This window comes from Macaca nemestrina, chromosome 1 (genome assembly GCF_043159975.1).
Source record: "Macaca nemestrina isolate mMacNem1 chromosome 1, mMacNem.hap1, whole genome shotgun sequence".
Classification (NCBI taxonomy): domain Eukaryota; kingdom Metazoa; phylum Chordata; class Mammalia; order Primates; family Cercopithecidae; genus Macaca; species Macaca nemestrina.
In genome coordinates this window covers 1,900,068-2,179,714 of record NC_092125.1, presented here as the reverse complement: position 1 = coordinate 2,179,714, position 279,647 = coordinate 1,900,068, and the positions used below count along the sequence as shown (strand labels likewise).

General features: G+C 44.0%; 5 protein-coding genes, 1 long non-coding RNA gene and 2 pseudogenes across 25 annotated transcripts; 1 reads left to right on the top strand and 7 right to left on the bottom strand.

Moving 5' to 3' along the window:
* Positions 1 to 50,565: 50,565 nt before the first annotated feature.
* LOC105474715 (zinc finger protein 695) lies at positions 50,566 to 123,782 on the bottom strand. 6 transcript variants are annotated; one of them, XR_011609981.1, is made up of 5 exons: positions 84,749 to 84,892; positions 70,944 to 71,106; positions 70,376 to 70,468; positions 51,787 to 60,451; positions 50,566 to 51,114 (listed from the first exon to the last, which is right to left on the bottom strand). XR_011609981.1 is itself a non-coding variant. In XM_071073180.1 (4 exons), the coding sequence occupies exons 1-4, from the start codon at positions 123,706 to 123,708 to the stop codon at positions 59,163 to 59,165; spliced, it is 1,548 nt and encodes a 515-aa protein (XP_070929281.1). In that variant the 5' UTR covers positions 123,709 to 123,782; the 3' UTR covers positions 50,566 to 59,162. The 6 variants fall into 6 exon arrangements, 5 of the variants coding, with proteins under 5 accessions (XP_070929281.1, XP_011727844.3, XP_011727846.3 ...); XM_071073180.1 differs by lacking the exon at positions 84,749 to 84,892 and adding an exon at positions 123,706 to 123,782 and having other exon boundaries at positions 50,566 to 60,451; XM_011729542.3 differs by having other exon boundaries at positions 50,566 to 60,451.
* LOC105474717 (zinc finger protein 670) lies at positions 97,594 to 123,838 on the bottom strand. Of its 3 annotated transcripts, none has more exons than XM_011729547.3 (4): positions 123,706 to 123,838; positions 104,299 to 104,425; positions 103,709 to 103,769; positions 97,594 to 102,674 (listed from the first exon to the last, which is right to left on the bottom strand). In XM_011729547.3, the coding sequence occupies exons 1-4, from the start codon at positions 123,706 to 123,708 to the stop codon at positions 101,696 to 101,698; spliced, it is 1,170 nt and encodes a 389-aa protein (XP_011727849.1). In that variant the 5' UTR covers positions 123,709 to 123,838; the 3' UTR covers positions 97,594 to 101,695. The 3 variants fall into 3 exon arrangements, with proteins under 3 accessions (XP_011727849.1, XP_024646400.2, XP_024646399.1); XM_024790632.2 differs by lacking the exon at positions 123,706 to 123,838 and adding an exon at positions 119,295 to 120,401; XM_024790631.2 differs by lacking the exon at positions 123,706 to 123,838 and adding an exon at positions 119,111 to 119,200.
* Positions 107,666 to 109,003, top strand: LOC105474716 (DNA primase small subunit pseudogene; annotated as a pseudogene).
* A 6,462-nt stretch (positions 123,839 to 130,300) lies between the features above and the next one.
* LOC105474719 (zinc finger protein 124) lies at positions 130,301 to 232,039 on the bottom strand. 13 transcript variants are annotated; one of them, XM_071073212.1, is made up of 6 exons: positions 156,123 to 156,297; positions 154,214 to 154,519; positions 151,564 to 151,690; positions 150,998 to 151,058; positions 149,665 to 150,593; positions 130,302 to 130,675 (listed from the first exon to the last, which is right to left on the bottom strand). In XM_071073212.1, exons 2-6 carry the CDS (start codon positions 154,241 to 154,243, stop codon positions 130,611 to 130,613), a joined length of 1,212 nt encoding a protein of 403 aa, XP_070929313.1. In that variant the 5' UTR covers positions 154,244 to 154,519; positions 156,123 to 156,297; the 3' UTR covers positions 130,302 to 130,610. The 13 variants fall into 13 exon arrangements, with proteins under 13 accessions (XP_070929353.1, XP_070929360.1, XP_070929348.1 ...); XM_071073252.1 differs by lacking the exon at positions 150,998 to 151,058 and having other exon boundaries at positions 130,301 to 130,675; XM_071073220.1 differs by lacking the exons at positions 154,214 to 154,519; positions 156,123 to 156,297 and adding an exon at positions 231,852 to 232,037.
* On the bottom strand, positions 158,380 to 165,355 carry LINC02897 (long intergenic non-protein coding RNA 2897). The gene is made up of 4 exons (XM_071070254.1): positions 165,251 to 165,355; positions 165,074 to 165,208; positions 164,270 to 164,410; positions 158,380 to 163,346 (listed from the first exon to the last, which is right to left on the bottom strand). Exons 1-4 carry the CDS (start codon positions 165,353 to 165,355, stop codon positions 161,997 to 161,999), a joined length of 1,731 nt encoding a protein of 576 aa, XP_070926355.1. The 3' UTR covers positions 158,380 to 161,996.
* Positions 166,427 to 169,027, bottom strand: LOC139357201 (uncharacterized). The gene is made up of 2 exons (XR_011609998.1): positions 168,428 to 169,027; positions 166,427 to 166,565 (listed from the first exon to the last, which is right to left on the bottom strand). It is a non-coding gene; the product is annotated as an uncharacterized lncRNA (long non-coding RNA).
* Positions 232,040 to 243,767: 11,728 nt separating the features above from the next.
* On the bottom strand, positions 243,768 to 251,217 carry LOC105474721 (peroxisomal targeting signal 1 receptor-like; annotated as a pseudogene).
* Positions 251,218 to 251,359: 142 nt separating this feature from the next.
* Positions 251,360 to 272,025, bottom strand: LOC105474722 (zinc finger protein 682-like). The gene is made up of 5 exons (XM_011729552.3): positions 271,858 to 272,025; positions 263,200 to 263,279; positions 261,100 to 261,226; positions 260,470 to 260,565; positions 251,360 to 252,396 (listed from the first exon to the last, which is right to left on the bottom strand). The coding sequence occupies exons 2-5, from the start codon at positions 263,212 to 263,214 to the stop codon at positions 251,360 to 251,362; spliced, it is 1,275 nt and encodes a 424-aa protein (XP_011727854.2). The 5' UTR covers positions 263,215 to 263,279; positions 271,858 to 272,025.
* Positions 272,026 to 279,647: the final 7,622 nt, after the last annotated feature.

The following is a 279,647-nucleotide window of genomic DNA, read 5'->3' as shown; positions in this document are numbered from 1 at the left end:
GACTACGAGTCCCACAGTGCCCTGCGCGTGAAGCCGCCCTGGCGGCCCCGGCGGCGCGCCCCGTGCGCAGTTGGGAGTGGTAGTCTTCGCGGGGGGTCGCGCCGGGCTCTACCAGCAGCCTCAGGGCTGCGATTGCAGGCGGGCTCTCTTGTCACGTTATCGTGTGGCCCTGCCAGCTGGGGCCGAGTGATAATCTTTCTCCCATAATTGGCAGCTTGCATTCTGTATTTTCTGTTCTGTGCTCCCACTTTCTTTTTTTCTTTTTCTTTTTTTTTGGAGACGGAGTCTTGCTCTGTTGCCCAGGCTGGAGTGCAATGGCACGATCTTGGCTCACTACAACCTGTGCTCCCGCTTTTCATGCCAAAGGTGGGCTCCCAGACTTCCGGGGAAACGCTTTTTCCACGGTACTGTGTTTTTCTAGCATCCTTCTGTACTTTCATGGCCAAAAATGCTCGCACAGCCTAACCTAATCTTTTTAGTCAAAATTATACCCCAAATCACTATTATCTTTTTGGTCACTGCGGGTTTTCATTGTGGAATTTCTTATTGTTAGTATCTTCCTTTGAAGCGAATCCCAGCGCCAAACATGTTTCAAACACATAGGGAACATGTCCTTAATACTAAGTACTAAATAAAAGGATTATAACATGAGGTAGAGTGGGGATTTTAAGAAGATGCTCTTTTATCAAGAAAGTTTCTACTTTTCTGTTACCTTTCCTATACGCTTTTTAAATTTATTTATTTTTATTTTATTTTTGAGACAGTGTCTCACTCTGTTGCCCAGGCTGGAGTGCAGTGGTGTGATCAAGGCTCATGGCAGCCTCGAACTCGTGGGCTCAAATGATCCTCCTACGTCAGCCTCCCAAGTAGCTGGGACTATGGCTGTGGACCACCATGCCCCACTACGCCCTATTAATTTATTTTATTTTATTTTATTTTATTTATTTATTTTTGAGACAGAGTCTCGCTCTGTCACCAGGCTGGAGTGCAGTGGTGCAATCTCGGCTCACTGCAACCTCTGCCTCCCAGGTTCAAGCGATTCTCCTGTCTCAGCCTCCAGAGTAGCTAGGACTACAAGTGCGTGCCACCACGCCCAGCTAATTTTTGTATTTTTAGTAGAGACGGAGTTTCTCCATGTTGGCCAGGATGGTCTTGATGTCTTGACCTTGAGATCCACCTGCCTCAGCCTCCCAAAGTGCTGGGATTACAGACATGAGCCACCATGCCCAGCCTATTTTTATTTTTGTAGAGACTGTGTCTTGCTATGTTGCTCAGACTGGAGTGCATGGCTATTCGCAGGCACTGTGGCCTCATCAGTGCCACTGCTGCCTCCAACTTCTAGGCTCAAGCTCTCCTCCCACCTCAGCTTCCCGAGCAGCTGGGACTACAGGCATGGATGTCATGCCTGGCCCATATGCTTTTGGAGATAATGCTGCTTTTTGGAAATGTAATTTTCTTTTTTCTCTAATTTTTGTTTCTTTAGTAACAGCAACCTGCATACATATCATGTTTGTTTGCACAAGGTATTGGACCAAGTTGTGACAGAAACAGTTAAAAAGAGCACTGCTTCTGCAGTAGGAGGTTTGGCGTTCGTTGTCTTAATTATTTTTAAAGAGGCCTCTTCAAACAGAAACCACCCTCTGTTGGATGTGCTGATTTATGTCACGTGCTCCACATTCTACACTTTCTTTTTCTTTTTCTTTTCTTTTTTTTTGAGACGGAGTCTCGCTCTGTCGCCCAGGCTGGAGTGCAGTGGCCGGATCTCAGCTCACTGCAAGCTCCGCCTCCCAGGTTCACGCCATTCTCCTGCCTCAGCCTCCCGAGTAGCTGGAACTACAGGCGCCGCCACCTCGCCCAGCTACTTTTTTGTATTTTTTAGTAGAGACGGGGTTTCACCGTGTTAGCCAGGATGGTCTCGATCTCCTGACCTCGTGATCCACCCATCTTGGCCTCCCAAAGGGCTGGGATTACAGGCTTGAGCCACCGCGCCCAGCCTCTACACTTTCTTTGGCACTATTTTATGCCCAGTTCATGAGTACTATACCTCTCGGTAGTCAGAAGACATGAATTATCAACTCAGGTGTGCTGCTAGTGAGCTGTGTGACATCAGGAAAATCAAGTGACCTCTCTGGGCTTCAGTTATCAGATGTGTAGAGCAAGGGATTGACTGATTCATTAGACAGACATTTATTAACTTTGCTCTAAGAGCCCTTCCAGTTGTGAAATCTATTTCAATTGCACACATTATCCAGATTGACTGTCTACATAGTCTTTCAGATTTTAATCCTTTCCATCTTTATCGACAGGATGATTTCTGTATGATTGTCTATATTTTTATTATTTGTTTACTTATTTTGAGACAGGGTCTTGCTCTGTCGCCCAGGCTGGAGTGCAGTGGCACAATCTCGGGCCACTGTCGCCTTGACATCCTACCTCAGCCTCCCAAGTAGCTGGGACTACAGGTGCACACCACCACTCCTAGCTAATTTTTGCATTTTTTGTGGAGACAGGGTTTCATCATGTTACCCAGGCTGGTCTCGAACTCCTGGGCTGAAGCGATCTGCTGGAGTCGGCCTCCCAAAGTGCTGGGATTACAGACGTTGCTGGACTCGGCCTCCCAAAGTGCTGGGATTACAGACGTTGCTGGACTCGGCCTCCCAAAGTGCTGGGATCACAGACATTGCTGGACTCGGCCTCCCAAAGTGCTGGGATTACAGACGTTGCTGGACTCGGCCTCCCAAAGTGCTAGGATCACAGACGTGAGCCACCGGCCCGGCCTGTGTAACTGTCTATCATCTAGACCAGCTCTACCTGTCCTATTTTATTTCCCTATATACTTCCTGAGCGCTTTGTTTGTTTTGTTTTTTTAACTCTCCAAACCTGTTTTCTCTTTCAGTGTCTCCCAGCCTCTTCTCTCCCTGAGTAAATCTTAACATCCTTCAGGGGCCAGCTCAAGCCTCTTTGCTCTTCCCAATCTTTTCTTCAGCTTCAGCCCACATGAATCACTAAAAACTTGAGTGAAAATATGCTGTCTGAATTATTTCACGTCTGTTTCCCTTTTTGCCTCTGACTCTCTCCATCCACCCACTATCTCCATCTCCCAGCTGCGCTGGGAGCACAGACTGTATCTTCTTAACATGCTTCCCCCATAACTGCTAGTTTTTTATTTTAGTTGCTTCGCAAACTGAATTTCCAATTTAAAGCTCTCATTCAACCCTTTTTCCTCTTTCAGTCATTTAACTAAGCCAATACCAGATTATTTTAATTGGTTTCAAGAGATGTTAATAAGTGTTAAATGAAGAAAAATCTAGATTTGGTAATCAAATGAGTTTGGGGGAAAAGCTGATTAAATAAAAATAAAAATGTATTTTCTGTAAGACTTCACTGGCTTTAATATGCTTGGCATTCCCCAGAGTCGCTTGACCGTGGCATCCATTTGCCCTTGTGTAACATCTTGCCTTGTTAGTGTTCCACTATGCTTGGCATTCCCCAGAGTTGCTTGACCATGACCATGGCATCCGTTTGCGCTTGTGTAACATCTTTTGCCTTATTAGTGCTCCACAGAATAGACTGTGGTAAACACAGCTTCCAAGCTTTCTCGCACTGGAAGAAGCATGGTGTGGTGAAAAGAATGAAATCATTTGGAGCCAGACAAACTTGGGTTTTAATGCGTTTCACTACTTTCTAGCAACATGACTTTTATTAAATTACTTCAGTCTCTGAGCCTTTTTTCTCAGCTAAGAAGAAAAGATCACGTCACTTTGCAGAATTCTTGTAAAGATGGAAGGGAAGTATGTGCCTCCCTTAGAACCTCATTCCGTTTTCACCTATATGGTCCTAAGTTATGTTGGTAAAAGGCCTAGAAATGGATAATAACTGGTAAGAATCCTCATGCTTCCATCTGGAATGTTTGATTAAAGAGGTAATTTTTTTTAAAATTTTATTTATTGATCGATTTTTTGAGACGAAATCTCACTGTATCACCCAGGCTGGAATACAGTGGCACAATCTCAGCTCACTGTATCACGCGGGCTGGAGTACAATGGCATGATCTCAGCTCACTGCAGCCTCCGTCTCCCGGGTTCAAGTGATTCTCCTGCTTTAGCTTCCCACTGGGGTTACAGGCCCGTGCCACTACTCCTGGCTAATTTTTGTATTTCTAGTAGAGATGGAGTTTCACCATGTTGCCCAGGCTGGTCTTGAACTCCTGACCTCAAGTGATCCACCCGCCTTGGGCTCCCAAAGTGCTGGGATTACAGCATGAGCCACTGCACCCGGCCAAGAGGCAATATTTTAATACCATTCCAGCATCCTGGGAGTGACTAGCAGCCATCTGATTTCAGGGAATTCAGGACTTCATTGAAGCATTCTGAATTAGATCTCCAATTGTTTTGCAAAGTAACAGGAAAAGCCTTATTACTTTAACAACAGAAAAAATGGAGTTTATCTGTCTCAAATAGAGAAAATTGTCTTTGTCCTAACAGGTACATTTTCATCATTTTTGTGGAGATGACTGGTTGTAGCAAGCAGTGCCCACCCTTGACTTCTCCAACTGACCATAAACTGGGTGAATGAACAATCATATTTTTCCTGTTCCCCACTATGTGTCCAGTGATGGCACAATGGCCAGAGCATAAATACATACTAAAATAATTGTCTAGTGACTGAGTAAATAATAATTCATCATTCAAAGCAAAATATGCAAAAATAAGCAAAATATGCAAAATATGCAAAAAAAAAAGAGCAAAATACGCAATATTAGATTATAAGGAACCTTAGAGATATTCTAGGCCAAACACCTTATTTTATAGGTGGGGAAATGAATTGTCAAATGATTTGCTACAAATTTTTTGGGATGGATTTTTTTGTTTTGTTTAAAAAATAGGCCGGGTGCAGTGGCTCACAGCTGTAATCCCAGCACTTTGGGAGGATGAGGCAGGCAGATCGCCTGAGCCCAGGAGTTCAAGACCACCTGGGCAACATGGCAAAAACTCATCTCTACAAAAAATACAAAAGTTAGCCAGGCACGGTGGCACATGCCTGTAGTCCCAGCCACTTGGGAGGCTGAGGTGGAAGGATCACTGGAGCCTGGAAGGTCGAGATTGCAGGAGCGGTGGTTGTGCCACTGCGCTCCAGCCTGGGTGACAGAGCAAGAGACCCTAGCTCAAAACAAAGAAATAACAACAACAACAAAAAACATTGTAGGGGCAGCAAAACTTTACCCTCTTAGGCTCTCTGACTGGGTTTGAGAATTAAATTGATACAAGTGAGATTAACAGGAAAAAGGGCTGGGCAAAGTGGCTCACACCTGCAATCCCAATACCGTGGGTGGCTGAGGCAGGAGGATTGCTTGAGCCTGAGCCTGGGAGTTGGAGGTTGCAGTGAGCTATGATGGCACTGCTGCACTCAAGCCTGGACAACAGAGTGAGACCCTGTCTCAAAACAAGAGAAAAGCATACAGATTTTTACATGTACATGGGAGCCCCCATAGGAAAATGAAGATTCAAAGACATAACAAAAACTAAATGCTTCTATGGTAGGTTGAACTAAGAGTGACGGTTGTGGACATGTGTCGTGAGGCTAAACATACAAGTTAATTTAACAATGAACTTTTTTCAGATTTTTCTCAGCCTTGACGCCACATCTCTGATGACCAGAATGTTTCTTCTCTCCCGGGACAAGGAAGGCCACGTGTCCCTTTTGTATCAGCTGTTTCTCAAGTGCCTTTAGCTCAAAATAACCCTTATGCCAAAGTGGCATATTTTGGGGTGGCATCCTCTGCCACCCTTCAACATTTTTAAGTTTTAATTTTTAAAATTTTAAAATTTTTAAAACTTTTTTGAGACAGACTCTGGCCCTATCGCCCAGGCTGGAGTGCAGTAGCATGATCTCGGCTCACTGCAACCTCCTCCTCCTGGGTTCAAGTGATTCTCCTGACTCAGCGTCCCAAGTAGCTGAGATTACAGACATGCACCATCATGCCCAGTTAATTTTTTTTTTTTTTTGTATTTTTAGTAGAGATGGGGTTTCACCATGTTGGTCAGGCTGGTCTCGAACTCCTGACCTCAGGTGATCCACCCGCCTCAGCCTCCCAAAGTGCTGGGATTACAGGCGTGAGCCACCACGCCCGGCCGTTCATCATAGTCTTTATGCATTTTAAAAATTGTTTGCATGGTTGGTACTCCCCCAAAAGCCACAGATTATATTTCTTTCTCCAAACACTGGTAATATTTGTCATAAACAGGCATCACGATTAATCTGTTCTTTAAAATATTTCCTCTTTCTACTTCTCCATTTTTTTCATATTATTTTCTTCAAATGTTACTTTAAAAAAAATCTGTGTGTTTTAGCTAAAACCATCCAGGTTCTGATTTCTCCGTTACTTAAACCCAACAAACACCCTTAATGACAGCTCTTGAAATACAGTTACATGTCACTTAATGATGGGGAAACATTCTGAGAAATGACAATTTCATTGTCGTACAAACATCAGAGTGCACCTGCACAAACCTGAATGGTATAGATGGTATAGCCTACTACACACCTAGACTATATGCGACAGCCTGTTGCTCCTGGGTTACAAACCCGTGCTGCACGTTACGTTGCCAAATACTGTAGGCACTTGTAACACAGTGGTGAGTACTTGTGTATCTAAACATAGAAAAGATACAGTAAACATGTGGTATGAAAGATAAAAAATGGTACCCCGGTCTAGGGCACTTACCAGGGATGGAGCTTGCAGGACAGGAAGTCGCTGTCAGTGAGGGAGTGGGGAGTGAATGTGAAGCCCCAGGACACTACTGCGCTCTACCGTAGACTTTATCAACGCCATATGCTTAGGCTGCACCACATTTATAAAGAAATCAAGTAATTAGACTACGGCGTCAATGATGGCTATGTCACTGGGCAACAGGAATTTTTCAGCTCCTTTATAATCTTCGAGGACCATAGTTACATTTGCAGTCAGTAGTTGACCAAAACCTAGTGGCATAGCGTATGACTGCCCTGCAGTTGCTGACTATAAACTGTGTACTCTGATACCATTGCGGTTTTTATTTATTTTCAACCTTTACCTCAAGACTCATGCTTGCCTTCTGGCATTGTTATGTTAGATTCCAGAGGGCACAAGGGAGTTACAAGCTTCTTTCAGTCAATGGTATTGCAGGCATTGCTCATGAGCTGCAAATCTGTCACCTGCCTGAGGCTCCCTGCCTCTGTCTAAGGAAACCCAAGTAAGAAAAGTTGGTTCCAGCCGGGCGCGGTGGCTCACGCCTGTAATCCCAGCACTTTGGGAGGCCGAGGCGGGCAGATCACAAGATCAAGAGATCGAGACCATCTGGCCAACATGGTGAAACCCTGTCTCTACTAAAAATACAAAAATTAGCTCGGCGTGGTGGTGGGCACCTGTAATCCCAGCTATTCAGGAGGCTGAAGCACGAGAATCATTTGAACCCAGGAGGCGGAGGTTGCAGTGAGCCGAGATCGCGCCACTGCTCTCCAGCCTGGCGACAGAGCAAGACTCCATCTCAAAAAAAAAAAAGACAAGTTGGTTCTGTAGTAGAAAGTGATGGAAATGAGGACAGTCAAGTCTGGCGTTCCATTGAGGGAATAGGTCACCCATTTTAACAAATGCTTTGTGCCACGTTTATTAGATAGATTCCCAGTCTTATTTTGTTTGGTAAATTTATTTTATTTTAATTTTCTTTTTTTTTTTGAGACAGAGTCTTGCTGTGTTGCCCAGGCTGGAGTGCAATGGTGTTATCTTGGCTCACTGCAACCTCTGCCTCCTAGGTTCAAGCGATTCTCTTGCCTCAGCCTCCCGAGTAGCTGGGACTATAAACACGTGCCACCACCCCTGGCTAATTTTTGTGTTTTTAGTAGAGATAGAGTTTCACCATGTTGGCCGGGCTGGTCTTGAACTGCTGACTTCAGGTGATCCACCCGCCTCAGCATCCCAAAGTGCTGGGATTACAGGCGTGAGCCACCGCACCCAGTCTGGTGAATTTATTTTAATCTTATTGAGCTTACACAGCTTATTTTAATTATGGTGTTTGCATGGTGTTTTAAGGTTTCAATGCATTTTAAATTGCTTGTCAAAACAATATCTCTACTTGGTTTAAATTGTACTGTGACGGGGTAGGGCTTCTTTTGATTTTCGCCTTTTCTGATGTTTATTTCTTGGGTCCTCTACATGGTTCTTTAATAAACTTTGGGTAGATTTGTTGGATTTGATTAGGCATAAGTGTATGTGATGCAGTATCAATTTTTCACTATGTGCTGTTTCAGAAAAAAATTATTTTTAATTTGTATGCATTTTCATTTTTTGTAGCGATGGGGTCTCATTATGTTGCCCAGGCTGGTTTTGAACCCCTAGCCTCAAGTGATCCTCCTGCTGTGGCCTCCCAAAGCAGTGGGATTGGAGGCATGAGCGATGGTGCACAGACCAAAATTAAAACAAGACGTTAACTAGGATGCCATATGTGGAGAGCCAGCAATGGAATGTATCAAATAAAATTCGGTATGCCCTAAACCACTCTTCTGAAAATGAGTTAAAGATCTTTAGGATTTAGAAATGAATTATTTATTAGCAGACCACATGATTAGTACAGAAAACAATAAAGAACTTTAATTAAACTATAATACATGGTTAAAACTGTAAATCATGATTCTTTTTTGTTTTTGAGACAGGGTCTTGCTCTGTCTCCCAGGCTGGAATGCAATGATGCAATCCTGTCTCACTGCAACCTTCGCCTCCTAGGTTCAAGCGATTCTTCTGCCTCAGCCTCCCAGGTAGCTGGAGTTACAGGCACTCGACACCACGCCCAGTTAATTTTTGTATTTTTAGTAGAGACGGGTTTTGCCATGTTGGCCATGCTGGTTTTGAACTCCTGACCTCAGGTGATCCACCCACCTCAGCCTCCCAAAGTGCTGGGATTACAGGCGTGAGTCACCACGCCCAGCCTAAATCATGATTCTATGGTAGTATTTTTTTAGTACAGTGTTACTTTGTTTCAGTTGCATATCATTCATTTATTTATTCAGTGGTTCATCCATCAAATATTTATTGAATATTTGGGGTCGGCATCATTCAAGCCACAGCTTAAGAAGACCAGTGTCGGCCGGGCACGGTGGCTCAAGCCTGTAATCCCAGCACTTTGGGAGGCAGGCGGATCACGAGGTCAGGAGATCGAGACCATCCTGGCTGACACAGTGAAACCCCATCTCTACTAAAAAATACAAAAAAAACTAGCTGGGCAAGGTGGCGGGCGCCTGTAGTCCCAGCTACTCGGGAGGCTGAGGCAGGAGAATGGCGTGAACCCGGGAGGCGGAGCTTGCAGTGAGCCAAGATCACGCCACTGCACTCCAGCCTGGGCGGCAGAGCGAGACTCTGTCTCAAAAAAAAAAAAAAAAAAAAAAAAAAAAAAGAAGACCAGTGTCTGTGTCCCTCAGCAAAGTAATCAGAACAACATAATTCAATGAAAACATTTTTTCTTCTTTTAAATTTTATTTATTTTTAAAAAACATTTTTTTGTTTGAAATATTTTTATAAAGGCAACTTTAAAATTAAGGAGAGCTACAGTTCTCTCATAAGTATCTTACTGATAATTACAATAAACACTCAGCATTCTAGTCAGTCATAGAAATGTTCTAACCCCACATTCTGGTTTTGGTTCAGCCATTAATTCACTAGAAGTGGTTGGGTAATTCCCCACCAGTTGAATAAAAGGCGGCACTTTTTCAAATGACAGCTCTATAATCATCTTTTAGACTTCTGTTACTCATATGATTCTGAATTTCCTTATTTTATTTTTTTTCACAGTCAGAGATAATGTTTAATTTTTTTTTCACATCCAATTGACTTCTTTTAAAAAAAAAATTATAGAGACAGTGTCTCACCATGTTGCCCAGGTTGGTCTAGAACTCCTGGGCTCAAGTGATCCTTCCCCCTCAGCCTCACAAAGTGCTGGGATTACAGGTGTGAACCACCATGCCCAGCCCCTGAATTCTCTTATTTTAAAAAGGCCTAATTTTAAAGTTAGGTAACTACCCTTCATTACCTTCATTACAGATCATGAAAGTTTAATGCACTTGGCAAATTTTATTTTATTTTAATATTTTTATTTTTATTAATTTTGGAGACAGAGTCTCTCTCTGTGGCCTGGACTGGAGTGCAGTGGTGCAATCTTGGCTCACTGCAACCTATAAAAAGAAATATATATATATTTTTTTAATTTCCCACAACACCGACATAAACACTTGGCAAATTTAATTGTATTTATTTATTATTTCTGGAAACAGTCTCACTCTGTCATCCAGGCTGCCCTGGAAGTCCTCAGCTCAAGCTAGCCTCCTGCCTTTGCCTCCCAAAGTGCTGGGATTACAAGTGTGAGCCACCACGTCCGGTCTATTATGCAATCTTTTAATTCTTTTTTTTTTTTTTTTTTTTTTTTTTAAGGCGGAGTCTCGCTGTGTCGCCCAGGCTGGAGTGCAGTGGCCGGATCTCAGCTCACTGCAAGCTCTGCTTCCCGGGTTCCCGCCATTCTCCTGCCTCAGCCTCCCGAGTAGCTGGGACTACAGGCGCCGCCACCTCGCCCGGCTAGTTTTTTTTGTATTTTTTAGTAGAGACGGAGTTTCACCGGGTTAGCCAGGATGGTCTCGATCTCCTGACCTCGTGATCCACCCGTCTCGGCCTCCCAAAGTGCTGGGATTACAGGCTTGAGCCACCGCGCCCGGCCGCAATCTTTTAATTCTATCTCAAATATAAATTGCCTCTTCAGTGGAGCAGCTTTTGGAAAATAGACACTTGATAAATCTTTTTTTTTTTCTTTTTTTTTTTTTTTTTTGAGGCGGAGTTTCGCTCTGTCGCCCAGGCTGGAGTGCAGTGGCCGGATCTCAGCTCACTGCAAGCTCCGCCTCCCGGGTTCACACCATTCTCCTGCCTCAGCCTCCCGAGTAGCTGGGACTACAGGCACCGCCACCTCGCCCGGCTAGTTTTTTGGTATTTTTTAGTAGAGACGGGGTTTCACCGTGTTAGCCGGGATGGTCTCGATCTCCTGACCTCGTGATCCACCTGCCTCGGCCTCCCAAAGTGCTGGGATTACAGGCGTGAGCCACCACACCCGGCCGACACTTGATACATCTCTAGTAAATAAGGCTGGGAAGATGGCATTCCAGCGGAATAGAGAGTAGAGAGTGGGAAAATTTAACCTCCAAAAAAAGAAGGGCGGAGATAAATACACCAGAACCATAGTCTAAGAATTGTCTCTTTGAGTTACAGTCTTCAAAGATAAGAAAAGATGAAGAGTTTTGGCTGGGCGTGGTGGCTCACGCCTGTAATCCCAGCACTTTAGGAGGCCGAGGCAGGCAGACCACTTGAGGTCAGGAGTTCAAGAACAGCTTGGCCAACATGATGAAATCCCATCTCTACAAAAAATACAAAACTTAACCGAGAGTGGTGGCAGGCACCTGTAATCCCAGCTACTTGGGAGGCTGAGGCAGGAGAATCGCTTGAACCCAGGAGGTGGAGGTTGCGGTGAGCCGAGATCACACCATTGCACTCCAGCCTGAGTGACAGAGCAAGACTCTGCTTAAAAAAAAAAAAAAAAAAAAAAAAATCCGGAGTTTTTCAGTTTGAAGATCATGAAGGTTTCAAAGAGTGAAATACGGTCCTGCACTTTGTGAGACTCAGATGGAGTCATGCTGCAGAAACACTAAAGGATAAAATGATGTGTGAAAAACAATTTTGGTAAACTTGAGTGTAATTCCAGCTGATGTATCATAGAAACCATTTAAATAGTATCAATCTCAATAAGATGTTCAATGACAGTTGTTGGTGAAGTCCTTAAGAATTAAGTGCTTTTGTAAACATTATTTAATTAGAATCATTTCTTTCCTTTGGTATTTTAGGGGACACGCTTCAAACCTGCACACTATCAACCTCCTGGAATGGAGAAGATCTGAAACAGTATCTCCAACTTCCTGTCAGCCTTCAATTCCCCTGAGACCATCAGGCGCCCACAGGCCAAGAACATTCAGAGTGGGCCATGTGCTATTCTAGACCAGACTCCTAACACAAATGCAATAGGCTTAACCCCATTAGCACATTAGTTTTTTTTTTTTTTTTTTTTTTTTGAGACGGAGTCTTGCTCTGTGCCCCAGGCTGGAGTGCAGTGGCGCGATCTCGGCTCACTGCAAGCTCCGCCTCCCGGGTTCACGCCATTCTCCTGCCTCAGCCTCCCAAGTAGCTGGGACTACAGGCGCCGCCACCTCGCCCGGCTAATTTTCTTGTATTTTTAGTAGAGACGGGGTTTCACCGTGTTAGCCAGGATGGTCTCGATCTCCTGACCTCGTGATCCGCCCGTCTCGGCCTTCCAAAATGCTGGGATTACAGGCTTGAGCCACCGCGCCCGGCCTAGCACATTAGTTTTTAAAATTTGTTTTGACATGGAGTCTCGCTCTGTCGTCCAAGCTGGAATGCAGTGGCGCAGTCTCGGCTCACTGCAACGTTCGCCTCCTGGGTTCAAGCGATTCTCTTGCCTTAGCCTCCCAAGTAGCTGGGATTACAGGCGCCCATCACCACACCTGGCTAATTTTTGTATTTTTAGTAGAGATGGGGTTTCACCATGTTGACCAGGCTGGTCTCGAACTCCTGACCTCAGGTGATCCTCTTGCCTTGGCCTCCCAAAGTGCTGGGATTACAGGCATAAGCCACCACGCCCGGCCAACACATTATTTAAAAGCAGTATTCTCCTGATACTTTCCCTGAAAATAAGAAACACTTTGAGAAGTACTGTTTTTTGTTGTTGTTGTTGTTGTTTGTTTGTTTTTAGATTGAGGGTCTTGCTCTGTTGTCCAGCTGGCTGTATCATAGCTCACTGTAACCTGGAACTTCCATGCTCAAGTGATCCTCCCACCCCAGCCTCCTGAGTAGCTAGGACTACAGGTACATGCCAACACACCTGGCTAATTAAAAAAAAAAAAAAATTCCAGGTGTGTACCACCATGCCCAGCTAATTTTGTATTTTTAGTAGAGACGGGGTTTCACTATACTCGTTGGGCTGATCTTGAACTCCCAACCCCAGGTGATCTGCCCACCTTGGCCTCCCAAAGTGCCGAGATTACAGGCATGAGCCACTGCGCCTGGCCTACAAACTTTTTTGTAGAGGCAAGGACTCACGATGTTGCCCAGGCTGGTCTCATACTCCACTCCAGGCCTTAAGTGACCCTCCCACCTTAGCCTCCCAAAGCACAAGGATTACAGGTGTGAGTCACTCAAACAGCTGGGAAACAGTGTATTGAAATATGAAAAGTCCTAAATTTGGGCAAAAAAGATGTAAATTTGAATTTTGATCTCTGATGCTATCCTATGCAACTTGTGCATCCATAGATAAAGACCTTAAGCTACCTAAGCCTCAGTTTCCTTATCTATTGTGAGGATTATGTGTGAAAACACATAGTAAGCTGAACTGCTACCAAACATGTGCAATAGCAAATATTGTTCTTATTTCTATAGCTTCAACGAGTTATTTGATACGCAACAAACTGCGATAGTATGGAAGATATTTCTCCATTGGTTTGGATGAATTATTCTACATAAATGTCAGGCTATAGTCCGTCACTGTATTATGATTTTTCTTTCGAGTTGCTGGTCACTGGTTCTGAATGTTAGTCGAACTAATGTATAATTTTGTATATAAATAATAGATTATCAGAGTCAGGCCCTTAAAAATTACCTACTCTAGGCCGGGCACGGTGGCTCATGCCTGTAATCCTAGCACTTTGGGAGGCTGAGACGGGCGGATCAAAAGGTCAGGAGATCAAGACCATCCTGGCTAACACGGTGAAACCCCGTCTCTACTAAATAAGTACAAAAAACTAGCCGGGCACAGTGGCGGCGCCTGTAGTCCCAGCTACTCGGGAGGCTGAGGCAGGAGAATGGCGGGAACTCAGGAGGCGGAGCTTGCAGTGAGCTGAGATCCAGCCACTGCACTCCAGCCTGGGCGACAGAGCGAGACTGCGTCTCAAAAAAAAAACCAAACAAACAAACAAAAATTACCTACTCCATCTTGTTTCAGTGGGAAGATTTTTGCTCAAAATCATTTTTAGTTTTTGGTAAACCTAGACAGACAACCACCAGCGGTCCCTCAGTCCCTGTCTCTCTTTTTCCTCTTTAGAAGAAATTACTCTTATGATACAACTGCAAACAAAATCTATTATCGCGCCCACTTTAAAACATCAACATGGATAATTAGATAGGAAACAAAACAGTTTACATATGAAAGAGAAACAAAACACTTCCAGCTTAATGAACTAGAAATAAAATCTTACACTATAATTGCTACTATTATCTGATGTGTTAGCACCAAATTAATGGAAGGGGCGCTCCAGACAAAGGAAGTTAATGAATCATGGTGCTCTCTGCACATGCTTGAGAAGCCTGGTGCCTTGAAATAGGAAATGGAACAAGGGTCCATTACAGCATCTATCACGCTATGTTCTAATTACCTTTTGTAAATTATTTTCCTGACTACTGTGAGCTTTGTTAGGACAAAAAACAAAGAAACAAACAAAGTCGTCATCTTTTTCTCCTCAATGTTTAGCAAAGCACTAGCATAGAGTTGGCATTCAGTTTTTTTTTTTTTTTTAGACTCAGGGTCTCACTCTCTTACCCAGGCTGGAGTGCAGTGGTGCTATCATAGCTCACTGCAACCTCAAACACCTGGGATCAAGGGATCCTCCTGCCTCAGCCTCCCAAGTAGCCAGGACTACAGGCACACACCACCATGCCTGGCTAATTTTAAAAATTTTTTGTAGAGACAGGGTCTCCCTATATTGCCCAGGCTGGGTTGTGAACTCTTGGCCTCAAGTGATTCTCCTGCCTCAGCCTCCACAGTCACTGGGATTACAAGCATGAGTCACCACACTCAGCTGTTTTTGTCTATTTGTTTCCTTGTTTGTTTTGAGTTGGAGTCTCGCTGTGTCACCCAGGCTGGAGTGCAGTGGCACGATCTCAGCTCACTGCAACCTCTCCCTCCCGGGTTCAAGCGATTCTCCTGCCTCAGCCTCCCAAGTAGCTGGGATCATGGGTGCGTGCCATGCCTGGCTGACTTTTGTATTTTTAGTGGAGACGGGGTTTCACCACGTTGACCAGGCTGGTCTCAAACTCATGACCTTAGGTGATCTGACCACCTCAGCCTACCAAAGTGCTGGGATTACAGGCATGAATCTCAGCTGGTTTTTTTTTTTTTTTTTTTTTTAGATGGAGTCTTGCCCTGTTGCCAGGCTGCAGGGCTGCAGTGCAGTCACACGATCTCGGCTCACTGCAACCTCCACCTCCTGGGTTCAAGTGATTCTCGTGCCTCAGCCTCCTGAGTAGCTGGAATTACCGGCACCTGCCACTATGTCCGGCTAATTTTTGTATTTTTAGTAGAGATGGGGTTTCGCCATGTTGACCAGGATGGTCTCAATCTCCTGACCTTGTGATCCGCCCGCCTCGGCTTCCCAAAGTGCTGGGATTACAGGCGTGAGCCACTGCGCCCGGCCAATACATTTTTTTTTCTATTCATGGAGTTAGGACAACAAAACAAAAGGGGAAAAAAAGAGATATCTCAATAGAAACAAACATGGAAGAACAATCTTCCTTTTACATCCACTAGAAATAGATTCTGTGAGAGGCATGTTTTAATTGAGAGCTCGGGCTGACTCAGCTGGACCTGGTGGAAACTCGCCTGAGCAGGGAGTCCAGGCGCTGTGTTCAAGAAGCGACAGAACCTCTGCAGGGTCTTCAAAGCAGCTCGATGGTCAACAACTGGACCCTGAAAAAAAGAAAGAAAAGCAGCTGAAGGTTCTGAGTAGCTCCTTGGGATATGATTTACGCTGAGGTGTTAAACCGATTCTGATTGAAGACTCGTTTCCATTGGAGAAGTCTTTCTGTCCCTTGCCATTTCAAATTCACGCAGGTGTGAGCCACTGTGCCCGGCCTCTGAGAGGTTTTAGATGGCAAAAAGATGAAGTACTCTAAGGTTATACAATAGTTCCATAAATATGGGAGGTTTGAGCTTTTATTTTTCAGCTCATTGTCATTCCCCCAAAGAGTGAACAATGAAAATGCTCCGCCCGTCACACCTGATGAGGCTATCATCCTCCCGTCACTGCATTTTAGTCTCTTCACCTTCCTAATCCCCACGTCCCTCCCCATCTTGATTGCTGATTTTTCTTGAGTCTATCTACCACTATATGATAAGAGTATCTCCCATCCACACCATGACGATCTCTCCCTACAACGTGAATGTACTTTCATTCTCTTCCAAAGCCTTTGCCTGTGTGCCTTTCATCTTTTCTGAACCACACGGTCCCTATTACGTTCTCAATTCTTATGCTATCTGATTTCTTACTCATTTTTAGCCTTCTGATAAATTTTCATGCCCTCTCAGACTTTTACTTACTTCCTGGCACTTTATATAGCCAACAACTGCACTCATTTGTGAAGGCTGAAAGGAGGGGTGATGAGAGAGATGGCATCTGGCTGGCAGCCAGGCAGGCCCTCTCCCAGGGACACCACAAACCTGGCTCCAGTCTTGCTCTTGGAGAAAACTTGGTCATACCAGGACTCCTAGAGCTCATCTGTCTCAAGGAGACTGACTTGGGGGAACCACAATCCTAAGAAGTGTATCTAGAAATGAAAATTCTAACTTACTGTTTTATAATAGTGGACACTTCTTTGCCTTAACTGGGATTCCTGTATGCTCGATCCAGAGAACCCTCTTTTCAGATAGTGAGATATGCGGGAAACTGAGTAATCAAAATATTGCTTGGTGAACATGAAATCAAGGAGTAAAAGGGGTGATAAGGTTGTTTTTTTTGGGGGGGTTGGTTTTTTTTTTTTTTTTCCGGAGACAGACCCTCACTTTGTTGCCCAGGCTGGAGTGCGGTGGCTGTTCACAGGCACTGTCATGCCTGTCATATAGTGTGCAGCACAGCCTCATAATCCTGGGCTCAAACAAGCCCCTGCTTCACCTCCTGAGAAGCCGGGACTATTGGCATGCACCACTGCACATGGGGTAGGGATTGTTTTGAAGGTTTGGGAAGCCTGGTGACTCACAATTGCCTCTCAACAGAGAACAGTCTGTTCTAGATCAACACAGCCAACTCTGGGTCTCTGACTTCCTTTCCCACACTGGAGCTGCGACTGCCATTCTAAGCACAAGGTCATTCCGCATAGGGCGCAGAACAACAGATTGGGTTTTTGCTGATGAAGCTACAGTCAGGCTTTTCTCCCTGGCATTGTTTCTGGGACACTGTGAATGGTGTTTCCATGCATCTCAACCACATGTTTATTCACACAATGTCTTGATTTAATCCCACGGATGGATAATTCTATCCATAATGGGTACGGACACCACTTGTTTTATTTTCAGAGGACAATCTTATCCCTTTAATTTCTCATGCTCACCTCCATGAATTACTATGTACCAGTATCACAGCCTTCTATAATTCTAATAGAACACTTAAACAAGTAGCTCTTGTTTTTCTAATATAACATATGTGCTGCAAAATTATTGCAAGGAACGGGACAAGGAAAGCCCTGTGGCAGGAGAAACTTCTGCAGAGTTGTTTGCAGAGTCATTCCTTGAATACTGGAAAGATAATGTGGTATTGGGAAAGAGCACAGTTTCGTTGGAATTCTGTCTCCACCACTCATTACCTGTGAGGCGATGAGTGACATCGTTGACCTTTTCTTTTCTTTCTTTTTTTTTTTTTTTTGGAGACAGGACCTCACTCTGTCACTCAGACTGGATTGCAGTGGTGTGATCTTGGCTCACTGCAACCTCCACTTCCCAGGCTCGAGCAGCTCTCCTGCCTCAGCCTCCTAAGTAGCCGGAATTACAGGCGTGCACCACCACGCCCGGCTAATCTTTGTATTTTTGGTAGAGACGAGGTTTCACCATGTTGGCCAGGCTGGTCTTGAACTCCTGACCTAAATAATCCACCTTCCTCGGCCTCCCAAAGTGCTGGGATTACAGGCGTGAGCCACTGTGCCCGGCTGTAACTGACCTTTTCTCAGCCAGTGCCACTCCAAGTGTGGTTCCCAAACTGTCTGCACAAGTCTGCAAGGAGATAAGGAGATTGTACCAGAAAATAAAATCACCCATGTCACTCAACACACTGCTTAATTTGGCTGACTTTTTTTCCAAAGTCAGACTTTCTCAATGAAGGAAACAGTACCTTGATTTACATTCTGTCCCAGGCTCCTTAGCAATAAAATTAGAAAACAAGACTAACCTCACAGGGCGGCTGCTGCAGAGATTAAATTAATGGTGATCCATGAAAAGTGTCTGGCACGATGTGTGTACAATAAATAGTTTTTTTAGTGTGCCTGAGTTGTACAATTTAGCACTAAGAGCAAACTTTTCAAGCAAGTTTAAAACCAGCAACAGGTTCATAAGACAAGAGAGGTAAGAGTCTAAGGGCTTTATACCCTGTCATTTGCCTCATTGCTCTGAAGACCCTAAGCCTTGCCTCTCCCTAAGCATCTATTCCCTCATCTGTAAACTGAAATAATAGCGCCCCTCACAGAGCTGTTCTGAGAACGAAATTACACACCCTATGTAAAACACCTAGAATACTGCCAGATATTTAGTAGTAAGTGTTTGATGAATATTAGTTTCCTTTTTGCACTTCAACGGCATTGAGATGCTTTCAAGAATATTTGCATGATGTTTAGGGAAACAGCTACCACATGCAAAACTTTTCTAATGGTAACAGCAACTCCAGAACTCCAGAAAAGAATTAAAGATTGGAGTGATGAAACAGAAGGACCCTGCTGCTACAAGCGAAAATGGGAACACCATATTATGGTATTTTCTTTTAAAAGTAATTCTGTGAGAGGCAGGTGGAATTTTTAGCTCTGGTTGAATCCATTTATGTTGGCTCTAATGAGACTAATATCTCCTAAAGAGCTCTATCTCTTGGGCCAGGCCCAGTAGCTCACACTTGTAACCCCAGCACTTTGCGAGGCCGAGGGAGGCAGATCATCTGAGGTCAGGAGTTTGAGACCAGCTTGGCCAACATGGCAAAACCCCACCCATATTAAAAAGACAAAAATTAGTCGGGCATGTTGGCACATGTCTGTAAGCCCAGCTACTTGGGGGGCTGAGGTAGGAGACTTGCTGGAACCAGGGAGGTGGAGGTTGCAGTCAGCCGAGATTGCGCTACTGCACTCCAGCTCCATCTCTTGAACCCTGGATTTTCCTCCCTGACTGAGCTGCATGTTCTTTTTTTTTTTTTTTTTTTTTTTTTTTTTTTTTGAGACGGAGTCTCGCTATGTCGCCCAGGGTGGAGTGCAGTGGCCGGATCTCAGCTCACTGCAAGCTCCGCCTCCCGGGTTCCCGCCATTCTCCTGCCTCAGCCTCCCGAGTAGCTGGGACTACAGGCGCCCGCCACTTCGCCCGGCTAGTTTTTTGTATTTTTTAGTAGAGACGGGGTTTCACTGTGTTAGCCAGGATGGTCTCGAACTCCTGACCTCGTGATCCCCCCGTCTCGGCCTCCCAAAGTGCTGGGATTACAGGCTTGAGCCACCGCGCCCGGCCTGAGCTGCATGTTCTATTCTTACAGGTTCCCAAAAGTGACTGATCGTTCCACCTCATCAAAGGTCCCTTACTTCCCCACACCTTCTTGCTATTGAGTTTGTGGTCAGTGTGACTTTTTGAGATATTATTTTTTTACTTTGCAAACAAACGGAAAAGACTAATTACTTCTCTATTATATAGTATAACCATCAATTACATACTAACAATTTTGTCTTTAAATATAATCATATAAAAGTGACATTCTGTAGCAGGGAAATGTATACGGAATTAATGTGGCTTCAGATTACTGCTTAAGTAATATTTTTATTATCTTATGCCACAGAAGACACATTTGTGTCCTTATTTTTAGAGTGGCAATGTGCCCCATTTTACGAAATAAAATCTTATAGTACTAAAGTCGTATACTAGGCTTCAGTTACTGAAAGCCAAATTAGTTCATGAGCTCTTGATGTAACTCATAAAAGAGTCTATGGATTAAAAGGAGAATATGTTTCCCCACTGGTTGCCTCCTGCTTTTGCTTAGTTTCATAATTTGAGAAAGACAAAATTGGTGGGTGCTTATGACCAAGGACTGTGCTTGAATATACAACTAGGAAGGCCTCTCAAATGGTTTAAAAATAATTACTGAAAAGATTCAGACTTGTCATTCTTTTTGATTATACATAATCCTTTAAAAATAATCCACCCAAGCCAGGCGTGGTGGCTCACACCTGTAATCCCAGCACTTCGGGAGGCCACGGTGGGCGGATCACCTGAGGTCAGGAGTTTGAGTCCAGCCCGGCTAACATGATGAAACTTCATTTCTACCAAAAACATAAAAAATTAGCTGGGCGTGGTGGCGCGCTCCTGTAATCCCAGCTACTCGGGAGGCTGAGGCAGGAGAATTTCTTGAACCCAGGAGGCGGAGGTTGCAGTGAGTAGAGATTTTGTCACTGCCCTCCAGCCTGGGCAACAAGAGTGAAACTCCATCTCAAAACAAACAAACAAACAAACAAACAAAACCCCAAATCCACCCAATATAGAAACAGATGACAATTACAGGGATTTATAAAGCTATTAACATTTCATTGCTCTCCTGGCTCTGTCTCTTCCCAGTTGAGCAGCTTTGGACAAGGTACTTGACCACTCTATGTCTCAGTTTCTTCATTTGTAAAGTGCAAAAAGACAGTAGTTTCATCCTCCTAGGATTATTGTGAAAATTAAATGAGTAAACGTGTAAAACACTTAAAGCAGTACTTGTCACCTGGCAAGTACTCAAGAAGTATTAGCTATTCTTATGACCACTCCAAATTGAAAAATATTAAACGGGTATACCTTATTTCTCCAAAGTCATGTCGACTTGTTTACTACCAAACAATATACAGGGAGTAATAAAACAAAGGTATGACTTAATGTTCCTTTTATTACAGAATGAGTGCAATTCATATTGTAGGAATATTGTGCTTTTTACTCAGTTTAACTGTTGTCATATAGTTGGTCTGAAATGGAGGCACCAAGACACCCTCAGTATGTGTCCTTATGTCATCATTGTAGAAATCACCCTAGCCCTTGGGCTTGGACCCTTGGTCTCTGTTATGGGCTGAACTGTGTTCCTCAAAAAGGTATGTTGAAGTCCTAGCCCCCGGTCTCAGAATGTGACCTTTATCGGAAATAGAGTCATTGCAAGTGCGATTAGTTAAGTCGTCATGCTGGAATAGGGTGGGTCCTAATCCAATGAGAAGGGAAAACAGAGACATGGAGAGGAGATGGCCACGTCAACGGTGGTGGAGGTTGGAGTGATGTGGCCACAAGTCAAGGAATGTCTGGGGCTACCCGAAGCTGGGCGAGGCAAGGAAGGATGCTTTCCTAGAGGCGTTGGCAGAAGCCAGGCCCTGAGGACACCTTGATTTCTCAGACTTTGAGCCTCCAGAATTGAGATAATACATTTCTGATGTTTGAAGGCACATCGTTTGTGGTGTTTTGTTACAGCAGCCTTAGGAGACTATTACACGCTCCTAGACCAGAAACTAGAACAAAGAGGCAAGTCTCAGGTCAACCACAGGGGCCTGGTCCTTAGCTACAAGGATCCAAGTTGTCAGGAAAGCCAGGTTCTGTGTGGAGGAGCCTTCCTGTGGGAACTGCTGAGACCTGGTAAGGCAGGTGCTGGCAGAGCTCGGCCAGCCCTTTGGGACAAGAAAGGGACAGAATGAGCCCCATAGGCTTCATCAAAGAGGTTCCCTGACCACCCTACCTAGGGTGGTCTTTATCCTCTTACCTTGCTTTCTCTTCATAGCACCAGTTTATCTTCATTTACTGTCTGGCTTCCCAAGTACCACTATATTTTGTTGAGACAGGGTCTTGCTCTGTCACACATGCTGGAGGGCAATGTGTGATCCTGGCTCACTGCAGCTTTGACCTCCCAGGCTCAGGCGGGTCTCCCACCTCAGCCTCCTGAGTAGCTGGGACTACAGTCATATGTTACCACATCTGGCTAATTTTTGTATTTTTAGTAGAGACAGGATTTTGCCTTGTTGCCCAGGCTGGTCTCGAACTCCTAGCTTCAATTGATCTGCCTGCCTCGGCCTCCCAAAGTGCTGGAATTATAGGCGTGAGCCACTGTGCCCAGTCCCCAAGTACCACTTCTACCACCAGAGTGGAAGCTCTATGAAAACAGGGACCACAGATGATCATTTCAAATTTTCTTTAGTGTGCTTTGTATTTTGCACAGGTGATTTAAACATTTTTATTTATTTTGTGTCTCCCTGCAGTTTGCAAGTTGTTCCCCAGCCCCCTTTTTTTTTTAATTGAGACAGAGTCTCGCTCTGTCGCCCAGGCTGGAGTGCAGTGGAGCACTCTGGGCTCACTGCAAGCTCCGCCTCCCGGGTTCTCACCATTCTCCTGCCTCAGCCTCCCAAGTAGCTGGGACTACAGGCGCCGCCACCTCGCCCAGCTAATTTTTGTATTTTTAGTAGAGACGGGTTTTCACTGTGTTGGCCAGGATGGTCTCGATCTCCTGACCTCATGATCCACCCGCCTCGGCCTCCCAAAGTGCTGGGATGACAGGCGTGAGCCACCGCGCCCGGCCAGTTGTTTTCCTCTTTAATCAGACATAGGATATTAAAAACTATAAACCTTCTATAAAGTTTTGTTCACAGTTCATATATCCAGCACATATTAGGTATTCAATGAATATCTGTTGAATGAATGACTAGAATAAATAATGTTATGCTTTTTTTATTTCTTTTTTTTGAGGCAGGGTCTCACTCCATTGCCCAGGCTGGAATACAGTGGTGCAATCATAGCTTACTGCAAGCTTGAACTCCTAGGCTCAAGTGATCCTCTCTCCTCAGCCTCCTGAGCAGCTGCGGCTACAGGTGCATTCCAGCATGCTGGTGTTATGCTTCCTTTATCCTCCATATTTAATCACCTTTTATTCCTCAACAGTATTCAGCAACTTCTTTTTAGAAACTGTTGACTTTTGGCCAGGTGCAGTGGCTCATATCTGTAATCCCAGCACTTTGGGAGGCTGAGGCAGGAAAATCACTTGAGCCCAGGAGTTCAAGAGTTCAAGACCAGCCTGGGAAACATAGTGAGGCCCTCTCTCTATAAATTTTGTTTTAAAAAAGAAATTATTGCCAGTCTCAGCCACATTGAAGAAAACCTAGGAAAAGGATTTGACCGTACTTGAGCCACAATTTAGAAGGGCATGTCCACACCACAATTCTCTGAGGTTCCCAATGGTCAGATTGTAATACTTTCCTAGACTTTTGGTGTAATACTAAGTTTGCTGTACTCTACTATATATTTTCTTGTCATACGCTCAACTTCAGGCCTCCTTTGGAGGGAGGCTTAAGGGAACATTGGCAGATTCCAAAATATTTAAATAATTAACATGACATTCCTAGCTATTGTTTTATTCCGTGACGAATTTTGGAATGTCATTAAAAACTGCAAATTTGGACCTAGATGCTGATTGTTTATTTTCAGAAAACCTACAGAATAACCTCAGTAATAAAGTGGGCGGGGTGCAGTGGCTCACGCCTGTAATCCCAGCACTTTTGGAGGCTAAGGTGGGCGGATCATGAGGTCAGGTGATTGAGGCCATCCAGGCTAACACAGTGATACTCCTCCTCTAGTAAAAAAATACAGAAAGTTAGCCAGGCATGGTGGCGGGCGCCTATAGTCCCAGCTACTCGGGAGGCTGAGGCAGGAGAATCGCTTGAACTGCACTCCAGCTCTGGGTGACAGCGCAAGACTCCGTCTCAAAAACAAACAAACAAAAAACCAACAAAGAAATTGGTGGGGCGCAGTGGCTCATGCCTGTATCCCAGCACTTTGGGAGGCCAAAGTAGGTGAGTCACCTGAGTTCAGGAGTTCAAGACCAGCCTGACCAACGTGGTAAAACCCGTCTCTACTAAAAATACAAAAATTAGCTGGGCGTGGTGGCGGGCACCTGTAATCCCAGCTATTCAGGAGGCTGAGGCAGGAGAATCGCTTGAACCCAGGAGGTGAAAGTTGCAGTGAGCCGAGATTGTGCCACTGCACTCTAGCCCGGGCAACAGAGTGAGACTCTGTCTCAAACAAACAAACAAACAAACAAAAACAAAGAAACCTAAAATTCAGGGTAAGCGTAGAGCTTGGGACTCTGCTAAGACTCAACGGTACCCTAGAGGATAGCCATTCAGTATTATCGTAAATCCTGAAGTCTGCCATTTTGCCATCCTTAAAACAACTGTTTCTGAGCACAAGGATGCCGGCACATGAATGAACAAATGACTCCAGTTTGTCCTCAACTGGACAGACTGTCTTGCCAATCAGTTCAACCCTAAAGCTACAGAAGGAGCTTGTCCTGAATTTCCCTGAGAGCCAACAGCAGTAACAACTGTTAAACCAGAAGAATAAAAACCCAAGTATTGGCACACACTCCCCAAACACATTGCCCAGCAGTTGAAAGCCAAGGACAGAAACAGGCAAGGCCTGCCAACTGTTCCAGGGGAAAGGGTTCAAACTGATCTTAGACTCAGCTTTGCTTGACTTCAGCCCATATTGCTGGAGAAGATCCACCAACCTTCCAGTGGCCTAAGATTGATCCAAAACTGGCAGTCACCATTCCACAAAGGTGATACTATTATTTCAGCGCTCACAAGACAGTCAAGAAAATCCATGTAACTGGAAGATGAAGAACAAAGATTAGGATAACACAAGATTCTGATTGTCTTGTCTAATGTACAGGATTTGAAATCAGGCTTCTATATATGGAAACCATGTGTGTCTAGAGCCTTATGTTTCACGCAAATTCCTGTAAAATGATCACTGATCAGATCATCTGTAAAAATGTGGAATCTGGATTAGATGATCTCTCAGGCCACTTGCAGCTCGAAACTCTGACTTGCTGTCTCTGTATTCTTACAGGGTTTTCTTGCTCACTAAGTTTTCAGGAAAATAGTAACTGAGAAAACAAAAATTTAATACAGTCATACAGTCATCTCAGGATACATTCTGAGAAATGTGTGGTTAGATGATTTTGTCATTGTGAGAACATCATTGAGCGTACTTACACAAATCTATATAGTATAGCCTACTATACACCTAGGCTATCAGGTAAGGCCTTGATATGCTTTGGCTGTGTCCCACCCAAATCTCATCTGGAATTATAGCTCCCATAATCCCCATCATAGGAGGGACCTGGTGGCAGGTAATTGAATCATAGGGGTGAGTTTTTCCCATGCTATTCTCATGATAGTGAGTAAGTCTGCACATTCTCTCTTTGCCTGCCACCATGTAAGATGTGCCTTCCCTCCTCCTTCACCTTCCACCACAATTGTGAGGCCTCCCCAGCCACGTGAAACCGTGGGTCCATTAAACCTCTTTTTCGTTATAAATTACCCAGTCTTGGGTATTTCTTCATAGCAGTATGAAAATGGACCAATACAGGCCTGTTGCTCCTAGGCTGCAAACCCGTACAGCATGTTACTGTACTGAATAGTGTAAGGAAATAATAACACAATGGTAAGTATTTGTGATAGACATTTTTCAGCTCCATTATAATCTTAGGGGATCACTGTCATACACGAGGTCCCTCATTGACTGAAACGCCGTTATACGGTGCTTACCTGTATTACGTGACAAAATGTACATAAGTAATTTTATTTAATTAAGAGTAGACGAAGCTCTCCTGCAGTGTTCTGATATACTCTAAACTCTAAAATTATCATTCTACTCAGTATTGCCGATCTCTTCATTGAGTTTGTAAACAAACACCTACACAGAACTAATGAATTTTAATCTAAATCCATTTTCTTTTGTACAAAAGGTTTTTTCCCCAAGATTTGCTTCAATCCTTTAGCCTAAAATGATAACCCCCTATATTTACCTTGCGATGTTAACTTTTCAAAGTCCATTCTTTCCTACCATCTCTCTAGAATGAAGGCTCCTAAGAGTACTACTGTCTTCCAGACAGTATCCAGCACACAGAAGGTGCTCAGTAATTCCCAGCTGAAGAAAGTGAATATGATGCTCACAAGAACTCCATGGGTAGACAAGGGTCTCCTCACTAACCCTTTATGTGACAGATTTAGGTACCAAGGCACAGGAGCCAGATCAGGAAATTAACCAAAGATACCCACATGCCAGATACTAACTTTGATTGGATAATTATTTTTAAAAAATCTATAAAAGATGGTCATGGGGGCCAGGCGCGGTGGCTCACGCCTGTAATTCCAGCACTTTGGGAGGCTGAGGCGGGCAGATCACTTGAGGTCAGGAGTTTGAGACCAGCCTGGTCAACACAGTGAAACCCGTCTCTACAAAAAATACAAAAATTAGCCAGGTGTAGTGGCAGGCACCTGTAATCCTAGCAACTCGGGAGGCTGAGGCAGGAGAACTGCTTGAACCTGGGAGACGGAGGTTGCAGTGAGCCAAGATTATGCCACTGCACTCCAGCCTGGGGGACAGAGTGAGACTCTGCCTCCAAAAATTAAAAAAATTATCATAATTAAAAAATTATCATGGGATAATTGGGGATATTTTAATATTGAATTGCCCATTCTATATTATTAGATATCATGAAACTATTATTTATTTTTATTTTTGTAGAGATGTGGTGTTGCTGTGTTGCGCAAGCTAGTCTTGAACTCCTGACCTCAAGTGATCCTCCTGCCTTGGCCTCTTAAAGTTGCTGGGATTACAGGCATGAGCCACTGTGCTGGGCCTACTTCTTTAGATGACAGTGTTGTTGTGATCACTCAGTATAATGTCCTTATTCTTAAGAGATGCATGTTGTGATTGCAGTATTTACAGGTGGTATCATGATAATGTGAAATGAACTTTCTATTGGTTCAGTAAAAAAAAAAGATAAAGCAAATATTGAATTAATAAAATGTTAATATGATCTGAATCTATATGGAGAATAAATGGTATTCTTTGTACTACTCTTTCAAGTTTTTCATTAAAAATTGGGGAACAGGCCGAGCACAGTGGCTCACGCCTGCAATCCCAGCACTTTAGGAGACCAAGGCGGGCAGATCACGAGGTCAAGAGATGGAGACTATCCTGGCCAACACGGTGAAACTCCATCTCTACTAGAAAATATTAAAAATTAGCCAGGGGTGGTGATGGGTGCCTGTAGTCCCAGCTACTCAGGAGGCTGAGGCAGGAGAATCGCTTGAACTTGGGAGGTGGAGGTGGCAATGAGCCAAGATCTCTCCACTGCACTCTAGTCTGGGCGACAGAGTGAGACTGTCTTAAAAAAAAAAAATTGGGAACACAGGCCATGGAAGAAACCACACCAGAAAATAGTATATATGACTATATGAAAACTTTAATCTTCTCTAATTATGGTTAATTTGGGTGGTAGGACTATATTGGACTATTCTTTTCACCTTTTTCTAAATTTTCCACATGAGCAGATATTATAATAAAATATATTAAAATTCAAATTATGTAGCAATATGAGATGAACCTCCAATACCTTTCTAGAAACACATTGTGGCAGATTGGGTTTTTTTGGTTTTGCTTTGTTTTTTTGAGACAGGGTGTCACTTAGCTTGGCCAGGCTGGAGTGCAGTGGCATGATCTTGCCTCACTGCAGTCTCGAACTCCTGGATTCAGGTGACTCCCACATTAGCCTCCCCAGTAGCTGTGACTACAGGTGCACACCACCATGCCTGGCTAATATTTTGTATTTTTAGTGGAGACAGGTTTTGCCATGTTGCCAAGGCTGGTCCCGAACTCCTGGTCCTACAGACACGAGCCACCACGCCCAGCCTTGCATTTTCTAAAGATGGTTGCACCTGTGTATTTATCCCTACATGCATCCTACATGCCTTTCCTATGATGAGTCTGACATTCCTCCCACAGAGACGTGGGATCTATGTTTCGTCTCTTTGAATCTAGGCAGGGACTTGCCTTGTGATTGCCTCAAGTATTGAAGTTTGGCAACAAGTGACAAAATATGGGACTTTGAAGGCTAGGTCATAAACATGAAGCAACCTCTATTTATTTTTCCTTCTCTCTCGGGATGCTTACCCTTAGAACTCAGCCATCACATGGTAAGGAGACCAGGCCACAGAAAGGTCTAGTGAGGAATTCTAGCTGACATCCTCAGCTGGTCCCCAGCCATGAGCAAGCATCAGCTGCTGTCATGATCCTGAGTGAATGATCCGTCAGAGTCCGGGCCCCAGCCTTTGAGTTTTCCAGCCGATATCCCTGACAGCGTGGGTCAGAAACCGGCCGTCCATTCTATGCTTGGTCTGAATTTCTTTCTTTTTTTTTTTTTTGAGACAGAGTTTCGCTCTTTTTGCCCAGGCTGGAGTGCAATGGCGCATCTCGGCTCACCGCAACCTCCGCCTCCCGGGTTCAAGCGATTCTCCTGCCTCAGCCTCCCGAGTAGCTGGGATTACAGGCATGTGCCACCACCTGGGCTAATTTTGTATTTTTAGTAGAGACGGGGTTTCTCCATGTTGGTCAGGCTGGTCTTGAACTCCCGACCTCAGGTGATCCACCTCCCTCGGCCTCCCAAAGTGCTGGGATTACAAGCGTGAGCCACCGCGCCCGGCTGCTTGGTCTGAATTTCTAACCATGGAAACAGTGAGAGATAATACACGATGTAATGCACGATTGTACTTTAAGCCACCCCACTTTCGGGTGATTTGTTATGCAGCCATAGTAACACGTTGGGACAGTGAAATCCTCTAAGGTAAAACGTATGTTTGCTATTGATTTAAGAAAGCGAGTGCCACTCGTGGGGAAGAAGAAGTGTCTTGTAAATTATCACTAATCTCCTCAGATGTCAGCGGATCAGACACTGTAAACCATCATTACTCTCCTCGGATGTCAGTGAATCAGATCCTGTGTCTTGGCCAGGTACGTTGGCTCACGCCTGTAATCCCAGCATTTTGGGAGGCCAAGGTGGGATTGCTTGAGGCCAGGAGTTTGAGACAAGCCTGGGCAACATAGCAAGACCCTGTCTCTAAAAAAAAAAAAAAGATTAAAAATTAGCTGGGCATGTACCTGTATTCCCAGCTACTTGGGAGACTGAGGCAGGAGGATTACTTGAGCCCAGGAGTTTGAAACTGCAGTGAGTTATGATCTCACCACTGCACTCACTCCAGCCTGGGTGACAGAGTGAGACCCTGTCTCAAAAAAATAAATAAATATAAATAAATAAATAAATAATATATATATATAAAAAATCTCCTTTCTGAAAAGAAGCATTTAAATGTTGAAAACACGTTATCTGCTTATTCTAGAGAAGCCCAAAATGGGCATTTTTTTTGTTTTACTTTTGAGACAGAGTCTCACTCTGTTGCCCAGGCTGGAGTGCAGTGGTGTGATCTCGGCTCACTGCAACCCCCACCTCCCAGGTTCAAGCAATTCTTCTGACTCAGCCTTCTAAGTAGCTGGGACTACAGGCGAGTGCCACCACACCCGGCAAATTTTTGTATTTTTAGTAGAGATGGGGGTTTCACTATGTTGGCCAGGCTGGTCTTGAACTCCTGACCTTGTGATTCACCAGCCTCAGCCTCCCAAAGTGCTGGGATTATGGGTGTCAGCCACTGTGCCCGGCCCAAAATGGGCCTATTTTTAGAACCTAGACTATTGAACTTGTCACTTTCTCTTACAACGTGCCACATTCTGCTCCAATGATGCAGGATGTTAGCAGCTAGATGTTCTCAGTTCTCCTTCTCTGCAGCAGTTCTGAAGACAGGCGGTGAAAGTGGACTGTTCCTCAGAAGCAAAAACTCTCCAGTGTTTCTGATCCATTCGCTCCATAGCAATGTATGAGTTTTCATAACTGTGGTTATTCTGGTAGGTTGCTGTCTTCAAGAAATAGTCAAATTCACTGAATCTCAACTCCTCTAAGTATGTTAGATTATACATTTCACAATGTATTATTTGAAACAAACCAATCTCATTGAAAAACCCAGTTGAGAAGCTTCATGAATAATTTCATTGCTTGCTTTTCCTGTCAGATTTCACACATTTTGCCATGTCATTATTTAAGGAAACTTTCTCATATTGTAATACTTCCTCTTTTCTATTCAAAGAAATTGTAAACATATCAGCAAAAAGGGAACCATAGTTTTATCTGGAACACTAATATATTTAGAGAGTGAACAACACTGCCATCCTAAGATTTCCCAGTAACCTAGATGCATTTTGCTGTACTCAAGCAGGCTGATATGATTGCAGTTTGGGGAAAAATGTATGTTATATACAGCGGGGTTTCTTTTGGAGTGGCTTGCTAATTTCTCCGATGCTGTTTGTCATATATGTAAAAGTAAAGACAGCTGGTATTGTATAGTAGTACAGAATACTGCCCATGTTCTCTTTACATATATGCCCCAGAGAACTATGTTTCCATTCAGAGTGATAAGGTTATACAAGACCTACTTGGTCATGCAAGACAAGTTCTTTTCTTCATTTCTGTCTACAAATTCAGATCATTTCTCAATAGTTCAAGGCAGCTATCTATCCTACAAAGAATGGTACAGGCCAGGCATGGTGGCTCACACCTGTAATCCCAGCACTTTGGGAGGCTGAGGCAGGTGGATCCCTTGAGCCCAGGAGCTCACGACCAGCCTGGGCAACATGGCAAAACTTGTCCGTACAAAAATATAAAAATTAGCTGAGCATGGTGGTGCTCACCTGTAGTCCCAGCTACTTGGGAATCTGAGGTGGGAGGATCACCTGAGCCCGGACTGGTTGAGATCACGCCACTGCACTCCAGCCTGGGTGGAGACCCGTCTCAAACAAACAAACAAAAAACAACACAAAGAATGGTACGGAGAGCTGCAAAAGTAAAGAATCTATGAAGGTCTTTTCAGCTCAAAAATGTTATTTCGATTATCATTTCAAAGACGTTCGTGATGAAGGTGGGCCTCCTGACTTGATTCAGTCACTGAAATTCGTAGTAGGGTCAGTTGATGACCAAGAAACTTAGCTATGGCCGGGCGCGGTGGCTCAAGCCTGTAATCCCAGCACTTTGGGAGGCCGAGACGGGCGGATCATGAGTTCAGGAGATCGAGACCATCCTGGCTAACACGGTGAAACCCTGTCTCTACTAAAATACAAAAAAAAATTAGCTGGGCGAGGTGGCGGGCGCCTGTACTCCCAGCTACTCGGGAGGCTGAGGCAGGAGAATGGCGTGAACCCGGGAGGCGGGGCTTGCAGTGAGCTGAGATCCGGCCACTGCACTCCAGCCTGGGCAACAGAGCTAGACTCCGTCTCAAAAAAAAAAAAAAAAAAAAAGAAACTTAGCTATTTCAGAATCCTGGGGTATAAGTCTTAACATCAAATAATGCATACGTAACATCAAATAATGCATACATAACTCAAACTTCTCATCTTTAGCATCATGATTTCAAAAATCATACACGTTACTCCTCTAATTAGGTATAACACTCCAGGCCGGGCACGGTGGCTCAAGCCTGTAATCCCAGCACTTTGGGAGGCCGAGACGGGCGGATCACGAGGTCAGGAGATCGAGACCATCCTGGCTAACACGGTGAAACCCCGTCTCTACTAAAAAATACAAAAAAGTAGCTGGGCGAGGTGGCGGCGCCTGTAGTTCCAGCTACTCGGGAGGCTGAGGCAGGAGAATGGCTAAACCCGGGAGGCGGAGCTTGCAGTGAGCTGAGATCCGGCCACTGCACTCCAGCCTGGGCGACAGAGCGAGACTCCGTCTCAAAAAAAAAAAAATAAATAAAAAAAAAAAAACACTCCATTAGAATTATATCTGCATTGAAAGTCACCTCCAGCTGCACCAGCCTATAATGAGCTGTTTATTTGTTCATGTGACAATCTTGTATTGCTACCTATTATTTCCTGTGCACGCAGATACTTGATAAAGGCTTTTAAGATGAATGAATGCAAATCTTCTGCCTCCCACAGTGCATGTTCTTACATCCTAAGCCTCATTATTGCTATTCCCTGCCACCTCCATTCCACAAACTGCAGGGCCATTGTTCTATAAGCTGCTTGGGTTTAAGTGTGTTGCTTTCACAGCTCTCTTCATACTTACAGGAAGGCTCTGCTTCTCCTTCCCGAGACACTCAGGGAACCTTTCCAGGATGCTTCCCATCCACTCTACTGAATTCACCTAGTCCCTCTCGCTACCTCTGCTTATAGTCTTTTGCTTCAGACCCAATTGTGACCCATTGGGCCGGGTCCCTCAGATAGGTGAAAGATGCTTTAGACTGTTTTCTTGGGTGCTGCCCTTGGGCTCCACAACCTGCAGCCTGCCCCGTTCTCATCCTGGAAGGGACGCCGCCCCGTTGCCATCCCGGAAGGGACGCCGCCCCGTTCCCATCCCGGAAGGGACTTCAGATAGCTTGAACTTAGTAGTAAGGGTGATCTGACTACTGTGATCATTGACTTCGGTGTTCACCGGGCTGGTTAGCAAAGGGTCCTCTTCATCACTCCCTTCATCATTCAATTAAGAGAAAAGATCTCAAGCAGGCAGAGGCATAGAGAGGCACCTCAAGGGCCTGTCCTTTCCAGACATACGAGTTGTCATGGCAGACGATGGTGGTGACGAGCCCTGCTGCCTGTATCTTTATAACCTTAGAGACATCTGAACTTCTCTTTAAGGAAATCCACGCGTAATTTCCTTCTCTGATTGCTTCATAGGGCAGTCAAGGTGGCAAGGAGCCGCAAAGCCCTGGCTAACAAATAAAGCCATGTTTATATGATAGGTCTGGTCTTTCCCAGTGAAGGAGAGGCTGCTGACTAACGGAGCTCAGGTCAGGCTTCCTGTCGCCAGCGGGGCTTGCACATGTGGTGAATCCTGACGAATGACTTCAGCTTTGTGCCCGTCACCACTGGTCCCTCATGGCCCAGTAACAGGAGCACGGCTGGCAAGGCAGCACGATTGCTTCACATCGGAGTTCAGGGAATGGCATCACATCCCTCAAGTCACCCAAGCAAGAAGTCTGGTTGTCATCCTAGCCTCTTGCTCTGCCTCATACCTCACAGCCAATTTGTTTGCCAAGTCATAAAGATTTTACTTCTTAAATACCTCTCAAATCCATCCCCTTTCCTCTCAATGGCTCTGGCCACTGACTTAATTCAGGTCCTCATCACTGATCATCAGAGTTACTAAGATTAGAAGCAAATGGCTTCCCTGGGGCTGGCCTCTTCACCTCTAAACTGATGTCTTCTGCAAATGATCTTTCTTAATTACTAACATCAGATTTCACCACCTCTCTGACCCCCTTCTGCCAGCTTGAAACCTTTCAATGATTCCTTGTTGCCTTTAGGCTGAAGTTCAAACACCTCAGCAGGCAAACCAGCCCCTGTCTCTTGCCACCTTTCTCCATGCCCCTCATTCCAGCTATATTCAGCTAACGTCCATTTCCTGATCATGTCACACTCCTCTGCCTTTAGTGCTTTCCCATGCTATTCCCTCATCCGGAAGTGGCCATCCTCCACTAACTAGCCCACCCCTGCCACTGCTTCTGCATTCATTTATTCACGATACGTTTACTAAAGGTGACTGTGCCAGCCACTAATCTAGGTGCTGGGCATCAGTGAATCAAACAGACAAAACTGGCCATGTGCAGTGGCTCATGCCTGTAATCCTAGTACTTTGGGAGGCTGAGGCAGGAGGATTGCTTGAGGCTAGGAACTGGAGACAAGCCTAGGTAGCAGAGTGAAACTCTGTTTTTACAAAAAATAATAAAAATAAAAAACAGGCAAACTTCCTCACTTGTAGAGCTTCCCTTCTAGTGGTGGTGATGGTGGTGGGAGGGGAGGAACAATGAAGCGAGCAAACAAGTAAATTCTACACTAGATGACAAGAGAAGTGCTATTGAGAATAATCCAGCAGGGAAGAAGGCTGGGAGTGCCAGAGCGGGTGCGGGGGTTACTGCGATTTTATTTTATTTTATTTTATTTATTTATTTATTTATTTATTTATTTTTTGAGACGGAGTCTCGCTCTGTCGCCCAGGCTGGAGTGCTGTGGCCGGATCTCAGCTCACTGCAAGCTCCGCCTCCCGGGTTCCCGCCATTCTCCTGCCTCAGCCTCCCCAGTAGCCGGGACTACAGGCGCCCGCCACCTCGCCCGGCTAGTTTTTTGTATTTTTTTTAGTAGAGACGGGGTTTCACCGTGTTAGCCAGGATGGTCCCGATCTCCTGACCTCGTGATCCGCCCGTCTCGGCCTCCCAAAGTGCTGGGATTACAGGCTTGAGCCACCGTGCCCGGCCATACTGCGATTTTAAATGGAGTGGTGTATAATAGGAAAAATCAAATGCTTTCTCTTCTGCAGTCATACTTGTCATAGAATACTTTCTCTCCGGTTGCTAAAATTATGTGGAGTTTTCCCCACACCGATCAATTCTCCAACACCAGTTGGGTGATGTACAATTTAACTCAATTCTGACACTATGTACCTGGAGTTAGTCAGATCCCACAGCTTAAGGACTTAGTCCCACAAGACTGCCCCTACTTTAGATGCCAGTCACAAGCCCCAGGCTGTGAACCGTGTTCCTGACTGACAGGCTATACACTGGAGTTCCCATGGTGCCCTCCTTGGATTTGATAATTTGCTAGGATGGATCACAGAACTCAGAAAATCACATTACTTATGTTCACCTGTTTATTAGAAAGGCTATTACAAAGGATACAGAGGAACAGCCAAATGGGAGAGATGCATCGGGCCAGGTATGAGGGAAGAGGCAGGGGGCTTCTGTGCCCTCTCCAAGGTGCATCGCCCTTCCAGCACCTCCATGTGCTCAGCAGCCTGGAAGCTCGTCAAACCCCACAGTTCAGGGATTCTCATGGAGGCTTCAGCACATAGGCACGACCAATTATTAACTCAGGTTCCAGCCCCTCTCCCCTTCGTGGAGGATGGGGAGTGGAGCTGAAAGTTCCAAGCTTCTAATCATGGCTTGGTCTTTCTGGTGACCAGCCCTATCCAGGAGCCCATCAAGAGGTGCCCCATGAGAACAAAAGATGCTCCTATTACCCAGGAAATTCCAAGTGATTAGGATCTCTGTGTCAGGAACCAAGATCAAAGACCAAATATCAGAACAAAAGATTCTCCTAATGCCCTGATTACTCAGGAAATTAAAGGGTTTTAGGAACTCTGTGCCAAAGGACTGGAGACAAATATTGCTATGGTTTGAATATTTGTCCCTTCAGAAACTCATGTTGAAACTTAATCCCTGGCTGGGCGCAGTGGCCCATGCCTGTAATCCCAGCACTTTGGGAGGCCAAGGCAGGTGGATCACTTGAGGTCAGGAGTTTGAGACCAGCCTGGCCAGCATGGTGAAACCATCTGTACTAAAAATACAAAAATTATCTGGGCGTGGTGGCACATGCCTGTAATCCCAGCTACTCAGGAGGCTGAGGCATGAGAATCACTTGAACCCAGGAGGTGGAGGTTGCAGTGAGCTGAGATTGCGGCACTGCACTCCAGCCTGTGCAACAGAGTGAGTGAGACTCCGTCTCAAAAAAAGGTTTTTTTTTGTTGTTGTTGTTTTGTTTTTTTGAGACGGAGTCTCGCTCTACCACCCAGGCTGGAGTGCAGTGGCCGGATCTCAGCTCACTGCAAGCTCCGCCTCCCGGGTTCACACCATTCTCCTGCCTCAGCCTCCCGAGTAGTTGGGACTACAGGCGCCTGCCACCGCGCCTGGCTAGTTTTTTGTATTTTTTAGTAGAGACGGGGTTTCACCGTGTTAGCCAGGATGGTCTCGATCTCCTGACCTCGTGATCCGCCCGTCTCGGCCTCCCAAAGTGCTGGGATTACAGGCTTGAGCCACCGCGCCCGGCCAAAAAAAAGTTTTTTTTTTAAAATAAAAAATAAGTTAGAAAATAAAACCCTAACCCCCAATGTGGCAGTATGGCAAGATGGGGGAACTTTAAGGGGTGATCAGGTCATGGGGCTCTGCCCTCATGAATGGATTAGTCTACTCATGGATTAATGGGTTAACAGATTAATGATTTATTATGGGAATCAGACTGATGATTATATGAGAAGAGCAAGACAGACCTGAGCTGGGACACTTGGCCCATTTGCCATGTGATTTACTGCACTGCTCAAGATTCTGCAGAGTCGGCAGGGCATGGTAGCTCACACCTGTAATCCCAGTACTTTGGGAGGCTGAGGCAGGCAGATCGCCTGAGGTCAGGGGTTCAAGACCAGCCCGGCCAACATGGCAAAACCCTGTCTCTACTAAAAACACAAAAACTAGCCAGGTAGGCCGGGCGTGGTGGCTCACGCCTGTAATCCCAGCACTTTGGGAGGCCGAGGCGGGCGGATCACAAGGTCAGGAGATCGAGACCACAGTGAAACTCCGTCTCTACTAAAAATACAAAAAATTAGCCGGGCGAGGTGGCGGGCGCCTGTAGTTCCAGCTACTCAGGAGGCTGAGGCAGGAGAATGGCGTGAACCCGGGAGGCGGAGCTTGCAGTGAGCCGAGATTGCGCCACTGCACTCCAGCCTGGGCGACAGAGCGAGACTCCGTCTCAAAAAAAAAAAAAACAAAACAAAACAAAAAAACTAGCCAGTCGTGGTCGCACGCACCTGTAGTCCCAGCGACTCAGGAGGCTAATACAGGAGAATCGCTTGACCCCGGGAGGTGGACCTTGCAATGAGCTGAGATCGCTCCACCGCACTCCAGCCTGTGTGACAGTGCAAAGAAAACGAAGAAAGAAAAAGAAAAAAAAATTTCTGGAGTCCTCACAGCAAGAAGGCCATTACCAGGAGCAGCCTCTCAACCTTGGACTTCTCAGCCTCCAAAACTGTAAAAAATAAATTCCTTTCTCTTTATATACCTTGTTTCAGGTATTCTGTTATAAGCAAGAGAAAACTAAGCCAGAAAATTAAATACATATATATATATATATATTTTTTTTTTTATAAATCACAATATCACCGGTAGTCAGGGAGGCCTCCATGAAAGGGGACGTTTGAGTGAAGACTTGAAGAAAGTGAAGGAGCAAGCCATGTGAGTATTTGGAGGAAAATATTAAGAGAAAAGTTAAGAATAAGGGCAAAGGCCCTGGGGCAGAGGCATACTTCAAATGTGCCAGGAAGTAGAAAAAGGCCAGATGGCCTGAAGACAGTGAACAAGTGAGAGAATAAAAGTCAAAGTGAAATTAGGCGTGGTGGCTCTCACCTGTAATCCCAGCACTTTGGGAGGCCGAGGCAGGTACATCACTTGAGGTCAAGAGCTCGAGACCAACAAGGCCAACATGCTGAAACCCCATGTCTACTAAATATTAGCTGGACATGGTGGCAGATACCTGTAATCCCAGCTACTTCGGAGGCTGAGGCAGGAGAATCACTTGAACCTCAGAGGTGGAGGTTGCAGCAGGCCAAGATTGTGCCATGGCACTCCAGCCTGGGCGACAGAGCAAGACTTCATTCCCCCACCAAAAAAAATTCAAAGTGAGACTGGGCACAGTGAATCACACCTGTAATTCCTGCACTTTGGGAGGCTGAGGCAGGAGGATCACTTGTGTCCAGGAGTTCAAGACCAGCCTGGGCAACATAGCTGAACCTATCTCTACAATTCTTTGTTCTAATCAGCTAGGTATGGTGGCACACTCTTGTAGTACTAGCTACCCAAGAGGCTAAGGTGGGAGATTGCTTGACCCTGGGAGTTCAAGTTTACAGTGAGCTATGATCACATCACTGCAGTCTAGCCTGGGCAAAGAGCAAGACCCTGTCTTTAAAGGAAAAAAAAGTCAAAATGAGAAAGTTAGGGGGGGCCCTGTGAGCCACTGCAAGGTTTTACTCTAAGTGAGATAGTGAGATGAGGAGTTATTGGAGGGTTTGAACAGAGAAGTTACATATTAAATAAGTCATATTAAATATATTAAATGTTACTTTTTTTTTTTTGGAGACAGAGTTTCACTCTTGTCGCCCAGGCTGGAGTGCAACGGCTCAATCTCAGCTCACCACAACCTCCGCCTCCTGGGTTCAAGGAATTGTCCTGCCTCAACCTCCCCAGCAGCTGGGATTACAGGCATGAGGCATCATGTCTGGTTAATTTTGTATTTTTAGTAGAGATGGGGTTTCTCCATGTTGGTTAGGCTGGTCTTGAACTCCGGACCTGAGGTGATGTGCCTGCCTCGGCCTCCCAAAGTGTTGGGATTACAGGCGTGAGCCACCACACCCAGCCTAAACGTTACATATTAAAAGGATTATGTATTAAAAAGCCACTGGGTTGAGAATAGATTGTAAAAAGACAAGGGTAGAGGAAAGGACACTTGTTGGAAGACTGTTGCAAAAATCCAAGCTAGAAATGCTGGTGACCTGGACAAGGGTGGTAGCAGTAGAGGTGGCAAGACATAGTTGAATTCTGGATATAGCTTAAAGGTCAGATAGGCTCTCCTAATGGAATGAATGGGAGATAAAAGAGAAAAAGAGGAGACAACTATGATGTCAAAGTTTTGGGTCTGAGAAACACTAAGGATGAAGTTGCCATTAGCTGAGATGGGGGAAGACTTGCAGGGGCAGGTTTCAGGGGAAGATCAGGAGTTCTGACCTAGCTTTGTGTATTAATCCGTTCTTGCATTGCTATAAAGAACTACTTGAGGCCCGGCGTGTTGGCTCATGCCTGCAATCCCAGCACTTTGGGAGGCCGAGGCGGGTGGATCACGAGGTCAGGAGATGGAGACCATCCTGGCTAACATGGTGAAACCCCGTCTCTACTAAAAATACAAAAAATTAGGCAGCCTGGTGGCGGCGCCTGTAGTCCCAGCTATTCAGAAGGCTGAGGCAGGAGAATGGCAGGAACCCAGAAGCTTGCAGTGAGCCGAGATTGTGCCACTGCACTCCAGCCTGGGCAACAGAGTGAGGCTCCATCTCAAAAAAAAAAAAAAAAAAGACCTACCTGAGACTGGATAATTTATAAAGAAAAGAGTTTTAATCAACTCACGGTTCTGTGGGCTTTACAGGCTTCTGCTTCTGGGGTGGCCTCATGAAACTTACAATCATGGCAGAAGGCAAAGGGGAAGCAAGCACATCTTCACATGGCTGGTAGGAGAGAGAGCAAAGGGGGAAATGCTATACACTTTTAAACAACCAAATATCGGCCGGGCGTGGTGGCTCACACCTGTAATCCCAGCACTTTGGGAGGCCGAGGCGGGTGGATCACGGGGTCAGGAGATCGAGACCATCCTGGCTAACACGGTGAAACCCCGTCTCTACTAAAAATAAATAAAAAAATAGCCGGGCATGGTGGCGGCGCCTGTAGTCTCAGCTACTCGGGAGGCTGAGGCAGGAGAATAGCGTGAACCTGTGGGCGGAGCTTGCAGTGAGTCAAGATCGCGCCACTACACTCCAGCCTGGGCGACAGAGCAAGACTCCATCTCAAAAAAAACCCAAAAAAACAAAAAAACAAACCAAAAAAAACAACCAAATATCATGAGAACTCACTCATCATGAGAACAGCAAAGGAGAAGTCTGCCCCCATGATCCAATCACTTTCCCACCAGGCCCCTCCTCCAACATTGAGGATTACAATTTGACATGAAATTTGGGTGGGGACACAGAGCCAAACCACATCATTCTGCTCCTGGCCCATCCCAAATATCATGTCCTCACATTTCAAAACACAATTATGCTTTCCTAACAGTATCCTAAAGCCTTAACTCATTTCAACATTAACTCAAAAGTCCAAGTCCAAAGTTTCATCTGAGATAAGGCAGTCCCTTCTGCTATGAGCCTGTAAAATCAAAAGCAAGTTAGTTACTTCTAGGATACAATAAGGGTAAATGCTCCTGTTCCAAAAGGGAGAAATTGGCCAAAACAAAGGGGTTACAGGCCCCACGCATGTCCGAAACCCAGCGGGGGAGTCATTAAATCTTAAAGCTCCAAAATAATCTCCTTTGATTCCATGTCTCACATCCAGGTCACACTGATGCAAGGGGTAGGCGCCCAAGGTCTTGGACAGTTCTGCTTCCGGGGGCTCTGCAGGGCTCAGCACCTATGGCTGCTCTCATAGGCTGGTGTTGAGTGCCTGCAGCTTTTCCAGGCACACAGTGCAAGCTGTTGATGGAGCTACGATTCTGGGGTCTGGAGGACAGTGGCCCTCTTCTCACAGCTCCACTTGGCAGTGCCCCAGTGGAGACTCTGTGTGGGAACTTCAACCCCATATTTCCCTTCCACAGTACCCTAGTAGAGGTTCTCCACAAAGGCTCCACCCCTGCAGCAAATTTCTGCCTGGATATCCAGTTGTTTCCATACATCCTCTGAAATCTAGGTGGAGACTCCCAAGTCTCAACTCTTGCCCTCTGAGAACTTGCAGGCTTAACACCATCTGGAAGCCTTCAAGGCTTGTGTCTTACACCCTCTGGAGCAGCAACCTGAAACATATCTGGAGTCCTTTTAGCCATGGCTGGAGCTGGAGCAGCTAAAACACAGGGAGCAGAGTCCCAAGGCTGCACAGAATAGCAGGGCCCTGAGCCTGACCCACAAAACTATTTTTCCCTTCTAGGCCTCCAGACCTGTGATGAGAGGGGCTGCCACGAAGGTCTCTGAAATGCCTTGGGGGCATTTTCCCCATTGTCTTGGCTATTAACATGGCTCCTTTTACTTACACACATGTTTGCAGTTAGATTGAATTCCTCCCCAGAAAATGGGTTTTTCTTTTCTAACACATGGCCAGGCTGCACATTTCCAAACTTTAATACTTCGTTTCTCTTTTAAATGTAAGTTCCAGTTTCAGATAATCTCTTTCCTCACAAATATGAACGTACACTGTTAGAAGGAGCCAGGCTACATCTTGATGCTTTGCTACTTAGAAATATTTTCTGCCAGATACCCTAAATCATCTCTCTCAAGTTCAAAGTTCAACAGATCCCTACAGTAGGGGCACAATGCCACCAGTCTCTTTGCTAAAGCACAGCAAGAGTGACCTTTACTCTAGTTCCCAATAAGGTCCTCATCTCCATCTGAGAACTCCTCAGCCTAGACTTCATTGTCCATATCACTATCAGCATTTTGGTTACAACCGTTCAACAAGTCTCTAGGAAGTTCCAAACTTTTCCTTATCTTCCTGTCTTCTTCTGAGCCCTCCAGACTCTTCCAACTTTTGCCTGTTAACCGGTTCCAAAGTCACTTCCACATTTTCAGATATCTTTATAGCAACGCCCCACCTCTCTGGTACCAGTTTTCTGTATTAGTTAGACTGGATAATCTCTAAGGAAAAGATATTTAATCAGTTTATGGTTCTGTGGGCTGTATAGGCTTCTGCTTCTGCAGATGCCTCAGGAAACTGACAATCATGGTGGAAAGCAAAGGGGAAGCAAGCACATCTTCACAAAGCTGGCGGAAGAGAGAGCAAAGGGGGAAGTGCTACACATTTTTAAACAACCAGATCTCGTGAGAACTTAATATCATGAGAACAGCAAGGGAGAAGCCCACCCCCATGATCCAAACACCTCCCAGTAGGCCCCTCCTCCAACATTGGGGATTACAATTCAACATGAGATTTGGGTGGAGACACAGAGCCAAACCACAGGCCTTGTAAAGTTAGAGATACTTAAAGACTCAACTTGAGTATCTTCTCCTAAAAGCCTTTGTAGTATTGCTATCATAGCACTTAGCAGACAGAGCAGCTCTTCTAACACAAGTGTTTTTGAGTTTTAAAGCACACATTAATTCAAAATAAACTAGTGTTAAGAACAAATCAGTAACTTCTGTTCTGACAGTGAAAGAGTGATTGAGACAGATGTTCCCCTTCTGGCATAGACAACTAGAAAACTGACAAAATACATGAAACAACTGTATTCAGATATTAGGACTGCAGGTAGTATAAAGTGTGATCTCTGAGGGGAGGAAAACAGAGACGGTGAGCCCTACAATCACCCCAGTTCTTTGCCTGAAGGCAATTTTTGAGTTGTTGTGTAAGGAATCCAAACAGAGCCCGAGAGATCTTGCTGAGTTGAGGAAAGACTGGAGGTGGGGATGGCTAAGGCAGTTTGCAATTTGTGAGGCAGAGTATTGAAGAGGAAGAAGCTATGTAAAGAGAGCTCCAGAAATCCGCATACGAGTCCCCTGGAGACATCTCATAAATACTAATCTGGCATGTATAAGGTGAAACTCACCAAGCCTGGCAAGGAACAATTAATTGATGGGAATCTATAAGCTAAACAATTCCCAAAGCTGACACACAGCTGGTAAATGTGAGTTCCTACCATGCAGAGCGGAGAACCCTTGTTGAAGACTTAGGGTGAGGAGTAAAGACCCTTAGTAGAAGGGCTAAAAACAAAGTGTTTTGTTTGTTTTTGTGTTTTGAGACAAAGTCTCACTCTGTTGCCCAGGCTGGAGTGCAATGGTGCAATCTTGGCTTACTGCAACCTCCGCTTCCCAGGTTCAAGCGATTCTCCTGCCTCAGCCTCCCCAGTAGCTGGGATTACAGGCATGCACGGGAGGGTCCAGCCCTACTGGGTCTGTGGATTTTTCTCCTCCTCTGTGGAGAGGAGAGATGGTAGAAATAAAGACACAAGACAAAGAAATAGAAGAAAAGACAGCAGGGCCCGGGGGACCACCTAAATGCGGAGACCGGTAGTGGTCCCGAATGCCTGGCTGCGCTGTTATTTATTGGATACAAGACAAGGGGGCAGGGTAAGGAGTGTGAGCCATCTCCAATGACAGGTAAGGTCATGTGAGTCACGTGTCCACTGGACGGGGGCCCTTCCCTGTTTGGTAGCCCAGGCGGAGAGAGAGGACAGCTCTCTCGTCATTATTTCTTCTATGCATTTCAGACTTTAGTACTTTCACTAATTCTACTACTGGTATCTAGAAGGTGGAGCCAGGTGTACAGGGCGGAATATGAAAGCGGACCAGGAGCGTGACTGCTGAAGCACAGCATCAGAGGGAGACGGTCAGGCCTCCGGATAGCTGTGGGCAGGTGTGACTGATGTCAGGCCTTCCACAAGAGGTGGTGGAGCAGAGTCGTCTCTAAATTCCCTGGGGAAAGGGAGGTCTGCTAAGTAACAGGTGCCTTCCCCAGGCACTGATGCTACCGCTAGACCAGGGAGCCCTCTAGTGGCCCTGTCCAGGCATGACAGAGGGCTCACACTTGCCTTCTGGTCACGTCTCACCGTGTCCCTTCAGCTCCTATTTCTGTATGGTCTGGTTTTTCCTAGGTTGTAACTGTAGAACAAAGATTATTATAATATTGGAATAAAGAGTAATACTACAAACTAATGACTAATGATATTCATGTATAATCATATCTATAATCTATTTCTAGTATAACTATTCTTATTCTATGTATTTTCTTTATTACACTGGAACAGCTTGTGCCTTCCGTCCCTTGCCTCAGCACCTGGGTGGCTTGCCGTCCGCAGTGCGCCACCACACCCAGGTAATTTTTTGTATTTTTAGTAGAGATGGGGTTTCACCATATTGGTCAGGCTGGTCTTAAACTCCCGACCTCAGGGTGATCCGTCCGCCTGGGCCTCCCAAAGTGCTGGGATTGCCTCAGCTCCTTCCCTCCTCCTGCTCAGATAACTTGCCCCCCTGCTGGCTTATTTGAAATGGGTGGAGTCCAACAAGCACAGAGAAGCGCAACCACGCAGGAAGAAAGCGCTGTAGGAGGCCGGTGCTTCGCCTCCTCGTGCCACTGACTGCCCCTGTGCCTACTAACCAGGCCTCCTAGGTCACCTGGTTACCAGGAACCAATCACTCCTAGAGTTCCTGTCCCAGGCACTTGGCTTACAATGCCCTGTGGCTGCCCAACCTGTGGCTGTCCCCTCCCACAGCGACCCCCCAAGTGGTTGCCCTGCCCCACCATAATTCCGGTTTTCCTTCCTTTCTGGCTGCTGGGAGCTTTTAAGTTTCTGCATTGTTATGAAGTATCTCTGGATCATCACCTTAAAGTGGATTACGCTTAAATTACTACTGTAATCAAATCTAAATCTTATGCACTACTGGGAATCCAAAAAGCCTCCTCTCCCCAGTGGCCTCTGAGTTGTTTGCTTGTTTTGAGATGAAGTCTCCCTCTGTCACCCAGGCTGGAGTGCAATGGTGTGATCTCGGCTCACTGCAACCTCTGCCTCCCGGGTTCAAGCGATTCTCTGCCTCAGCCTCTGAGTAGCTGGGATTACAGACACCTGCCACCACGCCCGGCTAATTTTTGTATTTTTAGTACAGACAGGGTTTCACCATGTTGGCCAGGTTGGTTTCGAACTCCTGACCTTGTGATCCACCCGCCTCAGCCTCCCAAAGTGCTGGGGCTACAGGCGTGAGCCATTGAGCCCGGCAGCCTCTGAGCTTTTTAGAAATGAGAAAGAACACCGATTTCTGCAGGTGCTTTCAGAAAAAAATTTGTCATGAGTTAAGTCTGTGATGTCAACTTATATTTTTAATGTATACACTATATAAATTCTTATGTTTCTCTGAAAATATCACACACATTAAATCAAACAGAACAGTAATAAGAAATTTCCTAAAATGTGTACACTAAGAACATATATTTCTTTGTTTCTTTTTTTTTTTTTTTTGAGATGGAGTTTTGCTCGTTGCCGAGGCTGGAGTGCAATGGGGCAATCTCGGCTCACCGCAACCTCCACCTCCCGGGTTCAAGCGATTCTCCTGCCTCAGTCTCCCGAGTAGCTGGGATTACAGGCATGCACCACCATGCCAGGCTAATTTTGTATTTTTAGTAGAGATGGGGTTTCTCCATGTTAGTCAGACTGGTCTCGAACTCCCGACTTCAAGTGATCTGCCCACCTCAGCCTCCGAAAGTGCTGGGATTACAGGTGTGAGCCACCATGCCCAGCTGAACATCACATATTCCTAATGATCACTTTGATAGAGCAACTTAGAATCTATGGTTCCAACAAATAAGGAGGCTTATGTAAAGTAAAACCACTACATAATGTGAGATTATGTGATTATCATTGCTACTTGCAACTAGCAATTATCATGTGAATGTGTACTGTGAGTTGCTATGTGGCTACAGTGATTTAATCTTTCTGATCCTTAATTTAACCATAAAAAATGATTACCACAGACTTTGTTTGCTCTAAAAATTAAATGAGAGAAGGATGATACTCTTCCACGTATTAGACACAAAATTACAGGCATTTTGCCCAGATTTGTACACAATTACCTTATTTAAGCCTCATAACAACTTGAAAAAGGCATCTTTTATAGATGAGAAAACTGAAGATCAGAGGGGTTAAAAACACATCCACAATCACATAATGATGAATGATGGAACTGGGATTCAAATCCAGTTCTGAGGGACTCCAAAGCTGGTGCGTCTTAAGAACCAAATTATACCTGGCCCATGTACGTACTCGATAGATGTGAATTCCCTTTTATGACCTTATTATGTGTGAATGTCGGTGCCTTTCATGGCCTCAGTACACCCACTCCCTCCCTCCCAGGTTGCCTGTCAGTGGTTTCCTTTTTCCTGGAAATAATAATTTGCATATTTAGGCCACTCTTTTTTTTTTTTTTTTTTTGAGACGGAGTCTCGCTCTGTCACCCAGGCTGGAGTGCAGTGGCCGGATCTCTGCTCACTGCAAGCTCCGCCTACCGGGTTTACGCCATTCTCCTGCCTCAGCCTCCCGAGTAGCTGGGACTACAGGCGCTCGCCACCTCGCCCGGCTAGTTTTTTTGTACTTTTTTAAAGTAGAGACGGGGTTTCACCGTGTTAGCCAGGATGGTCTCGATCTCCTGACCTCGTGATCCGCCCGTCTCGGCCTCCCAAAGTGCTGGGATTACAGGCTTGAGCCACCGCGCCCGGCCTAGGCCACTCTTTTAAGTATTTTTTTTCATAAGCAGATGTGTTGATAATGTAAGGCTTGGGTAATGAAATTTTCCAGGCCATTCATTGTTAACTGTGAATTAACTGCCTAGCTTACTTGGAATAAAAAAACCAAAACAAACAAACGAAAAACAACAACAAAAAACTTATTACATGTTAACAAGAACCCACAGAGCTTGTGAGGAAAGAGTCTGAGCTACGCTGCAGGAGCACCTTACTATCAGTTATTCAGGAAGACCGCCCAAAGACCACCCAAAGACCAGCCCAAAGACCACCCAAAGACCACCCAAAGACCAGCCCAAAGACCACCCAAAGACCAGCACAAAGACCAGCCCAAAGACCAGCCCAAAGACCACCCAAAGACCAGTCCAAAGACCACCCAAAGACCAGCACAAAGACCACCCGAAGACCAGCCCAAAGACCAGCACAAAGACCACCCGAAGACCAGTCCAAAGACCACCCAAAGACCAGCCCAAAGATCAGCACAAAGACCAGCACAAAGACCATCCAAAGACCAGCCCAAAGACCAGCACAAAGACCAGCAAGAGTACCTCTGGCATGCACTGGAATATCAGAATTCTGGTCTAGGATTCCAAATACTGGGTTATGAGTCCCTCCAGAGCTAAGATACAGTAGATGAACACCTGTTTTTACCTCTGGGGAGAAGAAACAGAGAGGCAAAGATCAAATGTACTAAAAAAGTTCTAGAGATTTGTGGACTACCATGTACATATAGCTATATTGTATCATACATCTAAAATTTTCTTAAGGGAGTAAATTTCATATTATGTAGCTTTTTAAAACCACAATTAAAATAAAAAATGTAGATATTATACTATAAAAGAGAGTGGGGATAACAGAAGAGTAATATTCAGGTGAGAGGGAGAGGAGATGCCTTGTTTCCTAGGATAATGGGAAAAGGGAAAATCAACGTGGATATGGAATAACAGGTACATGAGGACTCTGAGATAGAAATAAGCTTGGTAAGTTGACATTGTCTAGCCTACATCTTTCCAGAAAAGCAGCACATCTAGTCCCAGGCATTTCATTCCTCTCGCCACCCCTCTTGTTGACCCATGGCCACAAGGGCCTCACTGACTTTTCTGGAACATGGCCAGCTTTCCTTTGCTTTGGGTTCTTTTCAACCTTGTAACTTCCAGTGATTGGAATGGTCTCTCTCCAGGTCTTTGTATGGCTGACTCCTTTCATCTTTCTTCTCCAGTATTACTTGAAAGTATCTTAATTAGTTGTTTTTGCATTTATTATTAGTCTCCTTTAACCACACTGTGAGCTCCATAGCTAAGGAACCTTACATATATTGTCATTCACCATATATACCAATTTTTCGGACAGACTTTATGACAGTGTAGGCATTCCGCGAATATGTACTGCATTCATAAATAAATAAATGAGTGACATACTGTTGGCAAAATGAATATAAGCAGAAATTGTAACTATGGAACACTTACATCCACCAGTATTTATTATTAATTTATTGAATAATGTATTTTCCATATATTTATGTGTCATGACCTACATTTAACTCCAAAGGGAATAGGCAATCTATATAAATGCATTTTTCTGCCTTTTAGAAACTTAGTCTACTGAGGAAACATATGAACACAGACCATTAAAATACAATGTGCTGAGGATTTTAACAATTACAATGCACTGAAGTTTTGGACCGAGGGCTGTGGGAGCAATAACAAAGTGCTTCTAACTTAAGTAAAATGAAACAAGAACGCTATTTTACTAACATGCTGAGAACATGAAAGTTCAGAGTTTGGCATGCAAATGCAGAGGGCTGAGGAGTAATCATGAGGCAGAGGAGCTAGGAAGCACATACAACCCTCCCAAGACTGACACTAAGGAGTAAGCTACGGTGTCAACTGAGCAGGAGACACAGTATCAAGAAAATGATTATGTCTCTGAGGGAATTAAGCCAAGTGAAAGAAAAATCGAAGATAACTAAAACAAAAGTGAATCTTTAAAGAGGCCAAGTCTCAAAAGAGGTGAAAGCGAAGAGAACTTATTCTAATAGGCAGTGGGGAAGAAGGAAGCAATGAGCATCTCTGAAGGTAAATCTTAAGGTTGAGGGAGAGAGGCTTACCAAGCATAAGCTGAACAATTTCTGTTTTCCCATGAAGGATGAGAGAGACCATCTGCTGATACTGGCTGGTGAGGGAGAGGCTGAGGGAGAGCGAGGGAGGAGAACTTTATTGGTTTATAATTGGTGTGTAATGTTGCTGCCCTAAGCTGCATCTTCACTGATGTGCGATGTGACAAACTTGTCCTTATGTCTTTCTTGAAATCTATGCAGAAACTAGATAAGGCACATTGTCCACATGCGGGACAGAACACAAGGTTACAGAAGCACCAGAACAAGAATGAAATAGTCATTTCTGGCCAGGTGTGGTGGCTCACTCCTGTAATCCCAGCACCTTGGGAGGCCAAGGCGGGAGGATCACGAGGTCAGGAGATCGAGACCAACCTGGCTAACACGGTGAAATCCCGTCTCTACTAAAAATACAAAAAATTAGCTGGGCATGGTGGTGGGCGCCTGTAGTCCCAGCTACCCAGGAGGCTGAGGCAGGAGAATGGCGTGAACCCGGGAGGTGGAGCTTGCAGTGAGCCGAGATCGCGCCACTGCACTCCAGCCTAGCGACAGAGCAAGACTCCGTCTCAAAGAAAAAAAAAAAAAAAAAAAGTCATTTCTACATTTGCAAAACAACTTTTTAGTTAGCTAATTCTTTAGCTCACTGATTGCTATATCCCTGTAGGTATATGTGCTCAAGGATCAGTTATTATTTCTTTAAATTCCTTTGAGGCATTCAAAGACATAAGATATTCTATTTCAGTGGGAATGATGTAGTAGGCCACATTTGCTATAAATAAACAACATTTGAAGAAAGGAATAAGTTACACTGAATTTATCCTGAAGAGAAAATGCAAAGCCAAATAAGAGACCCCCAAATCAGATTGAAAATTTATTTGCCTTTATAAAATTCAGAAAACCAGAATGAGAAGCAGCTACTTTTTAGACTTTAGACATTATAAATTTACAATTCAATATGAGATTTGGGCAGGGACACATATCTAAAGTATATCAATACTTACGAAGTCCACCTCAGATCAATTACACACATTTTCTATCATTCCCAGTTCCCTGTCATTTGCAAAGTTTACGAGCATTTTTTATGTTCCCTCAAGCCCCAGATATAAACGTAAGACACAGCTTTGTGCCAGCTAACAAAAACTTTCATATATGCCCAAATAAATCTACTCTTCAGTGCCCAATGGTATTTTAATGGCTCGATAGAAATGTTTTGTACAAGGTTGTGAAGGTCTTTATGAAAGGATAACCGTTTTTTTTTTGTTTTGTTTTTTGTTTTTGAGATGGAGTCTTGGTCTATCACCCAGGCTGGAGTGCAGTGGCGTGATCTCAGCTCACTGCAACCTCCGCCTCCTGGGGTCAAGCAATTCTTCTGTCTCAGCCTCCTGAGTAGCTGAGACTACAGGTGCCTGTCACCACGCCCGGCTAATTTTCGTATTTTTAGTAGAGATGGGATTTTGCCACGTTGGGCAGCCTGGTTTCGAAAGCCTGACCTCATGATCTGCCTGCCTCGGCCTCCAAAAGTGCTGGGATTACAAGCATGAGCCACCACGCCCGGCGAAAGGATAAGGTTTTAAAAAGTCTTTTAGGATGGTTTTGTTATCAGGCATATAAGCTTAAGAACACTTTCTTCCAGCATGTCTATTTGTCAGAGTTTTTATGACATTGGTGATTTCATTTTGATTCTAAAAACTTTCATACTTCTCATTCTGAAGCAATTAGCTTGTGTTCAACTATAAAGAAAAGACTTTTGTATAGTATCAGAATATATAAGGTGTACTCTCACGTACTTGGGCAGCAGAACTGATACAGAAGTGCAGTGACATTATAGTTTACCAGTTTCTTTCCATTTCCTGTCTCTGAAATTGTCTACACCTGGTCATTGTGCTCGAGCGAGCCCAAGTTGGCTGATCCACCTCCAGGCAATCAAACCACATGCCACACAACAACAAGGAGAAAAATGTGAAGCTGAGAGGACACAGAGAATTTTATTAAAAACCAGTGTTTTTAACTCAGAGAAGGCCAACCTCTTCAGGCACTTCTCTCTGAATCTCATTGAGCAGGACGCTATCACTTGGCCACCAATATAAGCAGAAACATTTCTCTGTAGCACAGCAGAACACATGAGAACACGACTGGCAGTGGCTGCTGCTACTTGCACTGTCATGAGTTCTGACAAAAAGCCTATTTACCTTGTGCACTGGAACAGGGCGTTATGAAAAAAAACCCTCAAATTCAGAAGACGTTCATCCCAGATTCACAATTATGTATGCAGATGGAATGCTTATTCTTTACACATTTAACTAAAGAGCTGTCTAATCATTTGATTACTTATGACTTTGTAATGAAAATGATCAAACGCAACAGTGAGAATGTAGTATTCAATCCCACAATCAAACATAACCTGTTAATCTTTTGTAATGTTTTACATTTTGATAAAATGTTCAATAAATTACAGTGCTTTAATTTGCATTATGATGATGCGACACATAAAAGTGATTTACTTGAAGGGGGTGATCCCAGGAACAGAAGGAAGCAGTGAAGGAAGATGGGAAAGAGCAAGAAACCAATAAAGCCTGTGGAGTCGGTCAGACCTGTTTTTGTTCACATATTTTCGGAGTTTTGAGTCCAACTCTAATGTTACCACATGTGTATGGTGTATTCCTAGTATGACTACACTAACTCAGGATAAACTATGGCTTAGGTACTGCAGAGGCTGCTGCACGTAGAATGGGCTGGAGCCACCTGGAGGGCTGTAGGATAACGGGTTGCTGGGCCTCTCCTTCATGTTATTCACTCAGCAGTCTGGTCTGCTTTTGTTGCAAATTTTCAGGTGTTTCCAAAGCCGCTTGTCCAGGGAAATGACTTGAAGAACTTGTCTGGCCGCACAGTACGATGATGTTCTCCAGTAAAGACAGTGGCCCGCATGGGATGCAGTAAGATACACAGTGATCATGAATGCTTTTAAGTGGACTCTGGTCTTGTTTATCCAAATGTGAGAAACGAGGTCATGTGTGTTGGACTTCTATGGTTTCACCTTGGAAGCCTGACGACCGTTCAAAGTCTACAGAAGTCAGGTACATATCCATTCCAGGAATACACATGTAACCTGGGCTAGGATCTGAAGTCTTTCCTCTGGAATCTGTCTCAGATCCTAGAGACCTGCTCTGTGTGAACACACCTGGAGGAAACACTGAGATCCAAGAGGGGAGATAATTCAAAAATAGGGTCCTTTGGGGGGGCTGTTTTTAGAATTGTTCCTGTTGCTTTGGGGGTGATATGGGGGAAGATGTGGAGAAGATGGTGGTAGTGACAATGGAGGTTTGAGGGGTACGGGACCACACCCAGACTTAGAATACAGCCCTCATTTCTCCTGATTCTGCTTTTCACAGCCAGGATAGCATCCTGGGTAATTTACCTAATTAGAAGAATCTCAACCAGGGGACTGGGCTTTTGATTTTGCCATTTCAAGGAAGGATGTGCATCATACCACACAGATCCTTGAGGCCTCCTTCAGCTCTCCTCTACTTTTAGCCCCTTGAAAATTATTTTTCATTGACAGCCTCGGAAATGTTACTGAAATCTTTACTACCCATTCGCTAGGTGAAATTATCTAAATGAATTTCTCATTCCAAATCTAGTCATATTTCTTAAACTATGAATATGGTTGAGAAATTTATTTTTAGGCAATCTTTTTGTTTCATATAATTTGCTCATAATTGTTAGAGTATTCTTTAAAATGAATTATCCCCATGACTAAATTATAATTTGACTGTTTAATTTTTCTAAAAAAATTAAAATATGTCATTCTAAATAACTTGTTAAGTTTTACCTTATATTTATAGAAGCCTTCCCAATTACTCACATAAAAATCTTATGCTGGCCAGGTGCAGTGGCTCACGCCTGTAATTCCAGCACTTTGAGAGGCCGAGGCGGGCAGATCACGAGGTCAGGAGATGGAGACCATCCTGGCTAACACGGTGAAACCCCGTCTCCACTAAAAAAAAAAAAAAAAAATTAGCTGGGTGTGGTGGCAGGCGCCTGTAGTCCCAGCTACTCGGGAGGCTGAGGCAGGAGAATGGCGTGAACCCAGGAGGCGAAGCTTGCCGTGAGCCATCGCGCCACTGCACTCCAGTCTGGGCAACAGTGCAAGACTCCGTCTCAAAAAAAAAAAAAAAAAAAAAAATCTTATGTTGTGTTTGAATACATAATTTATCAATCAGTTATATATTTTTAAATGGCCTTTAAAGACTGATTTTATCCTTATAAAATGATACATTTAGTCACTTCCTATAGACCTGTACTATTTGGCTGTTATACCTAAAGCTGTTAATTTCACTTTTTAAAGCAGTAATGAAATATGCAAACTCTAAGATTTGCTCCCCACCACTTTTTTTTTTTTTTGAGACAGAATCTCGCTCTGTCGCTCAGGCTGGAATGCAGTGGCGCAATCTCAGTGCGCTGCAATTACCATCTCCCGGGTTCTGGTGATTCTCGTGTTTCATCCTCCCAAGCAGCTGAGATTGCAGGTGTACACCACCACACACTACTGATTTTTGTATTTTTTGGTAGAGACGGGGTTTCACCATGTTGGCCAGGTTGGTCTCAAACTCCTGACCACAATTGATCCACCAGCCTCAGACTCCCAAACTGCTGGGATTACAGCAGTGAACCACCGCATCCGACCAAGTTTACCCACTTTTGAGTGTACATTTTAGAGGCATTAAGTGCGTTCACATCATTGTATACTCATCACAGCCATCCTGAAACTCTGAAACTATTATGAGAAAACATAAGGTAAAAGTACCATGACAATAGTCTGGGCAATAATTTTTTAGATTTAATGTAAAAATCCCAGGCAACACAAGTAAAAATAAATGAAACTTCTTTCAACTAAACAGCTTCTATTCAGCACCAGGTACAATCAATGAAATGATGAGACAACCAAAGAATGAAAAAATATTCAAATTATATGTCAGATGGGTTAATATTGAAAATACATAAAAACTTAAACTATATAACAAAAAGATATTAAAAATGGGTAAAATATCTAAATATGTTTTTCAAAAGACCTACAAATGACCAACACATATATTTTTAAATGTTCATCAATAATCATCAAGGAAAGGCAAATCAGAACTGCTATGAGATATCACCTCACTCTTGTTAGAATGACTACAATCAAAAAGACAGAAGGTAAGTGTTGGCAAAAGTGTGGGAAAAGAAAAATGCTAGCACACTGTTGGTGTGAATGTGAACTAATACAGCCACTGTAAAAAACAGTATGATGATTTCTGCAAAACAAATTCAAAATAGAGCTACCATATGATACAGCAATTTTACTACTGGATATATATCTACAAAAACAAAATCAGTAGGTTGAGGAGACATCTTTATTTCCCAAATATTGAAAGAAATATTTCCCAAATTTTGAAATATATAATATTTGGGACTATTTGGGAAATAAATGTTTCTGTTTTTCTCATAAACTCAGTGGAAAAGACTCAAAAATAAAGTTTTTGTGATGTTTTTGTTCTATTAGTCCGTCATCAGTATAGGAACTCAGGTATTTCCCAGTGTGCTCAAGGCCTAGCACAGAACATGGGAACGACCAAAGTAATTTAGAACTGTTACTTTAAGCTTGGGGTACCTGGAGTTGCTGTTCCTGATGGTGATGGTATAGAAAACAGTAAAGAAGCTGGCAGTGCTAATGGTCCCAATTTGGCTACTGTAGAAACATAGAAAAGAATTTAGCACCCAAAATCACTGAGGAAATGTTGGTTTGTTTTTTGTTTTGTTTTTTGTTTTGTTGAGACAGAGTCTCACTCTGTCAGGGAGGCTGGAGTGCAGTGGCACTGTGTTGGCTCACTGCAACCTACGTCTCCTGGGTTCAAGCAATTCTCCTGCCTCAGCCTCCCTAGTAGCTGGAATTACAGGCGTCTACCACCACGCCCGGCTAGTTTTTATATTTTTAGTAGAGACGGGCTTTCACCATGTTGGCCAGGCTGGTCTTGAACTCCTGACCTCAGGTGATCTGCCCGCTCTTGGCCTCCCAAAGTGCTGGGATTACAGGCATGAGCCACCACGCCCGGCCGAGGAAATGTTTTAATCCAAAAGCTACCATGATCTCTGAGATGTCTTTAGAGTGAATGACCAAGCAGTTGGCTAGTTAGGTGATTAAGAATGAAGACTATGGACTGTGAACTGCACCCAGTGAAATATAGGAAGAAATTAAAAAATTTCCCAAGATTGCAAAAATAAATCTAAAAGAAAGATTATTTCAGGCCAGGCGCAGTGGCTCATGCCTGTAATTTCAGCACTTTGAGAGGCTGAGGTGGGTGGATCACTTGAGGTTGGGAGTTTGGGACCAGCCTGACCAACATGGAGAAACCCTGACTCTACTAAAAATACAAAATTAGCTGGGCGTGGTGGCGCATGCCTGTACTTCCAGTTACTTGAGAGGCTGAGGCAGAAAAATCACTTGAACCCGGGAGGCAGAGGTTGTGGTGAGCCAAGATTGTGCCATTGCACTACAGCCTGGGCAATAAGGGTGAAACTTCATCTCAAAAAAAAAAAAAAAGATTATTTCAAATTTTAAATCCACAGAGGTCATTCTATTATTGCTCAACATAACGTACACATTTAAAAATAGGTTCTGCATGGAAACATAACGTGTGCTTTAAGTGTTTCATGGAAAATTAAATTCAAAATTATCCATTTATCATTAACTCTCCTTAAGAATTTCTAAGATACATTTGCTCTTCAGAGATTTCCAAATTCTGACATGTTTATTTACATAGCGCTTACAATACATAGTTCAATGTTATTAAAGCTTGGCCTATTCTAATTAATTATACATTCACCACACTTTGTGTCAGGATTTTCAAATATTTTCTTTTAACAAACAAACAATGCTAACTGCCCGATTTAATTCTCTGGCCCATGGATAGTGCATCCCTCTCCTCCATTAAGAGTGTTGCTTGGCCGGGCGTGGTGGCTCAGGCCTGTCATCCCAGCACTTTGGGAGGCTGAGACGGGCGGATCACAAGGTCAGGAGATCGAGACCATTCTGGCTAACACAGTGAAACCCCGTCTCTACTAAAAATACAAAAATTAGCCGGGCGTGGTGGCGGGCACCTGTAGTCCCAGCTACTCGGGAGGCTGAGGCAGGAGAATGGCGTGAACCTGGGAGGCGGAGCTTGCAGTGAGCCAAGATCGTGCCACCGCACTCCAGCCTGGGCAACAGAGCGAGACTCCGTCTTAAAAAAAAAAAAAAAAAAGAGTTGTGTGTGGCTGGGCGCGGCAGCTCAGCCTGTCACCCCAGCACTTGGGAAGGCTGAGGTAGGGGGTTGCTTGAGTGCAGGAGCTTGAGATCAGCCTGGAAAATACAGTGAGACTTCATTTCTACAAAACAATAAAAAATTTAGCTGGGTGTGGTGGCATGTGGCTGTACTCCTAGCTACCCAGGGAACTAAGGTGAGAGGATAACTTGAGCCTGGGAGGTTGAGACTGCAGTAAGCTATGATCACAATGTCAGTTTTGTAACACATAAATGACCTCAAACTCTCCAGTTAAAAATCAATCTATTGGCTGGCCACAGTGGCTCATGCCTATAATCCCAGCACTTTGAGAGGCCAAGGCAGGTGGATCACCTGAGGTCAGGAGTTCAAGACCAGCGTGGCCACCATGCAGAAGCCCCATCTCTACTAAAAATACAAAAATTAGCCAGGCATGGTGGCATGTGCCTGTAATCCCAGCTACTTGGCAGACGGAGGCAGGAGACTTGCTTGAACCCAGGAGGCGGAGGTTGCAGAGCCAAGATCACACCACTGTACTCCAGCCTGGGCGACAGGGTGAGACTCAGTCTCAAAAAAACAAACCAACAAAAATCTATCATCACATTAAAAAATTTCAAATTTCCAGGCCAGGTGTGGCTCATACCTGTAATCCCAGCACTTTAGGAAGCCAAGGCAAGTCAGTCACTTGAGCTTAGGAGTTCAAGACAAGCGTGGGTAACATGGTAAAACCTCATCTCTACTAAAAAAAAAATTAGCCAAGTGTGGGGGTGTACACTTGTAGTCCCAGCTACTCAGGGGGCTGAGGTGAGATGATTGCTTGAGTCTGGGAGGCAGAGGTTGCAGTAAGCCGAGATTACACCACTGCACACCAGCCTGGGTGACACAGTGAGACCATGTCTCCAAACAAAACAAAACAAAACAAAATTTAAAAAACCCAAAAAACAAAAGAAGAAAAAGAGAAAGTCTAAACTTCCTGTTAGAAGGTACAAAGTACTATATAAAATGACATATTGTGTGGAGAACAGTGAGAAAGTGTAGCCATAACACAGGTTTTTAAGGGGAAAAAAAAAAAAAAAAAAAAGGAAGAGAGCTAGAATACGTAAGTAGTTGGGAACAAAGAAAAAGAGACCACAAAAAAAAGATAATTTGGAAATAAAAGCAGATTTCCTCGTTAGAGAGAGTCAACTGTGCAGCCTGGGTACAGAAGTCCCTTCTCTGCATGCAGAATCAACGCCAGGTCTTCATCCTGGATATTTCCAATCTCTTATCTGGAGCTACAAATTCACTCCAACAGGAATATTTACTGCTAATTATGGAGCATCTATCACATATTTAGCACTGCCCTATGTTTCTTCACTTCATTTTTATGTCAAAATAAGCCTATAACTTATAAAGCCTCCAAAGTGTTTACCTGAACAAATTGCCCAATAGAGTCAATAAACTCAATTACTGCAATTCAGAAAAGTGGAAGAAACAAACAAAAAAAAGTTGGCTTGAATAGTGTTCTCTAATAATGGAAAAATGGAAATGTATTAATTAAGTACAATGAAAATATACTCACTGTGGAATTACTCACATCTTAAGATTATTTTGGAAGCACCAATAAGTTTCATAAAATCATTATTATAATCCCTGAGAAGATCACGTAAGAAATTCTTCATGAATTTTGGAACAAGAAGATTATATGTTATCTCTAGCACAAGCAACATAAAAGTAAAAACAGGATTTTCACAGGGAAATTCTGAAAAAAGTGCAATAAGATTTTAGAGAAATGCATTCAATACAAAGCATTGAAAACAGATCTGCCTTCAACATTTTTGAGGTTTCTAGTTTGCTAATAAATTATCCATACTTTTAAAATTATGTTTGGTTCCAACATTTTTCTTTTATTCTGAAAACAGGTATGTACTTACTTCAAACATATTACTTGCTTCATAATTTCTTACACCTAACAATTATCTTCAGAGTAATATATTTATATATTTATCTCCATATAAACCAAAACTAAAAGTATGTATATGTTTTGCAAGCCAGAGAGGTCACATGTTAAAAGAAAAATGTAAGATAAAACTTTGTTAATAGTCCTTTAAGATTCAGAAATATATGGTCTTTGATTATAAACCTATATGGGCTTTATTATAGCCCTAATAATGACACTGTCATTACAAAAAGAGCAAACAGAATGAAAGTGTAACTTGTGGGAACAATATTTTTCAAATTATTTGAAGTTTAATGCCACTGCGAGAAGGGATCATTAGAGATACTACTCCACCATGTCACCCACTATTGTATTGTTACCTTTAGTCACCCACAACCATAACACTAAGGTGAGATAGGTCAACGCTGGTGGCAGGATACACATCACTTAATATACAATGGCCTAAAGACAACTTAAATGTTTCTTTCTTAAATATAATGAGAATATTACTCTGAAGACCTATCTCATGAATCACTTACAACTACAAAGAGCCTCTCCGGTTACATTTCTTCAGGAAGCTTAAAATGCAATGTCCATAATCTTCCAAAGAAAAGGAGATGAATGATGCCTGCCCAAATATAGAAGAAACTCTCACGGCTTTCATGTAGCAACAATAGGCCACATGCCTTCACATAGACACTAGAAATGAAGGCATGGTATCAAGTGATTTCAAACTTGAATTACATAAATATGTGCTTTTCAAAAAATCTAAAACTCTTTCAATGCACAGAGTATACTTTACTATTATTATGTTATTATTATTATTGAGACAGGGTCTTGCTCTGTTGCCCAGGTGGGAGTGAAGTTGCAAGATATCAGCTCACTGCATCCTCAACCTCCGGGCTCAAGCAATCCTCCCACCTGAGCCTTCGAAGTAGCTGGGACAACAGGCATGTGCCACCAAGCCTGGCTTTTATTTTACTTTTTGTAGAGATGAGGTTTTGCCATGTTGCCCAGGCTGGTCCCAAACTCCTGGGCTCAAGCAATCCCCCCACCTCGGCATCCAAAAGTGCAGCAATTATAGGAAAGAGCCACCATGCCTGGCACCAAAAGGTATACTTTAAATGTAATTAGAACTTCCCCAAAAGGTAAATCTCCTACTTATTTTAACTTTACTTTGGATTATTCTCTATAATAAACACTCAGATTTACAGTAATATCTGAAAGTGTTAGTGATTTAGTGCTTTTTACTGTGAATTCTTGGACGTGTTTTTTTTTTTTTTTTTTTGAGAAGGAGTCTCGCTCTGTCGCCCAGGCTGGAGTGCTGTGGCCGGATCTCAGCTCACTGCAAGCTCCGCCTCCCGGGTTCCCGCCATTCTCCTGCCTCAGCCTCCCGAGTAGCTGGGACTACAGGCGCCCGCCACCTCGCCCGGCTAGTTTTTTGTATTTTTTAGTAGAGACGGGGTTTCACCGTGTTAGCCAGGATGGTCTCGATCTCCTGACCTCGTGATCCGCCCGTCTCGGCCTCCCAAAGTGCTGGGATTACAGGCTTGAGCCACCGCGCCCGGCCAATTATTGGACGTGTTTTGATGTAATTTTTGATTAGTTATTTTTTTCACATTTACTGCATCTGTAAAGTAGTTCTTAGTGTGAACACTCCGGTGTTTTCTAAGGTATATTTTTTGAACAAATGCTGTTTCTGCATTTATTACGATTGTAGGGTTTCTCTCCAATACAAAGTCTTTGAAGTTGAATAAAGTTTGAGCAACTGGAAGGTTTCCCTACAGTATAAATTCCTCTGTGTACAATAAGAGCTGTGATATCAGTGGAGGTGTTGAACCGGTTTTTCTATTTGTATTGTTCCTAGCCTAAACGTTTTAGTGCACTCAAAGGCTTACAGTTTGTAAATGGACTTTTGACAATCATTACATTTGTAACACTCTTAGTCAGTAAAAATACTCTGCTGTGAAGTTGTGAATAGGTATTAAAGACTATGCCATATTGTTTAGATTTGTAGGATTTTTCTCAGGTGTGAATTTTCTCATGTATGGCAAGTTGTGCAGAGTGGTTAAAGGCTGTGCCACATTCCTCACACTTGTATGGTTTCTCTCTGGTATGAATTGTCTTATGTTTAGAAAGGTGTGAGCTCTGGCCAAAGGCTTTGCCACATTCTTCACATTTGTAGGGTTTCTCTCCAGTATGAATTCTCTTATGATTAGTAAGATATGAAAACCAGTTAAAAGCTTTGCCGCATTCATCACATTTGTAGGGTTTCTCTCCAGTATGAATTCTCTTATGTTGATTAAGGTAGGAGAACCAGGTAAAAGCTTTGCCACATTCCTCACATATGTAGGGTTTCTGCCCAGTATGAATTCTCTTATGCTGAATAAGGTATGAGAACCAAGTAAAAGCTTTGCCACATTCCTGACATTTGTATGGTTTCTCACCAGTATGAATTCTCCTATGTTCAGTCAGATGTGAGCTCTGGTTAAAGGCTTTTCCACATTCTTCACATTGGAAGGTTTTCTCTCCAGTATGAATTCTTTTATGTTGAGTAAGGTATGACAACAATTTAAAGACTTTGCCACATTCTTCACACTTGTAGGGTTTCTCTCCACTATGAATTCTCTTGTGTTGAGTAAGGTATGGGAACAACTTAAAGGATTTGCCACATTCTTCACATTTGTATGGTTTCTCTCCAGTATGAATTTTCTTATGTTTAGTAAGAATTGAGCACAGGTTAAAAGCTTTGCCACATTCTTCACATTTGTAGGTTTTCTTTTCAGTATGAATTTTCTCAATAATAGCAAGACTTGAGCAAGACTTAAAGACGTTATTACATTCTTCACATCTGCAATGTTGCTCTCCAACATGAATTCTCTTAAAGTCAGTAAAGTATGAGCGCTCATTAAAGGCTTTGCTACCTTTTTTACGTTGGTAGGGGTTCTCTCCAATATGGATTCTCTGCTGTTGAGTTGTTATTAAAGACATGCAAGAGACATTGCCACATTCTTTGCATTTGAATGGTTTTTCTCCAGTATGGCTTATCTTATGTTTATTTAGACTTGCAAATTTACTAAAACCTTTCGCACATTTATTGCATTGAAAGTTTTTGTTATGAGTAGTTGCTGAGCATAAGTCAAGTCCATTATAACTTGCCTTCTGCCCTTTCCACTCACCCACAATTTCCCAGTCATTCCTTAAGCGTAATTTCTCAAGACAACATCTTTCATATCTTCTCAGCATCACTTTTTGGAATGAAATTTGCAGACCCTGCTCTGGCAAAATGTCTTCAGTAAGATAAGAAGACAAAGCTGGAAAAAATAAAAACAACAAATTATTCCACTTACTAGATAACATACTTTACAAATCTAAGGCATAAAATTATACAAGCACATTAGCAAGATAGCATAATGAAATACTACAGGCCCTTATTCCTTCATAGTCATAATCCTAACAAAAATATACTAAACAAAATGCCATTATGTGAACCCTAAAAGCAGCCGAAGGGGGAAAAAAAAGAAATAACATACAATGAAGCTCCAATATGCCTCATCGCAGACTTTTCACTGGAAACCTTACAGGCCAAGAGAGAGTGGCATGACATACTTAAAGTGCTGAAAGAAAAAAACCTTTACCCTATGATATTATATCCAGCAAAAATATCCTTCAAACATAAAGAGAAATAAAGATGGCCAAACAAAAGCTGAGGTATTTCATCAATACCAGACCTGTCCTACAAGAAATGCTAAAAGGAGTACTTCAATCAGAAAAGAACATTAATTAATAATAACATCATCTGAAGTTACAAAATTAACTGGTAATAGTAACAACACACAAAAACACAAAATAACCCTATAACTCTGGTGTGTAAACTACTTTGGTCCAAAGTGAAAACATTAAACGAAGGCTGGGCACGGCGGCTCATGACCTCACTTGCAGCACCAGACAAACCTACTAGACAGAAAATCAACGAAGAAACATAGCGCTTATCTGCACTATATGCCAAATTGATCTAATAGATAATTACAGAACATTTCATACAACAGCTGCACAATACACATTATTTTCCTCAGCACATGGATCATTCTCAAGGAGAGACCATATGTGAGGTCACAAAACAAGTCTTAAAACATTCCAAAAATGGAAATAATACCAAGCATTTTCTCTGACCACAATGGAATAAAACTAGAATGAAAAGAGGAATTTTGAAAACTATACAAATACACGGAAATTAAACAATATGCTCCTGAATGACCCGTGAGTTAAAAGAAATTCAGGAGGAAATTTAAAATTTCTTGAGACAAATGATAACAGAAACAAAATACACCAAAACCTATGGGATACAGCAAAAGCAGTACAAACAGGGACGTTTATAGCTATAACTGCCTACATGAAAAAAAAGGGAAAACTTCAACTAAACAATCCAACAATGCATCGTACAGAACTAGAAAAGCAAGAGCAAACAAAACCCAAAATTAGTGGAAGAAAAATAATGAAGCTCAGAACAGAAATAAATGAAATTAAAATTTTTTGAAAAATTCAAAAGATCAATGAAACAAAAAATTAGTTTTTTTAAAAGTTAAAATTGAGAAAAACCTCGAAGACATTAGTCTAAGCAAAAATTTATTGAGCAATACCCCACAAACACAGACAACCAAAAAAAAAAAAAAAAAATGGACAAATGGGAACATATCAAGTTAAAAAGCTTCTGCACAGCAAAGAATACAATCAACAAAGTGAACAGACAACCCAGAGAATGGGAGAAAATACTTGAAAACTACTCATTTGACAAGAGATTAACAACCAGAAGTTATAAGGAGCTCAAACAACTCTACAGGAAAAAAAATCTAATAATCTGAGCCAAAAAATGGTCAGGATATGTGAATAAACATTTCTCAAAACAAGACACAAATAGCAAACAGGCATATGAAAAGGTTCTCAACATCACTGAAATGCAAATCAAAACTACAATGAGATATCATCTCACCCCAGATAAAATAACTTATATCCAAAAGCCAGGCAATAACAAACGCTGGTGAGAAACCCTGTACACTGTGGGGATTTAAATTAGTGCTACCACTATGAAGAACAGTTTGGAGGTTTCTCAAAACACTAAAAATAGAGGTACCATATGATCCAGCAATCCCACTGCAGATGTATATGCCAAAGAAAGGAAATCAGTATATCAAAGATAGATGCACTTCTATGTTTGTTCCAGCACTATTCACAATAGCCAAATTTTGGCAGCAACCTAAGTATCCATCAACAGGCAACTGGATAAAGATAATGTACTACTTATAGGCCAGGTGCAGTGGCTCACAACTGTAATCCCAGCACTTTGGGAAGCCGAGGCGGGCGGATCCCGAAGTCAAGAGATTGAGACCATCCTGGCTAACATGGTGAAACCCCGTCTCTACTAAAAATACAAAAACAAAACTAGCCAGGTGTGGTGGTGGTGCCTGTAGTCCCAGCTACTCGGGAGGCTGAGGCAGGAGAATGGTGTCAACCCGGGAGGCAGAGCTTGCAGTGAGCCGAGATCGCGCCACTGCACTCCAGCCTGGGCGACAGAGCAAGACTCTGTCTCAAAAAAAAAAAAAAAGAAAAAAAAAAGAAAGAAAGAAAATGTACTACTTATAGACAATGGAGTACTATTCATCCTTAAGGATGAGATCCTGTCATTTGCAACAACATAGATGGAACCGAAGGTCACTATGTTAAGTAAAATAAGCCAGGCACAGAAAGACAAACATTGCATGCTCTCACTTATTTGTGGAATCTAAAAGTCAAAACAATTAACTCATGGAGATAGAGAGTAGAAGAATGGTTATCAGAGGCTGGAAAGGGTACTGGGTGAGTGGTTGGGGGAGGTGGGGATGGTTAATGGGTGCAAGAAATTACTTAAAAAGAATGAGTAAGACCTACTATTTAATAGCACAACAGGGTGACCATAGTAAAAAGTAATTTCAGTTGTACATTTTAAAATAACTTAAATAGTATAATCTGATTGTAACTCAAAAAATAAATGCTTGAGGGAATGGACACCCCATTTTCCCTGATACGCTTATTTCGCGTTGCATGCTTGTATCAAAATATCTTATGTACCTCATAAATACATACAATTTAAAAAAAAAATTTTAAGCCTTTCTGAGAACTCTAAAAATCAACGAAGGGTTTGCAGCACCCCAGGTGAGCACAATGCCATAAGCCCCATAGAAGTGGAAGGAAAGTGTGTTCTATTTACCCACCACAGCCATTCCTTTTTTCCAATATGGTATGTATGGTGCCCTTAGGAGTAAACTGCTGACTTCTCCCTCATAAAATAAAGAAAATAGTGGCACATGTGTCCATACTTTTGGGGGCTTGAAAAAAACTGGTTGCTGTCTTCTATGACAGAGTACTGAATGGAATGATGGTATACTTTGACCAACAGGTTGGTTGTTTTGAAACCAGTAATAAATGATTGTTACAGCAGACAAGAAACTGCAGTACCAGAGATGGACAACAGACATAACAAGTAATTACAGCCTCTTAAGAGGAAACATGTGAAAACCTCTGTAATTAAGAAAATAGCCGGGCGCAGTGGCTCACGCCAGTAATCCTAGCCCTGGTCAACACGGTGAAACCCCATCTCTACTAAAAATACAAACATTAGTCAGGCATAGTGGTACGTGCCTATAATCCCAGCTACTTGGGAGGCTGAGGCAGGAGAATTGCTTGAATCCAGGAAGCAGACGGTGCAGTGGGCTGAGATTGCACCATTAAACTCCAGTCTAGGAGACACAGCGAGAGACTCTGTCTCAAACAAAACAAATCAAAACACCATTCCAGAGAAGACATATCCCAAGAACAAGTTTGAGAGGCTCCCATAATCTCTAGCCTGATCAATTGGTGTCAGAATTTCCCAGAACAATGCCACTTTATAAAGATTGAAACAGGTGGCTTTTTGTTAATTTCAAATCTGAACAAAAGATTACAATGTATACAAAATATCAGGATACTTATGGCCCCAGAAAGGAAAAAGAAGTATCCAGATAGCAACCCTAAAGAAATGGAGATAAATTATTTTTAAAAACTCAAAATAACCATGTGAATAATATTAATAAGTGAAATAAGAACATAGAAAACTGAATGAAATCAGTTGTCTTGGAAGATCAACCAAAAGATAAAAAGTATAAAAAGAAATAGAAATTATGGAGCTCAAGAATATAAGGTAAGCAGATGCTGAAAAAGTAATCAGTAGATCTACACTCAAGAAACACTAAAGGGGCCGGGTGCGGTGGCTCACGCCTGTCATCCCAGCACTTTGGGAGGCCGAGGTGGGAGGAATGCTTGAGGTCGGAAGTTCGGGACCAGCCTAGCCAACATGGTGAAACCCTATCTCTACTAAAAATACAAAAAAATTAGCTGGGCATAAGGGAACAAACCTGTAGTCCCAGCTATAGGAAGGCTGAGGCACAAGAATTGCTTGAACCCGGGTGGCAGAGGAACAAAAGTGTAAAAATAATTATAAACATCTGTTCATATAAAAAGATATGATCAATGACATCAGTAACCTAAAGTTCAAGGCAGACGTACTGAGAAAAAAAATTTGTATGTAACTGAAGACATTACCAGTTTAAAATATATTGTTGTGGCTGGACACAGTGGGTCACACCTGTAATCCCAGCACTTTGGGAGGCTGAGGTGGGCAGATCACCTGAGGTCAGGAGTTGGAGACCAGCCTGGCCAAAATGGCAAAACCTTGTCTCTACTAAAAATATGAAAATTAGGCCGGGCGCGGTGGCTCAAGCCTGTAATCCCAGCACTTTGGGAGGCCAAGACGGGCGGATCACGAGGTCAGGAGATCGAGACCATCCTGGCTAACACGGTGAAACCCCGTCTCTACTAAAAAAATACAAAAAACTAGCCGGGCAAAGTGGTGGGCGCCTGTAGTCCCAGCTACTCGGGAGGCTGAGGCAGGAGAATGGTGTAAACCCAGGAGGCGGAGCTTGCAGTGAGCTGAGATCGCGCCACTGCACTCCAGCCCAGGCGACCAAGCGAGACTCCGTCTCAAAAAAAAAAAAAAAAAAAAGGCCGGGCGCGGTGGCTCAAGCCTGTAATCCCAGCACTTTGGGAGGCCGAGACGGGCGGATCACAAGGTCAGGAGATCGAGACCATCCTGGCTAACACGGTGAAACCCCGTCTCTACTAAAAACACAAAAAATTAGCCGGGCGAGGTGGCGGGCGCCTGTAGTCCCAGCTACTCGGGAGGCTGAGGCAGGAGAATGGCGGGAACCCGGGAGGCGGAGCTTGCAGTGAGCTGAGATCTGGCCACTGCACTCCAGCCTGGGCGACAGAGCAAGACTCCGTCTCAAAAAAAAAAAAAAAAAAAAGAAAATTAGCTGGGCGTGGTGGCACGCACCTGTAATCCCAGCTACCCAGGAGGCTGAGGCAGCAGAAACGCTTGAGCCTGGGAGGCAGAGGTTGCAGTGAACTGAGATCATGCCACTCCAATCCAGCCTGGGTGATAGAGCGAGACTCTATCTCAAAGAAACAAAACAAAACAAAAAACAAACAACCAAAAGTGAACAACTCACAGGAGACAAAAAAGACAATAAATAAAAGGTTTTGTTCACAGAAAACCTACAACAAATGTATGTCTGTTTGTGTATTTACATCTACATCTGTTTCTCACCAGGGTTTACAATATATAAAGCAAATATTTACAGAAATGAAGCAAGAAGTACACAGGGAACAGGGGGACTTGAAAGCACCATAAAACAATGACAACCAACAGACATCTAGAGAACACCCTAAACAACAGAATCCACAATATTCTCAACAGCTCAGAAAACATTCTCCTTGATAGACCACCTGTCAGGCCACAAAACAAAGTCTTAACTAATTTTTAAAAATGGAAATATTATAGATTATTATTTATGACCAAAATGGAATAAAACAAGAAATCAGTAACAGAAAGAAAACTGAAACATTCGGTCAGGCACGGTGGCTCACGCCTGTCATCCCAGCACTTTGGGAGGCCGAGGAGGGTGGATCATGAGGTCAGGAGATCGAGACCATCCTGGCTAACACAGTGAAACCCCGTCTCTACTAAAAAATACAAAAAATTAGCTGGGCATGGTGGCGGGCACCTGTAGTCCCAGATACTTGGGAGGCTGAGGCAGGAGAATGGTGTGAACCCAGGAGGCAGAGCTTGCAGTGAGCCGAGATCGTACCACTGCACTCCAGCCTGGGTGACAGAGCGAGATCCGTCTCAAAAAATAAATAAATAAATAAATAACTGAAACATTCACAAATACACGGAAGTTCAACAACACACACTTGAGCATGTTCTTCTTTGTGGGCTGGAAGACTTAATATTATGAAGATGTTCATATCACCCAAGCGACCTACTGATTCAGGGCAATCCTTTCAAGTTCACAATTTCATTTTTGCAGAAATAGAAAAGGCAACTCTAAAATTACACAGCAAGTGAAGGAACCATGAAGAGAGCAATAATCTCCACAAAGAAGAACAATGTTGCAGGTATCATACTTTCTGATTTTAAAATACATTTCTGTCGGCGCGGCGCGTGGCTCATGCCTGTAATCCCAGCACTTTGGAAGGCCGAGATGGGTGGATCGCCTAAAGTCACGAGTTTAAGACCAGCCTGGCCAACATGGTGAAACCCCGTCTCTACTAAAAATACATGGTGGCACATGCCTGTAATCCCAACTACTTGGGAGGCTGAGGCAGGACAATGACCTGAACCTGGGAGGCAGAGGTTGCAGTGAGCCGAGATCGCACCACTGCATTCCAACCTGGGTGACAGAGCCGAGACTCTCTCTCAAAAAAAAAAAAAAAAAAAAGAAGCTGTGGTAATTAAAACCGTTTGGTATTGGCATAAAGGCAGACAATTAGGTCAATGAAACAGAATACAGAACACAGAAATAAACCTCCACATATATGGGCACATGAAAAGTTATTTGCATATCCATATTTATTGCAACATTATTCACAAAAGCTAATAAGGGAAAACAACCCAAACTTACGTCACCAAATGAATGGCTAAATATAATTCAGAATACACAAATAGGCTGGGAGTGGGTGGCCCGTACCTGTAATCCCAGCACTTTGGGAGGCCAAGGCGGGTGGATCACCTGAGGTCAGGAGTTTGAGACCAGCCTGGCCAACATGACGAAACTGTCTCTACTAAAAATACAAAAAAAAAAAATAGCCAGGCATGGTGGGGCGCGCCTGTAGTCCCAGCAACCCCGGAGGCTGAGGTGGGAGAATCAGTTGAATCTGGGAGGTGGAGGCTGCAGTGAGCTGAGGTCAGGCCATGCATTCCAGCCTTGGTGACACAGCAAGACTCCTCACAACAAAATTAACTCACACTAGCACCACAGACGCCCAAGAAATCGAGATGTCTCAAAAAAATCCCCCCCACAAATAATGGAATATTACTCAGCTTTTAAAAAGCAGGAAATCTGGTAAAATCTACAATAAAGATGAATCTTTAAGAAAAGCCCTTTGTCCTGATGTGATTATTATGCATTGCATGCCTGTATCACAGTATCTCATGTACCAGATAAATATATACACCTACTATGTACGCTTACAAATTAAAAATGAAAATCTTGGTGACATGCTAAACAAAATAACCCAGTCCCAAAAAGATAGAGACTATACGAATCCATTTATATGAGATATCTGAAACAGACCCTTAAAAACAAATATAGAATGGTGTTTCTAAAGGGCCAGGCAAATACACACACACACATCATAAAGAAAACGTCCTGGCATGTCTTCTGCAAGTACATTTATCTCTAAGTTTGTTTGCCTGTAACATTTATAAAGGCAAACAAACTTATAGATAAATGTACTGGTAATAGACGATGTGATTGTTGAATTATTCACTTTTGCACCATAATGTCTTGAAGTGTACAGAACTGAATATGTTCATAAAAATTATAATACATAAGTAAAAATTGTTCATGTGTGGTTGGCTCAGGCCTATAATCCCACCACTTTGAGAGGCCGAGGTGGAAGGATTGCTTGAGGCCAGGAGTTTGAGACCAGCCTGGATAATAGAGTGAGAACCCATCTCTATAAAAAATAAATAAATAAATAAAAAGTCCAGGTGCGGTGACTCACGCCTATAATCCCAGCACTTTTGGGAGGCTGAGGCTGGTGAACCACTTGAGGTCAGGAGTTCAAGATCAGCCTGGCCAACGTGGTGAAACCTTGTCTCTACTAAAAATATAAAAATTAGCCAGATGTGGTGGTGGGCACCTGTAATCCCAGTTACTGGAGAGGCTGAGGCAGGAGAATCTCTTGAACCCCGGAGGCAGAGGGTGCAGTGAGCTGAGATTGTGCCACTGCACTCCAGCCTGGGCGACAGAGCAAAAGTCTGTCTCGAGAAAAAAAAAAAAAAAAAAAGGAAAATAACTACCATACAAGACAGCAATCTCACATCTGTGTGTGTGTTTGTATAAAATCAACAGAAATAAAATCAGTATCTCAAATAAATACCTGCATCCCCATGTTCATTATAGCATTAGTCACAATTTTCAAGATATAGAAACAATGTAAATCTTTGTGAATGCTGAATGGATAAAGAAAATGTTTACGTAGATGTAATAAGAGTATTATTAAGCAATAAACATAATGAAATCCTGCCATTCTAACAACATGCTAAGTGAAATAAGCCAAACACAGAAAAACAAATACTTCCTGTTCTTCTCACTCATATGAGGAATCTTAAAAGGTTGAACTAGAAGCAGAAGACAGAGGTGACTGCCAAGGGGGTAGGAAAATGGAAGATGTAGTATTACAAGGGCACTATAAGCTTTCAGTTATAAAATAAATAAGCTTTGGAAATCTAATGAATAGCATTATGAGTACAGTTAATAATAATAATGTTTTGTATGCTTAAAATCTGTATTAACACAGCAGACAAGTGTTTTCAACATAAAAATAACTATGTGAAGTGACAGGTGTGTTCATTAACTTCACTGTATTAATCATTTCACTATATATAGATATCAAATCATGACACTGTACACAATAGTTATCCAATTTTTATTTGTGTAAAAAAAATCACATTATACACATACATATCTACACACACATATATATAAATGACACAGACCCACGAAGTTTCATACTAAACAAGAGAAAATTATAAAATGACAGTTATTTTAAAGGAAGGTAACAAGTGGGAGTTTACTATATAATCGGTAATGTTCTACACTCCCCAACGACCCAGCGTATTTAAGGAATCTAGGATGTGAGTAGATATATTAAACTGAGAATAGCTGAGAAATTTGGGCACATAGGGTTTAAATGACAAATCTCAGTTCACACAAAAGAAATAACATTTTTAAGTAAACAACACTAGACTTTCTTATATTTAGGGAGATGCTTAGTCTTCTGATAAAATTACTATCAATTTCTGTAGAATCACATTTGAAATCTCCACAGGGTAAGTCATAAAGGAGAAAACATATATCTGTTGTGGGATTTCTGAACCAAATACCAGTATCACCATTACTCTCACATGTTCCAGATGCAATGCAAAAAGGGATCTTAAAAAATATTTTAGGCTGGGCGCGGTGGCTCACGCCTGTAATCCTAGCACTTTGGGAGGCTAAGGCAGGTGGATCACGAGGTCAGGAGACTGAGACCATACTAGCTAACATGGTGAAACCCCATCTCTACTAAAGAACAAAAAAAATTGGCCGGGTGTGGTGGCAGGCGCCTGTAGTCCCAGCTACTCGGGAGACTGAGGCAGGGGAATCGCTTGAACCTGGGAGGCAGAGGTTGCGGTGAGCCAAGATTGTGCCACTGCACTCCAGCTTGGGTGACAGAGCGAGACTCCATCTCAAGAAAATTACGTGTGTGTATATATATACACATAATTTTTAACAGAGTTCCTCAAAAATACGCAGACAGTTCCACATCTCCCAAAGCAATGGAAGAGAGTCAGATCATGCAGTCCCCTATGACCTACGAAGATGACTGTGACGCTGACTGTGAACTTGAAGGAAAATCACTGAAGGGAAGTACAGTCCTTAGATAATTTAAGAGCATGAGATAGAAGATGCCCCTATGTGAGAGCAAGAGAAAGAAATCCAGGCTTCTCAGAAGCCATTTCCATGGGAGTAGAGCTTCCCAAACCACATTTTAAAGTCTGGCTTCTTCCTTGATCCTCAGACCCCCTACCTATGTTTGCTTCATTCACTCCCACCTACCTGAGTGTTTGGCTGTCTTCTCTGTGTTCACATTCCAGGGCTCTTTCCTTGCCTCCAGATAGATGATCAGTTCTGGCTTAGACATAGCAAGACCTGTTTTATTAGAAAAAAGGTGCATGATTCTTGTGGGGATTCTTGAACTACCAACCTTTCACTGTGCTCAGAAGAGAAGAGAAAACATCACATTAGATCCTAGAAAGTTAACTCCAGAATACTGTTTTCTGACAGAGCCTTTAATATATTCAGGAAGTGTTTTAAATCTGTGAGTCCTCAGCTCTGCTACCAAGAACTATAATAACTGGATCAAAAATTGGTGGTGGAAACTGGATTTTGAAGTGGAGGCAACGATATTTGATACTACTGAATTTCTAGAATTACCACCAATCTAGAGCAAGGATGTACATCAGCTGAAGAGAAAGGTTGATGTCAAGGCAAAACATCTTGAAAGTTTTGTTTTCTACACCAAGGAATCCCCAAGGTTTTCTTGAAAGCAGTGATCTGAAACTCATTCATGCAAATCAGAAACTCCCAGAAAACATTCTACAACGGAAAAAGATGAAATCCTTACGGTGAAATAGGAATTGCATATTGAAGTGATCCTCACCAAGGGAGAATAGGTTTCTGTAGTTCTCTAACATCACATCCCTGTACAAATTCCGCTGGGCAGGGTCCAGGCATTCCCACTCCTCTGGAGAGAATTCTAGAGCCACATCCCTGAATGCCAATAGTCCCTGAAAAAGAAAACATTTACCAAGTGGCCATGGCAGAGTTCGACTCCAGGCAAGGAGAGAGAGTGAAGAGAACTGGCTCTGACTTATATGAGTGACTAGAATTATCAAATAAGATAATTTTTAACACACAAATATACTCTAAGCCAGGTGCGGTGGCTCACGCCTGTAATCCCAGCACTTTGAGAGGCCGAGGAGGGCGGATCACGAGGTCAGGAGATCGAGACCATCCTGGCTAACATGTTGAAATCCCATCTCTACTAAAAAATACAAAAAAAAAATTAGCCAGGCATGGTGGTGGACGCCTGTAGTCCCAGCTACTCGGGAGGCTGAGGCAGGAGAATGGCGTGAACCCGGGAGGCGGAGCTTGCAGTGAGCCGAGATCCGGCCACTGCACTCCAGCCTAGGGGACAGAGCGAGACTCCATCTCAAAACAAACAAACAAACAAAAAAGATCCACAAACCAGTGTAGATACTCTACTTTTGTGCATAATATAGTATAAAATTAAGGGCATCAACTCAAGCACTGATATATTCACATCCTACAGGATAAGTCGTGTATTGTTCTCACATGGAGAAGTCAGGGTGAGTTAGAAGGTACTTCTCAAATTTTAACAAGTATGTCAATGAAGTAGAAATCTTGTTAAAATGCAGGCACGGGCTGGGTGCAGTGGCTCACACCTGTTATCCCAGTACTTTGGGAGGCTGAGGTGGGTGGATCACCTGCAAGTCAGGAGTTCAAGACCAGCCTGGCCAACACGGTGAAACTCCATCTCTGCTAAAAATACAAAAAATTAGCCAGGCATGGTGGCGGGCACCTGTAATCCCAGCTACTTGGGAGGCTGAGGCAGGAGAATTGCTTGAACCTAGGAGGTGGAGATTGCAGTGAGCCAAGATAACGCCATTGTACTCCAACCTGGGCAACAAGAGTGAAACTTCATCTCAAAAAACAAACAAACAAACAAATAAAATGCATGCATGGTGGCTCACACCTCTATTCCCAGCACTTTGGGAGGCCGAGGTAGGTGGATCACTTGAGTTCCAGAGTTTGAGACCAGCCTGGGCAACATGGCGAAACCTCATCTTTACAAAAAATACAAAAATTAGCCATGATGGCCCATGCCAGCGGTCCCTGTGACTTGGGAAGCTGAGATGAGAGAATTTCCTGAGCCTAGGAGGCAGAGGTTGCAGTGAGCTCAGGTCACACCACTGCACTCCAGCCTGGATGACAGAGTGAAAGCCATCTGGAAAAAAAAAAAAAAAATTCTTTTTTTTAGTGTAGATTTTGATTCAGCAGATCTGGGATGAAGCCTGAATTTCTGACTTTCTAACAGGCTAGCCAGCGGCGCCTATGCTTCTGGCTCAAGAAGAATATTTTGTCAAACATCCAGTAAATAGCAGAGCCTACATTCATCCCAGTTGATTCGACCAGTAAGCAAACATGAGAGCCTTCATTTTCTAGAGAAAGCTGTATGCAAAGAGAATCTAAAGAGAAAAAGAAGTTTCCCGATTGTGATTATTTATGTACATCAATCAGTAAATCTCCCCAAAATACTTATTAATAACAAAAGGAAAAATAATTAACCCTATGGTGGAAAATTCTGGCAGACAGCACTTTATTCAAGTGAATAAAATTAACATAAATTACAATAGGAAAATTGGCATCGTGTGCTAATACACACAAGAGGTACAACATCACTGCTGCTTTCTTGGCCAGTAAATTATTACTGAATATAAATAAATTATTGCCCAGTAAATTACTGAAAAAATTACGTAACAATTACACGAAAAGTTACCTTAATTAAATTACAATCGGCCGGGCGTGGTGGCTCACGCCTGTAATAGCAGCACTTTGGGAGGCTGAGGTGGGTGGATCATGAGGCTCACGCCTGTAATAGCAGCACTTTGGGAGGCTGAGGTGGGTGGATCACGAGGTCAGGAGATGGAGACCATCCTGGCTAACATGGTGAAGCCCGTCTCTACTAAAAAAATACAAAAAACTAGCCAGGGATGGTGGCGGGCGCCTGTAGTCCCAGCTACTCAGGAGGCTGAGGCAGGAGAATGGTGTGAACCCGGAAGGCGGAGCTTGCAGTGAGCCGAGATAGCACCACTGCACTCCAGCCTGGGTGACAGAGCGAGACTCTGTCTCAAAAAAAAAAAAAAAGAAAAAAAGAAGGCTCTGGGATATAGGGGAGAAAGAGTGTACAGAGCTCACTGACTATCACAACAAAAGGTTCGGGGGAGTAAGTTAGGCAGGAACATCAGAAGTAGAGACATATTTGTGGGTTCTAAACACATGACATTCCACAAAAAAAAAAGTGGACACAGTCCCTGACTCCGGACACATTCTCCTGAGAACCATTCGTTTCTTCGTCTTCCTCCTCCATTTCTGGGATTCCTTCTCAGGTGAGAGTCTCTGGGCCAATCACACCTGCATCCTGTAAGCCTTTAAAAGGGTCGGCACAACCCTTTCCCCTTCTACCACCACATCCACAGGAAGAAAATCCTAGAGGTTCATAAAAAGTACACGCTCCCTGTCCTTTTATCACAGGAAAGAGTCAGGAACAATGAGCTCCTACATAAAGATCAAAATGTATGTTTCTTTGTTTTCCGGTGCCCTTGTCCTCCAAAGACTCCAGCAATTGCTGCTGCAGCCACGGGAACATGGAACACACTGACCCACCTCTACCAAACCCAAGCAGAGCAGGCCCTGTAACCTTTCTTTGGAACAAAGGCTGAACTCAACTCTCATGAATATATCTGGGAGCCCTCATGCATGGCCCTGGCTTCACTTAGAATCATCTGGAACACTTAAAACAATATGGATGCTCCCACCCAGACCAACAGACAGAATCGGGGAGGGAAGCACAGAGGTGACAGTATTTCTTTAAACTGGCCATGTCATCCTAATTGAAGCCTGGGGTGAGAGCCACTTAGCTAAGTATTACCCCTCGAGTCTCAATGTACAGATAAATAATTTGGTATTCCAGGCCCTAGTCTAAGTAATGTGATTCCAGAGGTTTAGAAGGGGTCTACAAATTGGCTTCTTGCACGCTGATGCTGCCTCTCCTAGACCATTATGGTAGCACTCAGCTAGAGAAAGCAGGCACAGCACTGAGTCCCTTACACTCAGCGCTGTGATCACAACACAAATACTTATGGAACAAAGTGAAGGTCACAAATCAGCATCCTGAAACATGGCGTTTTCTGCTGGCCCTTACCAAGCTGGACCCCTATGGACTCCAGTAGGAACGGCATGTCCAACAGACCAAAGAAGAGACCTGGAGCCAAAAACTGAGACATAGGTTTTATTGAGGGGGACTGATATACACGGATGGTCCAGTGGTGGTGGGATGGACAGAACCATTACCACTTGCAAAAACACGCAAGGAGAACCACAACTGCTTGCAAAAAGCAAGCAGTTCATACAGCATTTTCACTTAACACCCTCCACCTGGCAACCCCCACCTAGCAACCCTCATTGCTGTCAGCTACATCTGCCATACAGGCTCATTCTCAAGGGAGGCTCACGTTTAGCTGTTGCTGTCACACAGGTGCATCCACCATACACTCCACCCTCCCATACCCTTGAATACCCTCACATTCTTTTCAGGCCATTCTTCCGTGATTTCCCCGGGGGCAGGTATATGGAGAAACATTGTGGCCAGATGCCACAGCAGCAATAGCAACTACAACAACAAAAACAAAACCACAAAAAGGAGTAACAATCACACTGCATAGAAAGTCCTCCCAAGAGCTTGGAATTGGATCCTGAGTGCATCACAGCAAGCCTGTGGTGGTGGAGGAGGAAGAGGGCAGCTCTGCAGACACAATAGTTCCTCCTGCTCCGGAGAGAGGCCACCATCTGCACCTGGTTAGCAAAATGGTTTTACTGCACACCATTCACCAGTGGAAGGTGCTGTGCTGACTGCCCAGCCTCTGTTTGCCAAGTGAGACGGCAAGGTTTGCAAGCTACGTGTGCCAGCTGGAGAAAGACTCAGAAGCCAACATGATATGCGATGAAACCCATGTCCCCACCCCCGCCACCAGGGGCAGTCCATCAACCGGGGTCTGTTATCCTGTTACCCGAAGTTCCTGACAGATAGTGGGGCTATGTGAACATCCCTGAGGCAAGACAGTAAAAGGCAGAACACAGTGTAATGCTTGATAGCAGAAAAGGATGAAAATACCCAGAAACATCCCAGGCGTGTACACCCCTCTCCCAGAGGAGACAGGGAGCCTATATTCAGCACCCTTAACCCATTTCCCATTAAAAAAAAAAAAGTGCAGTCGTCTGCCAGTGCTCATTCAGTTTTACATAAGCACACTCCTTGAGGCTGAAGTAAATCTGACTGATTTTCTTTTTTTTTTCCTGAGACGGAGTCTCCCTATGTCACCCAGGCTGGAGCGCAGTGGCGCGATCTCGGCTCACTGCAAGCTCCGCCTGCCGGGTTCACGCCATTCTCCTGCCTCAGCCTCCCGAGTAGCTGGGACTACAGGTGCCTGCCACAACGCCCAGCTAATTTTTTTGTGTTTTTAGTAGAGACAGGGTTTCACCGTGTTAGCCAGGATGGTCTCGATTTCCTGACCTCGTGATCCACCCGCCCCGGCCTCCCAAAGTGCTGGGATAACAGGCATTAGCCACCGCGCCCGGCCAAATCTGACTGATTTTCAATGTTAAGATATAATATAGCCGGCCGGGCACGGTGGCTCAAGCCTGTAATCCCAGCACTTTGGGAGGCCGAGACGGGCGGATCACGAGGTCAGGAGATCGAGACCATCCTGGCTAATATGGTGAAACCCCGTCTCTACTAAAAATACAAAAAAAAACTAGCCGGGCGAGGTGGTGGGCGCCTGTAGTCCCAGCTACTCGGGAGGCTGAGGCAGGAGAATGGCGTAAACCCGGGAGGCGGAGCTTGCAGTGAGCTGAGATCCGGCCACTGCACTCCAGCCTGGGCGACAAAGCGAGACTCCGTCTCAAAAAAAAAAAAAAAAAAAAAAAAAGATATAATATAAAAACTGTCCTTGGAATTATTTCTAACTTGTCTCTAATCCTAATGCAACAGAAATATATATGATGTTACATTAGGATCAGAGACAGGACAGAAATGTAACAGAAATGTCTATGATGTTACATTAGGATTAGAGTATTCTCAGGGCGAATGAGAAATGGGTTAAAGAAAACAAATTTCAACCAGGAATTTTGTATGTAGCCAATTAAAACTTTATAAGTGAAGGAGAAACAAAATTCTTTCCAGACAAGCAAATGCTAGGGGAATTCATGACCACCAGACTTGCCTTATCAGAAGTTTTAAGAGAATGCTGGCCGGGCGTGGTGGCTCACACCTGTAATCCCAGCACTTTGGGAGGCCGAGGCGGGCGGATCATGAGGTCAGGAGATGGAGACCACCCTGGCTAACACAGTGAAACCCTGTCTCTACTAAAAAATACAAAAAATTAGCCAGGCGTGGTGGCAGGTGCCTGTAGTCCCAACTACTTGGGAGGCTGAGGCAGAAGAATGGCGTGAACCTGGGAGGCGGAGCTTGCAGTGAGCTCAGATTGCACTACTGCACTCCAGCCCGGGCAACAGAGCGAGACTCCGTCTCAAAAAAAAAAAAAAAAGAGAATGATAAATATGGAAATAAAAGACCATTTCTGGCCACCACAAAAAACACACTTAGGTACACAGACCACTTACACTATAAAGCAACCACACAAACAAGTCTAACAAGCAGCTAACAATGCAATGACAGGATCAAATCCACACATATCAAGGCCAGGCATGGTGGCTCATGCCTGTAAGTCCAGCATTTTGGGAGCATAAGGCATGAGAACTGCTTGAGCCCAGGAGTTCAAGGCCAGCCTAGGCAAAATAGTGAGACCCTGTTTCTACCAAAAAAAAAAAAAAAAGGTAAGAAAAAAAAGAAAAAAAAAGTATCAGTATTAACTTTGAATGTAAACAGGCTAAATGCCCCACTTAAAAAGCACAGAGTGCAAGTTGCATAAAGAAGACGCAACTCTATGGTCTTCCAGAAACCCATGTCACATACAGTGACACCCATAGGCTAAAAGTAACCAGAAGGAGAAAAATCTATCAAGCAATGAGAAAAGAAAAATGAGCTATTCTTATTTCAGACAAAACAGACTTTAAACCAACAATAACGAAAAAAGACAGGCCAGGAGCAGAGGATAGCATCTGTAATCAGCACTTTGGGAGGCCAAAGTGGGAGACTCACTTGAACCTAGGATTTCAAGAGACCAGCCTGGGCAACATAGCAAGACCCTGTCTCTGTTAAAAAAAAAGAAAGAAAGAAAGAAAGAAAGAAAGAAAGAAAGAAAGAAAGAAAGAAAGAAAGAAAGAAAAAAAAAAAGAAAAAAAAAGAGCCAGGCATGGTGGTGGCTCTAGCCTGTAATCCCAGCACTTTGAGAGGCCAAGGCAGGCGGATCACTTGAGGTCAGGAGTTTGAGACCAGCCTGGCCAACATGGTGAAACCCCATCTCTACTAAAAATTTTAAAAAAATTAGCCTGGCGTGGTGGCACGTGCCTGTAATCCCAGCTACTTGGGAAGCTGACACATGAGAATCACTTGAACCCGGGAGGTGGAGGTTGCAGTGAGCCAAGTTCTCACCATTGCACTCCAGCCTGGGTGACAGAGCAACACTTCGTCTCAAAATAAAAAGAAAGAAAGAAAGAAAGAAAAAAGACAAAGAAGGGCATTGCATAATGATAAAAGGTTCAATAAAATCAGAAAACTTAAATATTCTAAATGTATATGCAACAATACTGAAGCACCCAGATTCATAAAACTATTTCTTAGAGACCTATGAATAGACACAGATAACCATACAGTATTAGTGGAAGACTTTAACACTCCACCGACAGTATGAGATCATCAAAGCAGAAAACTAACAAAGTTAGGGACCTGAACCCAACACCTGAACAACGGACTGAATACGCATCTCCAGAACACTCCATTCAACAACGGAATGCCCATTCTTCCCATCCGCACACGCCACGTATTCGCAAATCAACCACACGCCCATTCTTCCCATCCGCACACGCCACGTATTCGCAAATCAACCACATGCGCATTCTTCCCATCCGCACACGCCACGTATTCGCAAATCAACCACACGCTTGGCCATAAAACAATCACCAACAAATTTAAAAAACTGTTATCACACCAACCGCACTCTCAGACCACAGCTACATAAAAATAGATCTCAGCATCAAGAAGATCTCTGAAAACCATACAGTTACGTGGAAATTAAACAACCTGCTTCTGAATGACTGGGTAAATAATGAAATTAAGGCAGAAATGAAGAAATATTTGAAATGAATAAAGACACAGCATTTCAGAATCTCTTGGACACAGCTAAAGCAATGTTAAGAGAAAAGTTTATAGTGCCAAAAGCCCAGTTCAAAAGGCTAGAAAAATCTCATATTAACAACCTAGCATCAGACCTAGATGAGTTAGAAAAATAAGAGCATACCAACCTCAAAGCTAGAAGAAGAAAAGAAATAACAACGGCCAGGTGCGGTAGCTCACGCCTTTGGGAGACCAAGGCGAGCGGATCACCTGAGGTCAGGAGTTCGAGACCTGCCTGGCCAACACAGCAAAACCCCGTCTCTACTAAAAATACAAAAATTAGCCGGGTGTGGTGGCATGCGCCTGTGATCCCAGCTACTCGGGAGGCTGAAGCAGCAGAATCGCTTGAACCCAGGAGGCGGAGGTTGCAGTGAGCTGAGACCGTGCCACTGCACTCCAGCCTGGGCGAAAGAGTGAGGCTCTGTCTCAAAAAAAAAAAAAAAAAAAAGGCAAAGGACATGAACTGACATTTCTCAAAAGAAGATATGCACATGGCCAATATGCATATGAAAAAATGTTCAAAATCACTGATCATTAGAGAAATGCAACACAAAACCACAATGATGCTATATTACACCATTCAAAATGGTTATAATTAGAAAGTAAAAAAATAACATGCTGGTGAGGTTGCAGAAACAAAGGAATGCCTATACACTGCTGGTGAAAACGTACATTAGCCACTGTGGAAAGCACTTTGGAGATTTCTGAAATAACTTAAACCAGGGCTGCCATTCGACCCAGCAATCCCATTACAGGGTATACACCCAAAGGAGTATAAATCGTTCTCCAACAAAGACACATGCATGTGTACGTTCACTGTAGCCTTTTCACAATAGCAAAGACATAGAATCAACCTACATGCCCATCAACAACGGACTGAATAAATAACATGATGTACATGAACACCAGGGAATGCTATGCAGCCATAACAAACACAAAATCATGTTCTCTGCAGCAACATGAATGCCGCTGGATAATTTAATTAACACAGAACAGAGAACCAAATACTGCATGTTCTCTCTTATATGTGGGAGCTAAATATTGAGTAAACATAGACACAAAGATGGGAACAAAAGACACTGGGGCCAACTTTAGAGTAGAAGGAAGGTAAGAATAGAAGCTACCTGTTGGATAGTATGCTCATTATCTGGGTAATGAAATAAGTAATTTGTGCACCAAACCACCATGAAACAAAATTTGCCAGTATAACAAACCTGCACACATACTCCCTGAATCTAAAATAAACGTTGGAAAAGAAAAAATAAATAAACTGTAAATAAATTATAGGGGAAAAAGTTTCTCTATCTTTATAGTTTTGGTAAACTAAATTCAGTGATGGATATTCATTAAATATCCAGATAATTTCCAAATAAGATGTAATGCTAAGATATTTAGCTACTAAATATGAGTTCATCTTATATATTTTGGGCTTTTTATTTCAGAAAAACAAAATATATTTAGATGTTGGTAAATACGTTATGTTCCACACTGAAACACTGTTCAATTAGAACTATATTTCTAAAAACGTGTATTCATAAATTCTTAGTATTTCAATGCCAGCTAAAATTTCTTCTTAGGGCCGGGCACGTGGCTCACGACTATAATCCCAGCACTTTGGGAGGCCGAGGCGGACAGATCACCTGAGGTTAGGAGTTTGAGACCAGCCTGGCCAACATGGTGAAACCCCGTCTCTACTAAAATACAAAAATTAGCCAGGCATGGTGGTGGGCACCTGTAATCCCAGCTCCTCAGGAGGCTGAGGCAGGAGAATCACTGAACCTGGGGGGCGGAGGCTGTAGTGAGCTGAGATTGCACCACTGCACTCCAGCCTGGCCGACAGAGCGAGACTCCATCTCAAAAGAAAAGGAAAGAAAAGAAAAAAACAAAAAGTGTATTCATAAATTCTTAGTGTTTGAATGACAGCTAAAATTTCTTCTTAGGGCCAGGCATCTGGCTCATGCCTGTGAAATCCCAGCACTTTGGGAGGCCAAGGAGGGCAGATCACCTGGGGTTAGGAGTTTGAGACCAGCCTGGGCAACACGGTGAAACCCCGTCTCTACTAAAATACAAAAATTAGCCAGGCATGGTGGCGGGTGCCTATAATCCCCGCTACTCAGGAGGCTGAGAATCATTGAACCCGGGGGGCGGGCAGAAGTTGCAGTGAGCTGAGAGTGCACCACTGCACTCCAGCCTGGGCGATAGAGCGCAACTCCGTCTCATAAAGAACAACAACAACAAAAAAAGAGCACTCACGATGACCAAGTGGGATTTATCCCAGGGATGCAAAGATGGTTCAACATATGTAAATCAATCCATGTGACACATCATATTAACAGAAGGAGAAAAACCATATGATCATTTCAACTGATGCTGAAAAAGAATTTCATAAAATTCAACATAACATCCCTCAATGATTAAAAAAAAAACCCTCGAAAAACTGAGTATAAAAGGAGCATACACAGTAAAATCATAAATGACAGACCCACAGCTAGTATACTGAAGAAGGAAAAACTGACAGCTATACCTCTAAGATGTGGAACAAGAAAAGGATGCCAACTTTCACCAGTTATTCAACTTAGTATTGGAAGTCCTAACTAGAACAGACAAGAGAACAAAACAAAGCTCTCCAAATTCGAAAGGAAGAAATCAAATTATCCTTGTTTGAAATGATATGATCTTCCACTTGGAAAAACCTAAAGGCTCTACCAAAAGACTATTCAAACTGAAAAGCAAATTTGGTAAAGTGGTAGGATACAATACTAACATACGATAATCAGTAGCATTTTTATATGCCAACAGCAAACAATCTGAAAAAGACATGAAGAAAGTAATCCCACTTATGATAGCAACAAATAAAATACCTAGGAATAAACCTAACCAAAGAAGTGAAAGATTTCGACCACAGAAACTATAAACCATTGATGAAAGAAACTGAAGAGCACACAAAATAACTGAAATATATTCCGTGTTCATGGATTGGAAGAATCAGTGTTGTGTAAATGTCCGTAACTCCCCAAAGCATTCTACAAACTCTGTGTAATACCTACCAAAATACCAAAGACATTCTTCACAGAAATAGAAAAACTAAGCCTAAAGTTTTTTTTGGAATCACAAAAGATTAATAGCCAAAGCCATCCTGAGCAAAAAGGAAAAAACTGGAGGAATTACTCTACTTGACTTCATATTATATTACACAGCTATACCAACAAAAACAGCATGGTACTAGCATAAAAGAAGACACATAGATCAATGGAACAGAATAAAGAACCAAGAAAAAATCAGTACATCTACAGCAAATTCATTTGTGACAGAAGTGCCGAGAACATACTCTGGGGGAAACAACAGTCTCTCAATAAATTGTGCTGGGAAAACTGGATATTCATACGCAGAAGAAAACTTGACCCCTTGGCCGGGTGTGGTGGCTCACACATGTTATCTCAGCACTTTGGGAGGCCAAGGCAGCAGGGTCACTTGAGGCCAGGAGTTCGAGACCAGCCTGGCCAAGGAGTCTGACCAGCCTGGCCAACATAGTGAAACCCTGTTTCTATTAAAACACAAAAATTAGCTAGCTGTGGTGGCCCCGGCCTGTGGTCCCAGTTTACCCGGGAGGCTGAGGCATGAGAATCACCTGAGCCCAGGGGACGACAGAGTGAGACTGTCTCAAAAAAAAAAAAAAAACAACAACAAAAAATAACAACAAAAAAAACTTGGCTCCCACCTCTCAGCATATACAAAAAAATCAAATCAAAATGGATTAAAGATTTAAATCTAAGACCTCAAACTACGAACAGAAAACATAAGGAAACTGTCCAGGACACTGGCTGAGCAAAGATTTTACAGCAGAGTGTCAAGTGATTATTCTCTGCTTTCTTCTCATGTGAAATGTTCAGAAGAGAAAATATTTTTTAAAAAGCCACTCATGGCCGGGCGCGGTGGCTCACGCCTGTAATCCCAACGCTTTGGGAGGCCCAGGTGGGAGGATCCCAAGATCAGGAGATTGGGACCATCCTGGCGAACAGCGTGAAACCCCGTCTCTACAAAAGATACCAACAATTAGCCGGGCGTGGTGGCACGCGCCTGTGGTCCCAGCTACTCAGGAGACTGAGGCAGGAGTATCGCTTGAACCCGGGAGGCGGAGGTTGCTGTGAGCCAAGATCACGCCATTGCACTCCAGTCTGGGAGAGCTAGACTTCATCTCAAAAAAAAAAAAAAAAAAAAAAAAGCCCATTCACTGCACTGTGAAAAAAACAAAAAAGAACCACTAAAATCTTGCATCTGTTTGAAAAGCAAATAAAGGATAAATAGGCCGGGCACAGTGGCTCACGCCTGTAATCCCAGCACTTAGGGAGGCCAAGGGGGGTGGATCATGAGGTCAGGAGCTTGAGACCAGCCCGGCTAACACGGTGAAACCCTGTCTCTACTAAAAACACAAAAATTAGCCTGGCGTGGTGGCGCCTGCCTGTAGTCTCAGCTACTCCGGAGGCTGACGCAGGAGAATCGCTTGAACCTGGGAGGTGGCGATTGCAGTGAGCCGAGACTGTGCCACTGCACTTCAGCTTCGGCATTGGGCAACAGAGTGAGATTTCATCTCAAAAAAAAAAAAAAAAAAAAAAAAAAGGACAAATAGTTGATAATGTTGTGCTTGGAGCGGGGAAGTTAGCATTTGGGAATGTAGAAAAGAAACTGGAGGTGGGGCGCAGTGGCTCAAGCTTGTAATCCCAGCACTTTGGGAGGCCGAGGCGGGCGGATCACGAGGTCAGAAGTTCCAGACCAGCTTGGCCAACATAGTGAAACCCCGTCTCTACTAAAAATACAAAAAATTAGCTCGGTGTGGTGGTGTGCACCTGTAATCGCAGCTACTCGAGAGGCTGAGGCAGGAGAATCGTGTGAATCCGGGAGGCGGAGGTTGCAGTAAGCCGAGATCCCGCCACTGCACTCCAGCCTGGGCGACAGTGGGAGACATCGTCTCAAAAAAAAAAAAAAAAAAAAAAAAAAAAGAAAGAAAGAAAAGAAAAGAAAAGAAAAACGAAACTGGAAGCAAGATTTCCTTCAGGCTTTAAAACAGGCTGGGGGAACAGAGTCCTGGATTTGAGGTCCTGCTTGCCATACATTTGAAAAATGCTGGGAAAACCAGTTCCCCTGTGAAGTGTTAGAATAATTAAATGGCAGGCAATTAGACTGAGTGGCTTGGATGTCCTGGGATTCTATCTAAGGAATCCTAGCTAACTTAAATAAATTTCTTATAAATTGCAAACTTGGAGAAAAACAAAACGTAGGCTTAACTACCACCAAATGCTAATAAATCTTATTACAGGCGGGCGCCAGTAGTCCCAGCTACTGGGGAGGCTGAGGCAGGAGAATGGCGTAAACGCGGGAGGCGGAGCTTACAGCAAGTCCAGATCGCACCACCGCACTCCAGACTGGGCGACAGAGGGAGACTCCGTCTTTAAAAAAAAAAAAAAAAAAAAAAGAGGAGAAAGGAACCCACAGACTACAGCTCCTCACTTGTCAGGCCTCTGAGCCCAAGCCAAGCCACGGCATCCCCTGTGACTTGCACGTATAGGCCCAGATGGCCTGAAGTAACTGAAGAATCACAAAAGAAGTGCAAATGCCCTGCCTCGCCTTAACCGATGACATTCCACCACAAAAAAAGTGAAAATGGCCGGTCCTTGCCTTAAGCGATGATACTATCTTGTGAAATTCCTTTTCCTGGCTCATCCTGGCTCCAAAAGCTCCCCCACTGAGCACCTTGTGACCCCCCCTCCTGCGCACCCGAGAACACCCCCCTTTGACTGTAATGTTCCTTTACCTTATAAAACGGCCCGCCCTTCTCTCCCTGCGCTGACTCTCTTCGGACTCAGCCCGCTCGCACCCAGGTGATTAAAAAGCTTTATGGCTCACACAAAGCCTGTTTGGTGGTCTCTTCACACGGACGCGCATGACACCACTCAGGAACCTTTCACCGCAGTGGGGACTCTCCCGACAACCCCACCGCCATCAAGGCACAATCCAGGGAAGAGCGGGCTGCGGGCGCGGGGCTGCCCCGGGAGGGCTCTGGGCCGGGCGGAAGTCACCAGGCAGAGACGGGACAGTCACTCAGCGGCCGGAATCCCGCTGCCGGCCCAGCCCCTACCAGCGCGGACGGGACTGAGGGCCGCGCACTCCGGAGCCCACCGCGGGGAGGCCGGGGGTCGCCAGCGCTGGTTCCAGCCAATTCCCGCCGATTCCAGTCAGACCCCTCTCCCTTCTCGGGACACCCTGCCCCGCACACTCACCATTTCCCAGCTTTTGGGTGTCCCGCCGGCCTCCCTATAAATCTCGCAGTACCTGCAGGCCACAGGGCGACAGGGCCTGCAGCGGTCACGGGGACTCTCCGGGAGGCAGCAAACGCGAGCCCAGCACCCCGTTAGCCGCAAGGAGACAAAGGCCCCGCCAGATCCCCAAGGCCGCCCCTTCCTCTCTGGCTGCACGCCTGATTGGACAGTTCTCACGCTGGCGCCGCTGATTGGATGGAGCTCCAGGCCCCGCCCCCTCAGGTCTTGAGTGACAGGAAGGGCGATCAGACACTGGGCCGAAAGAAACCAGTGACAGGTTTTGGGGTGCAGGCCTTTTGGGGCGACATTCCTCACGGCACTGAGACCTGGACGGACCTGCCTGGGTGATATTCGCATTTAACCTTGTATATAAGATTATATCCATTTATAAGTTTTATACACACACACACGCACATATATATTTCACAGATTGAAACAATATATAATAATTAAAGTTTCCGATTTCATAACCTTCCCGGCCTCTGGTCTTTTGACCAAGCAGCCCGAGCTGTGGAAAGTGAGGCAATCCTCTCAGGCAGCAACGTGCAGTATAAATAAAACGTGAGCCACGCGTGTCATTTAAAGTTTTCTAAGATAGGCCGGGCGCGGTGGCTCACGCCTGTAATCCCAGCACTTTGGGAGGCCGAGGCGGGCGGATCACGAGGTCAGGAGATCGAGACCATCCTGGCTAACACGGTGAAACCCCGTCTCTACTAAAAATATTAAAAAATTAGCCGGGCGTGGTGGCGGCGCCTGTGGTCCCAGCTACTGGGAGGCTGAGGCAGGAGAATGGTGTGAACCCGGGAGGCGGAGCTTGCAGTGAGCTGAGATCCGGCCACTGCACTCCAGCCTGGGCGACAGAGCAAGACTCCGTCTGAAAAAAAAAAAAAAAAATTTTTTTCTAGGATCTGGCGGGTCGCTGTGGCTCACGCCTGTAATCTCAGCACTTGGGGAGGCCGAGGCGGGAGGATCACCTGAGGCCAGGAGTTCAAGACCAGCCCGGCCAATATAGCAAAACCCGGTCTCTGCTAAAAATACAAAAAAAAAAAAAAAAAAAATTAGCCAGGAGTGGTGGCGATTGCCTGTAATCCCAGCTGCTCGGGAGGCTGAGGCAGGAGAATCGAGTGAGCCGGGGAAGTGGAGGTTACAGTGAACCGAGATTGCGTCATTGCACTCCAGCTTGGTTAATAAGAGCAAAACTCCGTCTCAAAAAAAAAAAAAAAAAGATCAGCTGTGAAGACATTTCCTCCTGCAGAAATTTAGCCAAACAGCTGAGTATGTCTTGAAGTCACTCTTTGGTTTTTTGTTTTTTGTTTTTTAACAGGGCAAAGCTATTTTCTAAGACTTAAACCCCGGACTGGCCATGGGGCAAACTCTCACAGCACACATGGAATTCATGCCCGGTTAATGCATCTCTTACCTTAAACCAGCGGTTGCTACTAATTTTGTTTCTGATTCAGCCCAGTTCTACAACTGCCTGCTATGCACAGGGCACAGTACTAGCTGTCCTGGCCTTAGGGTTAGGGTTAGGGTTAGGGTAGGACTTGGCCAGAAAACAGTTGCACCCCCCCAAATTGAAACTATTCCGCTTTCCAAATTGGAGTAAAACTAAAACTGAAAAGACCTGGGGGGTTACCCAAGGGTTACAACATGAATAAATCGCTCAGAATATTCAAAGCCATTTGATGGTGTCATGGGTGAGTGTGTCTCACTTCAAACAAAATAAAACACTACTGTTATTCTGAGATTCCAAGTTAGGATTTATGTAAAAATATATAATTTTTTTTGATATACAACACACATACAAAAAAAATACAAAACATTCACGTAAAGCTCTGTGAGTTATTACAAAGCGAATACAGTTGTGTAACCAAGAAATAGAACCAGCATCACTCATGTCCCAACAACTATCTCCCTCCCTTGTCTACTTCCCAAGTGGTAAGATTTTTTTTTTTTGAGACCAAGTCTCTCTCTTGTCCCCCAGGCTGGAGTGCAATGGTGCGATCTCAGCTCACTGCAACGTCCGCCTCCCAGGCTCAAGCGATTCTCCTGCCTCAGCCTCCCGAGTAGCTGGGACTACAGGCGCCTGCCACCACGCCCGGCTAATTTTTTTATTTTTAGTAGAGACGGGGTTTCACCATGTTGGCCAGGCTGGTCTCGAACTCCTGACCTCGTGATCCACCCACCTCAACCTCCCAAAGTGCTGGGATTACAGGTGTGAGCCACTGTGCCCGGCTGCATCTGATTTTCTCATGTGATTTTGCATCCTGCTCCTTTCCTGAATGTATTTATTAGTTCAAACAGTTTATTGCTGTGTTCTAGTGTTTTTTGTGGTTTTTTTTAACATATAAGATTATGTTGGGGCAGGGCTCAGTGGCTCATGCCTCTAATCCCAGCACTTTGGGAGGCTGAGGCAGGAGGATCACCCAAGCCCAGGAGCTTGAGGCCAGCCTGGGCAACATGGCAAAAAACCCATCTCTACAAAAAATGAAAAAGTTAGTTGAGTGTGGTGGTGCCCACCTGTAGTCCCAGCTACTGGAGAGACTGAGGTGGGAGGATCACTTGAGCCCTGGAAGTGGAGGTTGCAATGAGCCAAGATCATGCCACTGTACTCCAGCCTGGGCAGGAGAGCAAGACTCTGTCTCAAGGCGGGGGAAAAAAAAAGAAAAGATGTCATTCACAAATAGCAACATTTTTACTCCTCCTTTCCAAGTCAGAGAGCTTTTTTAAAAATTGCCTAATTACTGTGGTGCAAATTTTCAGTAATACATTAAAATAGACATATTGAGAGTAGGCACCGTGTAGCCTTGCGTGGGTATCTGGATGCTTGAAGGAGCAAACATCTCCAGTTTTTATAAACTAGTTTTATCAGGTAAAGATCTCTTGCAGGGTCCTTGGGCTGATAGGATCTCCTCTTGAATTGCACAAAAGAGAGGTTATAGCTGGATCACAAGGCTGCTGCTGGGTCTACAGTGGGGTCTGCCTTTGGTGTGCCTATTACCAGGGACTTGGGAAGTCAAGGATCCCGTCTGGTCCCTGGGCAGACTGGATTGCCTTAAGAATTTTGATTTTTTTTTTTTTTTTTTTTTTTTTTTTTGAGACGGAGTCTCGCTCTGTCGCCCAGCCTGGAGTGCAATGGCCGGATCTCAGCTCACTGCAAGCTCCACCTCCCGGGTTTACGCCATTCTCCTGCCTCAGCCTCCCGAGTAGCTGGGACTACAGGCGCCCGCCACCTCGCCCGGCTAGTTTTTTGTATTTTTAGTAGAGACGGGGTTTCACCGTGTTAGCCAGGATGGTCTTGATCTCCTGACCTCGTGATCCGCCCGTCTCGGCCTCCCAAAGTGCTGGGATTACAGGCTTGAGCCACCACGCCCGGCCAAGAACTTTGATTTTTATAGGACAGGCTCAAGGGCAAGGTCCTGCAGTTGGATCCAGGTGGGCCTGATACCTGGTGCATGGATGGATTTTGGCTCCCACTAGGTAGTTAGCACCTCTCCTCCCAGTTCACTATGTCAGCCTCTGGGTGTGAAGAACTGGCCATGGATTGTAGCTATGTGGACTGGAACTGCATCACAGTGCTTCTTAAGGGACTACAGCTGAGGCCAAGGTCTGCGGGCCTGCCTCCATGGCCACAGCTGTGCGTGTCTCCCCCAGCTATCTCAATGGGCAGGACTGTTTCTAGATCATGGCTAAGAGGAGTCTGAGAGGGTTACCAGGTTGCTTCAGGATCTTCAGTGAGACCAAGTTCAATAGGCTATTTCCCGATCTTTAGTCAGGACCTTGGGTCCTCCAGTGTGCCACTAGGTGGGGGCCTGCTCTCTCACAATAGTCCCCCTTGGTCTTGGGTGCGGCTGCAGTTTTATAAACCCAACTGTTGGCAAGCAGCATTCTACTTTCTGTGAGTTTACTACATAGACGTGGAATCATACACTCTCTGGCACTTTGTTAGTGTCGTCCTTCACTTATAATGTGGTCAAGATTTATTCTTACTGCACTGTGTTATAAAGGTTTCCTTGTTTGAGGCTGAATGATATTCCATTCTGTGCATATGCCTGTGTGCCACATTTTCTTTCTTTTTCTTTTCTCTTTCTTTTTTTTTTTTTTTGTAAGACACAGTCTCACTCTGTCACCCAGGCTAGAGTGCAGTGGTACAATCTTGGCTCACTGCAACCTTTGCCTCCCAGACTCAAGTGATCCTCCTGCGTCAGCCTCCTGAGTAGCTGGGACTACAGGCCCGCACTACCACACCTGGCTAATTTTTGTATTTTTGGTAGAGACGGAGTTTTGCCATGTTGCCCAGGCTTGTCTCAAGCGATCTGCCCCTCAGCCTCTCAAAGTGCTGGGATTACAGACAAGAGCCTCCGTGCCTGGCCATATGCCACATTTTCTTTCTTCATTCATTCATCAAAGGAAACCTGGGTTGCTTCGACCTTTCGGCTTTCAGGAATATTGCTGCAATAAACATGGGTGTGCAGATATGTTTTTCAGGTCCTGCTTTGCATATTTTGCAAATCCCAGAAGTGGGATTGCTATATCATAAAATAATTCTGTTTGAGAAACCTCCATATGGCCGGGTGTGGTGGCTCACACCTGTAATCTCAGCACTTTGGGAGGCCGAGGCGGGCAGATCACCTGAGGTCAGAGATGGGGTTTTGCCATCTTTCCCCTTATATTTTCTTCTAAGGATTTTAGAGTTAGAGTTTATTTCTATTTATTTATTTATTTATTTATTTATTTATTTATTTATTTAGAGATGCAATCTCACTCTGTCACCCAGGCTGGAACGCAGTGGTGCGATCTCTGCTCACTGCAACCTCCACCTTGGCCAACATGGTGAAACCCCATCTCTATTGAAAATACAAAAAATTAGCCAGGCGTGGTGGCGGGTGCCTGTGGTCCCAGCTACTTGGGAGGCTGAGGCAGGAGAATGGCCTGAACTCAGGAGAATGGCCAGAGCTTGCAGTGAGCTGAGATCACGCCACTGCTCTCCAGCCTGGGCGACAGAGCGAGACTCTGTCTCAAAAAAAACAAAAACAAAAACAAAAACAAACAAACAAAAAAAAACCACATCGTCTCAGCCCCAAAACTCCTTAGGCTGATAAGCAACTTCAGCAAAGTCTCAGGATCCAAAATCAATGTGCAAAAATCACAAGCATTCTATACACCAATAACAGACAGAGAGCCAAATCATGAGTGAACTCCCATTCACAACTGCTACAAAGAGAATGAAATAACTAGGAATACAATTTACAAGGGACGTGAGGACCTCTTCAAGGAGAACTACGAACCACTGCTCAAGGTAATAAGAGAGGACACAAACAAATGGAAAAACATTTCATGCTCATGGATAAGAAGAATCAAAATCGTGAAAACGGCCACGCTGCCCAATGTAATTTATAGATTAAATGCTATCCCCATGAAGCTATAATTGACTTTCTTCACAGAATTAGAAAAAACTACTTTAAATTTCATATGGAACCACGTACAGCCAAGACAACCCTAAGCAAAAAGACAAAGCTGGAGGCATCACGCTACCTGACTGCAAAGTAAAATTTAATTTCATTTAAGCTCTGGATACATGTGCAGGACGAGTAGGTTTGTTCCACAGGTAAATGTGTGCCACGGTGGTTTGCTGCACCTATCACCCTATCACCTAGGTATTAAGCCCTGCATGCATTAGCTATTTATGCTGATGTTCTCCCTCTCCCCACCCCCAACCAGCCACAGTGTGTGTTTCTCCCCTCCTTGTGTCCATGTGTTCTCATTGTAGAACAGTGTATTAAGTCACACACTAGTAGTGTTCATTCTTCTGTATTAAAGTATGAGACAGGGACACTCTGAGTTTCAGAAGTGAATAGTTTTACCAATTACTCATAAAAGAGAAAAGTCTGGGCTGGGCGCGGTGGCTCACGCCTGTAATCCCACCACTTTGGGAGGCCAAGGTGGGTGGAGTACCTGAGGTCGGGAGTTCAAGACCAGCCTGACCAACATGGAGAAACCCTGTCTCTACTAAAAATACAAAATTAGCCAGGTGTGGTGGTGCATGCCTGTAATCCCAGTTACTTGGGATGCTGAGGGTACTCTGGATGCTGAGGCAGGAGAATCACTTGAGCCCAGTAGGTGGAGGTTGCGGTGAGCTGAGATCGTGCCATTGCACTCCAGCCTGGGTAACAGGAGTGAAACTCCCACACCCTCTCAAAAAGAAAAAAAAAAAGAAAAGTCTGCTTAGTCCATTAATATTCTCATATATGTTCATAGTAGCAATAGTTAGAACTCCTGAATATTGATTGGTATGGTAGCAAGAAAGAAATCTTCACAGATAAGAGATAAAAGTACAGATAGGTCAGGCATGGTGGCCTCACACCTGTATTCTCAACACTTTGGGAGGCCTAAGCAGGAGGATTGTTTGAGCCTAGGAGTTCAAGACCAGCCTGGGCGACATAGTGAGATCTCATCTCTACAAAAAATTTAAAAATTAGCTAGGCATGCTGGCATATGCCTGTGGTTCCTGCTACGCAGGAGGCTGAGGTGAAAAGATCTCTTGAGCCCAGAAGGTCGAGGCTTCAGTGAGCCATGAACACACCACTGCATGCCAGCCTTGGTGATGGGGCAAGATCCTTTCTCAAAAAGTGTAGATAACTCCTCTCTAGTGGGAAATATACTTATTTTGAATTCAATTTTTTAAATACTTAGCCTCAGTTCAAAAAATAAAGGAAGTTTTTTTTTTTTTTTTTTTGAGATGGAGTTTCACTCTTGTTGCCCAGGCTGGAGCACAATGGCGTGATCTCAGCTCACTGCAATCTCTGCCTCCTGGTTTCAAGCGATTCTCCTGCTTCAGCCTCCCGAGTAGCTGGGGTTACAGGCGCCTGCCACCATGCCTGGCTAATTTTTTCTATTTTTAGTAGAGACAGGGTTTCACCATATTGGCAAGGCTGACCTCAGGTGATCCACCCGCCTCAGCCTCCCAAAGTGCTGGGATTACAGGCGTGAGATACTGCGCCCGGCCAGAGGCATATTTTTTACATAGATCATGGTATCAGAAGAAGAAGAATGTTCCTTGAGTGTAATCTGCATTTTGGCCATTGGGAAAACAGTGGATTTTGAAATGCTTTTTTCAGTCTCTTTGTAAACTTAATTTAATAAAGGAAATGGAATGGTTTTTTTTTTTTTTTTTTGAGACGGAATCTCGCTCTGTCGCCCAGGCTGGAGTGCAGTGGGGCGATCTCGGCTCACTGCAAGCTCCGCCTCCCGGGTTCACGCCATTCTCCTGCCTCAGCCTCCCGAGTAGCTGGGACTACAGGCGCCCACAACCGCGCCCGGCTAATTTTTTGTATTTTTAGTAGAGACAGGGTTTCACCGTGGTCTCGATCTCCTGACCTTGTGATCCGCCCGCCTCGGCCTCCCAAAGTGCTGGGATTACAGGCGTGAGCCACCGCGCCCGGCGGAAATGGAATGGTTTTTATTGTGTTAACACTGTTGTATATTGACTGACGTGTTACCTTACCAAAAATGTTAGCTTGTTCCACCTTGCTCAAGGTCCTAGGTAGCAGATGGTTACACTGTACTATTGGGTAATACATGCCAATCGTCTCTAGCAATCCTTATTCCTAGTGGCATTACATTCCAAATCGTTTGAAGAACATTGATACCATAAATTATGTTTTTGTTCTTTACTTGTGTGACTACTGAGATATTATGATAGTTATAATAAACATTTTAGAGCCAAGAGGAGTCACTCACGCCTGTAATCCCAGCAGTTTGAGAGGCCAAGGCAGGCGGATCACGAGGTCAGGAGTTGGAGACCAGCCTGGCCAACACGGTGAAACCCTGCCTTCAAAAATAGGAAAACTAGCTGGGTGCAGTGGTGCGCGCCTGTAGTCCCAGCTACTCGGGAGGCTAAGGCAGGAGAATCGCTTGAACCTGGGAAGCGGATCTTGCAGTGAGCGGAAGTCGCGCCACTGCTCTCCAGTGTGGGTGACAGAGTGAGACTCCGTCTCAAAAAAAAAAAAAAAGTTTGATAATAAACTGTATCTTCCCTAATCTTGAATTTTACCGTCATTTTTTTTTCACAAGCCATCCTTCTAGGCCCACAAAACACATGCATATTTTGGGTATTGATTTACATTAACAAATATACAATTATATCAATCCAAAGATAAACTTTAGGGCCGGCTGCAGTGGCTCAGGCCTGTAATCCCAGCACTTTGGGAGGCCGAGGCGGGCGGATCACGAGGTCAGGAGATTGAGACCATCCTGGCTAACACGGTGAAATCCCGTCTCTACTAAAAATACCAAAAATTAGCCGGGCGCGGTTGTGGGCGCCTGTAATCCCAGCTACTCGGGAGGTTGAGGCAGGAGAATGGCGGGAACCCGGGAGGCGGAGCTTGCAGTGAGCCGAGATCGCGCCACTCACTCCAGCCTGGGCCACAGAGCGAGACTCCGTCTCAAAAAAAAAAAAAAAAAAAAAGATAAACTTTAGAAGTATGAGAACTATGGAGAGTGTGTGTGAGAAAGAGGCGGGAGAGAGAGGGAAAGATAGAATGCCTGTCTTTATAAGGAAAGGAAAACATTAGAAAAACAGATAATTTCAGAAAAAAAAGAGTTGAAGGTATGCTAACAGACTAGAAACCTCACATATTCTGTAAATCACACCCCCTCCCCCTTTTTTTTTTAAGACGGTGTCTTTCTCTTGTCGCCCAGGCTGGAGTGAGTGGCGCGATCTCAGCTCACTGCAAGCTCCGCCTCCCGGGTTCCCGCCATTCTCCTGCCTCAGCCTCCTGAGGAGCTGGGACCACAGGCGCCGCCACCGCGCCCGGCTATTTTTTTGTATTTTTAGTAGAGACGGGGTTTCACTGTGTTGGCCAGGATGGTCTTGATCTCCTGACCTCAGGCGATCCACCGGCCTCAGCCTCCTAAAGCGCTGGGATTACAGGTGTGAGCCGCTGCGCCCGGGTTTTTTTTTTTTTTAATCTTTATTTTTTTTGAGACGGAGTGTCCCCTGTTGCCCAGGCTGGAGTGCAGTGGCGCGATCTCGGCTCACTGCAACCTCCGCCTCCCAGGTTCAAGTGATTCTCCTGCCTCACCCTCCCAAAGAGCTGGGATTACAGGCGCCGCCACCGCGCCCGGCTAATTTTTGTATTTTTAGTAGACGGGGTTTCCCTGTGTTGGCCAGGTTGGTCTCGAACTGCTGACCTCAAGTGATCTGCCCACCTCGGCCTCCCAAAGCTCTGGGATTAAAGGTGTGAGCCACCGTGCCCGGCTGGCAAACCTCTTTTCTCCACACTGAATTGATTTCTCAAAATATCATGGCTTCTGGTCCAGAATCTCTTCATTCAAATACTAATTTTTTTCTGCTTTTTACTCATGCAAGAACTATTACGTGATTTACTTATTTCAGCACTCATGAAATATCGTATATATGATATGCTTATGAATTTTAAGAATGTTTTTCATGAAATTTGTGTTCAGAAATTTATCCAAAGATGTGAATAATTCCACAGTGAGTGTATAGTTACGTTTTATTTAATACACTCCGTTTTTTTCTTCTCAATTGAAGAACTCTAAGCAAATTCTAAAAAGTTACTGTTCCTTTCCCTTTTTTCCTTTCAAAATAGCTTTATTGAGGTATAATTGACACACAGGAAACTACACAGTTAAAGTGTGTAATTTGATAAGATTTGACAAGCGTGTACATGCATGGAACCGTCGCCTCAGTCACGATGGCAAATATCATCCCCCAAAAGTTTCCTTGTGTCTTCCTGTGATCCCTTCTTCCCGGAAACCTCCCCTGAACTCTCCCGCCTACCCCCTGTTGTCCCTGATCTGCTTTCTCTATTTACGGATATTTTGCATTTTCTTTTTCTTTTTGAGATGGAGTCTCGCTCTGTCGCCCGGGCTGGAGTGCAGTGGCGCGATCTCAGCTCACTGCAAGCTCCGCCTCCCGGGTTCCCGCCATTCTCCTGCCTCAGCCTCCCGAGTAGCTGGGACCACAGGCGCCGCCACCTCGCCCGGCTAATTTTTTGTATTAACACGGGGTTTCGCCGTGTTAGCCAGGATGGTCTCGATCTGCTGACCTCGTGATCCGCCTGCCTGGGCCTCCCAAAGTGCTGGGATTACAGGCGTGAGCCGCCGCGCCCGGCCGCTTATCACGTTTTTTCAGTGAGAGCCTCGGAGCGCCGCCGCTCCTAGTGAGCCATCTTGGCCTCGCCCCCAGAATTCTTCACACAGAAGTAGGACAACCGCGGCTACGTTCTTTACATGGTAGTCCAACTAACTGAGGTCTCTGATTTTACGTTCTGAGGTTTCACTGCTGACACGTTTGGTGCCTAATATCTTATTTTCGCCCTTATGACTCACTTCTCGAAAAGGCAAGCCCAGGTGCTCCCTTATTTGGTGCCAGCGTGAAAATCGAACTGCACGATCTCCTGCCCAGGCTCATGTAAATACAAACTCTCACCATGGCCCCAAACAATAAACCTCTAAAAATGAAAATACAGGCCAATTTCTTTCTTTTTTTTTTTTTTTTAAACTCAAACCATTTTGCACCTACTTGAGAGGCCTGAACTGGTCTCTAAATATGTCAATTATGAAGGTAATAAACACTTTATACCCTCTGGGTGCATAATTAGCATCAACTAGATGATGTGTAATTTTAAATACATTTTGCAAATTTGTTCTATTAATCAGTCCCATAGATCTCTGCATATCAATGAATGCTGCTGCTCATTTTTATATAGGTGTGTGTAGTGATGACGCTATGCAACTGATTATTTAGAAAGACACTTAAAAATGGTTTCTAATCTTTTGCTACCAAAACTGAATTATAACTCATGTTAAGATGGAGCAGGACATAGTAAAAATATGTTCTTTTAAAACTTAGTATTTTAAATGTATTGAAAGTGAAAATAGACCTTGTCAAAATTTCTGGGATGCAGTGAAAACAGTGCTTTGAAATTTAAAGCGGCCGGGCGCGGTGGCTCAAGCCTGTAATCCCAGCACTTTGGGAGGCTGAGACGGGCGGATCACAAGGTCAGGAGATCGAGACCAGCCTGGCTAATACGGTGAAACCCCGTCTCTACTAAAAAAATACGAAAAACTAGCCGGGTGAGGTGGCGGGCGCCTGTAGTCCCAGCTACTCGGGAGGCTGAGGCAGGAGAATGGCGTAGACCCAGGAGGCGGAGCTTGCAGTGAGCTGAGATGCGGCCACTGCACTCCAGCCTGGGCGACAGAGCGAGACTCTGTCTCAAAAAAAAAAAAAAAGAAAAAGAAATTTAAAGCACTGAATATGCAAATATTTAAAAAATAAAATCAAGAATATTCCACTTTAAGAAACTAAAGGAAGAGCAATGTAAACCTAAATTAGTCAAAAGGAAAATCAAAACAATTGCACCGCAAGTAAATGAGACTGAAAATAGAAAATCAACAGAGAAAAATCAATAGAACGAAAACTGGTTGTTTGAAAAGACTAACAAAATTAATAAATATTAAGCCAGGATAACCAAGAAAAAAAGATTAAAAAAAAAACAAATATAAAAAATGAATGACAGACTAGCATTGCTGACCCCATGGGCATTGAAAGGATTAAAAAAAAAAATACTATACACAGCTCTATTCTCACAAATAAAACCCAGGTCAATGGAACCAATTCCTTCAGATATAATCTACCAAAACCCACAAAAGGAGATAATGCATCTATTAATGAAATGGAATCAGTATCTACCTAGTAACCTTTGGAAAAACTTATGTTCAACCATGTTAACTTATTTTAACTAGTGGGATTCAGGGGCTCCCTCTTTGTCAAGAACATGTAGAAGTAGCAAACAATTGTATTACTCATTGGATCAGGGAATCCATGTCAACTACGGTCTATTATAGCACAATGGGTGCTATGACTATGGAGAATTTAGGCTACACGATACTTGTTTTTTGATTAAAAGATAGCACACCTGTTTTATATACAGTTAATTCCCTCTAAGATCATAAGGGAACCATAAATTTTGTGGCATCACCAGGTTTAATTCTTTTGTAACCTTTATCGATTAAGGACATGAAGGTTTCCCAATTGAGGCATTTCAACAGATTTTTAAATTAATTCACAGGCCATTTTGCAGAAGCATAAAACCCAATTGGCACCCAATTATCTAGTTTTATATGTTATTTAGTAAACCTTCAGATTCCCAATCAGGTCAAATTGTAAAACTTTTTCTTTTGGGTAGGAGCTCCTTTGAGGCCAGTGGGTGAATGCCTGTGTACCCTATTTATATTTATAAATGTATTCCTCCAGAAAGGATAAAACCAACATTGTCATTGTTGCACGTCTCCTACAAGGTAATAGTTGTGTTGTGGGGTTTAAGAATTCTAGGTTTGGCTGGGCACAGTGGCTCACGCCTGTAATCCCAGCACTTTGGGAGGCCAAGGTGGGTGGAGCACGAGGTCAGGAGATCGAGACCATCCTGGTTAACACGGTGAAACCCCGTCTCTAAAAAAATACAACAAAATTAGCCGGGCGTGGTGGCGGGCACCTGTAGACCCAGCTACTCAGGAGGCTGAGGCGAGAGAATGGCGTGAACCCAGGAGGTGGAGGTTGCAGTGAGCCAAGATCGCACTACTGCACTCCAGCCTGGGCAACAGAGCGAGACTCCGTCTCAGGAAAATAATAATAATAATAATTCTTCTAGGTTTATGTTTGAATTAACTCCTTTGCTGTGTCATATGGGTGCCATGGTTGTTTCTCCCCAAAGCAGGCTCACTGTGTACTGTTATCAGCTTGTCTGAGTATGATGAGAGAGAACACATTCATGCACATATTACATAAGTTGATTTATTATTTATAAAGGCATCAAAGAAGATGAGAGGTCTAAAATTCAATGTGATGTGGTCACCTAAGGTTCAGAGAAGTTGCCTGGAAGGATGGAATTTTGACTGCATGTGCCCCACTTGCAACACAGTTAAGAGACTCCAGAAAATAGCCCAGCCCAGGTTTTACAGCCCAGGATCCCCTGACTCACTGAGCAAAGTGTTGAGACATTGTATTTCCCGTGAAGACTCTAAGTCTGGGCTGTTCTACCATTCTCTCCTGATTTCAGAATGCTGCATTCCCAGCACATTCTACACTTATTCTTGAGAACTGCAAGTAAGAAAGAGGGTAGAACTGGGCCAGTCCAATACAACTTGGAGGATAGTTCTCAATCCTTAACAGTGAGGCATCAGGATATTTGTTGTGATAGAAACATGGGCAGCAGCAGTACAGAAATTTCAGTGTCCTAGTGGCCCATCTGCTATTAGGTTGCTGGACCAGAGCATGACACATGACTGCTTTTCTCTTCTATGAAAACTGCTTCAGACGACCTTTTAATTCTCATGCAAAGGAGCAGCATTTGATTTATCGTTAGTGTGGGCAATCTGTGTGGTTAAAGAAAACAGTTCAGGAGTCCATCAACTGACACTGAAGACCACCCAATCCTCCAGTGAATGCCATTCAATCTTGCTGGTGTTAACAACATACAGTAAGGTCATTTTGACTAAGGCCATCTAGGTTGCAAGGTTAGGCCTTTGGCATGCTGATCAGTAGTGCTAAAAGAAGCCCATACACTAGATGGAGGTTCTGCAATGAAAGAGGCTAATGTCAAATGCTTCTTCCCCTTTTCTTGACTCATCGTGCCTGGACCATGAGGCACCATGGATGTGCACCTCATCAGAAGAATGCACATAAAAGCAGCAGCACAAGAAACACTCAAGGCTACTAGTCTTGCACAAGTCATCTTGTTAGACAATTAGGTGACATGCTTAATTCTCCCCAGCATGGGGACATTCCTCCTTTCTGCAACTTCACACACACAAAATCCCTGGTGCTGTCCCAAGTGTACAGTAATAATGTTCACATGGCTACTCCAAGCATCCAGTGATGGTAAGCAAACGAGATGCAGCTACCACAGAGCAATAGTCTGACTTTCGATAATCAGGAATGAAGAACCCAGTGGTGAAGGTGCTGGGTCACTGCCTCAATGTGGGGTACCTTGGAAACTGCCTGCCAAACACAGGTCAAGGTGGAACATACCTCCTGCTGGGGAATGGCCAGTTAACCAATCACATCTAGGAGTTGAGAGTTTTACTGTGGGACGAGGTGGCAAATGCTGATAATGCAAAGTGCTGTGTAGACCAAAGTGAAAGTCCATCATCAATTGCTGGTTCTAATTTGGGTGATTTCTGTTACATTATGGAACCAGTTAGACAAAAGCAGGTAGTTAAAGCTGAAAAGATATCATCAGTCATTGTTGGTTCATTCTGTTGGTAATGCCAGTTGTTTCCACAGTCTCACTGGTGACAGAAGAACTACGACCCTAAGGCTACTGGGAAAAACACGTGACACCCATGACTGTACAGATAAGATTGAGAGCAGTTATCAGTTAGATATACTCATAGACAAAAGAGGGAGGGTACTGTCAATGAGGCTGATCCACACAGGACTTGCACTGGCGAGCAGATAGAACAAACAGGGTGTAAGGGGAATGCTCTGTAGTATCTAGAACATGAGATGCTTCTTGGTTCTCATGAGGATGCAAGTGGTTTGCTTAAATGAATATGTGGAATGGTAGGCAACTGAAATATGTTAGACTACAGACTGGTGAGAACAAAATAGTATAATGCCATATCCTGTAATACACAATTTATTGTAGTGCTAATTACATATAATATAAACTAGTTATGCAAAATTCATACTAACTTACAAAACTGTACTATACTACATATTATATAGCTATGTATACACATATAAGTATACATGTAGACATTCTATATATACTAGATGATGCTATACTATATGGTATACTAGGGCACACCAATTTGACTATAAATCCAAAAGGCCCCAACAATACACTAGAAAATTGAATGTATCAATATGGATTGAGTGTTTCTTATCTGAAATACTTGGGAACGGAAGTGCTTTGGATTTCAGACTTTAAAAATTTTTGGAATATTTGCAGAAAACTTTCTGGATGAGCATCCCTAATCCAAAAATCAAAATCCTCTAATGAGCATTTCTGTTGAGCATAAGGCTGGTGCTCAGTTTTTGACTTTGGAGCATTTCAGATTTGGTAGTTGGAATCTGGGCTTTACAGACGTTCAACCTGTAGATAAAATACTTATATTCCATGATGAAGACAGATTTCACCCCAATGACCGTATTTGTATCTGAAAGCCAGTTAATGTGATAGACTATTAATACAATGCCAGAAACCACAAATCATCTCAATAGATGCAGAAAAAAACATGTGATAAGAGTTCAATACTCCTTGACCATGAAACAATAAATAAAAAACACAAGAAAACTTCCTGAGCCTGTGTGAGAATATTTCTGAAAAATCCACAATATGCTTGATGGTAAGACTGAATGCTTTCACACTCAGATTAGACAAGCACACTGTCCAATCACAGTTCTCTCTTCTTAATTCAAAGTAAAAAGTAGGCCAGGTATGGTAGCTCATGTCAGTACCCCCAACATGTGGAGAGGCTGAGGCAGGAGGACAGCTTGAGGCCAGGAATTCAAGACCAGCCTAGACAATACAGCGAGATCCCATCTCTGTAAAAAATTTTAAAAATTATATAATTAGCTGGGCATGGTGACATGTGTCTGTAGCTCCAGCTACATAGGAGGCTAAGGTGGGAGAATCACTTGAGCCCAGGAGTTTGCAGCTGCAGTGAGCTATGACTATACCACTACACTTCAGCTTGGCTGACAGAGTGAGATCCTCTCTAAAAATAGAACATTTTTTAAAAAAGTGAACTATGCAAATAACAGCCAATAATGACAAAGAATAAAGGAAAGAAAATGAAAATAATACTGTACATGAGACTATATAAACTTCACATACATGCAAATTAATAACAATTCTTTATTAGCAAAGAAAATAGAAGAAAATCTTTATAACAAAAAAGTAGCTTTCCCATAAAAAGGCAGAATAAATATATAGATATATATATACACACGCACATATATATAAAATGGGGGAGGAATAACCAAAACTTGCCACATAAGATCAGTAAGAAATTTCCAACAATTAACAAGAACTCATTTTTCAATGGTCCATTAATCAGAGAACAATTAAAACAACCACATGGAAATTAAAATTGCCAACTATCAGAAATACATTTCAACTCAGTCTAGGGATCCAATACATTTTTAAATAAATAGACAAAAATTATGTTAACTGATGAGAAACAAAACAAAACACAGCCTATTAAGCTCATGTACGATGGCTTATAAAGTATCTATGAAATTGTCAGCTCCATGATTCCTTGCAAAAAATTGAAAATCTAAAGTATAGACACCTTCTTTAACAATGAATCACTGATAAAAATATATTTGTAAGTGACTGGGAAAATTAAGTGCTTTAACACATTTTTGGTATTTTATGAGGTTCTTTCCCAGGATGAGTTCTTCTAAGTTTTAGAAGGGAACTAGGAAAATTGCAACATTCTAATCTTCCTTACATGTGTTGGATTTCTCTCTATTTTAAATTTAAAAAAAATTAAAAACTCTGTCGCCCAGGCTGGAGTGCAGTGGCACGATCTCGGCTCACAGAAACTTCTGCCTCCCTGATTCAAGTGATTCTCCTACCTTAGCCTCCTGAGTAGCTGGGACTACAGGCGCGCGTCACCACGCCTGGCTAAGTTTTGTATTTTTAGTAGAGATGGGGTTTCATCATGTTGGTCAGGCTGATCTCGAACTCCTGACCTCGTGATGTGCCCACCTCGGCCTCCCAAAGTGCTGGGATTACAGGCGTGAGCCACTGAGCCCGGCCTGAGTTTTTAATTTTTTCACGTGCGCTAATGAAACTAGAGTAAATGAAAGCTTTAACACACTTCTTACATTCACAGAGGTGTTTTATTGTTGTTGTTGTTGTTTTTTTTTTACCACATATAAGCTCTTTTATGCTTTCGAAGGGAACTGGAACAACTGAAGGCTTTACCACATTTCTTACATTCATAGGGTTTTTCTCCGGTATGAGTCCTTTCATGGCTTCGAAGGGCACTGGAAGAAGTAAACGACTTACCACATTCCTTACATCCATAAGGTTTCACTCCAGTGTGAGTTCTTTCATGCTCGCATAGGTTACTAGAATATTTGAAGGCTTTGCCACACTGTTTACATTCATAGGGCTTTTCTCCACTGTGAGTCCTTTCATGGACTCTGAGGACTCTGGAACATCTAAAGGCTTTGCCACATTTTATACATTCATAGGGTTTTTCTCCAGTATGCGTTCTTTCATGTATTCCCAAGTAAGTGGAACGACTGAAGGCTTTGCCACATTCTTTACATTCATAGGGTTTCTCTCCAGTGTGAGATCTTTCATGTTGGCGAAGAGAACTGGAAAAAGTGAATGATTTACCACATTTCTTACATGCATAGGGTTTCTCTCCAGTATGAGTTCTTTCATGTTCACGAAGATAACTTGAATAATTGAAGGCTTTATCACAATGTTTACATTTATATGTTTTCTCTCCAGTGTGAGTGCTCTGAGGCATTTGAAATACACTAGGAAAATCAAAAGGCTTCTCATACACTGGACCCTTATAAGGCCCATTACTAGTGTGTGTTACCATGTGTCTGTCAACACTGGTGACAGAGATAAAGGCTTTCCCACATTGTTTGCATTGATATAACTTCTCTGGACATTCCTCACACTCAAATAGTTTGTTTCCAGTGTGAGACAGGATGTGCCTATGAAGGGCTGAATGACATATGAAGACTTTTCCACACACACTGCATTCACATGGTTTTACTCCAGTAGAAACTTTCTTATTCAGATTCAAATTTGAATCCTGGCTGAAGGTTTCTCCATATTGACTGCCTTCTTTAATTTCAAACAATCTCTCTACCACATGACTGCTGTAAAAATGATAAACACATCATTAATGGTACATTTATTCATGGTTTACATTGCTACTAATACCAGGGAAAATGCAAGTTTCCTGCCATGTCTAAATTGTTTTAAAGTAAATAAATTAATTACTGTTTAAGACATGGGCCCCCCATAGCTATTATCTTTTTTTTTTTTTTCAGACGGAGTCTCGCTCTCTCCCCCTGGCTGGAGTGCAGTGGCACGATCTCGGCTCACTGCAAGCTCCGCCTCCCGGGTTCCTGCCATGCCATTCTCCTGCCTCAGCCTCCCAAGTAGCTGGGACTACAGGCACCCGCCACCGCGCCCGGCTAATTTTTTGTATTTTTAGTAGAGACGGGGTTTCACCGTGGTCTCGATCTCCTGACCTTGTGATCCGCCCGCCTCGGCCTCCCAAAGTGCTGGGATTACAGGCGTGAGCCACCGCGCCCGGCCCAGCTATTATCATTATTATCACAACTGTGATAGTCACATGTACAGTATTTTAGTGATGTTTCCAAGTAAAATATTCTGAAAATACTGAACATCCATGTTACATTCAGGTGTGTTTTTTGCTAAGACTTTTCTGGAAAAACAACAACAACAAAAAAAATTTCTAGTGGTTCTTATTTGTTTTGTCTGTTTATTATTATTATTATCATTATTATTATTATTATTTTTGAGACAGAATCTTGCTCTTGCTCTGTTGCCCAGGCTGGAGTGCAATGGCGTGATCTCAGCTCACTGCAACCTCTGTCTCCCGACTCCAAGCAATTCTCCTGCCTCAGCCTCCTGAGTAGCTGGAATTACAGGCACGCACCACCACACCCAGCTAATTTTTGTATTTTTAGTAGAGACGGGGTTTCATCATATTGGTTAGGCTGGTCTCGAACTCCTGACCTCACGATCCACCTGCCTCAACCTCCCAAAGTGCTGGGATTACAGGCGTGAGCCACCGCGCCCAGCTGTTTTGTCTGTTTTAAAAACTTATGACATGCTAAGATTCCCTCAAGGGGCATTTTTTGCTCTTGTGAATGCAAATTACCTTAGATTTCTCCCAGGATTTTTGAAGTCATCTTGGATATTCTGGTCTTCTGATTTGTTTCCTAAAATGTACATCCATAAGATTATTACAAATGATTAGAAACTTGAAAAATTGCTAGATTCAAGGTTCACTATACACTGTGACCATGTCTAATTTTTTTCACCAAAGTACTCCCTTTTCACATGCCAAATCAGGAAACATTCATGACAAAGAAACACTTGTTTTTTCTTTTCTTTCTTTCCTTCTTTTTTTTTTTTTTTGAGGCAGAGTCTTTCTTTGTTGGCCCGGCTGGAATGCAGTGGCTCAATCTCAGCTCACTGTAACCTCCACTTCCCGGGTTCCAGCAATTAACCTGTCTCAGCCTTCTAAGTAGCTGGGATTACAGGTGCTTGCTACCACGCCTGCTAATTTTTGTATTTTTTTAGTAGAGATGGGGTTTCGCCATGTTGGCCAGGCTGGTCTCGAACTCCCGACCTCAGGTGATCCGCCTACCTCGGCCTCCCAAAGTGCTGGGATTACAGGTGTGAGCCACCGCACCCAGCCAAAACACTTGTTTTCTAATCAACTACATGAAAAAGTGTTATTCTTACCTACGGAAGCCAGGTTCCTAAAGATTTCTTGCATCACATCTCTGTAGAGATTCTTCTGAGAAGGATCCAGCAAAGCCCACTCCTCCTGGGTAAAGGCCACAGCCACATCTTCAAATGACACTGAATCCTAGAATATCACACATATGCGGAGAGGAGGATGGCTTAGACAGACATGAAGAATCTATATTCATCTCATAAAATCGTAACATAATTCTGTAGACTTCAAACATTTCTTCCATGACTTGGTCATCAGAACTTTACTCTCTGTCTGCACTTACTGCTTCCCACTCAACATTCTTCATGCTAAAATGAACTATTCAGAAAGTCAATAGCACAGTGGAAACACCTTTCTCATTGGTAGGTGGAGGGAATAAACTGTGCCGTAAGAAATGAGGTCACCCCTAATTTCTACGTGTAGATTTTATCTTGAGGGCCTCTTATAAAAAAGTCATGCTATCTGTTGCGTATAACAGTTAGTGTTAAGTCTTAAGACTACATATCCTTAGAAATACCTGCTCACAAAGTCTGACCTTTTGGTGTGAGAAAATAAGATGTTTTTGAGGGATCTCATCACCCTATGTGAACAATATGTAAACAATCTTATGCAAACAATATATTTATTATTCGCTGAACTCCAGCTTTGTTTTGTTTCTGAAAGCCTACTACTTTACTCCATTCTTGTAGTGGTACCTAGGGTATCAGCTCTGGAAAACACTCTGAGCATTAAGTCTCTAACGAGCATTCTTGGTAAACAATATTTCTCATATGCTGTTATAACTTGTTAATTGGAGAAATGAGGCATCAACGTGATTATAATAAGAAAATATTTGGGCCGGGCACGGTGGCTCACGCCCGTAATCCCCGTACTTTGGGAGGCCGAAGCAGGCAGATCACGAGGTCAGGAGATCCAGACCATCCTGGCTAACATGGTGAAACCCCATCTCTACTAAAAATACAAAAAAATTAGCCGGGCGTGGTGGTGGCGCCTGTAGTCCCAGCTACTCGGGAGGCTGAGGCAGGAGAATGGCGTGAACCCGGGAGGTGGAGCTTGCAGTGAGCTGAGATCGCGCCCCTGCACTCCAGCCTGGGCAACAGAGCGAGACTCTGTCTCAAAAAAAAAAAAAAAAAAAAAAAAAAAGAAAATATTTGGAAGCTTGCAAGTAGTTTACTCCAGACCAAATTAAATCTAGTTGTAAATAAGACTGATAATTTATCTTTAATAACACAAAACAATTTTAAAATTTCTATCAGATAACAACAAAGTGCAATGGAGTAAGCAGAAAGATAGTACATGTGCTTAGAAGAAACTCAATGTCATCAAGATATCACCTCTTTCAAATAGCCTTAAAAAATTCCATCAATCCCCAAAACAGACACTTTATTAGCAACTGAAAACTACTTTTCCAAACCTAATAAAAAAAAGTCTAAGAATTGTTAAAGTCTTCCAAACAATAGGGCAATGGCTTCCTCACCATGTATCAGAAATTTTCAAACTATAATATTCAGGACGGCATAGTATTAACATGGAGATAAACAAATAGTCCAAAAAGGAAAAAAGTTTTAAATAAGCAGAAATTTTATATGTAAAGTTTATTGATGACAGAGCATTCCAGAACAGTGGAAGAAATCAAAAGCACTTTAGAGCAAACTGGTACTAACTGAAAAAGTACACTGCATTCCCCTCCATTCCATGAACAATAATCAATTTCTTTATTTCAAACGTGAAAGACAAAACTAAAATACTTGCAGACTTCAAAGGAAAATATGAGTATTTTTGGACAGAAAAATGGGCAGAATTCATTTAAATAGAAAAAAAATAAAGGAACTGACAAATTCACATATATTAATATTCAGGAAATTAAAAGGCAAAAAGCAGTGGGAAAAAACTGTAATACATGCTATATAAAAGAATTAGTATGAAGTGTAAAAATGAACATGATTGAAAAGTGAGAAAATAAGCAAAGCATACTTAAAAGAAGATGAAAGACCATCTATTTTTTAAAAAGTCAACTTCCTTGGTAATGAGAAAATAGAAAATAGGTGCCTGACATTTGAAATTGACTAGAAGAAAAAAATCAACTCCATGTGACGACGGCCATGGCAAACGGGTTACTCAGGAAGAAAGGAGGAGTCAACTGATACTCTCCGCTGCTCTAATTTGAATTTACCACAATGTGTAGCCCATTAATTTTTCTAAAATGTCCAGAGAATTTACTGTGCATCTGCACTTGGAAATGTGGCATAAAATTATAGGAGCATTATTTTTCCAAAAAAGCAAAAAAACAAACAAACAAACAAACAAAAAACTTGAAAAAGCCCGAACATCAGAATCATTAGAATGCACGGCTGAATTCAATGGTCCACAGCCTCAGGCACTAGCATGTGTGCAACATAATGACACAAGGAAATCACCAAATAAACCTTTTTGTTTTAATTCCATTCATACTCATTTACAGAAAGTTCCAGTAAAGCAAAATGGAACTGAAAAATTACAGATGATAAAAATGCAAAAAAATAGCCAAAGAATCACAACAGTGGTCAACTAAGAGACAAGTCCAGGTGAAACTATCAGAAAACTCTTAAGGACTGTACGGGGCCCAGTGAAGAATCAAAGTTGCTTCAACTATTATTACTAAAACTCCTGACAAATGTTTTACTCATCCTTACTATATTTCATAACAGAAAACTTAAAAATTAATTAAAATTTAAAAGAACGCAATTTTTCTGTTTCTTTGTCTTATAACATGGTGATCTGAGTTGTGATTTACAGATTTCACAGAAATAAGTAAATCGAGCAGCACAGCTCACAGTGCTAGCTGCTTAGTGAGCAGCTAAAGTACATACCAGATCCCAGGCGGCAGAGCCGATTAGCAAGTCATTGCAAGAGAAGACAGAACCACAGGGTGGTGGGCAATGTCTGAACATTCTGCTAGTGGTACTAAGTGCGATGGTCAAGTGCAGAGATGTGTTTGGAGAGGGTAGGAAATTATTACTCAGAAAATTGACCCTTGTGGATCCATCAGGTCAGGCCTTTCAAGATGGTTTGATACGGTTTGAATGAGGAAGAAAAGGAGCCAGGCCTGTGTTTTCTGTTGAAGGTAGGTGGAAAGCTAGGGTGAGAATTCAGTTTCAAGGTAAAAGATTTACATGGTTTCAATCTGCTGCCAAAACCCAGAGAGAGCACCCAGGCTTGTTTTCACCATATCCTGATGTGAGGTCAGAAGTAGAACAAAGAAAGTTTAGGATTAAAAGTTGACAGCAGTCAATTAAAAGAAAAAGATGGAGACAGACACTTCTGATTTCCAGTCAAGCAAGGCATAAAAGGCAATGGTCAAGCTTCCTGGGTTGAGTTCTGAGCTCCACGAAAATGTCTGACCCCACCAAGCTGCCTGAGCTATTTAAACGTTATTACCAGAGGCTCTTTCCCTATTCTCTGTACTGTAACTGGCTCAACTACAGCAGCGTGGTAAAGAATTACTCCCAACGCTGTGAATTTTCATTCACATTGAAAGATGACATTTACATTCGATACCAATCCTTCAACAACCAGAGTGATCTGGAAAAGGAGATGCAGAAAATGAATCCATACAAGATTGATATAGGCACAGTATATTCCCACAGACCCAATCAACACAACACAGTGAATCTGGGAGCTTTCCAGGCTCAGGAAAAAGAACTGGTGTTTGACACTGACATGACAGACTATGACAATGTGAGGAGATGCTGTAGTTCTGCAGATACATGTTCTAAGTGCTGTATCCTCATGACAACGGCCATATGCATCACTGACACAGCACTGAGGGAGGACTTTGGATTTAAGCATCGTCTCTGGGTATATTCTAGAAGTAGGGGGGTATATTGTTGGGTCTGTGATAAATCAGAAAACTGTCTTCGGTGGTACATTCTGGGATAGTTGAGTATTTGAGCCTTGTAAAGCATGGTCAAGATGTTAAAAAGAAAGTTCAACTAACTGAAAAATTCACCCTTTTGTCAGAAAAATCTATAAACATAATAAAAAAAAAACTTTGAAGACTATGCCTTGGTTAATCAAGATATTCTCAAAAATAACAAAAGCTGGGATAAGATTTTAGCCTTTGTTCCTCAAACAATTCAGGATGAACTTCAACAAAGCTTCCAAAAGTCTCACAATTCACTTCAGCACTGGGCGCACCAGCAGATATCAGAACAACATCAAAAATGAAAATGTGGACCTGGCTGGAGTGGGAGATTATGCTCCAGGACTGTTTCCACAATGGGGTATCAATGTCAGCAAAGAAATCAATCATTTACCGAAGAGCCCTTTTAGTGTTCATCCTAAAACAGGTCGCATTTCTGTGCCTACTGATTTGCAGAAAGTGGATCGGTTTGATCCACTTACTGTTCCAACCATAAGCCTCATCTGCCATGAACTGGATGCCTCTTCCACTAATAAAGAGGAAAAAAGGAGAATTAAGCTGAATCTGATATTAAACATAGAACCAGAGATTCTAAGACCAGTCTGGTACCTTATGTGACAGTTTTTGAACAATTTCTTGAAAACCTGGGTAAACCCTGAAAAAGAAAACTTCTTAAGAAGAGTGATTTACAAAAAGATTTCAGAAGACAATGCTCCTCAAACCAATGTGGGTATCTTCTGCCTTCAACCAAGGATCAAATGCTCCAAGAGCCATTTAACAAATACAGCAGAACTACGTATGTGTCTTAATGCTCAAAGTAAATTTTCCTTTGCTTGAGAAATAATTTATGTTGAAAAGATTTCCTGAGACCACCAAAGGAAAGTGTCAAGGTTCATGGAAGGAGCAATAAAAGGAGAAATAATTGGGGAAAAAAACCAAAACAACCCAAAAACCAAAGGCAACATTCGGGCTATTATTAAAGAGTCTTTAACAGATGGTGGTAAGGTAGCGCAGAAAATGGAGCACCTACACACTGCTGGTGGGAATGCAAATTAGTTCAGCCATTGTGAAAAGCGGTTTGAAGGTTTCTCAAAAAACTTAAAACAGAACTACCATTTGACCCAGCAATCCCATTACTGGATACAGACCCAAAGGAATATAAGTTGTTCTACCAAGAAGACACATGCACTAGTATGTCCATCACAGCACTATTCACAATGTCAAAGACACACAATCAATCTAAATGCCCATCAATAGTGGACTGGATTTTTTAAAAAGTGGTACATATACACCATGGAATACTATGCAGCTATAAGAAATTATATCATGTCCTTTGCATAAACATGGCTACAGCTGGAGGCCATTATCATAAACAAATTAACGTATTAACAGAAAACCAAATACCACATGTTCTCATTTATAAATGGAAGCTAACTGTTGAGTATACATGGACACAAAGATGGGAGCAATAGACACTGGGGCCTACCTGAGAGGGAGAATGGGAGGAAAGTGAGAGTCAAAAAACTACCTATCAGGCACTATGCTCACTATCTATGTGACAAAATCATTTGTGCAGCAAAACAGAAACATGAAATTTACTCATGTAATAAATCTGCATATGTACCCCCAGAACACAAAAGTTAAAAAAAAAGCAACATTCACATTCACAATAAAAGGCAAATAAATTTAACTAAACAACTCTAAGATTAACCATTAAAGAACTGAGTTCCCAGTAAAAACTACCAAGCAAAATATAGAGAGACCGAGAGGCACATCCAGAGAATCAACACTTAGTTGATGAGAAAACTGTAAGAATCCTCTGCGAGTAGCAGTACATGTATAGGAAAAACCAAACTGAAATTGGTGAGCTGCTCAAGTTCGAGACATCTCCTGGGTGCCCAGGCTTAGGGATCCCCACTAATGTATGAGTTTTACATCCAGAAACATTACCAGTTGATATGGTTTGGTTGTGTGTTTCCTTCAAATCTCATGTTTAAATGTGACCTCCAATGTTGGAGGTGGGCCTAGGGGAAGGCATTTGGGTCATGGAGGCAGACATCTCATAAATGACTCAGTGCTGTCCTTGAAGTAATGAGTTCTCTGTTGGTTCACAGGAGAGCCGGGTATTTAAAAGAGGCTGGAACTTCCTCCTCCTCTCTCTTCCTCCCTCTCTCACCATGTGGCTTGCCTGTTCCCCCTCTGCCTTCCCTCTGAGGCATCACCAGAAGCCAAGCAGCAGATGGTGCCACGCTTGTGCCGCCTGCAGAACCGTAAGTCAAATAAACCTATTTTCTTTAAAACTACCCCATCTTAGGAATTACTTTATACCAACGGAAAAATGGAATAATACAGAAAATTGGCACTGCGGAGTGAGGTGTTGCTATAAAGATACCTGAAAATGTGAAAGCAGCTTTGTAACTGCGTAACAGGCAGAAGCTGGAAGACCTTCAAGGGCTCAGAAAAAGACAGGGAGATAAGGGAAGTTAGAACTTTTTAGAGAGTGATTCAATGATTGAAAGCAAAATGTTGACAGAAATATGGATAGTGAAAGCCAGGCCAATGAGGCCTTAGACGGAACTGAGAAAGTCTTGGGGAGCTTGAGCAAAGGTCACCCATGTTACACCCCAGCAAAGACTGGGCTGCATTGTGTCCATGGCCTAAGGATTTGCAGGAGGTTTAATTTAGGAGTAATAACTTAAGAGTCTCCAGAAGCAGACATTCCTAAGCAGCAAAGGATTCAAGAGGTGGTATGGTTGCTTCTTTGCTCCCACAATCAGAAGTGATTTAAAGTTGAAACGTGATTAAAAGAGAAGCAGAGCATACAAGTTTGGAAAATGTGCAACCTGGCCCTGTGGTGAAGGAATCCAAGCAGCCTGTGGAGCAGCCTGTGGAGCAATGACTTGGAAGACAAGAGTTGCACAACTAAAGGGGAACCAGGTACCAGCAGCCATGGCACTAAGAAAGACCTGTGATGCATTTCAGGAAACTCTGTGGTGGCCCCTCTCGCCACAGGCCCAGGGGCCTAAAAGGAAAAAGTCTGGGGTACCAGGTCGAAGGCATCACTGCCCTGTGCAGCCTTAGGACACTGTTCCTTGCATTCCAGTAGCTCTGGTTCCAGCTTTGGCTAAAAAGGCCCCATATACCACTTGGGCCACGGCTCCGGAGGGCACCAAGCCATAAGCCTTGGCGGCTTCCACTTAGTGTTAAGTCTGCAGGTGCATAAAATGCAAGAGGTTAAGGAGGCTTGGTAGCTTCACCTACATTTCAGATGTTATCAGGAATGTAGGTGCCCAGGTGCCCAGGCAGAAGCCTGACACAGGGGAGGAACCCCCATAGGCAGCCTCTACTAAGGCAGTGCCAAGAGAAACGTGAGGATGAAGCCCCCACACAGAGTCCCCACCATGGCACTGCCTAGCGGAGCTGTGGAAACAGAGCTGCTGCCTTCCAGACCCCAGAATGGCACAGCCACAAGCAGCATGCACCTGAGCCTGGACACACTGCAAGCATTAGACTCTAATATGTCAGAAGTCACATGGGCTGCACCCAGCAAAGCCACAGGAGTGAGGATGCCCAAGGCTTTGGGAGCCCAATCCTTGCATCAATGTGCCCAGGATGTGCAACATGGAGTCAAGAGAGATTTATTTGGAGCTTTAAGGGTTAATGTCTGCCCTACTGGATTTCAGAGCCTGTTACCCTTTCTTTTGGCAAATCTCTCCCTTTTGGAATGGGAAGGTTTAGCCAATACCTGTGCCACCACTGTATCTTGGAAGTAAATAACTCTTTTTCTTTTTAATCTTACAGGCTCATTGGTGAAAGAAACTTTCCTTGAGTCTCAGATGAGAATTTGAACTTTTGAGTTGATGCTGGCAAGAGTTAAGACTTTGGGGAACAGGCTGGGTGCAGTGGCTTATGCCTGTAGTCCCAGCTACTTGGGAGGCTGAGGCAGGAGAATTACTTGAACCTGGGAGGCGGAGGTTGTAATGAGCCAAGATCGCACCATCGCACTCCAGCCTTGGGGGACAAGAGCAAAACTCTGCCTCAGAGAAAAAAGAAAAGAAAAGAAAAAAAAGACTTTGGGGAACTATTAAAAAGGGATGAGTTTTGCAAAGTGAGAAGACATAAGATTTGGGGTGCAAGGGGTGAAATTCGGTTTAGATGCATGTGTCCATGAAGTCTTGCTTTGAAATGTAACCTTCAGTGTTGGAGGAGGGCCTGGGGGAGGTGTTTGTGTCATGGGGGTTGAACCTTCATGAATGGCTTGATGCTGTTTTCATGGTACTGAGTGAATTCTCACTCTACTAGTTCACATGGGAGCTGGTTGTTTAAAACAGCCTGGAATCTCCTTCGCTCTCTCAGCATGTGACATACATGCCCCCTCTGCTTTTGGCCATTAAGTAAAAGCTTCCTGAGGCCTCACCACAAACCAAGCAGATGCTGGTGCCACACATGTACAGTCTGCAGAACTGTGAGCCAAATAAACCTCTTTTCTTTATAAATGACCCAGTCTCAGGTTTTCCTTTATAGTAATGCAAAACAGACTAATACACCAGTGAAGATCACAGAAAAATCAGTCTCAGATTCCAGAAGGAGGAGAAAGTAGACATTTTTATTCACGCCCAAATAATTATCTTCTTAATATTTCTGCATGCAAAATAAACAATTTCTCAAAGGCCTAACCAAATGAAATTTTACCAGAGCTAAACATGCTGTGGTAAGAGAAATACCCATCCTCCTATCACCTCTATTTAACATGGTAAAGAAGGTGCTACCAGGAAATCAGTTAGAAAAACAAATTCCAGAATTTACAAAGCAGATATAGACAGTACTCAGACATGCACCGCAACTGCACATACAGGTGGGGACACACACACACAGATACACAAGCTCACTAACCCTCAGAGGCAATGGCCCAAAGTCACCAATGGATTCTAAGAGAGACACAACCAGCTCAGACCTCTGATCTCTTCACCACCTTTCCCTCTCTTTTTAGCAAGACCACCATCTGAATTATTTTGTATGTTACTTGTATCTTTCCTCTCCTGTTTCCTAGAATGTCAGCCTCAAGTGGACAGGGATGTTTATTGAGTTTGATTCACTGTCACATTTATTAAAAGGTCTGTTACACAGCAAGACATTAATACTTGATAAATCATGGCTCTCAAACATACAAATACACATACACACTGCTTTTACAAAGATCTTATAATCAGCTCACTCTCACTTAAGTTTCACAAAGTGAATTGTTCTCAACTCCATTCATGCCATAGAGAAGATATCTCCTAGAAGCCAAACCAATTCCAAAAGGTTTACTCAAATGAGTTAAAAATATAGATCCACATGGTAAACCCTGTCTTTACTAAAAAAGATATAAAATTAGCCGGGAGTGGTGGCGGGTGCCTGTAATCCCAGCTACTTGGGAGGCTGAGGCAGTAGAATCGCTTGAACCCGGGAGGCGGAGGTTGCAGTGAGCTGAGATCACGCCATTGTACTCCAGCCTGGGCACCAGGGCGAGACTCCATCTCAAAATATACATATAAAATATAAATAAATAAATATGTTCACACAAAAACCTTCACAAGGACATTTATGGCACCATTATTTGTAATTTTCAGAAGCTGGCAACAACCAAGATGATGTGATTCACCAAAGTCAGAGGTAAAACATACACAAAACTAAATTCCGGCCGGGCGCGGTGGCTCACGCCTGTAATCCCAGCACTTTGGGAGGCCGAGGTGGGCGGATCAAGAGGTCAGGAGATTGAGATCATCCTGGCTCACACGGTGAAACCCCAAACCCCGTCTCTATAAAAACATTAGCCAGGCGTCGTGGCGTGCACCTGTAGTCCCAGCTACTCTGGAGGCTGAAGCAGGAGAATTGCTTGAACTCGGGAGGTAGAGGTTGCAGTGAACCGAGATCGCACCACCATACTCCAGCCTGGGCGACATAGACTCCGTCTCAAAAAAAAAAAAAAAAAAAAAAAAAAACAAATTCCACTTCTATACTTGAAATATATGAAAATTCGAGTAAAGGAAACAAATCATTTACAATAGTACATAAAGAATAAATATACAGAAATAAACTTAAAAGAAGTAGTACAAAACTACTACTCTAAAAACGACAAACCTTGTTGAAAAAGCTGACGATCTAAATGAATGGAAACTCATCCCATGTTCATAGCTCAGTAGGCTTAGTATTATTAAGATGGTTATACTCCCCAGAACACTCCATGTATTTAACACAATCCCTGTCAGAGCTCCAGGCAACTACTTTGTAAAAATTGAAAACTTGATGCTCAAGTTCATATGGAATTGCAAAGGACTCAGAATACCACAACAATCTTGTAAAAAAGCAAAGTATGACAACTCACACTTTACAATTTCAAAACTGCTTCAAAGTAACACTAAACAAGATAGACTGTTGAAATTGCACAAAGAAAATCATATAAATCAATGAAATACATCAGAGAGTCTAGTGAGAAAGAAGGCAGCAAAATGACAGAGCAAGCATAGCCAAACACCTGTCCCTCCCCAAAATATTTAAACAACAGGCAGAATTGTTAAAAACCTCTCAAAACTCTTAAAAGCCATCAAAGGCTTTGTAGCAAACATGCAAATATAGAATACAACACAAAAACAAAAAGCAAAAAACCACAATGCCAAAAGCAGGAAAGCCTGATCAAGATTTTCCTTTTCCTTGCTCCAATCCCTCCCCAATGTGGTGCCAGTCTTGAAGACAAAATCACAAGTTTGCAGTGTGGAACCTTGGTCGTTGGTTTTACAGGGAGTAGAGATGAAATATACAAATTACTGCATGGTTATGATCCAATTTGGCTGGAGGCTGCCAAATCTCTAAAACAAGACTCTCTTCTCTGTTCCAAGTAAGGCAGAAAGCAATCTGTGTGAAAAACCGGAAAGAATTACGTAAACAAAAAGTATGCTGCCACCTGAAACAACAGACTGTGCCTGACACATACAATAGACCACCTACAACCCAGGAAAAAGCTGGAGTAAAAATTTCTTTCAGAGAGTAGAGTACTAAAAAGCACAGGTATACTAGGGAATTCAGGAAACTGTGTGTCTGCCCAGAAGAACACATAATTTTTAGAAAAGACCTGAGAAAACCTTATTTTTAGCACCAGATAATCTTTCTTTTGTGCTCTGTTTTTAACTTCAGTAGGTTTTGGGGGAGCAGGTGGTGTTTGGCTACATGGGTAAGTTCTTTTGTGGTAATTTCTGACATTTTAGTATGCCCATCAACCAAGCAGCATACACTGTACCCAATGTGCAGTCTTTTATCCCTAACTCCCACCCATTCTTTCCCCTGAGATCCCAGAGTCCATTACATCATTCTTTTTTTTTCCTGAGACGGAGTCTCGCTCTGTCGCCCAGGCTGGAGTGCAGTGGCGCAATCTCGGCTCACTGCAAGCTCCGTCTCCCGGGTTCATGTCATTCTCCTGCCTCCGCCTCCCGAGTAGCTGGGACTACAGGTGCCCGCCACCACGTCCACCTAATTTTTTGTATTTTTAGTAAAGACAGGGTTTCACCGAGTTAGCCAGGATGGTCTCGACCTACTGACCTCGTGATCTGCCCACCTCGGCCTCCCAAAGTGCTGGGATTACAGGTGTGAGCAACTGCGCCCGGCCAATTCTTTTTTTTTTTTTAGACAGGGTCTCACTATGTTGCCCAGGCTGAAGTGCAATGGTGCAATTACAGCTCACTGCAGCCTGGAACTCTGAGGCTCAAGTGATCCTCCCACCTGAGCCTCCCAAGTAGCTGAGACCACAGCTCCACATCACCACGCCTGGCTGGTTTTTTTTTAAGTTCAGGCAGTGCCTCGTAACGTTGCCCAGGCTGGTCTCAAACTTCTGAACTCAAGTGATCCACCCACATCAGCCTCCCAAAGTGCTGAGATTACAGTGGTGAGCCACTGTGCCTAACCTTATTATTTCAAATAAAAATTAATATATACTTAAAAAAAGAAACCACAAGCCGGGCTCGGTGGCTCACGCCTGTCATCCCAGCACTTTGGGAGGCCGAGGCAGGAGGATCACCTGAGGTCAGGAATTCGAGACCAGTCTGGCCAACATGGCGAAACCCCGTCTCTACTAAAAATACAAAAAAATTAGCCTGGTGTGGTGGTGCATGCCTGTAATCCCAGCTAGTCAGGTGGCTGAGGCATGAGAATTGCTTGAACGTGGGAGTCGGAGGTGGTGGTGAGCCAAGATTGTGCCATTACACTCCAGCCTGGACAACGAGAACAAAACTCCATCTCAAAAAAATATATATATATAATATATAGTATATATTATATATTACTTATAAAATATAACATATATAAAGTATATATTATATATTATACAAAATATGGTATGTATTTATAATTATATAAATATATACTATATATAAAGAAATCACACAAAAATATCTTTTCAGCACAATATTTATGGTATATTAATAGTAACATTAAGCTACTAAAAACTCAAGAGGTAAAACTATGCAGCCATAAAAAAAGAGCAAAATTCTGATTCATGATAAATAGACAGTTAATCCACAAAGAATAAGAAAAAACAATCAGACCCGTGGTCACATCTCTGAGCAGAAGTTAGAAAAGATCAGAACACCAGAACTGCACAAGGTCTGTTTATTCACCTGGAGAGTGAGCCCATGACTTTATGGGTGTTTGTTTTTTTTTTTTTTTTTTTTTGAGACAGAGTTTCGCTCTGTCACCCAGGCTGGAGTGCAGTGGCGCGATCTTGGCTCACTGCAAGCTCCACCTCCTGGGTTCACGCCATTCTCCTGCCTCAGCCTCCTGAGCAGCTGGGACTACAGGCGCCCACCACATGCCCGGGTAATTTTTTGTATTTTTAGTAGAGACGGGGTTTCACCATGTTAGCCAAGATGGTCTCGATCTCCTGACCTCATGATCCGCCTGCCTCGGCCTCCCAAAGTGCTGGGATTATAAGCGTGAGCCACCGCCGCGCCCGGCCTGTTTTTTTTTTTTTTTTTTGAGACGGAGTCTCGCTCTGTCGCCCAGGCTGGAGTGCAGTGGCCGGATCTCAGCTCACTGCAAGCTCCGCCTCCCGGGTTCCCACCATTCTCCTGCCTCAGCCTCCCGAGTAGCTGGGACTACAGGCGCCCCCACCTCGCCCGGCTAGTTTTTTGTATTTTTTTTAGTAGAGACGGGGTTTCACCATGTTAGCCAGGATGGTCTCAATCTACTGACCTCGTGATCCGCCCATCTCGGCCTCCCAAAGTTCTGGGATTACAGGCTTGAGCCACCGCGCCCCGCCGAGTCCATGACTTTACAATTTATTCCAAGAATTATCTATGATTTTTTCAAGTCATATCACTCAATTCACTCGTTTTCAATCAAGAGAATCAAAATCTCACATTCAAATCATGGAATAAAATTCTTAAATACTTGCCCAAACTGGAATTATGTCCCAGCAAGATTTTATAAAGACGAACCCCATGCTCAGTAGGTTAAATATGTTCCAAGCTTGGGGACCACTCTCAAAGTGGAGATACAGCCCAAGGTGGTTCATTCCTAGGGAATGAGTGAAGGAAGCCTGAGCGATCGGAATTTAATTCTGGGTGCTCCATACCCATTTATCCCCTGCAGGTGAGGAAATGCTCTCTTCTCCAGGTCTCAATTCTCACCAGTGACCACACACTCTCCCAGAGTCGGGTGAAGACTCTGATCTGTGAGTCTTCTGAATTTTTTTTCTGAAGCCAAAATTTTTTTCTGGAACCAAATGTGTGGACTTCGCTGAACACCAACCAATTCTCCAACACCTACTAACTGTCCAACAATTAAATTCTGACACCACTCAGAGTCAACGCGTACCCCACAAGCTCACAGATCAGTGCCACAACACTGCCCACAGTGCACATGCCAGTGGCAAGCCCTAGGGGCCCATCTATCCTTCTGAGCAATTGCTTGTAAGTCAGAGGTTCCCATCACCCCTTCCTCAAGTTTGATAATGTGAAAAAAAACTATGCTCAAAACTCAGCAAAAACAAGTTACTGATGTTTACCAGTTTATTATAAAAGATGTGACTCAGGAACAACTCAATGGAACAGCTATAGAGGACAAGGGAATGTAGCAGGTGAAGATGGGGTGAGTAGGTAATCCTGTTAAATATCTGCAACTTAAAAAACAAACAACAACAAAAACATTCTTTGTGTTCTCCAGGAACAGCTTAGTGAAAACAAACACCTTCTCATTATGACTTAGATGATGCTTCCTTTACGTATAATAAAGCCAGAAACAGACAATTTTTTTTTTTTGCCTCTTAACTAATTAGCTGACTAAATTTGTCTTCAGTGGTCAGAACAAAATACTTGTTAACCAAATTTTACTTAAGTTTCCCTCCTTCCCTCAGGCCCCTGAACTCTGATACACCCTCAGTCTGAGTCAACATACAACCCTGTTTTATTCCTCTCCTGTGAACAGGCTGACAGGCTGACCTCAGGGTGAAATGTTCTCTGATCTAGAATCCATCTGGCCCTCTTCTTCTCCGCTTTTTTTCTAATCTAGTTTGCTCCTTCCTAAGAAAGCCCTTTTTTGCCTAATCTTTAACATGCTTGCCGCTGTTATACGTGGTTTTTCCTCATTGCGATACTTCAGAACAAACTCCCTTCTCATATAATTCTGAATTTACTTTATTGCAGCAGTTCACCACCTTTCTGGCATCAGGGACCAGTTTCATAGAAGACAGTTTTTCCACAGATGGTGGGGATAGTTTCAGGACCACACTGTTCTACCTCAGATCATCAGGCATTAGATTCTCATAAGGAGCACACAACCCAGATCCCTCCCATGCACAGCTCACAATAGGGTTCATGCTCCTCTGAGACTCTAATGCCACCACTGATCTGACAGGGGAAGCAGCTCAGGTGGTAATGTTTGCTCACCTGCTGCTCACCTCCTGCTGCATGGCCTGGATCCTAACAGGCCACCGACTGGTACTGGTCCATGGCCCAGGGGTTGGAGACCCCTGCTTTATTGAATAATGTCTAGAAAGAATGCCAGGACAATGAAAATTACACCCTTAAAAAGGGGATCCCATCTTTTCCATCCAGGCCCAACCACATCCACCTGTGAACACCAGATTTCCAGAACTCTGCAGCTTCTCTCAATATAACGAGCTCCTTTCATGGCTGGGGTGAGCAGGCTGGGACATCTGTAAAGGCAGGCTCCCAAGGAAGAACTGAGTAGGCCTTCCATGATCTTCTTTTTGCAGGCTTCAGATTGGCCTTCGCTGGCAGTCACTGAGCTCAAGCTTCTGTTTCTCAGTCAAGGTTATTTGGTTGGTTTAATTTTTCAAAAAATAATATTTGAAGAATCCAGAAAAATAACTCAAACTCAGAGTTCATGTTTATAGGAGGGGAGGAAATTGTGAGGCACTTACATTTAATACCTCAACTGGAAAAGCCAAAGTATCTATCCCTATCATACAATAAATATGTCATTTATTTATTATTTCCATGACAACAAATCATCTCCAGGAGTTGCCAAGTCCTATCCCATAAAACTTAGCATTAAACTCCAACTTCCAGATAACAAGACACAGAACAGGGTTGTCCACTGTTATAAATTCTCCACCCTGCAGAAAGGAGGGAGGTACTGATGTTTTGATAAGTATTCGTAATTCACCAATTTATCTACAACACTTGCTTGGGAAAACGTAATCATTTTTCTGCAGCCATAATGGAAAAGAGATTTTTCATGTTTTTCCCTGGTAACATTTTGATACAGTTTGGCTGTGTCCCACTCAAATCTCATCTTGAATTGTAACTCCCACCATTCCCACATGTGGGAGGAACCTGGTGGGAGGTAACTTAATCATGGGGGCAGGTCTTTCCCATGCAGTTCTTGTGATAGCGAAAGTTTCATGAGATCTGATGGTTTTAAAAACTGGAGTTTCCCTGCACAAGCTCGCTCTCTCTCTGCCTGTCACCATCCACGTGTAAGATGTGACTTGCTCCTCCTTGCCTTCCACATGATTGTGAGGCTTCCCCAGCCATGTGGAACAGTAAGTCCTTTAAATCTCTTTCTCTTATAAATTGCCCAGTCTCAGGTATGTCTTTATCAGCAGCATGAAAACAAACTAATACACATTCCCAAAGCAAAGCCCTAGAATTCCCTTTCAAATCTCCCTCAAAAAAGAACAGACTTGAGAAACTTACTACACTCACTCTTGGGAAGAAAAAGGTTAACAAGAATTTTTTTTTTTTTTTTGAGACGGAGTATCTCTCTGTTGCCCAGGCTGGAGTGCAGTGGCGTGATCTCGGCTCACTGCAAGCTCCACCTCCTGGGTTCACACCATTCTCCTGCCTCAGCCTCCCCAGTAGCTGGGACTACAGGCGCCCGCCACCTCGCCCGGCTAGTTTTTTGTATTTTTTAGTAGAGACGGGGTTTCCCCGTGTTAGCCAGGATGGTCTCGATCTCCTGACCTCGTGATCCGCCCGTCTTGGCCTCCCAAAGTGCTGGGATTACAGGCTTGAGCCACCGCGACCAGCAACAAGAATTTTTAACAAATGGAATATGAATAGATTTTTCTCCCACTGAAATCCACCTCTTTCTTGTCTCTTTGGAAATAATTTTTTTAAATCTTTCAAGCTCTATGAATAAAACATTTTAAAGTTAACGAAAAACTGAAACTGAACTAAGTGAATAAATCTTTTCAAGGCAATAAACTCGGAGAGGTCAGGCTGACAGAACATAGACATCTCCGGGTCAAGTGTCAAGTCGGGACACTTTATCACTTTAGATACCCTCACAGGCCCATTCTCCTCACAGAAATACTCAATGATCATCCTCCCAGGAGACACTGTACTGTGCCCCATTATGTGCTTGAATTTTTTTTGTTTTGTTTGAGACGGAGTCTTGCTCTGTCGCCCAGGCTGGAGTGCAGTGGCGTGATCTTGGCTCACTGCAAGCTCCACCTCCGGGGTTCACACCATCCTCCTGCCAGAGTAGCTGGGACTACAGGCGCTGCCACCACGCCTGGCTAATTTTTTGTATTTTTAGTAGAGACGGGGTTTCACCGTGTTAGCCAGGATGGTCTCGATCTCCTGGTCTGCCCACCTCGTGGTCTGTCCACCTCGGCCTCCCAAAGTGTTGGCATTACAGGTGTGAGCCACCGCACCTGGCCTGTGTGCCTGAATTTCTAAGCCCTTTTCTGCCTAAACTTTAACAGGCTTGCAGCCCTTTTTTTTTTTTTTTTTTTTTTTTTTTTGAGACAGAGTCTCGCTCTGTCGCCCGGGCTGGAGTGCAGTGGCCGGATCTCAGCTCACTGCAAGCTCCACCTCCCGGGTTCACGCCATTCTCCTGCCTCAGCCTCCCGGGTAGCTGGGACTACAGGCGCCTACCACCGCGCCCGGCTAATTTTTTGTATTTTTTAGTAGAGACGGGGATTCACCGTGTTAACCAGGATGGTCTCGATCTCCTGACCTCGTGATCCGCCCATCTCGGCCTCCCAAAGTGCTGGGATTACAGGCTTGAGCCACCGCGCCCGGCCGCTTGCAGCTCTTATACCTGGTGTTTTTCCCCCCATTGCAATACTTTAGAATAAACTCCCTTTTTTTCTTTTGAGACTGAGTCTCGCTCTGTCTCAAAGGCTGGAGTGCAGTGGCACCATCTCAGCTCATTGCAACCTCCACCTCCTGGCCTCAAGCGATTCTCCTGCCTCAGCATCCCAGGTAGCTGGGATTACAGGCATGCACCGCCAGACTGGGCTAATTTTTGTATTTTTAGTAGAGTCAGTGTTTTGCCACACTGGCAAGGCTGGTCTCCAACTCCTGACCTCAAGTGATCCACCCCCCTTGGCCTCCCAAAATGCTGAGATTACAGGCGTGGGTCACGTCCAGCCAACTCCCTTCTTACATAATTCTGATGATGGTGCTTTTCTGGTTCTTGCACTACCTCACTGGGGGAGGGGGGTGTTCCTTGTCCTTTGAGATAGTTTTTCTCCTTTTCCAAGTCCGAGAAAATCCAGAGGGCAGGAATCATTTCTAGCTTTTTCCCTTAATACCAGCGTCTGATTGGCTGCCTAACAACATGTCTCCAAGGAACGATGAAAACTGGGGTTGGAGGAAGAAAATCCTAATGCACCAGGGACTTGTGTTTTAAACGAAGAGTATACTAGGAGACGTCTCTCAGCTCCAGGGCACCCGGATGCTGCCTGGAGAGGCTCTACTCCCATATTTTAAACTGTCCTCTGGGAGGAGATGACCCAGGAGAAGGTATTCATTAGACACTCCAAGAGATCTGGCCGCTAAACAGAGGACCAAGAAAAGATATGAGGGTGCCTGAGGACATATCACCCTCTAACGTTTCCAAAGGGGAACTTCACCCCAAAGACAATCTGGTAAGATGTGCACACTCAAAAAAGATAAAACTAGGAGATGCACAAAGCCTTTTTTTTTTTTTTTTAAACAATTGTCAGGTGATTATTACTGCTTTCCACTCATATGTAACGTTCAGAAATATTTTACGAGTGAAAACAAATATTTTCAAAACGACTCACTACTCTGAAAAAAAAACAAAAAACACTGCATCTGTCTGAAACGTACAATAAAAGACAAATACTTGATAATGTTGCATTTGAATGTAGGAAAAGAATTGGGAATTTAGGATTTTACTACAAGCCCCAGAAGAGTTAGGCTGTGGAAACACGGTCGCTGATGTGAGATCCTGCTTGCCATACACTTAGAAATGTGGAGTTTATGTTAAAATAATTAAACACAGGTACCAGGGAGACTGAGGTGGGAGGATCGCTTCAGCCCGAGTGTGAGACTCCATCATATATATGTACATACACACATGAATGAGTAACCAACCAACCAAAACTAACTCATGCTTGTCTTGTAAATTAATAACTTAAAGGCAAACAAAACAGCCTTAAGCAACCACGAACCCACCAATTAACCTCTGATGACATAACCAGGAGATACCTGGCGCACAGTCTATGTGGGGTGACTACACAACTGTGCACAATCAACCGTTTAATTGGGTTTGCTTCTGGGTTCCTTACAAAAGCCCTTCCTTCCCCAAACCACAAACCACGCTGGGCGGCTTCCTAACTCACGACTCTCTGCTCAAATAAACTCTTTAATATCTTAACGGCGCCTCAGTTTTATTTCTAACAGGATAAAGGAGGTTTTGGAGACTTCACCGACCACAGCTCCTCCCACGCAGGAACCCCGAACCCCAAGTCGGGACTCTCCCCTGAGGACCCTCCCGTCGGCTCCGCACGCTCCGAGGGAGACGCGGGTCTGCAGGCGCAGAGCTGCCCAGAGAGGTTCCGGGGCGGGCCGAGGCGGCGGGGCAGGGACAAGCCAGGCGGCCCGGGGTCCGGCTGCGGGTCCAGCCCCCCATCCTGTGCCACTAAGGCCGCGAGGCGACAGCGGAAACTCGGGTCGGCACCGCGGGGAGGTCCGGGTTCGCCACAGCGCTTCCTGCCGGTTCCCGCTTCCCCCCTCGAGACACTGGCGGGGACACTCACCATTTCCCACTCTCCGGTGTCTCGGGTCTTCCCTAAGGACCTTCCAGGACCTGCAGGTCCCAGAGCCGCAGAGGCTGCCGCGGAACCACTTGGACCTCCCAGGGATAAGGGGAAGGAGCGGCGGAGACACACCGAGCTCGCCAGGGTCTCGCTGCCCAACACAAAAGCCCCGCCGGGGCCCGGAAGTTGCCCCCTCCTTTCGCCGCGCGCTTGAGAGAACGGTCACCTTCCCAGCGCCCGATTGGACAGGGCTTTAGGCCCCGCCCCTTCAGCCCTGAGTGACCGGAGCTGCCATCAGACAAAGCGCGGAGTGAGGCCGGTTCTTTCCGTGCGGTCCTTTTCCAAGGCGTGGATTCTGCCCAGTGCTGAGACCTGGCGCCCCCTGAGGGACTTTCCCATTCAACCTTGTACACAAGGTTATGTCCATTTATGAGTAGTAGTTGTGATATTTATGATTGGAAACACTATGATGACAATTATTCTGAAATTTCAGATTTCACAGCCTTCCTGACCTCTAATCTTTTGAGGAGGCAGCCTGAATTTTTTTTTTTTCTTGTTTCTAGTGGGATTAGAGGCAGCCTGAATTTTGAAAAGAGAACGTCCTCTCAGGTAGCAATGCCCAATAGAAATAAAATGTGAGCCACGTGTGTTCTAGTAGCAATAGAAAAGAAAAAAATACGTGAAATTGATTACAATGATTTATTTAACCAAATATAGCAAAAAATATTGTTTCAATCTATGATCGATGTTAAGCTCGCGCCTAATTGAAGAGACTTCCCAAACAGGTTAAGTGTGAGCAACAAGGTTAGTTTATTCACTCGGGTGCGAGCGGGCTGAGTCCGAAAAGAGGGTCAGCGGAGGGTCGTGGGATTGGAGTTAGTTTTATAGGTGAGGGGTCAGCAATGGAAAGTTACAGTTAGGGGCCGTTTATTGCGGGCAGGGGAAGAATGTCACAAGGTACATTGTCACAAGAGGGAGGGGTCACAGTGTCACTAGGCTGATCAGTTAGGGTAGTGCACGTCACAATGGTAGAATGCTGCGAGGTTGGCTAATCAGTTAAGACAGAAACTAGCCCTTTTTCTTCCTTTGTGGTTTTCCTGTTGTCCCAGACTTTCTGGCTCCAGGAGACCTTCTGGGTGTATACATGTGGGTCATGTATACATGGCTTGACCATGGCGCAGCCTGCTCAGAGGACCTTACAATCGATATAATATTATTATTATTATTTTTTTTTTTTTTTTGAGACGGAGTCTCGCTCTGTCGCCCAGGCTCTTTTTTTTTTTTTTGAGACGGAGTCTCGCTCTGTCGCCCAGGCTGGAGTGCAGTGGCGCGATCTCAGCTCACGGCAAGCTCCGCCTCCCGGGTTCCCGCCATTCTCCTGCCTCAGCCTCCCAAGTAGCTGAGACTACAGGCGCCCGCCACTTCGCCCGGCTAGTTTTTTGTATTTTTTAGTAGAGACAGGGTTTCACCGTGTTAGCCAGGATGGTCTCGATCTCCTGACCTCGTGATCTGCCTGTCTCGGCCTCCCAAAGTGCTAGGATTACAGGCTTGAGCCACCGCGCCCGGCCTTATAATATTATTAATGAAGTTAATTTGGGTGGGTGCTAAATCTTTCAGAATCACTCTCTGTATTAAGCTTCCGGCATGCTTCAATTCAGACTGCACATTTGGATACACGTGTCTGGTTTTACCACTTTATTTTAAGGTTGTTCGATGGGTCCAGGAATGTCTGCCTGTTCCTTTCATATAACTGTTCATTATTTATTGATTAGTATTTCTTAATTTCACTTATCTCAGGGAGAGTTGCCAAATAGTGGTTTTCTAGTTATTTTCTCTACAGGTATTAGTTCTCATTTTTCTATTAAAAATTGCGTTTTCTCATGAACTCTCTCCATTACATTAAAAACTAGTCTATTAGGAAAGGAAGACTAAAAGCTTGATTCTCCCTTTTATCAGTCGTCATAATAATGACGGTGTGACCTCAGCAAACAAAAAAAATGTGAGCGATATTTTTTCTAACCTTATTTTTTGTGTATTTAATGAGATTCCATACACTGCAGTCTATATCTATTTTTTTGAGCTCAAATTATCCCCCCTCCCTTTTTTTTTTTTGAGACTGAATCTCACTCTGTTGCCCAGGCTGGAGTGCAGTGGTGCGATCTCGGCTCACTGCAACCTCTGCCCCCCGGATTCAAGCGATTCTCGTGCCCAACCTCCTGAGTAGCTGGGATTACAGGCACCCACCACGACGCCTGGCTAAATTTGTATTTTTAGTAGAGACAGGGTTTCACCATGTTGGCCAGGCTGGTCTGGAACTCCTGACCTCAGGTGATCCACCCACCTTGGCCTCCCAAAGTGCTGGGATTATAGGCGTGAGCCACCGCGCCCGACCAAATTGTCCCATCTTAAGTGAGGGACTCTATACGTTGCCTCCTTTGTTCTTGTATGGTATGTTTTGAGAGCTTTCTTATTTTCTGGAGCAGACGGAAATTGTGTGCTTCCCTTTTTCTGTTATATAAGTTGCAAAGAGATGCCCATTTGGCATTTTCCTTGTTACTTGGCTTATGGCGTTTCCTAACACGCACAATATTCTGGTTTTATGTTGTATCTTTATCAATTTTTTAAATTAATATTTCTTGGTTTGAGTCATAAGCCCGATTTATCCTCACAGCTTGTAGAAGTATTTATCAATGTTTTCTTCTGTTTTTATGTTTTCTTTTTTGTTTTTTTTTTGAGACGGAGTCTCCCTCTGTCGCCCAGGCTGGAGTGCCGTGGCGTGGATCTCAGCTCACTGTAAGCTCCGCCTCCCGGAATCACGCCATTCTCCTGCCTAAGCCTCCCAAAGAGCTAGTGAGAGGTGAAGCTGTCTGGGTTTCTGGGTCAGGTGGGGACTTGGAGAACTTTTGTGTCTAGCTAAAGGATTGTAAATGCACCAATCAGCGCTCTTTAAAATGGACCATCCCCACTCTGTAAAATGGACCAATCAGCTCTCTGTAAAATGAACCAATCAGCAGGATGTGGGTGGGGCCAAATAAAGGAATAAAAGCAGGGTGCCCGAGCCAGCTGGGACAACCCGCTGGGGTCCCCTTCCACCCTGAGGAGGGTTTGTTCTTTCTGTTCTTTTGCTCTTCATAATAAATCTTGCAGCTGCTCACTCTTTGGGTCCCCGCTGCCTTTATGAGCTGTAACACTCACCGTGAAGGTTTGCAGCTTCACTCCTGAAGTCAGCGAAACCACGAAGCCACCAGAAGGAAGAAACTCTGGACATGTCCGAACATCAGAAGGAACAAACCCTGGACACACCATCTTTAAGAACTGTAACACTCACTGGGAGGGTTTGCAGCTTCATTCTTGAAGTCAGTGAGACCAAGAACCCACCAATTCCAGAGACACTGGCACTACAGGCGCCCGCCACCACGCCCAGCTAGTTTTTTGTATTTTTAGTAGAGACGGGGTTTCACCATGTTAGCCAGGATGGTCTTGATCTCCTGACCTCGTGATACTCCCGCCTCAGCCTCCCAAAGTGCTGAGATTACAGGTGTGAGCCACTGGGCTGGGCCCATTTTTTTTTTTTATCATTTAGATTTTTCTTTCATTTATTCCTTATCTTACTATAGCTTGTGAAGAGTGAATTAATTTTCATCTTTTTATGGGCATGTTCGGTTGCCAAACACAAAGTATTAATAAAGGCTCTGTGGATTTTATTGTATAATATCTCTTATGCATTTTGGTATATTTCTGATTTTTCTACTGCCCTGGTCTGTTCACCTAGTTTTGGCACAACATCGCACTGCTTTAAGATCATAATGTATTTTAATGTTTTACAGAACCAGAAACCTTCACTGTGTTTCGTTTTGGCTATTCTTATATGTTTGCTCTTTCATATACACTTTGCAAAATTGTTCCTAGCTTTAAAAAATGATAAATCAAATGCAATGTTGACGTTAGCTTAAAAATAAGTAGCCTGTAGTATGTTTTCCATGAGTATGAAAAAGACTTTGCTATCTTTGAAAAAAAAAATCCATCAATTACTATTGTAGATGGTTTTAAATTAACAGCAACACATGCTAAATTCTGCTAGACATTTTTGCATATGCAGACATGATCAAGGGACTGTTCTATTTATCTCTATAAAAATGATGAACTTTATCAGTTGACTTCCAAATATTTAATCACTCTAGAATTCTAGGTATAAATTGCATTTTGTCATGTTGTTTTTAATAATAAATTGGAATGTGCTAGTATTTTATCTTACATATATCTGTGTGTAGGCAGAAATGAGATTTTTCTGTATTATTCTATTTTGTGCAACATTTGGAAATTTTGGGTACCAATGTTCCGTTTGATCTTCATAACCTATTTGGAGGTAATACTTCCATTGCAATATTCTTAAATTGAGTTAGAAGCATTGATTTATGTGTTATTTGAAAAGACTGTAGAATCTCCCTGTTAAACTACTTGATCCCGGAACTTTATTTGTGAGCACTTCTTTTATAAACTTCTCTACTCCTGTGGATATTATTCTGTTTAGACTTATAAACAGGGGTCTATATTGGGAAGAACTATATATGTTTTTCGCCAGAAAAATTCCATATCATTTTGCTTTCCAAATCAATGTGCGTTAAGTTGTACTAATTATTATTTAATGATTTTAATATAAATTTATGACAGCATAGTCAGTCTTCTACATCTAATCCACTGATGCAGTCTTCTTCATTCTTCTTAGTTTCTTCATGTCACCTTCTTTTTCTTTTATTTATTTTTATTTTTGAGACAGGGTCTCACTTTGTCACCCAGGCTGGAGGGCAGTGGTGTGATCTCAGCTCACTGTAGCTTCGACCTCCCCCGGATCAGCTGATCCTCCCATCTCAACCTTCCAAGTAGCTGGGACAGCAGGAACATGCCATCACATATGGCTAATTTTTGTATTTTTTGTAGAGACAAGGTTTCGCCATTTTGTCCAGGCTGGTCTCAAACTCCTGGACTCAAGCGATCTGCCTACCTTGGTCTCCCAAAGTGCTGAGATTACGGGTGTTAGCCACTGCACCTGGCCTACATAGTTTCTTGAGTTCAATGCCCACCAGGATTTGATACTCCCAAATCATATCTCTTACTCTATCATTTTTCAGCTTACACGCACACACACACACCCCTTTCTTTTTGAAGTACACTCTTAAGTTCCTGTTGGTAACCAAATTATTCAGTGTTTACTCTTTTGAAACTGTATTCACAGTTTTTTGGGGTTTTTTTTGTTAAAGGCGTGTTAGGTAGGTAAGTATTCACTTCTTGCTTACATGACAATTTCTCCCAGGTCTGTTAATATTTATTTCATTATTTTTGGCTCTCTTCAAGCTGTGGAAGTTTTGCTGTCATTTCGGTAAATTATCTCTTTTTTTTTTCCTCTGATTTTTAGTGTTTTCCTTCTCTTTGGTGTTATGCACCTTGACTATTACTTCTTTTAAGTAATTTTTTATTTTTCTTTTTTTTGACACATTGCATTTCTGAATTCAAGGATTTATGTCTGATGTTCAATTTTAAAAACTTATCACCAACTTTTTGAGTACTTACTTGAATTATTTTAATATAGTCTAGAAGAACAATTAGATTTGTTTTATTCCCTCTCATTTCACTTCTATGTTTAATTATGTTTGTATTTTATATTTTTTCTCCTTCTACTATATTTATTTTGCTCAATATACCAGTTCTCACCAGCTCAGAATAATTTAACATTTAACCCATATGTTGCATATTAAGCATATTAATTACATTTTCAATTATTTACTTCATATTTAGCTCTTTTCCAAATATGGCTTGTCAAGCTTCAAGTTTCTTGTTCTTTGCACATTATTATATTTTTTCTATTTCCCTCATTGTATTGAAAAACATTTTAAATGTAAGTTCTATAGCTGTAACATAAGTTTTTTTTTTTGTTTTTTTTTTTTTTTTTGAGACAGAGTCTCGCTCTGTCGCCCAGGCTGGAGTGCAGTGGCACAATCTCGGCTCACTGCAAGCTCCGCCTCCCGGGTTCACGCCGTTCTCCTGCCTCAGCCTCCCGAGTAGCTGGGACTACAGGCGCCCGCCACTGCGCCCGGCTAATTTTTTGTATTTTTAGTAGAAACGGGGTTTCACCGTGGTCTCGATCTCCTGACCTTGTGATCCGCCCGCCTCGGCCTCCCAAAGTGCTGGGATTACAGGCGTGAGCCACCGCGCCCGGCAACTGTAACATAAGTTGTAATTTAGATCTCCCGTATGGGCACAATCACTTTCAAAATGTCTGCAGTCGGGTTATGTATTTTTCCATTTGCCCTATGGGATTGGGCAATCCACATGGATGTGGTATATGTGTGATCACCAATATGTAGAAGAAACGCTTCTTCTTCTTCTTTTTTTTTTTTTTTTTTTGCATTTTTAAATTATACTTTAAGTTCTGGGGTACATGTGCAGAACATGCAGTTTTTGTTACATAGGTATACACATGCCATGGTGGTTTGCTGCACCCATCAACCTGTCATCTACATTAGGTATTTATTTCTCCTAATGCTATCCCTCCCCTAGCCCCCCATCCCCTGACAGGCCCTGGTGTGTAATGTTCCCCTTCCTGCATCCATGTGTTCTCACTGTTCAACTCCCACTTATGAGTGAGAACATGTGGTCTTTGGTTTTCTGTTCTTGTGTTAGTTTGCTGAGAATGATGGTTTCCAGCTTCATCCATGTCCCTGCAAAGGACATGAACTCATCCTTTTTTATGGCTGCATAGTATTCCATGGTGTATATGTGCCACATTTTCTTTATCCAGTCTACCATTGATAGGCATTTGGGTTGGTTCCAAGTCTAACATTACAACAGAATACTACTGAGTGATACAAAGGAACAAAAACAACTGAAGAGCATGGCCTAGATGAGCCTCATGAATTCGCTGAGTGAGACAGCTGGACATAGTATCTTTTGTAGGATTTCAGGCAAAGTAAACCTGTGGTAAGACAAAAGAAAAATAAAAAATCAGGACAGAGGCAGTTCTGTGAAGAATGTCAGTGTTAGTTTAATGGGAATAGCATTAAATTCAAAAATTGCTTTGGGCAGTGTGGCCATTTTAATTACATTGATTCTTCTTATCCATAAGCATGGAATATTTTTCCATTTGTTTGTGTCATCTCTGGTTTCTTTAGCAGTGGTTTGTAGTTCTCCTTGTAAAGATCTTTCACCTCCCTAGTAAGCTGTATTCCTGGGTATTTTATTTTTTGTGGCAATTGTGAATGGTGTTCATTTATGATTTTGCCCTCAGTTTAACTGTTGTTGGTATATAGAAATACTAGACATTTTTGTCATTGATTTTGTATCCTGAGACTTTGCTGAAGTTGCTTATCAGCTTAAGAAGCTTTTGGGCTGAGACCATGGGGTTTTCTAGATACAGGATCATGTTATCTGCAAACAGGGTAGTATGACCTCTTCTCTTCCTATTTGAATGCCCTTTATTTCTCTCACTTGCCTGATTGCCCTGACCAGAACTTCCAATAACTATATTAAATAGGAGTGGTGAGAGAGAGCATCCTTGTCTTGTGTCAATTTTAAAGGGGAATGCTTCCAACTTTTGTTTATTAAGTATGATGTTTTCTGTGGATTGGTCATATATGGCTCTTATGATTTTGAGGTATGTTCCTTCAATACCTAATTAATTAAGAGTTCTTAACATGAAGAGATGTTGAATTTTATCAAAAGCCTTTTCTGCATCTATTGAGATGATCATGTGGTTTTTTTCTTTAGTTCTGTTTATGCAATGAATCACATTTATTGACTTGTGTACGTCGAACCAAGCTTGCATGCCAGGGATGAAGCCTGCTTGATCGTGGTGAATAAGATTTTTGATGTGCTACTAGATTCAGTTTGCCAGTATTTTGTTGAAGATTTTTGCATGGATGTTCATCAAGGATATTGGCCTCAAGTTTTCTTTTTTTGTTGTTGTATCTCTGCCAGGACTTGGTATTAAAATTTGTATTGAGGCCGGGCGCGGTGGCTCAAGCCTGTAATCCCAGCACTTTGGGAGGCCGAGACAGGCAGATCACGAGGTCAGGAGATCGAGACCATCCTGGTTAACACGGTGAAACCCCGTCTCTACTAAAAAATACAAAAAACTAGCCGGCCGAGGTGGCGGACGCCTGTAGTCCCAGCTACTCGGGAGGCGGAGGCAGGAGAATGGCGTGAACCCGGGAGGCGGAGCTTGCAGTGAGCTGAGATCCGGCCACTGCACTCCAGCCTGGGTGACAGCGCGAGACTCCGTCTCAAAAAAAATAAAAAATAAAAAATAAAAAAATAAAATAAAATTTGTATTGAACCAAAAAAAGAGACAAAATAGCCAAGACAATCCTAAACAAAAAGAACGAAGCTAGAGGTCTTGTGGAACCTGACTTCAAACTATACTACAGGGCTACAGTAACCAAAACAGCATGGTACTAGTATAAGAACAGACACACAGACAAATGGAACAGAATAGAAGGCCCAGAAATAAGATCGCATGCCTACAACTATCTGATCTTGCACAAACCTGACAAAAATCAGCAATGGACTGGGTGCAGTGACTCATGCCTGTAATCCCAGCACTTTGGGAAGCTGAGGTGGGCAGAGCGCTTGAGGTAAGGAGCTCAAGACCAGCCTGGCCAACATGGCGAAACCCCCATCACTACTAAAAATACAAACATTAGCCAGACATGGTGGCAGGCACATATAATCCCAGCTACTTGGGAGGCTGAGGAAGGAGAATTGCTTGAACCTGGGAGGCAGAGGTTGCAGTGAGCCGAGATTGTGCCACTGCACTCCAGCCTGAGCAACAGAGTAAGACTTCATCTCAAAACAAACAAACAAATAAACAAACACCTGGAATAACTGTCTAGCCATATGCAGAGAATTAAAACTGGACCCCTTCCTCACACCATATACAAAAATTAACTCAAGCTAGATTAAAGACTTAAATGTAAAACCCAAAACTAAAAATCCTGGAAGACAACCTAGGCAATACCATTCAGGACATAGGCACGGGCTAAGATTTCACAACAAAGATGCCAAAAGCAATTGCAACAGAAGCAAAAATTGACAAATGGTATCTCATTAAACTAAAGAGATTCTGCACAATGAAAGAAACTAATAACAGAGTTAATAGCTAACTATTAACAACTAATAACAGAGTTAATAGCTAACTATTAACAGACAACCTATGGAATGGGAGAAAATTTTTGCAAACTATGCATCTGACAAAGGTCTAAGGAATAAAGAATTTTAGCAAATTTAAATAAGGAATTTAAGCAAATTTACAAGAAAAAAAAAAACCCCATTAAAAAGTTGGCAAAGGACATGTACAGACACTTTAAAAATTTTTAAGTTCCAGGATACATGTGCAGGATGTGTAGGCTTGTTACATATGTAAATGTGTGCCATGGTGATTTGCTGCACCTATCAACCCATCACCTAGGTATTAAGCCCAGCATACATTAGCTCTTTTCCCTAATGCTCTCCTTCCCTGAATCCCATCTCCTGACAGCCCCCAGTGTGTGTTGTTCCCCTCCCTGTGTCCATGTGTTTTCATCATTCAGCTTCAATTTGTAAGTGAGACCATGCAGTGTTTGGTTTTCTGTTCCTGCGTTAGTTTGCTATGATAATGGCTTCCAGCTTTATCCGTGTCCCTGCAAAGGACATTATCTCATTCCTTTTTATGGCTGCATAGTATTCCATAGTGTATATGTACCATATTTTCTTTATGCAGTCTATCATTGATGGGCAACCACCTGAGCCCTCCTGCCCTGTTGTACTCACACCTGCGATTGCTCCCCTCACCTGCATTCAATACCAAAGCCCTGGCCTCCTCACAGCTCCTGGAATCCAAAGAGCCCTGTGCCTCACTCCCCTCATCTGCAGCATGAGTGTCTCCCTCCCACCTCCAGCCTGGCACGCAGACCCTAGGGCCAGGGACCCAGAGCCATCTTGATGGCCCAGCCCCTCTTTCATCCTGAGGTGACCCAACCCTGGATTTGACCCCAGGGAGGTCATGCCCCAGGCCTCAGTCCCTCACCTGTCTGTGGAGGGCAGGGCTTGGGTGGGAAGTCGGCCTCACCCCCAGCCAGGCTATGTGCCTGGAATCTGGTCTCCCCTGTGTCTTAGCCTCATCCTCCCATCTTCCTTACCTCCCGAGGACGGAGCAGCTGCAGGGCAGGAGAGGATGCGTGTGGGCGGGGGCCCTGAGGCAGCCCATGCCCCGGTGCCTGCTGCTTCTCAGCTGGGGGAAGAGACTTTCACCCCAAGGGCTCAGTCTCTGACTCGCCCCAGGAGGACCCTAGGCGCCCCTCACAAGTGGGAATGGAGCACCTGGGGCAGTACCTCCTGGGGGTCCTCTCCTCTCTATCAATGACAAGCAAGACCTTCAGGGTAGGATCATGGCAGCCACACCTCCAGAGACCCCTTGGTTGCTCCTGGACCACACAGCTGCTCAGAGAACTTTAACCTCTGGCCCCCTGCACACAGCCCGGCATGACCCCTGCAGGCACTTGCCTGTCACTTGCACACAGAGGGCACAGTACACACAGCCTAGGGGAGCCGCTGCCAGCAGCTGTTGGCCTCAGCGTTCTCTCGAAGGCATTGAGCACCAGCAGCCACGGGGACCCCTTCAGAAAGCAGTTCAGGACACCAGCCCTGCCCCAACCTTGACCCAGACAGTGGGTGTCAGGGGACCACCTCAGGGTGGGTGGCAGCTCAGCTCTAAGGTATCCCTGCTGCCGAAGACCAACTGTTCCTGCTAGTTTGAATCTGGCCACAGGGTCTCTGTTGGTGAGACAGATGACCATGAGCCAGACACCCTGAAATCTAGCACGACAGAGCTCAACGCCCCATGAGAGGCACCAGAGCACGCAGACTTTGCAGACATACTAGCGAAGGCCACAGCAGGCCCTGAGTGAGGAACAATCTGACCAAGATTCTGGGATCCTGCCGCACAGCCCTTATACCAGGGACTGGAAACTGTTTCCCTAAAGAGCCAGGAGTCAGTATTTTCAGCTTTGCCAACTGATCTTTGCCTCAAGGATGCAACTCTGCCATGGCTGCACGACAGCAGCCTTCTGCAGACGACCTGTGAAGAGATGGGCATGACTGCACCCCCATAAATCTTTACTTATGGACATGGACACTTCTCAGTGTCATGAAGTGTTTTTTTTAATTTGTTCAACCATTTGGAAATGTAAAATCCATTCTTGATTCACGGGCCACAAGAGCAGGCAGGGACAGGCCGCCCCTTGCTGACCTCTGGAATGAGCTTAGAGAATGAAATGACAGGCTGGGCCAGTGCAGCCTCCTCACAGTGGATTCGCTGCAGGAGGGTCCTTCTTAGCAACCACTTCTCATCCTTCGTCTTGGATTCAAGTGCAGTTCAGGTAGAGAAAGAGAGAACAGAACTGGCCTCAGCAACAAGAAGGAAGGAGATGCAGGGTCAAGCAGCCGTGTGGATCGGTCACACTCAGCATTCACACCAAGCGGAGCACAGGCAGGACCAGCCCAGAGGGGCCGAAGTGGAGGCTCTCTGGGGTGGGGGACCTCTGAGTGGACAAGATTCTCTACCTAAAACTCATATAGAGGTTCTACACAGCAGTTGTTACAGAAAACACACACCAAGAAAAAGGCCAAAATAAAAATAAGACACCAAGTTTGGCCGACTGGGTCTTACAAGCCAGTAGGTAAGAAAGCCCAGGAGGGCCCACCAGAGGAGCTGGGGGTGGGTTCCTGCCTGCAGGGGGCCTGGGACACCCCATTCCCACAGAGGAGGACCCAAGCTTTGGGGAGGAAGCTGTCAGAGTCACCAGTGAGCTGATCACAGCTGGAGCCACAGAGCAGGTGAGGAGCCCTGGCCACGTCCCCGTGCGGGCTGAGAAGCTGGGGTGGGGGCACACCCCCAGGGGCCTATGCAAACAGTGGACCGCGGGCCCTCCTCCTGCCCAGAGGATGCTCAGCTTCCAAGGGACCACCAAGGCCTGGAACCCAGGGACACACCACCTGACCATGATGCCTAGGCCTCCTGGACCAGGCAATGTCCAGTACAGGCAGGCAGTCTGTGCTTGGTGCCAGGACGGGGTGGATGGTCCTGCTAGGCAGGCCTCCTTCTCCCTACCAGCTGGGCTGGTTGCACTGTAGTTTTAGTTCAGGCAACATATTGCTGCCCGCTTTGGCCACACCAGTCCCTGGCTCCCTGGCTGGGCTCAGTGCTGTCCAACCCACCTACACAGGCCCCACATACCCAGTGCCCACCAGGCTCCTGTCAGCCAGGAGGACCCATGCTCATCCTCTGAAGTATCCATGGGAGCCTGCATGCCACAGGGACCCACGGCTCAGGGCCAACCTCCATGGGGCCTCTTGGTTGTGGTGGCAGGGGCAGGGGGGAGTTGACCTCCAGCCCTCCCATCCTGGCCACTGTGTTTTGTGGGGATCATTCAGTCCTGGGAGCTTCCTGGGGACCCCAGAAGGAAGGGAACAGGGTGGCCATGGCAGCCTCAGCCCCAGGCTCTGGGCCCAAGTGCAACAGTCCTTTGATTCTGGTTTGATCTGGGCAGTAACAACAGGTCATGTCATTCGCACAAGGATTGGCTTCAGTATAATGCATCAAGGGACTATGGAGGACACAGATCAGCCTCCAGGCCAGTTACACCTGGTGGCTTAGCCAGTGCAGGCTGGGGAGTGGAAAAGCTGACCCTGACCTCCCCACCTACCCTGCCCTCCAGATGCCAGTAGCAGCCAGGGATCCCTGACTTCAGGCAGAGGCAGGCAGCACAGTTATTGCCTCCTTTGATCACATCCCACGGCCCACAGGGCCTGGAGAAACCTGGCAGGGGCTGAGTTGGGAGAATCAGGCAGGGGGATGCCAAGTGAAGAATGTGAGGGACTGGGTATGAGGGGCACCAAGGGCACAGGGTCTGCTTCCCCTGGGGAGGTGGCAGTGGGACATATACTAGCCAAGCCTGTGCAGGCCCCACCCTGCTGCCAGGCACATGTGGTGCCCATACCCACCCCAACGGCTGCAGGAAGGTTCTTCATCAACAAAAGGGGAGGACGCACCCACACCCACATAGGCATTGGTGCCCACATACATCAGAGAAGAAAATTCCTGCTTTGCCCAAGGTGTGGGGAAAGGGACAATGTCCCCTTCCTCCCCATGGTGGGTCCCAAATTACCTGCTCCTGCCAACACCCCACCCCCAACTCCACAAGCTGCTGACCTCCACAGTGCCATGCCACGTGCCAAGAACAGCTCAGCGGTACATCCCAAAGGGTGTATCCTGGATGCTATCCTGGAGCGGCTGTGCTGGGCAAGGGACACGTTTCTTCTAGTCACAGAGGTTTTCTTTCTTTACTACTCACCGGCCCTGTGCCTCGGTTTCCCCCACTGTGGCACAGTGTAAAAATCCCATCTTGAAGGCCAGGAACCCAGAAAGGTCACCACACCTGGTGAAATGGGGGGTGAAACTCCCTGCCTTGGACCTCTTGCTCCAGGACTGATATCCACTGGGGCATGGCCAGGCCAGCATCCTGGGGAGGGCTGCATTCCCTGCCTGGGGAACCTTGCTCCCAGTTAGGGATCGCTGGAGTTGAGGCTCCTAATGGATTGGGGGAGGCACAGGGGTAGAATGGAGGTAGCCCCATCATACGGGCCTGTGTAGACCCCAGAAAACAAGCATCGAGTTCAGACTCTTGTCTGAAGCTGGCCACCTGAAAGTATTTGGGCTTTGGGGTGTGATGAGGGCCTGGGGTCAGGGAACAAAGTTTTCTGGTTTGGACACGAGGAGGTTCTCTGCAGCTGTCTCAGGTACAGGATATGTTGCTAAGTATATGCTTTTAAAAACCCTAGGAGGAGGGGGCACCCAGAAGGGGCCCTGAAGCCGAGGGCAAGGTCCAGTCTTTCCACCTCCCCAGCTGAAGACAGGCTGGAGGACAATTCTCCAGAGTTTCACAACAAAGAAGAGAAAAAAGAAATCAAAAAGACCTGGAGGATAGGCAAGCTAATGAGGACTGACTGGGATTACCCTGCCTAATCCTCAAAGCAAGCCTTCCCTATCTGTCCTCTGGGCCAGGTGAGGAAACAGGTCACCGTAGGACATTCAGACCCTGAGCAGGCAGCTGGCAGCCTGGAGCCCAGGAGGTCCAAACATACTGCCCCAACCCCAGCCCTCAGCCAGGAGCGGCTCCGCCCACAGCTCATTCACTGGTAAATCAGGCTGACTGGGCTGCCTGCCCTTCCCCAATCCCCCTGGCTCACCAGGCCACAGCCTCCCTGCTCGTGCCTGCCAGACTGCGGACGGCAGTGCACGCCCCCTTCATTCTGGCTTCTCAGCTGCCCACCAGGCCACCCCTCTCTGCCAGGCCACCTGGAGCCTGGCAGTGTGCATGCGGGGTGGACAGCACCTGGAATACTTGGGCCGGCTTGGCTGGGGGCTGCGGTTCCTGTGCAGGGTGGAGTTAGCGCCCCATCCTATTCCCTAGCTCCATGGCCCCTCTGAGAAGACCCTCCACATACTGCCAGGCCTTGACCACCAGTAGCCCCACATCCAGGAGGCATCGACGTGTTCACCTCTGACTGGCAGTGGGCATGCAACCCTGGGGCAGACCCCTTAGAACCCCAGGTATGAGAGAGCTAGGTGAGGGCAAGGGTGGCATCAGAGTGAAGGGGGCCTGACCCTCCACACCTGTGGGTATTTCTCGAAAGGTGGAGACGAGAGACTGAGAAAAGAAATAAGACACAGAGACAAAGTCTAGAGGAAGAAAAGTGGGCCCAGGGACCTGCACTCAGCATACGGAGGACCCACACCAGCACTGGTCTCTGGAATTCCCTCAGTATTTATTGATCACTATCTCTACTATCTCGGCAAGGGGGATGTGGCAGGACTATAGGATAATGGTGGGGAGAGGGTCAGCAGGAAAACATGTGAGCAAAGGACTCTGTGTCATCAATAAGTTTAAGGAAAGGTGCTGTGCCTCGATGTGCACATCAGCCAGATTGATGTTTGACTTTACACCAACATCTCCGTGCAGTGTAGAGCAGTATTGCCGCCAGCACCTCTCGCCTCCAGCAGTGAGGCGGTTTTCTCCTATCTCAGTAAATACAATGTATGGTCAGGTTTTACCCCGAGACATTCCATTCCCAGCGATGAGCAGGAGACAGATGCCTTCCTCTTATATCAACTGCAAAAAGGCCTTCCTCTTCCACTAATCCTCCTCAGCACAGACCCTTTACGGGTGTCAGGCTGGGGGACGTACAGGTCTTTCCCTTCCCACGAGGCCGTATCTCAGGCTGCCTCAGTGGGGAGAAACCTCGAACAACACCCAGGCTTTCCTGGGCAGAGGTCCCTGAGGCTTTCCGCAGTGCACTGTGTCCCTGGGTACTCGAGACTGGAGAATGGCGATGACTTTTACCAAGCATACTGCCTGCAAACACATTTTTACTAAGGCACGTCCTGCACAGCCCTAAATCCATTAAACCTTGAGTCAATACAGCACATGCTTCTGCGAGCACAGGGCTGGGGCTAGGGTTACAGATTAACAGCATCTCAAGGCAGAAGAATTTTTCTTAGTACAGATCAAAATGGAGTTTCTTTTTTTTTTTTTTTTTTTTTTTAGACAGAGTCTCGCTCTGTCGCCCGGGCTGGAGTGCAGTGGCCGGATCTCAGCTCACTGCAAGCTCCGCCTCCTGGGTTCAGGCCATTCTCCCGCCTCAGCCTCCCGAGTAGCTGGGACCACAGGCGCCCGCCACCTCGCCCGGCTAATTTTTTGTATTTTTTAGTAGAGACGGGGTTTCACCGTGTTAGCCAGCATGGTCTCGATCTCCTGACCTCGTGATCCGCCCATCTCAGCCTCCCAAAGTGCTAGGATTACAGGCTTGAGCCACCGCGCCCAGCCCAAAATGGAGTTTCTTTATGTCTTCGTCTTTTGTCTTTCTACATAGACACAATAACAGTCTGATCTCTCTTTTCCACACAGAGAGTGTCACCACTGTATGTCAGCCACTGGGGGACAGGCTTCAGCTTACACCCACCTTCCGAATTCCACCCTCTCACCTTGGCAGAAGCTGGCCAGGAATTGGGGCCGATGGACAGGTGGGGTCTGCAGACGACACCGTGTTCAGGTCCCCATGACGGTCTCACACATGGGCGGTGGCCCTGCAGCTCCAGGTGCCACACACATGCCAGCCCCTGCTCGGGCCCTGATCTTTGAGGAGGGGGAGCAGCAGAACCCGGGCACTGACCCCACAGTGCCACTCACACCCACAGATGATTCTCCACACAGGCATCAGGTCTCGGTCCTGGCCACCTCCTCCTGCAGGGCCTCAGCTCTTTCCCAGGACTCACGTGGTCCTTCCTCACATGCGGCTCTGGTAGGATGCATTGCTCTGTACCCAGGGGCTCTGAGGTGACAATGGCCACGCTCGTGCAGAGTGCAAGGGCACAGGCTGGGTGCTCATTGTGGGGACCCTGACTGCAGCACTCCCAGACTATCCTCGGGCATGCTGGCCCCCAGGCTTAGCTAGGGCACCAGCGGTAGGAGTGCACGGCTCTGGACTCTGCAGGACAACTGTCACCATGTCTTTATGTTCTCCTGCTGGTGTCACTCTGTGCTTCTCATCTCCTGGTTGTAGGATTCAGGGCAGAGTCTCTGAACACCTCGTGGGAAACAGCAGAGTCCAGCAGAGGAGAGGAGAAAAGCCCAGCTGCAAAGTTAAAAAAATGGCAGGTGCGACATGGGCCCCCATTCAGATTCTGTATTTAAATGTGGTCTTCCGGAACATCTCATTGGACAATACTTCAAATATACATACATATATATATACATATATATGTATGTGTGTATATATATGTGTGTATATATATGTGTGTGTGTGTGTGTATATATATATATATATATTTTTTTTTTTTTTTTTTTGAGACAGAGTTTCCCTCTGTAGCCCACGCTGGAGTGCAGTGACATGATCTCGGCTCACTGCAACCTCTGCCTCCCGGGTCCCGGTTCAAGCAGTTCTCCTGCCTCAGCCTCCCGAATAGCTGAGATTACAGGCATGCACCACCATGCCCAGCTAATATTTGTATTTTTTTTTTCTTGAGACAGAGTCTTGCTTTGTCACCCATGCTGGAGTGCAGTGGCACGATCTCGACTCACTGCAATCTCCACCTCCTGGGTTCAAGTTATTCTCCTGCCTTGGCCTCCTGAGTAGCTGGGACTACAGGTGCCTGCCACTACGCCTGGCTAATTTTTGTATTTTTAGTAGAGATGGTGTTTCACCATGTTGGCCAGGCTGGTCTCAAACTCCTGACCTCGTGATCCACCCGCCTTGGCCTCCCAAAGTGGCTGGGATTATAGGTGTGAGCCATCTTGCCTGGCCAGTTTTTGTATTTTTTTTTTTTTTTTTTGAGACGGAGTCTCGCTCTGCTGCCCAGGCTGGAGTGCAGTGGCCGGATCTCAGCTCACTGCAAACTCCGCCTCCCGGGTTCCCGCCATTCTCGTGCCTCAGCCTCCCGAGTAGCTGGGACTACAGGCGCCCGCCACCGCGCCCGGCTAGTTTTTTGTATTTTTTAGTAGAGACGGGGTTTCACCGGGTTAGTCAGGATGGTCTCGATCTCCTGACCTCGTTATCCACCCGTCTCGGCCTCCCAAAGTGCTGGGATTACAGGCTTGAGCCACCGCGCCCGGCCTCAGTTTTTGTATTTTTAGTAGAGACGGGGTTTCGCCATGTTGGCCTGGCTGGTTTTGAACTCCTGACCTCATGATCTTCCTACTATGTCCCACTGTTTTTTTTGTTTTTTGTTTTTTTTTTGAGATGGAGTCTCACTCCGTCACCCAGGCTGGAGGGAGTGCAGTGGCGTGATCTTGGCTCACTGCAACCTCCACCTCCTGGGTTCGAGCAATTCTCCCGCCTCAGCCTCCTGAGTAGCTGGGACTACAAGCGCCTGCCACCACACCTGGCTAATTTTTGTATTTTTAGTAGAGATGAGGTTCCACTATGTTGGCCAGGCTGGTCTCGAACTCCTGACCTCGTGATCTGCCTGCATCAGCCCCCCAAAGTGCTGGGATTACAGGCAGGAGCCACCGTGTCCGGCCACTATGCCCTATTTCTACACAAGGTGATAAGCAAGACTGGGTGCTTCCTCTTTTGGTGCCAGCGGAAAAAGCAAACTACTACACAAGGCTCTTCTTCGGTACATGCATATACAAACTCTCACCCTGGCCCCAAACTAACCAGAACAAAAACCTAAGTTTCTTTTCTTACTCTCTCAGGCCACTTTTCGCCTGTTTGAGAGTCCTGCCCTGCTCTCCCCAAAGACCAATTATGGAAGTAATAAACACTTTCTATTATCTTGATGTATAATTAGCATCATTAATCTCAACATCTGGCTCATACTTGTGGCTGGGGGCCACCTGCCTCTGCAGATGACCATAACAGCTGTAGAAAGGTAGAATGGTGTAAACATTGCAATATACTTTGATTATTTTCAATTGACAAATCCTGCAAATCTTTTCATATCAATAAATGCTGCCCCTCATTTTTTAAGTGTGTATGAGGTCATTTATCCAATCCTTCTAAATAGACACTTGAATTATTTCTAACCTTTTGCTATCACAACTGTGAATTAAAACTCATACTGTCATATTACAGAACAATTGTTCCTTTCCACTTTTATAGTACTTGAAATATATTGAAAATGAAAAAATATACATATATACACACACACATACACAAAGCACACATGCACACGTACACATCTAAAAGATGGGTTTTATCACCCAGGCTGAAGTGCAGTGGTATGACCATATCTCACTGCAGCCTTGAACTCCTGGCTCAAGCAATCCTCCTGCCTCAGCCTCACGAGTAGCTAGGAGTGTAAGTGCGTACCACTATGTCTGGCTAATTTTTAAAAATTTTTGTAGAGACAGTGTCTCTCTATTTTGCCCAGGTTAGGCTCTAACACTTGGCTCCAAGCACCAAGCAATCCTGCCTAAGACTCCCAAAGTGGTGGGATTATAAGCATGAACCATGTGTCCAGTCTGAAAATAAAAATATATCAGAACTTCTGGAATGCAGTGGAAGTATTGCTTAGAAATTCACAATGTTGAATGCATACATTACAAACAAAATTACACACCCAATGATGTAATCTTCTACTTTAGGTCACTAAAGAAAAAAGAACATGGCTGGGCGCCGTGGCTCACGCCTGTAATCCCAGCACTTTGGGAGGCTGAGGCGGGTGGATCACGAGGTCAGGAGATCGAGACTATCCTGGCTAACATGGTGAAACCCCGTCTCTACTAAAAATACAGAAAACTAGCCGGGCGTGGTGGCGGGCACCTGTAGTCTCAGCTACTTGGGAGGCTGAGGCGGGAGAATGGCGTGAACCCGGGAGGCGGAGCTTGCAGTGAGCCGAGATCACGCCACTGCACTCCAGCCTGGGAGACACAGCGAGACTCCGTCTCAAAAAAAAAAAAAAAAAAAAAAAAAGAAAGTTGAGTAAACTGGGCTATGAAGTTTTGTTTCATCTGCCATATTCATCTGACCTCTCGCCAACCACCATTCAAGCATCTTGACAACTTTTTGCAGGGAAAACATTTACACAACCAGCAGGATGTAGAAAACGCTTTCCAAGAGCTCATCGAACCCTGAAAGCACGGAATAAACAAGTTTATTTCTCATTGGCAAAAATGTGTTCATTGTAATGGTTTCTTTTCTTTTTTTTTTTTTTTAGACAGAGTCTTACTCTGTCACCCAGGCCAGAGTGCAAAGGTGCGATCTCGGCTCACTGCAACCTCTGCCTCCTGGGTTCAAGTGATTCTCCTATCTCAGCTTCTTAAGTAGCTGGGATTGTAGGCACATGCCACTACGCCTGGCTAATTTTTGTATTTTTAGTAGAGACGGATTTCACCATGTTGGTCAGGCTGGTCTCAAACTCCTGACCTCCTGATCCACCCGCCTCAGCCTCCCAAAGTGCTGGGATTATCGGTGTGAGCCACTGCACCCAGCCCATTGTAATGGGTTCTATTTTGATTAATAAAGATGTGTTGCAGCCTAGTTATAAAAATTTAAAATTCATGGTCCAAAACAACAATTACTTTTGCACCAGCTTAATAAGAATTAAAAGAGGCCTTTATATTAGAGAGCCCATGGATGATAAAACAATAAAGAATATTACAATCTCCATAACCCACAAACTTGGTAAGTTAGACCAACTGGATGAAGTAAAAGACACAATCTATTAATACTAAAACACAGGAGAAATAGGTAATCTAAATATATTTATATCTATTAATAAAATGGAATCAATACCTAATAACCTTACAGAGAACTTATATATTCCGAAAATCTGACATTCTCTCATGTTATTCTAACTGGTGGGATTCGGGGATTTCCATTTTGATAAGCACATAGGTGATTCGCATACACATAATTTTAGAGCTCATTGGTCAGGAAAGCTATGTCCACTATAGGATACTGCAGAGCAATGCGTTATGGAGAATTTAGGCAAGATAGTATGATTTTCAGAGTTAAAGGAAGACAATCTGCTTTATGTACAGTAATTCCTCATAATATCATAGGGGATACCATATTTAAACTTTGGGGTATCCCCAGGTATAATGCTTATTTGAGCCACATGTGAATTTCAGACACAGAGGCTTCCCAACTTTGGTGGCTTTCAACAAATGTGGAAGTTAATTCACAACCTATTTTGTGGAGGCATAAAATTCAATGAACATTCATTTAACCTTTTATTTTAAATATTATTTTTGTAAACTTTGCATTTCCAATTAGGTGAAATTTTAAACGTGTTTCAGTTCTTATACTTTTTTTTTTTTTTTTTTCCTGAGACAGAGTCTTGCCCTATCACCCAGGCTGGAGTGCAGTGGCATGGTCTCGACTCACTGCAACCTCTGCCTCCCACATTCAAACGAGTCTCCTGCCTCAGCCTCCCAAGTAGCTGAGATTACAGGTGCCCGCCACCACGCCCGGCTAATTTTTGTATTTTTAGTAGAGATGTGGTTTCCCCATGTTGGCCAGGCTGGTCTTGAACCCCTGACCTGGTGATCTGCCCACCTCGGCCTCCCAAAGTGCTGGGATTACAGGCCTGAGCCACCACTCCCGGCCTCTCCACTCTTTTTAGGCGGAGGGGAGTAAGGGTTGCTTTAAGTTAGGAGGGACGCCCATGTACCCAACCCATTTGTGTAAATTTCTTCCTGCAGAGTTCTTCAAATCAGCATCACCATTGTTAAAGGCCTCCCACATGGTAATAATTGTGCTACAGGGTTTTATGAACATGAAGTTGGTATTTGGCTGAATGAACCTCTCTGCTGTGGCACAAGGGGGCCATAGGTGTTTTCACCAATTACGAAAGAGGGTTCGCTGTGCAACTTTTCTGAGTACAATGAGACCAAACACATTCATACATAAATCCCATGAAGTGAATTTATTACTTACAAATAGCAAACAAAAGACAACAGAAGTCTAGGATTCAATATGAACCGCTACCACAAGATCAGGAAGGCTACCCAGAGCAGATGGATGGAGCTTTGACTAACGCTTCACTTGCACTACAACTGAGGGACCCCAGAAAGCAGCCCACCTTGGGTTTTCTCCCAGGATGTGGTTTGCTGGACACAAACGTTAAAGGCTGTTCTGTTTCGAGCAGGGCCTATAACAGAGCCTGGGCTGTTCTGACCAATGGCACCTGATTATCAGGATATTGCCTTCCCAGCATACCATACGGTTATCTTGAGAACTACCAGTAAGAAAGGGAGGAAAATGGCCCTGCACCCTTAAACCTGAAGGATCAGGATATTTGCTGTGACAGAGGCACAGACAGTAGCGACAGAGTGTTCTTGTGAGCCATCTACTAGTTCTCTTGACCGGAGCGTGGCACCTGACTGCTTTTCTCTTCCCTTTCAATGGAAACTGTTTCAGAATATTTTGAGTTTCTACATCTATAGAGTTGTGGCACATGATCACTGGCAGTGTGGACTCTGCATGGTTAAAGGAAAGAGTTCGGGAGCCCATCAGCCCACATTGGAGGAGACCAGCTAATCCTCCAGAGAGTGCCACTCCAGCTTCCTGGGGTTAGCTCCACATGCAGTAAGGCCACTACAACTAAGGCCGTCAAGACTTGCAGTCCGAAGATGAGACTTCTGACATGCTGATAAGCAGCAGTGATAAGAAAAACCCACACACGGGCCAGGAATTTTTCAGTGAAAGCAGCTGAGATGCTTCTTCATATGCTTTGGCAGGGGCTAAGATCAAACTATTTCTTCCCATTTTCTTTACTCAGCTGTGCCTGAACCATGAGGCACCATAGATGTACACCTCATCAGGAGGGTGTATGGGACAGCAGCAAGGGGAGCAGCAGCACAAGAAACAAACAAGGCCACTACTTCTGCCTACATATTAACTATTGTCTCAGGAGTGTACAATAATTAACAATGTTCACACGGCTGCCCTACCCATACAGAGATGGTGACCAGAGTAGATGCAGTGACTACAGAGATACAGCCTGATTCTTGCTAATTAGGACTTAAGTGTCAGTTTATGTGCTGTCCTTTTGTGCATTAATAAGCCAGGGCCTCAAAACTGCCTGCTAAGCACAGGCCAAATGTCATGCTGGGGTGCAACTGAACATTCACGTCTAGGAGATGACAGCATTTTAGTGTGGGAGAAGATGAAAACACCTGAAGACCACAAAACACTGTGCAGACCAAAGGGAAGGCCCATCGTCAGCTCACGGTTCTGACCCAGGTGACTGCTGATGTGTTACGGAACCATCAGTCGACAGCAGGCAGGTCAAGCTGAGCAGGTGTCCTGCATGAGGGCTGGTCCATTCCATTTGTGCTGCCAATTGTTTCAATAGCGTCTCATGCACCCCACTGGTGAGGAAGGAATGAGCACCCTACGTTTACTGGCACCGTTAAACACATGACATCTATTACTAAACAGATAAGCTAAACATCAGTTATTAATTACGTATAGGAGGATGGTGTAAGCTCCCACAGGCCCAAACAGGGATGAACTTGGGAGCAGAGAGCGGTATAGCATTAAAAAAGTGACGATATTCCTTTTTTTTTTGAGACAGTGTCTTGCTCTGTCACCCAGGCTGGAGTGCAGCGGTGCGATCTCGGCTCACAGCAAGCTCTGCCTCCCGGGTTTATGCCATTCTCCTGCCTCGGCCTCCCGAGTAGCTGGGACTACAGGCGCTGCCACCACGCCCGGCTCATTTTTTGTATTTTTAGTAGAGACAGGGTTTCACTATGTTAGCCAGGATGGTCTCGATCTCCTGACCTTGTGATCCACCCGCCTCGGCCTCCCAAAGTGCTGGGATTACAGGCGTGAGCCCCGCGCCTGGCTGAGGATGCTCCTTTGTTCCTACAAGAGTATGTGATTGGTTTGTCTGTTGGCTGGTAGGGAACTGAATCACGTGACACTGACTGGTAAGACTGTAATACTGTAAAATACAATATACAAACTATCATACCATAATGGCGTAATACTATCTACTACAGCACCAAAGGCATCGATGAAAGGTCCAACGCTATCATCTGTGACTGAGAGACTTGATGCTTCCTCCCTCAGATTAGTGATAACATATTGTCCTATCACAGTTTTCTCTCCTTCATTCAAAGTGAACGATCCAAATAACAGAAATAATAAAGGGCCGGGCGCGGTGGCTCAAGCCTGTAATCCCAGCACTTTGGGAGGCCGAGACGGGTGGATCATGAGGTCAGGAGATCGAGACCATCCTGGCTAACACCGTGAAACCCCGTCTCTACTAAAAATACAAAAAAACTAGCCGGGCGAGGTGGCGGGCGCCTGTAGTCCCAGCTACTCCGGAGGCTGAGGCAGGAGAATGGCATAAACCCGGGAGGCGGAGCTTGCAGTGAGCTGAGATCCAGCCACTGTACTCCAGCCCGGGCTACAGAGCAAGACTCCGTCTCAAAAAAAAAAAAAAAAAAAAAAAAAAAAAAAAGAAATAATAAAGAATAAAGGGCAACAAATGCAAAGAACTCACGAGATGATACTCTATGGTAAACTTTATGTACTTAGGAATTAACACCAACTCATTATTAGCAAAAAGTAAACATCTCTACATCAGGAGTAGTTTTTCCTTTAATAAAAAAAGGTGAAATGTGTATAATGGACAAGGGATAATCAAAATTTGCCAAATGAGGCTAGTAAGAAAAATTCCAACAATTAACAATCAGTATTCACTGGTCCATTAATCACAGGACAACACATACAAATTAAACTTACCTGGCCAGGCGCGGAGGCTCACACCTGTAATCCCAGCACTTTGGGAGGCTGAGGTGGGCAAATCATGAGGTCAGGAGTCAAGACCAGCCTAGCCAACATGGTGAAACCCTGTCTCTACTAAAAATACAAAGAATTAGCTGGACGTAGTGGTGGGTGCCTGTAATCCCAGCTACTTGGGAGGCTGAGGCAGGAGAATCGCTTAAACCCAGGAGGCGGAAGTTGCAGTGAGCCAAGATTGCACCACGGCACTTCAGCCTGGGCAACAGAGTGAGACTCCACCTCAAAAAAAATAATAAAATAAAAAAATTAAACTTACCTACATATTAGGAAAACATCAAAATTCAACCATGAATTCAGCACATTATCAAATGAATAGACAAAAATTCTACCAACAAACTTAAGAAAATATTATTACCTATGAAATTCAAGTACTACTGCTTAAAGAGCATTTACAGAACTCTCACCTCAAGGTTTCCCTGCAAAATAAGGTGAAAAGCATACTCAAGACTCTTTGAGTCACTGATAAAAACAATATACTTGTAACTTGTGTAAGATTTCACACATTTTTTTCAAGCACTGCACGATAATTAATTTGCATCAGGCTTTCCAAATTAGAAAAGCTTCACTTATAGAACTCCTTTCCAGTGGGAGTTTTCACATGACTTTTCAAGTAAATGTTAAAACTGAAAATATTCTTGCAGTTTCTAAACTATTAGAGTTTTAATCCTGTGTACGTTCTTGTATTTACAAGGTCCAGCCAGCTACAGTGTGCATTTTCATATGTCCTTGAGTGGGTATGAGAGAAATGAAACATTCCCACATTCTGGACATTCATAGGGTTTTTCTCAGGAATGAGTTGATGTCTTCAAATGGAACTAACACAACTGAAGGCCTTACCATAAATTTAAATTCAAAAGGCTTTTCCCCACTCTGAGTCCTCCCAAATCTTCAAAAATAGGAAAATCTGAAGGCTTGACCACATTTCCTACATTCTTAAGGTTTCTCTGCAGTGTGAGCTCTTTCATGTTTATGAGGGAATGGGAAAGAGTAAATGTTACCACATTTCTTACATGCATGGGCCTTTTTTCTTTTTTTAGACGGAGTTTCACTCTGTTGCCAGGTTGGAATGCAGTTGCACAATCTCGGCTCACTGCAACCTCCGCCTCCCGGGTTCAAGTGATTCTCCTGCCTCAGCCTCCTGAGTAGCTGGGATTACAAGCATATGCTACCACACCCAGCTAATTTTTGTATTTTTAGTAGAGACGAGGTTTCACCATGTTGGCCAGGATGGTCTCGATCTCCTGACCTCGTGATCTGCAAGCAGAGGGCTTCCCCCCAACCCCCCATGGCTTTTTATGTCCTTGAAAAAGAACTAAGACAACTGAAATGTGCCACCATGCCCAGCAATGATTTTTTTGTTTTGTTTTGAGACGGAGTCTCGCTCTGTCGCCCAGGCTGGAGTGCAGTGGTGCAATCTCGGCCACTGCAAGCTCTGCCTCCCGGATTCACGCCATTCTCCTGCCTCAGCCTCCCGAGTAGCTGGTGTGAGCCACTGTGCCTGGCATTATTTTATTTGTTGTAGAGACAGGGTTTCACCATGTTGCCCAGGTTGTTTCACATTGTTTTAATCCAGGCTGGTTATGAACTCCTGGGCTCAAGCAATACACATACCTTGGCCTCCCAAAGTGCTGGGATTATAGGCTGAGTCACTACACCCAGCCTCTATATCATGACTTCTTTCATGGCGAGTAAGGTGACTGGAACGAGTGTAGGCTTTACCGCATCTCTTACATTCATAGGGTTTTTCTCCAGTATGAATTCTTTCGTGGAGGTGAAGGGAACTGAGGCGACTGAAGGCTTGGTCACATTGTTTACATTCATAGGGTTTCTCTCCAGTATGAGTACTTCTATGGTTACAAAGGGAACTCAAACGACTAAAGGCTTTGCCACACTGTTTACATTCATAGGGTCTCTCTCCAGTATGAATGCTTCCATGGTAACGAAGGGAAGTGGAACAGCTGAAGGCTTTATCACATTTGGTACATTTATAGGGTCTTTCTCCAGTGTGAGTCCTTTCATGTGTCTTAAAAGAACAAGAAAATCTGAATGTTTTTCCACATTCCTTACATTCGTAGGGTTTCTCTCCAGTGTGAGTTCGTTCATGTATTAGACAAGAACCGGAAACAGTGAACGCTTTACCACATTGTTTACATTTATAGGGTTTTTCTCCTGTGTGAGTTCTCTGATGTCTTTCAACTGAATTGAGAAAATAAAACGCTTTCCCACATATTGTACATTTATAAGCTGGATTTCCACTGTGCATTATCCTGTGTCTTCTAACACCTGGAACAGAAACGAAGAGTTTCCCACACTGGTCACATTTATATTGCTTCTCTCCATATGGTTTGTATCCTGAGTGAGCTAGGATGTGCCTATTAAGGAGGGAATGACGTACAAAGACTTTTCCACAAATACTGCATTCACATTGTTTTAATCCAGTAGAAATGTTCTCATTCAGATCAAGATTTGGAATTTGGCTGACAACTTCTCCACACTGACTACCTTCTTTGCTTTCACACAGTCTCTGTACCATATCATTTCTGTAAAAAAAATGACAAGCACATTATTATTGGTTGGTTTATTATTAACTTTCTACTTATTAATAGGTCTTGGACTTACACTGCTACCAATACCAGGGAAAATGCATTTTTTTTTTTTTTTGCCATGACTGAATTATTTGAAAGTAAATGACTACTGAAAACACAGCTACCACCTGCATGGCTATGACCAAAATAGTAACATTCATATACACAATTTTGTAGTACTATTTTCAAGTAAACTGTTTTCCAAACACTCACTGCTACACTGAAGTACGTTACATTTTGGGTGAAATTTTTCTAAAAAGAAATAAATTTCAAGCAACTCTTATTTGTTTTGATTGCTTGTTTTTAAGTTCATGACATGCTTAAGAGGACTTTTATTTCCTCTTCTCAGTGCAAATTACCTTATATCTTTCCCAGGTTTTTCGAAGTGATCCTCAATATTCTGGTCTTTCCATTTGTTTCCTAAAATGCAGACCCACAAAATTATCATGAATTATTACAAACTATAGAAACATTACTAGATTTGCCGGGCGCAGTGGCTCAAGACTGTAATCCCAGCACTTTGGGAGGCCAAGACGGGCGGATCATGAGGTCAGGAGATCGAGACCATCCTGGCTAACACTGTGAAACCCCGTCTCTACTAAAAAATACAAAAAACTAGCCGGGCGAGGTGGCGGCGCCTGTAGTCCCAGCTACTCGGGAGGCTGAGGCAGGAGAATGGCGTGAACCCGGGAGGTGGAGCTTGCAGTGAGCCGAGATCGCGCCACTGCACTCCAGCCTGGGAGACAGAGCGAGACTCCGTCTCAAAAAAAAAAAAAGAAACATTACTAGATTTAATGTTCATTGTACACAGTGCCCATGCCTGATTTCTTCACCAAATCATTCCCTTGCCACATTCCAAATCACAAATAGCACTGATGATAGGGAAATACTTCTGTAATTAAGTGAAATGTGTTGTCATTCTCACCTACAGAAGCCAGGTTCCTGCAGGTTTCCTGCATCACCTCTCTGTAGAGATTCTTCTGAGAAGAATCTAGCAAAGCCCATTCCTCCTGGGTAAAGTTCACAGCCACATCCTCAAAAGCCACGGAGTCCTGGAACATTCCACACATGTGGATAGAAGGATGGGTGAGACTGACAGCACTGGGAATCTATACTCAATTCATAAGCTGTTTACATGATTCTAAAATTTCCAAGCATTTATTCTATGACTTGATTGTCATAACTGTAACTCTGTTCACACATACTCCCTCCCACACAGCAGTACTAATGCTAGAAGTGAACTATTCAAAAAGGCAACAGCAAAGTAGAAACACCCATCTCATTAGAGAATCCAAGGAGTAAGATGTGCTGCTAGGATTTACCTTTTAACTTCACTTTGTACATTTCTAGTATCTGTCATAATAAAGTCCTACCTAATGAGCGTAAGTGAGTTAATATTATCAGTCCTGAGACTCTTATTCTTAAAAATGCCTGCTCGCAAAGTTCAATCTTTGTTTGTATTAGTAACTTACCTTTTGAAAGGGATTCCACCAACCTAAGTAATAAGAATGACTCACTGCATCTAAACAACTGATGCAATATATTTGCCAAAACTTTTTCTGCTGAAGGTCTATTATTTTATGTCACTGCAGTGGTATTAGGAAACCAGACACCAAAACACAGTCTGAACACGAAGTGTTCAATGAGTTTCCCTGGAAGACAATATTTTACATGTGCTGTCACTTGTTAACTGGGGAGTTGAGCCCATTCCATGTGATTACACCAAGAAAGAATAGGCTTATTAAATTTAATTTAGTAAATAAAACCAATAATTGATATTTAACAATACTAATACAATTGTAAAAATTTGTATTGCACAATGTCAAAGCAGAAAGGAATAAGAGGAAATATGGCACATGTTTTTAAAAATGACATTAATGTCACCACTTCCAGATGCTATTCTTATGAAATCACATAAATTCCCAAATCAGGCTTTTTTAGGCAAGAAAAACTACTTTTTCATACCTAGTAAAAATGACAAATGTCAAATGGTTTTTAGTCATCTAAAAAAAGAGTGATGGCTTGCCTAACATACTTCCAAGATTTTCAAACAAAAATATTCAGGACAGCACAGTATTAGCAGAGAGATGAACAAGCACAAGCAGACCAAGGGAAAAAAGTCTTAATGACCCAGCATTTATATGGAAGGTTGATGAATGATAGAGTAGGCACTGTAGAATAGAAAAAGAAATCACATGCACTTTAAAATATGAGGCAAACCAGGCTGGCATCTACTTGGGAAAATGCATTGCATTCTTCTCTATTCCATGAACAATAATCAACTTCTTATATATTCAAATATGAAAGATAAAGCCAGAACACTTTCAGAAGTCACAGGAAGATTTTTTTTTTTTTTTTTTTTTACTAAGGATTAGGCAGAATTTTTTTATGGAAGAAAAAAGTGATAAAGGAACAGACAAACTCAAACATATTAAAATTTAGGGAATAAAAAGAAAACAAAGTGGGCCAGGCATGGTGGCTTACGCCTGTAATCCCAGCACCTTGGGAGGCTGAGGCGGGCAATCACCTGAGGTCAGGAGGTTGAGACCAGCCTGCCCAACATGGCAAAAACCTGTCTTTTTTGTTTATTTGTTTTTTGAGATAGAGTCTCGCATTGTCACTTGGGCTGGGGTGCAGTGGCAAGATCTTGGCTCACTGCAACCTCCACCTCCTGGGTTCAAGCAATTCTCTTGCCTCAGCCTCCCGAGTAGCTGGGATGACAGGTGCCTGCCACCACACTCAGCTAATTTTTTTGTATTTTTAGTAGAGACAGGGTTTCACCATGTTGGCCAGGCTGGTCTGGAACTCCTGACCTCGTGATCCACCCACCTTGGCCTCCCAAAGTGCTAGGATTACAGGCATGAGCCACCACGCCAGGCCTAAAACCCCATGTTTACTAAAAATACAAAAATCAGCTGGGTGTGGTGGTGGGCGCCTATAATCCCAGTTACTCGGGAGGCTGACACAGGAGAATCATTTGAACCCAGGAGGCGGAGGTTGCAGTTAGCAGAGATGGTGCCACTACACTCCAGCCGGGCTACAGAGCAAGACTGCGTCTCCAAAAAAACAAAAAACAACAAAAAAAAACCTTCAGATATCCACATAATAGGGTACAGATGTGTCCACTGTCATAAATTCTTCACCAAGCTACAAGAGGGGAACTGACATTTTGGTGAATCTTTGTAAATCATCAATTTATCTGTCACACTTTTATTTCACCAGTAGCATTTACAAAACTAAGTCCTACAATTCCATTTGAAATTACCCCTAAAAAGAACAGACCTTTAAAAGTTACTACACTCACCCTGGGGAAGAAATAAATACGAATTTTTAGCAAATAAAATAAGAACAGACCTTTAAAACTTACCACACTCACTCTGGGGAAGCAATAAATACGAATTTTTAGCAAATGAAATACATCATTTTACCTTGCCTCTTTGGAAATAGTATTTTTATCTTTCAAGCTGTACTGACAAAATGTATCTTACAGTCAGTGAAAACCTGAAACTCAAATAAGCGGACAAGCCTTTTCAAGGTAACAAACTCAGGGAGGCAGGGCTGACTCCAACGCAGACCTTTCTAAGTGTCACGGCAGGCCATTCCATCCCTCGGGACACCCATCCTGTTCAGTAAAGCACTCAGTGACCACCTAGGAGGCACTGGCACTGCTCTTTGTCCTCCTGTGTGCCTTCAGTGCATTTTAATATTCAGGTGCTTGCACATCCTCTCTGGGGTGGGTTTTCCTTGTCCTTTGGGACAGTTTTTCTCTCTTCACAAGTCTGAGACAAGCTAGAGAGCAGAAATCATTTCTGCCTTTTCCTCTCAATATCAGCATCCGATTGGCAGACCATCAATGTGTCTCCGAGGAATAAAAACTCGGGCTGGAGGAACAATTTTAATGACCTAACTTTAGTGACATTACATTGTATTGTCCATTAATTTTTTTTTTTGAGACTGAGTCTGGCTCTGTCGCCCAGGCTGGAGTGCAGTGGCCGGATCTCAGCTCACTGCAAGCTCCGCCTCCCGGGTTTACGCCATTCTCCTGCCTCAGCCTCCCGAGTAGCTGGGACCACAGGCGCCCGCCACTTCGCCCGGCTAGTTTTTTTTTTGTATTTTTTAGTAGAGATGGGGTTTCACCGTGTTAGCCAGGATGGTCTCGATCTCCTGACCTCGTGATCCGCCCGTCTCGGCCTCCCAAAGTGCTGGGATTACAGGCTTGAGCCACCGCGCCCGGCCTGTCCATTAATTTTAATGTCCTAAAATTTTAATGACCCTAAAGGGTCACCATTTTAGATGAAACTATACCAGGAGATTCCTCTAAGGCCAAGAGCATCCAGCTGCTCCCCTGAGAGACTCTACCCCCTACCTCAGGCTGTCCTTGGGAATGAGATGACCCCGGGGCTGATACTCACTAGACCCTCCAATAGACATGGCCACTGTGGGTATCCTGGGTCATCCCCAGACAGTTCTAAAATGCCAGGACTAGGAAAAGACAGGAGGATGGCTGAGGACACAACACCCTGTAAAGTTTTCACGGGGCGACCTCAACCTAAAGACATTTTGGTAATATGTACACTTAGGAAGGATGAAAAGAAGAGAGGCACAAAGATTTTTTTTTACAGTAGAGTGTCAGCTGATTTATTCTCCGCTTTCCTCTCATGTAAAATGTTTGGAAACAAAAATATTTTGGCCAAGGTGGTTCACGCCTGTAATTTCAGAGCTTTAGGAGGCCGAGGTGGGCGATCAATTAAGGTCAGGAGTTCGAAACCAACCTAGCCAACATGGCGAAACCTTGTCTCTACTAAACATACAAAAATTAGCTGGACGTGGTGGTGGCGCCTATAAGCCCAGCTACTTGGGAGGCTGAGGCAGGAGAATCGCTTGAACCCGGAGTCAGAGGTTGCACTGAGCTGAGACTGCACCATTGCACTCCAGCCTGACAGGGCGAGACTCCGTCTCAAAAAAAAAAAAAAATAATAATAAATGGTTTGCTTCCTCATTCACCTTATCAAAGCCTCTCATTTACGCCCCTCCCGTGGACCCCAAACCACAAACCATGACTGCGGTACCCGGTTTATGAATCGCGTTTGCTCAAACACGCCGTTTAACGTTTTAACAAAGCCTCAGGTTAATTTTAGGGGGAGAAAGGTGGGACTGGAAGCTCCATGAACCACAGCTCCTCCCACGCTGGAACCCCGCTCACCGTCAGGGCTCTCCCGGATCACCCTCCCGTGGTCACCGCACTACCCGGGTGGGGGAGGCGCGGGGTTCCGGAGAGGGCTCCGGCCGGCGGAAGTGGCGCCCGCAGGTACAGACAGGACGCGGGGGTCCCGCTGCCCGCGCCGCCCGGCCCTGTACTAAGGGGACTGAGGCCCGGCTGCGCCGCGGAGACTCGGTCCGCAGGTTCCGCAGCCCATGGCTGGTTCCAGCAGGTTTCACCCAGCCCTCTTCCCCACTTCGGGAAGCCAGGCGCAGTCCACTCACCATTCCTCGGCTCCCCGGGTGTCCCGGCGTCAGCTAGGGATGTCCCAACACCCGCAGGTCACAGGGTGGCCGAGGCTGCTGCAGAGCCACCGGGGATCCCAGAGCCAGGAAGTAGCAGCGGAGACTCACAGGAAGAGCCTACGGTGGCGAAGGCGAGACAAAGCACCCGCCAGCCAGATCCCGGAAGCCGCCCTCTCCTTTCCGGCGGCGCGCCTGATTGACGGGTCCCCACCCCAGAGCCCCTGATTGTATGGGGCTTCCGGCCCCGCCCCCTCAGGCCCTGAGTGACAGGAGATTGCGATCTCACTAGGCTGGATGTGGCCAGAATGACCCTTTTGGCCTAGCGGTTTGTAGGGGGTGCGTCCTTCCTGCGCTGGGATCTGACCATGCAAGGAGGACCTTCGCATTTAACCTTGTATACAGGGTTATAGCTATTTGTGCATAATATAGATATAAAATTAAAAGCAATATAATGACAATTCTGCAACTGCCCAGTGGGTTCACCTTGCCCGCTACCTAGACAGAGCCGATTTCTCAAGACGGGGGAATAGCAATAAAGAAAGAGTAATTCACGCAGAGTCGGCTGTGCGGGAGATCGGAGTTATTTTATTTTATTTTATTTTATTTTATTTTGTTTTATTTTATTTTTTGAAACAGAGTCTTGCTCTGTCGCCCAGGCTGGAGTGCAGCCTCGGAGTTTTATGATTATTCAAATCAGTCTCCTCGAGCATTTGGGGAAAAGAGTATTTAGAAAGTTTATTTTGCCAAGGTTGGGGATGCTTGTGCATGACACAGCCTCAGGATGTCCTGATGACAGCTGCCCAAGGTGGTCAGAGCACAGCTTGGTTTTGTTGGAGATAAATGCTCGGTGTCGCAAAGTGAAACCAGCACTCAAGCGAAAGTTTTCTCAGCAATGCAATTTACCTCTGCAGAAGCGTGCTGCTCGCATCAGTCACAATCGCAAGAGCACACGGAACAAAGGAAAGCAGGGGTTTTTATTCCTGACGCAATCCCTACCTCTGGTATGGGCTGGGGCCGGACCTCAAGATCTAAACTGACCCCGTCGGCTATTTGTGAATATTTTCCCAAATAAGGAAGGGGGAAGGGGGATGTGAGTTACAATGGTGGGACCTGTGGTTTCGAAGGGAGAAATGGGTGCAGAGCAGGTAACCAAGGGAACAGATGTGAGTGATCGATTAGAACTGACGGGGGGAAGGTTGTTTACAGTAACTAAGGGCAAGGAGGCATGGAGAACAAGAAAGTTGGGTTCCACAACAAAACACAAGAACGTTAACATGCCAAACCTTGGAAGAGAAACTGACTGTATCTGACAGTTTTACACATTTTAGGGAGACAGGAGACATCAATCAACATATGTAAGATGAACACTGGTTCGATCCGGTACAACCTGAAGCAAAAGTGGGTCAACTCGAAGCCAGGAGGGGGCTTCCAGGTCACAGGCAGGTGAGAGAGGAACGGTTGCATTCTTCTGAGTTTCTGATGAGCCTTTCCAAAGGAGGCAATAAGATATGCATTCTTCTCAGCCAGCAGCGGATGACTTTGAATAGAATGGGAGGCAGGTTTGCCCTAAGCAGTTCCCAGATTGACTTTTCCCTTTATCTTAGTGATTTGGGGGGCCCAAAATATTTTCCTTTCCAATTTCCCCCTTTTGTTTTAGAAATATTTTGGAGAAAGCATTTCAGAAGAAAATCAGTCTCTGTGCCAGGTTTTGTCTGACTTCTCAAGGAGTAGCTGGGATTACAGGCGCGCGAAACCACACCTGGCTAATTTTTTTTTTTTTTTTTTTTTTTGGTAGAAACGGGGGTCTCCCTCGGTTGCCCAGGCTGGTCTCTGGTGCCCAAGGCGGGGCTCCCCGTAATGTCTACAAATAATCCAGTGAAGGAACACCAGAGCGTGGAAAGCGGAGGACGACCGACAAAGGACTCCCCAGTAGGTTTTCACTTCAAGCTCTAGGGTAAGTGGGCGCTCGGAGAATTCCGGGGAAACCTCGGGAAAATGTGGGTCGGGCTGAGAGTAAGTTCGCTAATTACTTAAGCCTTGTGCGGCAGTTACTGCGCCGCGGTGAGGTAATTGTGAGTACCCCAAATCTCACATCTTTGCTCCATCTGGTAGACGAGTATTCTCCTTGGTTCCCGGAATATGGAGCCATGAATGTAGAAGGTTGGGACAAGGTCGGATCAGACTTAAAACCAGCACAAGAGGGCCACGATATTCCCCTCTGCTTGGTCTGTGTGATCGGCAATTAAAACAGCCCTGGAGCCCTTCCACACTGAGGAGGAGAAGGAGGAGTTCAGGATGACATAGGAAAGTTGAATAATCAGGAGTCTAATTATCAGCAAAGTGAACCATGACAGTCTAGTTTAAAAAAGGGCGAGAAACGGGAAGGTATGTATGCTAATCTCCAAAAACTTATAAAAGAAACAGGGCCACCTACTGCGCCTTTAGGGGAAGGTCTGGAATGGCCACCCCCAGGACAGCCTTAGGAATTTTTGGAAGGGGAGCCTGAGACTGGCCTTGCCGCTCCCATTGTTGCAGGCCCTGCTGTTAACTGTGGCGAAGGAAAGCTTCAGGCTTGTCCAACAGCCAATTACGATGAGGGAATGAATGATCCAGGCTTGCCCACCTGTTAGTTATGGTAGAGGAATGCTGCCAGCCGGTCCAAATACAAATTATGGCGCAGGGACAATCCAGTCATCCATTCGCCAGGCACAAGAAATGGGGGATTTGAATGCTTGGCAGTTTCTGGTCATTATTTTGCCAGCTGAGGAGGCCAGAGAACTTGCTCAAGCATGCTGGGAGCCATTTCCTTTTAAAATATTAAAGACTGAAAGCAAACAATTGGACAATATGGGCCAAATTCTCCTTATGTTCCTTGTTACAATGTGTGGCTTATAACAGACGTTGAATACCTGTGGATTGGGAGGCATTAGCCTGATCCACCCTGTCCCCCTCTGAATTTCTCCAATTTAAAACCTGGTGGATGGATGAAGCAACAAATCAGGCAGAAATGCTCAAGCCCAACGTCCCGTTAATATCACGTCTGATCAATTGCTTGTAATTGGACAGGCATGGGGTACTCTAAATCAACAGATGGAAATGGGTGATGAGGTTGTTGATCAGCTCAGAACTATGCCGAAGAGCCTGGGAGAAAAATTCACGACCCTGCTACTGCTTATCCTTCTTTTAACACAGTTCAACAGGGTCTAAGGGAGCCTTATCCAGATTGTATCGCCTGTTTGCACGATGCAGCTCAAAAGGCTATTTCCGATTCTCATGCCAAGAAAGTGATCCTTCAGCTGCTTGCTCATGAAAATGCTAATGCAGAATGTCAGGCAGCAATTAGACCTATTAAGGGAAAGGCAGATCTAAATGAGGAAAAAACTTTAAGTGAATACATTAAAGCCTGCGATGGCATTGGGGGGCACTTATATAAGGCCAGCCTTCTTATATAAGGCTGGAGGGGGGAGAGGGGGAGAGGGGGTGGCTATTACTCCCCATATCGCGGGGGGGCCTCACCCCCCTGCGATGTGGATCGTAATAGCTAGGCAGGGAGGGGGAGAACAATATTACAAAGGAGGTGTACACCCCCTGCGATATTAAGAGTAATATTATGCTCTCCCCTTCAGGATATTAGGAACAATATCGCAGGAAGTGTGTACAACCCCTGCGATATTGGGAGTAATATCATCTTCTCTCCCTGAATATAAGAAAAAACTTATTGGGCCTACATTCCATTCCCACCACTGGTTAGGCCTGTTACATGGTTAGACACCCCAGTGGAGGTTTATGTTAATGATAGTGTCTGGATGCCTGGACCAACAGATAACTGAGGTCCTACTCATCCAGAGGAGGAAGGAATGTTAATGAATATTTCTACTGGTTATCGCTTTCCTCCCATCTGCCTGGGGCCGGCAGCAGGATGTTTAAATTATGATACACAAAGTTGGATGGCTTATATTCCTGCACATAATGGATAAAAAGCCTTTATTCATGTAATCAGTGGAAGAACATTTCAATCTTTGGACACTATTAAATACCTTGAGCATGGCTATGTTATGACACATCGCCAGATTAATAAATTTAAACCTAATAAGAACCTCCTGCCATTGAATGGTCTGAGAAGCTAGAGGTGCTAACCTCGGAAGATTGTATTGCAAACAGTGCTGCTGTACTGCAAAATAATTCCTATGGAATCATCATTGATTGAGCCCCTAGGGGACACTTTGCAGTAAATTGTACTGGACAGAGAGAAGATTGTAGAGAGACTACTTTTGCAAACGACTACCCAGATAATGCACCAAAATTACATAGAATAATTGAAACAAATTACCCTATTAAGTGGGAGGAGAATGGTATGGCTCCTCCAAGCCCAAAAATGATTGACCCAATTAAAAGTACAGAACATCCAGAATTGTGGAAATTAATGATGGCTCAAACCCCAATTCAGATTTGGAAAGGAGAATATAAAACAGAGACCCATGGTAAAAACTTCAATTTGTTGTAGCCATGACCTCTAATCCGACGGTCCCATTGCAGAGCTGTGTTAAACCTCCTTTTATGTTGGCAGTGGGAAAAATTAACATCCTACCTGACTCTCAAACCATATCATGCCTCAGCTGTTGTCTTTTTACCTGCATTAATTCTACCTCTAATAAAGATAGTGGTTAGGGCCTGAGAAGGAGTTTGGATACCTGTTTCCCTCAATAGACCTTGGGAGGCCTGTCCCTCCATACAGAGTATCACCGAAGTACTAAAAGGAATACTTAGTAGATCAAAGAGATTCATATTTACTTTAATAGCTGTGATCATGGGCCTTTTAGCTGTCATAGCTGCTGCTGCTGGTGTTGCTTTGCACTCTTCTATTCAAACTGTGGGCTTTGTGGATAGTTGGCAGAACAATTCTTCTAAGCTTTGGAATTCCCAAAGCCAAACAGAACAAAAATTGGCAAATCAAATGAATGATCTCCGTCAAACAGTAATTTGGATGGGAGATCGGATTATGAGCTTGGAGCATAGAATTCAAATGCAATGTGATTGGAATACTTCTGACTTTTGTATTACTCCTAGCTCTTAAATGCCACTGAACACCACTGGGAGATGATTAGACGTCACTACAAGGAAAAGAAGATAATTTAACATTAGATATTGCTAAACTGAAAAAACAACTTTTCGAGGCATCTCAGGCTCATCTCAGCCTGTTGCCTGGAGCTGATATTCTTACTGGAGCTGCTGATGGCCTTTCTAACACTAATCCTTTAAAGTGGATTAAAACCATAGGTAGATCAACAATCGCAAATTTTATTTTGGTTTGTGTCTGTTTATGCTGTTTGTTTTTAGTCTACAGATGCGGACGCGCCTTGGGAGAGAAGCCAGACACAGTGAAGGAAATAGCAATGGCGGTTATTAATTAAAAAAAAAATACATACATATAATAGAGACAAACAGAGGGGCACATGTGGGAAAGAGAGTTTCTGGAATACCAGATGAGTTGGTCTCCCCTGTGTGAGACATCCGTGGGGAGCCATGGGCGGCCTCTGAGGAGAAAAGTCTCCTTATTGCCTTCATGTCTTTCTGCCCCACAGTGTAACAGCTCAGCCGCATGCTACAGGTGCTCGGGGAGATAACACTCCGTTGAAGTGGAGTATAATCAAACCTCTTGGCTCCTCCTGAAACCCACTCCCACCCATTTCAGTCCCGATCTTAAGTTAAAGATCTTAAGTAGTTTAGACACACGCCTTTACTCAAGGAAAATTCGCAGAAACCGCCACTGCTATACACCTTATCGAATGACTCACGAGTTCTCCTTCAGTATTTAATCCTTTTCCTCATCCCTTCTTACCCCTCCCATTCGCCCTAAGCACAAAGAGCTTGTAAACCAATAAATTGGGTGGAGGCCGAGAGCTCGGGCCGTGAGCAAGCCTCGGACGCTCCGGTCCCCTGGACCCGCCTTTTAACTCTTATTCTGTCTCTTTCTAAATCCTTTGTCTCCGCTGGACTCGGGGTACCCGCCGGCGGTGCGGGGCGGATTTCCCCAACGGGGCTTGAACTCGTGGACCCAGGCGCGCCTCCCGCTTCAGTCTCCCAAATTGTTGGGGTTACAGGCTGAACCCCCGCCAGGCCAAAGGGCCTCGTGGGACCGACTGTTTCCCGACTGCGCACCCTCGTCCCGCAGCCCGCGCAGACCCGGCGCCTCGGCCCAGCGCGCGGGGGTGGAGAGGACGCGGGAAGGGGGCGCCCTGTGGGTCCCGCCGGGTCGCTCGGCCGCACTAGTGGGTCCCCGGGCGGGCGCAGGGCCGGGTTGCGGGACCGGCGGGCGCGGGGAGGACTCGGGTTCACAGTCGCTCCCGCTCCGGAAAGTGTGCGGCGGCCGCCCCCGGAGGGACCTGGGCGGGGAGGAGGCGGCCGGAGTCGGAGTCGGAGTCGGAGTCGGAGGGGTCCGTCTGCTGCCGGAGACTGGGAGCGCGTCCTCCCCGCCTGCCGGGCCCGTGGTGCGGGCCGCACCCGCCGCACCCGCCGCACCCACCGCTGCGTGGCCGGGACCGTCTTGGCTGGCGCCGCCTTGGAGCCGTCGGCACCGCGCGCGGTCGGGGGAGCGGCGGGGGAGGAAGGACCCAGCGAGCCCGGGGAGGGTCCTGCAGGCGGAGGCGCCGGGGCAGGGTGTGGGGTCAGGGCCCGCGCGGCGCTGCTTCTGCTCCCGAAGTCTGCGGTCGGTCCGAGCTGGCGCGGCGGAGTGTGTGACTCCTGGAGCCGCGGGGCCACCCCTGGGAGCCGCGGGGCCACCCCGGAGCTCGAGGCTGCAGCGGGGAGTCCCTGGGCCCGTCTCCAGGACGGCTTTGGCTGAAGCAGCAGGACGGCGTTTGGAGGGTGGGGTGGACGCGTCCTCTCAGCGCCGGCCTGGACTGACAGCCTCCCCTGCGCCCACGCTGCCCTCGTGCCCAGGGTTCTCAGAAGTCCAATGCCAGGCGGAGGCGAGGGGCAGATGCCCAGGGTTGGGAGGCCGCTGGCGGTCCAGGTCCCACAGGATGCGAAGGATTTTCCAGGAGGGCCCAGGGGCTGCAGGGTGCACAGGCCCACCTTGCACGGGAGCCACTGCCCGGGCCTTAGCTGGGCGGAGCCATTCCGGGGCCGCCGCTCCTTCCCTGCGCGGCCAGGCTCGGGTTCCAGGCAGGCTGCTGCAGGGGGCCTGATCCGGGGGACAGCCGGCTACCCACCCCGGCAAGGGCACCCACCTCGGCCGCTGACAGCCTCGCAGGGAGGCCCCAGCGATGAGCAAGGGGGCTGGCGGGAGGACGGGAGGCCCAGCCAGCCTGAGTCCTGGACAGGTGATTGACAGGTGCATGAGCTGGAGTGGAGCGTGTCTGGCTGGGGGCCAGGGAAGATCTGCCAGGACCTCAGGGGCTGCAGGCTGCCAACTGCCCGCCCCAGCTCTGGATGCCCTACTCGAAACTCAGTTTCCTCACCTGCCAGGAAGGACCCATATGTCAGGGGTGTTTTGACGATTAAACTGGACAATCCTGGTAAGCTCTCGTGAGCCCTCCTTGGCTACAGATCTTTTTTACTTTTCTTTTCTGACTTCGCTATGGAACTCTGGAACGCCTGCAGGGGGGCAGGCAGGCAGGCTGGACCTTGGCCCCTGGCTGCATTGTCCCTTATGGGCGCCCCCACTCCTTCTAGGCCCTTTTAAAGCACATACCTAGCAAAACATCTGGACCTCAGAGAGCTTCAGAGAACTTTGTGCATTTCCAAAACCAAAATGCTTTCTTCCCTGACCCCATGTTCTCATCTCACTCCAAAACTCAAATTCCTTGGGCAGCCACTTCAGAAAAGGGCCTCAATTTGATGCTTGTTCTCTGGGACCCACCCAGGGCCCTTTCGATGGAGCATCATGCCACCTCCATCCGCCCCCGCCCCCCAACCGGGGCTTCCCCCAATACACTGGGGGCTCTTAACTGTAGCGACCTGGATCTGGCCACTAGACTCCAGAAGCAGGGGACAGGGAACACAGTCCCCCCAGGAGACTGGCCTGGCCATGGCCTGATGCACAGTGATCTCTGGGCAAGAGACCCTGGACAGGAAATATCTCCGCTCTCTGCTTTCAGACCCCCTAGCCTTCAGGGTGAGATTACCTTTTGCCACAGTGGGGAAAACTGAGGCACAGGGCCAGTGAGCAGCAAAGTCGGGGAGACTGTGACTGGGAAACATGCCCAGGTCCTGAACAGCCCTTCCAGGTTGCCATAGCCTTTGGGCTGTTCTTGGCATGTGGCACCCTGGTTGGGTCAGCACCTTGTGGGGTGAGGGTGCTGGCAGGAGCAGGTGCTGTGGGACCCACAGCCGGAGGGGAACATTTTCACCCTTTCCTGGCACAGCAGTTTTGTTCTCTGATGTGTGTGGACTCCTGTGCCTATGTGGGTGTGGACTGGGCCCCTTTCTATTGATCAAAAAAGAACCATTCCTGGAGCGGCCAGGGGAGTATAGGTACCACTTATGCCTAGCAGCTGGGCAGGTGGCAGTGGGGGATGTGGGGGCTTGGCTGCCCCGTGCTCCACTGCTACCTCCCCAGGGGGAGCCAGACCCTGGCCTTAGTGCCCATTCCTGCCCAGTTCCACACATCCTTCACTCAGCATTCCCCTGCCTCATTCCCCCAACTCAGCCCTGCCATGTGTCCCCAGGGGCCCTGGGATGGGCTCACAGGAGGTAGTAACTCTGTCGCCTGCCTCTGCCTGAAGTCAGGGGTCCCTAATCTGGCCCCTAGTGGGCTGAGAGGGTGGGCAGGTCAGGGGTCAGCCCTTGGCTGAACATGGGTCTTTTCCCCCACCCCTGCTTACACTGGTGGGGCTGGGGGCTACTCTGGGTCCTCCCCAGCCCCTCACTAGGCCAGTTTGAAGGAAATACTTGTACAGATGGCTTCACCTGTTGTCAGTTGCCCTCACCAAACTGGAACCAACCAGCTGTTGCCCTTGGACCAGGGCCTGGGCCTGAGGCTGCCATGAACAGTCAGTTTTCTGCCTTCTGGGGGGTGGCATCTCCCAGCTCTGGGTGGTCCCCACAAGACACGATGTCCAGCACTGAAGGGAAGAGATCAGGGTGGGAACCCCTGACCACAGGACCTGGCCATGAGCTGTAGGTCCCTGTGGGACGCAGGCTCCTGTGGATGCTTCAGGGGGTGAGTAGGGGTCCTTCTGGCTGGCAGAATCCTGGTGGGAACTGGGCATGTGGAGCTGGCTTAGGCAGGATGGGCAGAATTCGGCCTGGCCAGGGAGCCAAGGACTGGTGTGGCCAATGTGGGCAGCAGGGCCCTTGGATCTAGGCCCAGTGTCAGCAGAATGGCAAGTTAAAGAATTGCTGGCCCAGCTGGATCTGGGGAGAGGCTTTCCCAGCAGAACCACCTTGTCTGCACTGGGTATTATTGTCTGACCTTGGCAGAGAGGCCTGGGGGTGATGGTCTGCTGGTGCGTCCCTGCTATCAGGCCTTGGTGGCCCCTCAGGAGCTAGGTGCTCACTGGGCAGGGGGAGGGGCCCAGGGGCTACCTGTGTGTATCTGCCCTTAGATGTGCCCCCACCCCAGCTTCTCAGCCTTCAGGGTTGGGGCCCAGGACTGTTTACCTGCTCTATGGCTCCAGCTCTGACTAGCTCGCATGGTGACTCTGACAGTTTCCTTCTCCCAGCCTGAGTCCTCCTCTGGGAGACACAGGGTTCCAAACCCCATGCAGGTAGAGTTTGCTATTAGCCACTCTTATGAGCCCACCTGGGCCTCCTCACTCCACTGGCCTGTGAGACCCAACTGGCCAGACCTGGTGTCCTGTTTGTATTTTGCTTTTTCCCAGGGTGTGTTTTCTGTAACTACCGCTGTGTGGAGCTATCATAAGAGCCGCAGGGTATAGAACATTCCCACCCCCGAAAGCCCCCACTCTGGGGCCCTTGGCTGGTCAAGCCTGTTTGGCTTGGTGTTGACAGCCCCTGCAGTGTGCATTGTTGAGTGGATCTGTCCACATGGCTGCCTGGGCCTGCATCTCCATCCTTGTTGCTGAGGCCTGTTCTGTTCCCCCACTCTCCACCTGAGCTACTCCTGAAGCCAAGACGAGGGATGGGGAGGGGGTGCTGACAGGGACCCCCCTGGGTGAATCTCTACTGTGAGGGGGCTGGGCTTGCCCCATCCCATCATTTTCTCCCCGAACTCCATGTCAGCCAGAGGTCAGCCAGGCGCACCCTGTCCCCACCTGCTTTTGTGCTGCCCATGAACTGAGTGAATTTTACATCCCCAAGCAATAGGAAAAAAATCAAAAGAAGATTAACACTTTATGACACTTTCCAATTACAAGTTTCCATGTCCATAGTGAAGTTTTCTGGGAGTGTAGCCTTGCCTGTTCCTTTACACATTGTCTGCGGAAGGCTGCGGTCACGCTGCAACTGCAGGGCCCCGTCCTTGGGACGGAAGCATTGACAAAGTTGAAAATACTGACCCTCGGCTCTTTAGGGAGTTTCCAGCCCATGCCTGGTTCTGAGCACTGTCTGCTGAGACCCCAGGCTCTGGGCCGGCTCCTTCCTCACTCAGGGCTCCAGTGGCCTCTGCTGGTGTGTCTGTAAAGTGGGGGTGCCATGGGGCCTCCCTGTGGGGTGTTGAGTCTTGTGCCAGGTTTTGGGGTGCCTGCATCAGGCTGACTGTCTCACTGACAGAGATCCCAGTGCCTGATTCTGGCCAGTAGGAATATTTACTCTTAACCAGTGGGGACACCTTGGGGCTGAGCTGCCACCCACCCAGCGGTGTCTGGGTCAAGGTTGGGGCAGGGCTGGTGTCCTGAACTGCTTTCTGAAGGGGTCCCAGTGGCTGCTGGTGCCAATGCCTTCGAGAGAGCGCTGAGGCCAACAGCTGCTGGCAGCGGCTCCCCCAGGCTGTGTGTCCCGTGCCCTCTGTGTGCGAGTGACAGGCGAGTGCCTGCAGGGGTCATGCCGGGCTGTGTGCAGGGGGCCAGAGGTTAAAGTTCCCTGAGCAGCTGTGTGGTCCAGGAGCAGCCAACGGGTCTCTGGAGGTGTGGCTGCCATGACCCTACCCTGAAGGACTTGCTTGTCATTGGTAGAGAGGAGAGGATCCCCAGGAGGTGCTGCCTGAGGGGCTCCATTCCCGCTTGTGAAGGGCGCCTAGGGTCCTCCTGGGGCGAGTCAGAGACTGAGCCCTTGGGGTGAAAGTCCCTTCCCCCAGCTGAGAAGCAGCAGGCACCGGGGTGTGGGCTGCCTTAGGGCCCCCGCCCACTCGCACCCTCTCCTGCCCGGGGTGTGGGCTGCCTCAGGGCCCCCGCCCACTCGCACCCTCTCCTGCCCTGCAGCTGCTCCATCCTCGGGAGGTGAGGAAGATGGGAGGATGAGGCTAAGACACAGGGGAGACCAGATTCCAGGCACATAGACTGGCCGGAGGTGACGCCTGCTCCTACCCAGCAAGCCCAGACCTCCACAGGCAGGTAAGGGACTGAGGTCTGGGGTATGACCTCCCTAAATCGCCTCAGGGTGGAGGAGGAGCTGGGCCACTGAGATGGGTCTGTATGCCTGGCCCTGGGCCCTGGGTAGCAGGCTGGGGGTGGGAGGGGACACCCATGCTGCAGATGGGGAGACTGAGGCGCAGGGCTCCGAGGGCTCCAGGAGCAAGGAGGAGGCCAGGGCTGGCCTGTGGGGACTTTGGTGTTGACTCTGGGTGAGGTGGAGCCCGCAGATGTGACTACAGCAGAGCTCAGGTGGCTGCAATGGGGTGAATGGACCCAGGCATTAAGGGCACCAGCAGATGACTGCCACTGCCCAGTGCGGGGGAGGGTGTCTATGAGGGGCTGTAGATTAGTGCCAGCAGGGTTTGGGTTTCCCAGCAGATGGCTGTGGGTGTGAGACAGCAATCAGGGGGACAATGCCCAGGGGTTCTGGCTTGGAACAGAGGCAGGTGCACTTTGCTCAACTGTAGATGGCCTGGGTGGGGAGGTGGGACTTGGCTTTGGAGAAGCCAAGAGACGTGCACATGCGAGTGAGTGTCATCCTGGGATGGACACGGAGGGGGGCAGTCACACAACCTGGAGACCAATGGCGTATGGGCTGAGCCCCCATGCCCGCTGGACTGGAGCAGGCAAGGAGGTGAGGAGGAGCCAGCCTGGGAGGGGGAAGTCGGGGAAAGCCCAGGGGACCAGAGGCCAGAGCAGTGGATCCTGGGATAGGATGAGAATTCTTTTGGCTGTGCTGTCCCCATGGCCCCTACTCCTGATCACATACTCCAGTACTCTTGCCCTGAGTCCCTGCTTGCCCCCGCCTACCTGACCATCCCAGGTAGGAGTTAGGCGTTTTCATCCCCTGTGAGCTTGGGCTGTGAGGGTCCCTGGACAGCAGCATTTCAGAAGGCATTGTCTGGCCGTGGACAGCACTGTTGAGTCACTGTGGTTGCCTGGTCCTGAGAAAGAGCCCCTGGTGCAGTTTCCTAGGCTCTCACTGTCTCCTGGGGTCTCTGCCCCCCACCCGGGGAAGCCTGGGAGGGCAGCTCAGAGCTCTGGGAGGTGCCTCTTCCCAGCATCTGTCCGAACTGTGCCCACCAGTGCCTTGGCATCATCCCCTGAGAGGTGGGCATATGTCCCTGTGGGTGGGTGACAGCAAGGTCATCACAGGGAGGGGGCCGGAGGGGGCCTGTCCCTGTGGGTGGGTGACAGTAAAGTCATCACAGGGAGGGGACGTATCCCTGTGGGTGACAGCAAGGTCATCATGGGGAGGGGACATGTCCCTGTGTGTGGGTGGCTGCAAAGTCATCACAGGGAGGGGCGTGTCCCTGTGGGTGGGTGACAGCAAGGTCACCATGGGAGTGGGCATGTCTCTGTAGGTGGGTGACAGGTCACCATGGGAGGGGGCGTGTCCCTGTGGGTGGGTGACAGGTCATCATGGGGAGGGGGCGTGTCTCTGTGGGTGGGTGACAGGTCATCATGGGGAGGGGGCGTGTCTCTGTGGGTGGGTGACAGGTCATCATGGGGAGGGGGCGTGTCTCTGTGGGTGGGTGACAGGTCATCATGGGGAGGGGGCGTGTCTCTGTGGGTGGGTGACAGGTCATCATGGGGAGGGGGCGTGTCCCTGTGGGTGGGTGACAGGTCATCATGGGGAGGGGTTATCTTCCTCCTGGGCTCCTGGTGCCCCCAGGGGAGAAAACCGTTGGGCTGAGGGTAGAGGCTGCAGCAGCCCCGGACACCAGAAGGGGGCAGAGGCAGGGCCTCCTGGATGCCATCCTCACCCGGTACCCACCAAGCCCTGGAGCTCTACAGAGGGAGAACTAGGGGCGCAGACTCCAGTGGGCCATCGCTGCCCAGCCGTCTCTGAGGCTCCCAGTTCTCCAGGCAGCCGATTTCCCCTTCTGGTAAACTGCTCCCAAGGCCTGTCCTGGTTCATGCACCCAGCTGGGTCCTGGGCCTTCTCCTGGTGGGCCTGCCTCAGTGTGCTTCCTCGGGCAGGTGGGTACTCCCCTGGCAGATGCCCTTATGACCTGAAGGCCCCAAGGCCAAGGGGGAGCACCCCGGACCTCTCAGCAGGAGCTGCCAGTTGGAGGAAGCAGACGGGGAGGGGACACATGGTCCAGCTCTGAGAAAGCCTGACGTGGGGGAACATGATGTCGAGGCTTCTGGGAGCCTCATCTACTTAGGCAGGGGTCTTTGAAAGGCCAACACTCCCTACACAGGAGGAAAAACCAAGATCGCAGGCGTGGGCAAGGGCAGCTTTGGAAGGGCATCGGGTCAGATGGGCCTCTGCTCCCCACCTTGGCTATGGCCTTCCCGTGCACTTCTGCCAACAGGGACCCCACTGGACTCAGCTCCAGTGGGTGGACAGGAACCAGCTTGTGGTGCCAGACACCAACACCATTTGCTTCTGATGCCTGACCGTGGGCAACTCTATTCCCTCCATCTGGCTGAAGAGCCAGAAGTTCCATGGAAAGCATCACACGTGAGCATCGAGGTGGGCCTGGAGGGTGGTGGGGGCAGGGCTGCCATCCTCTCTCCCGCCCTTCTACGTGGAGCTGAGGCACCAGCAGTAGAGTCTGGTTATGAAGAGTGCAGTGCCTTCAAACTGCTGTTTTCCACCCGTGTCATGAAGAACAAGCTCAGCAGCATCCAGCAAACTTACATGCTGGACATGCTGTGTGGGCTGTGGCCTTCAGGCAGGGAGCATGAAGTGAGATAGCCCTAAGCCCAGCTGGGCCCCTCAACGTGCTCTCCTCGCCAGCCCCTTCTGCTGGGCAGCGAGGTGCAGCTCTACGGCAGGTGTACAGCGCCTCAGCACATGGAGGTGAGTGGCAGCAAGGCAGGCCTGGACAGCACGCCCTACCTCACTGTTCCCAAGGTGGGCACCACCCCTGGCTGGGTACAGGCTGGACAGCACGCCCTACCTCACTGTTCCCAAGGTGGGCACCACCCCCGGCTGGGTACAGGCTGGACAGCACGCCCTACCTCACTGCTCCCAAGGTGGGCACCACCCCCGGCTGGGTACAGGCTGGACAGCACGCCCTACCTCACTGCTCCCAAGGTGGGCACCACCCCTGGCTGGGTACAGGGGAATGGGCAGGCTGGAGGCCTCGCTTCACTTAAGTCTTCAGTTCACTGGTAGATTTCATTGAAATCTACTAGCATTATAGAATGTTTGGAGTAACCTATGAAAGACAAAATTATGTTGGAAGGCTGAAGCAGGAGGATCACTTGAGTCCAGGAGTTTGAGACCAGCCTGGGAAATGTAGTAAAACCCCGTCTCTACAAAAAATACAACAAAATGAGCTGGGTGTGGTGGCACGTGCCTGTAGTCCCAGCTACTTGGGAGGCTGAGGTGGGAGCAATTTTCCCACTTGAGCCCTGGATGTCGAGGCTTCAGTGAGCCCAGATGGTGCCATTGCACTCCAGCCTGGAAGACAGTGAGATCCTGTCTCACCAAAAAAAAAAAAAAAAAAAAAAAAAGGCACCAGCAGGAAACAAAATCCTGTGCACTGAGTAGTTCTCCAGGATATGAAGTTGTTGGTTCATATAGAACCTGCTATGAACCAAAGTCCAAAATTAGATGTAGTTTCCCCTCAACAACATGTCAATTCATAAAAGTGGGAATCACTCCTGTGACTGTCTCTAATTGGTTAAAAAACATTTGCTTTGGCCGGGCGCGGTGGCTCACGCCTGTAATCCCAGCACTTTGGGAGGCCGAGACGGGCGGATCACGAGGTCAGGAGATCGAGACCATCCTGGCTAACACGGTGAAACCCCGTCTCTACTAAAAAATACAAAAAACTAGCTGGGCGAGGTGGCGGCGCCTGTAGTCCCAGCTACTCGGGAGGCTGAGGCGGGAGAATGGCGGGAACCCGGGAGGCGGAGCTTGCAGTGAGTGGAGATCCGGCCACTGCACTCCAGCCTGGGCGACAGAGCGAGACTCCGTCTCAAAAAAAAAAATAAAAAAATAAAAAAATAAAAAAATAAAAAACAAAAATAAAAAACATTTGCTTTTCTCTCTGCAACTTTGTATATTTTTAAATTAATTAAATCTCTTTACTATGATATGTGTATTTATCCTATTTCATCTTGGGTTTACCTTGATAATTTGTACCTAATGAGATATTTATTCTTAATTTGTAGTATTCCATAGTATTCCATGTTTTTAGGTTTTCTGGGCAGTCGACATGGAAGATTTATGAGGGTAAGGTTTCGCTGTCATCAGTGAATGACCGAGAGTTTTCTTCTCTTTTTAAGAGACAAAAATCTTGCTCTGTCGTCCAGGCTGGAGTGCAGTGGCGTGATCTTGGCTCACGGTAACCTCCACCTCCCGGGTTCTAGCAATTCTCCTGCCTCAGCCTCCTGAGGAGCTGGGACTACAGGCGCATGCTGCCATACCCAGCTAATTTTTTGTACTTTAATAGAGACGGGGTTTCACTATGTTGCCCAGGCTAGTCTCGAACTCCTGAGCTCAGGCAATCCACCTGCCTTGGCCTCCCAAAGTGCTGGGATTACAGGCGTGAGCCACCATGCCCGGCGACCCAGAGTTTTCTCTGTTGTAGCATGACAAATATAAGGATAGCTGATATACTTAAAACTCATTTTATTGTGTGAGTCGAATAAGTTACTGAATCTAAAGGAAACCAGTGAAGCATGCCATCTGACTTTGGATTATTTCAAGACAGCACTGAAACTGAGCCCACCTCCACTGTTTCATTAATATTTAGATAGGACAGAAAAGCAAATGTTGATAAGAACAAATACTACACCACTTAATAAATTATGAATGGGATGAACAATGGAAATTTGATGAATCAGAGTGATAAGTACTTATTTAGTTCATACAATGTGTTAGTCATTATTATACCTGTACACTTAATATGTAACCGTTTAACATGTATAACATAATGATTTGTGGAGAATGCATATTGATAATCATATTAGGTGGCATTAAAACCACAGAAATAAAGTTTCAGTATATAACACATAAATGAACATAGGAAAGTTAAGTAACTTGATTAAAAAGTGTGACTTCAATAGCAAAGACACGGATTCAACCTAAATGTCCATCAACAGTGAAGTGGATAAAGAAAATGTGGTACATTTCTTTACCAGGGAATACTATGCAGCCATAAAAAAGTGAGGTCTCCCTATGTGTCCTAGACACTGGAGTGCAGTGGCTATTCACAGGCACACTTCAGCCTCAAACTCATGGGCTCAAGCAATCCTCCTACCTCAGCCTCCCAAATAGCTGAGATTTCAGGTGTATGTCACCATGCCCAGACCTGGGAGTTTTGTAATAACACCCTGTTGAAGTGCACAAGGCAATGACCTTTATGTCAGATCTTTCAAAACAGTTCAAATAACAACGGCCATCCCCAATTACGTTCTCATGTGTCCCACGGTGCTACAGAGAGATGTCTGCTGATGGTGGCCACACGGTTGAGTTATGATCACTGAGACTTAGAAAGAAGTGCCTGGGGAGGATGGCCTTCTCTAAATTCAAAAGCAATGGCTGCCAACCTAATTCCCCATGACCTGTCAGCTTCATGTTTCCTCCTGGTTGCTGTTTGGAATGTGGTTTGATACCTGGAGGTGGGACGGCCAACTTGGACCATGAAGGAATAAGCATGAACACAATAACTAAGTACAGACAATGTCAGAGACAGAACGTAAGAACAAACTTGTATCTCATAAGATCACTGGACTATCTCATCAATCGTGGGCTGCTACCTTTTCAACAGTGTACATGAGACACAATACACATATTATGTTCTTATGTACACAACAATCTTTTTTGGTGTAACTGAACACAAACTATTAACTACAGAATGAGATCTGTTATTATATTTCAGTTGCACCAATCATGTGTGAACATAACCTGATACCCAAATTTGCTGTATCTATTTCCACAATTGACAATGAACTTTCCATTATAGACAGGCTGGGGAAGGAACATGGGCTGTGAAAAAACATGGAAACTTTCACCCAAAGAGCTACCAGGTGAAGTATGTGAGGTTGAAATGCTCATTGCATCTGACTGGCCAACTTCTCCTCTGCCTTTCCCAGTGCCTCTCACAGAGCCAGGACTAGACTGAGCAATGGGCGGTGTGGAAGTGAAGGAGGTAGGTCCCTGCCACCTGTGAGTCAGCTTCCCCGGAAGGTCACCCACATACAGTGCATCAAATCCAAGTTGGGGTTACATTTTGTGCTCAGCCACTGGGACACTGGAGTCGTGTAACCACAGCTCAACATCACTGATCATTAGAGAAATGCTAATCCAAACCCCCATGAGATGCCATGTCACAGCGGTCAGAATGTCTCTTATTAAGAAGTCAAAAAATAACAGATGCTGGCAAGGTTACAGAAAAAAAAGGGAATGCTTATACACTGTTGGTGGGAGTGTCAATTTCCAACCATTGTGGAAAGTAGTGTGGTGATTTTTCAAAGACCTAAAACCAGAAATACCATTTGATCCAGCAACTCCATTACTTGGTATATACCCAAAGGAATATAAATCGTTGTTACAAAGACACATGCATGCATATGTGCACTGCAGCACTATCCACCAGAGTGAAGACATGGAATCCACATAAATGCCCATCAATGACAGACTGGTTTATATACACCGTGGAATAATACACAGCCATAAAAAAGGTTGAGATCATGCCCTTTGCAGGGACATGGATAGAGCTGGAGGCCATTATCCTTAGCAAACTAACACAGGAACAGAAAACCAAATACCACATGATCTCACCTATACACAGGAGCTAAATGATGAGAACACGTAGAAACATAGAGGCGAGCAACACACACTGGGGCCTCTCAGGGGGTGGAGGGTCGGAGGATGGAGGGAATCAGGAATATGTGACTAATGGGTACTAGGCCTAATGCCTGGGCGATGAAATAATCTGCACTTTGAAGCCCCATGACACACGTTTATGTGCGTAACAAACCTGCACGTGTTGCCCTGAACCTAAAAGTTTATACAGATGGCAAATAAGCCCATGAAAAGATGTTCAACATCGTTATCCATTAAGGAAATACAAGCTTAAAATCACAATGAGGTACTACGGCGTATCTATCAGATTTCTAACTTAGAAGGCTCATCATGTTAAGTGTTGACAAGAGTGTGGGGATGTGGAGCCCTCATACACTGTCGGTGGGGGAGCGGACTGATGAGGCTGCTTTGGGACATGGTTGATCAGTTCCTTAAAACGTTAAACATACCTACCGTGTGATCTAGACTTTCCACCCCTGTGTATTTACCTGGGAGTGGGGGAAGTCGTATGTCCATACTGGAGCTCATGCATGGATGTTCATACAAGCTTGTTTTTTTTATTTTTTATTTATTTTTCTTCTTCAGCTTTACTGAGGTATATTGACACATATAAATGACAGCAGCTTTTTTTTTTTTTTTTTTTTTGAGATAGGGTCTTGCCATGTTTCCCAGGCTGGACTTGAACTCCTGTGCTCAAGTAATCCTCCTGCCTCAGCCTCCCAAGTAGCGGGGACTACAGGCACGTGCTACCCCACCTGGCTTACAGTTTATTTATTTATTTAGAGGCAGGGTGTCACTCGGCTGTCCAGGCTGGAGTACCGTGGCATGATCATGGTTTACTGCAGCTTCAAACTCCTGGGCTCAAATGATCTCGCCGCCTCAGTCTCCTGTGTAGCTGGGACCACAAGCACAAGCCTCCAGGCCTGGCTAATTTTTGAATTTCTTTGTAGAGACAGGGGGTCTTGCTATGTTGCCTAGGATGGCCCACCTTGGCCTCTCAAAGTGCTGGGATTTTTAATGGGCGAGAGCCGGAACCAATCCAATGGCCAATCAACAAATGAATGCATGGACAAACTGTGGTGTATTCACACAATGCAAGGAACTCAGTACCTGAGCCATTTTTTGGTAATAGCTTTATTGGGATATAATTCACACACATAAAATTTAGCCATTTAAAATGAATGACTGGGCCGCGTGTGGTGGCTCACGCCTGTAATTCCAGCACTTTGGGAGGCCGAGGCGGACACATCACCTAAGGTCAGGAGACCGAGACCAGCCTGACCAACATGGAGAAACCTCGTCTCTATCAAAAATAAAAATGAGCCAGGCGTGGTGGCGCATGCTTGTAATCCCAGCTACTCCGGAGGCTGAGGCAGGAGAACTGCTTGAATCTGGGAGGTGGAGGTTGCGGTGAGCCGAGATCCCGCCATTGCACTCCAGCCTGGGCAACAAGAGCGAAATTCCATCTCAAGAAAAAAAAAAAAAAAAAAAAAAAAGAATGATTTTGTGACTTTTTTTTTTTTTTTTTTTTGAGAGAGAGTCTCGCTCTGTTACAGCCCAGGCTAGAGTGCAATGGTGTGATCTCGGCTCACTGCAACCTCCGCCTCCCAGGTTCAAGCGATTCTCCTACCTCTAAGTCTCCTGAGTAGCTGGGAGGATAGGCGCACGCCACCACACCTGGCTAATTTTGTGTTTTTAGTAGAGGTGGTGTTTCACCATGTTGGCCAGGATGGTCTTAAACTCCTGACCTTGTGATCCGCCCACCTCGGCCTCCCAAAGTGCTGGGATTACAGGCGTGAGCCACCGCGCCCGGCCCTGATTCTGTGGCTTTTAGTATATCCACAGAGTTGTGCAACCACTATCACAGTCAATTTGAGATGATCACCCCACAAAGAAATTCTGCATCCTGTAGCAGCCAACTCCTTTTCCCCCAGCCACCCTTACCCCAGCCTATGCAACCACTAATCTACTTTCTGTCTCTATTTGCCAATTCTGGACATTTCATATAAAAATAAAATCGTGCAATATGTGGGGTTCGTGTGTGTGTGTGTATGTGACTTCTTTCGCTTAGCCAAATACTTTCAAGGTTCATTCATGTTGTAGTATGTATCAGCATTTCATTCCTTTTGTTTTGTTTTAGAGACAGGGTCTCACTGTCACCCAGGCTGCAGTCCAGTGGTGTGATCATGGCTCACTGCATCCTTGACCTCCCCAGGCTCAGGTGATCCTCCCACCTCAGCCTCCCAAGTAGCTGGGACTACAGGCACACACTGCCATGCCCAGCTTTTTTTTTTTTTTTTTTGCATTTTTAGTACAGATGAGCTCTCATCATGTTTCCTAGGCTGGCAACTCCTGAGCTCAAGTGATCCACCTGCCTAGGCCTCCCAAAGTGCTGGGATTACAGGCGTCAGCCACAGCGCCCCTTTGTTCCTTCTTATGGGTGAATAAGGTTCCATTGCAAGGATAGACCAGATTGTTTTCCAGAGTGGCTGCACCGTTATGCAATCCCACCAGCAGGGTGTGAGGGTTCCAATTTCTCCTTATCTTCACTGACACCTGTTTTTGTCTGTTTTTGTTTTCTTTTTTTTTTTTTTTTTTTTTTTTTTTTGAGATGGAGTTTCGCTCTTTCACCCAGGCTGGAGTGCAATGGCACCATCTCCACTCACTGCAATTTCCGCCTTCTGGTTTCAAGTGATTCTCCTGCCTCAGCCTCCTGAGTAGCTGGGATTACAGGTGTCTGCCACCACACCCGGCTAATTTTTGTATTTTTAGTAGTGATGGGGTTTCACCATATTGACCAGACTGGTCTGGAACTCCCGATCTCATGATCCGCCTGCCTCGGCCTCCCAAAGTGCTGGGATTACAGGCCTGAGCCACTGCACCCAGCTGTCTATATATTTCATTTTAGTCATTCTACTGGGAATGCAGTGGTATCTCATGGGAGTTTTTGGTAACACCTTTATTGAGAGAGGATTCAAACAGCATACGATTTACCTATTTAAACCACATGCAGCAATGTGGATGGATCTCAGATTAACTAGTCCAAGTAAAATAATCCAGATAAGGCTAAGGACATTTGAATAAAAGCTATTTTAACTGGGGAAAAGTAAATATTGTACAATTGTATTCATCTAAAATTCTAGAAAATGCAAAATAGGCCAGGCGTGGTGGCTCACGCCTGTAATCCCAACACTTTGGGAGGCCAAGGCGGGCGGATCATGAGGTCAGGAGTTCGAGACCAGCCAGACCAACATGGTGAAACCCCATCTCTACTAAAGATAAAAAAAATTAGCCAGGCTGGTGGCGCATGCCTGTAATCCCAGCTACTCGGGAGGCTGAGGCAGGAGAATCGCTTGAACCCAGGAGGTGGAGGTTGCAGTGAGCCGAGATCACGCCATTGCACCTCAGTCTGGGCGACAGGGTGAGACTCCGTCTGAAAACAAAACAAAACAAACAAAAAACATAATGAGCATGTGAATCCTTCACCAGCAACCAAAGTATTCAGGTTCTCTCATCAAAATTGCCTAGAAGCATGGCGTGCCCCAAGGACAGCAGGAAGAACGGTGTGGTGCCCGGGGCCCATCTGAGAGCATGCGGGCAAGGGGCACCTCCTACCCCAGCCGAAGGAGGCGGTGAGTGACTGCGCAACCCAACCAGGGAAACTGTGCTATTTCCATGGAGCTGTGCCACCCACGGTGGGAAGATCCCACTCGCAAACCTACGCCACGGAGGACCAGCGGCCCAACCCTGGAATGCCCGGATTCTTACAGCCATTCAGCTGGAATCTACTTAAGCCCACCCACCTCCCAGGGGGAGGGGCAACCAGCACTGGCTGCTGCCTGCTGTCCAAGCCATTTGAGCTCCGGGGCAGCAGCCAGCACAGGGACTGCAACTGCCTAAGGTGCGAAGCTCCCTGGGCGGGAGAAGGGTGGCACTCATTTCTTTTTTTTTTTTTTTTTTTTTTGAGACGGAGTCTCGCTCTGCCGCCCAGGCTGGAGTGCAGTGGCCGGATCTCAGCTCACTGCAAGCTCCGCCTCCCGGGTTCACGCCATTCTCCTGCCTCAGCCTCCTGAGTAGCTGGGACTACAGGCGCCCGTCACTGCGCCCGGCTAGTTTTTTGTATTTTTTAGTAGAGACGGGGTTTCACCGTGTTAGCCAGGATGGTCTCGATCTCCTGACCTCGTGATCCGCCCATCTCGGCCTCCCAAAGTGCTGGGATTACAGGCTTGAGCCACCGCGCCCGGCCAGTGGCACTCATTTCTAAAGCTCCAGGCTGCACTTTCCCCTGCTTCAGCCAGGGAGGCGGGGCAGCTCGGTCCCAAGACCTGTCCCTACAGCCCAATAGGCGGCTGTGGCAGCCTGCAGCGAGTGCCTCTTCAGGCCTCACCCTGACCCATCCTTCCTCACTGGGCGGGGCTTCCCTGGAGGGTCTCCAATAACTCCAGCCAGAGGCTCAGGGACAGAATTTGGATCTCCCTAGGCCCGAGCCCCTAGGGGAGGGGTGGCCGCAGTCTCTGAGGAGGAGCCGACTTAGCCCCTCCTCCTGGTAGTTCTGAGGAATCTCAGCAGCCCTGACGGGTGGGTTTCCCCCCAGCGAAGCACACCCTCTCCACCAAGGAACAAAGTGCTTCGTTAAACGGGTCCTTCTCCCTGTTTCCTCCAACGGGGGTTGTCAGGCACCCCATTCAGGAGCGATCCCACTGGCGTCTGGTTGGTGTCCCTTGAGGTAAGACGTCCCAGAAGAAGGAGCAGGCGCCCATCTTTGCTCTTCTCCAGCCTCCTTGAGTGGCATCTCCAGGCATGGGAGTGAATCAGATGAGTATGGCCTGAAGTGAACCCCCAGCAAACTGAGGCAGCCCTACAGAGGAGGGACCTGACTACTTAAAGAAAAACAAACACGCAGAAACTGACAGTGTCAACAACAAAGGCCTACACAAAAACCCCATCCAAGAGTCAGCAGCCTCAAAACCGAAGCTAGACAAACTCATGAAGAAGAGAAACAATCAATGAAAAAATGCTAAAAACCCAAAAGGCCAGAGTGCCTCTTCTCCTCCAAACGATCACAGCATCGCTCCATCAAGGCCACAGAACTGGATGGAGGATCAGTAGGACGAACTGACAGAGTAGGCTTCAGAAGATGGGTAATAAACACTACAATGAGCTAAAGGAACATGTTCTAACCCAATGCAAAGAAGCTAAGAACTTTGATAAAAGGTTAGAATAAGGGAGGACCACCCCTTATTGGGCATAAGACAATAAGACCACCCCTCATATTGTCTTATGCCCAATTTCTGCCTCCAAAGAAAGAAGAAGTAAAAATTAAAAAGCAGAAATGAAATCCACAGGCAGACAGCCCGGGTGCCGCACCCTGGGCCTGGTTAAAGATCGACCCCTGACCTAACCGGTTATGTTATCTACAGATTCCAGACATTGTATGGACAAGTGTTGTGAAAATCTCTGTCCTGTTCTGTTGCGTTCTGATTACCGGTGCATGCAGCCCCCAGTCACGTACCCCCTGCTTGCTCAATGGATCATGACCCTCTCATGCGGACCCCTTTAGAGTTGTGAGCCCTTAAAAAGGACAGGAATTGCTCACTTGGGGAGCTCGGCTTTTGAGACACAAGCCTGCTGAAGTTCCTGGCTGAATAAAGCTCCTTCCTTCTTTAACCCGATGTCTGAAGAGTTTTGTCTGCAGCCCCTCCTGCTACAAGAAGAATTGTTAACTAGAATAACCAGTTTAAGGCCGGGAGCGGTGGTTTACGCCTGTAATCCCAACACTTTGGGAGGCTGAGGCAGGTGGATCATGAGGTCAGGCATTCGAGACCAACATAGTGAAACCCCGTCTCTACTAAAAATACAAAAAATTAGCCGAGTGTGGTGGTGGGTGCCTGTAATCCTAGATACTTGGGAGGTTGAGGCAGGAGAATCACTTGAACCTGGAAGGTGGAGGTTGCAGTGAGCCAAGATTGTGCCACTGCACTCCAGCCCAGGCGACAGTGCAAGACTCTATCTCAAAAAAAAAAAAAAAAAAAAGAACCAGTTTAGAGAAGAACATAAATGACCTGGTGGAGCTGAAAAACATAGCATGAGAACTTCGTGAAGCACACACAAGTATCAACAGCTGAATTGACCAAGTAGAAGAAAGGATATCACAGTGTGAAAACCACCTTACTGAATAAGACAAGAAGAGAGAAAAGAGAATGAAAAATAATTAACAAAGCCTCCAAGAATATGGGACTTCGTAAAAAGACCGAACTCAAGGACTGATTGGAGTACCAGGAGAACAGGGAGAATGGAAACAAGCTGGAAAACACACTTCAGGATATTAGCCAGGAGAACTTCCCCAACCTAGCAAGACAGGCCAACATGCAAATTCAGGAAATACAGAGAACACCATTAAGATAATCCACAAGAAGAACAACCCCAAGACACATAATCATCAAATTCTCCAAGGTCAAAATGAAGGAAATACTGTTAAGGGCAGCCAGATAGAATGGCCAGGTCACCTACGAAGGGAAGCCCATTAGACTAACGGCAGATAGCTCAGCAGAAACTACAAGCCAGAAGAGATAGGGAGCCAATATTCAATATTCTTTTTTTTTTTTTTTTTTTTTTTTTAAGATGGAGTCTCACTCTGTCACCCAGGCTGGAGTGCAGTGATGTGATCTCAGCTCACTGCAACCTCCGACTCCCAGGTTCAAGTGATTCTCCTGCCTCAGCCTCCTGATTACCAGGGATTACAGGCATGGCCACTACACCTGGCAAATTTTTTGTATTTAGTAGAGATGGGGTTTCGTCATGTTGATCAGGCCGGTCTTGAGCTCCTGATCTCAGGTGATCCATCTGCCTCGGTCTCCCAAAGTGCTGAGATTACAGGCATGAGCCACCGTGCCCAGCCTCAACATTCTTAAAGAAAAGAATTTTCAACCCAGAATTTCATATCCAGCCAAACTAAGTTTAATAAGTGAAGGAGAAATAAAATCCTTTCCAGACAAATGCTGAGGGATTTCGTTACTAACAGGCCTGCCCTGCAAGAGCTCCTGAAAGAAGCACTAAATACAGAAAGAAAAAACTGGTACCAGCCACTGCAAAAACACATCAAAATATAAAGACCAATGACACTAAGAAGAAACTGCATCAACTAACGGGCAAAATAACAGAACAGCATCGTGATGACAGGATCAAATTCACACATAATAACAATAACCTTAAATGTAAATGGGCTAAAAGCCCCAATTAAAAGACCCAGACTGGCAAACTGGATAACGAGTCAAGACCCATCAGTGTGCTGTATTCAGGAGACCCGTCTTATGTGCAAAGACACACACAGGTTCAATACAAAGGGATGAAGGAATATTTACCAAGCAAATGTAAAGTAAAAAAAAAGCAGGGACTGCAATCCTAGTCTCTAACAAAACAGATTTTAAACCAACAAAGATCAAAAAAGACAAAAAAGAGCACTGCATAATGGTAAAGGGAACTATTCAACAGGAAGAGCTAACTATTCTAAATATATATGCACCCAATACAGTAGCACCCAGATTCATAAAACAAGTTCTTACAGACCTACAAAAGGAATTAGACTCCCATGTAATAACAGTATGAGATTTTAACACCCCACTGTCAGTATTAGATCAATGAGACAGAAAATTAGCAAGGATATCCAGGACTTGAACTCAGCTCTGGATCAAGTGACCTAGTAGATGTCTACAGAATTCTCTACCACAAATCAACAGAATATACATTCTTCTCCGGTGCCACATGGCACTTATTCTCAAATCAATGACACAATTGGAAATAAAACAATTCTTAGCAAATGCAGATGAACTGAAATCATAATAGTCCCTCAGACCACAGTGCAATCAAGTTAGAACTCAGGATTGGCCGGGCGCGGTGGCTCAAGCCTGCAATCCCAGCACTCTGGGAGGCCGAGGCGGGTGGATCACGAGGTCAGGAGATCGAGACCATCCTGGCTAACACGGTGAAACCCCGTCTCTACTAAAAGAAATACAAAAAACTAGCCGGGCGAGGTGGCGGGCGCCTGTAGTCCCAGCTATTCGGGAGGCTGAGGCAGGAGAATGGCGTAAACCCGGGAGGCGGAGCTTGCAGTGAGCTGAGATCCGGCCACTGCACTCCAGCCCGGGCGACAGAGCGAGACTCCGTCTCAAAAAAAAAAAGAACTCAGGATTAAGAAACTCACTCCAAACCACACAATTTCATGGAAATCAAAAAACCTACTCCTGAATGACTGCTAGGTAAATAATAAAATTAAAGCAGAAATCAAGAAGTTTTTTGAAACCAATGAGAACAAACAGACAATGTACCAGAATCTCTGGGACACAGCTAAAGCAATGTTAAGAGGAAAAATTATAGTACTAAATGCCTACATTAGAAAGCTAGAGGCAAAAGCAAACTAATCCAAAAGCTAACAGAAGACAAGAAAGTACTAAGATGAGATAAGAATTGAAGAAGACACAGACACAAAAAACCCTTCAAAAAAATTCAACAAACCCAGGAGCTGGTTATTTGAAATAATTAACAAAAGAGACCACTAGCTAGACTAATAAGAGAGAGAAGAATCAAAAAGACACAATAAAAAATGATAAAGGGGGTATCACCACTGACCCCACAGAAATAAAAACTACCATCAGAGAATACTACAGGCCGGGCACGGTGGCTCAAGCCTGTAATCCCAGCACTTTGGGAGGCCGAGGCGGGCGGATCACAAGGTCAGGAGATCGAGACCACAGTGAAACCCCGTCTCTACTAAAAATACAAAAAATTAGCTGGGCGCGGTGGCGGGCGCCTGTAGTCCTAGCTACTCAGGAGGCTGAGGCAGGAGAATGGCGTGAACCCAGGAGGCGGAGCTTGCAGTGAGCCGAGATTGCGCCACTGCACTCCAGCCTGGGCAACAGCGTGAGACTCCGTCTCAAAAAAAAAAAAAAAAAAAAAAAAAATACTACAAACACCTCAATCCAAATAAACTAGAAAATCTAGAAGAAAAGGATCCATTCCTGGACTCCTACCAAGACTAAACCAAGAGGAAGTCAAATCCCTGAATAGACCAATAACAAGCTCTGAAAATGAGGCAGTAATTAATAGCCCACCAACCAAAACAAGCCCAGGACCAGATGGATTCAAAGAATTTTATCAGAATACAAAGAGGAGCTGATACCGTTCCTTCTGAGACTATTCCAAACAATTGAAAAGGAAGGACTCCTCCCTAACTCATTTTATAAGGCTAGCATCATCCTGATACCAAAACCTGGCAGAGACACAACAAAAAAAGAAAACTTCAGGCCAATATCCCTGAAGAACATCAATGCAAAAATCCTCAAGAAAATGCTGGCAAACTGAATCCAGCAGCACATCAAAAAACTTATTCACCACGATCAAGTTAGCTTCATTACTGGGACGCATGGCTGGTTTAACACGTAAATCAATAAATATAATCCATCACATAAAGAGAACCAAAGACAAAAACCACATGACTCAATAGATGAAGTAAAGGCCTTCAATAAAATTCAACATCCCTTCATGTTAAAAACTCTCGATCAATGAGGTATTGATGGAACATATCTCAAAAAAGTAAGAGCTATTTATGACAACCCCACAGCCAATGTCGTATTGAATGGGCAAAAGTTGGAAGCATTCCCTTTGGAAACTGGTATAAGGCAAGGATGACCTCTCTGACCACTCCTATTGACACACATAGACTCAAAATAAAGGGATGGAGAAAGATCTACCAAGCAAATGGAAAACAACAAAAAAGCAGGGGTTGCAATCCTAGTCTCTGATAAAACAGACTTTAAACCAACAAAGGTCAAAAGAAACAAAGAAGGCCATTACATAATGGTAAAGGGATCAATTCAACAAGAAGAGCTAACTGTCCTAAATATACATGCACCTAACACAGGAGCACCCAGATTCATAAAGCAAGTCCTTAGAGACCTACAAAGAGACTTAGACTCCCACACAATAATAATGGGAGACTTTAACACCCCACTGTCAACATTAGACAGATCAACGAGACAGCAAGTTAACAAGGATATCCAGGAATTGAACTCAGCTCTGCACCAAGTGGACCTAATAGATATCTACAGAACTCTCCACCCCAAATCAACAGAATATACATTCTTCTCAGCACCACATCACACTTATTCCAAAATTGACCACATAGTTGGAAGTAAAGCACTGCTTAGCAAATGTCAAAGAACACAAACTATAACAAACTGTCTCTCAGACCACAGTGCAATCAAACTAGAACTCAGGATTAAGAAACTCACTCAAAACCGCTCAACTACATGGAAACTGAACAACCTGCTCCTGAATGACTACTGGGTACATAACGAAATGAAGGCAGAAATAAAGATGTTCTTTGAAATCAATGAGAACAAAGACACAGCATACCAGAATCTCGGGGACACATTTAAAGCAGTGTGTAGAGGGAAATATATAGCACTAAATGCCCACAAGAAAAAGCAGGAAAGATCTACAATTGACACCCTAACATCACAATTAAAAGAACTAGAGAAGCAAGAGTAAGCACATTCAAAAGCTAGCAGGAGGCAAGAAATAACTAAGACCAGAGCAGAACTGAAGGAGATAGAGACACGAAAAACCCTTCAAAAAATCAATGAATCCAGCAGCTGGTGTTTCGAAAAGATCAACAAAATTGATAGACCACTAGCAAGACTAATAAAGAAGAAAAGAGAGAAGAATCAAATAGACGCAATAAAAAATGATAAAGGGGATATCACCACTGATCCCACAGAAATACAGACTACCATCAGAGGATATTATAAACACCTCTAAGCAAATAAACTAGAAAATCTAGAAGAAATGGATAAATTCCTGGACGCATACACCCTCCCAAGACTAAGCTAGGAAGAAGTTGAATCCCTGAATAGACCAATAACAGGTTCTGAAATTGAGGCAATAATTAATAGCCTACTAACCAAAAAAAGTCCAGGATGAGAGAGGTTCACAGCCGAATTCTACCAGAGGTACAAGGAGGAGGTGGTACCATTCCTTCTGAAACTATTCCACTCAATAGAAAAATAGAGAATCCTCCCTAACTCATTTTATGAGGCCAACATCATCCTGATACCAAAGCCTGGCAGAGACACAACAAAAAAAGAGAATTTTAGACCAATATCCCTGATGAACATCAATGCAAAAATCCTCAATAAAATACTGGCAAACCGAATCCAGCAGCACATCAAAAAGCTTATCCACCATGATCAAGTTGGCTTCATCCCTGGGATGCAAGGCTGGTTCAACATATGTAAATCAATAATGTAATCCATCATATAAACAGAACCAAAGACAAAAACCACATGATAATCTCAATAGATGCAGAAAAGACCTTCGACAAAATTCAACAGTCCTTCATGCTAAAAACTCTCAATAAACTAGGTATTGATGGGACATATCTCAAAATAATAAGAGCTATTTATGACAAACCCACAGTCAATATCATATTGAATGGGCAAAAACTGGAAGCATTCCCTTTGAAAACTGGCACAAGACGGGGATGCCCTCTCTCACCACTCTTATTCAACATAGTGTGGGAAGTTCTGGTCAGAGAACTTCTGTCCAGAGAAAGAAATAAAGGGTATTCAATTAGGAAAAGAGGAAGTCAAATTGTCCCTGTTTGCAGATGACATGATTGTATATTTAGTAAACCCTATTGTCTCAGCCCAAAATCTCCTTAAGCTGATAAGCAACTTCAGCAAAGTCTCAGGATATAAAATCAATATGCAAAAATCACAAGCATTCCTATACACCAATAACAGACAGACAGACAAATCATGAGTGAACTCCCATTCACAATTGCTTCAAAGAGAATAAAATACCTAGGAATCCAACTTACAAGGAATGTGAAGGACATCTTCAAGGAGAACTACAAACCACTGCTCAATGAAATAAAAGAGGACACAAACAAATGGAAGAACATTCCATGCTCATGGATAGGAAGAATCAATATTGAGAAAATGGCCATACTGCCCAAGGTAATTTATAGATTCAATGCCATCCTCATGAAGCTACCAATGACTTTCTTCACAGAATTGGAAAAAAACTACTTTAAAGTTCATATGGAACCAAAAAAGAGCCTGCATTGCCAAGACAATCCTAAGCCAAAAGAACAAAGCTGGAGGCATCACGTTACCTGACTTCAAACTACACTACAAGGCTACAGTAACCAAAACAGCATGGTACTGGTACCAAAACAGAGATATAGACCAATGGAACAGAACAGAGCCCCCATAAATAATACCACACATCTACAACCATCTGATCTTTGACAAACCTGACAAAAACAAGAAATAGGGAAAGGATTCTCTATTTAATAAATGGTGCTGGGAAAACTGGCTAGACATACTGGATCCCTTCCTTACACCTTATACAAAAATTAATTCAAGATGGATTAAAGACTTAAATGTTAGACCTAAAACCATAAAAACCCTAGAAGAAAACCTACGCAATACCATTCAAGACACAGGCATGGGCAAGGACTTCATGACTAAAACACAACAAGCAATGGCAACAAAAGCCAAAATTGACAAATGGGATCTAATTAAACTAAAGAGCTTCTGCACAGCAAAAGAAACTACCATCAGAGTGAACTGGCAACCTACAGAATGGGAGAAAATTTCTATAATCTACCCATCTGACAAAGGGCTAATATCTAGAATCTACAAAGAACTTAAACAAATTTACAAGAAAGAATCAAACAACCCCATCAAAAACTGGGCAAAGGATATGAACAGATACTTCGCAAAAGAAGACATTTATGCAGCCAGCAGACACATGAAAAAATGCTCATCATCACTGGCCATCAGAGAAATGCAAATCAAAACCACAATGAGATACCATCTCACACCAGTTAGAATGGTGATCATTAAAAAGTCAGGAAACAACAGGTGCTGGAGAGGATATGGAGAAACAGGAACACTTTTACACTGTTGGTGGGACTGTAAACTAGTTCAACCATTGTGGAAGACAGTGTGGCGATTCCTCAAGGATCTAGAACTAGAAATACCATTTGACCCAGCCATCCCAATACTGGACATATACCCAAAGGATTATAAATCATGTTGCTATAAAGACATGTGCACACGTATGTTTATTGTGGCACTATTCACAATAGCAAGGATTTGGAACCAACCGAAATGTCCACCAATGATAGACTGGATTAAGAAAATGTGGCACATATACACCTTGGAATACTATGCAGCCACAAAAAAAGATGAGTTCATGTCCTTTGTAGGGACATGGAAGAAGCTGGAAACCATCATTCTGAGCAAACTATCACAAGGAAGGAAAACCAAACACTGCATGTTCTCACTCATAGGTGGAAACTGAACAATGAGAACACTTGGATACGGGAAGGGGAACATCACATACCGGGGCCTGTCATGGGGTGGGGGGATGGGGGAGGGATAGCATTAGGAGATATACCTAATGTAAATAACGAGTTAATGGGCGCAGCACACCAACATGGCACATTTATACATATGTAACAAACCTGCACATTGTGCACATGTACCCTAGAACTTAAAGTATAATGATTAAAAACAAAAAAACAAAAAAACAACAAAATATAGTATTGAAAGTTCTTGCCAGGACAATCAGGCAAGAGAAAGAAATAAAGCGTATTCAAATAGGAAGAGAGGAAGTCTGTTTGCAGATGACATAATTTTATATTTAGAAAATCCCATCAACTCAGCCCAAAAACGTTTTGAGCTGATAAGCAACTTCAGCAAAGTCTCAGGATACAAAATCACTGTGCAAAAATCACAAGCATTCTGTTACACCAACAATAGGCAAGCAGAGAGTCAAATCATGAATGAACTCCCATTCACAATCACTACAAAGAGAATAAAATACCTAGGAATACAGCTAACAAGGGATGTGAAGGACCTCTTCAAGGAGAACTACAAACCACTACTCAAGGAAATAAGACAGGACACAAACAAATGGAAAAACATTCCATCCTCATGGACAGGAAGAATCAGTATCACAAAAATGGCTACACTGCCCAAAGTAATTTATAGATTCAGTGCTATTCCCATCAAACTACCATTGACATTCTTCACAGAATTAGCAAAAACTATTTAAAATTTCATGTGGAATTGGCCAGGCACACTGGCTCATGCTTGTAATCCCAGCACTTTTGGAGGCCAAGGCGGGTAGATCACTTGAGGTTAGGAGTTTGAGACCAGCCAGGCCAACATGGTGAAACCCCATCTCTACTAAAAATACAAAAATTAGCCAAGCATGGTGGCGTGTACCTGTAATCCTTGCTACTGGGGAGGCTGAGGCAAGAGAATTGCTTGCTCCCAGGAGGTGGAAGTTGCAGTGAGCCGAGATCATGCCACCACACTCCAGCCTGGGCAACAGAGTCAGACCCATCTCAAAAAAAAAAAAAAAAGAAGTATATGGAATCAAAGAAGACCCCATATAGCCAAGACAATCCCAAGCAAAAAGAACAAGGCTGGAGGCATCATGCTGCCTGACTTCAAACTATACTACAAGGCTACAGCAGCCAAAATAGCATGGTACTCGTACCAAAACAGACATATAGACCAGTGGAGCAGAACAGAGACCTCAGAAATACCACCACATATCTGAAAACATCTGATTCTCGACAAACCTGACAAAAACAAGCAATGAAGAAAGGATCTCTGATTCAGTAAATGGTGCTAGGAAAACTAGCCAGCCATATGCAGAAAACTGAAACTGGACCCCTTCCTTACACCTTATACCAAAATTAACTCAAGATGGGTTGAAGATTTAAATGTAAAATCCAAAACCATAAAAACTCTAGAAGAAAACCTAGGGAGGCTGGGCATGGTGGCTCGTGCCTGTAATCCCAGCAGTCTGGGAGGTCAAGGTGGGTGGATCACGAGGTCAGGCATTCGAGATCAGCCTGGCCAACATAGTGAAACCCTGTCTCTACTAAAAATACAAAAAAAAAAAAAAGAAAAAAGAAAAAGAAAACCTAGGGAATATCACTCAGGACATAGGTGTGGGCAACAACTTTAGGGCAAAAATGCCAACAGCAATTGCAACAAAAGCAAAAAGTGACAAATGGGATCTAATTAAACTAAAGAGCTTATGCACAGCAAAAGAAACTGTCCTCAGAGTGAACAGGCAACCTACAGAATGGGAGAAAATTTTTGGAATCTATCCATCTGACAAAGGTCTAATATCCAGAATTTACAAGGAACTTAAATATATTTACAAGAAAAAACAAATAACTCATCAAAAAGTGGGCAAGGGATATGAATAGACACTTCTCAAAAGAAGACATTTATGCATCTAACAAACACATGAACAAAAATTCATCACTGATCATCAGAGAAATGCAAATCAAAACAATGAGATATCATCTCATGCCAGTCAGAATGGCGATTATTAAAAAGTCAGGAAACAATAGATGCTGGTGAGGATGTGGGGAAATAGGAACACTTTTACATTGTTGGTGGGAATGTAAATTAGTTCAACCATTGTGTAAGACAGTGTGGCGATTCTTCAAGGATCTAGAACCAGAAATACCATTTGACCCAGCAATCCCATTATTGCATATATACCCAAGGGAATATAAATCATTTTACTATAAAGACACATGCACACGTGTGTTTATGGCAACACTACTTACAACAGCAAAGATGTAGAACCAACCCAAATGCCCATCAATGATAGAGTGGATAAAGAAAATGTGATATATATATATACACACACACACACACATATACACACATATATATACACACACACATATATAAAACACTATGTAGACATATATAGAACACTATGTAGACATAAAAAGGAATGAGATCATGTCCTTTGCAGGGACATGGATGAAACTGGAAGTCATCATCCTCAGCAAACACAGGAACAGAAAACCAAACACCGCATGTTCTCACTCATAAGTGAGAGCTGAACATTGAGAACACATGGACACAGAGGGGGAACAACACACACCAGGGGCTGTTGGAGGTTGGGGGATGAGGGGAGGTAACTTAGAGGACAGGTCAATAGGTGCAGCAAACCACCAAGGCACACGTATACTCATGTAACAAACCCACATGTTCTATACATGTATCCTGTTTTTGTTTTTTAGAATAAAAGAAAGAATAAAAATTCTGTTCTAATTTAAAATGAACAATTCTCCGATCAATCATATGGCAAATCCTTGCCCCAAGAGTGCAGAGAAAGAAAGGTACATACATAGACCCAAAACTTACTAGAGTAGAAACTCATGAGCACAACATCTTCATGAACCAGTACATCTGCAGGAAAACTGAAAAGTGTAATTGGCAAATTGTTTAAGGCTGAGTGTGAACATGATTGACAGTAAGAAATAACAGGAAGTGTCAAGTTGGGCACTGCTTAGGGCACACCTGCCTTCCGTTCTATTCAAAGTTACCCCTCTGCTCACTGAGATAAATGCATATCTGATTGCCTCCTTTTGGAGAGGCTAGTCCGATACTCAAAAGAATGCAACCACTTGTCTCTTACCTACCTATGACCTGGAAGCTCCCTCCCTTCGAGTTGTCCTGCTTTTGCTTTGAGTTGTCCTGCCTTTCTGGACTGAACCAATGTTCATCTTACATATGTTAATTGATGTCTCATGTCTCCCTAAAATGTATAAAACCAAGCTGTGCTCTGATCACCTTGGGCACATGTTGTCAGGACCTCCTGAGGCTGTGTCATGGATGAGTGTCCTCACCTTGGCAAAATAAACTTTCTAAATTAACTGTGACTCATCTCAAGTTTTCATGGTTCACACCACTATGTAATACCCTTGTCAGTTTAAATCTTTGTTGGTTTAAATCTATTCTGTCAGAAACTAGGATTGTAACCCCTGCTTTTCTGTTTTCCATTTGCTTGATTTTTCTCCATCCCTTTATTGTGAGCGTAGGTCACTGCATGGGTCTCTTGAAGACAACATACCATCAGGTCTTGCTTTCTTATGCAGCTTGCCATTGTGTGCCTTTCAAGTGGGGCATGTAGCCTGTTTACATTCAAGGTTAGTACTGATATGTGTGGATTTGATCCTGTCATGTTGTTAGGTGGTTATTATGCTGGCTTGTTTGTGTGGTTTCTTTATAGTGTCACTGATCTGTGTATTTAAGTGTGTTTTTGTATTGGCTGGTAGCAGACTTTTCTTTCTATATTTAGGGCTCCTTTCAAGATCTCTCGTAAGGCAGGTCTGGTGGTAATGAACTCCCTCAGCATTTGCTTGTCTGAAAAGGATCTTATTTCTCCTTCACTTAGGAAGCTTAGTTTGGCTGGGTATGAAATTCTTGGTTGAAGAGTTTTTTCTTTAAGAATGTTGAGGCCGGGCGTGGTGGCTCACGCCTGTAATCCCAGCACTTTGGGAGGCTGAGGTGGTTGGATCACGAGGTCAAGAGATTGAGACCATCCTGGCTAACATGGTGAAACCCTGTCTCTACTAAAAATACAAATAAATTAGCCAGGCGTGGTGGCAGCGCCTGTAGTCCCAGCTACTCAGGAGGCTGAGGCAGGAGAATGGTGTGAACCCGGGAGGTGGAGCTTGCAGTGAGCTGAGATCGTGCCACTGCACTCCAGCCTGGGAGACAAAGTGAGACTCCGTCTCAAAAAAAAAAAAAAAGAATGTTGAATATAGGCCCCCAGTCTTTTCTGGCTTGTACGGTTTCAGCTGAGAGGTCTGCTGTTAGCCTGATGGGGTGACCTTTGTAGGTGACCTGCCCTGTCTAGCTGCCTTTAATAGTCTTTCTTTCATTTTGACCATGGAAAATCTGATTATTATGTGTCCTGGAGATGATTTTCTTGTATAGAATCTTACAGGGGTTCTCTGGTTTCCCTGAATGTGACTGTTGGCCTCTCTACCAAGGTTGGGGAAGTTTTCGTGGATGATATACTAAAACGTTTTCCAACTTGTTTGCTTTCTTTCCATCCCTTTCTGGGATGCCAATAATTCATAGATTTGGCCACTTTACAAAATACCGTATCTCTCAGATGTTTTGTTCATTTTTTATTCTTTTTAATTTTTGTCTGTCTTATTTCAGAGAGCCAGTCTTCATGTTCTGAGAGTCTTTCCTCCACTTGGTCTCTTCTGTTGTTAATACTTGTGATTGCATTATGAAATTCTTGTAGTGTGTTTTTCTGCTCGGTCAGAATGATTAGATTCTTTTTTATATCAGTTATCTTGTCTTTCAGCTTCTGCAATTCTTAGTTTTTTTGGATTGGGTTTTGCATTCTCCTGAATGTTGATGATCTTCATTTCTATCCATATTCTGAATTCCATTTCTGTCATTCCAGCTAGCTCAGCCTGAGTAAGAACCCCTGTTGAAAAACTGGTGTGGTCATTTGGAGGACATATAACACTCTGGCCATTTGAGTTACTGGAGTTCTTTCAATGGTTCTTTTTCATCTCTGCACGTGGGTGTTCCTGTAACTGCAGTGTAGATTGAGTACAGTGAGTACACCTTTTTTCTCGATGTTTTCACAGAGCCGAGGCTTTGTGCAGCGTCTTCATTTGTAGCTGACTTGTCTTTGGTCTCACAGAGGGGAATGATAGCAAGGTGTTTTTGGTGTTGGAACTTTGGGATGTGATCCAGTAGGTGGTACTTAGGCATACTGGTTAGTTGGTAGGCTCTTGCTTGGTCATGTGGCTCCCCTATATTTTCTGACAGTTGCAGTCACGCTTCTCTTGATGTTCTGAAAGTGCAGGTTTCTCTCCCACTTGAATGCTGGCTATAAATTGCAGCTTGGCACCCTTGGGCTGCCCACCACAGCTCTGGGGCAGTCTCAGGGTTTATGTTCCTCCTCTGGCTTGGAGGCAGCAGAGGAAGGGACCTTAATAGTGGTCGTGGCCAAAGGTCTTTTGCTTGTCTCCTGGGGGCTCCACCCCAGAGGTGCCAGTTAGCAATTGCTAAGTGCAACCAGCCCAGGATGGAGGGTCTGTGCTGTGGGTCCAAGCCCAGGGTTTCCTGTCTGGTGACAAGCAGGGGTGTGGGTGGAACCCGTGGGAGATGAACTGGTCTCCTCTCCTTGGGTCAAGTGCAGTTTGTTGGAGGTGTGGATAAGGCACTTATGGTATTGGTTCATTCATTTGTCTGAGGATAGCAAGGGCAGTTCCACTGCAGTGGTAGAAAGGCTTTTGGTTGCTCCTGAGGGCTCTACCTCCAAGAAATGCAGAACCACAGTTACTGGGGGTGTTCAGCTGGTGGGTGGGGCAGCTGCACTGCTGGCATAAGCTTGGGGTTCCACTTGTTGGGGAGCAATGGGATGAAGGCTCACAGGGAGAAAGACTAGTCTGCTCTCGGTATGGGGCTGTGGTGGTGGCTGTAAGCTTGGCTGTGGTGGTGGCTGTAAGCTTGGCTGTGGTGGTGGCTGTAAGCTTGGGTGTAGCTCTCACAGGGAGAAAGACTAGTCTGCTCTCGGTATGGGGCTGTGGTGGTGGCTGTAAGCTTGGCTGTAGCTCTCAGGTTCTTTGTTTCTTCCCTAGACCAAAGGCAGCAGGGATAGAACGGTTACTGTGGCAGTGGCAGAGGGGCTTCCATATGCCTCTCGGAGGCTCTCCATGGGAAACTCTGGGCCACTACTGGTGGGTACGCTCAGCCAGGGGAGAGGTGACTGTTCTGTGTTCATGAGCTGGGGGCCCTACAGCAGGAAAACTGAGCAGACCTGTGATGCCTGCCATAGTGGATCCCCAAGGGTCTGCACTGGGTCCAGCAAGCAGCCCATATCTCAGTCCCCAGGAGATCACCTGCTGCCACTTCTGAAAAGCCTGATGACCTCTATGCTAAGTCTGAGGCCACTTATCAAGACCTAGCTCAGACACAAGCGCAGTAGGTCCATTCTCTGCTGACCTGGGCGCAGCTCTCTTAGCTCACCAGCTCTGGGGGCCTCTGTGCTGCAGTACAGATCATCTACACCATGGACTCCCAGGTGGCCTGTGTTCCCTGCTGCGGGCTGCGAATCTCAGCCACACTGACTTGTCCCAGGGTCCAGCCCTGGCTGGAGAAGTGCAGAGTTCCTTCTGGGAGAAACACAGGCCCAGCCCTTTTTTGGACCGAAGGTAACTCAGCCTATCTACAGATGAGAAGAAGCTTGACCTGGGGGTCTCCTGACCCTATTCAGCAAAGAAAACAGGTCTGGGAGTGAAAACAAAGACTTGCTGCTTCTCAGATTCTTCGGATGACCAGCAGTGACAACTTTAGACACACCATGTTAATAACAGAACCTGCGGTGGTTGTAGAAAAGGAACTTGAACAATACACTGAAAATGGTAAACCCCATTTTCTTTAGGGCTGATTACTGACACATTTTGTATTTCATATAAGACATCTGATGTCTTATGACAGTCACGCATTTCTGTAAATCAGAAAATACATTAGGGTGTAATCATTCATATATGTTTGTATATTAAAAAGAGTAGCAAAATGAATATATATTTATATCCTCCCCACTGGAACTCAGAAAAGGCTGTAGCTTTTCACTCTCCCAGGCCAAGTCCTCAGAAGACTGATATTCACCAACCTTTAATAGCATATTCTCTCTGGAGAAATGCTTCTATTTGTTCAGTTTGATGAAATCGCCATGCCATTGTTATTTACTTTTCATTTTCTTACATAGAATCTAAGACAAGGTATATTAAATGCTTATTGATCCTATTCTTCACCTGGCTTATATCATTTGCCTAATTTTATTTTATTTTTATTTTATTTCATTTATTTATTTTTTTGAGACGGAGTCTCGCTCTGTCGCCCAGGCTGGAGTGCAGTGGCCAGATCTCAGCTCACTGCAAGCTCCGCCTCCCGGGTTCACACCATTCTCCTGCCTCAGCCTCCTGAGTAGCTGGGACTACAGGCGCCTGCCACCTCGCTTGGCTAGTTTTTTTTTGTATTTTTTAGTAGAGATGGGGTTTCACCGTGTTAGCCAGGATGGTCTCAATCTCCTGACCTCGTGATCCACCCGTCTCGGCCTCCCAAAGTGCTGGGATTACAGGCATGAGCCACCACGCCTGGCCCATTTGCCTAATTTTAAACTTTCTTCTACTCTAAAAATTTCAATTCATCTTTTTTTTTTTTTAATTATTATACTTTAAGTTCTAGGGTACATGTGCATAACGTGCAGGTTTGTTACATATGTATACTTGTGCCATGTTGGTGTGCTGCACCCATCAATTTGTCTCAATTCATCTTATGTATTGTAGGAGATTTTAAATCTAATACAGATACTGTCTTTTGTTTTTACATATATCCTATTGGCATTTTACACTGGGATCACACAATATTTCATTATATAAATTATTTAATGTTTATGTAGAAAAAAGAAAAGTATTTTGGTATTTGTTTTGTTCTTTGCTGTATAATTTCCATTACATACTGATTAGATAGTTTTTTGAGTATTTTACATTTTAGGTAATTATGCATTTTATCCATAAAGAATCTGCATGTGGAATAGAGAGCTGTTTTCTCCTCTCTTCTATTTCATCTCCATCCTGACCTCCCCAGAATCCTCAGCTCTTGGTGTAGTTGGAGGAAAGCAGTTGATAATTCCAGTAAATGGGCGTAATTCAATATACCACAAATCAGTTTGAAGTAGGCCATGCCTTCAAAACACACCCAAATGCCTACATATGTATAATAATACCAATTTGTAAGTTACAATTGACGTGAAAAATAAAATTACAAAAGGATTGTAAAAGTAAATTCAAAGGGAAATCAGGCCTAAAAAAATCCCTGAGGAAATGTGTGATCAGAGGCTTTCCCAGGCATAAACTGCTCTACAGCCCTACCACACAGGTTTAACCAAGAATCTGACCCCAGAAGGTGACTCAGGGACGTGTGTCCTGGTATTCTGATCTACAGAAATCCTCCCCTCTCTTAGTGATCCATCCAGAGCTCTAGGATCGTTTCTAGATTTACTTACTGTCCGGAGCTGCACGCCCTGGCCATAGCGAATAATAATTAAAGATTAAACGCCTGAGCTATATTCCTTTCCACCCCACACCTTCTCCCTAGATTTACCTTTTTCCCTGTATTAATACCGCCATTAAAAGATGGCGCTCTTCCCGCTTCTTCTTCATTCATTTTTCCCGCGCCCGCGAAAAGACTACCTGACAGCGCAGGCGCAACATGACGTCCGACCGGAGAAACCGAAACCTATCTGGCCACGACTTCGGCAATGAGGTCATTTCCGCCTTAGCCCAACCCCTTCCCCTCCAAATGTATATAAGGCATTGCATTACCGCCATTAAACGAGACTTGATCAGAGCACTGTCTTGTCTCCATTTCTCGTGTCTCTTGTTCCCCAAATTCCCACCCCCTCCTCCAGGGCCTACACTGACTATCCCGCGGGCCGGGATAACTTACTACACACAGACTGGAAGCTTTTGACAGAATCTTTGAACTGGGACCCTGCCCTGTTCCCCCAGCTTCTCTAGAATACAATGTTCTAATCACTCCTGAGAGATTTCATCTGGGGGGATCTCTCTGAGCCAACAAGAGTTCAAGTAAGAAGAGGAACAAGGCAAGAGTCAGGCTATGTCTAGGGTTCCCTTACCTGACTTATGTCTTTGGTTTACCCAAGTATTGACAAGATTCGTCTCTAGATGGTAGAAACTAGATGGAGGAGCTCCAGCTCACAGAAGTAGAGAATCGGATCAATGCTCCATAGATTCAGCTTAAGCTCGGCCATGAGATACTAAATCTCTCAGAAAAAAAAGTAATAGTTCCCCATCATCTACACCTGTAGCCTCAGACAGCGAGGCAGTGAGCATGCATGCTCAATAAAACTCCACATCCACACCACAGAGAGACGGAACAGTCCCAAAGGACCCTGAAGGGTGATGTGGAGAGACCAAAAGGATATGAACCCACAGCGCCTGCCCTACCATCTGCTCCATTACTAACCCTGTCCTTTCCCAAGATGATTTCCAGATTTTTCTTTGGCCCTCACTAAGGGTGACTCAGAAAGACAAAAAGTTATTAATGCCCTCCATTCTCCGTATCTCCTGAGGTCTGAGTTGTTTACTCTGCAGGTTTCGGGTAGCTATCCCTCTCCAACTACATCCACAAAATTAGTGTATCTCATTCCAGCACCAAGAATTTCACCTTGATTCTGGTCACTTCCTACCTTCTCCTAGACATTTTATCTAGAAAAGCCAGATAAAATAGGGACACAAATGTTCACATAAAACTCAACCACAACTAAGTTGGAGTATCATAATCCCACTTTGGGCTAGGCTGCCACTCAGCCTGCTACAAACTAGGCTTGGAGCAGTTAGGGGAAAGCTAGCGTTTAGTTAGAGCTGATGTGGAAGTCAGCTAAAAGCTTGTTACAGAGCTCCTGTCAAGCTGAATCCTAACCCAAGGAGGACTGAGGGCTGTGTAGCTCTATATTCCACGTTTGAGGTGGGTCAACTGGAACTCTATGAAAGGCTGCAAAAGACTAGCTCTAAACCCTAGTCTAGTACAAACTAAGTGAGGGTTGCACTTAGGAGAAAGGAAGATGTATTCTCCTCCCCTTCCCTCCCCTCCATTCCCCTCCCCTCCTTTCTCCTCTCTCCCCTCCTCTGCTCCCCTCCCCTCCCTTCCTCCCCTCCCCTCCTCTCCTTTCCTTTCCCCTTTCCTCTCCTCTTTCCTCCTCTCCTTCCTTCTTTCTTTTTTTTTTTTTTTTTTTTTTTTTGAGACGGAGTCTCACTCTGTCGCCCAGGCTGGAGTGCAGTGGCGTGATCTCTGCTCACTGCAAGCTCTGCCCCCCGGGTTCACACCATTCTCCTGCCTCAGCCTCCCCTGTAGCTGGGACGACAGGCGCCCACCACCACGCCTGGCTAATTTTTTTTTGTATTTTTGGTAGAGACAGGGTTTCACTGTCTTTCCTTCTTTCTCTTTTCTTTTTTTCTTTTTCAGACAGTCACACTCTGTCTCCCAGGCTGGAGTGCAGTGGCCTGATCTCGGCTCACTGCAACCTCTGTCTCCTGGGTTTAAGCAATTCTCCTGCCTCAGCCTCCTGAGTAGCTGGGACTACAGGCCTCCACCACCACGCCTGACTAATTTTTGTATTTTTAGTAGAGACGGGGTTTCACCATATTGGCTAGTCTGGCCTCGAACTCCTGACCTTGTGATCCACCCGCCTTGGCCTCCCAAAGTGCTGGGATTATGGTCATGAGCCACCATGCCCATCCAGTAAGATGTATCTTTTCAAGTAGTCAGTGTGGAATCTCAAATTTGGGAAACAGATCTCTACAGCCCTCAACCATTTCATTCTTATCCTGGAGGCAGTCAAAAAGAGATTATTCCTTTTTAGAAAGAATTACATTCAATCAACAATTGTAACATATGGATCAGGAGAAGGAAAAGATGGTAAAATCAGTCAGTCAATTTCTAGTAGATTTGATGATAAGAGACACAACATTGTCAGAGTGCAAATGGTTCTGAAATTTGAAAAGGTGACAGAGATTAGTTTTGAGGGACACACGGTGTGTCTGGAGTCAGTTTTTATGCTGACGGTGTGCGCAGTGATGAGGTATTAACAATACTTTCCGAAGTGAGTCAAAAGGTCGGTGAAGTCATTCTGTTGAGAACAGTCGGGGGCCTCCCATATTGTGAGATAGAAAGATCACCTTTCACCAAGAACCACAAGTCTGGCCACGGTGATGCCCTCGGCATTAGACATGGATTCAGACTCAACCCACAGCCTGGTTATAGTCAGTCTCTTCAGAGAAGAGGTTCTTATTAAAAACTTCTGGGTTTTTTTTTTTTTCTTTTTTGAGACGGAGTTTCACTCTTGTCGCCCAGGCTGGAGGGCAGTGGTGCATTCTCGGCTTAGTGCAACCTCCGCCTCCTGGGTTCAAGCGATTAAGCGATTCTCTTGCTTCAGCCTCCTGAGTAGCTGGGATTACAGATGCCTGCCACCATGCTTGGATAATTTTTGCATTTTTAGTAGAGACAGGGTTTCACCATGTTGGCCAACTCAAACTCCTGACTTCAGGTGATCCACCCGCCTCAGCCTCCCAAAGTGCTGGGAGTACAGGCATAAGCCACCGCACCCGGCCAAAAACTTGTAAATGAGTGACCTGACACAGCAGTAAATCAGCTGCTGAGGTTATTTCCAGTTTGCAGCCTGAAAGATTTCCTTTTTTCAGACAGTCTGTAGTTTTTAATGCAAAAGACCAAACAGCTAGAATGTGAGCAATGAAACCTGAGTTCTGAGCATTGAGTGGCATGACCACCCCACTCAAGTTCTGCATGGCTAGCACTGAAGTTCAAAAGCCACCGTAGACAGTAGCTCAGTGAACACCATGAGGTATCAGTTTCCCCGACCTATCGGTAAACCAGGGAAGAAATTTAGGGAATACTTAGTGAGGTGGGGGCCCCACAGAGCCAGAAGCTTTGCTCCAGATAGTGTAGCAGGGCATAAAATTCCCACCACAGAGAGACTCCGATTTTCCCTTTAGAACTATTTCTGTGTCAGTCCAATTTCCTTCTAGAACACATTACTTATATTTAACAAGTAGTCTTTTGAGGTCTTTCATAAGAGTTCAAATTGACCCACCTCAGAATTGGAATACAAAGCTAGGCAGCCCCCAGCCCTCCTTGAGTTGGGATTCAGTTTGACTGGAGTTCTGTAGCAAGCTTATAACTGACTTGCACATTAGTGTAACCTGTAGTAGTGTCAGGGTGGCTATGAGTCAAACACGCCAAAGAATATGTTTAGGTGCAGGCTCTTTTTGTCAAAGGCTCCAAATGGCAAAGTGATCACGTTTTTCTTGACTGTTGGAAGAATTGAGCAATGAAAATATGCCCACTTAGCTTCACTAAACCTTATTTGGAAAGCGGAGCTCTGGGTTTTTTTCAGGTCTTCTTGTTATTGAGAAAACAGGGCTTACTACCCAATATGCTAGGGGCCAATACATTGAGTTGTCATTGGTTTTTTGTTTTTGAGAAAAGTTTTATATTGAAAGTTCACTCTCAAAGAGACAGGAGTCCCAAGCTCGAATCTGTCTCCCTCTGCTGGCAACACAGCAGAATTTCTACTAGAAAAGGTACGGGGGTAGCTTCTGAGCTTAGGAGGTGACTAGCAGATAACGGGAGGTCTGGAACACCCATGGGCATGCCCAGTTCTTCATGCTTCCTCATGGGTCATATGTGCAAATTTTGGGGGAGTTAGTAGGAAACGTGGTAGAAATTCAGGCTATGATGTCAGCAAGCTCACTCTGTGCACAGTCCCATTGGTCATATTTGTTCAAACCAATTTCAGCCAGTTACTTTATCCCATAAGTGGAGGGAATTTCAGTGTTTTAAGAAGTTGTGTGTGTGTGTTTTGTTTTGTTTTGTTTTAATTTGCCATCCTGTAAACTCAAGGATTTCTGTTAGTCATTGGCTTAACTTTTTTTTTTTTTTTTTGAGACAGAGTCTTGCTCTGTTGCCCAGGCTGGAGTCCAGTGTCCTGATCTCGGCCCACTGCAGCCTCCGCCTCCTGGGTTCAAGCCATTCTCCCGCCTCAGCCTCCAGAATAGCTGGGATTACAGGCACGTGCCACCACGCCTGGCTAATTTTTGTGTTTTTATTAGAGATGGGGTTTCACTATGTTGGCCAGGCTGGTCTCGAACTCCTGACTTCACGATCCACGCGGCTCAGCCTCCCAAAGTGCTGAGATTACAGGTGAGCCACCGCGCCTGGCTGCTTCTTTAACTTTCTGAAGCACGGTTTCAATTATCAGCTACATCTACTAGCAGAGAGATATTACCATTCTAGACAGGAGCACTGAGACAGACACCTTTGTCTTTGCAGCTAACAGCTCATGCAGGGTGAACATTTTGGACATCAGAATGTAAAGGTTCTCATGATAAAGACTGACCTGCCCTCTGTGGCAAATGGAGAAGTCTGTCTCTCACCCAGACTGGAATAATCCCCGCCGGCACTCAGGGGACAGGGAAGCACAAACACAGGTAACACAATTCTAACTGTAAAGTTTGGTGTAGAAACACAGAGGACACTGAGTTAGCCCCAAAGGCCCCACCTCCATTGTTCTGTGGCATTTCTGCCCTCATGGTGAACCCTGCCCAAGCCCTGTCAGTGGAGTTTTGGTATCAGCAAGTACATAGAGAGACTCTCTGCTTATAAGCAAGGTACCAACACCCACATTTTCTTTTAGTTGCTAGCAGCCTGTTGACTGCTTTCAGCAAAACCACAAGAACTTACAATATTTTCTATTTATCCTAAGTCTTCTATCAGCTTTGGGGACTCCTCATTGTTTCCTACCTTGGCTAGGAGAATGAACATATGAGGCACATTTAGACTGCTCCTTTCAATTCTCCCTCTCACACAACAGCCTCGCTAACAGGTTGGAGAATGGAGGGATCTTACTCTCACTTCACTCTCGTTTGGGTGAGAGAATTTGCTGCTTGTTCTAGGAAGCCTTCTCATACGCCCTGGCCAGGTCTGTGAAGAGTCTTTCTACTTTCCTCTTACACAAAGTTATAAGGTTATAGATCTCTCAGAATCAATCTCATCATCACCCAAGCTGTCAAAAATGTGAACATTCTTGGATTTTTTTTTTCTATTTACAAGCCAAAAAATTAAGACTGTCAACTTCATGGATATTAAAAGAAGGCATGAGATTCCTGGGCCTGATGAAAATATTTGATGATTCACCACACAAATGAAAGCAAGAGCTCCATATTTGCATTTGTTCTCCATTCCACTCCAAGTGACAGGGATGATACCAAGAGACCCAACTGGATACTTTCTGCACAGTAGATTTTGATCACAGCTGAGGAATCTCAAGGTTAAGAAATCCCAGTGCTTTAACATGTGTTTCAAAGAAAACCTGCCAACCAGTGCCTCAGAGAAAGGCATAATCTTTATTCAATTGTCCAAGTATTTATTTACAGACCTGACGAGACACATCCTTCAAGTCTGTTTCTTTCATTTAAAAAAATTCTGAAAAAGACAGCCCGGAAGAAACGCTTACACAAGATGTGGGAAAATGAAGTGAGAGATCCATGAAGCATTGTCTCCCAAAAGGGAGCAACATTCCCTTACATATATGAGAATATTGATACAGTCCTTATAAAAAACAGTAAGGCGGCTCATCACAATATTAAAATAGAACTACCATATCATCCAGCAAGCCCACGTCTGGGTATTACATCCAAAGGAAATAAAGTCAGTATCTCAGAGGGAATTCTGCAATCACAGGTTTATTGCAGCATTTTTCACAATAGTCAAAGACACGGAAACAACCTAAATGCCCATTCATAGGTGAACGGATAAAGAAATTGTGAGATGTACACACACACACACACACAATGAAATATTATTCAGCCATAAGAAAGAATAAAGTCTTGTCATTTGTGAAAATATGGATGAAGCTGGAGAATGTTAAGTAAAGTAAGTCAGATACAGAAAGACAAATGTTATATGATTTTACTTATATGGCGCTTAAAAACATTGAACTCATAGAAACAGACTACATAGTGGTTTCCAGGGGCCGGAAGGTAGGGGATATGGGGAGACATGGCTCAAAAGGTACCAACTTTCAGTTTTAAGATGAATAAGTTCTGGCAATCTAATGTACAGCACGGGTGGCAACAGATGTTGTCTCAGTCCATTCCTGCTGCTTTAACAAAATACCTTAGGTAGTTTATACGTGACGTAAATTCATCGCTCACAGTTATATAGGCCGGGAAGTGCAAAATCCAGCCATTGGCAGATTGTCTCTGGTGAAGACCTTGCTCTCTGCCTTCAAGATGACTCCCTGAATGTTACGTTCACAGATAGCAGAAGGGCAGAAAGGGCAGAACTCACTCCCTCAAGTTCTTTTATGAAGTCATTAATCTCAATGATGAGGGCACAGCCTTTGTGACCTCACCACCCGCTAAAGGCCCCACTTCTTAATATTATTGTTTTGGAGTTTAAAGTTTCAACACAAATTTAGGTGGAGGACAAACTTGTAAGTCATGGTAGACATTGGTTTTGTAACAATTACCACACAATGTGTCTTTGGAGATATCTTGAATATATCCAATATTATCTGTCAACTAATATTTTAAAATTAAACATACAAATAAAATATGAAAATAATTTATCCATTGAGCAAAAAAGGCCCACTGAAGGTTTCTGACCAAAACCACCACTGACTCTGGTGCTGTGGGGCTGCTGAGAACTGAAAGATGAAGAAAGGAGCAGGATTATATGTCTTCACCAAAAAGCCAGCTCTGAGGGTGAGATGATACTAACTTGGGTGAGACAATGACAGGTGACAGCAAATAAAAAAGAATTCATTATATTTTGTTAGCTTATTGGAAAAAAATTCCTGGCCACAAAAAAAATCTCAATTCTGAATAAACTGCTAAATCAAATTTTAAATATACATCCTGATTTAAAAAACAAAAACATTTCTGTGGCCTTAAAATAGAGAAAGATTTCTTAAATAAAACAAAAAAAATTAATATGCTGGGGGAAAGAATAAATAACATTCTATTAAAATTAACAACTTATCAAAATACAGAATAAATTATATTTTGTTAGTTTACTGGAAAAATTGAATTCCTAGCCACAAAAACACTCAATTCTGAATGAATTGCAAAATAAAATTTTAAATATACATCCTCATTTAAAAAACAAAATTTCTGTGGCCTTAAGAGAAATATTTCTTAAATAAAAAGTATTTAATATACTGGGGAAAATAACAAATACAATTTATTAAAATTAAGAGCTTATCAAAATACAGAGAGACTGAGTGAGAGCAATACCAAAGAAAGGACTCTTACCCAGCTTCATGTAAAGAACCACTATAAATCAAGAAGAAAAAGACCCCTAAAATAGTGGGAGATGAGCAAAATAAGTCTTCAAAATAGAGGTTATCCAATAACTAAAAAGTGTGCTGAAATGTTCAAGTCTGTTAGCAATCAGAGAAATGTAAATAAAGCCTGAGACCATCACACAGCAACCAGAAGACTAAATGAAAATGACAGAAAATACCATGTGTTGGGCCGGGCGCGGTGGCTCACGCCTGTCATCCCAGCACTTTGGGAGGCCGAGACGGGCGGATCACGAGGTCAGGAGATCGAGACCATCCTGGCTAACACGGTGAAACCCCGTCTCTACTAAAAATACAAAAAACTAGCCGGGCGAGGTGGCGGGCGCCTGTAGTCCCAGCTACTCGGGAGGCTGAGGCAGGAGAATGGCGGGAACCCGGGAGGCGGAGTTTGCAGTGAGCTGAAATCCGGCCACTGCACTCCAGCCTGGGAGAGAGAGCCAGACTCCGTCTCAAAAAAAAAAAAAAGAAGAAGAAGAAAAAGAAAATACCACGTGTTGGCAAGGATGTGGGTACCCTAGTAAATTCATAGATTACTTGTTGTACACCATTTAAAGTGTCCCTGAAATGTATTCATCACTGTTATGATGAGCAGCCATGTAGTAACTTTCTATTCTTCACAAGTCTATGAGGTAGGTGCTGCCATTATCAGGATGAGAACTTAAACATGCAGACGGTAAGTGATTTGTCTAAATTCAGACACTGGACAGGAGTAGAGTGGGGACTTGATCCTGTCTGGACTGAAGTCACGGAGTGCCTTTAACTGACATGCTCTATTATGACTGGTGAGTCATCTGCTGTTAGATTTTTGGATGTGAGCACATCACATAACTAGCCTTCTCCTTTCTCGCTGTAACAATTGCCTTATAACATTTTGGATTTCTACTCATGTAAAGTTACAGGTTTCAGGTTTCAGGTACTATCGCTACCTGGTAACAAACGGTGTAGACCATCTGTGTGGTTAAGGGAAAGAGTTCAGAAGCCCGGCAACTCACAGTGGAGAAGATCACCTAAGCCTCCAGTGAGGTCTACTATATCTTGCTGAAGTTAGCGTCCATAAGAAGGTCATTTTGTCTAAGTTCATCAAGCCTTGTGGTCACAGGAGAATGCTGGTGAGCAGCAATGCTAAGGAAAGCCCACACTTTGGCTAGGAGTTTAGTATTGGGAAGGGTACTCTCCCATACTTTGGGAGGGAATAATATAAAATGATTATTTCCCTTCTCTTTGCTCATCTGCACCTAAACCATGAGGAACTATGCATATGCACCTCATCAGAAGAGTGCACATAACAGCAGCAAGAGAAAAAGCAGCACAGAAAACACAAGGTCACTAAGTTTTCCTACACAACAATCACTTGTCAGGCAACTGTCTGAGATGCCTAATTCTCCCCAGAGTGGATGTCTCCTTGTACACGCACACGTGTGACACACACACAGATATAGTTTGGCTCCGTGTCCCCACCCAAATCTCACCTTGACATGTAATAATCCCCATGTGTCAAGGGCAAGACCAGGTGGAGGTAACTGAATCATGGGGATGGTTTCCCCCATGCTGTTCTCATCGTGAGTGAGTCTCATGAGAGCTGATGGTTTTATAAGCATCTGGCATCTTCCCTGCTTGTACTTCTCCTTCCTGCCACCTTGTGAATTTGTGAAGGTGCCTTGCTTCCCCTTCACCTTCTGCCAGGATTGTAAGTTTCCTGAGGACTCCCTACCATGCTGAACTGTGAGTCAATTAAACTTCTTTCCTTTGTAAATTGCCCAGTCTCAGGAATTTCTTCATAGCAGCGTGAGAATGAACTAACGAACTACATATATACGAAATAATACTATATAGTACTATATAGTATGCTATATAGTATACACCACTATCAACTACGCTAGGGTACCCAAATTTCTTTCAATATAGATGCAAAAAGTCTCAAAAGATACTACAAAACTGAATTTACCAACACATAAAAAGACTTATACTTCATTACCAAGAGAGACTTAATCCCCCAGAAAAGCAATGTTGTTTTTGCATCTAAATGTCAATTTGGCTGGGCACAGTGGCTCACATCTGTAATCCCAACACTTTGAGAGGGCAAGGCAGGAGAATCACTTGAACCTAGGAGTTTGAGACCAGCCTGGGTGACAAAGTTAGACCCAATCTCTTACTTTAGAAAGTCAATTAATGTAATACACCATGTTAACAGAATAAATTTCAGAAACCACAAGATCATTCCAAGAGATGCACAAAAGCCATGAGAAAAACTTCAACAATACTTGACAATGAAATCTTCAATAATAATGGACAGCAGGAGACCAGGCGCGGTGGCTCAAGCCTGTAATCCCAGCACTTTGGGAGGCCGAGACGGGCGGATCACGAGGTCAGGAGATCGAGACCATCCTGGCGAACACGGTGAAACCCTGTCTCTACTAAAAATACAAAAAACTAGCTGGGCGAGGTGGCGGCGCCTGTAGTCCCAGGTACTCGGGAGGCTGAGACAGGAGAATGGCGTAAACCCGGGAGGCGGAGCTTGCAGTGAGCTAAGATCCGGCCACTGCACTCCAGCCCGGGCAACAGAGCCAGACTCTGTCTCAAAAAAAAAAAAAAAAAAAAAAAAAAAATAATAATAATAATGGACAGCAGGAAACTTTCTCAATCTACTTTAAGGAATTTATTTTAAAAATCCTCAGCTAACATCATACATGATGGTAAGACTGGATGCTTTCTTTCCCAGATTAGACACAAGACACTGTTCGATCACAGGTGTCTCTCCTTAAACCAATGTGACTGGTGCAAATAGCCAAAAATAATGACAATGTAAAGAACAACAGATGAAAATAATAATTCACGTGAGAATATACTCTATAATAAACTTTACATACTTACAAATTGACAGCAACTCTATTAGCAAAGAAAATAGACTCATTTATCAATTAATAACAAAACAATTAAACTACACAGAAGTTAAACCTACATACATGTTACAAATACATTTCACACATCTACTATGTAACCCACAAAAATTTTTTAAAAATATTTTATATTTTAAATATTTAAAAAATATTTTTAAAAATGGCTATGCAAGAAAAAAAAGGAAAAGAAATACATTTCAATTTACCCATATATAACCAACACACTTTAAAATGGGGAGAAAAAGGAAATTTATTTACCAGCTTAAAAAAGAAGAACACATATTAACTCTTGTACTACTGCTTGAAGAATACTTACAGAAGTCTCGCCTCAGCTGGGTGCGGTGGTTCACACCTGTAACCCCAGAACTTTGGGAGGCTGAGGCGGGCGGATCACGAGGTCAGGAGATCAAGACCATCCTGGCTAACACGGTGAAACCCTGTCTCTACTAAAAACACAAAATATTAGCCGGGTGTGGTGGCGGCACCTGTAGTCCCAGCTACTCAGGAGGCTGAGGCAGAAGAATGGTGTGAACCTGGGAGGTGGAGTTTGCTGTGAGCCGAGACTGTGCCACTGCACTCCAGCCTGGGCGACAGAGTGAGACTCCATCTCAAAAAAAAAAAAAAAAACAAAAAACAGATGTCTTGCCTCAATGTTTTTTTTTTTTTCAAAAGAAGTGAAAATCTATATTCTAGAGACTCTCTTTAAAAAATTAGCAACTGATATATTCAATTTATTCATAGCTCCTAAAACATCTCATTCACATAGTGAATTTTCTTGAGAATTGTACTATAATTATTTTACATAAGGTTTTCCATAATACTTACATTTATAGGATTTATTTCCAGTAGGAGTTTTCACATGACTTTTAAAGTAATTGCTAAAATTCAGAATCTTCTGTATTTTCCAAACTACTAGGGTTTCAATCTGGTGGGCATTCTTTTCTTTATAAGGTCAAACTGCAGTATGTGTTACCATGTGTCTCTGAGTGAGTTACAGGATAAATGAAGGCATTCCCACATTAGATACATTCATAAAGTTTTTCTCTAGAATGAGTTATTTTATACCATCAGGTACCACTGGAACAACTGCAGGCCTTACCACATTTTATACATTCATACGGATTTTCTTCAGTGAGTCCTTTCAAGTTTTCAAAAAGAAATGGAAAACTGAATGCTTTACATTATTGCTTATAGTCATAGGGTTTATCTCCAGTTTGGTTCCTTTCATGTATTTGAAGAAATCTGGGGAAATTAAGTACTTTCCTACACCTTACATTCAGAGTTTCTCTCAAGTATGTGATCGTTCATGTTTTTGACAAAAACTGTAGTGATTAAAGCCTTTATATTTTTTTACATTTATAGGGCTTTTCTCCAGTATGAGTTTTTTTATGCTTCCAAAGAGTACTAGCACGACTAAAGGCTTTACCACATTTCTGACATTCATAGGGTTTCTCTCCAGTATGAGTCCTTTCATGGTCACGAAGGGAACTGGAACATCTGAAGCCTTTACCACAACTGTTACATACATAGGGTTTCTGTGCAATATGAGTTTTCTCATGTTTCTGAAGGGAACTGGCATATCTGAAGGCTTTCCCACATTGCTTACATGGATAGGGTTCTTCACCAGCATGAGCCTTTATATGTCCTTGCAAGGAACTGAGACAACTGAACGCTTTGCCACATTCCAGGCACACGTACGGTTTCTCTCCAGTGTGAGTTCTCTCATGGTAGTGAAGGCAATTGGAATAACGGAAGGTTTTCCCACAGTGCTGACATTCATAGGGTTTCTCTCCAGTGTGAGTCCTCTCATGGTCTCGAAGGTGACTGGAACGACTGAAGGCTTTCCCACACTGCTTACATTCATAGCGTTTTTCTCCAGTGTGAATCCTTTTATGTCTATTAAGAGAACGGGAAAAACCTAAGGCTTTCCCACATTCCATACATTCATAGGGTTTCTCTCCAGTGTGATTTCTCTGATGCATCTGAAATGAACTGGGAATATTAAAAACTTTCTCACACATTGTACAACTATAATGTCCATTTCCAGTGTGCATTACTGTGTCTCTTTGAATGCTTGTGACAGAAAGGAAAGTTTTCTGACATTGTTTACATGTATATGGCTTCTTTCTGCATTCCTCACACCCATATGGGTTGTTCCAGAGTGAGATATGATGTGTCTATGAAGGGATGAATGACATACGAAGAATTTTTCACACGCACTGCATTCACGTGGTTTTACTCCAGTAGGAATTATTTTGTTCAGATTAAAATTTGGCATCTGAAGGTTTTTCTACACTGACTTACTTAATTTTACATAGTATGTCTATCATATGACTTCTACAAAAAATGACAACCCCATCATTAATGGCTTATTAGTTATTTTCTTTTATTACTAAGTCTGAACTTACACTGCTACCAATATCAGAGAAAGTGCAGGTTTTCTAACATACACAAACTGAACATAAATGGATTGATTAGTCTACAGCATGGTTCCCTCCCCTATAGCTATTAACAAAACAGTAACATTCTTATATGCAGTTTCTTAGTATTGAATACAGTTTGAGCATTTACTCCCTTCCAATTTCATGCTGAAATTTGATCCTCATGTTGGAGGTGTGACCTGGTGTGAGGTGTCTGGGTCATGGGCGCAGATTCCACATAAGGAGTGACTTCTCACTCTATTAGTTCCGGAAAGATCCGATTGCTTTAAAAAAAAAAAATGGCCGGGTGTGGTGGGTCACACCTGTAATCCCAGCACTTTGGGAGGCTGAGGTGGGCAGATCACTTGAGGTCAAGAGTTCAAGAACAGCCTGGCCAACATGGTGAAATGCTGTCTCTACTAAAAATACAAAAATTAGCTGGGTGTGGTGGTGTGTGCCTATAATCCCAGCTACTTGGGAGGCTGAGGCCAGAGAATCGCTCGGACCTGGGAGGCGGAGGTTGCAGTGAGCCAAGGTTGTACCACTGCACTCCAGTCTGGATACCAGAGTGAGACTCCGTCTCAAAAAAACAAAACAACAAAAAACAAAAACTTTGGCACTTCCTTTCTCTCTCTCTTGCTCCTTCTCTCCCCATGTGACATGTCAGCTCCCCTTCCCGTTCTGCCATGACTGGAAGCTTTCTGAGGTCCTCATCAAAGGCAGATGCTGGCTCTATGCTTCTGATAAAGCCTGCAGAACCATTAGCCAAATAAAACTCTTCATAATAAATTACTCAGCCTAGATATTCCTTTATAGCAATGCAAGTAGACTAAAACAATACTGTTTTCAAGTGAACTATTTTGCAAACACTTAACATCTATGTTACATTGACGTATGTATTTTTGGTAAAAACTTTGGGAATAAATTGATGTTGTCTTTAATTTATTTTGTTTGCTTGGTTTTTTTTTTTCCCCCAAGATGGTGTTTTGTTCTTGTTTCCCTGGTTGGAGCGCAATGGCGCAACCTTGGCTCATTGCAAACTCCGCCTCCCAGGTTCAAGCAATTCTCCTGCCTCAGCCTCCCAAACAGCAGGGATTACAGGCATGCACCACCACACCAGGCTAATTTTGTATTTTTAGTAGAGACGGGCTTTCGCCATGTTGGTCAGGCTGGTCTCAAACTCCTGACCTCAGGTGATCCGTCCACCTCAGCATCCCAAAGTGCTGGGATTACAGGTGTGAGCCACCATGCCTAGCCTTGTTTGCTTTAAACATATGATTATATACTACAATTGTCCCCAAAGGGGACTGCTTCCTCTTGTGAGTGCAAATTACCTTAGATTTCTTGAAGAATTTTTGTACTGATCTTCAATGCTCTGGTCTTTCCCTTTGTTTCCTAAAATGTAGACCCAGAAATAGATTACAAATTATTTGAAATGATAGAAAAATTACAGATTCTAGGTGCTATGTTGGGGATATGGTTTGTACCCACCAAAATGAATGCTGTCATTTGGTCACCAGTATGGCAACATCGTTCATGTTATGGGTACAGGTTCCTTATTAACAGATTAATGTCCTTGCTTGGGAATGCATGTTTTCTCTTACTCTTGCGAGACTGAATGAGTTGCCAGAGGGCAGGCTGTCACAAAAGCAAGTTCAGCTGCCAAGCACTGCTCTTATTTTCTCACTGTGTGATCCCTTTGCAGATACCCACTCGCTTCTGCTTCATGCCCTGAGCTGAAGTAGCATCAGGTCCTTACCAGACACAAACCTGGACTTTCTAGCCACTAGAATCATAAATCATTATAAAACTATTTTTGTAAATTACCCAGAATCAGGTATTGTTATAACAATTAAAAAACTAAGAAACAAGAGTCACTGCACGCTGGGTCCATGCCTCATTCATTCATCAACGTGTTCCCTTTGCATATTCCAAATCATGGAATGACACTGCAAACCATGAAACACTTATTCTCTGATTGACTAAGTAAGGAAATATTGTGACTCTTACCTATGGAAGCCAGATTCCTGAAGGTTTCCTGCATCACATCTCTATAGAGATTCTTCTGGGAAGGATCCAACAAAGCCCACTCCTCCTGGGTGAAGTTCACAGCCACATCCTCAAAGGCAACCGAGTTCTAAAACATTTCACATTTTTGTAGAGGATGGATGAGACTGAAAGCACTGGAAATCTGTAGTCAATTCATAAGATGTTAACCTGATTCTGCAGTGAACACTGATACCACAATTTGGTCCCTAGAACTATGACTCTGTCTACACTAACTTTCTCCCACACAGCAGTCCCTTTTTTTTTTTTTTTTTCTTTTTTTGAGATGGAGTCTCACTCTGTCGTCAGGCTGGAGTGCAGTGGCGCGATCTCAGCTCACTGCAATCTCTGCCTCCTGGGCTCAAGTTATTCTCCTGCCTCTGTCTCTCAAGTAGCTGGGACTAGAGGCACGCGTCACAATGCCCAGCTAATTTTTGTATTTTTAGTAGAGACGAGGTTTCACCATGTTGGCCAGGATGGCCTCAATCTCTTGACCTCGTGATCCGCCTGTCTGTGCTGGGATTAAAGGCGTGAGCCACAGCGCCCAGCCAGCAGTTCTTATGCTAAAGTTGAATTATTCAGCAAGGCAGCAGCAGAGAAGGAACACCCTTCTTGTTGGTGGGTCCAGGGAATAATATTTGCTGTTATGATTTTTCTTTATAGAATATACCTGTAGCACATATCATAACAAAGTCTTATTATCTGGTGTGCATAGGAGAGTTAATATTAGCAGTCACAAGATTACTTATCCTTAGAAATACCTGCTACAAAGTTCAAACTTTGCTGGTATCAGGGCACTTAAATTTTAAGAGGCATCCCAACAACCTAAGTGATAAAAGTGGCTCACTGTTGCTAAATAGTTTATCTAAACAATCTGGAATTTGCTGAACTCCTGTTTTCCTTCCAAAGGTCTATTATTTTGTTGTATTGTAGCAGTGGTGCCTCACTGAGGGGATCAGCCTCAATAAACAAACGAAAACACACTCTGAGCACTGAGTATCCGATGAGCTTCCCTGGGAGACAATATTTCATATATGATGTCACAACTTTTTAATTGGGAAATTGAGCCCAATCCATGTGGTTACACCAAGAGAAAACGTGTAGAAGCTTATAAGTGGTTCACTCCAGCCCAAATTTAATCAAGAGGTAATTAACACTAATAATCAATATTCAATAATCTAAAAATAATTATTTTACAATTTCTATTGAAAAATGTCAACGCAGAATGGAATAAGTGAAAAGGCATGCGTTCAAAGAAAAAAGCTCAATGTCATCTAGATGTCACCTCTCACAAATGATATTCATGTAAAATTTTGTAGATGCCTGAAACAGACTTTCTAGCAGTTCAGCAGAAACTACTTTTCAAAACCTACAGAAATAATAAGTGCTTAACACCCGTCAAAGTCTTCTGAATAGCAGTGTGATGGCTTGTCTAACATCCATCAGTGATTTTCAGATGTAATATTCAGGGCAGTGTGGTACAAGCAGAGGATAAAGAACTAGGCCGAGAGAAAGGCACACAGTCTTTAATGAGCTGGAACTGATACGGAAAGCTGACTAAGAACAGAGGAGGCACTGCAGGACAGGGAAGGAAGTACCAAGCACTTTAAACATGGAACAAAGCTGTTATTTAATTGGAAAAAAAAATGGATTGCATTGCCCTCTGTTAGGTGGACAATAATCAATTTGTTGTATATTCAAATGTAAAAAGTACAAATAGACCGCTTGTAGAAGTCACAGACAAGGTTTTTTCTGACAAATGAATAGGAGAAAAGGAGCAAACAACAGAGACTGACAAAAATTTTTTTTTTTTTTTGAGACGGTGTCTCGCTCTGTCGCCCGGCTGGAGTGCAGTGGCCAGATCTCGGCTCACTGCAAGCTCCGCCTCCCGGGTTCACACCGTTCTCCTGCCTCAGCCTCCTGAGCAGCTGGGACTACAGGCGCTGCCACCTCGCCCGGCTAATTTTTCTGTATTTTTAGTAGAGATGCGGTTTCATCGTGTTAGCCAGGATGGTCTTGATCTCCTGACCTTGTGATCAGCCTGCATCGGCCTCTCAAAGTGCTGGGATTACAGGCGCCACCACCACGCCCAGCTACTTTATTTGTACTTTTTAGTAGAGACGGGGTTTCACCGTGTTTGCCAGGATGGTCTCGATCTCCTGACCTCGTGATCCGCCCGTCTCGGCCTCCCAAAGTGCTGGGATTACAGGCTTAAGCCACCGTGCCCGGCAAGACTGACAAATTCTAATATATTAAAATTAGGGGAATTAAAAGACAAAAAACAGTAAAATAAAAATCTGCAATACATGCAATATAAAATAAATTAGTGTGCACAGTAAAAATGAATGAAAACATGATTTAAAAACGGGGAAAAAATAAGCAAAAGATACATAACAAGATAAAAGACCATTTATGGAAAGAGATCCATTTTCTTGGTAATAAGATAGCCAAATAGTATGGCACATAGACAATAGTTCACATTCTTTAGAAGAATGAAAATTAGACAATCTCAAGTGGTGATCACCACACCAAATAAACATGCAGAAATGAAGGCCAAGGCAGTGGATAGACTCCATTGCTATTTCCAGTAATTTGAACTTTATCACAATCTACAGTCCAGTAATTTTTCTCTAATGTCCAGAAAATTTATTGTGCCTTATCGGGGTTTATATTCGGCATTCTTAAGGAAAAGCAATTCCAACCATGAATTTCTCATCTAGCCAAAATAAGCTTCATAAGCGAAGGAGAAATAAGATCATTTTCAGACAAGCAGCTACTAAGATAATTTGTTACCACTAGCTCTGCCTTACAAGAGGTCCTAAAGGGAGTGCTAACTATGGAAAGACCATTACCAGCCACCACAAAAACACACTTAAGTACATCGACTAGTGACACTATAAAACAACCATACAAACAAGTCTGCATAATAACTAGCCAATGACACAATAACAAGATCAAATCCACACATATAAATAGCCAGGAGTTCCAGACCAGCTTGGACAATATAGTGAGACATTGTCTCTACGAAACAATAAAAAAATTAGCCGGGCCTGTTAGCACATGCCCATAGTCCCGGCTACTCGTGAGGCTGAGGTGGGATGACTGCTTGAGCCCAGGAGGCAGAGGCTGCAGTGAGCCGAGATCATGCCACTGCACTCCAGCCTGGGCAGAACAAGACATTGCCCCTAAAAAAATAATAAAGTGAAAACAAAACAAAACAAAACAAAAAAACCAGATGCTGGTAAGGTTGTGGAGAAAAGGGAATGCTCATACACTGCTGGTGGGAATTCAGTTCACTCATTTTGGAAAGCACTGTGGCGATTTCTCAAAGAAATTAAAACAGAACTCCCACCAACCCAGCAATCCCATTTACTGAGTATATATCCAAAGAAACAGAAATCATTCTACCGTAAAGAAATGCGCATGCATAGGTTCACTGCAGCATTGTTCACAAATGTGTATACACCACATTTTCTTTGTCCAGTCTACTGTTCATGGGCATCTAGGTTGATTCCATGTATTTACTATTGTGTACTTGTACCCCTGAACCTAAAATAAACATTTACAAAACAAGCAGAATACATAGACAAGAAGAGTAAAACACATATAAAGGAAATCTGTGTCTTAAATCTTCCGTAAAAAGTCTCTAAGGGCACACCAGCAAGTTGGATAACATTGATGAGGTGAACAAACGTCTAGAAATACACAGAGTACCAAGACTGAATCATGAAGAATTAGGAAATCTAAACAGACTCACAGTTATATGACATTGATGTGGTAATCAGAACCCCTAAATTATAAAAACCCAAGACCAAATTGTTTTACTGACAACATCTATTGAACATTAAAAAAATTAATACCTGGGCGTGGTGGCTCATGCCTGTAATCCCGGCACTTTGGGAGGCTAACATGAGGCAGATCATGAGGTCAGGAGATCAAGACCATCCTGGCTAACATGGTGAAACCCCGTCTCTACTAAAAAGGCAAAAAAAAATTTGCTGGGCCTGGTGGCGGGCGCCTGTAGTCCCAGCTACTCGGGCGGCTGAGGCAGGAGAATGGCGTGAACCTGGGAGACGGAGGTTGCAGTGAGCCGAAATTGCGCCACTGCACTGCAGCCTGGGCGACAGAGCAAGACTCCATCTCAAAAAAATTAAAAAAAAAATTAACACCAAGCCTCCTCAAACTCTTCCAAAAAATATGAAGAGAAAGCAACACTTCTAAACTCAGTCTATGAGGCCAAAAAATTACACTTACACTAAAGATGGACAAAGACACTACAAAAGCTACAGATGTAACTATAAAATACAGTTATATGAAGTACAGTTATAACTACTAACTCAGAACTCTTCACTTAAGTACTAACGCAGAAATCCTCATTTAAGTACTTAGTGCAGAAATCCTCACTTAAGTACTAACCATATTTAGCATCATAGTAAAAGGATTATGCACCAAAACCAAGTGAGATTTATTCCTAAAATAAAATGGTTCAATATATGAAAAATCAATCAGTGTAATACATAACATTAGCAAAGTGACTGAAATATCATAACTATTGCAACTGATGCAGGAAAAGTATTTGGCAAATTGTTAAGACCCATTCATGATACAAACACAATAAACGAGGACTAAAAGGAAACTACAATATGAAAAACCAGCACTAACATCACCACCAATGCTGAAATACCGAAACAAACAAGCAAAAAACCCTTTTCTCCCAAGATCAGGAAAGAGCTATAGAGAACACCTGCTTTTATCACTCCCATTCAACACAGTATTGGAAATCCGGGGCACAGTGATCGGGCAAGGTTGTTGTACAGATTTAGCATTAATGTGCCAAATGCAGGCAACAGAAAATAGCACAGACTTATCCACTCTAACAAATTCTTCATCCTGCAAGAAACAAACTGATGTTTTGGTTAATTTTTGTAATTCACCAATTTATGTATCACACTTTTGTGTGTGGAAATGTATTCACTTTTTGTAACCATAAAGGAAGAGAGATTTTTCCTATTTCTCTTCCCTAGTAGGATTCCTGGTTAAAAGCCCTAGAATTTCATTTGAAATTACCCAAAAGAAGAGACCTCAAAAAATTACTACATATGCTCAGGGGAATGAAAATAACATATATCAAAAAAACTCTTCTAAACATTGGCTTAGGCAAAGAATTCATGACCAAGACTCAAAAGCAAATTCACAAAAACAAAAATAAACAAATGGCACCTAATTAAATTAAAAAGCTTCTGCACAGCAAAAGAAATCATCAGCAGAGTAAACAGACAACCCACAGAGTGGGAGAAAATCTTCACAGACTATGCATCCTACAAAGGACTAATAACCAGAACTTACAAAAAACTCAAACAAATCAGCAAGAAAAAATTCCATCAAAAAAGTAGGCAAAGGGCTGGGCGCAGTGGCTCACACCTGTAACCCCAGCACTTTGGGAGGCCGAGGCGGGTGGATCACAAGGTCAGGAGATCGAGACCATCCTGGCCAACATGGTGAAACCCCGACTCTATTAAAAATACAAAAGTTAGCTGGGCGTGGTAGTGGGTGCCTGTAATCCCAGCTATTTGGGAGGCTGAGCCAGGAGAATGGCTTGAACCCGGGAGGTGGAGGTTATAGTGAGCCAAGGTCACACACTCCAGCCTGGCAGAGGAAGACTCTGTCTCAAAAAAAAAAAAAAAAGTAGGCAAAGGACATGAATAGACAATTCTCAAAAGAAGGTATACAAATGGCCAATAAATATGAAAAAAAATGCTCAATATCACTAATTATCAGGGAAACACAAATTAAAACCACAATGAGATACCACCTTACTCCTGTAAGAACGGCCGTAATCATAAAATAAAAAATAATAGATGCCAGGATGCTGGTGTGGATGTGGTGAAAAGGAAAATCCTCTACACTGCTGATGGGAGTGTAAACTAGTACAACTGCTATGGAAAACAGTATGAAGATTCCTTAAAGAACTAAAAGTAGAACTACCATTCAATCCAGCAATCCCACTACTGGGTATGTACCCAAAGGAAAAGAAGTCATTATATGAAAAAAACATGCCTGGGCGCAGTGGCTCATGCCTGTAATCCCAGCACCTTGGGAGACTGAAGCGGGTGGAAGACCTGAGGTCAGGAGTTCGATACCAGACTGGCCAACATGGCAAAATCCTGTCTCTACTAAAAATACAAAAAAAAAAAAAAATTAGCCGGGTGTGGTGGTGCATGCCTGTAGTCCCAGCTACTGGTGGGCTGAGGCATGAGAATCCCTTGAACCCACGTGATGGAAGGTTGTAGTGAGCTGAGATGGTGCCACCGCGCTACAGCCTGGGTGACAGAGTGAGATTCCATCTCAACTTAAAAAAAAAAGAGAAGGCAAGAAAAAAACACTTGCACACACATGTTTATAGCAGCACAATTTGCAACTGCAAAAATATGGAACAAACCTAAAATGCCCATCAACCAATGAGTGGATCAAGAAAATGTGGTGGAATACTACTCAGCCATAAAAAGGAATGAAATAATGGGCTTTGCAGCAACTTGGATGGAGTTGGAGGCCATTATTCTAAGTGAAGTAACTCAGGAATGGAAAACCAATTATTCTATGTTCTCATAAGGGGGAGCTAAGCTATGAGGATACAAAGGCATTAGAATGATCCAATGGACCTTGGTGATTTGGGGGCAAGGGTGGGAGGGGGTGAGGGACAAAAGATTACATACTGGGTACAGCCTACACTGATCAGGTGACAGGACCAAAATCTCAGAAATCCCCACTAAAGAGCTTATCCTTGTAACCAAAAACCACCTGCTACCCCAAATTTATTGATACAACATTTAAAAAAATTTCTAATTAAAAAAACTATATATATACAAAGTGGATTTAAAATATTGACATATGTGTATATAAAATACCTACATACAAATGTAGATATTTTAAATCCACTTCTTTCTTTGCCTTTTTGTAAATATTTTATCTTTAAGGCGGGCGGATCACAAGGTCAGGAGATCGAGACCACAGTGAAACCCCGTTTCTACTAAAAATACAAAAAATTAGCCGGGCGCGGTGGCGGGCGCCTGTAGTCCCAGCTACTGGGGAGGCTGAGGCAGGAGAATGGCGTGAACCCGGGAGGCGGAGCTTGCAGTGAGCCGAGATCGCGCCACTGCACTCCAGCCTGGGCGACAGAGCGAGACTCTGTCTCAAAAAAAAAAAAAAAAAAAAAAAAATATTTTATCTTTAAAGCTCTACTGATGAAATACATTTCATGTTTACCTAAGGCACCAATAAATGAACAAATCTTTGCAAGAGGACAGCCCAGGAAGAAGCAGTGCTAACTGGAACACAGGCATGTTTGACTCACATATCAAGAAAGACCATGTCTAAAACAGGAGATTCTCTGGTCCCATTCTCCTCGGAGACTAGGTACTCAAGGACCACCTTCCCAGTGCACTGCGCTGTGGCCCACTGTGTGCCTAAGGTGCAGTTTGCTTGGCAGGTTTTTGTGTCATGTTCCCGGGTATCAGTGGAACCCGCCCCCGATAATTCAACGTGAGTCCTTTTCTATTTTCCCTAAGTGTTGGCCGGTCTGAGAAATAAAGGGAAAGAGTACAAAAGACAGAAATTTTAAAGCTGGGTGACCGGGGGAGACATCACATGTTGGCAGGTTCTGTGATGCCCGCAAGCTGCAAAACCAGCAAGTTTTTATTAATGATTTTCAAAGGGGAGGGAGTGTGCAAATAGGGTGTGGGTCACAGAGATCACATGCTTCACAAGGGAATAAAATATCACAAGGCAAATGGAGGCAGGTTAAGATCACAGGACTGAGACGACATTAGAAATGCTAATGAAGTTTCATGTCCGACTGGGCACGCATTGTCATCTTATCGGGAAACAGGGTTTGACAGCAGACAACCAGTCTGACCAAAATTTATTAGGTGGGAATTTCCTTGTCCTAATAGGCCTGGGAGCGCTACGGGAAACCCGGGCTTATTTCATCCCTTATCTGTAACCATAAAAGACAGACGTTCCCAGAGCAGCCATTTTAGAGACCTCCCCCTAGGAACATATTCTCTTTCTCAGGGCGGTTCCTTGCTGAGAAAAAGAATTCAGCAGTATTTCTCCTATTTGCTTTTGAAAGAAGAGAAATATAGCTCTGTTTCGCACAGCTCTCAGGCAGCCAGACCTAATGGTTATCTCCCTTGTTCCCTGAACATCGATCGCTGTTATCCTGTTCTTTTTTCAAGGTGTCCAGATTTCATATTGTTTAAACAATTTGTGCAGTTAATGCAATCATCACAGGGTCCTGAAGCGACATACATCCTCAGCTTACGAAGATGATGGGATTAAGAGATTAAAGACAGGCACAGGAAATCACAAGAATATTGATTGGGGAAGTGATAAGTGTCCACGAAATCTTCACTTTATGTTCAGACACTGCAGTAAAGACAGGCGCTAAGAAATTATAAAAGTATTAATTTGGGGAACTAATAAATGTCCATGAAATCTTCACAATTTACGTTCTTCTGCCATGGCTTCAGCTGGTCCCTCTGTTTCAGGTCCCTGACTTCCTGCAACACTGGGAAGAAATTTTCTTGTTCTTTAAAGATTGTTTTTCTCCCTTCACAAGTGTGAAAGAATTCAGAGGGCAGGAATCATTTCTGTCTTTCCCTCAAAATGCCAGCACTGGATTGGATGACACCAGTGTCTGTCCCAGGAATAAAAACTGGGGTTGAGCCTGTATGCCCAGCTCCAGTGATAATGTACACCTGGAAAGAGTGAAACAGGAGACTCTGAAAGAGGTGAGGAACAATGCACAAAGTCAAAGAGGAAGTAACTGAAGGCTTTGTGCAGGAGCTGAGGAAGCGGGATTCTTCTTGACCACAGGGATCCAGAAGACCCGCATCTCCTTTCTGCACACCCCGCCTGTCACCCCGCTTTCCTGCCTCCACTTGACTTGAAACTGGCCGAAGACCGCACAGGAATGCATCTTCCCCACACCCCATTCCACGTGAAAAACCCTAAGTGCATGTTGGTTTCCCGGCACAGCTGCCCACACCCATACTGGCTGCTGATTGGCTGGGGACTCGTACCCTGCCCACACCCATACTGGCTGCTGATTGGCTGGGGATTCCTCACCCTTTGCTTCCTTCCCTTCTGCCATCACCTGGGGGCTGGTCCCTGGCTTAGGATGCACCAGTTAACCCACAATGACGGGGAAGGAAGGAGGGAATTTCACATTTTCTTGTTCCAGAATCACTTTAATGCTTAACGCTTCCAAATTTGTTTTTTGTCCCAGAAAAAAAAATTATATATATGTGTGTGTATATATATATACACACACACACACATATATATACACACACATATATAATTTTAAAAATTATATATATGTATATATATACACACACACATAATTTTAAATATATATTTTTACATATATTATATTTTTTACATATATATATTTGAGTCTCAGAGAAAAAGGGATTTTTTTTGTTTGGTTTTATAAAATGGGCTGTGGAGTTTTTAAATGCTATAGGCCCGCCCCATTTGAGGCAGCTAGTTAAGGGGAGGGGGTGTCCCACCAGCTTGGGGTACCTCCCCCAACTCCAGGGACTCCCTTTCCCTCTGGCTCCTCCCCCATTTCTAAGTGAAATTAAAATGCTGTAACATTTTGGAACCTCAGTTTCTTCGTGTTTTTTGTGGGGTAGGTTTGAGGCTCCAGGCCATTTTTTTTTTTTTTTTTTAATCTTGTGGAGAAAATAAGATGAGGGAGAAAGGAAAAGGGGAGGAAACTTCTCTCCCACCTTCAGCTTCTTGAAAATGGGCCCCTGTGGAATAAATCTGCCAGTTTTTATTTAAAAAGAAAAAAAAACAAAAAACACAAAAAACAGGTTGAGGAGAGACACTCGAATTGTCCTAAGATATGAGCTTCTTAAATGAAGGGCACAGCAGCTCCAGGGCCTCCCTGTGAGGCTCCACTCCCATCACTCACCTGTCCTTGGAGATGACTCATGGTCTGGCTTCCCTGGATGCTGCAGGGTCATGGCCACTGTGGGCTCCTGGGACATCACCAGGCAGTTCTGAAGCCCAGGACCATGAAAAGACAGAAGGGTGGCTGAGGCCACATCGCTGTTGTAGTTTCCCAAAACAACCCTCAACCCAAAGACATTCTGATAAAGTATCTGCACTTAGGGAAGATAAAAAGAGGAGAGGCAACTAGATCATTTACAGTGCAAGAGTGGGAGATGATTCTCTGCTTCCCCCGCATGTGCAATGTTCACAACCAAAAAGCAAATCTTAAAAAGTAACATCTACTATTTAGTGAAAAAATAACAAACAAAACTATGTCTGTGTTTGAAAGGTATAATAAAGGACAAATAGTGGATAATGTTGTGAATTAATGAAGTCTAACTCAAATGCAACTCTTGTAAATTACTCACAAGAAAATTCAGGTTTAACCAACCACAAACCTCCAATTAATCTCTGCAAATATCTACGGAATAGTCCAAATAAGAGGACTACATAACTGCAACCAATCAGCTATTCTTTAAAAGCCTTCCCATCAGGCCCCTCTGGTGGACCCTCAACTCACAAACCATGGCCAGGTGCTCCCTGATGTATGAATCACTGTTTGTTCAAATAAACTCTTGAAAATGGAAAGGTGCTGTGTTTAATTTTTTTTTTTTTTTTTTTTTTTTTTTTGAGACGGAGTCTCGCTCTGTCGCCCAGGCTGGAGTGCAGTGGCGCGATCTTGGCTCACTGCAAGCTCCGCCTCCCGGGTTCCCGCCATTCTCCTGCCTCAGCCTCCCGAGTAGCTGGGACTACAGGCGCCCGCCACCACGCCCGGCTAGTTTTTTGTATTTTTTAGTAGAGACGGGGTTTCACCGGGTTAGCCAGGATGGTCTCGATCTCCTGACCTCGTGATCCGCCCGTCTCGGCCTCCCAAAGTGCTGGGATTACAGGCTTGAGCCACCGCGCCCGGCCTGTGTTTAATTTTTGACAGGAGAAAGGAGGGACTGAGAATCCCAGGAACCACAAGCTCCTCCCACACATGAACACCCCTCCCCAGCAAGCAGGGACTCTCCCCTGATGACCCTTCTGTTATCCTTGCAGGATGCCCGGGTCCCCACTGCAGACCCCGTCCCCGCCCTACAGCCAGGGGATACTGAGGCCAGGCTGCACAAGCAAGCAGGAGGGGCTACAGACTCTGGAGCTGACTGCAGGGTGGCCTGGGTCCTGCCACAGCCGTTTCTAGCAGGTTTTACCCACACCTCGCCCACTTCTTGGGAGGCCTGGCTCTGCCCATTCCTGGCTTCTGGGGTATCCTAAATTTCTTCCTAGGGCTCTTCCAGTTCCTGCAAGTCACGAGGTGACAGAGACCACAGCAGAGTCACCTGGGGCTTCCCAGAGCCCAGGAAACAGCCACGGAGATCAGACCACAAGCTCAGCGGGAGGCACAAAGACAGTGGCCCAGGCAGATTGCCTCCTCTCTGACTGTGCAGCTGACTAGACAGTTCCCAACTCAGTGCCCCTGACTGTACAGGACTCCCGGCCCTGCCCCCTCCATCTGTGAGTGACAGGGGATGCTACCAACCATGTGACTAAATCAGGTCTGAACCCCAGGTTTTTGGCTACAGCTCTACTCAGGCAGGGCTTCCACCTGAGAGCTGGGGGAAGGGCCCCAGCCAGGGGACATTCGCCTGTAAGCCAGACTTGGCCTTGGCTTTCCACAGTGGGCCCTGCTGTCTTCCTGCAGTCCTTAAACTCTTCCTGCTTCTTCCTCCTGAACACAGGATCCCACGTGTGCACAGGGAAGCACAGACTCAGTGACCAACAGAGCCATCCTGACCTAAGGGAAGGATGGTTGCCCGGACCAGGCTTTTAATTTGGGAGGAGGCTGCTGGCCCATAGCCAAGGCTTCCTCAAACCCCATTCCTCAACCTGCTCATATTCGGCCACAGAAATAAAAAATAAAAAGACACTGACAAAGAACTAAATTTATGAAATATATGGAAAAACTAGAGTTATATGGCAGCAACAGTCTATACAGAAATTAAAAAAGAAGAAAACCAAACGTTTAAACTGGCTCAGAAGAGGACTCTGCTTCACCCACAGTTCACAATGAAAACCCACATTTGGAAAGTTAAATATATTTCATGCTTGGAAGCCAGACTCTGACTTCAGTGGGGACTGTTCCCTGGTGATGAGGCACGGAGACCCTAAGAGTTAACTCTGGGAGCTCAGCAAGCCCTCCTATCTATCAGGTTCTTATGTGAGAAAATAAAGCCCCAAAGAAAAGACTGACAAGTTTGACGGTTCTAAAATTAAGAACTGTCCATCAACTTGTAGAATGAAGTGAAAATCAAAATGCAACCTGGGAAAAAGTATTTACAGTCTTTACAAACGAATATGGATTAGTGTTTGGAGTGTGTTTGACAAAAACATACACACACACAAATGACAAAAGCAATAAACATGCAAACAGGTAAAATGTGAGAAAATGATGAAAAACTATTTCAAAGAAGATGAAAGACCACACACACACAAATGCTCAAAGCAAATGGTAATCAGCAAGAAGCAATATACAACCACACAGAAATAAACAAGAATAATTTTTTTTAAAGACGAGGTATCTCCGTCACCCAGGATGGAGTGCAGTGGTTCCATTACAGCTCACTGCAACCTCAAACTCTTAGACCCCAGCAATCCTCCTGCCTCAGCCACCCCAGTAGCTAGGCAGGTGCCGCCATGCCAACTCATGTTTATTTTTAATTTTTTTGTAGAGATGGGGGTCTTGCTATGTTGCCAGGCTGGTATCAAACTCCTGCCTCAGTCTCCCAAAGCACTGAGATTACAGGCGTGAGCCACCACATCTGGCCTGAATAAATACTGAAAAGGAATAAAAGCACGGGCATGAATAGTCAAGCAGCAAATCTATACATTCCACTGGCAGTTCTTAGTAAATCTGAATGTATCCATCATCTACAACCCAGCAATTTTTTCCCAATAAGTAATACATTTACAAACTGTTAGCACTTGGGGACAAAACCAAGAATAACATCGTCACATTAAAAACAAACTTGAAACAACTCAAGTCCCGTAAGCAACGGAATGGGTGAGTAAACTGGTTGACCCCTCCACCCTCAGGCAGCAGTATGTGTGCAACAGATTGAGGCAAAGAAACCACAAAAAGAAGCCACAAAGAATAAAAAAAGAGGGCAGGCATGGTGGCTCACACCTGTAATCCCAGCACTTTGGGAAGCTAAGGCGGGCAGATCACCTGAGGTCAGGTGTTTAAGACCAGCCTGACCAACATGGTGAAACCCTGTCTCTACTAAAATATAAAAACTGGCCAGGCATGGTGGCGGGCACCTGTAATCTAAACTACTCAGGAGGCTGAGGCAGGTGAATTGCTTGAACCCAGGAGGTGGATCACACCACTGCACTCCAGCCTGGGTGACAGAGCAAGACTCCCTCTCAAAAAAAAAAAAAAGAAAAAAAAAAAAGAAAAAAAAAAAAAGAAAAGAATAAAAAAAGAATCAGGACCGCAATCACCTCTGTGGGCAGAAGACAGGTGGGATCAGGGAGACACACCAGAACTGCCCAGGGCCTCTTTATTCCCCGGGTGGTGAGTCCATGACTCTTCACATTCTTATTATTTGAATTTAGCATAAAACAATTTATTTCAATAATTATCTTTGCTTTTTCAGATCACATCTATTAACTTGGATTTTCAAATAAGAAAATACAAATCTTATATACTCACGTTCATAAGCGTAGGGCTCACCCTCACTGTGGGGAGGCAGCCCCGGGTGGCTCACTCCTAGGCAGTGAATGAGGAAAATCTGAGCAGCCACAACATTCAATGCTGGGAGCTCCACACTCCTGACTGTCCCCTCCTCACAGGGTGAAAATGCTCCTTCCTCCAGGGTCTCAATTCTCACCACTGACCAGTCACTGGGAGTCAGTCTGAGGTTCTGACATGTGATGTCTTTTCTTCTGACACTAAATGTGTGAAGTTTGCTGAACACCAACCAATTCTCCAACACAACTGAACGTGCAACTCAATTCGGAACCACTGGGGTCGGCGCAGACTCCACATGTTTGGGGCTCAGTCCCCACAACACTGCCCCCACTACAGATGCTTGTCCCAAGCCCCAGGGCCATTTGTACTTCTGAGCCACTATGAACTACAGAATTCCGTAACCCCCTCCTCAAGTTTAATAATTGGACAGAACTACTCACAGAACTCAGCAAATCACTTTATTTATATTTACAGTTTATTATAAAGGACACAACTCAGAAATAGTCAAAGGGAAAAAATGTATAGGGTGAGCAAAAGAGGCAGGGAAAGGTAGGGTGGGTGGGTAACCCTGGTAAACAGCTGTGATTAAAGAAATCCGCTATCATTTCCATGTATCAAGAGCAGCTTACCGCAAAGAAACATCCTTTTCATCGTGACTTAGATGATGCTTCCTTTGGCCAGGCGCGGTGGCTCACGCCTGTAATCCCAGCACTTTGGGAGGCCGAGGCGGGCGGATCACAAGGTCAGGAGATCGAGACCACGGTGAAACCCCGTCTCTACTAAAAAAAAAATACAAAAAACTAGCCGGGCGCGGTGGCGGGCGCCTGTAGTCCCAGCTACTCGGGAGGCTGAGGCAGGAGAATGGCGTGAACCCGGGAGGCGGAGCTTGCAGTGAGCCGAGATCGCGCCGCTCACTCCAGCCTGGGGGACAGAGCGAGACTCCGTCTCAAAAAAAAAAAAAAAAAAAAAAGATGATGCTTCCTTTTTTACCTCTCACAAAGCCAGACACAAACTCCGCAAATTCTTTTTTTTTTTTTTTTTTTTGCTTCATAAACAATTAGATGAACATTTTTCTCTTCAGTAGTCAGAAAAAAATATCTGTTGGCCGGGCGCGGTGGCTCACGCCTGTAATCCCAGCACTTTGGGAGGCCGAGGCGGGCGGATCACAAGGTCAGGAGATCGAGACCATCCTGGCTAACACGGTGAAACCCCGTCTCTACTAAAAATACTCGAGACCACGGTGAAACCCCGTCTCTACTAAAAATACAAAAAACTAGCCGGGCGAGGTGGCGGCGCCTGTAGTCCCAGCTACTCGGGAGGCTGAGGCAGGAGAATGGCGGGAACCCGGGAGGCGGAGCTTGCAGTGAGCCAAGATCGCGCCACTGCACTCCAGCCTGGGCGACAGAGCGAGACTCCGTCTCAAAAAAAAAAAAAAAGAAAAAAATATCTGTTATCCAAACTTTGCTTAACTTTCTCTCCTACCTCCAGGCCCCCCAAACTCTGACTCTTACTTAGCCTCAGTCAACATATAACCCCTTTTACATCCTTCCTAAGAATAGGCTGACTTCGGGGTGAGACAGTCTCTGATCTAGGATCTGATTTTGCCACCTCCATCCTGCTCTCTCCCTCCCAACCCCTTTCTAATCATGTTCGCTCCTCCCTATGAGAGCAAGCTCTTTTCTGCCTGACCTTTGAGAGGCTTACAGATCTTATATTTGGTCCTTTTCCATATTGCAACATTCCTTTAAAGTTACTTTTAACCTAAATTTGAAATTATTTGATAAGTAATAAGTTAATAATGGTGTCAATAGGAGAAGGGAAGCTGGAGTTTGAGAGTGTGAGGAAGGAACTGGAAATATAGAATTTAACTGCAACAGTCCCGGGACAGTAACAATTATACCCTTAGAAAGGGCATCACAACCCTCCTCCTATCCCAAGAGCAGCCACATCTGCCTGTGGATCCTCAGCTCTCCAGGGCCTTGTAGCTTCTGTTAGTATAAAGGGCTCCTTTCATGGTTGGTGTGAGCAGGACAGGCTACCCAGGAAGAACGAACAGGCTCTTCGATAGCCTCCTCCTACAGGCTCGATTGGCCTTAGCTGTAAGTCACTAAGCTCATGTTTCTGCTCTCCCAGTCAAGGTTATTCATTTTTTAAACCATAATAATAATTATATTTAATAATATTGTTAATATATCAATATGTATATGATGATTTAAAAACAATGATTATGATTTAAAAGAATTGTTATTATTCTTTATTATTATATTATTCTTGAGACAGGGTTTCAATATCACCCAGACTGGATTGCAGTGGTGCAATCATGGCTCACCGCAACCTCAGCCTCCTGGACCCAAGCAATCCTCCCACCTCAGCCTTCCAAGTAGCTGGGACTACAGGCATGTGCCACCAAACGTGGCTTTTTTTCTATTTTTTGTAGAGACAGAATCTTGCTATGTTGCCTAGGCTGGTCTCAAACTCCTGGGCTCAAGTGATCCTCTTGCCTCAGCCTCCCAAAGGGGTGGGATTACAGGCATGAGTCACCACATCCAGCCCACATTTTATTTATATTTTATTTATATTTTATTTTATTTTTTCAGACGGAGTCTTTCTCTGTTACCCAGGCTGGAGTGCAGTGCCATGATCTCTGCTCACTGCAACCTCTGCCTTCCAGGTTCAAGTGATTCTCCTGCCTCCACCTCCCAAGTAGCTGGGATTACAGGTGTGCACCATCACACCCGGCTAATTTTTGTATTTTTAGGAGATACGGGGTTTTATCACGTTGGTCAGGCTGGTCTCCAACTCTTGACAAGTGATCCGCCCACCTCAGCCTCCCAAAGTGCTGGGATTACCGACGTGAACCACCGCGCCCGGCCCCCACGTTGTTTTAAATGAAAAAATACTCAGTGTTTGAAGAGTCCAGCAAAATCACTCAAACTCAGTTTTTATGTTTGTTGGAAGGAATAAAATTGTAAGGCACTTACATTTTATACCTCAACAGGAAAAGCAGAAGTATTTATTTCATACAATAAACAAGTCACTTAATTATTTCCATGATAACAAATCATTTCATAAAGAAATTATTTCTATGTTAACACATCTAAAAATGCCAAGTCCCCACCCACAGATTTACCATTAAACTTGGACATCCAGGTAACAGGAAACAGAGTCATCCACTGTCACAAAATCTCCGCTCGGCACAAAGGTGGAGCTGATGCTTTAGTGAGTGTTATTCACTAATTTATCTACTATACTTTCTTGTGAAAACGTGTTTTTCTGTAGCCACAATGGAAGACAGTGTCCCTATTTTTCCCTGGCAGCATTCCCAAAGCTAAGCCCCGGAATCGGGGTTGGAACGATCCCCTAGAAAAGAGCAAACCTGTGAAACTTACTACACTCCCTCTGGGGAAGAAAAAAAAGCATTTAAGAATTTTTAACAAATGAAATATATGACTAGATATCTAATATTTTTCTGATATACACCTCTTTCTTGGCCTTTTGAAAATATTTTCTTATCTCTCAAGCTGTACTGATAAAATGTATTTTTCAATCAGTGAAAAACTGAAGTTAAAATAAGTGAACAAATATTTTCAAGGTGACAAACACAAGGAGTAGCAGTACTGACTGACACGGACATGGGTGACTCAAGGGTCAAGTCAGACCATCTCATCACCTGAATCCTCCCACCCCATCCTGCTCAGGGAAGTACTCAATGCCCACCCTCCCGCAAAAAGCTGCGCTGTGTCCCCACCGTGCCCTCCCACCCCATCCTGGTCAGGACAGCACTCAATGCCCACCCTCCCGCAAAAAGCTGCGCTGTGTCCCCACCGTGCCCTCCCACCCCATCCTGGTCAGGACAGCACTCAATGCCCATCCTCCCGCAAAAAGCTGCGCTGTGTCCCCACTGTGCCCCCAATGCATTTGGCTTTTTAGGTTCCTGCCTCACTGCAGTGGGTGGGGGGCGGGGAGGGTGTTTCCTTGCACTTTGGAATAGCTGTTCTCCCTTCACAAGTATGAGAGAATTCAGAAGGCAGAAATTCTTTCTTCCATTAATACCAGTGTCTGATTGCCTGACCAGCATTTTGTCTCTAAGGAGTGATAACAGGGGTGAGAGAAAAAAAAATTTAAGACCCACTGGATTAGCTTTTTAGAGGAAGAGTATAGAAGAGTATCCCAGGAGACTCCTCTCAGTTCCAGGGGATTCATGCCATCCAGCTGTTCCTCTGAGAGGCTCTACCCCCAAACCTCACCTTGTCTTCTGGGAGAAGAGGACCCAACGGCTGACATTCACTATTTATGACACTCCAAGAAACATGGTCAGTGTGGGCACATTAGGTCATCCTCAAACAGTTTTTGAACCCAGGACCCAGAAAAGACAGGAGGGTGGCTGAGGACACATCGCCACAAAGGGAAACCTCCATCCAAAGACGTTCTGGTAAAGTGTGTGTGCCTAGGGAAGACAAGAGGAGGAGAGGCACAAAGAATTTTTTCTAGTGGACTAGATCAGCTGATTATTCTCTGTTTTCATGTGAAATGCTCAGAAACAGCTCCTCACTGCTCAGTGAAAACATGATAAACCATTAAAAGACTGCATCTGGTTCAAATGCACAATAAAGAACAAATAGTTAAAAATGTTGTAAATTGCAGAGGGGAAGCTGGAGTTTGAGAGTATGAGGAAGAAACTGGAAATTTAGAATTTTACTCAAGTTCTAGAAGAGAGGCTGGGGAATACGGTCATGGATTTGAGACCCTGCTTGCCATACATTTGGAAAATGCAGGGGAAACCAGTACCCCTGTGGAAATAATTAAATAGGAAGAAATTAGACTGAAGTTATAGCAGGACAAGCTGCAGACAAAACCCCTCAGACACCCAGTTAAAGAAGGAACGGCTTTATTCCGACGGGAGCTTTGGCAAGACTCACCCAGCTCCCCAAGTGACCAATTCCTATCCCTTTTAAGGGCTTACAACTCTTTTTTTTTTTTTTTTTTTTTTTTTGAGACGGAGTCTCGCTCTGTCGCCCAGGCTGGAGTGCAGTGGCCGGATCTCAGCTCACTGCAAGCTCCGCCTCCCGGGTTCACGCCATTCTCCGGCCTCAGCCTCCCGAGTAGCTGGGACTACAGGCGCCCGCCACCTCGCCCGGCTAGTTTTTTTTTTTTGTATTTCTTAATAGAGACGGGGTTTCACCGTGTTAGCCAGGATGGTTTCGATCTCCTGACCTCGTGATCCACCCGTCTCGGCCTCCCAAAGTGCTGGGATTACAGGCTTGAGCCACCGCGCCCGGCCAAGGGCTTACAACTCTAAGGGGGTCCGCGTGAGAGGATCGTAATCGATTGAGCAAGCAGGGGGTGCGTGACTGGGGGCTGCATGCACCGGTAATCAGAACAGAATAGAACAGAACAGGACAGGGACTTTCACAACGCTTGTCCATACCATGTCTGGAATCTGTAGATAACATAACCGGTTAGGTCAGGGGTCGATCTTTAACCAGGCCCAGGGCGCCGCCCGGGCTGTCTGCCTGTGGATTTCATTTCTGCCTTTTAGTTTTTACTTCTTCTTTCTTTGGAGGCAGAAACTGGGCATAAGACAGTATGAGGGGTGGTCTCCTCCCTTAAAGTGACTACGGTGCCCTGAGTTCCTCACCGAGAAAACCTAAAGGAACTTCATGCCTTCGTTGTAAAGTAAGTCACTTGAAGGGAACCAAAACTTAACCAACTCCAAATCATCAATTTACCTCTGATACATAACCGGGAACCATCCACCTAAATAATCCGAATAACAGAACTACATAATTACAACCAATCAATTATTACATTGGGGTCGCTTTGGGCTGGGCAGGGTAATCCCAGCACTTTGGGAGGCTGAGACCAGGAGTTCAAGACCAGCCTGGGCAACATAGAGAGGCCCCCCCCCCCCCAACCCGCCCAATCATTAAAAGAAAAAATAAATTTGGTTTGCTTCCTTACACACTTTAGAAAAGCCTTTCCATCAAGACCGTCCGGTGGCCCACAAACCAAAAACCGTGGCTGGGTGCTCCCCTACTCATGAATCGCTGTTTGCTCAAACTCTGCAACGCTTTAATTAAACCTCAGTTTGATTTTCAACAGGATTAAAGAGGGACTGGAAACGCCGGTGGCCACAGATCCTCGCAGGCGCGAGCTCGCACCCCGCGCTGGGCCTCTCCCCTGAGGACCCTCGGGTCTCACTGCAGGATCCCGGGGAAACGGGGCTGCGGGTGCCGGGCTGGAGAGGCAGCGGATTCGGGCAGGACAGAAGTCGCCATGCAGAGATGGGACGGGAACCCGGGGTGCCGCTGCCCGCCCAGCCCCGCCGGGCTCCAGAAAGGACCGGGGGCCGCGCCGCGCCGCGCCAGCAGGGACCCGGGTCCTCCCTCGGGAGCCGACCGCTGGGAGCCCGGCGCCGGGCACCGCCACAGCCCCTTCCCTTCTCCAGACCCCCGGCGGCGCAACTCACCATTTCCCAGCTTCCGGGGTGTCCCGACATCCTCCCTGCGAATCCCCCAGTACACGCAGGTCACAGGAGGACCCAGGCTGCGGCACAGCCTCCTGAACCCCCAGGAGCGACGGAGAAGCGCCGGCTACTGACCGCGCCACGCACGTGCGGACACGAGAGACAAAGGCCGGGCAGACCCGGAAGCCGCCTCGGGTTTTCTAGCCGAGCGCCTGATTAGGCAGTCCCCGCCCCGGTGCCCCTGATTGGGTAGGGTCTCAGGCCCCGCCCCCTGAGGCCCTGAGTGACAGGTGACACGCTCCCACGCGTGTCTGAATGAGGCAGCGTTTTGGCAACAGCACTTTTCGGGGAGGGCTTCCTCTCTGGGGCTGGGACCCAGCCTTGCCTAGGGGACATTCATTTATATACACTTAACCTTGTATACAACGTTACATTCGTTTGTGAATAATATATATGATATTTAAAATAGGAAACAATATAATAATAATTCTTTTAACATTTCAGACTTATTAACTTTCATGGCCTCTGGTCTTCTGAGGAAGCAGTCCGAGGAGCCCGAGTTTTGAAAAAGGAAGCAGTCCTCCAAAGCAGCAATTTCCATAGAAATCACATGCGAGCCACAGGTGTCATTTAAAAATTTCTAGTAGCAAAAGAAAAGAGGAATAAACAGGCAAAACTGATTGTAATACTTTAACTCAATATATACAAAATATTATAATTTAAATATATAATCAATATAATATTAATGAAGGATTTTTAGTCGTTATTTGTTTTTTGGTACTAAATCTTTCAAAGTCACTCTGCGTTTTAAACTTCCAGCACGTACCAATTCAGACCGGCCACATTCTAGGCGCTATGTAGACCCCTTGGGCAGTGACTGTCACACTGAAGTGCAGTTTTGAGGGCTCTGGCTCCCCTGACCTCAGGCAGTGAAGGGCCCGAACCCCTCTTTTCTGCTAGAGGTGAGGGAACGCCCTCTTTCTGCTAACATCTCTCCTTGGGCCCAAGGGTGGCAGAGACAGTGCCCAGAGAGAGAAGTAGGCTGCAATAAAGAAGTATCTAGAGGGAGTCTACGATTTCCCACCTGCTCTTGCCGGGGGCCCAGCCTCTTCTATAGATAAGACAGTGAAAAAAAGACGAGGGGCCCCAGGAGAAGAAAACCCATGTCTTCAGATTTGTCCACAGCCTTAACCTCAGGACTTTAGATGTGGAGGGAATACCTTCAAGACAAACTTCTCATTATGCAATTTGGCTTTGGCCCTAATGGGCAAGCTGTGGTTTTCTGTTTCCTCCTGTGGTGTGGAATTTAAGTGTGTGAGTTGAAGCACTGATCACATGCATGCATGTCTGCATGCACTTCTGTATGGCTCAACACTGTCTAACCAGAGATCCAACTTTACATAAAGGGAAAAGGAAATCAGTGCATACAGGGTGCCATGTGTTTGCCTCGTAACTTGTCATCAACATGTCATTGAATCCTGGCACCCTGTCTGCGCTAGGTGTACATATTACCTACTGCTTCACAGTAAAACTTCCCAAAACTTATTAGATTGAGCTGGTCCACCTTTTAGGCTGGGCTCGGGTGAGCCATTCTTTTGGTCTCAGCCGGGCCCTTTCAGGCACGTGTGGTCAGCTGCTGCTTGACTAGGCAATGCTGCTTCTGAGGGTGAGCTGCCTGTCAACTGTGGCACTTTGGTTTCTCCCCTATAGTATCTCATCCTCTAGCAGGCTAACAGGGACTTGTTATCATGGAGATGACAGGGTTCTGAAATAAAAAGCAGAAGCATTCAAGAGCTTTGTGCCTCAGCCCCAAACTGGCACACGGTCATATTCACAGCTTTCTATTGGCCAGGGCAAATCAGGCCAGTGAGATTCAAGGTTTGGGAACCAGATTCTGCCTCTCAATGAAAGCAGCTATAAAAGCATATCACAAAGGACATAAATACAGGAAGGGATGAAGAATTGCTGTCATTTTTGCAATCAGTATCATGCCTTTTCTTGCAGATGAGGTTTATATAACTTTCCAAGACAAGGAACTTGTCCAAAGCCTCACAGCTACTAAGAGGCTGGGCTGGGCCTCAGGATTAACTTTTCCTGACTCCAAAGCCCAAGCACCTCTGTAAGCCACACAAATCAAGCAGCTTCTCTAAACCTTTGAAGTCCTGGAAAGTAATCTTCTGCAATAGAAGTAAGAATCCTGTGAGATTCTGATCCATCTAGTACTCTTCACCATTTGGAACAGTTGCCTCCAGAGAATGCTTGTGAAGCATCTTGGAATAACTTAAAATAATTTGAGGAAATGGTTGATTTCCTAATTTAGGAAACCAACGTTCGATACATATTTTTTATTTAAAAGCAGAGATGATGCCCTCCACATGAACACAAATTCTGTTCCTCCCTTTTTGTTGTTTGTAGGCTATTTTCAACAAAGACTAAATCAAACCACTGTGTCTGAAATAACCTCTTACTCTGAAAGCAAGTGACATAAAAATAGACCTGCTGAGAAAAATTTCTTCCTGCTGCCATTTAACAAAACAGCTGAATACAATTTGAAGCCATCCTTTGATTTTTTTTTTTTTTGAGACAGAGTCTCGCTCTGTCGCCCAGGCTGGAGTGCAGTGGTGCGATCTTGTCTCACTGCAAGCTCCGCTTCCCGGGTTCACGCCATTCTCCTGCCTCAGCCTCCCGAGTAGCTGGGACTACAGGCGCCGCCACCACGCCTGGCTAAGTTTTTTGTATTTTTAGTAGAGATGCGGTTTCATCATGTTAGCCAGGATGGTCTCCATCTCCTGACCTTGTGATCAGCCTGCATCGGCCTCTCAAAGTGCTGGGATTACAGGCGTGAGCCACCGCACCTGGCCCATCCTTTGATTTTTAACAAGGGAAGGTTGTTTTCCAAGACTTCAAATAGATCATGTGAGTGTCAGGGCTACTATATTGACTCAGAAGGTGGACCAGATCCTCTGGAGATGGAGTGGTGAGAGGGCCTGCACCAGCAGGTGAAGGCCTTAGGTCCATAGGTGACATTCATTCACCAGGTGTGGTGTTTTAGGGTCCTGATGTTGATGACAAAAGTTATGTGTATATTACTAAAAGTAAATTGTAGAACATAATAAATAATCATATATAAACCAAAAGTGTCGACAACTACAATTATTATGATGCATCATTATTCTAAGTATTTTTACCACAATTAGCAGTAGTAGCCGTTGTTGCTGCTGCCACTGCTGTTGTAGGAACGGTGATGAAAACGTGGAATAAAGCTCTGCTGCCTCATCGTGCTGCTGCTCCTGCGGCTGCAGATTTGCTGGTTCTGTGCAGACTTTGGACCTCTGTTGTGAAGCTGTAACTTAAGAGACTTTCAGTGCTCTGCTGCGGCAGGAAAAACGTTTGAATCAAGACAGAACAACAATTCTGTGCATTTGAAGGTGGAGGCTAGGATGGGTCTGGGGTGCAGTTGAAGGGGAAGAAGCACACATCACTGAATGAAGGGGTGGAAGCCTCTGGCGAATGGCAGGGCTTGGCCATGAAGCAAATCAGATGTGGATTTTAGGACTGGTTACTCAGTGAAACTGACACACCTGCAAAGCAGGAAATGGAGGACAAATAACGGGTGATGTGTCCAGCAGCAGACAGGAGGGCCTTCTAAGAACACACCTGCTCCTTCCCCTAGAACTTCTTCCTACAGCTCCAGCAGACATTCTCGTATACAAAACCACCATGTGATTTCACCACGTTCTGACTCCACGTTCTGACTGGTACAGTATCCTTTTCTCCATTCTCTTATCTTCCCCTTCCTCATTCCATTATTGCACATAAAGCATCTGGGGTAGGCACACAAGCATATTACTGTTTTTGTGTGCTTGTTTGTACTAAATGACACGTGTTGATCAGCAGCCAGATGAGATGGGGCAGAAAAATACTGGCCCTGTGAAGACTGTTTCTCTACCAGTGGCTACTCACTCGGCTCTTATGTCTGTATTTCAGGACTTTGACAACAATAACAAAAAAAAACATAATACCCTTGCATAGATTGTTTGATTGGTGAATTTTAATGTTTTTAATATAGCATTGTAAAACCAAAAACAATTTCATAACTCTTTTATCTACATAGTTGCTACACATAGGGTGAATCTGTTCATACACAGGACTAAATGACATTTGAAAGAAAAGAATGAACCTCAAATACTTTTCCCTTCAAATCCAGTGTCTGATTGTTTAAATATACATTTTGCATATAATGAAAAAAATACGTAAAAATTAAAATGTACGGTTTATCTCACCATCCAGTATATCAGTTGGACCACAAGTGAAGAAAAAGAGGCATCTGTCTGCAGGAAGTTCTAAATTCTCCTGGGAGCCCCAGAACCGCTCGCGCCTCCCAAGCGGACCCCGTCCTTGGCCTGTTGCCACTGGCAGGGCATCGTGGTGAGGTTTCCATATCTTGGCCCAGGAGGCACAGGGAGGGTAGGAGGTTGTCTGTCTCACAGCCAGGCCAACATCCCTGACCAGGGCCCTCTGGAAGAAGATTCCCAAGATCCCCGTCAGCTTTCAGAAGGGTTATGCCATTCTAGAGAAATTATAAATGTTCTTGGGGGTTGACCCATCGGTGAGCTGGGCATCCCTGTGCTCTTGGGAGCTGGAGCAGGCAGGAGCCCCACCCTCCTGGGCGCAGCCACTGCAGACCCAGGCATCTCTGAACTCTGGAGGGCCCAGGGAGGTCCCCCTCACCCCCACAGGCTCAGAAGTGCTGCTCCCACTGTCTGGCTTCTCCTCACTGTTGGCATCCACTCCAATCACAGAGAAAAGTGGAGTCTGGACCCATGCACCTATCAACCCACCACCTAGGTATTAAGCCCAGCATGCATTAGCCATCTCCTCTTTGACTTTTAACGTGAAATTCTTAAAATCATTTTATGTTATCAATGACCAGTCATAGGTTTTAAAATGCTGGCTGTTACTTGCATGTAATAACAATGACATTTTTATTAATAAAACAAAACACGGGATACTTTTATCATAAAGATTATATTCTTAAATGACCACAATGATCACTGTACAGTCATTTATAAAATGACACCATCTATCACAAATAACAGTAAAAATTATATATTGTAATAGAGTTGAGGAGAGAGTTCTCAGCAAACTTTTTTTTTCAAAGAACACATTAGTTGCATGTAAAAGTTGCATGTAAAATTGCTTCTGGATTTATGTAAATGGCTTTTTCATTCTAGTACGCTCCTCTTTTCTTCAGATGTGTCGATTAAGCTCACAGATTTTATCATCAGTCTTTTGTGTCTTGTTCATTTAATGGTAAATTTTTTCCATCATTATTCATAATTACGTAAATACCTGGGACTTACAATACTTCGAATAGTCTGAGGTGAAAGCCAACGTGAGGATGAACTTGATCTGCATTATCTGTTTCCTGAGAGGGCTTGGGAGCTTCACCCTCAGACCCAGCCACCCATGGCTGTCACTTCCCATAGGGAGGGCTGAGATGTGCATTAAATTGATCAGTTTTCAACGTATCATGTAAGACCCAATAGTCCTTTGCACTGTGATCCACCTAGAGATACGCTCTCTGCTTATGTTCTTCTATATTGTTTCTCCCAGGTCAGTACCATATTATTGCAAATCCTGGGATTCGTAGTGAAGTTGCCAGATTCATCAAGTAAAAAATAGGACAGAAAATGAACTTTAAAATTTAAATAAATGACAAATGACTTTTGGGTGCACACACATGTCTTTGACAATGATCAGCAGTTAGATTCTGAGAGATAAATTTCCAAAAGAAATAATGAAAATAAATACACTTTAGCTGTCAATTCTAATCCACAGTATTGTGATCCTTTCTTGTGTAGTCTCAACACCAATGACCTCAAGAGACTTGTTGGAGGGACTCCATCTGGTGATTCAGCAGATAAAGTATTTTTCAGCATGTGATGGTTACTTGTAGAGAGAAGGGTGTGAAATACGTGGGGTGAGCTAAATATATCTTAGGGTAAGAGAATAAAACATCAGACTTCCTATTTTATCTCTTTTTGTTATATGGCTTACATGTGTTTTATTAACGAAATTATGTGGACATGTAGTTTATAAATAATTGCACATATATTAATAGTCCAAGTCCAAGTATTCTTTTACTGGAGCTATACTCCTCCAAAGAGAGACCATTAAACCTTTAAATCGATGATATCCTGGCTCTTTTCCTGGTTTTATCATGACAGCAAAACCAAGTTGTGCTGAGGGTAAAGGTGCATGTTCATGGAACTGTCCGTTGTTTGGTTCTGGAAGTGTGTTCCTTTACTAAGATTTTGAAGAATTATTAACAATCATTTCAACATATGAGGTTGAAATGATTAGCTCATACATATGAGGTTGTTTTAGAGAAATTTTCTACCTTAACCATTAATTTCTGAGTAAGAGGCAAAAATACTAATTGTTGCCATTTCTGCATTGAGATATCAACATCTATCTAATCTATCATCTATTGCTCCATACATACATGGGATGGCACTGTGATAAGTGACCTTTAAAATATAATTTTGACAGCTGTCATCTCAGAAAAAACTGAGTGGTGTGGAATGGTTTTCTAATTTTTTGTGTCATTAAGTTGACTTGTTCTAATCACTAATTTGATAAAACAATTATGCCTGCATCTTGGCCAATAACATTAGAGAGTAATTTCAAAATTGCTCAGTGAAATTATGCCAGGTGTTCTGATATTATGGGTATCCTAACAAAACTAGAGGGAAATTACCTTTATTATTGGAGAAATAAGTGTTTTCAAAGCAAAAGAGGGGATCTCTCTATTAAGTGGAATCTCAAGAAAAGGATCAACATTTGATCATTTTGATGCAACTTTATGGTTGTCATAAAGTGATTACAACTAGTGTTATTCTCTTGACAATTCACAGCTGGACATTGGGGATCCTCTGTTGAGACGTAGAAAATTTATTTTTGAGATGGAAACTAAACTGTAAGAGAGCCAGAGCCATTTTTATGTGATACAGCTAATAGGGTTTGGTAAGCACAGTAATGCCCTCCAAAGGTGTCCATGTTCTAATTCTCAGATACAGCAAATATACACTTCATGGCAATGGGTATGAGAAGCTGCACATGGGATCAAAATTGCTAATTTATTGGCGAAAAATAAGGATACTATCCTGAATTACTATGGTAGGTTCAAACGTCTAATCACAAAGATTCAAAGTGTGAGAGACAAAGAATTAAAAGCATTGAAAGGTCAGCATGTCAGAAAGACAACTAGATATTATTTTTTCAATTGTTTTGGTGATTCTTTTCCTATTAGCATACATTTTATTCAGTTGCACTGTGCACATATGATTGGGTCTTTTTTTTTTTATTTGTAGCATCAATGTGATAAATATAAAATGAGAATGCAGAACAAAGATACAATTTCTAGGCCGGGCGCGGTGGCTCACGCCTGTAATCCCAGCACTTTGGGAGGCTGAGACGGGCGGATCACGAGGTCAGGAGATCAAGACCATCCTGGCTAACACGGTGAAAACCCGTCTCTACTAAAAAATACAAAAAAAAAAACTAGCCAGGCGAGGTGGCAGGCGCCTGTGGTCCCAGCTACTCTTGGCTGAGGCAGGAGAATGGCGTGAACCCGGGAGGCAGAGCTTGCAGTGAGCTGAGATCCGGCCACTGCACTCCAGCCTGGGCGACAGAGCGAGACTCCGTCTCAAAAAAAAAAAAAAAAGATACAATTTCTAAAGAGGGATGCTCAGGTACCATGGGTAACTATACCCAGGAATAGACAGATACATAGTATGCATCTTATAAGAAATGTGTTGGTATTTCATATACTAATTGGTGTAGAAAATAATGCAGAGGCTGGATTATCAATAATTTATATGAGATACGGCTTATCAAGATTAAGAGGGTAAAACAATAAAAGTGATTTGTGGCCGGGCGCGGTGGCTCAAGCCTGTAATCCCAGCACTTTGAGAGGCCGAGGCGGGTGGATCACGAGGTCAGGAGATTGAGACCATCCTGGCTGACATGGTGAAACCCCGTCTCTACTAAAAATACCAAAAATTAACCGGGTGTGGTGGCGGGTGCCTGTAATCCCAGCTACTCGGGAGGCTGAGGCAGGAGAATGGCGGGAACCCGGGAGGCGGAGCTTGCAGTGAGCTGAGATCGCGCCACTGCACTCCAGCCTGGGCCACAGAGCGAGACTCCGTCTCAAAAAAAAAAAAAAAAAAAGTGATTTGTGATAATTTTCACTAATGCAGAATTAACAATGATGATGTGAGATCTTTTGGGATTTTTCTGATGTACAAAGCCAATTTCTGGCCAGGTGAAGTAGCTCACACCTGTAATTCTAGTGCTTTGGGGGGCCAAGGTAAGAGAATCACTTTAGGCCAAGAGCTCAAGACAAGCCTGGCAGCATCGCCAGACTCCAACAGCACTACAGTTAGCTTCACCTGGAATCCTGGCTGTTTGGGAGAGGGAGGCAGGCGGCCACTTAAGCCCATGGGGTCCAGAATGCAATGAGTTATTATTGTACCACTGCACTTCAGCCAGGGTGACAGACCAAGACCCTGTCTTGAAAAAAAAAAAAAGTAAAACATGAAAAATACATAAAGTTCATTATTAAGAACACGTTATTTTCAAGCTGACGTTGCAGTCCCAGTCAACACCTTTCTCCTTTTCTTCTTCATCTTCACACTCCTGGATCACAGGCCGAAGCACGACCTGATCACCTGTCACTTGACTTTTGTTCACTCAATGACGCACCCCACTGTAGTGGATTTTTTTCTCTTTAGACAGTGTTTGAGTCACTGAATTTTTGGGAGGACCTCAAATGTCAAGCACTATTCTACATGAACAAGGTGATGAGGGGTCTGGCCGTCACCACCACCTGCCTCCTGAGCATGCTCCAGGCCACCACCGTCAGCCCTAGCATCTTGTGGTAGGTGAGACTTAACAAAAACATAAATTATCTTCCAGTAGTAGCATGATCATCTGCACTGTAGCTTGTTTCAGTGTGACCCAGACCAATTCAATTTACCGAGTGTCAGTGACTTCTGCTCACTTTCTCCAATGAGCTCCATTCTCAGGGGACTGTTTTTTATTCTTTTTTTTTTTTTTTTTTTTGTTTTTGTTTTTGTTTTTGAGACGGAGTCTCGCTGTGTCTCCCAGGCTGGAGTGCAGTGGCGCGATCTCGGCTCACTGCAAGCTCCGCCCCCCGGGTTCACGCCATTCTCCCGCCTCAGCCTCCCAAGTAGCTGGGACTACAGGCGCCCGCTACCACGCCCGGCTAGTTTTTTGTATTTTTAGTAGAGACGGGGTTTCACCATGTTAGCCAGGATAGTCTCGATCTCCTGACCTCGTGATCCACCCGCCTCGGCCTCCCAAAGTGCTGGGATTACAGGCTTGAGCCACCGCGCCCGGCCCTTTATTCTAATATTATTTCAGAATATTTTCTTTGTAGGAATCATGCTGCTCTCCAGTATGTACGTGGTCATTCTCTTGTTCAGGCATGAGAGGTGATACCGGAGCCTTTGCAACACCAGCCGTTCCCCAAGAGCCTCCCCAGAGAAAAGGGCCACACAGACCAGCCTGTGTCTTCTGGTGAGTTGCTCTGTGGTCATGTACTCAGTGGACATTATTACTTCATCCTCCTTAAGCACGTGATGGGTTCATGGCCCAGTCATCCAGGATGTCCAGATGCCTCTGGTCACTCTCTGTGCCACTGTCTGTCTTTTGGTACAAATCAGTCCTGACGGAAGAATCATCAATATCCTAAAAAATATTTCTATCAAAGTGCCCCACCCATTTTTAACAAGGTTGTACTGGGACAAAAATCTTCTGAAGAGAAATAGATTTTTCTGCCACCAGTTAAACTATGCAAATAGCACAGGATTTGTTAACTGACTTAAATGCAATCAATTAAATAGCAATTGCATTATATTTAAATAGTTTACTTGATGCTGCCAAAGTCTAATTTCTTTAGTTCAATGTCCATCAGGGTTTGATATTTCCAAAACAAGTCTCTTACACTTTCTTTTTCTTTTTTTTTTTTTGAGATGGAGTCTCGCTCTGTTGCCCAGGCTGGAGTGCAGTGGCGTGATCTCCACTCACTGCAACCTCTGCCTCCTGGGTTCAAGCGATTCTCCTGCCTCAGCCTCCTGAGTAGCTGGAATTAAAAGCGCGTACCATCATGTGTGGCTAATTTTTGTATTTTTAGTAGAGACGGGTTTCACCATGTTGGTTAGGCTGGTCTTGATCTCGACCTTGTGATCCACCTGCCTCAGCCTCCCAAAGTGCTGGGATTACAAGTGTGAGCCACCGAGTCTGGCCACACTTTCATTTTTAATCTTATACACAAAACATTATTTTTTCTTCTTGAAGTACACTTTTAAAAAGCTCCTATTGGTAAACAAATCACTCAGGGTTTTAAAAATATATTTTAATTTACCCTTTTTTGTTAAAGGTATTTTAGCCTAGTATCTACTTCTAGCTTTAATAAATAATTTCTCTTAGCACTATTCCTATTTATGTTTTGAGATTTATAAAAGCTGTAGAAATTTTTCTCTCATCATTACACTGATTTTTAGTATTTTTCTTCTCTTTGGTGTTATCCAGCTTATTTCTTTTAAGTAATTTTTTTTTTTCACTTTTTGACACACTGCATTTCTGAATTCAAGGATTTATGTCAGGTTTTCAGTGTAGAAACTTACAAACCACCAACTCTTAAAGGCATTATTCAAATTATTTTAATATATCCCGTAAAAAAAGAAATTTGTCCTATTCCTTCTCATTCTAGCATTCTAGTCTTCATAGATATATGTATTTGTTTTACGTTTTCTTTTTTTGAGATGGAGTCTTGGAGTGTCACCTGGGCTGGAGTGCAATGGTGCAATCTTGGCTCACTGCAACCTCTGCCTCACAGGTTCAAGTGATTCTCCTGCCTCAGCCTCTGTAGTAGCTGGGATTGCAGGTGCCCACCACCACACCCGGCTAATTTTTCGTATTTTTAGTAGAGACAGGGTTTCACTATGTTGGCCAGGCTGGCCTTGAACTCCTGACCTCATGATCCGCCTGCCTTGGCCTCCCAAAGTGCTAGGATTACAGGCATGAGCCACCGTGCCTGGCTGCTTTCTTTCTTTCTTTTCTTTCTTTCCTTCCTTCCTTCCTTCCTTCCTTCCTTCCTTCCTTCCTTCCTTTTCTTTTTTCTTTCTTTCTTTCTTTCTTTCTCTTTCTTTCTTTCTTTCTTTCTTTCTTTCTTTTTTTCTTTCTTTTTCTTTCTTTCTTTCTTCTTTCTTTCTGTGTCTTTCTTTCTTTGTCTTTCTTTTTAAACAAATATTTTAGTCTTATTTGTAAATCATTTATACATATTCTTACGAAGAAAAATAAATTTCAGAAAGGAATCTTGGGACCATGGTAGTTAAAATATACATATATATATATGTCTGATCATTAGCCACTAAAGACAAGGCAAGAGGCTTAGCAGTCATTTCTGGGGGTTAGTGTATCTCCCCATGCAGGGGACAATTGAGAAGAATCCAAGCTGCTCCTTCATCTTCCCTCAGTTTTCACCTTCTGAAGACAATATGGGGGAAGGGGACTTTCCAATGCTTTCCCCTAGAAACATTTCAAGAGGTACAGCAAAGGCTTATGGTAACACTGAACCTGCTCTTTGCTAGAAATTTGGCAAGACTGCAATCTCTGAACCAACCTAGTAGAAGAGTTAGCCCAATTCCTATTCACAGGTACTTCTAAGAGGAGGAGGGATTGCTGCGTTCATCACACCCCCTTCCCACTTGCTCTGTTCTCCCACCAAGGCCCCAGAACAGAGCTCTTGATATCATCTGATCTAGTCCCTCCCCACTCCCACCCAGCCTCATTTCACAAGTGAACCTTCCTCCCACCCCACACCCAGACACTCTGTAACAGTTGGCCCTGGCAGCTCCTGAGGACTGCTGGGATGACGACACAGCATTTCTGCATCAGCATCGTACTCACAGGGAATCAGAGCTCAGCCAGGAGAGGTCCAAGAATGACAGAACTATGAGCACCCCTACCAAAACTCAGCTCTGCAGAGCCAAATAAACAATTCCATCTGACAGGCCAACTCCTAACACCTGATCCCAGTCATCATTGGAGGCCACAGCAGATGAAGCTCCTACTTAAACTGAACTATTACCAATTCCCAGTAACAGTGGGGAAAGGAGAGACATGACAAATGCGGTAGACCCTATCAGAAATGGCAGCTGATGACAACAGTTAGCCTAGATCATTGGGTCCTCCCCAAAAAGCATCCTCAAGAATGATGAGCAGAGAGCTCCGTAGCTGGATGTACAGCCCTTCAATTATGAAAGGACGCAGAGAAAACAAGCCGTGTTTTCCTATGATTATGTAGGAACTAGAACACGGACTACCCAGCCCTATGTGGAGGCAGCTTCTGAAAGGCCTTACCACTTATGGTCATCAGCCCACCCGCTTGGTAGGTGCATTTGGGGAGAGGGACTCACATCACATCCAGAGGGGGGAACTGTCTAGGCAGACACTCACAGGGCAGCCCATCCCACTGTCACTGGGGCAGGCCAAACATGGTTAGGAGGGTGGACAGATCCCGGGCATCAGCCACCCCACAGGCGTCGCTCTGGCCCTAACACAGAATGCGAAACGCAGGGTGCTCCAAGTGTTCTCTGACATGGCACCTCCTTCACCCTGAGGGCTCTGGCTTTTCTTCCACATGTTCAGGGCCTCCAGAAAGTGCTCTGCAGCCTGCCAGTGAGCCCCAGGTTGATGCAGCCGATGCCCAGGTTACAGTGGGACTGGATACAGCCAGGCTGGAGCTCAAGGGCCTGGCGGTATGCAGTTACTGCTTCTTCACTCTGGTTTCTATTCCACAGCAAATAGTCATTGGGACGAACACTGAGGGTAGCTGTGAAGCAGTTCATGGCCTTGTCATGCTCTCCACTCAGGTTGAAAAGGACCTGCAAGCCACACTGCACATTGGGGTCAATGGATATAGGGTCCAGTTGCACAGTTGCTAGGAAGAGCTCCTTCATTTCAAGAAACAGGGAGTCAGACAACAGAGATTCCAAGATATGCTTGCTGGTGCCCAGTCCTGCCCCACCAGCCCCTTCTTCAGCAGGTGTCACCAGATAGGCACAGGCTGGTGTGTAGCAGGGTTTCACAGGCCTGCTGCTGCAGGGGCTCATTGGTAAAGCTTGCAGCCAGCGCCATCAGTGCTGTTGGTTATCTGGCTTTAGCTCCAGACACCTCTGCAATGCTCTGATGGCTCACAGTTCTTGTTCATTCTCTGCCTGGGTGGTACCCAGGTACTGCCAAGCTTCCATATTCTTAGGATTCTGCTGCATAGCTGCCTCAAAAAGCAGCACAGCATTTGGCAGGGACTATCGGGGGAACCTGTCCCTGATAATTCAACATGAGTACTTTTCTATTTTCCCTAAGTGTCGGCCAATCTGAGAAATAAAGTGAGAGTACAAAAGAGAGAAATTTTAAAGCTGGGTGTCCAGGGCAGGCATCACATGTTGGCAGGTTCCATGATGCCCCCCAAATCACAAAACCAGCAAGTTTTTATTAGTCATTTTCAAAAGGGGAGGCAGTATACGAATAGGGTGTGAGTCACGGAGATCACATGCTTCACGAGGTAATAAAATACTACAAGGCAAATGGAGGCAGGGTGAGATCACAGGACCAGGCGAAATTAAAATTGCTAATGAAGTTTCGGGCATGCATTATCATTGATAACATCTTATCAGGAGACAGGGTTTGAGAGCAGACAACTGGTCTGACCAAAATTTATTAGGTGAGAATTTCCTCATCCTAATAGGCCTGGGAGCGCTATGGGAGACCCGGGCTTATTTCATCCCTTATCTGCAACCATAAAAGACAGACGTTCTCAGAGCGACAATTTTAGAGACCTCCCCCTAGGAACATATTCTCTTTCTCAGGGCTGTTCCTTGCTGAGAAAAAGAATTCAGCGATATTTCTATTTGCTTTTGAAAGAAGAGAAATATGGCTCTGTTCTGCCCGGCTCTCAGGCAGCCTGACCTAATGGTTATCTCCCTTATTTCCTGAACATCGATCGCTGTTATCCTGTTCTTTTTTCAAGGTGCCCAGATTTCATATTGTTTAAACAATTTGTGCAGTTAATGCAATCATCACAGGGTCCTGAGGCGACATACATCCTCAGCTTATGAAGATGACGGGATTAAGAGACTGAAGTAAAGACAGGCATAGGAAATCACAAGAATATTGATTGGGGAAGTGATAAATATCCATGAAATCTTCACAACTTATGTTCAGAGATTACAGTAAAGACAGGCATAAGAAATTATAAAAGTATTAATTTGGGAAACTAATAAATGCTCATGAAATCTTCACAATTTATGTTCTTCTGCCGTGGCTTCAGCCGGTCCCTCCGTTTGGGGTCCCTGACTTCCCACAACAGGGCCCACTCCTGAAGTCGCTGCAGCCCTTCTTTGAAAGGCTGAGGGTGATCACACGGGGGGTTCTCCTCCACCAACTGGTACCCCTTATCAAAGGAAGCTGATGTGAGGTCATCATAGTCAGAAAGCCAGGGGTGAGCGTCAGCATCTCGTTTTGCCATCTCCTCCAACTCCGCCTGCAACTCTATAGCTGACTTGGCACGTTCAAACTCCCTATCAAGGGCAGTTGTGTTTACTGGTCTTGTGAATGGTCAACAGGCATCTGATATACTCAGAATTAGCCAATTTGGGGTCATCCCCTTTGGCCACAAAGTCATTGGCCATGTGCTGCCGATCCTTCTCATTCATGGTCCAACAATCAGCAGCTGCTGCTCCCTTAGGCTCTCCCAACCACAGCTTCTCCCCTGATTGCTCCAAATATGCCTCAGTCCAACAGGTGGGGGAAACAGCCAAGGGGTCTGTAACTTCAGAAATGAATGATTGGGACCAGTCTGTCTCATTACAATCCTGAATTACATCCACAGCATCTCCAGCTGCAAGACACTCTGGGCCCAGTTCTCAGACAAGGCCAAGTCGGCCATACCAGGGGCTCTCTGGGGAGGCTTGGAGGAAGTTTGACTGTCCAATCTGCTGCATCTCAGCCAGTTCATCCATCTTGAATGTCTGAGGGGCATGGGATACAAGGGCTACATTGTGGTCCTGCAGGAATTCAACCACCAACTCATCTTCAGAAGCTACTCCCAAAGGCTTGGAGACTGCCTCAGAGGTTAGGGCTCCGGGCAGGGATGGGGGGCAGGGGCCAGGCCTTAGACCTTCTGCTGAGGTCGGGGGCTGTTTTCCCTTTTCACTGTATTTAACTACATTAGTCATGCTCAGTATTTTGGTTCACTAATCTCATCAGTTGAGACTAATTTAATATTTAACCCATACGTTGTGTATTAAGTAGGTTGTTTGTATTTGGCTCTTTCTCAAATATGGCTTGTCAAGCTTGTAGTCTTTTGCTCTGTAATATATATATATATTTCCTATTTTTCTCATTGTGTTGACTTAAACATTTAAAAAATAAGTCCTATAACTGTGTGTAACATAAGTTTTAACTTTCTTTTCACTTATGGGAGATATTACATTTCAGACATCTGCAGTTTATGTCTGTTTTTTAAATTTGCTTTATGGCAAGTTGGGCAACCCACATGGATTTGGCAACTCTGACCACCCATATCTAACAGGAGCGCTTACTTCTCAGTCGATTATTTTCCTAAATGATTTCTTTCGTTTGCTTCTCTAGTTGGAAAATTCTCATATTTTACTTTCACTTTCAATGCTATACAGTCGTTTAAAGATTCTTGTAACTTTCTGAGGATTTTAGCTTTCTACATTTAAAATGTGTAGAATCTATAGTATTTTTCCAACAAGCACAAATGTCAACAGTGTACACGTGAAATATATTTCACACAATTTTTTTTGTAATAGACAATAAATCTCAAGTTACTTTATATAGAACATATCCTTTCCTCAACATACTGTAAAGTAATAATAATTTGTAGAGTTTAACTTTAATACTAGGGAACTGATTTTACATTTAGCACAAATTTCTGAAATAAATGTACTCTATGTCAGAGAACAGTACCTATATATGGCCAAAACTACTGATTTTCTACACCATTGAGATCATATTGGCAGAATTATTTACCTGAATTCAGATTTTTGGCTTCAATCACCATGCTTCCTCATGAGCACTTCCCTGAATCCATGAAAAGAATCTGTTTGAGTCTTCCATTTGAACTACAAATTTAAAAATTTCAATGCAGTTTTCATGTGGTGAGATAGTACTTGCTGGTAACATTTTAGTCAATAATTTCTATTGTTATTTACAATGTTCAGAAAATATGACCTGCTGGGTTTCTGGGATAATAAATTCAATGACATATTTTAGGCCTAAAACTTTACCACCTAAAATACTCATATCTAATATTTTAAAATAATGGACATCCTTTGTTTACTGGCAAAAACAGCTGCCATTTCTTCCTATGCCTAATTAGTATAACTTACTAACAAAGTAAACATTATTTATGTTCATTTAGTTGTGGGACACCAAAAAGTTAATTTCTATAATGACCTTAATGTTACCTAATATGAATGAAAATGTGACAGAGGCTAGGAGATGGAGTGAATAAAAAGAGGGGAAATGTTTTTCAACATGTACCAAATTTCAATTAGGAGAAGTAAGATTTAGTGATCAATTGCACAGAATGGTGACTGTAATAAATAATGTGTATTTCAAAACTGCTATAAAGACTATTTTCGATGTTTTCACCACAAAAATTATATGAAGCTATAAACATTAACTTGATTTAATCATTTTATAACATAAACATATATCAAAATATTACACTGTAGATAGATATATACTACTATTTTTCAATTAAAAATACAATTTTTTTTAATTCAATTTTTCTTTTTCAATGAATCTTTGATTTCTTCACTTTAAACTCTTAGGTATTAAGCATACAAATGTTTAATGGCTTAGAATAGTACCTAACACATTATATGAGCCATACGCTAACTACTACTCCAAATTATCTTTTTCATAGCATTCTTCAAATACAAGATTATTCTGTATATCTTATTACAATTTATTTTTCTGTCTTATCTAAATATTGATAAAAATAGAAGGTAGGGCATTTGCCTGTTTCATACATTCCAAAATCAAAGGGCAGTTTCACTAATTATTTTTACATTCAGTAACTCATTTGTCTCACACAGTAAACACAAATATTATGTAACAGAACTATATTCATATTCTTCATCCTAAAAATGGAGAAAATTTTGAGTTATTTGTTGATTGTAGTACAGGACTCATTCTCTATTTTTTCAAATTATTCCATGTCAAGTGCCTAGAGTAATTGTTCATGACATACTATGAAATAAAAAAATATTGATAGGGATAGATTACAAAGGAAACTGAAAAAACATCCTATGAATTGTTTCATTATACATATATATATATACACACACACACACAGAGAAAAGAATATACTTATATCCATATAACAAAAAATTAATTAAAATCTTTTTAGATAGACTAGCTGTTATAAACTGCTTAAGTTGTACATTTCATAAACATTTAATGAAAAACATCAATTTCTCACAAAAACTTCAAGCAGTAGAAGAGGTAACACTTCTTAATTCATCTATTAGCCAGTAATACCATAATACTCAAATGAGACAAAAGAATCACAAGATGACTATGAAACAACATCCTCTTTAAATATAGACACAGAAATTCCAAGAAATATTTTAAAAATGAATATAAAAAGGTATAAGAGTGATTACATACCATGACTAAGCAGGGTATTTTCACAATGCAATGTTGGTTTAATATGATACAATATTACTTGAACAAAGTAAAAATGTAATAATTTAAATAGAAAAAGCTTGATAAATTCAACACCTGTGAATGACAGAACATCAAGAAAACTATTAGAAGAAAACTTTTGAGACCTGCTAAAAGGCCTCTATGAAAACCCAAAATCGGCCAGGTGCAGTGGCTCACACCTGTAACCCAGAATTTTGGGAAGCTGAGGTGGAAAGACTGCATAAACTCAGGAGTTCAAGACCATTCTGGACAATATAGGGAGACCCCATCTTTACAAAATATTTAAAAAAAAAATTATCTGGACATGGTGGTGCATGCCTGTTGTCCCAACTACTCAGGCAGTTAAGGTGGGAATATCACTTGAGCTTAAGAGGTTGAGGCTGCAGTGAGCCAAGATGGAAAACCCCACACCAAAAGCTAATATACTTAATGGTGAATGACTGGGGGCCTTATATGCAAGTTTGAAAACAGGACAAGAATTTCTACTTTCACCACTATTCACCATTGTACTGGAGATATGAGCCAGAAAATTATACTAGAAAAATCAACACAATTCTCCAGATTAGAAAAGAAGTGGAATAGTCTTTTATTGCCATAATGTTGTATTTTAAAAGTATAAGAAATTCATTAAAAACCTACTTGAGGCTGGGCACAGTGGCTCACGCCTGTAATCCCAGTACTTTGGGAGGCCGAGGCGGGCAGATCACAAGGTCAGGAGATGGAGACCATCCTGGCTAATATGGTGAAACGCCGTCTCTACTAAAAATACAAAAAATTAGCCAGGCGTGGTGGCAGGCACCTGTAGTCCCAGCTACTCAGGAGGCTGAGGCAGGAGAATGGCGTGAACCCGGGAGGCAGAGCTTGCAGTGAGCCGAGATCCGGCCACTGCACTCCAGCCTGGGTGACAGAGCGAGACTCCATCTCAAAAACAAAAACAAAGAAATTAAATAAATAGATAAATAAATAAATAAAAACCTACTTGAGCTAATAAAGTTCATCAATGCCACAAGATCAACATGCAAGGTTAGATAGTACTTTTATATCATAGCAATAAACAAAATAAGAATTAAATTAAAATTTCATTAATAGTATCCTAGAAAAAAAAATTAGAAACAAACTTAACAAAATAACTGCACATACTATACACTGAAAATTATTTAAAATGCTGAAAGAAATCAAAGAGCTGAATAAACTGAGATATACTCAATATTCAAAGATAACAATACTGAATTTGAAGATCAAAATACCCAACAAATTTATCTACAGATTCAATGCAAATTCCAATGTAGCTTTTCTTTAATAGAAATTGACAAGCTCTTCCTAAAATCCATATAAACATGTAAAGAAAATCAAACACACAAGAATTCTGAAAAACGGTAACAAAATTCAGTAACTTACACTCCTGATATAAACTCTTACTACAATGTTACAGTAATTAAACAATATAGTACTGGCATAAGGATAGATTTATGTAGACCAAAAAAAAAAAAAAGACGGAGAATTAAAGTTTCATTAATGAACAAATTAATCTGTGGTAAAATTATTTTTTTCTGTGAAAGGTGTTTTGACAGTCATTATATTTATAATTCTTTAGTTCAACATGAACTCTGATCCTGAGTAAGACATGAACAGGTATTAAAGGCTTTGCCACATTTTTTACATTTGTAGGATTTTTCTCAGGTATGAATTTTCTCATGTTCATTAAGGTCTGAGCAGTGGTTAAAGGTTTTGCCACATTCTTCAGATTTGTTGCATTTCTCTCTTGCATGAATTCTCTTATGGTTTGAAAGGCTTGAACAAGATATAAAGACTTTACCACATTCTTCACATTTATAGGGCTTCTCTCCAGTATGAATTCTTTTATGTTCAGTAAGGTGTGAGCACCGGTTAAAAGCTTTGCCACATTCTTCACATTTGTAGGGTTTCTCTCCAGTATGAATTCTCTTATGTTTAGTGAGGTTTGAACACTGGTTAAAGGCTTTGCCACATTCATCACATTTGTAGGGTTTCTCTCCAGTATGAATTCTTTTATGTAGAGTTAGGTATGAGAACCAGTTAAAGGCTTTGCCACATTCTTCACATTTATGGGGTTTCTCTCCAGTGTGAATTTTCTTATGTTTGGCATGGTTTGAACTGTGGTTAAAAGCTTTGCCACATTCTTCACATTTATAGAGTTTCTCTCCAGTATGAATTATAATGTGATTAGAAAGGTTTGTGAAGGATTTAAAGACTTTGCCACATTCTTTACATTTGAAATGTTTCTCTTCATTATGAACTGTCTTATGTTCAATAAAGCATGAGCAGTGCTTGAAGGCTTCCCCACATTGTCTACACTTGTAGGATTTCTCTGCAGTGTGGATTCTCTGAAGTGGAGTTAGAATTGAGGATATGTAAAAGGAACTGTCACATTCTTTACAGTTGGAAGATCTCTCTCCAGTATGTCTTATCTTATGTCTATTTAGATTTGATGGTTTACTAAAGACGTTCATGCATTTATTAAATTGAAAGATTTTGGTATGGGTAGTTGATAAAGATTGGTTAAGTCCATTATAACATTCTTTCTGTACCTTAGATTCACCCACCCTTTCCCAATTTTTCTTTAAGTCTAAATTCTCAGTGCCACAGCTTCCATATCTTCCCAGTATCACTTTTTGAAATGAATCTTTTATACCATGCTCTGGCAAGAGGTCTTGGGTGAAATGAGAAGAAACAGCTGAAAAAAATTAAAATAACATATTATCCAACTTACTGGACTTCGGTGAATATAATCTAAAAAGATAATGTATGAAATTATACTAAACACATTAGCGAGATAACATAATAAAATACTACAGGCCCTGATTTTTTCATGAACATAATCTAACAAAAATATACTGAACAAAATGTCTTTGTGAGAACTCTAGAAACCATATTAAAAGCCACAGACAAGAAGGAAAGCTTGTTACATTTACCCACCACAACTCTTTCTTCCCCTCAATACAGCATAATGACTTCAGGAATAAACTCCCAACTCCTAGCTTCTCCTTCAGTAGAAACAGTAGTGGCACATATGCCCATACTTTTGATGGAATTTCCAAAGACTAGTTTCTGTCTCCCATGACCCAAAGTGCTGATAGGAATAGTGGTAGAATAGAACCAACCTTTGAATTATAGGTTGGTTCTGCTGAGACCAAAGGTAAATAATTGTTATAGCAGCAGAGAAGCTGCAGTACCACAGACAGACAACAGATTTAGCAAATAATTGATTAGAGAAGAAGAAAGAAAGAAAGAAGAAATAAGGGTAAACCTCTTTAACTGGAAATTAAACACAAAATTCCAGAGAACATACATCCTGAGAATAGGTTTGAGAGGCTCATGGAAACCCTAACCTGAGTCACTTGGTGTCAGACTACCCAGGACAAGGCCATTTTATAAAGATTTTGACAGGTGGATTTTAGTGCCCAAATCTCAACCAAAGATTGCTACATATACATTAGGATAACATGGCTCAATCAAAAAATAAATAAATAAATAAATATCCAGAAATCAACCCTAAAGAAATGGAGATATATAAGTTACCTGAAAATTTTGAGATAACCATCTGAATAATGGCCAATGAGTAAAATGGGAAAACACATGAAATTAAGAAAATGAGAAAAGTATAAAAAGAAATAGAAATTGTTAGGTTGAAGAATAAAAGAAAAAACCCTGACAAATTCTCAAATGTAAAAAAATAAATTAAGAAGCTCAACACATTTCAAATACGATAAACACAGACAGACCCATAACAAGATACATTATAAGCAGTTTCAAAAGATTACAGATGAGAAGAGAATCTCAAAAACAGAAAGGGAAAAGCAATGTGTCATCTATAAGCATGCTTCTGTGAGACTACCAGAGCATAGTTGTTTCATATATCATCATTCTAGTACTACAGAAATTTTTGTGTATGGGATCACAGGGCACACAGAGAAAATAGGAAATCTGCCCTACTTGAAGAAACAAATCTCTAGAAACGGACCCTTAAAAAAGGGAGATTTTTGCATGTTTTTGACAAAGAATTTACAGTAATCATCTTAAACATGTTCAATGACCAAAAGTAGAACACATATAGATAACTATACAAAATCAGGCTGGGCATGGTGACAAGAGCAATATGGTTTACATAAAGTAAAATACTCTGCTTATTCATTTAAAAATAAATCCTGGCTATGTACAGAGGCTCACACCTGGAATTCCAGCTTTTGGAAGGCTGAGGTGGGAGAACTGCTTGATACCAAGAGTTCAAGACCAGCTTGAGTAACACAGTGAGGCTGTCTCTACAATTTTTTTTTTTTATTAGCCAGGCATGGTGGTATACGCCTATAGTCCCAGCTACTTAGAAGGCTGAGGTGGAAGGATCACTTGAGCTCAGGAGTTTGAAGCTACAGTGAGCTATGATCATACTGCTGCATACCACCAACCTGGATGACAGAGTGAAACCCTGTTTAAAAAAAACAAAACAAAACAGAAAAACCATGCATGAGGAAAATAATACATCAACAAAGAGATTTAAAAAAAAAAAAAAAACTATAAAAAAGAACCCAACTAAGCTGGGTGTGGTGGCTCACGCCTGTAATCCCAGCATGTTGGGAGGCTGAGGCAGGTGAATCACAAGGTCAGGAGTTCAAGACCAGTCTGGCCAACATGGTGAAACCCCATCTCTACTAAAAATACAAAAAAATTAGCCGGACATAATGGCAGGCGCCTGTAATCTCAGCTACTCGGGAGGCTGAAGCAGGAGAATTGCTTGAACCTGGGATGCAGAGGTTGCAGTGAGCAGAGATCACTCCATTGCACTCCAGCCTGGGCAACAGAGCAAGCCTTTGTCTCAAAAAAACAAAAACAAAAACAAAAACCTAACTAAAATTGTTGAGCTGGAAAATACACTCTGTTGAAAAATTTACTAAAGAGCTAAAACAGCAGACTTAATGAGGCAGAAAAAACATCAGCAAATTGAAGACATATCATTTATAAATATTGAGTTGTATGTAACATTTAAAAATGGAAAAAAATGAAGATGAAATATTGGACTTAATGGAAACTATTCAGTAGACCAATAAAAAGATACCAAGAAGATATAGGTGAAAAGTGGTAAGTTATTTTTTTAAAAAAGGGGGTGGTGCTGAGAACTTCTAAAATTTCAATGAGATAAAACCAAAAATATTACTAAGGATACTTGATCTAAAAGAAATTTACTTTCAAAAATAAGTGAAAAATAGGCTTCCAAGGTAAACAAAAGCTGAGAATGTTTGCTGCTACTAGTATGGTCCTACAAGAAATGACAAAAGCAGTCCATTATGTTGAACAATAAAATGATGCTGGACAACATCATAAATTCATATGAAAATATAAAGCTGTTAAAGGTAAATATATACACAGATATAGAATTGCCGAATGTTACATAAAACCAAAAATTTTGTACAATGTGAAAAACAACATAAATCTCCATAAATCTATTAATAAATGCACAATATAAAATGATATAATTTTTGACATTAATATCAAATGGGGGATATAAAGATAAATAATTCTCATACTCAATTGTAGGGAAGTTATGAGATAGATTATCAGAACTTTAAGAAGTTTTATGAACTGTCCATTTCTCAAGGTGATCACAAAGAAAGTACTTATAGAAGTAATGCAAAAGAAAATGAGAAAAGAATCAAAGCATGTCACTACACAGTCAACAAAACAAAAAGGAAGGCAGTGAGAGAGGTGAGAGAGGAAATGAGGGACAACGTATCTACAAGGAACAGAAAACAATTACAAACAAGATTGTAATAGTACTGTCATTTCCTTTAGGAATTATTTTAAATATAAATGGATTAAATTCCTTAATGAAAAGAAAATGGCTGAATGGATTAAGAACAAACAAGATTCTAAAATATGCTGTATACAACAGACCCAACTGTAGCTCTAAAGGAGTCAAATTGGCTGGAAGAATGAAAAAAATATATTCCATGAAAATAGTAACTACAATTGGGTGGTGTGGCCACAATTATACAAGATACATTTTAAATTAAAAACTGTCACACAAGACAAAGATTGATATAATGGTAAAATAGGCCCATTTACCAAAAATCTTTAACAGTTTTATATACACACACTCCACACACACACATACATACATATATATATGTGTGTATATATATGTGTGTGTGTGTATGTGTATATATGGAGCAATATTTGCTGCCACACATACGAAGTGAATATTGACGGAAATGACGTAAGAAATACACAGCAACACAGTTGTAGACTTCAAGATTCCACTTTCAATAATGAATAGAAAAATCACATAGAATATCAATAAGAAAACAGAAAATTTAAGGATTATAGACTAATTAGACCTAACAGACATGTACAGAATTCTCCAGGAAAAAAGGCAGAATACACAATATTATCAATTGTGTATTCATTCTGTTAGGACACATAACAACTTACCAAATTTAAGACTGAAATCAAACAATGTATTTTTTCCTAACCAAATCCAAAATATGTAGAAATTAAACACACTGTTGAACATATTCTTGCTCAAGGGTCAGATGATTTTTTGTTAAGATATCAGTACTGGCCGGGCATGGTGGCTCACGCCTGTAATCCCAGCACTCTGGGAGGCCGAGGCGGGTGGATAACAAGGTCAGGTCAGGAGATGGAGACGATCCTGACTAAAACGATGAAACCCTGTCTCTACTAAAAACACAAAAAAACTAGCTGGGTGTGGTGGCGGGCACCTGTAGTCCCAGCTACTCAGGAGGCTGAGGCAGGAGAATGGCGTAAACCCGGGAGGCAGAGCTTGCAGTGAGTCGAGATAGTGCTACTGCACTCCAGCCTGGGTGACAGACTGAGACTCCGTCTCAAAAAAAAAAGGTATCAGTACCAACAGTGATACACAAATTCAACGTAATCTCTATCAAAATCCCAATGGTACTTTTTTTGCAGAAATATTTTCCAAATCCTAAAATTTGCTTAGAAACTATGACTAGCTAAACACCATTTCAAAAAAAGAAAAGGATGGCTATGGTGACTTACGCTTGTAATTCTAGCACTTTGGGAGGTAAACATGAGAGGATCACTTGAGGCCAGGAGTTTGAAGTCAGATTGAACCCTGCCTCTATTATTAAAACAAAAACAACAACAACAACAACAACAACAAAAACTATAAAATAAAAAGAAGAGGAGGCTTTACACTTCCTGGTTTAAACATATTACACAAAGCTATAAAAAGATAAACATTGATAAATAATGAAATAGAAGAGAGAACCTAGATATAAACCCTTTGTATACAATTGAATGATCTTCCACAAGGTTGCTATGACCATACAATAGGGAAAGGAGACTCTTCAACAAATCATGTTGAAAATTGAGTATCTACATGAAAAAAATTAAGTTGGACCCTTCCTTTGCATTATATGCAAACAATATTTTAAAAGGATTCAACGCTTAAATGTGAAAATATAACAAAACTCTCAGGAGAAAATATAGAGGAGATCATGACATTGGTCTTTGCACTGTTTTCTTGGATATGATGTCAAATGCATAAGCAACAAAGAACAAAAAAAACTGAACTACGCAAACTTCAGAATTTCTGAACATTAAAGGAAACAACTAGTGGAGTGAAAATGCCACCTTAAAAATGGATGAAAATATTTACCTATTAGATATTTGATAGGAGTTAATGTACAGAATGTATCTCTCCTAAAACTCAGCCCCCAAAAAATAATAATTTGATTTAAAAATGGACAAAGGATTGAACTTTTTCTTTAAAAGATAATACTCAAATGGACAACAGGCACTTGAAAGAATGCTGAAAATTACTAATTTGTGGAGAACTGCAAAGCAAAATCACAATGAGGTATCACCTCACATCCATCAAAATGGTCACTATTAAAAACGAACAGAGCCGGGCACAGTGGCTCATACCTGTAATCCCAGCATTTTGGGAGGCTGAGGCGGGTGAATCACATGAGGCCAGGAGTTCGAGACTAGTCTGGCCAACATGGTGAAACCCCATCTCTACCAAAAACACAAAAATTAACCGGGCATGGTGGTGCATGCCTATAATCCCAGCTACTCAGGAGGCTGAGGCACAAGAATCACTTGAACCCAGGAAGCAGAGGTTGCAGTGAGCTGAGATTGCGCCACTGCATTCCTACCTGGGTGACAGAGTAAGACTCTGTCTGGAAAAAAAAAAAAAAAGACTAACAGAAACTAATCTGTCAAGGACGTGGCGAAATGGAAACCTGTGTGAACTGTTGATGAAAAAATATGACAACAGTCACTATTAAAAATATGACACAGCCACTATTAAAAACCAGTATAGAGATTCCTCAAAACACTAAAAATGGAATTATCATATAATCCAGCAATCCCATTTCTGAGTATATATTCAAAGTATGCAACTCAGAACCTAGAAGATATATTGCAGCATTATTCACAAAAGCCAAAATGCAGAATCAACCCTGACGTCCCCCAACTGATGAATAAAAATAAATGTGGCATATACATAAAATTGAGATTATTTAGCCTTAAAGAAGGAAATATTGTATGATAAGGATAAAGCTTGAGAATATTATGTTAATTGAAATAAGCCAGTACAAGTACTGACAAAGGTGTGAAGAAAAATAAATTCCATATATTGTTGCTGTGCTGTAAACTGATAGAGTCATTAGCAAAACCAGTATGGAGGTTCTTAATTAAAAAATGAAAAAGTAAAACTACCATATAATTCATCCATCCCACTTCTGTGTAAATAACCAAAAGAAATAAAATAATTATCTCAAAAGAAAAAAAAAACTATACCCTCATGTTCACTGCAACCTTTTTTCACAATTGCCAAGATATGAAAACAACCCAAATGTCTGCAGACACTAAAAATAAAAGTACACACAGACACACACACACACTCCAGAATATTATTCAGTCATTACAAATAACAAAATCCCGCCATTTCAACAACATGGATGAACATGGAGGAAATTATGCTAAGTGTAATAAGCCAGGCACAGAAAGAAAAATACTGCATAATCTCTCTTATAAGGGGAATCAAAAAGGGTTGAACTCATAGAAGCAGAGAGTACAAAGATGATTGCCAGAGGCTGGAGGCAGTGAAAATAGGGAGCTGTTGTTCAAAGAGTACAACTTTCCATTATAAGATAAATACATTTTGGGGATCTAGTGTATAGCATTGTGACTGTAGTTCATAATAGTGTTCTGTATGCTTAAAATTTGCTAAGATAGGCCGGGCGCGGTGGCTCAAGCCTGTAATCCCAGCACTTTGGGAGGCCGAGGCAGGCGGATCACAAGGTCAGGAGATCGAGACCACAGTGAAACCCCGTCTCTACTAAAAATACAAAAAATTAGCCGGGCGCGGTGGCGGGCGCCTGTAGTCCCAGCTACTCAGGAGGCTGAGGCAGGAGAATGGCGGGAACCCGGGAGGCGGAGCTTGCAGTGAGCCGAGATCGCGCCACTGCACTCCAGCCTGGGCAACAGCGTGAGACTCCGTCTCAAAAAAAAAAAAAAAAAAAAAAAAAAAAATTTGCTAAGATAGTTGCATCAAATCATCACATTGTACACAACACTTACACAATTTTTATTTGTGAAAAAATCCACATTACACACATGTACATATATACACAAATGTATACACACCAACATATATATGAATAACAGTTCCGATCATAGCAAACAAAATTATAAAATTATAGTTATTATAAACTAAGGTAGCAAGTAGAAGTTAAATATATGCTTAGCACTGCTCTAAGCTACCCAAATACATAGCATATTTAAGAAATCTAGGAAGTTGATATGGTTTGGCTGTGCTCCCACCCAAATCTCGACTTAAATTGTATCTCCCAGAATTCCCACATGCAGGGGGAGGTAATTGAATCATGGGGGCCGGTCTTTCCCGGGCTATTCTCATGATAGTAAGTCTCATGAGATCTGATGGCTTTCTCAGGAGTTTTGCTTCTTCCTCATTTTCTCTTGCTGCTGCCATGCATTTAGCCTCCCGCCATGATTTTGAGGCCTCCCCAGCCATGTGGAAATAGTAAGTCCGGCTAAACCTCTTTTTCTTCCCAGTTTCAGGTATGTCTTTGTTAGCAGTGTGAAAACCAATACAGAAGTGAATAGATACACTAAACTATACTACAGTTGAGAATTTTGGGCAGAGTTTAAATTACCAATCTCAGTTTATACTAAAACAATAAATGTTTAATAAAAAATAACAGTTTCTTACATTTAGGGAGATGTCTAGTGTTCTTATAAAATTACGGAGTATAAATTTCTATAGACTGACATTTAAAACCTCTCTAGAATGGGAAATCACACAGCAGAAAACACGTAACATCTGTTCTAGTGTTCCTGGGATTTGGAACCAAATCCCACTCCTCTCACACACCTTAGACATAATGCAAAAAGGGAACTTAAAAAATAGTTTAACACACAGCTTTTCAAAAATACAGATATTCCTGTGTCCCCAAAGCAATGGAAGAACAATCAGATCATATGTTGTGTTCCAAGCTATGAAGACGACTTTGGCTCTCACTGTCATCTTGAAGAAAGATCACTGAAGGGAAAGCAGAGCCCTAAAAGAATTTCAGAGCATGGGACAGAGGCATTGCTTTGTGAGAGCAAGGGAAAGAAACGCAGGCTTCTCAGAAACCATTGCCATTGGAGCAGAGCTTCCCAAACCACGTTTTAAGGTCTGGCTTCCTCCTTGATCTTTGAACCTCTCATCTGTATCATCTACTTCATTTACTCCACCTACCTGGGTGTCTGCCTATTGTCTCATGTTTCTTCACATTCCACGGCTCATTCCTTTGCTCTAGACAGGTGATCAGGTCTGGCTTAGAGACAGCAATACCTGTTTTATTTAAAAAAAATTTTTTTTAAAAGGACCTGTTTTATTTTTTAAAAAGTAGCATGACTCTTGCTTAGATTCTCTAATTACCAACCTAGTACTGTGCTCAGTAGAGAAATGAGGAAACAGCAGATTCTAGAAAATTAATCCTAAAATACTATTTCCTCACAGAACCTTTAGAATATTTAGAAAGTATTTTAAATTTGTGAGTCCCTAGCTTCACTACCTATTGCTACTAAATCAAAAATTGGTGGTAGTAACTGGATTTTTTAGGGTGTAGCAACACTATTTTATGCCACGAAATTTCTGGAATTACCACCACCAGAGTATGCACATCACCTCAAGAAAGGAAAGATAATGTCAAGATAAAATACCTTCAAGATTATTTTCTTCTACACCAACAAATCCCCAAGTTTTCCTTGAAAGCAGAAATCTGAAACTCATTCATGCAAAGCAGAAATTCCCAAAAATATTCTACAACGAAGGAAATAAAATCTTTAGCGTAAAATAGAAATTGTGCATTGAAGTGATCCTCACCCAGAGAGACCAGGTTTCTGTAGTTTTCTAACATCACGTCCCTATACAGATTCTGCTGAGCCGGGTCCAGATAGCTCCACTCCTCCGGAGAGAATTCTATGGCCACATCCCTGAATATCAACAGTCCCTGGAAAAGAGAAAACACATACTTATCAAGTGGCCATGGGTAGAGTTCTTAATTTGATTCCAGGCACAAAGAGAGACAGAGAGAACTAGTTCTTACTTACACAAGAGACTGAAATGATCAAATAATTGTAAACACAGAAATATTCTCTAACGTATTCTCTTAATTCTGAAGAAAGAGGATGGCATAAGCTCCACATAACCAGTGTAGATATTCTACTCTCGTGAATAATACAGTATAAAATTAAGGGTATCAACACAGGCACATATATTTTTTTTCCTGCTATATTCACATCACACAGGATAAGTTGTAAATATTTCTCATATGTAGATTCATCAGAAGGTACCCCTCAAATTTTAATGTGTACACAATAAACTAGAGATCTTCTTCTTAAAATGCAGGTTCTGATCCAGACCTAGGGTGAAGCCTGAGTTTCTGAATTTCTAAGTGGGCTATACACTGATGCCACTGTGTCTGGGCCAAGGAAAATATTCTTTCGAACATGCAGGAAGTGGCAGAGCCTGTGTTTATTTCAGTTTATCTAACCAATAAACACGAGAGCCTTCATTTTCCAAAGCTAGCTATAAGCAAGGAGAATCTAAAAAGAAAGAAGAGCTTCCCAATTAAATGTGATGGCTTATTTATATCAGTCAGTAAATCTCCCCAAGGTATTAAATAATAATGAGAAAAATAACTCTATAGTGCCAAAAATCTGACAGAGAGCACCTTAACAAGTAAACAAAATTAACATCAACTATAATAGGATAAATTGACATCAAGGATGTCAAGGGTAAAATGACATCAAGGATCACATACAAGGATCACATGACATCAAGGACACAACATCACTGCTCTGATATTATTGGCCACAAAAATAGTAAATTACAATCTGAATCTAATCATGTAGAAACATCTGGTTTTTTGTTTTGTGTTTTTGAGACAGTCTTGCTCTGTCGCTCAGGCTGGAGTGCAATGGTGCAATCTCGGCTCGCTGCAACCTCTGCCTCCTGGGTTCGAGGGATTCTCCCACCTCAGCCTCCCAAGTAGCTGGGACTACAGGCGCACGTCACCACGCCCAGTTAATTTTTGTATTTTTAGTAGAGATGGGGTTTCACCATGGTAGCCAGGCTGGTCTTGAACTCCTGACCTCAAGTGATCTGCCCATCTTGGCCTCCCAAAGTGCTGGGATTACAGGTATGAGCCACAGTGTCTGGCCAGAAACATCAATAGGACCCGGTGTGTGATGATCCCCTTCCTGTGTCCAAGTGATCTCATTGTTCAATTCCCACCTATGAGTGAGAACATGCGGTGTTTGGCTTTCTGTTCTTGCGATAGTTTGCTGAGAATGATGGTTTCCAGTTGCATCAGAAACATCAGTTTTATGCAAAGTTCAAGCTATAGATATTTCCCTGGTTCTTCAATCTATAATAGTGTTTTTCAATAGTGTTTCTTTAGCATCCTAGACAGCAAGTGTCTTCTAATTATTCTCTTTTCAGAACTTTAAGTTATTCCAGGCAATGAATGCCATCCTCTTTAAATGTCTCTTTTCTTAATTCTGTTCTGCATAGAGATGATGGAGCATGTGGATGAAATCTAAACAGTACATGGTCCCCTTCTTCATTGACACCCCAAGACCCAGACCCATTCCCAGGGGTAATCCTGGGGATCCACACTTTCCCATGTTGATATGTCACAGAACATTTCAATACTGCCCATCATACATTAATGGTAAGATTTGGTCATGACATATAAGAAGCCTGGATGGAGACAATGGAGAGAAGGTTCTGGTACACAGGAGGAAGGATTTTACAGAGGTCCTTGATTATCAATCATAAGAAAAAGCCGGGGGGGAAGTAGTTGGAAAGAAACACATTAGGCAGGTACATCAGAAGTACAGAAATAAAGGTTTGCAAGTTCTAAACACATAACGTCCCAGAAGAAAAGAGGACACATCCCCTGAACCCAGACACATTCACCTGAGAACCAGCCATTTCTTCCTCTTCTTCCTTCTTCTCTGGGATTCCTTCTCAGGTGAGATTATCTGGACAAATCACACCTGCATTTGAGAATATGCCTTTAAAGGTGTCAGCACAACCCTTTCAACTGCAACCAGCACACCTACAGGTAGAAGTGCAGAAAAGGGAATACTCCCCTATTCTTTGTCACAGGAGAGAGGAAAAATGAGCTACCACATAAAGACCAAAAATTTCCTGCCTTCAGGTGATCTCCCCTGCCATGAACTCTAGCAATTTCTGGTACAGCAAAGGAAATATGGACCTTGGTGACCTACCCCTATCCAACCCAAGTAGAGCCCTCTGACCTCCTTTTGGAACTCAAGTCTCGTGACTGTATCTGGGAGCCCTCAAGCTCGACTCTCATCTCACCTTAGGATCGTTGGGGGGCACTTACTTAAAACAACAATTATGCTTCCATTCAGACCACAGACAGGATCTTTGGAGAGGGCACATGTGATGGTAGTTCTCTAAACTGGCTATTTGATTCTAATTGGAAGCCTGGGCTGAGAACCACATAGCTGAATACTGTCTCTCAGGCTTCAATGTACATATAAATAATCTGGTATTCTAATTTGGTATTCCAGGCCCCATTCTAAGTAATGTGTTTCCGCAGGTGTGAAAGGGGTCTGCAAATTGGCTTCTATAACAAGTCTTCTGATACTGTTCCCCCGGACTCCTTATCAGCAGCACTCAGCGAGAGAAAGTAAACACAGCACAGACTCCCTTGTACCCAACACTGGTATCACAACAGAAATGCTTTGGCCGGGCGCAGTGGCTTCTGCCTGTAATGCCAGCACTTTGGGAAGCTGAGGCAGGCGGATCACCTAAGGTCGGGAGTTCAAGACCAGCCTGCACTGGGAGAACAACATGGACACGGGCATTAATGCAATGTTCCATAATCCCCAGGAGTTACATGAAGGGCCCAGCTGTTCTTTATCTGTTTCTCCATCACTGAGTTTTAGAAAGAAAATATATAGAATAAAAGCCAAATACAGACAGATGGGAGAGATACAGAAAGAAGGGGTTAAATGTAGTTGACAAGGATTTTTCGTTGTCGTGTTTGTATTTACTTTCTTATAAGTAGTAACTACTGGATCTGCAGGAATGAAAAACAATTTGATCTGCAGGAATGAACAGGTTGCTGAGTGGCATGTCTCCAGCAGCACTGGTCTCAACGAAAAACAAAGGTCCCCAATCACACAGTTCTTTGTTCTCATTTATCTGCTTTTGGATTTGGGAAAATTGTGAGCACCTCCTCTGGAGAGAGCACAGGAACCACCATGCAAAACTCTGATGTCCTCTAATGAATTCTGTGCGGGAGATTTCAGGGTGGGAGAAGGCCTGGGAAGCAGGTTGATCTGGCAGAGTGGGGCCAAGAAGCAGGCCCTCAGCTTCTCATCTTTATGCATCTGGGTACTATCGGTTCTGTTTTTCCTAAGCCTGCCCAACAGACAGTTGACTCCCAGAGTTTGTGTAATTTTAACCAATTTTAGCCACTTCCTCGTCTATTTTATAAGATGCAGTGACGACCAATTTAACCAACACCCGTCGAGCTTTCTAGGACAAATATATTAGAAACTAAATATTTATTCTTGGCAAGCAAAATGCAATAGAAACAAAGATAATAACCACTCTTTTGTCCATGGATAGCCCTTCAGATGGCAACACCAGAACTCACAAAAGAACAAGAAAACAGAAGTGGCCCCAATGAAGCCACAATCCCCTGTATACCTCCCTACCTCCCTTCCTTGTACTGACCACAGGAGGCTGAATTCCACCGTTTATCCACTGGCTCTAGACTGAAAGTGCCTGGTTGGTAAGGATCCATGACTGTGTCATGTTTTTGTAACGGCCATATGAAATGGAAGCAACTGGTTTATCAGTTTGAGTCTCGAGATCTCCTCCTTGTTTTTTCCCCAATACCAAGAAACTGGAGCCAGTCCCATCTGGATATCAATCAAAGAGATTCCTTTTGTGATGGGGGGAAGAAGAAACATGCATGACTCATTTCTCTTCCTCTGAGATGGAAGGAGCTTTGTTTATTCATTTATTTTTAATGGAAAAAGAAAACAGGAAAAAAGCCTACAGCATCCAGTATTCCCAGGCCTGACCTTGCTTAGCTTCCAAGATGAGATGAGACTGGGCATGTTCGGAGTGGTATGGCCATAGACTGGAAGCAGATTTAGACCTTTTTGTCAGCCTGACCTTAGTCTGCACTAATGTTTAAAGACTCCCCGGTACCTGTGACAGGGTCCTCAGTGACCCTGGGCTTATGTCCCCATGGTCATAAAGGCAAGAGAGATTTCGGCTGATTCTGTGGGGCAAAAATGGAAAACAGGCCAGCACGGTGGCTCACAACTGTAATCCCAGCACTTTGGGAGGCTGAGGTGGGCGGATCACCTGAGATCAGGAGTTCGAGACCATCCTGGCCAACATGGTGAAACTCTGTCTCTATTAAAATACAAAAAAATTAGCTGGGCGTGGTGGCAGGCACCTGTAATCCCAGCTACTCGGGAGGCTGAGGCAGGAGAATTGCTTTAACTCAGGAGGCAGAGGTTGCAATGAGCTGAGATCACCCCACTGCACTCCAGCCTGGGTGACAGAATGAGACTCTATCTCAAAACAAAACAAAACAAAACAAAAAACACACAAAACTGCCATGGTGGAGTGGCAGATTCTTAATCCAGAGGAGATATCACCTGTCCCTAATTAGCTAAATCTTGAGTAAGAGAAAGGACAACAGTGCTTCCATATGACACTTTACAGGTGAGTGTGACTGTGACCATGGCTCTGCCTATTTTGTGGCCCTAACCTCATCCTGCTGAGGTTCTTATTTACATTTACAGATTCTGTCACTAGGCTCTTTTTTTTTTTGAGACGGAGTCTCACGCTGTTGCCCAGGCTGGAGTGCAGTGGCGCGATCTCGGCTCACTGCAAGCTCCGCCTCCCGGGTTCCCGCCATTCTCCTGCCTCAGCCTCCTGAGTAGCTGGGACTACAGGCGCCCGCCACCGCGCCCGGCTAATTTTTTGTATTTTTAGTAGAGACGGGGTTTCACCGTGGTCTCGATCTCCTGACCTTGTGATCCGCCCGCCTCGGCCTCCCAAAGTGCTGGGATTACAGGCTTGAGCCACCGCGCCCGGCCTCTTTTTTTTTTTAAATGGAGTTTCACTCCTGTTGCCCAGGCTAGAGTGCAATGGCGCAATCTCGGCTCAACGCAACCTCTGCCTCCCGGGTTCAAGCGATTCTCTTGCCTCAGCCTCCCGAGTAGCTGGGATTACAGGCATGCACTACCACCCTAGCTAATTTTGTATTTTTAGTAGAGATGGGGTTTCTCCATGTTGGTCAGGCTGGTCTTGAACTCCCGACCTCAAGTGATCTGCCCACCTTGGCCACCAGGCTCTTTTTATACCAAGAGCTACTTACACAACTGTAACAGGTCACTGGACTTGGAAAACTCAAAGGGTGCCACTCTGAAACTGGGGCTTTAAGACGTCTGTGTCAGCACAGTGGCTCATGCCTGTAATCCCAGCACTTGGGAGGCCAAGGCAAGAGGACAGCATAAAGCCAGGAGTTCGAGACCATCCAGGGCAACAGAAGTGAGATCTCACCTCTACACAAAATAAAAAATAAAATTTGCCATGTGGTGTGGTGTGTCCCTTTAGTTCTCGCTGTTGAGGAAGGAGGATCACTTGAGCCCAGAAGTTTGAGGCTGCAGTAAGCTATGAATGTGCCACTGCACTCTAGCCTGAGTGAAAAGAATGAAACCATGTCTCAAAAAATAAAATAAAGTAAATAAAAGCTTTAAAAAAGGGGAGAAGAGCAAAATTTATTCTCCTATTTTCTGGTGGGGGAATTAAGCCTCTTATTTCTAGCTGCTCTCAGTATAAAGAGCTCCTTTCATGTTTGGGGTGTACAGACACCTGCAGGGGGTGCTCCCCAGGAAGAAGTAACTGGGCTTTCAATGACCTGCCACAGCCCAGGTTCCCCGGGAAGAACTAACTGGGCTTTCAATGACCTGCCACAGCCCAGGTTCCCCGGGAAGAAGTAACTGGGCTTTCAATGACCTGCCACAGCCCAGGTTCCCCAGGAAGAAGTAACTGGGCCTTCAGTGACCTTCCACAGCTAAGTCAAGGGCCATCGTCTTGGACTCATGGATATCTGAACTCCAGTAGGTCTAGATTCAGGCACTTGAGGGTTAGCCTTGGACAAACTGCATATCAAAGAGGGTTTGTAGGAAAGAAAAAAATAGAAAAGTGCTAGCAAGTACCCATGTTAAGTACTCAGCGCAGGGTTAGTGAAGAAGTGGTTTGTGCCTACAGGTACTGGCCCAAGTGGGGCTATGCTCCGGCTCACTCCTGTGTCCATGCAGGCAGATGAGATGACGGTCATATCATCCAAAAGCCTGGGTGGCTGGAGACCAGGTTGCTGGGGGCGGGGATAGGCCAGGAGTCTTCCAGGCACCTGTGTGGGTTTTCTACGGGAAACTAGAAGCAAAGGTGCTGTGACGGGTTTCCTGAGGGTGAAGCCTTGTTCTGGGAGGGATATGGCCATGTCAGTGCCTAGTGGGTATGTTTGCAAGGGGGTGAAAATCGTGTAGTGGCAGCAGAGTAAAGAGGGGGGTCTGTCTTCAGAACTCTGCTTCTAAGTCCTCAGTCCTGTCTGATCCTGAGAGGAAAGCTGGAATCCCAGGAGAATGTGCAATGTGCGTGCAGCATAACAGAGCTTCCCAATCCTGGGACACCCTGAGATGCCTCCAGCCCAGGCCGCTGTGATGTCTTGTCTTTTTTTTTTTTTTTTTTTTTTTGAGACGGAGTGTCACTCTGTTGCCCAGGCTGGAGTGCAGTGGCGCGATCTGGGCTCACTGCAAGCTCCGCCTCCCAGGTTCACCCATTCTCCAGCTTCAGCCTCCCAAGTAACTGGGACTACAGGCGTCCGCCACCACGCCCAGCTAATTTTTTGTATTTTTAGTAGACATGGGGTTTCACCATGTTAGCCAGGATGGTCTCAATCTCCTGACCTCGTGATCTGCCCGCCTCCGCCTCCCAAAGTGCTGGGATTACAGGCTGTGATGTCTTTTTTTCTGATACCAAATGTGTGGAGTTTGCTGAACACCAACCAATTCTCCAACACCAACAGGGTGTCCAAAAACTCAATTCTGACACCACCCACAGTGAGCACAGGACCCACAGGTTCAGGACTCAGTCCCACAACACTGCCCCCACGGCAGGGGCCAGTCACACGTCCCTGGGGGCCCACCAATACTTTTGAGCTACTGCCTATATATCAGAAACTCCCATCACCCACTCCTCAAGTTCAATAATTTGATAGAGCTATTCGCAGAACTCAGCAAAGCACTGTACTTATGTTTACCAGTTTACTGTAAAAGACACAACTCAGGAACAGTCAAATGGAAGAGCTGAATATGGCAATGGAAAGTCATGGGGGAAGATGGAGCGGGTAAATACAGCTGTGATTAATGAAATCCTTCAGCTCTGTGTTCTCCAAGAATAGCTTAATAAAAAGCAACACCCCTCTCATTGTAACTTCGATGAAGTTCCTTCTTATACCTATCACGAGGCCAGGCACAGACTCTCAAATTCCCATTTTTTCCCCCTATAAACAGTCAGCTGAACAATTTTGTCTTCAGTTGTTAGAACAAAATACTTATTAACCAAACTGCTTAAGATTCTCTCCTCCCAGGTCCCTGAATTTGTACCACCCTCTGCTTGAGCTAACATACAGCTCCTATTTATGCCCCTCCTAAGGCTGATTTGGGAGTCGAACTTTCTCTGATTTAGGATCTGATTTGCCACCCTGTATCTTGTCCTCTCACTCTCACCTTTGTACTCTGGTTTGTTCCTCCAAATGAAAGCAAGCCCTTGTCTGCCTTACCCTTTGAGATCCTGGAAGATATCATACTTGGTGCTTTCCCTCTGTTGTAATACTCCTTTAGAATTAAGTAACTTCTTATCTAAATGTGAATTTGTTTTATTTGACAAAGTCTAGAAACAGTCCCAGAACAATAACAATTCCATCCTCAGAAAGAGCCTCCAGACTCCTTCCATTCCGACTCCAACAGCATCCGCCTGTGGATCCCAGCTCTCCAGGGCTATACAGCTCTTGTCGGTATGAAGTGCTCCTTTCATGCTGGGGTGTGCAGGCTGGGACACCTGCAGGGGAGGCTCCCCAGGAAGAACTAACTGGGCCTTCAATGACCTCCTTTTGCAGGCTCAAGATTGGCCTTAGCTTAGAGTCACTAGGCTCCGACTTCTATTTCCCAGTCCGGGTTACTTAGTTGTAAATGAGAAAATGCCCAGTGTTTGAAGGATCCAGCAAAATCACTCAAACAGAATGTTTATTTAAGAGAATAAAATTAAAAGGCACTTACATTGTATACCTCAATAGAAAAAGCAAAACTATCAGTTTCAGACAATAAACATGTCACATTATTTCAATAATTCGAATTATTCAGTAAACAATCACATATGAGCATATCTAGGAGATGCCAAGTCCTATCTTGTAAAATTCAGTATTAAACTCAGACATCTAGATAACAGAGATACCAACTCCACAAGTCCTCCACCCTGCAAAAAAGAGGAACTCATATTTTGACGAATCAATGTAATTCACAAATTAATCTACTATTTTTTTGTGGAAATGTATTCATTTCCTATAGCCATACTGGAAGAGGATTTTCCCTATTACTTTCCCTGGTAGCATTCCCACAGGTAAGTCCTGGGATTCTGTTTAAAATCACCCCCTAAAAAAGAACAGGCCTGACAAACTCACTACACTCACTCTAGTGAAGAAAAAGGTAAATCAGAAATTTTAACAAGTGAATATTTGACTATATATTTAATGTCTTTTCTGAAATCCACCTCTTAAACATTTTCTTACCTTTGAAGCTCTACTGCTAAAATGCAATTGACAGTTAATAAAAAAACTAAGCTTGAAATAAGTGAAAAAAATTTGTCAAGGTGTAAAACCCAGGGAGTGGCAATGCTGACAAATCTGACTCAAGCGCCAAGTCAGGCCATCCTATCACTTGGGACATTCCTCTGTTTCCATACTGCTCCCTGAACTGCTCACTGACCACCTTCCCCCCTTGCCCAGGAGCCACCACACTGTGCCCCAAGTGGTTTGACTCTGCAGATTCTTGCACCCCCTCACTGGAGTGGGTTTTCCTTGTCCTTTGGAACAGTTTTTTCCCCTTCACAAGTCTGAGAGAACCCAGATGTCAGAAATCATTTCTGTCTTATCTTCTCAATATCAGCATCCAACTTAACTGGCTGACCAGCAATGTGTCTCCAAGGAACAGAAGCTGGAGTTGGGTGAAGACAATCTGCATATCCTAAGGGGTTAGCTTTGTAACTGATGGGTAGAACCAGCTTCCTCTCAGCCCCAGGGCATCCAACTGCTCCCTTAAGAGGCTCCACCTCCATCACTGAGGCTGTCCTCTGGGAGGAAAGGAACAAGGTGCTAATGGTCACTAAACATGCCTTGAGACAGTCCTGGGTCACCCGCAGACAATTATGAAACCTAGGCACAGAAAAAGACAGGAGGGTGGCTCAGGACACATGACCTTGTACAATTTCCAAAGCAGAACCTCAAACCAAAGACATTCCGATAAGGTGTCTGTGCCTGGGGAAGATAAAAGAAGAGACGCAAAGATTTTTTTAAAGCAGTGTGTCAGGGGATTCTTCTCTGCTCACATAAAACGTTTACAAACAGAAAACAGATGTCTAAAAAAGTGCCAACCAATGCTTTGTGAAAAAATGATTAAAATACTGTGTGTGAAATGTACAATAAGGGACAAATAGGCTGGGGGGACAGGATGGTGGATGTGAGACCCTGCTTGTTACACATTTGGAAACGCAGTGGAAAACCAGTCCCCCTCTGGAGTGTTTAAAATAATTAACTAGCAGTCAGTTAGACTGAAGTAGCACTAGTACCATTGGTTCCTAAGGAAAAAAATCCAGCTCAAATACATGTCTTGTAAATTACTACCTTAGGGGGAAACGATATTCAGGTTGAACCAACCGCAAACCTCCAATTAACCTCTCATTACATAATCAGGAAATTTCCACCTGGACAGTCCAAATGAGGCGACTCCACAACTGTCACTGTAATTTCTGAATTTGGTTCGCTTCCTCATGCCCCTTACAAAAGCCTTTGCTCCAAGCACCCACAAACCATGACTGGGCGCTCTGCACTGATGAACAGCTCTTTGCTCAAATAATCTCTTTAACGTTAAAACCTTGACTCCCTTTTCATTTTTACCAGGAGAAGGGAGGCCTGGAACCCCAGGCCCCACAGCTCCTCCCACGCAGTGGCTCCTCCTGGGTCCGGGCGCTCCCCAGGCCCCTGCCGCCGCCACCGCACAGCTGCCAGCCAGGGCCCGGGCCGGGCGGAAGTCGAGCACAGATGCGGACCGGACGCCAGGTGAGGCTGGCGGAAGCCCACATCCTGAGGCCAGGGGAAGCTGGGGCCGGGTCCAGCGGGGTCTCGAGTCTGCAGACTCCGGAGGGAGCTGTGGGGAGGCCTGGGGCCGCCACAGCCAGTTCCAGCCCGTTTCCATCAGCCCCCTGCCCACCTCGGGACCTCGCCCACATACTCACCATTTCCCAGCTTCCCGGGTGTCCAGGCTTCTTAGCTATGGATCTCCTGATACTTGCAGGTCAAAGGGCAAGAGGCTGTGGCGGCCACCCGGGCTTCCCAGCGCCGAGCACGCCGAGCACAGAAGACCCAGCTAGTGCTGCAGAGAGAGAGACGAAGGCCCCGCCAGATCCCGGAAGCCGCGCCCTTCTGTCCGGCTGCGCGCCTGATTGGACGGTTCCTGCGTCAGCGCCCCTGATTGGGTAGGGCTCCAGGCCCCGCCCCTCAGTCGCTGAGTGACGGAGGACGTGATCGGACGCTGGGCTGAAGGCGACGAAGTGACGGGTTCTTGGCTGCAGGCTTTTCATGCGGGGCTTCCTGCTTGTGGCCCAGCCCAGGGGTATTTTGTATAAGGTTATATCCATTTATAAATAATATATATGTTATTCACAAATGAAAACAATATAATGGCAATGATTTTAACGTTTCAGATTTTATGACCTTTCTGGCCTCTGGTAGTTTGATCAGGCAGCCTGAAATTTCAAAAAGGAGGCAATCCTTTAAGAAATGAAATATAAGCCACGTGTGAATTTTAAATTTCCTAATAACCACCTTTTAAACATTAGAAGTAACAGGTGAAACTGATTGTAATAATTTATTTAACCCAATATATTCAAAATATTATCATTTAAATGTATGATCAATATATTAATGAACTATATAATTTTCGGTAGTCAATCTGTGAAACTCACTCTGTATTTCACCTTCCCAGCACGTGTCAGTTCAGCCACATTTCAGGCCCTCAGTACGCACACAGGGCCAGTGGCTGTCACACTGACCTGCAGCCCTGAGGGAAGTGAAGGGTCTGAACCCTCATTTCCTTCCAGAAGTGAAAGATCGGTGCCTCCTTATCTCTCCCCAGGCCAAAGGCTGAAGGGACAAGGCCCTAGAAACAAGGGCTGCAAAAAGAGTGTCCACAGGTGGACCACTGCTGCCCCGCCTGCTGTCCATCTTCCTTCCAAAAATCAGACAGTGAAAAAAAGAACAATGGAGCCCCCAGGAGGACCTAACCTCAAGTCTTCAGGTCTTCCACAGCTTTGCCTTCCAAAGTTTAGATATAGAGAAAATAGATTAAACAAACTTCTGATATTGGTATTTGGCCTTGGCCCTAATGAACAGGCTATTGGTTGTCTTTTTCCCCCTATGGTGTGGGAGACTGGGTGAATTTATGCACCAATCACATGTACACATGTCTACCTGTATCTTTACATAACTCACCACCGTCTAACAAGAGATCCAAATTTAAATAAAGGGAAAAGAAAATCAATACCTATAGGGTGTCTACTGTTTGCAGGTACCTAGTAATCAATCTCTCATTGAATTCTGACAACCTGTCTGTAATGGGCGTGTGTATTAGTTAGTTAGTGATGCATAAAAACCACCTGAAACTTACTAGCTCATGATTCAGCTGGTCAGCGATTTAAGCTAAACTCAGCTGGGCAATTCTTTTGGTCTCAGCTGGGATCCTTCAGACATGTGTGGTCAGATGCTGATTGCAGCTGTTTCTAGGGGTGAGTTGCCTGTCAACTGGGGCACCTTCTTCTTCTCCATGTGGTATCTCATCTCCCAGCAAGTTAACATATGCTTATTATCACAGAGATAACAGGATTCTGAAAGAAAAACAAAAGCACTCAAGTTTTGCGCCTAGGTCCCAAACTAGCACACTGTTATATGTTCAGTTTTCTGTTGACCAGAGCAAGTAAGACTCCAAACATTTTGAAATACAGATTTTGCCTTTCGAAGGGAGCAGCTATAAAAGCACTTTGCAAAGTACGTGTATACAGGGAGGAATGAAGAATTTTTGCAATCAGTATCATTATGCCTTTTCTTGCAGATGAGGTTTATATAAGTGTTCCTAGTCAAGAAACTTCCAAAACCCCACAGCTACTAAGCAGCTGGGTTGGGATACACAATCAACTGTAACTCCAAAACCTGTGTACCTCCATAGACCATACTACTCATGCAACAAGGTTCTAGAGAGTTATACTTCTGCTGTCGAAGCAGAATTCTTTGATATTTGTGCCCATATGGTACTGTTTATCATTGGCATAACCCCTCAAGGAACTGCAGAAGCATGTCGGAAGGATATGGAATATTTTGGAAAATAGCTGAGGAATGAGTTCAGGAAATCAAAGCCAAACAACACATTATTTATTTTTCATCACAGGAGACTTTGAAAACATATAATGTATTCCATATATCTGCAAATTCTTTTCATCATTTTTGGGTATTTTTAGGCCGCTTATGATTTTTAACACAGACTAAAACTGCTGTGCCTGAAATAGCCTCTTATTCTGAAAGCAAGTGACGTAAAGATAGGTCTGCTGATAAGACATTTTCTCCTGCTGCAATTCAGCAAAGTATCTGAGTATGTCTTAAAGTTTTCCTTAGATTTTTAACTGCCTATAAACTGGCCAATTTATAGGCAGTAGCTCAGAAGTGTAGATGGTCCCACAGGGCTTGTGACTGGCATCTGGGTTGTTCAGACTTCTTTATATATTTTCACTAACAGTTCTTTATTAACTATGTTTTTGCAATTATTCCATTTCATTCAGCAGCTTGTCTTTTCATTGTCTTAACATTATCTTTTGCAAAACAAGATTAAAGTCCAATTCATCAATTTTGTCATTCAAGAATCATGCTTCTGGTGTTGCATCTGAAACCTTATTGTCAAACCCAAGGTGTCCTAGAGTTTCTGTTGTCTTATCTTCTGGAAGTTTCAAATTTTGCATTTCACGTTTAAGTTTTTGATTCATTTTGAATTAACTCTGTGAAAATGGCAAGGTCTTTGTCTCATTTATTTCTTTGCGTATAGACGTGTAGTTGTCAAGCCATATTTGTTGGAAAAAACCAGTTTTCATTAAATTTCCTTTACTCCTTTGTCAGAGATCAGTTGACTGTATTTTGTGGGTTTATTTCTGAATTTTCTATTCTGTTCTATTGACCTATTTGTCTATTCTTTCCCAAATACCACACTGTCTTGATTACTATAATTTTATAATGAATCTTAAAGTCATGTAGTGTGAGTACTGGAAATTTACTCTTCCTTGTTCTGTTAACCATTCTGGGTCATTTGCTTTTCCATATAATTTTCAGGGTCAATTTTTCATTATTGACTACACAACTTATAAAGAGTTTTATTGGGATTGTTTTGAATATATAATTCAAATTGGGGCAAACCAACATCTTAACAATATTGAGGTTTCTTTTCCATGACATGGAACATCTCTCTATTTATTTAAATCTTTGATTTTTTCATTAGAAACTTGTAGTTTTTGTCATGAAGATCTTTGTCATATATATATGTGTATATATATATATTTTGTCTATTTTCTTGGTGCTATAAAAATGGTGTTGTTTGTAATTTCAAATCCAATTGTTCTTTATTAATGTACAGAAAATGGTTGACTTTTGTATATTAACCTCATATTCTACAACCTTTTTATCATCTTTTACTAATTCCAGCAGTTCTTTCTTCATTATTTGGAATCGTCTACATAGACAATCATATCATCTAAAAGCAAAGACAGTTTAATTTCTTTTTCCTTAATTTCAATATATTTTCCCTTTTTTTGCCTATGGTTTTTCTACAACTATTAATATAATAATCTTTGTTGTTTAGTTTTCTGATGTGATGGTTTATATTACTTGACTTTTGGATTTTGAATCAGCCTTTTCCACCTGTGATAATTCCCATGTGGGTTGTGGTGTATAATTTTTAATACATTTTTAGATTCACTTTGCTTGTATCTGTTGAGAATCTTTGCATCTATGACCATGAGACTTCTTTGTCTATAATTTTCTTTTTTTGTAATGTATCCATGTAGTTTGGTAGTAGGGTAATGTTGACCTTATAGAGTGAATTTAGAAAGTATTTACCCTACTTCCATTTTTTGGAAGAGATTGTGGCTTATTGGTGTCAGTTTTTCTGTTTTCTTTTTTCACTATTTGGCACAATTCACCAGTGAGACCATCTGGACCTCTTTTTCTTATGTAAGCAATTATTAGTTATTGATTCGATTTCTTTAATACATATAGACCTAGTCATATTGTTTATCTCTCCATGTGTGACTTTTGGGAGATTGCATCTTTCAAAGAACTGGTTTTTTTCAACTAAGTTATCAACTTTCTGGTTATGAAACTGGCCTTTTGATGTCCATGAGATTAGTAGTGATGGCCCCTCTTTTATTTCTAATTAGTCATTTCTATACTTTTTCTATTTTTCTAGCCTCACTATAGGCTTATTAATTTTATCAATGTTTATGAAAACCCAGCATTTTGTATGTTGATTTTCTCCATTGATTTCCTGTTTGCATTTTCATTGATGTCTTCTCTCATTGTTATTTTCTGTGCTTGATTTAGATTTACTTTCTTTCTCTAGTTTCCTAATGTGGGAGGTTAGGTTACAGATTTTAGATCTTTCATCCTTTCGAGCATATGCATTCAGTGCACTAAATTTCCCCCTATGCACTGCTTGTGCTGTATTCCACAAATTTTCATATGATATAGTTTTATTTTATTTCTTTCAAAATATTTAAATTACTCTAGAGATTTTTCTTTGACTTTTGTGTTATTTAGAACTTTGTTGTTTTGTCTACAATTATTTGAGGGCTTTACAACTGTTTCTGTTATTGCTTTCTAGTTTAATTTTACTATGTTTTTTGGGCATAATTTATATGTTAACTAGTCTTTTACATTTGTTAAGATGCATTTTATGGCTCAGAGTGTGGTCTCTTTTGGTGAATATTCATTGATTTTCTATGAGAATGTGTACTTGGCTGTTGTTGGTTAAAATATTCTGCAAATACTAATTAAATCCAGTTGATTGATACTGTGGTGTTAAACTATATTATTACTAATTTTCTGCCTCCTTGATCTGTCAATTACTGATAGAGGTGTGTTGGTGTCTGCCACTATCATTGTAAATATTTAATTTTTTAACAGTTTTAAAAGTTTTTGCCTCATATATTTTGATCTTCTGTTTTAGGCATATACATATTAAAGATTTAATACATTGACTTCAAGTCTTTGTCTAGTAACTCTGTCTGGGGTTTTTCAGAAATGGTTTAGCTCAAATAATCTTTTTCATTCCTCAGTCATATTTTCTTGTTTCTTCATATGCTTTGTAATTTTAGTAGTTGAAGAGTGAACATTTAAATATTTTAATGAGATAACTCGGGAAATTATTCCCTCTTCTCTAGTATTTGCTATTCTTGTTTGTGGAAGAATGTAGTTGTCTACTTTTTAAAGTGACTTTTCCAAAATATTTTTGCAGGGACTGCATTACTCGTATATAGTCACTAAAGTCTGATTTTTTTTTGCTTGTGTTCAGTAGTGTTTTGACACATATCTCCTTGAATGAGAAAAGAGAAGAAGAAATAGAGAAAAGCCTTACCTCTTCTGGTTTGTGTAAACGGTTCTGTGGAGGGGTATTTCTTTCACACTTCAGCTGTTTAAAACTCTGCTTCAGCCTTCCCTTCCCACTGAGCTAAGCCTAGAGATCAACCACTGCTGCAAATGAGTCTTCTCTAGTCTTTTCTGAAAATGTGTATTTCTTGGGCAGGCAAGGGCCTTTCTCAATTCTTCAGCACACAGAGAAATTGTAACATACAAATGCAATAATTTGCAAATAAGATCTGTTTTTCTCCCTCTGAAACCAGACTCTTGCATAGGGAACCCAAGCTGCTGCCGAAGACTGACCCTGAGAAAGGGAGGGGTTTGGGCAAAGACAAGTAAAAACTCTACAGTACTTTTCTCCTATTTTTCTTTGTTTTCCTTGAGTCTGCATTCACATGATCACTGTAAAGCTTTGATGGTTTTCAAGAGTATTGACAAAGTTGTTGCTGATAGTTGTGCCTTTTTTTTTTTTTTTTTTTTTTTTTGTGAGACGGAGTCTCGCTCTGTCGCCCAGGCTGGAGTGCAGTGGCCGGATCTCGGCTCACTGCAAGCTCCGCCTCCCGGTTCCCGCCATTCTCCTGCCTCAGCCTCCCGAGTAGCTGGGACCACAGGCGCCCGCCACCTCGCCCGGCTAATTTTTTGTATTTTTAGTAGAGACGGGGTTTCACCGTGTTCGCCAGGATGGTCTCGATCTCCTGCCCTCGTGATCCGCCCTTCTCGGCCTCCCAAAGTGCTGGGATTACAGGCGTGAGCCACCGCGCCTGGCCTAGTTGTGCTTTTTGTTTATGTTTCTGTGCAGTGACAGGTGTGTGGAGTAGCTCACTCTGCCGTTTTGCTGATGTCACTCTCTCCGGACTTTCTATCCTGTATCATTTATCTAAACGACTTTTCCTTGTGCCTTTACTAACTACATTATCTTGTTTTTTGTTGCTTTGATGCACGTTTTGAAATTGCGAAGTTTGAGTCCCTCTGCTTTGCTTTTTTTCAAGATTGTTGGGATATTCTGAGTTTTTTGTAATTTCATATGTAAATTTCAGCATCAACTTTAAAATTTCACAAGGTAGTCACCTGGAATTCTGATAGGGATTGTATTGAATCTGTAGATATTTTGAAGTTATTGCCATCTTAATAATATTAAGCCTACTAATCCATAAATGTGGGATTGTTTTCCATTGATTTACAGCTTTAGCTTCTTTCAACAAGGTATGTAGTTTTCCGAGTCTATGTTTTGTACTTCTACCATTAAATGTATTCCTATGTATTTATTCTTTGGATGCTATTATAAATGACTTTTTTTCTTAATTTCATTTTTAGATATTTCTTTTCAAGTGTATAAAAGTGAAATTGATTTTTGTATTTTAATTTTGTAACTCTAGTGTTGGTAAACACATTTTCATCTTAGTTGCTGTCAGGTTTTATATTATGAATGTTTCTAAGAATATCTCTGTTATATATATATCTATAGCTATATATATCTCAAATATATATATATTTATATAGCTATATATATTTCAAATATATATATATATATTTGAGACAGAGTTTCGCTCTTGTTGCCCAGGCTGGAGTGCAATGGCGTGATCTCAGCTCACTGCAACCTCCACCTCCTGGGTTCAAGCAATTCTCCTGCCTCAGCCTCCCAAGTAGCTGAGAGTACAGACAGGCATGAGCCACCACGCCTGGCTAATTTTGTGTGTTTTTTTTTTTTTTTTTTTTTTGAGACGGAGTCTCGCTCTGTCGCCCAGGCTGGAGTGCAGTTGCGCGATATCGGCTCACTGCAAGCTCCGCCCCCCGCCCCCCCCCCCCCCCCCGGGTTCCCGCCATTCTCCTGCCTCAGCCTCCCGAGTAGCTGGGACTACAGGCGCCCGCCACCTCGCCCGGCTAATTTTCTTGTATTTTTAGTAGAGACGGGGTTTCACCGTGTTAGCCAGGATGGTCTTGATCTCCTGACCTCGTGATCCGCCCGTCTCGGCCTCCCAAAGTGCTGGGATTACAGGCTTGAGCCACCGCGCCCGGCCCAATTTTGTGTTTTTAGTAGAGATGGGGTTTCACCATGTTGGCCAGGCTGTTCTCGAACTCCTCACCACAGGTGAGCCACCCGCCTCAGCCTCCCAAAATGTTGGGATTACAGGCATGAGCCACCCACCGCACCCGGCCCCTGTGAAGATTTTTGTGTGGATACACATTTTCAACTCATTTTGGTAAACTAACCTTTGGGAATTGGTTTGGAGTCCAGGAGACAGCTCTCTGCCACATGGGTTGAGAATAATTCACTGTGTAAAAAATCAAGTGGATGTGAGCCTGTGAGGAAGTTTGTGTAAAACCCATTTGTGTGTGTGTGTGCTTACGCACGTGC

Coding starts and splice junctions, on each gene's coding strand:
- LOC105474717 (XM_024790632.2), bottom strand. CDS start 119,423: ATGGAAGGCCTACTCAGTTCTTCCTTGGGAGCCTGCCTTTACAGATGT. Junction 104,426..119,294: donor TGGAAATCTGGTGTTCACAG/GTGGATGTGGTT, acceptor GTGATATTCTAG/GATTCAGTGTCATTTGAAGA. Junction 103,770..104,298: donor TAGGAACCTGGCTTCCGTAG/GTAAGAATAACA, acceptor TGTACATTTTAG/GAAACAAATCAGAAGACCAG.
- LOC105474715 (XM_071073180.1), bottom strand. Junction 70,469..70,943: donor TATGCAATTCCTATTTCACC/GTAAGGATTTCA, acceptor CTAATAAAACAG/GTCTTGCTATGTCTAAGCCA. Junction 60,452..70,375: donor GAAGACAGCCAAACACTCAG/GTAGGTGGGAGT, acceptor TATTTTTTCCAG/CTTTGTCTTCTTATCTTACT.
- LINC02897 (XM_071070254.1), bottom strand. CDS start 165,355: ATGCCCAGTTCCCACCAGGATTCTGCCAGCCAGAAGGACCCCTACTCA. Junction 165,209..165,250: donor GACCTACAGCTCATGGCCAG/GTCCTGTGGTCA, acceptor TCTTCCCTTCAG/TGCTGGACATCGTGTCTTGT. Junction 164,411..165,073: donor AGCTGGTTGGTTCCAGTTTG/GTGAGGGCAACT, acceptor TGACCCAACCAG/GGTGCCACATGCCAAGAACA.
- LOC105474719 (XM_071073220.1), bottom strand. CDS start 231,881: ATGTCGGGACACCCCGGAAGCTGGGAAATG. Junction 151,059..151,563: donor CAGGAACCTGGCTTCTGTAG/GTGAGAATGACA, acceptor TCTGCATTTTAG/GAAACAAATGGAAAGACCAG. Junction 130,676..149,664: donor CAGCACTTTGGGAGGCCAAG/GTATGTGTATTG, acceptor GTCTTACCACAG/GTTTACTTTGCCTGAAATCC.
- LOC105474722 (XM_011729552.3), bottom strand. Junction 260,566..261,099: donor CAGAAACCTGGTCTCTCTGG/GTGAGGATCACT, acceptor TAAATAAAACAG/GTATTGCTGTCTCTAAGCCA. Junction 252,397..260,469: donor GACAATAGGCAGACACCCAG/GTAGGTGGAGTA, acceptor AATTTTTTTCAG/CTGTTTCTTCTCATTTCACC.